Below are 288,358 nucleotides of genomic sequence, written 5' to 3' on the forward strand. Positions count from 1 at the left end.
AGCAAGATGGCGGCCGCGTTGACGTATCGCTCCAATGACGAGCGCCGTTGAATGCGGCATCTACGTATATCTACAGGTCAGCCTTTGGTTTTGTTTTTTTTTTTATTAAATATGATTCATTGTCATGGTATAAACTAATCAATAGCATAGTAGGCTATATATAGAGTACAGTATAGAATTAGTTACACTGCCTCAGGTTGCAACAATTAGGGTGAACTAAGGATCATTGGGACGGTTTTTGAGTTTCCTTCTTCTTTGGAGGAGGAAAGACAGTTATATCATACTCCAAGGAGGCGTGATATGCCCTTTTAGGTAAACTAACCCCAAACCTCTTATTTGGTAACATTTGGGCGACTGGGACAGGACATCTTAACACTGGTTTGGGCTAGTGTAGGCATATTTATTGCACAGTTTATTTCTGATAAAATTTAACATGCACATTTTTCTTTTCCCAGTCATTATTATGAATTAAGATTCTATGTACATTTCTGTTAAACTTTATTTCTTGAGTTTGTCCACAATTCATACAATGCAGAGCTTTCTTTCCTCACTGTCACGACAACCCCCTCCCTCTTCAATATCATCCCTTAATTCTCCCCCACCAAATTTCATTGACCACATTTAATTGAGGTTATAATATATATATATATATATATATATATATATGTATATCACCTGCACCTTACCTATTTTACTTGTGTTTTCCTGCTCTAGTGCGCCACCCCGTGTACAAACAACAGAACTGCTTCTATTTACATGTAGTCACCATTATCTAAACATGAATCAAAACAAATATAGAGAATGCTATTATGGTTCCAACACAAATAGTTGATGAGATGTTAAAATTGTTTTCATTCAGTCTATAGACTACACATTTGTACAATTGGAAAATGTAAGAATCATATTAGGGATTTGCTTGTCCAGCTGCCACAAATGGCCGCAAAAAAACACCAAGCAAAATCCATCTAGTTCATAAACATTTTTATGGTTGATTAGGGCCCTGCACACATGAAGAGGTTGGGAAACACCAATCTGGAACATACAGAGCATACAAAATGGTTCTCTATTGCAATGTTGATCATTTTCTTCATTAGCAAATTCTTTTAGCACTGTGGCAGTCACCCAATAAAAACCATGCTGTCCCATTCACTCAAAGTGTGTTTGGATTAATGGGACAAAGTAAAAACAGCATAACTCCCAAAACAGACAAAAGATATGTTACACCCGCAAACAAAATTTTCAGTTACCTACATGGCAATTCTCACTTTCTTGCATTCACATAGGCTACATTAATTTAAGTTCACCAGTCATTAATTATTTGCAAGCCTTTAACTGTCAGTGTTCAGACAGTCTTGGTCCATGTTACTATCAAAAAGTACATGGACCAGTCTTAAATCTTGAAAAATGTTTTCATTATTTCAAAGAATGAACGACATATTCAAGTTTTTGGCTTTTGATATGCAAACATATTTTAATTAAATGGTTCAAACACAGGCTACATAAGCCACCAACATAGGCTCGTAGCCCTAGCCTTTAAAATCATATGAGCATTTTCAGCAGATAAATGTGAAAACAGCTTTCAAGTGTCAAGCTCTGCACATACATCATTCTGCACAGTGAGGCTCAAACATTCATCTGTAGGAACAAGAAGAAAACACATTTTTGAGTGGAGGAGGATTAAGTTATTGTAAACCATGGTTTTTAAAACCTTACAACCTGCACCTGACCCCCATGAGAGCCAACCCATCCCGCAGCGCCGCTGTCCGAGGTGCTGAACAGGTACTGTAGGCCAGATGCTGCAGAGAAATCTGTATTAACAAGAGGCAGAAGAAAATTAAATAAATACAATTAAACGACATATTTGCTGCCACAGAGTAATTCTGTGAATGTAATAGTTATTACATTAGCGGAAAATTGTGTGTTACATTTGTAGTAGGCAGCTGCTATTACGTTTGTGGGAAATTTATTACATTTGCGGGATTATTACATTCAAAGCTGCAGATTTGTATTACGTTTGTGGTTTATTACGTTTGTGGGCTGTTATTATGTTTGTGGGTGTAACAGATATGAACATTTATAATAATCATAATAATGTTCCCATCAAAGGTTTGTATAATATGGGGCGTCGGTGGCTTAGTGGATAGAGCAAGCTCCCCACGTACAAGGTTGTTGCCGCAGCAGCCCGGGTTCGACTTCAGCCTGTGGCCCTTTGCTTTGTCTCTCCCTCTCCCTCTACCCCCAACCCCCCAAACCTCACTATCCTATCAATTAAAGGCAAAAAAATGCCCATAAAAATATCTTTAAAAAAAAGGTTTGTATAATATATAAGCTATGACAATTTATGACCTTATAATTAAAACTAGCTAAAGCTCATGTCATTTTCCCCGCCTCATGCATTGCAGGGTCAACTTCCTGATGAATCTTGCCCCACCCACCTACGTGATGTCACACCTACAGGAGCATGCAATTTTGATAATATGGTTTCACAGCTATGGCTCAGCAAAATAGGTGTTTTTTTCACTCATCAGGTGAGAAAATGTACCCTGTATAGTTATACTGTCTCATCTGACCTTACATCCCAACCCTTAATTCACCACTGGTACTACATATAAGGCATCGCAAAAAATATTAAGACTGTATATTGTAGTATTGATAATAACATAAAACAAGCAATTCTGAATGATTAAAAGGCTACCTTTACTTTTGGTTTATTTCTTTCTGATATCTTCGTAACATTTTAAGTAAAAATTGAAATGCATTTCACATCATTAAGTCTCAATCTCTGTTAAATGTCAATAAAGGATCTGAAACCTTCCACCCCTGCACGACCAGCTGGTACATCAGTAGAAACACTCCGAGCCAGTGGGTCAACTGAAATTCAGCTCCATATGCTATGACTGGAAAGCACAGCAGTCCAATTAAAATCATTCAGACATCTGCTACTACATCTGCTACTAGCCAGCAGACTGACATTGCTGGTGTGTATGACAGTGGTGGAATGTAAGTAGGCTACATCAGTGGTGTATTGGTGGTTGCTGAGGTGGGTGTAGACAGGAGTTTGTTACCAAGAAGGAAGTGGAGATAGGGCCTGCTCTCCTTTATATCTCTGTAAAACCCGCATGTACCCTCCCCTACACCACTGTGCATCATTCACCCGAGAGCTTAGCTTGTACAGTACTTCACTTGAATGCTTCCATTTTCTGCTACTTTATACCTCTATATTTTATATAGATATTTATATGATATCTTTAGAGACTACTAGGGTTACTTGGGTTTCTTGAAAGGCGCAATATATATTAAAGTTATTATTATTATTATTATTATTATTATTATTACTCAATTTACAGATTCAGATTAATAATACAAATTAGATATATCATGATGGGGGAAATCACAAGCAACCTGCCCAGCCATATATGAAGTAATACTGGTAATGTACACGTTAATTAAATATAATCCAATAATGTAATGGACATTATTTGAAATCAGCCATTTAACAAAAAAAGAGTACTTTTAGTTTTAGTATTTGAAGATGTTTTGATGTAAATACTTAATACTTAAGTAAAATTTTGAATGTGACTTTTACTTGTAACAGAGTAAATATACAAAGTAGTACTACTACTTTAAATATCTGAGTAGCCTACGTCTTGCACCACTGGTGTAGTATGACCACCTTTAGCACCATGTGACAAAGCTGAATTAATTCAGATATTATTTTCATTATGCACACTTAAAACTTTTCGCCTTTCTCAACTATTCTTGGTCTTGGTCAAGTCTTGAACCAGATCAAATTTGGTCAACTAGGCTGTGTGTACCACCATCAACATATTGCATTTACTGTTGCAAAAACTTTTTTATATTTATAAATTAACCATATTAATGCATGCCTTCTCCATCAGTCAGTCTGCATAGAAAATATCCAAATGAGAGTTACTTGTATATGAAGATACAAAAAAGCTGCAAATTCCTGAACAGACAAATCAGCTTAGTGACATGTTTTGGTGTAATTAAAACAATAAAGCACGGAGGAAGGAAGTTCGAGAAGTTTACTTTTTGGAGCCATAACTAATCACTTGTTAGAGAATGTGTGTCATTGTCTTTATCCTGTCTTTGGTACTTTAGAAACATTGGTAACTCAGTACAATTAAGTGTATATACTGGGTCTGTGTAGAAAAAGACTGGCAAACAGTTGTTGCTGCAAAGCCTCCAAAGTCAGACTTAGACACTTAAATCTAATTAAAGAATAGGAAGCTTCAGACTTGCGGTTCCATCCAACCTGTATCATCATCAGTGGTGCCCCCTGACATTTTTAATACAGGTGGCCAGAAGGGGTCCCTGAAAAACCAAAAGTCAAAACTAAATTTCAGGAAATCTATTACACTGCTGACGTACTGTATATAGGTGAGTTGAAAAAAGTCAGTACGAGTTAAGTAATCACATACTGATGTATGTGAGGAGGTGTGGTTGACCCTGTTGTAAGGTATGATGTATTCTTTACCAGATGTGATTGGTTGTCCCTTTTGTCTTATCTTATCTTAGATGTGAGCCAATCTCTGAAACAATTGACCACAGACATCCCTGCACAATCTTACTTGTAGCACCTCATTTACTCAATGTGAGCAAGAATTTGGAGGATATTTCTTCTCCTTGTCTTTCTACCCCTTTATCCTCCCTACTCCTAATACAGTACAGGCCAAAAGTTTGGACACACCTTCTCATTCAATGCGTTTTCTTTATTTTCATGACTATTTACATTGTAGATTCTCACTGAAGGCATCAGAACTATGAATGAACACGTGGAGTTATGTACTTAACAAAAAAAGGTGAAATAACTGAAAACATGTTTTATATTCTAGTTTCTTCAAAATAGCCACCCTTTGCTCTGATTACTGCTTTGCACACTCTTGGCATTCTCTCCATGAGCTTCAAGAGGTAGTCACCTGAAATGGTTTTCCAACAGTCTTGAAGGAGTTCCCAGAGGTGTTTAGCACTTGTTGGCCCCTTTGCCTTCACTCTGCGGTCCAGCTCACCCCAAACCATCTCGATTGGGTTCAGGTCCGGTGACTGTGGAGGCCAGGTCATCTGCCGCAGCACTCCATCACTCTCCTTCTTGGTCAAATAGCCCTTACACAGCCTGGAGGTGTGTTTGGGGTCATTGTCCTGTTGAAAATAAATGATCGTCCAACTAAACGCAAACCGGATGGGATGGCATGTCGCTGCAGGATGCTGTGGTAGCCATGCTGGTTCAGTGTGCCTTCAATTTTGAATAAATCCCCAACAGTGTCACCAGCAAAACACCCCCACACCATCACACCTCCTCCTCCATGCTTCACAGTGGGAACCAGGCATGTGGAATCCATCCGTTCACCTTTTCTGCGTCTCACAAAGACACGGAGGTTGGAACCAAAGATCTCAAATTTGGACTCATCAGACCAAAGCACAGATTTCCACTGGTCTAATGTCCATTCCTTGTGTTTCTTGGCCCAAACAAATCTCTTCTGCTTGTTGCCTCTCCTTAGCAGTGGTTTCCTAGCAGCTATTTGACCATGAAGGCCTGATTCGCGCAGTCTCCTCTTAACAGTTGTTCTAGAGATGGGTCTGCTGCTAGAACTCTGTGTGGCATTCATCTGGTCTCTGATCTGAGCTGCTGGTAACTTGCGATTTCTGAGGCTGGTGACTCGGATGAACTTATCCTCAGAAGCAGAGGTGACTCTTGGTCTTCCTTTCCTGGGTCGTTGTAGCGCTTGATGGTTTTTGCGACTCCACTTGGGGACACATTGAAAGTTTTTGCAATTTTCCGGACTGACTGACCTTCATTTCTTTAAGTAATGATGGCCGCTCGTTTTTCTTTAGTTAGCTGATTGGTTCTTGCCATAATATGAATTTTAACAGTTGTCCAATAGGGCTGTCGGCTGTGTATTAACCTGACTTCTGCACAACACAACTGATGGTCCTAACCCCATTGATAAAGCAAGAAATTCCACTAATTAACCCTGATAAGGCACACCTGTGAAGTGGAAACCATTTCAGGTGACTACCTCTTGAAGCTCATGGAGAGAATGCCAAGAGTGTGCAAAGCAGTAATCAGAGCAAAGGGTGGCTATTTTGAAGAAACTAGAATATAAAACATGTTTTCAGTTATTTCACCTTTTTTTGTTAAGTACATAACTCCACATGTGTTCATTCATAGTTTTGATGCCTTCAGTGAGAATCTACAATGTAAATAGTCATGAAAATAAAGAAAACGCATTGAATGAGAAGGTGTGTCCAAACTTTTGGCCTGTACTGTAGGTTTTCATCTTAGGAGCTCTTTTAAGGTCTAACATGCTTTGTGAAGGAACTTGTATTAAAAGGAACTGCTTGGAAGCCAAAACAGGCATCTAATTGAGACAGACCTTTATTTTTTTTAAATGTGTAGCCACATTTGGCTAGTAAAAAGGACATGGCATTTTATTGAGACTAGGCTTATGACTGAAGTTTTATGGTATACAGCTTTAAATTAAAGGATTACATTCTCCACAGGGGATCAGCGCTTGTATCAGGGTGGCTGTGGCCCCCCCTCCTGGTATCACCACTGATGCAGTTGTCCCAAAATAGACATTGAGTTAGGATTCTAAAAGAGCACTATACCGTACATACATCAGTCGAGGTGCTTGTTTAGAGTGTATAGTTTAACTGCTGATTATGGTTTAATATTGGATAAAAAGGTCAACCACTGTGTAAGACGGAGATAAATATATGACACTACATTAGTACGTGTGCAATGTAAATGAATGTAGAAGAAATGACACAACCGTGACAAAATCTGATCTTTTGCTCACCTTTTTATTTCATGATTAATATTCACATCACTGGTTAACAATGAATCACAATGAACATCTCTTTCATACCAAATATTCAGAATTGAAGGGGGAAGATGAGCTCTATCTAATAGGACAGATGCCTCTAATAACCAGCAGTTTGTTTGTTGTCTTCTGCATGCTCTTGCTATGGTGTTGTGCCCTACAGAATAATACAGCACACACTACAGTGGATCCACTACACGGTACTGAAAAGTAGACTCTTTGTCTGTTTTTTAATTTGCTTATTTTTGATATTGATTAATAACCTATTAATAACAAAGCCTGACTAATAAGATCAATACAACATTTATCGTCTACAAAGTGATACAGAGTTCTAGTTTTGTGCTCTCCTTGATAAATAAACTGTAGGAATATTGGTTTTACTGCACTACCATCAGGTAGATGCTGTTTATGTGGTAGAGGACACAAGTAGAGAAAGCTACTTTTCAGTGCTGTGATGCTGACAAGCCTCTGTAGGTGGGAGACACAGCTAGGGGCTCCAGGTGCATATCTACCAACACTCCCTTTTATTCTTGGTAACCTTTTTCCCAATTACATTTCAGGCAATTAGCCGTCTCTCTTAGGACAGTTCAAATTCAAACCTACTGTATGTTTGAGCTCAGTATTCATCGATTTATCCTGCACTTTTTAATTGTGCAAATTTGTCTGAAATTGTCTTTTATCTTCAGCCTTTGTTATTCAAACTGAGAAGATAACTTGGTTCAAGACATCCTTTAATTCAGTCCTGTGTTGGTAGGTATGTCAAGGTGTCTAAGTAGGAGCTGTCTAATACAACATTACATTCTAACACATGCCAAAAGACTAAGTCTGGTTAATCTAACAGGAGGGGAGGTGACGATAGGCGAGAGAAAGGGCTGACCAGTGTGTGTCAGGTGTTACATGTACAGTAGTGCATTTCAAACCAAAGTGGAAACCAATTAAATTGAGTCTTTCTGTTTTAATCAACCAAAGTTGGCCAACCAACGCTGAAGTGTGGTATTTTGTTTTCTGTGATTCCGGGTTTTCTGTCTGTAATGAAGTCATACTGTATATCTGACCATACCAAACACGACACACACTGCCTCCCTTCCTGCCTGTCAATTTGAATCCAGTAAGTAGTGTTTCCATATGTGATCTATCTTCCAAAACAGAACAGAGACAAACCTCATACATGTATTCATAATCTTGCATCTTTAATACATTTTAAAAACATTCTTGAAACTTCAGCAGCCCTTTTCTTGGCGGAAAAAAAGGCAGACTCTGAAAAAAGGAAAAAGTACACTTTTCCTTTCTTATGCTTTCAATCTTATAATAATACCATTATTAACCTAACAGGTTTATGAATGTGAAAACTTATCTGTCAACATCCACAACACCCTGTTAAGAAGTACGATTTTTTTCTTTCTTTTTTTGTTTGATTTAATTTATTTGAGTTACTTCTGGAGTGATAAAAACAAGGTGGAAACTATATACAAGGGACAGTGTGAGATACTAGTGGAAGGGAGGTGTTCAAGCGCTGTAACTGGGGATTCAAACAGTTGTGAAAGGACATCAGAGTGAATCTGGTTATTACCTTTTGTCCAAGCTGCAAGGTGGCAACGTTAACTGTATTTCACAAATAACCCTACTGGTTACCACTGAGTAGTAAAAGCATACATCTAGACTTAAACCTAATCATATCCTCTAAAATTATATTAAACATTAACTTAAAGGTGCAGTATGCGACTATGGAGAAAGTTAGCTGATTGTTGAGTCTCATTTCCAGGGCGTCAAATACCAACACTTTTTGTTGGTAGTCGGACTAAACTACCAAACCAAATTGTGCTTGACAGCTTTGAATGAGACTCAGCAATCAGCTATTTTTCTCTAGAATCACATACTGCACCTTTAAAGGGATAAAGTGGCCCATTGCTCTTCTTACTGAATATCTAATTACCTCTTTTGGAAACGTCATGTGCTATCACTACAGCATACAGTAGGTAAAGTTTAGCCTGGTCCATACTAGACTTTGGAGGCAAGGCCAATATTGATTTTTAAAAATGTTTTTAAGATGTAGTAGACTGGTATTCTTTTTTTTGTAGATAAATACATAACAAACTTTTTTTTTTTAAATAAAGATCCTTTGGGTCATTGTGGCCAAGATTTGCACTCAGCAGGATGTATTAGCGTTGAAAAATAATAATAATCTACATAATGCCATCACTGCTACTAAAGACCTAAAAGGCATCTTTGTCATTTATGCAAAGCTATTTGTTGTTACTTTTGAGCTGACCAATGCATTGACACCAAATGACGGATCTGCTTTAAGCTAATACTGTCCAAAATTGACCAGATTCTAATGTAAAGTCACAATATAGCTTCCAACACAGAAACTAAAGATTCACCATTATCTTGCTTCAATTTCAAGAGTTGACCATGCCCACATGACATCCCCTATGTCATTTACTCTCTCCTGTCTATGTACTGTATCTAATAAAGGCACAAATGCCTTTCCAAAATACTTAAGATATAATTACATAGCCATATGTGAAGTAAGGGTCATGGAACTATATACAAGGAAAAAGAATAATAGAATTTCTAAATGGAGAAACACTGATCTAAAAAGTGTGAAAACTTCTGTATCATGAGTTGGAAGTTGTGTTTTTTTTTAAATTCACTATGATTTAGGGCAATATATCGATCTTATATCAATATCGTGATATGAAGCTAGACATTGTCTTAGATTTTTTATTTAACTTTATGGCCTGTAGATTCATAAGTGTAAAACAAAATTACAATCTTTATCATTATCTACTGTCATTTCTGGCTGTCTGGCTGATGCCACTCACTTCCTGTGTAAAGTGCAGCATTCTGATCAAACCCTACTGTCTGTTTTACAGGCGACGGGATAATTTATCAGGTCTGAGTGCTTCTCTTTAAAATAACTAACCGTAGAGTGCTGCAACTGCTGCAAGTTCTCATTTATACTGTTTTAGGATACTGACCAGTGGTGTAGTGGGGGGTATACTCTCTGGCTGTTTACAGTATACCCATCTACTAGCCATACAGTACAGCCATTGGAATATATAGGACAGTATACCCACTTCCTCCTCAGTGATCTACCTACTCGTACACCCACCTCACCGACTACCACTACACTACTGATAATGATAATCATTTATTATTACTTAACATGTTGCATGCTAATGGTGTCAAATCTATTCATGACTTAACGTTCTACCAGGGCTAGCTTTGATGCTAGTCCTCTTAAAACATATCAAATACAGTCAGGCTTCTATAACTGGCTGTAAACTGACACCTGCCCACTGGAGAAACATGTTTTTGTAGCTTGGTCAGAAAGTAATAACCAGTGAATGTTGACAGGAACAACATGAGGGCAGACTGGAGAGTCGAGTGTTAAACCATCATAGCCAATAGCACAACACTGATGACCAAAGGTCCACTAAAATCCACTAAGCTGACCAAGATAAAGGGGCACCGATGTGTCGATTGAAATACACAACATAAGATCATCCCATAACACACTCTTACACTGAGCTTCCAACACAGACTACAACTTCTTCCTCTGTTATATCCACAAACCACTGTCTATACCTATCAAAGTGCTTTAATCCCTTTGTTCTTCTATTCCTGAAGAAAGATTCACATTGTTGTTATCACATATGATCCACACACAAGTCATGTATCATGTTTCACTTTTAGGCAACTCATGGGAATGATTTGGAAAGAACGGTACAATATTAAATATGCTTATATGGTGCTTTTAGTTGCCTAGTCTTCATTGTTGACTATTTGACCACTTGCTCTTTGATTATCATAACTTCATCTAACTACCAAGACTGTTTTGCTCCCGAAAGCACACATGTACAGTACACAGCTGACAATGTTTTACCAATATACAGTAAAGCAACTTTTATATCACTTCAGTGCATCAAGAAAAGAACAAGACTGTGTTCAAAGTGCACGAGACTTTGGAGTTTTAAGGGGAACTGTACAGAATTAATATGACTTTGATAGTATTTAGTATTCCAGATACAATAATATAGTGTGGCCATCAAACCTAGTTTAAATGAGAACAGTATCTAAGTTGACTGAAGTTTCTCTAATGGTGTAATGGTCTCTAATGGTGATGTAAGGTTTCTCAGTCAGCCTTTGTTAAGTCTCAGAGCCAGACTATCAGTGTTCTCGAGGCTAAGCAGCGCTCTCTACAGGATGGAGGCAGTAGTAACACTTCACACATCTGACAACTACGGCAACAGCCCACAAACAAGTCACTAAGCCTTCAAAGTTTGAGCAAAGACCATCCCAGCCTATAATGCACAATGCATAGAATTACAGTGAGTAGATAGGGCCTTCTCCATTAAGACGACTGTTTCTACTCATTTTTTTTCAGGTGGGACACATAACAATGTTTTAGGTCTGTAAATCAAAGTCACATCACAGTGTTTTTTAAAGTGAATCCAAAATTTAGTTGATTTCCTAAATTACTACAAACAAATTAAAAAAAGATTTAAGTCCAAACTAGACCATTTAAGACATTTAACAACTGTGGAAACTGAGAAAACGAATGTTCCCTTTACTTTTGACAAATTTCTAATCAAAATTGATCAGATTTTCTTTCTATCTGAATGTGATACCACCATTTTAATGAAAAAAAAAAATTCACAATGTCAAATACAGATCTCTACTATACAAGTACAGATTTGTTCACAACTTCAAACACCACTGGATGGTCCCAGCTACAGTAATTGCAGGCCGTTCTTGGTTCTGCCTTGCTGAAATACTGCTGCATTCATGGCATTTTGGAGCTGGGCAGTTCCTGCTGTCCAGTGTAGAAAAAAAGATTTTTTTTTTTAAACTTTGAGAGTTTTAATGTTTTCTTTATTCAGTGATATCCTACACACACACACACACACACACACGCACACACACACACACACACACACACACACACACACACACACACACACAAAAGACAAATTGCTCAACAAAAATGTCAAAAAAGAAAAAAAAACATTTACTTTCATCTATTTACACTACAGATGTTGAGTAAAATATATGCCAGAGACACTAGATAACTAGAAACCTCAAATGGTTTGGTAGTACTGTAGCTCTTAGTAGTTTCAATCTACGAGACAGTGTCGTAAATAAATCAGTTACTAAAAGGTTGCAAAGAAAACGCCAACTTCAATACTTGCCATGAATGTAACATTATTCCCTTTAATTGACACGTCTTACCTACGTCTAACTACACGTTACTAACTTCTGCAGTCGCTCTCCATCTCGTGTCATGTGTATTGGCGGGTAACAGGAGGCGTTCCCAACTAAGATCACTGTATTGCTGTCAGAGAGTTGGAGCGAAACACGGGACGAGGAAATGGACAAGGAGGAGGCTGGGGTGAGGTGAGCCTATGATGAAAATGTCAGACAATGACTATGATAGGAACAACACACCGACACAGCTCATCATTGTTTTAACAATATCAGCATAGACCACCAAAGTACAATAAAGAGTTGGTTTCATTAACAAACAAATGCCTCTATGAACAGCATACTGTATTTATTTTAGGGTGCTTATTTGTGTTTGTGTGTATTATATTGTATGTATATGTGATTTCTGTTTGTGTGTGTGTGTGTGTGTGTGTGTGTGTGTGTATGCATGCACACCAACAAGCATGTGTGTGCTTTCCTGTGTATATCTGTGCTTGTGTGTAAGTGTGTGAAGAAAGTTAGCAGGTCTCACAGAGAGGATTCTAAGACGCACCGGCTAGTGGGAGGACTTAAAAGAGGGCGTGGCTCTGCAGCCCCACCCCCTCTCCACTGGGGTGAACCACATGACCAGGAAGTACCACATGCGCGAGAGAAAGAAGGCGCTGTCTGTCTGTTTGTCTGTCTTTAATAGCCATATGTGAACTGTATACATCAGACACAGCTCAGGGTGACTGCTGGGGTCTCTAACAGGAGAGTCTATATGTGTATGACTGGGACTAAAGAATGTATGGTAGGTCCGGGGTCAAGCAATCAGACTGTACGGGAACCAATGAGTTCTAGTGCAGGAGAACAGGGTTGCATGTGATGTTTAGAAACAAGCCTTATTGAGAAGACTAAAGTAAACTGAGCTTATTGAAAGATAAAGGTTAAGGGTCTGTAAGTCTTGACACTGAGGGCTGCAGTCCTGAAACACCCAGAGTAGTTTGTGGGGTTGCGTTAGACTGCGTGACCACAACTGATCAAATAAGTGTCAAAGGTTCAGCTTCATAAGCAGGATATGAACAGTTAAGTAGTGCTTTAACACTCATTATCCCCAGAGGTGGGTAATATAATCTAGAGACCTGTGTATACCCTGATGTTATACCATAAAGGTATTGGGTTGCAGGAAGACCAGCAGCCACTTTGTGGAAGCTAATGGGAATCCACAAGAAGAATAAAAAATATCGTGCTGTGGTGAATTACGGCCCGGTCACGCCAGAAAGTGGCATGGTGGAATTTATTTGCTCTTTTTTCCAAATTATGTGGTTTCAGCAGCTTGGGCCTTGTTCAGACTGATAGCCCAAACTGTGTTTTTGGTATGTCCAGAACAACTTCAGGAAGACTAGACAACAAAAAAATCCATGACCAACCCACATTAGGAGGTGGTTTAAATTCCAGTCAGATTTCTACTGCTGCATCTTAGTCCAGATGCTCTGGCCACTCTAAGTGTCCTTGAACACAACACACAATGACGACCTCAAATCTTGAGGTGCTGAGCAGATCCATGCTGATACCTTGTTTCTCACACTTCTGTGCTGAAAAGCCGCGTCACCAGCGTAGCTACGCTACTGACACCTACATTGTTACCACAGCAACCCATGCAGCTAGGTTGGTGATGTCTGGATACACAAATCCGATCTGATTACTTGCAAATAACAGTGCGGACAGTCTGTCTTAAAGATCTGATTTGAGAAACAAATCTGAGCAGTCTGAATGTACCTTTGGTGACGCAGGAACTAGTCGGCTAGTTGGTTAATGAATCTAGCTGGTGAGCTAACCGCTAAGACTCTAACAAGCAGAGAACTTTTTCAGTAACAACAGATCCCTGATTTCCCTCTTTTTCTCTGTAATGTACAGTTTACTCCCCCTGGCAAATCAGCATGTCAAAGTTCACTAACTTGAACTTGTGATTTGAAAAATGTTCACAGTTTTACTTCTGCCGCGTGAGCGAAATCACTGATTATGGCCATTTCGTTGCAACAAATGAATTTTGCAGTGAAATCTTGCCATTTCAAGCACTGGCGTGACCGGGTCTTTCATCAGCAGCCCATGACATGGTGGATGGCGCCGTCCACAATAAGGTAAGTGCTAAAGGAAATATACGCTTTCATGTTGCTTGACTAAAAGGTGCAGGATCTAGCAGATTAACTCTACGGTTAGCACTTATCATGAAGGGTTAATACACCTTCATCTTAAATTTCTATCTCTTCTTCAAGGTTAAATGAACTTATTTGGCATCAAGATCAAATGCCTGTGTTCAGTGCCAAATCCTTTTTAAGCCAAGGCTACCCAGAGAAGCCACAGAGCTCCCCCGTCACTTAACACCTACCTTTCCTGATGATTATCATGCTTTGATCACATCATTACATGATGTTCCCGATTGTAATAAAATTCATCTGAACTGTACTGTCAATAAATGCATCTCTTCTTGAACATAGCCAAGGAATTGTCAGACATCCTGAATGCTTCTGCACTGGTTTTAATCTCTATCTTCAGATCTATTTCTATTCTTTAGTTCTGTTTCCAAACGTCTCCAATTGTATCCTGTCTACTCTACGTAAGCCCCTGTCCTCCGCACCGATCACTGCTAACGATGAGCATCATGATATCAATAATCCAGAGATAAAGAGAGGCATTATTGTAATCAATTTTGGTGAGACACTGGTGCACTGATATCAAGAGATATAATGGGAGATAATGTTTGATGAGTGAGCTGTAGAATTACCTACAATGTGACAACGTGCAGCGCTGTAGATACTGTAAATCTGGAAATAATTGCTGGCTGGCTTAGAGGCTGGAATGTGTTGATTTAAAGCAGACCTGACAGTATTTGCCCTGCTGCTGACCGGTAACAGTCCCTCAGCTGGTGAGTGTGGTCTGAGGCTAAGTGGACATGGACTGGGAATGGAGATGGGGCAAATATTAGCATTACCATAGGTCTGCTAACATGGTTTTAAGATCAAAGTGGTTTTGGATTGTAAAAGCCAGCAGGAGGGACCATAGATTAGACTTAGAAACTAAGCTCTAAGGGTGTTTGTTCACTAAGCATGTTAAAACAGTAATTATATTCATAAGTGGAAATACTCTAAAACTGGCAATGCTCAGTATACTTCCATACAGCATTAGCTACTGTAGTGGCTTTATTGCATTAGTGTCGTTAAATTTGGGATCTGACATTTAAGTCTTCTAAATCAGTGCTCACAAGGGAGTTTTAGGAGTTGAGAAGCTGGTGGAATCCCACACACAAACACAGACAAACAGCAAGTGCTCTTCTCTGTGGTAGGCAGGGTCAAAGGTCAACCGTTGAGAGGTCAAAGGTCAGGGCTGGTAGCAGGAAGCTGGCAGGCGGACCCCAGAAACACTGAGAGGCGATCGGTCAGTTCGGTGCTGCGGTGGGCGAGATGAAGGGCGGGGCCAAAGGGAAGTGACTGCGCCGTGGTAGGTTGGTTGGTCGGTTGATTGGCAGGTCGGCGAGCGCCATGCGTGTCCCACCAAAATCTACAGGACACTGGGACTCAATCTGTTGAGGAGAAGAAATGAGGGAGTAGCCAAATGAAAATGAAAAAAGAGGAGAAAAGATGAGAGAAGTGAAAGTCAGACAGAGTTTCAATTCTACCAACCAGATGGTCTTTTATTTTACCAGCTGTGGCGCAGGTTCATATTAATTATGAGCCAAATTATAAAGCATTACTGTTTTTTATTGTATTAGCACAACAGCCATCCATCAATTAGGCAAGTTTGGCAACCACATTGGGGGGCAGAAGTCTGATCCCTCTGAACTCAGAGAGTCTGGAGGCCATCTGCAGTGCCAGAGATTAATTTATCCACTAAGACTGTCTCATCTTTCGTCTGTACGTCTCTGCATAATTTCATTTAGTCACAAAGTGTCTGCTATTTTTACCATCCCGCTCCATCAGACATGTAGCAGAGAGCACGTATGCACACACAGGTTAGGGTTACAACATCTACCCACTGTCAGTTGTTTCTGTAATTGACCATTTGCTTAATCCATCAACAGTGATTGTCCAATCATAGCTTAACAACCCTAACTAGGCATGTCAGGTCAAGCTTTGGATTTCATGTTATTCCTCTGGTCTTAGACAGTCCAAAAATATCAATAAACATGAACAACTCTCTCCCAAATCCAAAAACCTAGTGTGCTAAAACTCTCGCTGCTCCATAGACAATGAATTGGAAAAGAGATTACAGATGACACTGAGAGCACCCAGGGGAATACATTTTCTGTTTCAGTACTAAGGACACTACAATAGAATAAAGCTCTTTTGGGTATAAAAAAGAAAACAAACATTCTGTGGGTCCACTAAATCAGGCTCCTATTCATTGTCTATGGAGCAGCTTCAGATTTCATAACCTATGATATCACAAGTTTGACACTTACTCCTCTGATGTCTAGCTTTGACAATGAATAGCTCATGTTCACAATTACTGATTGAACTTTCGTAGGCCATAGAAATAACATACTGTAGTTCCTAATTTAAGTGGTGTTCTCCTTTAATGCATGCAATTGATCTGTGAGCTTCCTGGGTTGCTAAACCAGGGCTTAACGGCTAGAAATGCTGTGCTAGGCAAGAAACGCCTAGTCAAAATGTATTAATTCTCAATAATTTATTGGTTATAGGTCGAGGTTCAGTTAAGATGGTGTCTGGATATGGATCCAGACTGCGGTCCACCAATGGGACACATTTTGGTCATTTTGCTAACAAGCAGGATGTTTCCCTCCTCATCCCCCTCAAATATCTACTGCACATACCCTCTGTGTTGGTTGTCCAACTATGTTTTTCTATAGTAAGCTTTCTAATCTTCCAAACATTTTGTAAGAACAAATAACATTTCAAATGCATTTATATTAATAATACTGTACTATAATACTTGCTCTACCATACAGTACAAGAACAATGCTGCTGCTTATTTCCGTGCCTTATAAATGGATCATCAGCTGGTGACAGCTGGTGGATATTTTGCTCTAGCCTTCTAGTCTTTTGACATACTATTATGTACGTAGCCATTATGTGTGTATCTGACATTTAACAGGCTTATTGTTAAAAAAAAAAGTGATTAGGAAACATTAAAAAGTCAGCAGGAGACAGAGTTTAAGCATTAGCTTACACTTGCAACAGTTGTCATTTCGGCCAACTAATCTATGTTTGTCAGCTCTAAATACGAAGCTCGCCTTTGTTTACTTCTGTCTGAAATCAAAGAGCCATTGTTCCAAAAATTACTGAGAATTTAAAGTGGCAAATCTGCCTGCGTTAACAATGGGAAGTCTGACAAGTGCTGACAAGTCGGCTTGTCGAATGGTAGGTTGGCTTCAATCAAAGACGAGCACTTCAGTGCTTTTAAAACTGATGGTGTGTGCGTGTGTGTGTGTGTGTGTGTTTACACCCACTTGTCTCAGTGATGCGTTTGTCTATGCTAAGGGGCTCCCTCAGTCCGTCTCCCCCAAAAGGAGTAGGTGTGGGCTCCTTCACCCCATTCTCCTTAGCAACACCTCCTGGTGCTGTTGCCTTAGCAACACCCGCTGGTCCTGTTGGGGGTGAAGAAGACTTCTCCTCTGTTTTCTCCTCCTGTAACCAAATATAAACACACAAGGGCGCACACACACACACACACACACACACACACACACACACACAAAGAACACTAAGTTTTTTATATAGTGACTACTTCATGCTACCACGCCATCTTGTGGTGCCAGCCAGTAAAAGCACAGTGAGTCAGCAGAAGCAGAGACATTAACTCTCTAAATAAGTGATTGCGTATAAGTTTGACCTTGTGTCCGTTGGTCTGTTCGTTGCCTGGCCCCACGTTGTCCATGGATCCAATCTTAGATTTAGTTTTAATGTTTTGCTTATGGGACTCAATTTTCACATCACCTCCACCTGAGGTAATAAAGACGGTTTGTATGAGAACAAAAAGAGCTCAAATAAAATCATGAAATAAATAAAATAGAGGAGAATAAAAGTCCGACCTGGCTTATGTTTGATGTTGTCCTTTGAGCCACATTTGGACGTCACCTTGCTCACATCAACCTTCTTATTCAGGATCTGCACCTGGGGAGGAGGAAAGATGATAATGTAGCGTCTTTTTACTAACTCATAAAGACGCCACATCCAGGACAATGCAGCCTATACTTCAGCGTCCACTCTATCCAGTCTGGAAAATCAGTCATCCATTATCACCTGGTGCATTTATAGAGAGGATGACATTCTGTACAAGATGATAGTGTATGTGGGAACATGGGTACAGCACAGCAAAAGCTGGACTACATGCTTCATTTTCTATCTTGACCTGTTTTATTGTCATTAAGGTGCCTTTTTGTTTTGTTGGGCTGGTAAACGATCCTTCATTTATGCATTTAACTAATAACAGGCTCTAACTGGAGGATGGCAGTTATCAGACCGTCGCCACATCATCAGAGTCTTTGTTCAGTGTAACGAGCAGTAATCTGACAGCACCTGGCACAGATGGATTTTGAGAGTCAGTGACCTGCTTGACAGTGTGTGATAAGATCAGTCATATTTACATAGGCTATTTGATGACAGACAGGAGGACCAACAGTCAACGACTGTGACCCTTAGTGCTGTTAAAATTTTATTAGCAAACAAACCATGATTAGTTCTGATTGCCCGACTGACATCAGAGCCCTCCCTCATTAGAGACTGCTTGACAGCTTCAAATATTAATGACCTGATTTAATAATACAAACACAAATATTTGAATTTTTAACAGCTAATTTAAATATTCATGATGCCACTTCAGATTGAGGAAAAACACCAGTGACTTCAGCAAATACAGAAAATTTGAATACTGGTGTCAGTTTATAATGTGTTTAGCCTTCTGCAGCACAAACCCATGAGATATTGTGTAGTACCCTTGTGCTGTAGTATTAACACCTTATAGAACTGTATTTGCCTACTCTATGTATCCTTACAATAGAAGGCTATTTTATACACAGTATGGAGCAAATGTATAGAGCTTGTGTATATGTTCATCCACTTTCCACAGTTTCTTAAGTACTCTCCTTTTATCTCACTTTTACATGTGTTCTTAATGTGTTAATTATACATGATATTATAGATAATTATTTATATGTAAAACAACAGCACATAAATAAGTATACAGCACCTAAAGCAATTAAGACAGGTAAAAAAATAGACAAGACAAAGTAAAGATAAAAATAAACATCTAAATAAGAATAAAAGTACAATGGTTGAGAGGTATTGGTGGGATCAATCATTGAAGCAGTGACTTTTTTTTTTACTGATCAGCCACAACATTAAAACCACTGACAGATGAAGTGAATAACACTGATCATCTTGTTACAATGCAGTGTCCTGGGAAACCTTGGGTCCTGGCATTCGTGTGGATGCCACTTGAAACGCTCCACCCACCCAAACACCGTTGCAGGCAATGGCACTCCCCGAAGACAGTGGCCTCCCAGGAGGACATCGCACCATGCTACCCTGCAAAGGCTGCTCAATAATGGCCTGAGGAATGTGACAAAGAGCTCAAGGCATCTTGTACTTGGTCTGCAACAGTGTTTGGATGGGGGGTGCATGTGAGTGGCATCCACATGAATGCCAGGACCCAAGGCTTCCCAGCAGAACATTACATTGTCACCTGACACTGGTTTTAATGTTGTGACTAATCGCTGTATTTTCACATGACAAACATGACATTGAAACTGAGCAGTAGCTGAGCTTTGTGCTGGGTTCAGCCCACAGCTACTTGCTACTATATCACTACTTGGACATGATCCATTTCCACTATACCCTTTTGCATTTGGTTTAATTGATCTGAGACAGCAAAGTGGTGACTGTGAGGGCAGCAGATGGAATATGATAGTGCAGCAGGTGTTTAGAGCAGATGGGAACAACATCTGGAAGGGGGTGCAGAAGGACCTGTGGTCAGATTACTTTGAGTGAAACCAATCCAACATGCAAACAGAGGGAGCCATAAATGTGCTGACTACAGTGCACTCATTTTTTGTTAGTTTGAAAATATTTACTGAGTAAATACAGCCCAATCAGGTGTAAGAGGCCTAATATGCATCCAGCCATGGTGAATGAAATTCACATTTACCAAAAACAGTAATTCCTAATCAGTTTTGTGGCTGGGATAAAAAGAAGATTCTCAATAGGTCACACTTTTGAGCAAGACAGCCTGAATGAGGCTGAATTAGCATAAGTAAGAAATGCATCCACCCTAACCAGAGTCTCCCTCCAGCTCCAGCAGTACTTACATTGCCACCTCCAGGGACATGTTTGATATTGTCCTTGGAGCCACAGCGAGACGTGACATGGCTGAAGTCCAGCTTTTTGTGCACTATCTGAACCTAAAGACAGGCAGGCAGACAGACACACAGACAAGCAGGAAAGTGAGGAGGGAGGGTGGAAAAGAAAGAAAGAAAGACAGAAAGAAAAGAAAAGAAAGGAAGGAAGGAAAGTAGAAAGGAAAAAAGGGATGACAGGCAGACAGACAAGAGCAGCAGAGAAGAGCAGATCAGCTGGCAGCTTCAGTCAACAGGAAACAGAGTAGCCTTGCACTGTAAGTATGGAAGAGGTTCTGTCATTCAAATCAAATGATTCCTCCTACACAAGTTCAATGATTATCTGCGTGATGTGATAGCCTTATCAGCACATGGCACTGTAAAATGGTTTTGGGACATTATGCAACAAAATCACTGTGGTTCAAAAAGAGGGTGCAGCTCATTTGACTGATTCTTCAAAGAAATGTTTGTAAAGTCTTACAAAAATCAGTGCTGAAATATGAATAGATGAGGATACTGGCTGAATAACAACAGAGCGCTTCCATAAACAGCATGAATTAAAACTGATCAAGCACAGGACAAACACTGAAGGGGAAACAGAGCACATGCAACAGAACATTACATAGGACACTTGGTGATTTTGTGTTAAAACATGCTGTTCTAAGCAGAGAAGCAACTGCAAGCGACTAATACAGGGGTGTGGGAGACAAAAGATTTTCCTTTCAGGTCGTGGAGCGTTCTGCATAAACCTATGAGCCTGTTGTTCTGCCCTGATTAATGACTGATGCACAAACTCTAAGTGTATGTTGCATGGTTGGGTTGGCCAGGATGTCTAGATTTTCTCAAAGCAACACACAGATTTAGAGAGTTCAGTGCAATGGTCAGCCCAAATATTAAGTGATAAGCAAAATAACTTGCGGCATGTGTTGAATGCGATTTCTTTGATATTTTTGATTTTCAACTCTGTCTATAGGCAGGGTTTATAATTTTGCAGAGAGGGTAATAACACAAAGACACCAAAAAGAGCCAGGAAACAAAACAAACAAACCAAACAAACGGATAAACATAACGCAACATAAATGACTGAGCAAATAAATACATATAAAAAATAATTAAACACATAAATAAGTTTCAAAGGGACACCATAAATACAACAAATACAAAAAGGACAAATCAAGTGATCAGTAGGATTAAAACGACCTGCAGTTCAGCAGTGCAACTGTACTGGAGATTCATGTTTATTGGTGTCTATGTTTTCACAGCAAGAGATCTGAAGCATGAATAGTTGAATATTTGTATCCAGATCCAAGTCTGTATCTCAGACACTGCTAAGTGTCTCTGATGCCATGATGTTAGTTATGGATGGATTACTGGATGGGCCTACTGGGCACAGGGGTCCCAAGGTGTCAGAAGCCCCCCCGGCCTACACCTGCAAAATGTCACTCAGATGAAAATATACTGAGCAGGATGAGACTCAAAATGACCACAAAGCCACACAGAAAAGACGAAAAAGAAACTAAATGACTTAAAATAAGAAATAAAATGACTACAAAGAGACATAAAACCAAAATATAAACAAAATGACAACAGAGGCACAAAATAAAATAAACCAAAAGACTACAAAGAGACACAAAATGACCCAAAAAAGAAATAAAATGACTACAAAGAGAAACAAACAACCGCAAACCACAAACCACAAATAGATGCATACGGACTGAGAGATACACAACAGCAACAACAAAAAAGAGGTCAAACCAAAAGTCAATGTGTCTTCCTCCTGTGTGGGAGAGGTTGTGGGGTCTTCTGCATATCTGTGCCCAGGGGCCCATTGTCTCATAATGTGCCTATGATGTTAGTAGGTACAAGCTTGCAGTTCATCACTTTTATTGCAGAGACTGGGCATTAGGCAGACTAACAGAAGACAGAGGATACTCCTCTCCGTTTACTTTGCTTGTTGCAATGATCTCCTCGTCCCAAACTAGACAGTAAAAACAGTGAACCATGAGACCTGGTAAAGGTGTGTCTCACTTAAGAATAAATTTTAGCTGTATTGCCAGATTGGACTCGACCCCAACAAAAGGAGTTTAACCATTTTCAGGACACATGAAACACTGGCAACTGTAAAAACAAGCGCAGTTATCCTTAATCTCACTTGTAAGATAATGCTTGTTGCTTGCCACTCAACATAATGCACAATGAACAGTCTGCTGCATTGAAACTATTAACCTACCAGGGATTTAAATCTCTCAATTCTCTGCCCCTAATGCCTATTTCAACTGTTCATTTTCTAACAATCTTGATGTATTGCTTTAATCAAGCAGGCTCACATTTATGCATTGGTCAGTTGTTTGTGTTCTACCACTGAGGAATTAAAGGGACCCCCCACCCCCCTTCTCTCTGCCACAACATAACTCCTGCTCATTGTGTTGTGATATCAGTTTCATTGCCTCTTTGGTTGTATTGTAAAAAAGCCCTGCAGCAGACTTCTGACGCCATCCTCTATTCTCTGTGTCTCTGTCTTAGCCTCTTTCTCCAGGATGAAAATGGCATGATGACGCAGGTGGCACCAGCAAAGGATGACTCACTGAGCAGTTAGCACACGTACGCATGAGCGTGTGCGCGCGCACACACACACACACACACACACACACACACACACACACACACACACACACACACACACACAGAAAGCTCAGTAGCCTCTAAACAGAGTCTAAGTTTTCCTCTATCTATTTTATTACACCTGTAGTTGGTTCGTCATGTCTCCTGAATTTTAGTAAGGAATGTTGCTAACGCAAAAGAGGGGCACTGCAGGATGCTGAAAATGTTTTCCATTATTGCTCCAAGTGTAGGAAAAGGACTAAGTGAAACTAAACCAGGGAAAGGTGATCATACTTCATGGACTACCTCATGACTGAAGACACACAGTCATTTTACTGGTGAGATCCTTCTAAGGATGACTTTTGTGCCTTTGTGCCTTGTATTCTCTTCATCTGTGCAAACCATCTATAACCATTTATGTGAACCTACTGTTGCACTGTCATCCTTGCAATGTCCTGTAACGTTGGTGTAGTGGACAAATCTGTAACTAGCACGCAAGAAGTGAACGAAACCAGGAAAAGCCGTTCTTTTCTTGTTTGTTTGTTAACACTTCCAACAATGCTATTTGTGTATTATTTGTGTCTTGCACGGAGCCACACACAGCCACTGAGCCTGCATACCACAATGTTTCAAATTTCATGACTTATCTGTGGGGGTTTGCAGTGGTGTTTGCAAGAGTGTGTAGACTGGCACAAAGGGCATGAGGCCATTTCTGTGTTATACAGTGACATCTGTGGGAGTAGCCTTTAGTCGCACTAAAATCAATGTACACTGGTAGTCAGGCCAAGGTGAACAAAAACACTTCAACACACTGTGACTGACAATATGATGAGCAACCTGGAGCCCTGCAGGGTTCTGTCACAATTCCCGTTCACCCTCTACATGTTGGACTCTAAGTCCTGCCAAATGCAGAAGTTCTTTGATAACTCGCAATTGTGGGCTGCATCAGCAAGAGGATGGAGGCTAAGTGCTGTGGACATCATTGAGTGGTGTGAACTTAACCACCTGCATGACGGGTCGAAGGAGTTATTAGACAACAAGCTGGACTTGGCTAAGAACACAGACAATGTGTTTAAGATGGGCCAGAGCCAACCATGCTGAGGATGTTCTAACAGTCTGTGGTAGCCATTGCTATTGTCTCTGCTGTGGTGTGCTGGGGCAGCAGGGTGAGGGCAGTTGCCAACAGAATCAACAATCCAAACTGGCTCTGTCCTGGGGGTGAAGCTTGATTCATTGCTGGTGGTGTCAGGGAGGATGCTGGACAATGACTCTCATCCTCTCCACCATGTGATGGTCACACAGGAGCACCTTCAGCCTAGTCTGTTACCACCACGTTACAATGCCACTATAGAGGCCTTTCTTCCTGTTGCAATCAAACTTCACAACTCTACCTCAATACCTACCAAACTTTCTAAGATCTACCTCATTCAGAGAGATGTAGCACCTTATTGTTATTTTATATTCATATCTGCACTCCTTCCTTCTTTGCACTAGAACTGCTGCGAAGCAATTTCTAGTTCTTTCTTTTCACAGCAGCTTCAATCAATTTATTTTGTACAAGTAGTAACATCATGTGAAATGCATCATCGATCCCCACTGGGGTGTCCTTTGAAAGTGTGGATATAAAGAGATGTAGATGATGATATTGTTAGAAAACAGATTGTAGTTTTGCTGATGCCTTGAACAGTATATGAAGCTCAGTGGAGGTAAATGTGATAGGATGTGATGGAAATGTAAATGGAAATGAGAGGAAATCATGGAGTGTAGATTGACCCTATGAAACCAAAGCTATCTGCTGCAGAATATACAAGAGGCACTTTTCAAGCAAAGGTAGCGCTAAGCTGTAAAAATGAATCAGAGCTTGAATTACAGAAGAGAAATTTGTTTTCTTATCTGTATGTAAAATGTCAAAAAATTTTCACCTTTTTGTTCCAGGTTTAGTGACCTAAAAGAAGGGCAGCAACAAGAACATGATCCCTCACTGGCATACAAAAACTGCTTCTTGTGTATGATGGGATGGCTTGTCTCTGAATATGTCTGTTTCATTAAGTATCTCTGGGTACCACAAGATGCAGTAAAACCAGTGAAGTATCAAGGGCTCCAAGAACCACTTAGCTACGCCTCATAACGCTGCTGCTGTCTAGTCTGTACTGGGCTCTTTTCACATTTAAAAAAAATAAAAATAAAAAATAGTACTAGTATTTGGAGTATCCTTAGTTATGGTATTCCTCCTTCAGTTTGGTATGTTCCATATTTTATTGCGGTACCACAGTTGCCCACTGGGACAACTACCTCATGTCTACCTCTCCGGTAGGTAGGGCCCTGTTGTTCAAAATTGAATCTGTATCAGAATAGTTGGAATTGGGAAATCCCATGTTTTGCTATTCAGAATCACCCAATCTATCTTACTTTTGTGCTGGTTTGGATTGGCTTCCTCTGATTCAGATAAAAAGTTTTCAAGAGGACCAAATCTGGATAACCAGTGCTCTGAATGGGACCACATATCACTGTGTAGGCAGTCTGCCAACAAGCACACTGCAATTACCACTTATAGCTGTAAAGGCTGCCATGAGACTAAAAATGAGATCTTGGTGATTGTAACTTTAGATAATTTTTGTTTGATATTGACAGCTATCTAGGGAATTATTTATGGGGACAAAATCCTTTGTCTTCACTTTACTGTACTAACAGGCTTAATAGGTAGCCTAATGTCTACTTTATCATTACCTGTTGTATTAAATGCAAAATATAAATAAATGTACAATTTATAATAATAATTTAATACACTTTGTTCCTGAAATTCACCTGAAATCCGAGGTATACTGATCCTACTAAAAAGTTTTGAACAACACATACTGAAGGTTTGATCCAGAATTAAACCAAGGCTGGATTACATGATCTAAACACATTTAGAATCCTTTTTTCTCTCTTGAACAACTCATTTTCAAGATTTGATCTTGAAATCAAATCCAATAGCTGAAATCTGATGAGATTACTCTTGAACAACAGGGCCCTGATGATACATTTAAAGTGACTGGCTCTAGGGAATATTAGGAAATGTAGGGAAATTCAAAATGCCAGTATTCTGTAATTACTGCTTGTTGCCACAGTGACTGTTTACCAAGGGTTACATGAAACAATACCCACAAAAAAATTGTTTAGATACATTTTGAGATTTATTTGCTCACATGAAAAGAGTGATGCTGGAAATGTTCTTTTCAGTCTCCCTTAAAAAACTGTTGTTTGGTAACAGTCAAAATGAAAGAACTGTGGACTGATATTTACTAGTTATATATATATATATATAACTAGAACAGGAGTATAGTATTTACTATAGTATATATTTATACTTTATATATAGTTTTTTTAATTAGTTTTTTATGTAGTGTTACCACCTGTAAACAGCAAGGGTGTGGTGTGTTGTGGATGGATGTAGAATGGGCAGTGTATGTGGTGGCTACAGAGAGAAGGTGGGAGGATGTGTGTGTGTGAGGTGTGAGGGTGTAGATGGTAGGGACTCACTCTGGCCTTGGCGGCAGGGGTGGAGGGGTCTGATGCCTTGTTGTTCGGGGTGGAGGAGACCTGGGGAAGACAACCACCCCCTTGGTCAATACAACCTCCAACCAACCACACGCCACAACACAACGGGTCGGAAGAGCAGGTGGAGGGGTGGGAACATGGGAACTGGTGGGGTTAGCAGCTGGACCAATCAGATGATTGTATGGGTTGTTACAGCCAATTAAAAGGGAAGCGTATGATTGTGTGAGAAATAAGAGCATGGTTAAAAAGGAAGCAAAGTGAACTGAGCTATATAATCAAATTTACTTGGCAAATGTGTGGGTGTATGAATCACTGTAAATGATTGATAGTGGTAGCACTAATTAGATGTAATTATGGGCCAATCAAATGAGAGGATAATAAACAAATATGTGTACATATGTTTGTAGCACTGCCAATCAGATGCACTGTATCAGATGGGAAATGGCAAATGAAAGTGAACTGGAGCAGATGGACCACTTTTCAAAACATGACAAAAAATTACAGTAGATTAGTACCAATACATTACAGTTTGTCAGTGACAAGAGTTGACCAAAAAGAATAATTACACAACTAGAAAACAACAGTCAAATATCACATAACTGGAGTACTAGTATTGTTCAGACAAACAACACCAGTACTATATTTTGGATGGAAAGGTTAATAGACCAAAAAGCTCCTGTCAAATGGAAAATATTAAAATGCATAATAGACAAACCAATATTAGCATCACTGGAGACTGCATGAGTCAGTGCAACTTATTGTGATGCAGGGTGGTGATGTGTTTGTGTGTGTACAGTGGCTTCATTCTGACAGACTGACAAAAAGAGTAGGAGCATGTCTCTGAAAGGGAAGAGAGACAACACAGCAGGAACAAACCTGCTCCTGCAAAACACAGTACATCTGCCTGAGAGAGTGAATACTGCCCAAACGTTATAGTTTGATGCCGACAACCAGAGACTCTGCAACATTAGGCCAATTTCACAAAGCCATTTGGAAGGCAACTGCAGCTCCTTCTCTACGCTGATCTAATGTTAATTGGCCATGAGCTCATGTCTAAATGATACAGGTTCAGGGAGTGAGGAATCATTGTGAATATGAAACAGGGTAAAAAGGAGCATGCATGTGGTTTCCTGCATAAATAGGGCAGAGATGACATCTGTGCTGGATATGATAAATCTTAAAAGGTTTGCAAAGGTTGTCTACCCAGCCAGTTACAGCTATATGCACTGCTGCCTGACTGCTGAAGATGGTTAATGAAATATTAATAGATGGGACAGAAAGATACTAAAGTAAAACAGATGAAAATTAACCCATTTTTTAGAGCACAGAAAGGAAGTTTTTACTTCTTCACCTCTAACAAATGTTTACAACAATGTATAAAAGCAGAGAAGATTGAAATGAAGCAATTCCAGAACTATAGGCAGATCTTAGGACATAAAAACTTACAAACACCTGGAGAGGTACGGCAAGAATCTATAATGCATCAGAAAAAAACAACAACCCTAAAAAGATGAAAGTAATGGCTGAGAGATTAAATTAAAGCCAATATGCTGTATCAAATGTAATGGTGAGTTATATGTGCATATTTAAAAACAACATATTACCTCCCCTAATTGAACACATTACAAATGCTAATTGAAGCAATACTGTGAGCAGGGCATGTCCTCCCCTCTCCACCCAAATCTTATCCACTATTATACAGCTAATCACCACAATACACTGTGCTGTTTGCACTGTACAGAGGAAAGTATGAGAGTGCCGCAAATGTGACTTTATCCAGTGCATTTAGTAGAATCCATGACTGAGCATGCAGTGATCTTCTATCTGTTTTAGTTATCGGCCTCAGATACATTGTTGTTACATCTGTATGAGGATCTAAGGACCACATTCTTAATGTTTTCATGAAATCTTTTGACACACCAGCCCTGCGTCAAGACCAACAATAATTTTCTACCGAAAAAGCCACTTTATCCTCAGAAGATCTGCCACACAATATGCTGTTACAAATGCTGCAGACTCGGTTCTGCCGGGTGGTGTCAGTGGGCGGGTCCTCAAAGTATGTGCTGAACAACTAGCTATGGTGTTTACAATGATATTCAACTTGTCACTGGCTCAGTCTGTCATACCCACGTGCTTCAACGAGCCCATCATCAATCCTCTGCTCAAGAAAACAAAACCAACATGCCTGAATGACTACTGCCCACCTCTGGTGATGAAGTGCTTTGGACGGCTGGTTGAAGATTAAATCTGTTCCTCATTACCCAGCACACTGGACCCACTACAGCTGCCTACTGTTCCGTTCTGATCTACAGAAGATATCACAGAAGACATCCTCCACACGACCAGTAGGATAGTGGTAGTTGATGAGGTGGGTGTGGCACTAGGTAGATGGGTAGGTTACCAAGGACGAAGTGGATATAGTCTTCTATATTTCCCAATGGCTTTTTGGCTGATAGGTGGGTCTACTGTAAACGGCCAGAAAAGAGGTGAGTATACCCTGTATACCTGCAGATACCCTCCACTTCACTACTGCACCCCATGATATCCCACCTGGACAAGAAAGGAAGCTATGTGACATTGCTGTTCACTGACTAAAGTTCAGTGTTTAACACCACAGTTCCCCTTCAGGCTCGTCACACAGCTCAAGAAGCTGGAATTAAACACCCCATTGTTCATATGGATCCTTGACTTCCTGAAAGGCACACCCCAGATGGTGAGAGTTGGGCAGACACATCCGCATCCTTAACACTGGGGCACCCCAGGGCTGCGTTTTAAGTCCCTTGCTGTGCTCCCTGTACACACACGACTGTGTAGCCACTTCAGACTCCAACACCATCATCAAGTTTGCTGACAACACAGCTGTGGTGTGTCCACATCACTGTGGGCCTGACCTGAGCACTGTATCAGACTGTATCATCTTAGATGCTTGAGGGAATTTGGAATATCCCCTTATATACTGGGGAGTCTAAATGATACAGATTGGAAATTCCTCCTCCTGCACCATCAAGAGCAGCCTGACAGGGAACATCACTGCCTGGTACGGAAACAGCAGTGAACAGGACTGCAAGGCCTTTCAAAGAGTGGTCTGTTCAGCTGAACACACCACAGGCCCTGTGCTACCCTGCATAAAGGATGTTTAAACCAGACCCTACAAGGATAAGGCCAGGAGAATCATTAAAGATCCCAACCTCCTGGATAACTGCCTATTCCTCCTGTTAAGTTTGAGAAGAAGGTACCAGTTACACCAGGCCAACACTGGGAGGCTCAGGAGGAGCCTCTACCCTCAGGCCACAAGGATCCTCAAAGAGGACACTCCTTGAGAACCCACCACACCAATCACATGCATGTATTTATTCTTCTTCCTAGGAACTGGCAGGATTAAATTTCACTGGGATTGTACCGTATATGATTACATGTACCAAGTAAAATTGATTTAATTTTTTCACTTGGAAACAAAGTGAAGAGGTATACTGCATTGCATGTTGTCCAGCAGAGAGCTGCACAGATGCTGAAGGGGATGATACTGGCAGAATCCTCTGTAGGTGGCTAGAATGTTAGGCTACAGGATGGAAACATTTTGCATTCATTTAAAAAGAAAGAAAGAAAAAAAAAACTTCCTCGTGACCACTAACAACAGTATTTTGTATATTTTGTATCTATGCTGCTCTCTGCTGGACAACACTGAAATGCAATAACCTCTTTTCATTGTTTTCTGTGTTATGATTTGATTTTGTTATGGAATGGAAAAAGCATGCCACAAAAAATTATTAAGTTATTAAAGGAGCTCTATATGACACTGGGAGCATATATATGATTCAGAGGTTGTCTGCACACGGCTCTCAACATGGACGTGGCTGAGCCAGCTAGCAGCTAACAGTGCTAACATTGTAAACAGTGCTATCGATGACAGTAGTGCTGTAAGACTTATCGGAGTTAGCAAGGGGAAACCGGAGGGTGTGCACTATGCTTCTACGTCAACGCCCTGCCCATATCAATGATAACTGGCGTATGAGCACAGTGCAGAGTGGCGGTAATTAACTAGCCAGTGGGATATACACAACCAACAGAGAAGCTCGGTTTACAACACACTCAGATTAAGTGCACCTCATTCTCTGCTCAGGACACGATTACTCCACATATCTTTACTTAGGAAATAGTTGCTGCTTAACATGTGTTTGTCATGTAACTAGTACACAGCAAATGCAAACATTATAAGGAAATATATAGAACAATGTGAATTGTACATCACTATTTCTATTTTCTTTGGCTCCGATGTGTTTTGTCTGTGTGGCAGCTGTACCCCTCCCTGTGATCAATCACTATATGTGATTAGAGCCAATCATGCATCACAGCTGCTGCCATTGAACTGTATTTATGATTATTTTGTCAGCTGTTATGACTGTAGCAGAAGTAGTAATTTCATTTGCACTTTGCAGTGCAGCACTTATACTTTATTTAGCAAACTACCAGGATATTATTCCTCTAACAAGTTGAGATTTAACAGTTCATGGACTGACTGATTAGCATTTGTTCTGACAGCAAGTCAGGTCCCAGTGTAGAGGAAGCCCTCTGACTAAAAAGATGTTATTGTGATGTACAGCACATAGTAGCTATTTGAATTACAAACCAACTGGAGCCAAATCATTTGCTGATACAAGAAAATCATTCTGCAGCATTTCAGTAATCTTGACAGGTACATCTCTGTTCTGAATTATTCATAGACCTCTCTTGTACTGTCTGTGTGGTCCTACCTTTCCTCCGCCAGGCTGGTACTTGATGTTGTCAATGGATCCAATCTTGGAGCGGATGTTCTTCAGGTCAGGTGTCGGAGCATTAATGGGCCTGGGGGTTCGAGGAGCACGGGGCACCGGTGGCTTCTTCTCCATTGGGGTTTGCTTGGGCACTGGGGGTTTAGTGATGACGCGGCGGCGATGAGTGTTTTCACCGTTAGTAGAGGCAGCAGGAGTGGTGGTGGGGGCTGGGCGAGGACGGGCTACACAGTAAGGAAGAAACAGTGACTAAATCCAGTGTATAGACATAAATGACCTCAAATAAATACACTACACATTCACAGAATTAATCTGTGCAACCATTTTATTTCACAAGTCATGAACAAGTGAACTAACCATTAAGAGGTGTAAAGAGGAAAGAAGAGGAACTTCTGGTCTTACTATTCATCACTGAGGTACTGGTATCAATCAACATATCATGCTTACATGTAATATAATATACCAATGATCAATGACATGGTTATTTTGTATAATGGGACAGTAAAAATTAGATATTGTTTCCTATAGACACTATACAGATTAAGCCCCAATTAACCCCAAATTGGGAATCAGACCAAATTTCTGACAGATCACTTGTCATTTGATGTGCAGTTTGATGTAGGGGGTCACAACGCCTAATTAATTGTCTGAGTAATTAACAATCTGGCTGACAGACAATGGATGGATCTCTCTCATGTCACTGCTGTCTGCAGTTTGAACAGATCAATGATCATATGTCCAAACTTGCTGCAACACAGAACAGACAGACCATACTGTCCATCTCTCAGACCTTTTCTTCCTTTCATCCATGGTACATGACACAAAGTAATGCTGCCTTTCTCTCTCTCTCATCTTCCTTACATCATGGCTGGTCAACTGATCCATACATGCCAGTATAACTGCCACAGGTTCATTCTGCCCAGCTTTAGAGGTGCTCAAAGCAGCTTTGACTGAATGACCATATATAGATTTTCTATCCATAGCCTTTATCTTATTCTAGTGTCATTTTGAATTCCATAGGAACCAAACAAAAATAAGTATTGTTTCTGATTGTTTTTGTTTTGTTTTGTTTTGTTTTGTTTTTTAACTATCTGTCATTTCTCTGAGGTTGTTACCTGTAGTTTTGGGTTTCTTGGCCTCTCCTGTCTTGTTCTCGGACTTGTCATTCTTGTTTGCTGTAAGCAGGAAACATAGAAAACAACTTTAAAAAGAATAGAGTGACACATGATTCTGATAGCCTTTACCAAATACCTCAACGCTCATATAACTGCAGCAGGACTGCAAAAACACTGTGGTAAAGTGAATCCTCATTTGTGAAAACCTGGTCAAGCCAGCTGTTGCTTTGATTTTGATGTGCACGATAATTTCTCACGTCATATACCACATATAAGTCAGCAAAGAAGGCCTAATTTGATAAAACAGTTTCCATAATAGGTTTGCTGAGAGGCACAAAAAAATGCTACTTAAATGTTCCTATGACTACAATCAGAAACAATTTGAAGTAGTTTCACACTATGCATATTACTGCGGAGGCAAAGTCATTGCAAATGATATTATAACACACACATTTAAAATGTTAATTCTTAAGCTTTCATAAATTAAAAAAATGTCCTCCATTAGAGGACTGTTCTTTGTTGACCCTGACTATGACCATGTAAAATCTGAAGTCATTGTACTATCTCACTCCAAACTCAATTGAAAAATTAACGCCCATGTTTTGAATGTTTCCATCAACTTTGAAGCAGTTAGCTGTTTTTAGCAACAAAGCTCTGATGAACCCAACTCTGGATAACTGGTAAAGAAACAAGCATTTAGCAGAGCAGAGCATAAATAGACTTCTTTTCATTGGTGGTCAGTCACGAGTCAAAATTAATGCTACTGTCGCTCCATGTGTGTTGGATGTAACAGAAAAGTGTTCTCAGCTCATCAAATAATATAATAATCAGTGGCCTAATGTATCTATATTTGCTGCTCTAGGTACCTCTTCAGCATCAGTTTTGACACATCAGGGACAGTGTGCCAATTTCCGTTTGTAACACGCATCAATAAACCTCTGTGTTCACAGGAAATGTACAGTTTCCGCTTGTTATGTGCATTCAGTGTTTTTTTTTTTCAAAATAAACCCATCCACCCTGACCTCCTTCCTACATGGACTTTCTCATTTGTTTTTGTTTTTTTGCTACATCGGTTGCTCTGAGCATCTAATAATGACACAGACCAATATGTCTCATACAGACTCTGAGGGTGTCTCGGTTCCTCAGTATCAGATGCCGAGGGACATCGACCAAGCGCCAGTATTTGAGGAGTTGGCTAGAATGGATTGGTTTTCCATAGCGACTTTATAAGGAGATAAAGCAACACGGCCGTGGGGTAGTTGGTAGAGTTTTTCCCCCCATGTGGTTCAGCAATAAATGCAACTATTCAGCAAACACTGAGATGTTCCATTATTTGTTGTGATATATAAAACTGTAGAAAACTGGAGGACTCTGAACAGCTGGGACTTTCAGCTATTTTTCTATTGCCAAAAGCACATCAAAAGTAAAAGAAGAAGGCGACTGGCTGTCAATCTAAAGTCTTGCTATGCCGACAGAATCCTGCAGTTGGTCGCTCACTTATTAGCTGTCAAATGTTTCTGACTGATCAACTGTACAGGAGATTTAAGGGCTTCTGGTGAGTTAAAAATTGTGTTGCAGGCCATCTGAGCAAAAATGAGTCATTTCACCGTTTATGGAGGAGTGACAGCGTGTCCATCATGTTGATAAAGTCTTGCTGCATGTAATGCTGTCATCACGTGGCAGAAGCATTATGAATTCTGACTAAACGGCTGCCATCGAGGCAACAGATACAAAAGTAATGGAGTTCACTCATGCAACTAAAATGAAATATGCACCTAGCAGTACATAACACCCAGCACTGTGAACTGGGTGAATGAATCATATTCTCTGAGGGTGCTGAGCTGAAGTGCACAAAAAGCAGACTATCATAGCTCTGACTGAGTCATAGCTTCCTCTCTGGGAGAGGTGAGATACTGTTTGTGATGTGCGGATAAAAATACCAGTCTGGTGTTTTCAAAAGCCAGCTCTTGAATCTGATAAAGTCTAACATATGGTAGCAATTCAGTTTGCCTGTTGCCTGGAGTGGTGCCAGTTTACATTGTGAGTCATTTCCAAGCTACTGTAGAGAGTTCAGGTCCTGTTGTAGAGGTCATGTTGCACTTTCAACACTATGAACTAGCCAGAGCAGAGTGGAGATACTGTCTGTGACAACATTGTTCATATCACACAATCGGGGACAGAGGGCAGGAAGATGCTGCAGATATAACAGAAATGAAGATATTGTGCAAACTGTGAAGGTGTGTGTGTGCACGTACCAGCAGGTTTACTTGCAGGAGTCGCAGAGGAGCCATTCTTATTGGCAGTCGCACGGGGTGTGGGCGTGGCCTTTGGCACAGGTGGGCGTTTCTCATTTTCTGCAGTCTGGAAATCACAACACAGACAGATGAGCTGTGGGGGTGTTTATTTGACTGTTTGTGAGTATGAGAGTTTATCTGTTTGTCTGCATGTACTGTCGCTGCTGTGTGCACGAAGGCGATGTTATCCAGTTTTCCGGTGTTATGAGAGGCCAATCGTGCAACCATTACATAAGTAGAGAGAGAGAGAGAGAGAGAGAGAGAGAGGGGGGGGGGGGGGGGGGAAGAAACAGTAGACAGACTTATGACAAACAGGATGGGAGAGGAAGGAGGAGGATTTATGTCTCATAGTTAGATTAAAAAAAAACAAACAAAAAAAACAGAACTACTGCCTGCAGTTGTATGCCTCCGTGCACCGGTCAAGTTGCACTTCACATCCATGTCTGTGAAAACATGGATGCTTCACACATTTTTCTCCCCGGCAGCCAAGAAGATCTATACAGTTAGTCCAGTTTCAAGATGGACACCCAGGACGAGTGTCACCAATTAAATATCTGACCAAATGTCTACCCTTCTGCTCCCGAGAAATGATGTTAAGTAATGGCCAGAAAAGTGTTTTTGCAGAACATTATGATGTCACAGTGAAGTTGACCTTTGACCTGTTGGATATAAAATATCATCACTTCATAAATCCTGTTGGACATTTCTGTGAAATTTTGTGATAATTAGTGTATGAATTCTTGACTTTTGTCCAAAAACATGCTTTGCTAACAGCTAACAGCTAACGTTAACTAGCTCTTGTCCTGTTGATTTCAACACAGATTTGTTGCTCACAAAAAATATGGTGTGTCCCCTAACACATTCAAAGTGAGATGACTGCGACCTTTCTTTCTGAAGTCTATGCAGAGAAGATCTGCTTTACCCAAACATGTTTTCTATTGTCTGTTGAGGACAGGACGCCGTCTGCTACGGGTCCATGTCATTGGTTCGACAGCCCATTGGCTCGACATCCCATTAGTCCGACTGTCCGCGGTGCTGAACGGCTCGCGGCGGCCGTATGGTGCGCCGCGACCGGCTTGAGGCGGAGCAGGCTCACGGCTTATGTGTTTGTCACTTTCTTTTTCATTTTAACCCACACCATGATCTTTTCCTGACCCTAACCAAGTGGTTTTTGTGCCTAAACCTAACCAGACCTTAACCACAGGGCATCATGATGATTTCGGAACGGACTTCGGAACAATGGGTTTAATATGGTCGGAACAATGGGCTGTCGAACCAATGGGCAGTTCCCGTCTGCTACTATCCATCTCATCACACAACAGTGAGATCACAGAGCCTATGTGCCAAACAGTCATTATATTCTTCTTTTACATGCGTATTATCATTAAGTTTGTGGCCGTTAGCCCGTGCAATATTGATGTGAAACAACAGAAAAACACCAGCCACTGCCATCGGTGAATGTCATCTTATTAGCAGATAGGCCCTTGGCAGTCAACAAGGCTAATATCATCGGAAACTGATGTTCGACCAATTAATCAATGCATCTCAAAACAATGGGTCAAACATCTAAATCGGTAGACAAAGGGCCTTCCTCATGTTCCAACTTATATCTTCTGGAGTTAATACTTGTTAGTTACAGAGGGACACACTACGCTCAATTTGCAATTGTAACTCAGCTGCTTAGATATCTACAGCCAGGCGCTGGAGTTGATCTCCACTGACTGCAAAACTTCAGGGCATGATGGGAAAAGACAACATTACATTTTAAAGAATCCTTTCATTTTTTTTAGTTTTAATGTAGGGATTTAGATTTTAATAACCTGATTTTGCACAATAAAGTTTTGTTTTGTTGACAGAATAAATGTGGTCAATGGTAACTTTTATCAGACAGAGAGGGTGAACATATTCAGCTTACTAATAGTTCTCACAGCTGCACATAATCTATATTAGTTGTAGTCTAAAATATGAGTAATACTGATTTCAGTCTTGAAGTATCAAGCAATACAAACAATGTCTGGCAAGTGGGATGTGAGGATTCTTGAAATAACATCTGGACAGACATTTAGTTCTAACGGTCAGAATATCTGACAGACCACTAACTTACAAGTCTTGTATTTCTGCCCTGCGTATTTTGACGACTGAATAACATTTTGTATTTCTTTAGACTCAGAGGAACAGGTCTAGCAATCAAGTCTGGGCAGTTGAATTATACACTGTGGTAAACTGATATGATGGGTGCCTTATATAAGGATTCTAGCCCATCCACATTATTATGTAAAATAACTGAGTAATATGGAGGTTAATCCATAAATGCTGTCATTATGATCACAGATAGCTTATATAGCTCTTCATAGGCTCATAGGTCATACAGAAAAACATCATTAGGACAACAATCATTACTGAGCACAGGCTGAATGGATTGGCCCGATAACATTTTATTAAACTGGGAGCAATCTAACAGGAGGTAAATATTTCTTTGAGTTCCTGTATGAGGCTGCTGGAGACTTTCCGTCTTAACTGCACCTTATTTTAATAGAACAACATATGTGAAAGATTAATACCAATACATTATTTGTTATAAATAACAGTTGATGATATTAAAACAAAAACAACACTCATCAGCTTAGCTCATATCCTCCAGCATTGTCTCTGGTTGATGATTAACACCAGACATGCATGCTGGGATACACCAAGTCTACTTTCCCAAAGTATCCTAGATAAACAACAACACTTCAGGGCATTTGGACTGAGTTAAATGTGATTTTGAACTGTGATGATATTTCACTAGTCCACAAAAACACAGACTGACAAAGTAAAATCGTTTTAAAAATGGAACATACACAATCAGCCAATTTGCATAGGAGAAACAGATCTTCCTGTGTGTATTATACTCACCTTGGCAGCCTTGGTGGAGCCAGTTGCTGTTGGCGGCTGCTTGGCGGCAGTGGGTGTGGTCGCCTTGGGTACAGGGCTTTTTTTATTGGCTGAGGTGGGGGAGGGGCGTTTGGCCGAGGTGGCCTCGCCATTGGTGGAGAGGGTGGATGGGCGGGATTTGGCTGAGTTTGGTTTAGCTGAACCCACGTCAGGCTGGTGATAATGAAATTAAAAGAAGCCATAATACGGTAAAATAGCAGAGAGGAGGGAGGGAAAGAAAGAAAAGGAGGACAGATAGAGATTGAGAAAGAAAAAGCAGAGATGAAATCACTGATTGCAAATGACAGCGTGATATGGCAGCAGAGCCAGCAACCATATGACAATCATAAAATAAAATCTAAAATCAAATTAGCAATTTATAGCAACTTTAGAGAGCTCATGGGTCATAAATTATAAAATTATAAGCCTCAAATCTGATGAAATGAGCAGCAGTCCAAAAGTAGCATATGATATGGAAATCAGCTCTCAGATGTTGGACACACACATACACAAACATTGACAATCTAAATGATGAACATAATATTTAGTACTAAGTACTTCAAGGCGCAGTGGCACAATAAAGTTCATCTGTGCACATTCAATGAAGAGGCAGTGCTGGTAGTTTTTGAGTGACTCAGTCACAACTCGCAGTGCTAGCTGCTGAACTGCGGTAGCTTGCAAGGTAACTGCTTACAGGCCAGCAAAATAGTTTTATAAAGAGAACTGGATGTGGCATTGAGGCATTGTGGCAAGCTTCCACAATGCCTGTTTAGTGAGGGTGCATAGATGAACTTTGCTGTGCCACTTCCTGTGCCTTTAGTATGTTTAGAAGTGCTCAATATTATGTCCATCATAGTGACAACACACAGGGCTAGTTAAACTACTGTGGCCTGCAAGCTGACTGTTTACAGACTAGCCTAATGTATATAGAGAACTGGATACGGCGGTGGAGGCAGGGCCCAGTTAATTCCAATCAAAGTTACACAGTGGTGCATAAAGCCAATTAAGTTTAACTTCCCAGGTAAAAAGTTATTACTACAGAGCAGACGCACTACAGACTTTGACTGGCCATGTGGCTAACTTAGCCCTCTGCTCACTTGAATGGGGACAAAGTGATGTAATCGAGCAGCTCCTCTAGACTTTCAAAATGTTTTAAAACTGAATGGATCAAATCCTGATAGTGAAATGAGTCATTTCACAGGGGCTGTGATGCTAACACAAAATGTAGCCACTGATTTACAAATGTCTCTTTGACAATGCAGATTTTTTGTTGCCGTGACAGCCCTGGAAGTTGTACTTACACAGCTTGGCCACCATATCAAATTGACATTGAAGCGTGGCGGTGTTCCTGAGGTCTTGGCTAGCCAGATGTGAACAAGCTTGCACCAGTCAGCCACAACAGCTCTCTCAGCTTCCGTCTGTTTTTGCCATATTGTGCTGTTTAACCTCTTTTCAGTTTGCAAGCTTGTTAGCTTGGTGACTAATGAAACAATAACTTTATATAATTTAGGGACTGTTCGTTATTTATGAAGGAGCAAGGGATGGTGCGCTAATATTTTTTTAAAGACTGGGGAAGGATTTATGTTTTTGTGGCTTAGAAGAAGGGCATACAAATTTACATGGTTCCATTTTGTATTTATTTTACTGCAGATATTTAAAGAAAACATGCCTTCCAAGCCTTCTGGATTAGAGGGCATGTTTTCATTCTTTTGCCAAAATTACACTATATATCATTGCCAGACTATGTCAAAACAGAAATAATTGTAAGAACAATTTTTCAATTTTTGGCCAAGAATAAACTGTTTGTGCTTACTAACATGCACAATAACAGTTAAAATCTGAGGCTTTTTTTCAACTCCAGGACTTTGTCTTCGACCTTTAAATTTACTTTCACACATTAAATGGTAAGTTTAAAAAATGGTGATGGGAGGGTTATGCATTTTCTCCAAGTTTTTCAAAGACAAATTTGTGCTCTAAAAACCAGCCTCTTTTGGCCTCTTTTGTAGCACAGTTTGTTCTCCATCATAACCCACCACCATAACCTAAAACAATTTCAACAATTGATTAATTGTTTATCAACATTCCAACCTGACCTTTATGAGGATTTGCTGCTATTCTTAGTTGTTCAAACAAAACAGGTAATTTGATGACATCACTTTGGGGTTGACTGAGACAAACCTTTTTTGCTGTTTTTTGGTATTTCATGACCCGATTGAGAACATAACCTGCAAATTATTCCATAATGAGGATAATGGTTAGTTGCATCCCCAAATAAAAGTAGATGGTATGTCACAGCTAATAAGCTATTATAATTAGCTTCCTCCATTTTGGATTCTCTCGCTTTCCATTTCCCCAAGATGGTTTGCTAATGGTCAATAGCGTGAATTTGCATGTCAACGTTCAATAAATTGAACTTGACACAAAAGAGTTGCAAAGATTTAATTTGTCTTTGTGAGCATATTTGTAAAATTGATTCAAAAAAATCAATTTTGTTGCAAACTTTCACCCATCTAAAATGCAGGTGTGAACACACACACACATACACAAACACTCAAGAGATCAGCAGGAGTAGTAGAAGCGGTGCACTGGCTGAAGTAGACGATGTCTGTAATTTTTGCTATCAGCCTGAGCATTTGTGTGTGTGTGTGTGTGTGTGTGTGTGTGTGTGTGAATGGGCAGGGCTTTGTGTGTCTAGCTCAAGGACACTTGAACAGGCTGTTGTTGGACACACCGGCTGTGGCAGGGTTCAAAACTGTGACCTTTGGGTGACGAGGCTGTTTCTGTGACCAGTGGACACTTTCACTGTGAGTGTGTGAATCTCTTTGCAGGAAATGTGTGTGGACAGCAGTATTCTCTGTGTGTGCATGTGTGTGTGTGACCCACCTTGCTCTTGCTGTCAGGGCTCGGCAGGGTCTTGCTGCCATTGCCTGTGGGAGACTTGGCTGTCCCTTTCCCTCCCTTCTCGTCCTTCTTCTCGGCTGGCTTCTTCTCCTCTTCTTTCTTCTCATCTTTGTTGGTCTTCTCCGGCTTGTCTGCCTTCTCTGCCTTCTCAATGGCCTTGTTGTTCTTCTCCATCTTTTCCTCATCTTTGAGAATCTTCTCAGACTTCTGGTTCTTGTCTGGGCCACTGTCCTTCTTCTGCTGTTCTTCTTTCTCCTTCTTGTCAAAGGCGTCCAACTTGTCTGTCTTGCTGGACATGATGTCTGTCTTCTCCTGCTTGTCCTTGTTGTCAGATTTCACTGTGAGAGAAAGATTGTCATCGTCAGCATCAAAGCTTATTTTACCAAGAATTGCAGAGGCAAAAAAGTCTTCAAAGTTGTCAGTGTACATCCACTATAAATTGTACACAATTCATTGCATTACAGTACATGTGCTTTACCATTCACAATTTCACAGCTTGTGAACAGCAGAATTTTTGAAAGGCACTGAGGCTTTTGTATATTGAGCAAAACTGGTCAGATGCACAATTTATATCAGATAAGAAACCTGATAGATCGTGTGGTAAAATTAGAGCGCATATTTAATGTACTTATTAACACGTGGGAAGATCATGGTTTTGTCGGAGTCTGATCTGTACTAACTACCCGACCAGACGCTGTTGTCTTGTTGCTCTGTTCTGTTGTTTTTTGTTTAATGTTCTGTGTCACAAGTTGCCCTGTTGGGACATTACAGGTCTCTCAGTCTGAGTCTATGTTTAAAATTTCTATTAATGAAAAATGCTTTTTTGTAAGTGCAAATAAGTTATTTGAAGAACATAAGCCATGGAGAAAAAACAATTCTAACAGGTCAGTTCAGAGGAGTCCTCTATAAAAAAAACTCTAATATTTGAAATGTTTCGAGCAATGATTCATGTGGCTTTTTGGCTGATGAAGCCCAAGAAGTTCAACTGTGTGTGTAAAATTACCCTGATGATCAGCGCTGTGTAGCCCACAAAGCAGGCGCACTGGAGCGTCCGCTACTTCCAGTTTAGCACTCTGTTATAAAATTGGCAGAAAATGATTCAATCCTGTGGCTCTTCTAGACTTTTCCAATATTATCAGACCAAATGGATCAAATTCTAATAATAAAACGATTCATTTTGCAGGTGTTGAGATGCTCAAAAAAACTGTATCCACTGATTTACAGATGTCTCTTTCCCAATGTAAGTCTATAGCAAAAAGTCTTTTTGGGCCACAGGGAATCACAGTTATATTCAACTGTTTGGCCACTATGAAAATTAGTTCCAAAGCCCCTTGCACTGCCTTAGGGCCTGGCTGAATCAATCTCCCCCCTTCACAGAACTCAACACAGTGGCAATGAAACCCCACCGCCAACTAGCATCTTGGCTGTGTAATTGCATAGTGACCCAGACACGCCACCACACAAATATAAATCATCATACATTAAAGGTATAAATAGTGCTCAGCACAACAGCATCGGTCACTTGCGTAAGCTACAACTACAAATGCCTTTACATCAGTGACTGATGTCCTGCCATGCTGCCATTTTCTGTTTCAAATTCAAAGCCCTTTGGCATTTCATACATGGTCCAGCCACAAACTAGGTTTGTTTCTAAGGTAAGGTTTGGTTAGTTTTCTAACAGGGTTACACTACTCTGCCTTTTCTCTAGAGAAGCAACCTCATTATTTGCATGACCACAAGAGGTAGATGAAGACCCTTTCGGGCATTTAAGCAAATCAGTCTTCTGATTGTTAAAATTCCTTACATAAATGTAAAAGTTCCTGTGTAATCAGCACTGCAGCTAAAGCTTATAGAATGACATCCAACAGAACTTTTGAACTCTTTAAACTAAAGCACAAACTCCAAAGTCAGACACCTGACTAATGAGACACGACCTGACACTTCTGAGGACACACTGTATCTCTAAAGTGTAAGAACATTTTCTCTGAAAAAATCTATCATATCAAACAAACACTGTTAATTGCGACTGCACTTTGGTCATTTATAGATTTGTTGGGTGATTTTATGTAGGTCGCACCAGCAGATGATTCTGGGTCTGGTTAGTAAACAGGTCAAGCCCAGTTATTCAATTGCCCTGCATTACACAAGTGCCCACAATGGTCATGTTGTAGCTATAAAATCCACATCAGTGAGGTCATACCCAACCCTGATAGAGGAGGTGAGAGGTTATATCCTGGCCTTGATGATAATGCACATTTCTCACAATTTTTATAAACTCAATGGCACCTCTGTCTCCTGTTTCTCTGCTGTACATGGTGAAAATTGGTGTAAATTCAGACCTATAACTATAAAAAAATATCCTCAGAAGGCTTTACCGTTTGTCAAACACACGACACCCTTTACTCTTAGACCTCCATGACAGCAATGGTGCAGGATATCTTTATGCACATCCTCACATGTGTGCTTGTGTCTATGTATGTATGACAGACATAAAACATTTTGTTTCATTTCATTTTTCAGTCTTACATTGTGTTCATGTTAGGGTCTGCTGTTTGGATGATGATGTTATTTTGTCCTAACCGGTCCTAACCAATTAGTAGTGACTGACATCCCCTGGAGCGTCAGAGGATACCATCCCCTGACATCATTTTCACTCTACACAGAAGTGGCAGTGACTGCAGTTAATTTTCTATTTTTCATTGAAATATTATACAAATGTGGAGGACTTGCACAGATGTCTGTCTTCCACTCCTCTAGTGGTTTTTGTGTGAATTTGTCTAGTTTTTCTTGCTGTGACATAGAAAGATGACACATTATTAACCCTTAGAGTTCTGATAAGAACAACACCAGACCTGTTTGAATAGCTTAATAAATATTGAGATGTGGCCATTGATGCAGAGGTCTGCAGGCTAACATGTCTTGGCCTTTGAGTGACTTGTTTAGTCCTGATAAAGGCAATAGTGTCACTTCTGACATTTAAATAAGTTTACTCTCGTTCTTCTTAAAGGGGTACTTCAGTGATTAAGTCATAATGTCGGTGGACTTGTGAGACACATTAAAAAAAGAAGCAGTCAAAATGGTCAAATGTGGCAGATGCTGTGATATCCTGACTGTTAGTCCTTAGTATGGGTCAAACAGACCCCCAGAAAGTCACCGTACCTTGAAGCCAATTTGACATAGTGACCAAACCGTGTAACTACAACCTCTGGGTCACAACCCCCAGAAAATGACTCGTTTTACTGTCAGATTTTTATTCATAATATTTCAAAAGTCTAAAAGAGCTGAAGGACTAAATCACTGTATTTCACTGTATTCAAATTAGTGGAGGGCTAAACTGGATGTTAGACACTTGGCCAGTGAAGTCTCTAGTGTCCATGCTCTATGGGCCCAACAATGCAGAAAATCAAAGTATGGGAAGTTTTTTAGTTTCAAGCACCACTGATCAACTTTCATAGGAATGAACAGGACCCATCTCCAACACTGTATCCAGGTCTCTTTATACATCCATGGGACCAAAGTTACAAAATGCTAATTCCTACAATTCTAATAATTGATCTCAACAGCATCTTTCCCTAGACCCTCTCTGCCTGTCCCAGTCCTCTAAAATCCATGTCCCCTGTTTGTATACAGGCTTACTGTTACAAATCTGTATACTCCAAGACTAATCCAGGATAACCTTGTTGACGTAAAGCTCATCCAGAGCCACAGAAGACATTATAAACCTGTTTATAAATGTTCTCCTACTAATGAGTAAACTAAACTTCATGGGTACAATATGTGGAGTACCTCTTTAGGGATGTTTTAGTTTATATTTACTTATAACTTAATTTAACTTATGTATGCAAGGGGGAATTCTATTTCTAAAAAATTACTTATTTCTTAAATCAGAATTTAGATTACAGTGTTCTTCATTTTTGTGCTATTATTAAAACACCACACAGGGACATCTCTCCTCCTCAGAGGAAACACTAGGTCAGACTGGGTCTATCACCAATGTAGCCAACAGCTGATTCATGGGAAGAGCACAGTATGAGAGAGAAAAAGAGAGAATAAGGTGAAAGACAAGGGAAGAATGACAGGATTATGTGAGCAGAGGGGAACAGAAGAAGTTCAGGAGGTTGAGGGGGTTAAGGACAAACAGGCGGCTGGGCTGAGGGATGGTGGGATGGGTGCTGGGGGAAAAATACAGGGGCTCTTTGTTGCCACTGAGACATCTCTTACATAAGATTGACACAGGACAGGCCTATGCTATGCCCAAATGTCCCCTCATTTCCCTCTGTGCTGACGTTTGCTGCTCTATCTCCTCTGAAACCATGCCAATTTGCTGCCGTTGTGTTTTCTCCAGCAATCAACTGGTCGACATGGAGCAGGTCCCTCTATGGCTGCCATTAAACAAGACACATTTTGTTGTTTTACTTTAAACTGTAGTTGCAAACTTGCTCAACCTGGAGCCCAAATCAAAAACAGGCTGTGATTATGAGCATTGAGAACAGCTTGTGTGGTCATGCAGGAAACAGAAAAAAGCTTAATTAATTTTCAGTGTTCAGAGTTACTCTCATTTGGAATTTAGTTATCCACCTGCACTTCTGTTCTCACTCTCTGTCTAATGCTATTGTTTTGTCGTGCCTTATTAAGCTAGAGTGAAGTCAGTTCCTGCTTTGCAATGTCACGCTGATGTTAATGCAAACTCATCACTTGCTGCAGCTGCTTCACAAAGCCTCTCTGTGACACCTACTTGTTTCATGAATTTTAATGTCCTTGGTTCCAAGATCCTTTGCAGTGTTTTGGTCCTGTCTGATGTTCATGTCTGACAGAGAAAATATGCATCAATATTATCCATTTCATTTCCAGGAAAGAGGTCTACCGTGTATAATGCTCATTACAACTGTAGCTCTTTGTCTTTTTCCGAAGGCATTCTGCCCTTAATCTGCTCTGGGTTGTGTGGCTTTGTTCTTCCTGCCATAGACAATAAAAAAAAAAAGCATTAAAACAGCACCGCTTATTTAGCATCGGTGTGCTTAACAAGCGGCTGGGATGAGAATCAGCACCTCCAAGTCTGAGGCCGTGGTCCTCAGCCAGAAAAGGGTGGATTGCCCACTCCAGGTCGGGGGGGAGGTCCTGCCTCAGGTGGAGGATTTTAAGTATCTCGGGATCTTGTTCACGAGTGAGGGTAGGATGGAGCGGGAGATTGACAGGCGGTTTGGGGCGGCGTCAGCAGTGATGTGGGCGCTTAACTGATGCGTTGTGGTGAAAAGGGAGCTTAGCCAGAAAGCGAAGCTCTCGATTTACCGGTCGACCTACGTTCCAACCCTGACCTATGGTCACGAGATCTGGGAAGTGACCAAAAGAACGAGATCGTGAGTACAAGCAGCCGAAATGAGTTTCCTCCGCAGGGTGGCTGGGCTCAGCCTTAGAGACAGGGTGAGGAGCTCGGACATCCAGGAGGGACTCGGAGTAGAGCCGCTGCTCCTCCACATCGAGAGGAGCCAGTTGAGGTGGTTCGGGCATCTGGTAAGGATGCCTCCCAGGCCCCTCCCTTGGGAGGTATTCTGGGCAACCGGGAGGAGACCTCGGGGCCGCCCCAGGACACGCTGGAGGGATTACATCGCCTGGCTGGTCTGGGAACACCTCAGGGTTCCCTCGGAAGAGCTGACAAAAGTGACTGGGGAGAGGACTGTCTGGGCTTCTTTGCTGAGGCTGCTGCCCCTGCAACCCGGACCCGGATAAGCGGAGGATGACGAGTACGAGTGCTTTACATTGTCGGACCTATGATTGACAGTTTTTAAAAAAGGATCAGTATCGATGCAATGGAGCCAGAGATAGCATCAGACAGAAACATAGTTAGACAAAACATACTCAAGTCAAAGTCCACATTATAGGTTGTTTAAGCTTTCAACCACATCCCATTGCTCTTCAATGGACTTAAAGATTATTACTTTAAGAGTAAAATAACATTTTACTCTCCAAGATGGACAGTAAAATTAGTAACCAAACTCTCCTGTCCTGGAAGCCAATTTGCATTTCCTGGGATAGTGAAGGCATGACCCACCCTACTCACGCTGACTGGCTAGTACTCATTGCCTTTGTCTGCTGGGTTTATTAGGTCTGGGCAAGTGGAGTGAGATTGGTTAGGATTAGGGTAAGAATGTCATGGCAATCAGAGGCATAACAAGGCAGAATAGATGGGTCATACCTTTGCTATCCTATTTACGCCCTGTAAACATCAGCCCTTGTAACACAGAGATCGCACTATAGCGCCGCTACAAAGTCCCTTCTTCATGTCCCATTTGCATTTTTACACAGAACCAATCGACTGAAGCATCACTCCGCTCCCATGTGCAATATTAGTCTGCATCCCAGGATTAGAGAACCAAAAGAACATGTAACACAACTGCATCTACCTCAAGTGTGACATATAATGCAAGCGTTGGCAGCGCTTTCTGAACAAAACAATGGCAGTGACATGGCAATAACAATCATTTACTGTCCCTGTTATATGGCTGCTGATCTCGTCCTCTGCTTGGAAGGTAAGAAGCTCCCAGACCTCATTGTTTTCCAAATTTGCAGACATTTTCGGCTGCTGTTGATCTTCTTTGAGTTAGCCGTGAACAGCTACTTTTTAAATCTCCTGCAGTGGGTCGCACACATGTCCCATCGTCTGAATGTCACACCAGTTCAGCCCATGATCCCATTCTGCTGGCTGTCCAATTTATGTTGTATGTTTCGGCGCTGTGACTACCTCCATTCCCAGCTCAACTCTGTCCCCCATTCTTAAATTGTACCTTTTATACAGAACAGTGAGACAACATTGCAATATTCCTGCTTTGTACAGGCAGCATAAAAAGGGACCATCAATCACAGTTTACAAAACAAACTCATGCTTCAACTTTGAAGAATTTGTAACATTTCAGGCTGCCCCAACATGAAAGGTTTAGATAATCTGGATACATTTGTTTTTGGTAACACTTTATACTATACATATTCACCATGAATTAGTTGCTTATTAGCACACATACCCTGGCTCTTTATTAGTTATTATAAAGCACTTATTAAAGCCTTATTCTACATGACCATATTCTGCAACTGCTCAACCAAGACCTCGCCTTCCCTCAATAACCTCCTCATTACTGTGTATTAATAGTTACAGTAGTAAGGAAGTTGTTGTCAGTGTATTACAATCTTAATATGCTCTGCTCAGCATGGGCCTTATAAGATGGTAGCCCTACATGCATTATCTATTTTCAAATCTAAAACGTCCCATGGTGGAATTCTGGCGCAGTGGCCTCAAGTTTTTCCAAGGTGTAACCCATCACTTAAGAAAATGGTCTGTTAATTTGAGCAGAGTACAGGAGGCAACTTTAGAATAAGGAGCCTGTGTGGGTTACTAAGTGTTAAACTTTTAGTGAATTAGCTATAAACAAGAAAGACTTAAGACTTAATCTTATGGTCCCGGTCAAATATGCCCAAGAATCCCCCCATAAGCAACTGTCTATACCATATTGTGAACCACAGCTATATTTAGAAAGCACCATAGCCTATCTAGCATCAAAAAATGGGGGATTCATTCTGAACTAATGTTTCAGAGAGCAGGGCGAGTGTATTTTACACCACTCGTAAATGGAGAAAAAATGTCTGCTGTTACACAATATCATGTTTATATATCATGTCATAAGGTTTTATCAGCTTTCAGAGTGGTTTTGAGATGGTTTGGTTTCTGAGTTTTTTCATTCCACATAACAAAAATGATCATTGAATATTTTTGTCGAATTAAAAAGTCTAAAAATGCATAGAACTTAAAAAACACCTCTCATGTTAATAAGTTGTCCTAGAATAAGGTCATAAGAATAACTCAATTTTGACAAAAATGTCAGATAGAACCTCATAAATAAGGTGACGATAAAAGCCACACTGATTTAAATATATGGGTTGTATTATATGACCATTTATAACCATTTCAACCATCACTGTCCTCACTGCTACTGTATATCATAAAAAATCTTCAAAACTGTGATCTAATTGTAACTATTAACTATTAGTTTAACATTTACTAACATTTAATCCAAAAAAAAAAAAAAAAGCAAACATAAGACTTGCATGGGGGACCCTGCATGGGGACCCAGAACAGTCTCAATGTACAGAAATTTGCAGCACCTGTAAGTATCAGATTCTTAAACATTTTAATTTAGTGCATTTTAGACGCTGTATGTAAGAATGTGGCCAAAACGATTACTGCACTCAAATTCAAAATACTGTCGCGAGTCGTGTCCGTCCCCTCCCCTACAGATTCGAGGTTGCTGAACAGCAGCACGCTGGACACTGATTTGTTTGCCCATGGGCGGCTGCCGTGGCAGGGCCGTGTTGCCGCGTCCTTGATCTTCGGTTTTCCAGCGGACCGTTCGAGCAAGTCCAGCTTCTCTGCTGCTAACGCTGCTGCCGCGATACAGCTGAGGAGGAGCCGGCTGCTAATGCTATGTACTGGGACACTGCTAATGCTGCTTGCCGTGCTGCTGTAGCTCAGTCGTAACTTTAACTGATGCTGAGACTCTACTGACTGTGTGACTGGTAGACGGCTGTGGGTGGCGCAACAGGCCAAAACACAAATTCAAAACATAAACATGATTTGCGGACTGTAAAAATGTTTTTTAAATGCGAATATTCTGGCCGTACTATTGTTGTCAGTGAGATCAGTATGTTATATGAACATTATTGCTTAGTCTCTGTGACATATTAGGAGGATTTTACGACTAATTGCTTTAGATTTCTTACATATAGCTCCTTTAAAAGAATGACAGTTTGGGTATTTTTTACTACTGTAAAAAACGGGACAAATTTGACCCAAACTGTATGTAAGGTTAATTTAGAATTTGTAGGACACTAAGGACATAAGAATAGATCATAAAAGTTATTAAGGGAGAATGCCTATTCTTGCAGTATTATAATTCATGTACAAAAATTTTCTTACTTACAATCGACAAGCAGTAATTAGGAGGTTATACAGAGAAAACTCTTTCTTTTAAGGCCTTGTAGTTGTAGAATACGTTCATGCAGAATGAGGCATTAATAAGTGCTTTTTAATGACTAATAAAGAATATCTAGTTAATGGTAAATGTGTGCACCTTGATATAAAGTGCTATATTGCTTTTCTTTACAGCCTGTCCATTGTCTAATTGCCTGTGTCTTGCCTTGTCAGACTCTAATGTAGTTGTGTTGTCATATTCCCAAATCATAGCAAAAATATATTATGTATATGTTACCATAATTGATACAAAGAGTGGCAACAACAGCAAAAAAAAACCCTATAAACAAAATCATCTTTTAACTTGGCAGGTATCTGAATTGCATATTGAGCATAGAGAGATAGTATATTGGTTTATTTTTCTGCCTGTCTCACAAAATCAAACTCAATGAAACCTTTGGAAAGTGAGAGAACAATAGTGTTCAGCAACAGCATGGATCTCACCAGGGAAAAATGAGAGTGATGGGCTGAAAGCAACGCCTAGACTGAACCAATTTTGTATCGTATTTCTACAAACAATATATTCTGGCTGAATAATTTGAAAGATGCTGTACTCACAAAAATCTAAATATACAGTAGACACTTTGATATTCTGATAGATTCTATTATTGCAGCTTCAGCACACACTGGTGGCTGTATTACTTATGCTACAGTAGTTTACATCACTGTATCACTCCACCCTGCAACACCAGCAATATGACTCACCCAACATGAAACTGCTGGCTGAGAACACAGAGGATGTATCTAATACCACGCTACGATACACAGCTGCTGGCAACCAGCTGTGTGTGTGTGTGTGTGTGTGTGTGTGTGCTGGTGTATGTGTGTGTTTCTATGTGTGTTTGTGACAGAGAGAGAAATGACTGCCACGTAAATCAGAGCATGACAAACGTACACAGACATGGAGCTGGTGCAAGGATATTTTACTGCAGGCGGCCTTCTCAACACGCACGCACACATGCGCACACACACACGCCCCCGCGCGCACACACACACACACATGCCCACGCACACACACACACACACACACACACTCACTCACTCACTCACTCCCTTCTTGTCTCACACGGACACATAAACCCAGTTTGAGTATTGACCGCTATAGCTCCTGCTTGCTAGCATGATAGCTATCAAGCTTCCACACTGACAGACAGGACAATCAATAGACAGTCTGATAGACACAGTAATAATCCACATGACACTGCACGGACATAAGGTACACACAAACTGATTTTATGCTGCAGTGTATGAGAGACAGTTTTATTTTTGCTTACTTACATTACTACATAAATAACAATTTGTTACTCATTATTATTCACTATTTACTGCTGGGGGTTTTTTGCAAACAGTGCAAACACATTTGATTTTTTCATGATAAAGCTTTATTTATACTGAGATATAGATAATTATTTAAGTTACATAAGTTACAATAATAATGATATAATTCTTTAGGTCCCCTCCACTCAAAAGTGTGCTTTTCTTCTGTGTATGTCCCCTAAAATGTCTGCCCTTGACTATACTGACTTGTATCAATGCGAAGATTGTAGAGATGTGTTTTCATCCCCTGTACTGAAGGGGGCGATGTCTGTGCATTTCCATAAAATATGAGATTCGATTGTGCGTCGGGCGAGTCTGATTACGGACTTCATGAATATGAAATCCAGTTGCTGCCTAATATGGGAGACACATATCAACAGAGAAACACACTTTTGCCAGTTAGCCTATAAGTTACCAAGCTAACACACAGCATAAGTAAAAGATGCTAACTACACTTGTCATGCAGGTACGTCTCCTAGTTGCTGATTTTGGTGCAGTCTGTCTGAGGTAAAAATATATATGACTGAAACTCTCCGATGTTTCCTGTAACGCTAACGCTAACCATCTCAATGCACACTGCTCAGTCACTGTTTAACCAAGCACTAGCAGCCCTGGAGAAATCGGAAAGCATGGGTACTGCAAAACTACAGTAAGCCAGAGAGAGCAGATCTGGTTCCAGCCCGTTTTCTGATTTTTTTTTTTTATTCATCATTATGTGGGAAAACCATTTAAAATAAAATATTGGTATGAGTACTTTTAAATTCTTTAAAACCTGTCTGGAGAGGAACTTTAAGATCTTCTTGAAATCTGACCCTGTATTTGATATTCCATTGAACAGAAATTGAATTTTGTTTTTGCTCCCATGTTTCACAGATTTAATTCTAAGATCTAAGATTTTTTAAACGCACTCAAGTGATATATTTCTCTCAAATTTTGGTCACAGATTTGTTAAACCTGTGTTAGTGAGCACTTCTTACGTACTTGAAGAGAATCCATTCACCGGACAGGTATGGCATATCAAGATGCTGATTAAACAGTATGGTTACAACACAGGTGTGCTTTGGGATGGTTGCAATAAAAGACCACACTAAAAGATTCAGATTCAGTGCAGTATGATCACAACACAATGCCACAGATGTCCCAAGTTTTGAGGAAGCATGCCATTAGCAATCATGTTGTTTAATCTGCATCTTAATATGCCACAACTGGCAGATGGATGGAACATCTTGGAAAAGGAGAAGTGCACACTAACACGACAACATTTGAGAGAAATCTACTGAGGGCATGAAAAAAAGTCTTAGATCTTTAACTTAAACCTGTAAGAACAGGAGCATAAACAAAAGTGTTGCTTTTAAATTTTTGTTCAGTATATTAAGCCATGGCAACAGTCACTAACTGTATTTACATTCAGTAATTACCTCTCTATATACTGAAACAGTTTTCATTGTTAGCAGTGCAGTCCACCATTCCACCACTGGATTCAAATTGCCTTCACATGCTCAAGGGATACTGCATGTCTGTAATCCAGGGTAATTTTATCTCTCTTACAGTAATAGCCTCACTGTTCACTGTTCTCTCATTTTACTCTGTGTCAGAGATGTATTATGTGTCCTACTGGGGCTGATCCACATTATAAGTATTTAAGTGGCAAAGCAAGAGGCACCTTTTATTGTAAAGTGGGTGCAGGAAACACAGTGTATTTGTCACTGTGGTAAGGACTAACCCTAACTGTTCATTAAAAAGTGCCTGCAAAACGAGGCATGGACAACACAATGGTTTCAGCATTTTCTGACTGCAGACAAGTTTGAAGTATTGAAATATTGCAGGGAGTAATGGAACCATCAGGAGCAGCCACAGTGAGCTGTTAGATGAAGAGCTGCAGGCGACAGGCTGCACACCTCCAACCTCTCAGCAAGGCAACCAACTTCACTGTGTCCTGCTGCTGTGTGGGAAAAGTACTCATGCTGTGTGCAGCATCAAATCAAATAGCAGTACCAGTTATTACAGACTGGCTTCAATTAAACAATGCATGTTGGTTTGACTAGACTGTAAACAAATACACCTGTTGATCTTCTCTTATATTTCCGACAACGTAGCTGCCCAAGGAGTGAATGATACTGTTTTAAACCCAGTTAAACTACACTTGCTGTTATCACCAGCAACCATGTATGTAGCCGCAACCTCTGTGGCTAAAAAAGTCAGGCAACATGGAAGTGCCAAAAACTGCAGTTCATCTAATGGCCACTTAAGGCTGGCTCCAGAAGCAAGTCAATCCCCATAGACCCCAGTGTTAAAATTTCCGACTCTAAAGCAGAAATAAACATGTTTACAGCCTGGTACAAGTCTCTATAGCTAATTTCCCCCTTCATCACAACTGAACAGGGGGTGAAAAAAAAGATCCATCCCTCACTTCTCCACAGCTCCAACCATTCATCTATTATGCGGTCACTTCTGGCTCCAAAAACACAAGATGGTGACAGCCAAAATACCAAACTTGAGGCTTTAAAATAGATGGGATGCTCAACTTGCTTTGCCTCGGGGCCACTTTTGTAAAATGACAGGAGGCCAGGGGCCAGTCACAGCAGCAGTTTAGTTATACACAAGGGAGTTTCTTAGATCTGAGAAAATTCTGGGCTTAGCCCGGATCCCATCCTGACACTTTTTGATAAAAAAAAAAAGTGTGGTATTAGAAACATTCTCTGTGTTCTCAGCCAGCAGTTTCACGTTGGGTGAGTCATATTGCTGGTGTTGCAGGGTGGAGTGATACAGTGATGTAAACTACTGTAGCATAAGTAATACAGCCACCAGTGTGTGCTGAAGCTGCAATAATAGAATCTATCAGAATATGTTGTATATTTAGATGCTTTTTATGAACTCTGTGTGAATTAACTTATTTTCATTGTGAATCCAAAAATGGTTGGGGGACCACCCGACACCCTATCACAGGCCAGATTTAGCCCACTGGCTGTAAGATGAGCATCACTGGTCAATGATAATATGTTAATAATCAAGGGAAAAGCATTATGCACCAGTTAAAGCAGGTGAATGACTGAGACCAGAGTGAAGTTTGTTACATTCCTCTAGGCCAGCAAGCAAAATTTTATGTTAATCAGCAGGAGGCAAAAATGACCTTATTGTTGAAAAAACATGACTAGACAATATTCTCTGCTTGGTCATTAAATGTGCAGTGTGAAAGATTTAGGGGGATTTAGTAATGAGGACTGCAGATTACAACCAGGTGAAACCAGAAGCCAAATTATCCACAGAGGTCTCTTCCTCTCCAAAACAAACAGAGTCACGGATTTAAATCAGTAGAAACACTCAATAAAGCAGTATTTTTCTGACACTCTCGTTGTGGAGGGGCTGCTTCCTGTGGTGGCCAACACAAAAACACGAATGACCCTTTCTAGAGCCAGTGTTTTGTTTGTCCGTTCTGGGCTACTGTAGCAAATATGGCAGTGAACATGGTGATCTCTGTGGACAAGGACCCATTCCCTTTGTAGATATACTGTAAATGGCTCAGTTTAAGGTAACAACACTAACAAACAACCATACTTATTTTATCATATTCCATTTCTGCCAGTATATCCCCCTATATCCTACACACTAGATCTTAAAAACAAAGACCTTCATCAAAAGTTACAGTAAGAATCCAGCAAATTTGCTTAATATATTTGTTAAATGCATTTCTCAAATATGTCTGACACTGTGGTACACTATGATTTGTGTCCAGAAGAAGCAGTATAGGTTTGAAACTGTGACACTGCCTGCCCACATGCACCTGGTGCACCTGTTTGCCTTTCCTCTTCTGCAACCACACATTCACAAGCTGCCAACAGGCTACCAGCTAGAAGTGAATGTTATGAGTTTAGTGGTTTTTCTGTGTTTGGTGATTTGTCCCTCTGGATTTGCTGATGGGCAACAAGCTCCTAGAGACAACTTTACAGGAAGAACAGGGATCACTGATTCCAGCATAAAGAAGTGTGTTAAATCTGTTTAATGAACTGGTTGTGTATTATCATTGTTTGAGTTACCTGTTAGCTCAAGCTTCAAGACTCACACTTGCCTACCCCCCTCTTCAGCTGTGTAATTCTTTGTATGTGTATTGTTGTGCAGCTGTGATCTATTTCTATCTATTTGTGCTAAATGAACAAGACACACTGACAGTGTACTGTCAGTGTGTCGGTGGGGGCGTGTGACTTTAAAATCTGTAAGATCCACGTCAAGGGAAGCTATTCACCTACACACACACACACACACACACACACACGTCATGCTAGAAATAGCTGCTCTATATTTGAATGAGTACAGTCACAGTCAATGTCTAATCAATGTCCCTGCCTTTCTCTGTCGACTGCAGCCTGAAAAACAGTACATATGGCTGGATGGATGGATATACATTATGACATACGCGGAGAAACATACAGTACATACTGAATATAAATGGATAGATGATCCCACAGTGAGGAGAGTGGGGAATTAATACATTTAGAGATGGTTCCTCTCTCATAAACGTTGTTATATGGAGCTATATAAAAGACGTCAATAATCCAAACCAGCGTTCATTTTAAGTTCTAAGCCCTGGGCTGGTCCTCCCATAATCCTCTGCCAGCTCTCTTCACACACTTTCCCTCTTTCTTTTTCTGTTACATCACCATCAAACTCAACTTGTGAAAATCTCCTTTGCATTTGTCCTAGAATTCATCAAAGGGTCACTTCAAAGAATGCAATAAAATACGAGGATGGGATAATATCTGTGTGACATTCATAAAATGGAATAAAGTGATGATGTGAAACCTGGCAAAACCCATTTTCTCATATTGATTTACCTCATTAAAAACCCCATTAGAGGAGGAGACGCGATTAAAAGAGGTTTAACCTTTAAGATAATGGAAATGAAGACTTGTTTTCCCAAACCTTGTTCCGTACGCTTGCTCTGAATCAACTGTGCACACCGCAGTCATGATGTGCAGACAAAAATAAGTGTGATATTACCATCTGAACTTTTCTAGAACTCACTCATCTCTCATCCCTGATACAGCAAAGCTCACTCAGTCCAATTATCAAAAGGAGCCATAAAAGCTATTGTTGTGACAGGAGCCTCATTAGAAGGAGACTCATCCACATTTACTGATGTATATCATATGAGGAATCCAGGAAGTATGAGCAGTCTGAGCACAGCTCTCACCATAGAGGCAGCTGAGCTGGTGGCTAGCAGCTAACGTGCTAACTCCATAAACAGCACTAAACAACGGCAACAGTGCTGACAGAACTAATGGTGTTAACCAGGGGGAAATGGGAGGATGGGTGCTATGCTTCAGCAAAGACACTGTCATGACATCAGCGGTAACTGCTGTATGAGCGCAGTGCAAAGCTGCGACGATGAGCTAGTCATTGGGATTCACACTTGAATTAACATGCATGAGTGGCTGGACCAGTGTACCACTACCAAGTAGCAACCTCCAGGGCTGAAAAATGAAATCAACACTAAAGTGCCAAAAACTGCAGCTCCTTGAATGACCACTTGAGCTGGCTCCAGAAACGAGTCCCCATAGACCCCCACGTTAAAACGCTCAGCTTTACAGCAGAAATAAACAGTTTCCCAATTCATGACAACTCTAAGGGGGATGGGTTTTTTATAACCCACCTGTCTACATTTTATTAAGACTTAAAGTTCCGCATATTTAAGGGTTTGGCTGCTTTGAGTCACAACATATCGCTCCTCCAAAGCTCCATCCTCTTGTCCAAATATGGTCACCTCTGACTCCAGAAAAACCAAGATGCCAAAATGCTTAACTTGAGGCCTTAAAAACAGGAATCAACAAACCAATGGGGGATGTCACAATGGCTATGTCCATTACTTTATATAGTCTATGACCACAGCACACCATGCAGAAGCTCAGACAACAACACAAACAGAGAAAGACTTCATTTTCTGCTCAAGTGACCATCACTTCACTACATCTTTACATAGCAAATAGTGGTTTGCTGTGATATTAATGCTCCAAATGTCCTACACAGAGCCTTTAAGAGTTAATACTGGTAATTAGTTTGATTTTGGTATTTTTCCTTGGAGTTATTTTCTTGATGATTTAAATATGAATAAAAATAAATGTTTGAAGTTCCATTTTGCATATTCTGTGTGTATCCTATTTGTGCATTATTTTTTGATGACGTATATGCAGGAACAATGAATAGACATAAGTAATCTTTCTCAATCATAACTTATGACCTATACTGTCAGTGTGTGGTGTTGTATTTATCTGCAGAGACTCTGCCTCTGCCTGGATCTTCTTATTTTCTTCTTAATTTCTGTGTTTGGGATGTTTATGGGCGTGTGCTCCCACAGTGCTCAGGTGAGGTCAGGGCTTTATAAAGAGGTAGCGACCAGGTGTCAGACTGTAAGCAGCAGGTATCCAAGAGCTGAAAACAGCAAGGCAAAACGTCAAAAGAGACTGAATCTGGGGTTGGCTTTTACTTTCTCTTTTGCTGGGGACTGTGTTGACATACAGTAACTGACAATTCTGCATTGTATACCTTTAATAAAACTGTATTCCAAAACTAAGGCCAACAGCTGTCACATCAACGCTTGTACTCAGCTGTTTGTGCTGTGAGGACTCTTTTTGGTTCTAAGTCTCTTATGTAGATTGTGCAACAGTGCACGATGTTTCTCAGCAGCTTAGATGAGAGTAAAATATGCATACAGAAGCCTTTAACTAGCCAGGCCCATTCACAACCTGTGAGCTGCTATCACCTGTACTTATTTACATCTCCAATGAAATTAACTTTCATTAATTAAAGAGGCTTCAGATGGTGGATGTGACCTCGAACTAAAATAAAATAGCACAACATATACCTTCATTATTCTGGCTAATATTCCATGTATTAACATGTGCAACACTCCTTTAAAGTCAGCTCATTAACTTGACCACTACCTTAAGGAATACTTCACCCACAAAATGACCATTTGTACATCAGTTAGTTATGCCATGTTACCTTGAATTTGTGTGGAAAACTTTGTTTTTCTGACATGCCTCGAAAAGGCAAACATATTAATTTATTTATTGATTGGGGACCATGTTTAACTACAGCAAAAGCATCTTCCAAACACATACATTTTCATGTGAGCATAGATAGGTTTTACTTTCAGTTCAGTTTTAAATTGCAAGGTTTTAATGAAAATGCATGTGCTTAGGAAGAGCTGAGCATACGATAGGATAAATGAGACTTGGATTATACTGCACGAGCTGTGTAAGAGTTTGCTAACTGATGTTTCGATATAGCTTTGTTGTTAAATGTGGTTTCCAATCAATCAAGAAATCAATATACTCACAGTTTTCCATGGAGGCATGCAACAGAAACAAAGTTTTTTTCACAAATTCACGGTAAAACTGCATGACTACTTGATATATTGATGATCATTTTGTGGGTGAAGTGTTCCTTTAAATTACCAAAACATTAAATTAATAGAACTACAAATAGATGTCATTTTGGCAGCGAGGGGCTGTTTTTATATAATTCCCTGAATTATACAAGTGAATTTTAAAGCCAGCAAAAGGAGGAGCACAGAGAATCACTGCTCTCCTGCCAAAGGGAAACACAAATAAAACAGAATGGGTATCCACAGGTAGATAATGGTGGTGGGCAGCAGCTGGAGTGGCCTCATCAAGACTGAAAGGAGGCATGTAAACAACATTCAGTGCTACTGACCTCTCCCAGCCACAGCATGTTCCATACATTGTTTATGTGCTTTCTACCAAAGTGGCAACTGGCAGTGTGGCAGCGTGGCATTGAAATTCTAAAATACACCACTTTTTAAACATAGCTAATGTTGTTAAAAGAAGGCCCAGCCAACAACCTATACTAAGCCAAATGCCACTGAGCTGTGATGCCATGGATGTGCTCAGGCGAAGTGCAGCAGCAGGAAAGAACTGCAGGCACTCATGCGCTTAGCTGTATAATGATGACATTCACATGCCAGACAATCTCTTATGAAGATAAGGCAAAGCAACATAAAAGCTGGCGCAGTCCTCATGTTCCAGTCTGGTGGAACTGTGACATTTCTGTATTATTGGAACTCTGTATGAATTACAGAAATACAAGTCATTGCAGGGACTGTCAGCTCTTCAGTATGATCTAGTTATGAGCAAGTGGCTGGAAATTAAAGCTTGTTTTACAGGTACAAGCAAAGGGGTTAGAGTGTAGCAATATAGCCTACACTGTGGCTAATGTACACCTCCTTAAAAACACACATCAGGGCTACGCTGGCTACAGAGGTACCACTTAAAGACATACTACTGAAATGTAACCAGCTAGCCTAGGCTGCTCTGAACTGTCTGATGAATGTATCCTTATGCAACGGCAACCTGTATTATGTTCAGAGACAACGTTTCTTGTTTAGGTGGATGGAGAACATACACAGTGTGGGACTGGCAGTAGCTCAGTCCATAGGGACTTGGGTTGGGAACCGGAGGGTCGCCTGTCGAGTCCCCGTCCGGACCAAAATATGGAGCGTGGACTGGTGGCTGGAGAGGTGCCAGTTCACCTCTTGGGCACTGCCGAGGTGCCCTTGAGCAAGGCACCGAACCCCCCAACCGCTCGGGGCGCCTGACCAAGGCAGCCCCCTCACTCTGACATCTCTCCACTTTGTGCATGTATAGGTCCTGTTTGTGCATGTGTGTGTCTTTCGGACCTGTGTGTAATTGACAAGCAAGAGTGAAAACATTGAATTTCTCCTCAGGGGGATTAATAAAGGAAATAAACTTAACTTAAACCTTAAACTGTGACACCAGAATCCAGGGTTCGCATCCAGACTCCTGTCTGTGGGTGGGTTTAGACAACAAAAGCATTTTGTGTAAGGCTGGGAAAGATTGTGATTTTGGTTAAATGTTAATAACAAAAAGTAATAATAAGGAATAATGCAGTAGTCAGGAATAGTAAGAGTGGATAGTGGTGTCAGTCAATTATTTGCTGATATGCTCAGTATCAACATTTGCAACACGCCACGTTTTTTAATTATCAACATTTCCTCATTATGTCAACATTCCCATTCAAATCAACATAGCAATATGATCAGAGCAGCAGCCATTTTATGTGACCATTGCCAATGCAAACTGTGACTGTTGTAGCAGGCTAACTTCTGTATAAAGTGACTTGCAGTAGTACGAAACATAGAACGGCATCCATGTGCACTATCGCTGTTGATTATAGGCCCATACTACATGACTATTATCAACAAGAGACGGACAAAAGGAAAATGCTGGCCAAAACAAAGTTTTCAAACTAGTGAGTTGTTGTTTTGTTTAGTTTTTCTCTAACCAATCAATAGCAAGACACATATAAATGCTGAAAGCTGCGCTGGTGGTTGCTACGAGCAATAGCTTTATGTTTTTTTCATGCTGATCGAAAAAATTGGAGGAAGTTATTTCTGCAAACTGGACTCACAAACAAACAAAAGATCTGCACAGTGATTCAAAGGTCTGGAATCACCTAAGGAAAAATTAACCTGGTGTAAGTGATAATCTACTCTGTATGGTTTTTTGTTTGTTTTTTTTTACCTATCCCGACACATACAAGGAGAAACTCTTACCCGTTGCGTTCAGTTTACAATCTATGGTGCTGTTATTGGATGTTCCTGCAGGGAGTGGAACAGGAAGTAAAAAATTAGTCTCGCAGCTCCCAAGATGCCTCTTAGGAGGTGGGGATGATGGCAATACAGGTGACGTCATCAACGGGCATGACATCATTGTCGCCACTGCAGCTGCAGCTTCTGTGCCATCTGTGACTGTGAGTGAGCGTCGGACAGCCACATGGGGGTAGGGCGCCCTCGGCGGGCATGCTGTTCCCATCAAGGCAAAATTTGGTATATTGGGCATCATCACTGGCAAGCCTCCCATACCGGTGGGGTATGTTCCAGCCATTACCGTGGGAACAGACAGGTGGGAACAGTCAGACATTGCCCTTCTCACTGCAGTCCGCTGTGGCAGTTCACTGCTTTGGCTAGGTTTTGTAGAACATGATCCCACTTTTCCATCCTCAACACAAATCAAATCCTGTGATGGGCCATGAATTGCAACCCCACCTGTTACGCTTCTGCCAGGCGGGATACATGACCCTGTCCTCCCCTTTTCAGTATGGCTTAAGTTTTCTTGTTCCACTCGACTCTCGTCTACATCACCCACCCCAACACAAATGTTAGCTGAGGGTGGAGGTATGCCTGCTCTAGGCCCTCCAATGGCACCAGCTTTACTTCCTGTTAGGTCAGCAGCAGAGGGAGCAGTACCAGCAGGTTGCATATCAAAACTTTGCTTTCCTAAAGATGGCTTGAGCGTTTGATTAGTTGGAATTGAAATTGAATTTTCCTTCACATTTCCCAGTAGGCCTCCAAATGTAGAGGACATAGCAGATTTCATCTCATCCTCTTTATTTCCAGGACTTGATCTGGTACTTCCAGTGAAGCAAGTGTTCAATGTGTTTCTCTCCCCTAACCCTGAGGCCTGGTTTGGAGGAGGAAGCAAGCCCTGGCCTTGGGCAGACAGTTGAGATCCCTGGATGTAAAATCCATCTTTGCTGCCTGAATGCAGATTATTTTGTCCAAAGTTAGAATTCAAAGGTTTACGGTCTAGCGCAGAATTCGGTGAGATGGAAGGGGAAGGTAATGAAGAGGAAGGGGAACAGTGGGAAGATAGGGGGCTGCTGGGGCTTTGTCCTGCACTCCCTAATGCCCCCACTGCCCCTCCCACCCTATGTCCATCCTCAATTGGCCTACCCCCTCTGGATCCCTCATCCTCTATCTTCAGCCCTGGCATCTTGAAGCTCTGTGTTCCTGGCGCCTCGGCCCCCGTCCCAGACAACGTCCCCTCGGTCCTGCCTTGCCCTAATTTCACCTCGCCTTCCGTCAAAGTTATTTTGGACCCCCCCTGTGTTGCAGCTGCAACCTGCCCCCCCAGTGCCATCTGGCCTTGGCAGTGCCACTCAGTGCGCCGGTCAGAGGCCGGGCTGGAGGGCGACAGTGGAGAGGAGGCCAGGACCGCAGGGATGTTGGCACCAGAGAGGGTAGTGGGAGGTTTGTGTTGCTGTTGCTGATGCTGCTGCTGTTGATGCCCACTGGAAGGTTGTCCGTACCCGCTGCTACCACTAATAATGCCAGGCTGCTGCCAGGGCGAGCCAGACAGGAAGGACATTCTCCCACTCTGTTGTCAGGTCTTGTTGTCTTGCTCTTTTTCTGGCTAGGGCTCTTGTCAGTCTTTTCTCTCGTATTTACTCCTTCTTTGTCTTGTTTTGTAATTTTTGTTCTTCTTTCTCTCTGTCTTCAGTTTTTTCTCCTGTCTCCAGCTGGTTTTTCTCTCCCGTAAGTGTCGTTTTACTCTTGTCCAGGAGGCAGAAATGTCCTCAGCATCCAAAGTGTTATGAGCTTGTAAAGTAGAGGAAGCACTGCATCCTTTCTTTTTTCAAGCCTCAGAGTTGTGCGTGTGTGCAACTGTGCTGATGTGTGTTAAGTGCATGTGTGTGCGTGTGTTTACAGGCAAGGCAAAAAGAGTGCGTGTGAGAGTGAGAGTGTGTGTGTCTGGTCGTCTCGGCTTCTCTCTGAGCACTGCACGGATCAGCTGTGGGGCTAAATTGCACCTTGCTCTCTCTCTCTCTCCCTCTCTCTCTCTCTCTCTGTATCTCTGTTTTCTTTCTCTCTCTCTGACATCACACAGTCACATGACAGCCCGGAATATTCCCTCATTCGCTGGAGCAAATTTCAGCATCTAGCCCCTAGCGACAAACGTGCACAGGCATACACACATGAAGACACATGATGGCACGCACACAAGTACAGTGGCAAACACGCACGCAAACAGATCAATGGCTGTCACAGTTACTCAGCTGCCATATGACAGCCGCTGTTCACATGTTGATACAGAGTGGGAGACACAAGGAGAGATTAGTGAGACATCACTGAAGACTGTAATCATCCTGACTAGACTCTGATTGGCCTTAAAGAAAAAAAAATCAAAATGTACACTATAATTTATATATAGGCTATAATTTACCACATTGACGTCACACGATGATACTGTGTGTGCACGAAACAACTGTGTGTTCTGAACCTTGTGCTCTTTTTCTGATTAATTTGTGCCTTCACCAAAATTACTTGGTGCATTTCACATTTTCACTTTGCAAAGTCCCTATTTTCACCCACTAACCATAATTATCTTCATTTGTTTGGTTGATTACACTGATTAATTTGATTAAATAAAAGATCTCATTGAACATATCTGTGTCAAAGTTTAAATTTCATGTTGCGCTAATGCCTTGACTGATTTCACTGCAACATTTTCAAAGTTTCAAAGTAGCTTCAACTTTGGAATTTTGTTTTAATAGTTAGGGTTAAGACAACTGGAGTTGCAGATATGTTTTCAGCACATGTTGGTAAATACAGAGTGGAACCATCACTGACTGACATCATCACTGACTGTGTAAGCTCTTGGACAGAGGTTAGCATCCTACATCTGGGATTTGTTCATCTTTCGATGAAAAACTTGGGATAGGTAGAGCTTAGCCTGCTGAAAAGCTGCAGAGGCTTACAGTGCAAGGTGTTAATAAAGATAATAACTAATGGGTCCAATGCTCTCAAATACAAATTTGAGCTCTACTGCTGTATACTTTATAAATTGTTATATTGACTATTCACAACCAAATCTCAACCAAACAGCCAAATATTTTAACACAAGTGCATGTGTTAGTGTGAACTTACTCAACTTAACTTTGCATGTGAAAAAAAACTCACAACAGCTGTGAGTCACAAAGGTGAATTACATTTCTTTGATTGCCAAGTTATGTGTCAGCAACAAAGGAGGTCTTATAATTAGCAGTTTGATATGTGGCTTTTCAAAGCAACTCAAGGCAGCTAACAGACAACAGTCACAAAAAATACAAACAGGCTCAATGTCTTTTATATTAACATTGAATAGTGTTAACCTGCAGTGTTGATAATCAACTTGAATGGCTTTCAGCTGGTTTTATTTTCTGAATAAAATGATTATATTTGGTTAAGATAATTGCTTTTGTTCTGTGGACTGACAAAATATCCTCTGATTTAACAGTAGAAGCAGCTGCAGACTATTAACGTGCAAGCTAACTGTACACTTGTTGCTCCAAGTTTGCTTACACAAGATTGCTATACATTTTTTCCCAGGACTTAACGACCAACCCAGGCTTAAAACCCCAGTGAATACTACAGACACATTAAATCAGTCAGAACTGCAAAGAGATGATCTAAATGATACACGGTAGGCACCCTTAACTTTTTAATTAGCTAAGTGCCAATATTAAACTCAGATAGGAACCATTTTGTATTGAGATTATTCCAGAAGCAAAACAGCATTCCATGACTTAAAATAAATTGGGACCAGGGCATGAAGTTGTAGGGCCACTTGGCCCTTCCCTACTTTCTACCCCTACTCTTGGCACTCTTGCTCATACCACACCCGAACTCGGCCTTTGAACTCTGCCTTTATTATGATCTCAAATACACATCTGTAAATTTTCATGACTGCATTTTGCACCGTTGTGATGCTATCACTGTGGCAAAATCTGTCCACAGACAGACAGATGGACAAGTAGACAAATAAACACCTGCCAAATTACTCAAAACAGCATCTGTGGTAGTTCTTGCTACAACAGTGTTGGTCTACAGGATCACATTTTGCCATGACGACACACAAGGTGCTAACAATACCAGCCCCTCTGTCACAGCTTGTAAAAAGCACTGCTATGACCCAACTGTATGTTGTGAGCTCTATACAACTGGTTATTATGGCACTGCTACCATTTGTAAACCACTTGTAAGTAAGGCTAGGGTAGAGGGATGCATGTAAACTGGACATTTTAGTTGTGGAAGAAAGAATCATCACCACAATTGCCCTCTTTCTATATTCTCTGGCCTTAATCTAACTGTGCTTGCCAACTGTTACATGTGGTCTGTGATGGTGTAAAGAGTCATCTGTTGCAATTCATTAGTTTGATTGCTCTGCATAGCTGTATAATGGTCAAGACATAAAGCAATTGCCATGGTTCTCCTATGGTAATGATAGTCCTATAACATACCACTAATTAAGACCAAACACTTCCCTAGGTCACCTTATTTAATAAATAGAATATGACTACAAGAAGGTAGAGTGAGCTGAGTGTGACATAGATTTCAAACTTCACCCTGAAACGAGACGGAACCTTTTCCACTCCAAGAATGGTGCAATATCCCACTGCACTCCTCTCAGGATTTGCACCATAGCTTTGCAAGGAGGATTAAATCTGTTCTGACGGTAAAGGGGTCTCATCGTCCACCCAGCCTCTCCTATCTCCACTTCTTTTTGCAGAGCACTGACTTTCTGGAATTGGCTAAGAAATTGTGTGCAGGAGCTAACTCACAGTAATACATTACATCTACTTGTTAACAGCTACATTCTAGGCATTTAACTGATGCTGTTTTACAAAGTGACCTGATGACGTTCTGTGCAGCACTTATATCATCGACTCCATGCTTGATGCACAGAGCATAAATTGGCTTCAAGGAGTGCAGCCATCTGGAATTTAGTATTCTCTCTTGACAGAATATCTACTAAAACTGACAATTCCTCTATCTACTTACAGTATTGAGCAACCTTTCCAGAAGACCAAGGACATGCTCTCACAATATGTAGAACACGCATGTTTACATACAGTAAAATAAAGGCCGGGTAAACTCTAATTCACCTCAGCTACTGTAGCAGACCATTATGATGGAGAGACTGATGTATCAGCATCTATTCATAAAATCAAGTATCAAACACCATCAGCTTTGTATTTTAGACCAATGTTTAAAATAAAACACAATAAAAATCTGACTTAACAGTTAAAGTTATGGATGGGAACTCATTTTCTGGCTGTAAACTGATAAGACAAGAAACTATCTGCAACCACATGTCCACAAATATTACCAATAAAATAATATAGTTTTGTATTGTGTTAGTCCCTGTATTTCAACATCTGTCAATCACATCACCTAAATGTCTCTCTGACACCTGACTTCTTGGCTGGTTCTGAATCAGTTTCTCTCTTTTCCTACTTCATTTTTTTCTTTAAATCCTGAATCATTTGCACTTTTAGTTTCTTCATGTTTCTGTCTCATATCTTCATTTAGTCTGGAACTCTCAAAAAAGCCTCCAGTTTAAAAGTCCAACAGTTCATCATGTAGTATGATGGTGGGAGTGATGGGAGTATAGACTGTATAAAAGAAGTGGATAAAGCCTCCAGGTCTAAAAGGTAAACGTAATCTCATTCCTATGTGTCATATTTTGACCATTTTTTGACCCTCAGCATGACATAATGACACCTGCGGCAGCATTTTGCATTGTAACTTGATGGAGATGGGGTCAGCAGATCTTGAGACAGAATAGGTCAATGGTAAAATACATAAGTCAACTCACGTGACTAAGAGGAAGTCAGTTAGGTTTAGGCAACAAAGCTACTTGTTCAAGGTTTGAAAAATGTTTGTCATGTGAGTTAACTCATGTGACAAATGCCTGATGTGACAAATAACTTTTTCACAAGGGACATGAATACTGGTGCCCTGGGTCAAAGTCCTGTGTTTGTTGGACACACCCACCTAACCTCCCACCCGCCCTCAGTGGAGTCTTGTACTCATTATACTACGCTTGTTGCTCTGATCATCTAATAAAGACGCGGATGGGTTTACATTCGAGTTGGCTGAAAGCCTGGTGTGTCTCATATAGATGCTAAAGGGTGCACCTGGCATTACTACAGTGACGCTGGGGACACTGCTCAAGCGGCATATTTTTACACCCTTGGAGCGACACCAGACATGGAAAAATGAAGCCAGTGTGGAAGTGCCTTAAACTGGCATTCTTTCTAATGGCCAGCAGGGTGTGACTCCACTGGCTCCAAAAAGATGTTTGACTGTATAGAAGTCTTAGAGAAAATGACCCGACTTCTCACTTAATTTATTACCTCAGTAAATATTTTCCTAATTAGTTTATGGACTCCCCACTCCCTGGTCCCATTTAAGTAAAACAGGCAATAAAGCAGCGGTATGTTTTAGGGCATGGCTACCCTGTGACTGACAAGTACTGACCATACTAATAAGAGCTCCACTCTACTGTCCAAATCTGGTCACTTCTGATTGCTAAAAATCAAGATGGCAATGGTCAAAATGCCAGACATAGTAGTCCACAAGCAAATGGGGGACGTCCACTTCTTTTATACAGTCTACAAATGGCAATGCAGGTTATGAGCTATGGAGTTTACATTTGATCTAACTGAAACTATAAAGCAGCAGAAAGTTATTGAATGGTTAAAACAGTGACATAGGGCTCATCGCTAGTTTGTTGGTTTTGGTTACATGGTCTTTGATTTGCCAGATTATTATTTGATGCAGCACATTTCAGATGTCATGTCCCTTTGTTCCATGAACACGACAAACATTTGACAAGTGTTTACCTGCTAGCCTCAGCGTGAGGATTTATTTGATTTAAGCACAACTTTGCAGAAACACAGTGCACAAACACTTTTACAGAATTTGTGAGGTGGGTAAATGTTATTAACCTGCATTTAGCCGCCACTACAGCCCCGCACGTAACTCTATATTAAGTATGGTAGTATTCTGCTCTTCACGTCCTTCGCAATCAAAAGCATTGCCAGCTAAAGAGTGCTGCTCCTGAACTAAGATCAGGACCTTGGAGTCTTTAAATGTTAAAAGTCAATACAACATAAAGTGTTCAGTGCTCTCAGAAAAGAAAATGAGCCAAACAGAGTTAGACAGACAGCTAATACATGTGCAGACAGTGGTAAAACAACTTGGGCACCTTTGGGAATCAGCTGTCAGTGAGCCATCTTAGGGTCTCCACCCCGCCTTTGAAACACTATTCTAAACAAATGCCTGATGAAAAATACTGACATCTATCTGAAGTTTTTCACTGCATATGACAGCTGACTGTCTCCCACCAACCTCACTTCACCCCCAACACACCCGAGGCCAGTGCCAAAATAACAAGAGCAGCTTGTCAAGCATGACTGAAAATGAATGAGTATTATTACATAATCCTCCATAAACAATTTGTCTACTGTAACCACAGAGGGAGAGGCAGCCAGAGAGAGGAAGGGGAAGACATTAGAGTGTTGTTCAGTTTCAATAGACTTGGAAAGGGTGGGCATTATGTAAAAAAATCCAGGCGATGTTTCTATTAAAGTTTGGGTCAGACTCAGGCTTGTGCTAACATTCAAACGGGTTGTCGGGTTAAAGCAGAGAAATCTGTAGAGTTGACAGCTGAGGGTTTTTTTTGTTTTTTAAGATATTTTTTTGGGGCATTTTTAGCCTTTATTTGATAGGACAGACAAGTGTGAAGGGGGGGGGGAGAGAGAGAGAGAGGGAGTGACATGCAGCAAAGGGCCACAGGCTGGAGTCGAACCCAGGCCGCTGCGGCAACAGCCTTGTATATGGGGCGCCTGCTCTACCACTAAGCCACCGACGCCCCTGACAGCTGAGGTTTTGGCATTTTTGAGACAAGAGCAAACCTGACACTTGGAAGACACAGAGGACTGACCCCACAGTGCCCATTTCTCTCCTTCACAAACTGTAATCACTTCCATGTGATAACGATCAAATCAGATAGAAAGAATCTCGCTGGTGAAGCTAGCGATTTGTAGTTTGTTCATTAGGTCTTTGTTAAACTGTGATGTCTGAAAGGCTGTGGCAGTGACCTTTAGCTGATACTCCTGCTGATGTCGCTTCATTGAGAGATGTCGTTTCTCTTTCCAGTTCAAACTGCTGTGGAAATGTTTGCCCAGCTAGCACAAGTTTCACTTGATTTTTCTCATGATTTTCCAGAAAAGCAGGCCACTATTTATAACCACAACCCTGTTCGATCTAGGTTGTGCATTTTGCTGGTTAAATCACCCTAACCTGTATGTGGATTTAATCCCCGTGGAGGATGTACTGTTACTGTTTAGAACCCACTATGGGTTTGCTAGCACTGAGCCTAAAGGCAAAAGTGATGGTCTTTGCAAGGTTAGACACCAGTAATATCATTTACAGTGTAACATGAAAAAGTTGATATCAATGAATTTTTACACCCCTATTATTTTCTTTGTTTACTTTCATTTGGTACACATCATGCTCTGATTTGCTTTGGGGGGATGTTGCTATAGATTCAGAGAGTTAGCTGTGGGACAACGTGAGCCCTGTATTTAATACTGTATTTATTTACATTTGTTTTGCACCATTGAAAGTATGTTGAATTGGCTGGTAGCAGCTCCTTTTTGCAATCTTTCCATGGGTGCACACACAACAACCACTGGATTACTCTGATACTGAAGAAAACTTAAAAACATGATGATTCTCAGGCAAGTTCTGAAGTTACTGTATAAGGAGCTTCTTTTTCTCTGATATCTAAGCAGATTCATGGACAATTATTTGCTATGGCCCTCAGAGATAAAGATCTCTTCGGAAAATGTAAGTCACACCGAATCTAAAAATATGTGTATCAGCTCTGACTGACTCTGACATCTCTGAGTTATGACTCTCAGAAGGAGTAGCATTTCTGGCGTGAAAGATACTGAGGCCTTAATTACCTCCATGAGTTGTGTGTCACGGCCTCTGCTGTAGCTCCAACTGCTGACAGTGTTGTTAAACAGGCCACATCACTGGGCCTAACTATGACAACGAACTTTGTGATAGATATTATCAGCCCATTAAATGGCCCTTATCTGTGATAATATAAGCCTCATAGACATTGGTCAGTAGGGGCCTGCTACACCTACTGGTAGGAACACAAAGCCGTTATCAGCTCAATCAATAACCATTACCAGTTCATTAGGTATCACTTTCACTTTCCTCAGGTTTAGGCACTAAAATTATGTAGTTATTTTTAGCATAGCAGGAGAGGAAAAAAAAAATCTTCAAGGGTCCAAACTCAAAATAACAAAATTTGTCACTTTATTAGCATGGTGATTGATCCCTCTCCACTGGAGGAACCCTCATACACCGATCTGGACTCAGTGGTTGAGGGAAGTGATGCAACATCTCAAACTTGAGAAACTAAGATTCATATTAAATGGGTCTTATGATAAATTTATCAAAATCTGGAATCCATGTATGGAATATATAAAAGCTAAACTCTAAACACGCACTTTATTGATAATAACTCCAAGTGAATTAAGTCATATTTACTTATTGTTGTACATCTTCTTGTAGCCGATCATAATAGGATAAGCCCTGATCAGGCCTTTATCTTGTGCAACTGTCTGCTCCTTTGAAACTTCTGTATGTATATAGATTTCTGTATATGTGTATTTGTGCATATATACACATGGGTGTGTGTATGTGTCTTTATTTGACTGTTTTTCTTTTGTAATTCTGTATGGCAGTTTATATGCTGTTAACAGACCAATAAAAATATGTTTTAAAAAAGAAAAAAGAAAAGAAAAAGATCACAACTGTTCGTAAATATTGGTTTCTTATGGGACTTGAATCCTGGTCTCCTGGGTGAAAGTCCTGTGTTTGTCCCTTGTCCTTTTCTGCCAGAAAGTCCTTTCTCATATCATGGCCTGATGATGGCCTTCTCAACCTAAAAGTAGGTGTGGCAAGTCCCCATTAAGGCGGCTGCATATACTTCTGCATTGAATCAACGCCTTTCCTATGGCATGGGCTCTGCATCGAGGTAGAGCCTACGCCGTAGCCTGACGTGCACCTCCCCAAAAATGTGACTATACGTTGCAGTGACGCATACCTCCTGTTTATTTTTGTAAGTTTTTGTGTAAAAGTTTGCTAGGTGCTAGGCTAATTTATACAATGTAAAATGCCATAGGCTTGTGCTAATAACATTAGCATGTTGTATTTGTGGGGAATGCTGCAAGTTATAATGAAGCCAATTTGTGTACTTGTGTCTGAAATTGTCTCTATTAAGCCATGTTTTATGTGTGTTTTGGGTGTGTTTTGAATCAACTAAACTTTACAGCACAGAAACTCCACCACCGACTACTGTTTTGAAGGTGTAACTGCTCATAACGGCGTAGGCTACGGCCTAGGTTCTGCTGCACAAGTAGAAATCCCGCTTAACCAATATCTACGACGCTAATCACCACTGATACTGTAATGCCATTTATTGGCCTGATAACAGGCTGTCCACAAATCCCACAAAAAGATCCAAACCATAAATGAATGTATCTAACAAGTACTGCATGTGTATCAAAGCTTGATATATCTTCTTTCTCTGTGCCACAAAGCTCCATTGTTGTCCCAAAAACACATTAATGAGCCACACTGGTGCACTGAGTGACATGTTCCTTCATTACCACAAACACTGTAGTTTATTTTGACTCAATCCTAAATACATCGTCCTGCTACCCTGAACACTCACTAGAGCACCAAGTGTGAATTCATCCACAGCTGAGAACAGTCCCCAACAAGCACTACTTCCTCCTATTTAAGTAAGGTTTGCTAAAAACTACAATGCCCAGCTGTTTTAGAACATTACTTTGGATTTTGTAAAAATGTACATCTTCAGTAGGAACCAGTGAGGTGGAGTTTGTGTGCCACAGACAAGATAGTGAAGTTGGAAATTATTGAGAGATGAACAAAGACATTGTGTTTTTGTGCTATCAGGGGATTTGTTGATAATAAAAACATACAGAATAAAACCAGCCTTATTCTTTCAATTTATTAATATGCTGCTGGTTCTGTCCCGACAGACAGTACTAGACTGAAAATTCTCATTAATTCACCAGTTTCTCCAACTAAATCACAGCAACACAAACGAGCCAGTGCACACACTGCTGAGAAACAGAAAAGATCTTAGAAAATATCTATTTCTGTATTAAACATATTCAGATATTAATACAAATCCATGTCTCCTTCTCCACAGCATTCTGGCTTTGCAGCTGCCCATTTTGCTCTGAGTTCTGTCCCTTGTTTTCATTTGTTCTCTAATACGATTTGACTGCGACTGTTTTGATATCGATGCATTTTCTATATTACTGATTATATTCAAACTATTTTTATCCCATTATTTACAACATATCTGCACAAAATTGACTTTAGATAAGAAAATGTTTCCCAAATTGCCTTTCTACACAAGTAGAAATGGTAACCCATATATTTTAGTCCCTTGCTCCATTTTCCCCCTATCATTTTCCATACACAGTACTTCTTTTCATTAGTATGCTAATGGCAGATGGCTTTATTTTGCCTATGAAAGGGTCGCTGTAACTTTAGAAAGTCTGGTGCAAATCATATTTGAAAATTTTAATGATTACAAATGTGATGCCATTAAATACGACTCCTAAAGTGAAACTGTAAAAAATTCTAAAACTAAAACTTTGGCAACCTGGCACCAAACAAGCTAGACCACAGAGACACTCTGTGGGATACAAATAGCGGAAGACAAATACAGTTAAAAAGCAGGGGAACAAAATGACAAGACATATATTTAGAAAAAGCAGTCGAAGTCAAATGTGATACTCTTGCAGCTTTCTGTTCAGGCAAAAAAAAAAAAAAATCACAGAGGTCACTGTGTAGTCCTCCTTTTGAAGGTCACAGATTGTTTAACATCAGCTGGTGATGGAGGAAACAGAGAGAGAGGATGCTACAGCTGGTTGCCCATGGCGCTGGGCAGAGAGAGAGAAGGGCGGGGGGGATGGGGGGTGGAGGTGTGGGGAGGGGAGGAAGAGAAGGAGGGTGGAGGATCTTGTCAGAGCGTTTCTATTTTTACTCTTCGACCTCACTGACTGTCACACCCAGTCCACCCCTTCCCTATCCCTCCATCCCTCACTCGCAGAGTCTCTTTGTTTCCACGGTAACCGCCTCCCATGTCTCCCTGACAACGCAGCCCCCCACCCCACCCCCCAATCTCCAATGCAGTGATTATTACGGTGCCGCAGCGACACAGGGAGTCTGGGCAGGAGAGGGGAAGACGTGATGTGGATGGAGGAGACAGAAAGGGCAAATAGACGGAGGATGGAGGGAGAGGAAAATGAGAGGAATGGAGAGGGAAAAGGAAAGGACAAAGAGAGAGAGAGGGAAAAGGAAAGGACAAAGAGAGAGAGAGGGAAAAGCAGGGAGAAGGAAGATGGAGGAATCCCAGAACTGATAAAGATGATATATGATGACGGGCAACAGATGAAGGTAGTGGTGATGGAGAAAGGAAGGAAAGGGGAATGGGAAAAAAACAAGGGGGAAGTGGGGGCAACGACAGAGTAAATAAAGTGACTACAGAGAGAAAAAGGGTCGAACTGACAGAGGAGTGGGAGCAGAGATAAAGATAGAGATTGGGGTGAGAGGAAGGAGAAAAAGGAGGACAAGAAGAAAAAATAATTTCCGAAAACCTTCCACTAGCCCACTTCTTAATGTTGTTGCTTTAATCTGGTCTGTCTGTCACTCTGTGGTCTGAAATTGGTTTAAAAAGGCCCAAATACAGCATCTAATTAGAGAAATTAGGATCAGAGTGTGTGCTGACCTAATGTTGCTAAAATCAAGAAAACATAAATGATAAGACCTACATAATTACTTCAAGCAAAAAAAGCACAGATTGACAGCTTCTCCTGGCCTCTACATCGCAGTTTATATTACGTGTCAATGAGTCAGATTTGGCAGGAGAGCAGGAGGAAGCAAGAAGAACTTACAGGCATTCTGGCAACAGCAGATGGGAAGGAGTGAAAGGACAAACATTTATTATAAATATACAGTAGAGAAGACAGATAGATCTGAAAAGAATAGTGCCAAAAGGGGGATGAAGGAAATAAAAGATAGCAAAGAAGAGAGAAACAGATCTCATTAAGGTGTCCTTAATGAGATCATGCAGTTTGCTGGTGTTGGGCTCACTCATGAGGAAAATTCTACGTAAAGAGAGACTGTAAACTGGATTTTGGTAACCCACCATGCACCAGCATCATGCAGGGAGAAGCTGCCTTATAGATCCATCACATGCAGAGAAATTAGATGAGCCTTCACAAAGAATGAGCAGTCTAATATCTAAGAAGAGAATAATGTGACGAGAGACTGAACTGAACCACGGTGGGTTTTCCATTATCCTGCGAAGGCCATGAGGAGAAATAATCCTTTAGACCTGTTATTCAGGTCAGAAACTTGCAAAATCTCAGATGCCATGCACCTTAAAGGAACACATCAACTAAATATCTTCAACCTATGTCTGTTAAAACTCAATTCAAGTTGATCATGAACAAAAATTTGGACAATTGTATCTCTATAGTTGGTTGTAAACCTGTTCAAACAGGTCTACAGGTAACAATCTATGTTTGCTGATTGTGTGTCTTCTAGTTTTGATTCTTCATTTTAGCATGAGAATCCATTACTGATCAGCAGTTCTTACTCACACCTAAATTTCCTTAAACTTCTCATAGCATTTGAACGCACCGTATAAAGGACCTATTTATATGGAGGCTGTACTTTTAAAAACACTGCAACACAATGATAAGGTACAGAAGCTTTGGTTAAAAATAAAACTCGATATACTGACTGTGATGGATTACCTTGGGAAAACCTAGTGACAGTCAAGGACTGAAACATTTGCTGCTGTTTTCAGTCACTCTTTATCACTTTTTTGCACTTGGAGCACTTTTTTGTGCACACATGTCTTAAGTATACAGACTATTTTTGCAGTGATCTTCTATGGACCTTTTGTGGCTTTCTAGCCCAGTTACATTGGTGTGCAGGTATCTCATCTGCCGTCCTTTCTTTTTTGTCTTCAACTTTAAACCTTCAGACATCAAAGGGTATGTTTTTAAAGTCTAACAACTATTTTGTTTGTGGTGGACAGGGTCAAACATTTTTCCAAATCACTCAGGGAGGCTCAAGGAAAAAATATTTGTAAAACAACAACAACAAAACAATAAAAAACAAAGCCACAACACAGCCACCCCTCCTCTAATAAATTAAGAACAGTCCCTAAAAGCTTTTCTGGAGTGACACTCTCTCTGAATGACCTTTAAGTAAGGCATTTTTGTCCAGAAATACCTTATTGGCCAAAATATACCAATACCAATATATCTGCAATGAGCTAATATTCGCCCATATATTGGCCTGGTAAATGTATCAATCTAGCTCTACAGCCTGCTAAAGTAGTGTATGTTTTGGGCAATATGCAGCAGTAGGGCTGCAACTATCATTTTTACTCATTGATGATTGACGATTTCGATCAACAGTTTGGTCTATAAAGTGCCAGAAAATTCTGAAAAAAAAAAGCAACGTCTTCTGTCTTTATGTTGTTAGTTTTGTCTGACAAACAGCCCAAGGCCAAAAGATATTCATTTTACAAAGATACAAGACAATGAAACCAGCAAATCCTCACACTTAAGCATTTGAAAATTTTTGTAATTTTTGCTTGATAAATGTCTCCAACAGCCATATGAAATATTGAAACCAAATACATTAACTGATTTTTTCAGCCTTATTTAACAGTAATGTATTTTCACATTTTAATAAAAGCTAGAAAAAAGGTATGTTTCTGCAAACAACAGATACGTCACATCCGCACATTATTACGTGGCAGATGTGCTGTAACTTTACATTGCTTTGCATTCCAACAACCCTGTGGTTATGTTCATATGTGGTTAGGTTTAGGCACCAAAACCACTTGGTTATGATTGAAAAAGATCATGTTTGGGTTTAAAATACTAACTTTGGTGGATGGAGAAGCCTTTAATGTTTCAGTAAGAAGCAATTGCTTTTTGTGACACTATCTGAGATGGAATAATAGCATCAGATTGATTAAAAAACATTCAAGTTTGGTGGCTAAAAATCCAGTGGAAACACAGTGATGACTTGCTCAAAAACAAATGCTTTTGTTGTTTGTTCTCAAACAGTGGTCTGCAGCTTAGCAGGCATCTCACCTAGGTGTCACACCATCCATTATCCCCTCCACCTCCCGGCGACAAACTCAGCTCATATACTAGGTCACTTTAGGGAGATGTTGATATGATACGTATGAAATGAACAAATGTAACATATCCGTGGTTTCCAGAAATGTAAAATGCCAAAATTGTATTCTGATGACTGGGCTGTTTCCTCACAAAACTATGTCAGATATCATATAGATGTAGAAAAAAATACAAATGTTTACATGGAAGACATTACATGGGCATTGCTAAATACTGGATTCAAATTTGGAAACATTATTAATCCAGGGGCCGGTCTGTCCTTAGCACCCTTTATTTGCCACCCGAAGCCATTTCCACACTGGGGATCAATAAAAGCGTATCTTAATTTTAATCTTTTTGATGAGCTCCAGCTCCAGCAGTTTGTGATCGGAGCTGCAGTTCTCCCTGCAGACACCTGATGGAGCCAACGAGCAGGGCTGAGACTCAACAACCCCCAAGCACTTTACAACCAACACACACCGAAACATGATTATCTATCTGCAACGTTAGACAGCCAACCACAACACACGTTTGTCCCCAGAGATTATCTCAATTTATAGTATTCACTTTGATTCAATCTCACTGGCTCAGTCTCAAGGACAAAACCAGGTCATCACATCGCGTGTGTTTGGATTCCACTCACTGGCAAAAGATGGTTACTCCTTTGCTTTGCCTACAGAAGAATGCTTTCTCTGTCTCTCTGTCTCTCTCCCTCTAACACAAACACACACAGAGGCTTCTACATATACATAGACCCAGGTTTGACAACCCATTTTTCTTCCCATTTTACAGGCCACACACACATACGGCTGCATGGTAAAAAGCGAGGGTGTCCTTGGCTTATGTAAGGGTGAAATAGTCCCAGACATCAATATTGTATGTGAGAGAAGATAGGGGGATGTGAAAGCAGAAAGCAGGTTTATAAATAGAGACACAAAGAAAGAAGAAAGAAATAGACACAGGTAGAATAATAAAGTGACCGAGCAGATGTCTACCAAACCTTAAGGAAGCAGTCAGCTGTCAATAACACTATTAGAGCCCGTCCACTGATTTCCACTCACACTGCGTCACAACAGAAGCACTACACCTGCACTGTTTGGGCCACATCTTACAAGTGACCTCAAATGTTTACTATGAAGGGACAAAGTATGGTAATTTAAAATGAAAACTTTGAGAAACTACCCAGTTCAAATGTTATCACCCCATTTAATATGAATCATTGTTGGTTATGAGGATCATAATTATGGGTTAGAATGGTCTTGCTACCCTGACTTGTAGTTTTAGAACGCTGTTATCAGCTCGTCACATGGCCGGTTTTTAGCAACCTGGCATCAGTTTAGATTTTAGCCAGACCAAAACTTGGTGAGTATTTTAATAGCTCAAGTATTAAGCTGTTTCCATTAATAATTTCTTGAATTGTAGATAAGGCAGCATTTAGGTAATATCAATGATAGGAAATCAGATTTAACAAATAATTATTCAGCAGTTAACTGTCAAATAAAAAAATCGTGATGAAACATCATTAAATATCTATGTTGAAAATCACAGGTGAAAAAAAGTTATTTCTAAAGGTGGTGCTACACATCTGACACAAATTCAGACTTTCATAGCAAAATGGAATGGTGTGTTAATTGTTTGTGATATATTTGGAATGAACTGAAGTACAGGACAGATATTGTTAATACTGAAAGCAGAATTCCACATTAATTCAATTTTCAACAACAAATTGTTACAATTTTTAGAAGTGCTGTGCAGAATCACTATAAGCAGCAAGTTTAAAAGGTTATTAGCATTAGAAAGAACCACAAACTTAGTAATTACCACTTCATGGGCTAATGAATATTTAAAGCCCAATTTATACTGGACCAGAATGTCCGTTTGAAAAATAACACAATGGATTGTGTTAATAACCTCCATTTTTCAAACCACATGAAGTTTGTGCGATTGTGCTGTAGCAGCACCAGATCTCAGTCAAGTGCAGCGCTGAGGGAGGACCAGCTACAGAGCAACATATTCACCCTGGGACAACTTAGTGCTGACTGAATACACAAAGTAGACAGCCCTGGTGGTGCAGTTCTCTGCAGCAGAGACAGCTTTTCAACAAACACAAAGACACACAGACTTAAAGCTATGAGGTGAATGAAAAGCCACAGAGTTTCTCTAAAGATTTACCATAATTTCTGCTTATTGAGACGGATGAGACAAGTCCTCTTTGTGGCACCTAAAGGTGCACGTGCTATTGGAACATAGTGCTCATCTGTCAAGTATACAACACCCCTCATATCCCTGAACTGACAATAGTCCAACATCAATTCATGTTGTGTGACGTGTAACAACTATTTTCCAAGCAATAACATCTGGCTGACACTAGGGGGCATGCCATGTTATTGTTGTCAGAAACATAATAACAATGATACAATTCATTCATAACTTCATTCATTTGCAGCTTTTACTGGGTGGAAAGTCATAGTGATACAATGCCAGTGCCTCAGCTGTCACTAGTGCTGATCCGTATCGACCATAATAAGGACTGTTATAAAGGCCCGTGTGATGTGCTACATATATTGCACATTGAAAAGCTTTATATCCACATATTCCTTACATACAGCTTCATCTAGCAAAGTAGGTCATGCTCATTTCCATTTATTAAGTGTCTAGTTTTTAATCTAATTACTAAATTGGAGTCAAAACATTCTACAGAAGCTAAAACTAGTCTAGTGTCACCTCTCCAAAAGACCCTAATAGACCAACAGACAGCGCAGACAAAACAGGAAAAGCGTACACGATAACAGTATCAGTGTCCCAGTAAGCCATGTCAGTGAGTTAGCATGTACAATATCAAGACCATGGAACTGGCTCACCTAAATGGAATGGAGCCACCATTAATGGTAATGATTCCACTTTTGCATTTTCTGCTTTGACAAGCCAAAATGTTAGGAGAGCAACTCCAACTATTGATGTCAGTGTAACACCTTTGTCCTGTTATCTTAAGATAATTCAAACATTAACTTGTCTACATGTTATCAAATTTGGAATGTATATATCCAAATATTCCTGCAGTATTGTCAAAGAAATTGGCACAAAATCAACTTAATAGTCTAGCACATATTACATATTTAAAAATAAAATATAAACTCCCAGTCACCAATACATACTGTAAATGACACCAACATTCAGCAAGTCCTCCATTTTTTAAATGTAAAACATTACTCATCTCTCTGCTGCAACATGCTGACATCCATTGCCCTCGAGCATAATTAAATGGCCTCAAGTGCTAAAAGGCAGCATAAGGCCTTGGAATGATTCTAAAACAGCCACCACACATCGGTGCACCTTTGTTCCAAGCTACCTGAGGTGCTTGGAACAAATTATTAAAGGAATACTTCACCCCCAAATAATCATTTGCGTACCAATGACTCATCCTGTTGCACACGGAATTCTTGAAGAAAACTTTGTCTTTCTCACATGCCACCATAGTGAACAAAGAAATGAAAAAACGGAGAACATTTTGGATGAATTGAAGTCATAGGGATCCACGTTTAATAACAAGAAACAATAACAACAAAACTATATACTATAAATTCAACTATCACAAAACTCATGCAGTATACCCCAGGTCTCATTAATCCAGCTGTATCCACAGTATTTCCTTAACAAACAGTCCTCTCTGACGGAGAATTGAAACGAAAGTGAAATTTATCAATGTTCTTTTCAAAGCCAGAATCCACTGACAAAATGAGTAATTCATTCAGGAGCTGCTTGCCTACCGCTGCCTTAGTCAATTAGTTTGTTTGTGTTATTGTGTGACTTTGGCACATTTTGTGTTTGCCATAGTTTTGTTTTTGCTAAACCTCTGCCCCCTTTTATTCAAATTCATCAAGAATTTTCTCTGTGTTTGGATTCTTCGTTCACCAGAGGTATGTGAGAAAAACAAAGTTTTAGTCACAAATTCAGTGTAATACGAGGTGAGTAATTAACACAGGTGGGAATAAGGTAAACATTTAAGTCCTATGCAAGTCTCAAGTCTTAACCTTTAAGTCTCAAGCAAGTCCAAAGTTATTGTGATGAGAATCAAGCAAGTCAAGTCAAGACCCTGCTGTAATTCAAGCTAGGGAAGTCAAGTCATTGCTCATGTCAAGCAGGTCATAAGTCAAATTCTGATGATCTGATCAAACGTTAGCTACAACGTGAACATCTGAACAGCCAATAAACTAATAAGTTAGCTAAAAAGACCTTTCTTTGCAAGTTTGTAGTGATGAATGAAGTTGGATGTTGTGGTGTCATGTCAGATTTTTGAGCTGCAGACACTGCGTACCACTGTTCACTTCTCACTACTGTCACTGACAACACAATAGTTGAATCCAAATTTTATTATATCTGGACTAGCCCCCAACATGACAGGCACCTTATGCTATGGCCTCTTCTGGTCTGCTGTGTCCTACAGGTTGTCAGGTTTATGCACATTTTACTGGGAACCAACCAATCATGTTTCAAAAACAAAACTTTACAATATCTAGACAATGCAAATATTTAACTAAGCAAGGTCAGGTCTTTTCAAGTCATCTGTCTCAAGTCTAAGTTAAGTCTCAGGTCATGAGTACCAAATCACAGTCAAGTCGAGTCTTTTATCAATGTTAGTCATGCAAGTCTCAAGTCCTTAGTCTTGTGACTCAAGTCTGACTCGAGTCAAGTCATAAGACTCGAGTCCCCTGTATCTGGTACGTATTATACAAATTATACAAATGGTCATTTGGGGGATAAAGTATTCCTTTAAAAATAAACCTACAGTTTGCATGCAGTTTGTACAAGGAGGAAGATAATGTGATGATTTTTGTTATGCTATGCTAATGACAACTCAAATTAAGACAGGATGCCCTTTGATAAAGCAATATTAGACAGTGGCAACAACTCTTCAGTTGTCTTTTAAACAAAAGCCTTGTCCTGACCTGTACATAATTTCACACTATTTAACTTAAACAACTATTCATCACAAAATCATAGAATTACCACTGTGGGGTCAGGGATGTCCAACATCCCCAACAAAGTTGAGAATAAAATACACAAACTGGAAAAAAAGAAACTTGTCTTACCTGTTGTACAAGGTCACATGATTGGTGGCATTATGAAACAGACAAGAGGAAGGGGGAGAGAAAGAAAAGATAATGTTCAACCAGTTTACGATCAGCTTCAGTGCATTAAAGACACTTATCAACATCAATTCAAACAATGCCTCAGCATTACAACTTCTGAGACAACATGTAAATCATGAGTGTGCTTCAAAAATCTAGTTAGAATTTCTGGAAGTTACAGGGTGTTTCAGAGATTCTACTATGTCAGGAAAAAAGGCCTACAGTGTCATACATTGGAAATTAGAGCTACTGGGTCAGATTGAATTAATATTTTAAGAGCAGTCAACGCATTTCACCAACAGTTTTGAGTATTGGGTTGGGTTTTAGTAGTGACAAAAGGCTGATGGGAAACATCGAGAGAATCACACTGGGAAAAAAAAAAGCTTCACTCAGCAGACTGTGGGATGCCACCAGAGACAGTACTCAAGAGTGAAACTCAGCATTATCAGGACGAAGAAGCATTAGGTCTTCTCAGGGTTTACCCCAGTGTACAAGAGGTCAGGCAGGCCGAAAGGGTAGACATTAGACAGCTAGATACTACATGGCTGCTACACTCATGGGGATGGTCAGCTATAGCTGTTGCAGTTATGTCTTACACCTAACCTGTTTAGACTTGTTAAGAGTCTGCAGTTCTGTGTGTTGTAATATCAGCTGGGGGAAACCCTGATATCTGAAGGTGATTTTATTTGTCATTTAGGATAACATATCATACAAGCAGATTCTAACCTGGACGATGTTTTGACCAGGAACAAAACCTGTAAATTGCTCTGGATCTTTGCATTGCAGGATCAAGGACACAAGTGGTTAAAAATTAATCTAATTTTTAGATTACTGTTACTATGAGTTTGAAGGTTTATTTTTAACCTTGAAAATATACTTAGTAGCTACAGTAATAGGTACACCTGTACAATCTAATGCAATCCAATACAACAATTCTGCAGATTTGCCAGGTCATAGCTGGTGATGGTGTTGTAATGGACTGCAATGTATTCAGATGTGTTTGTAGTATTCTGCCCTTTAATCATGGATTAATCATGGATTAATCATGGAACTATAGTCACAGGTGGTTGTATATTGGCGGGGGACAATATCTAGCAAGGGGAAAGAGATTTTTTTTTTTTTGTCAAACTATAACTCTTGACAAATGGGTTCAAATCCTTTACAGTTAAGAGCTGACATGACAGCTGACTTGAGTGTTTCTGAAATATTAGCTTACTCTCATCTGGTCTTTAGCGGATAGCATGTGTCAGATTTGCTGCCTAAAGCTGAATGTCCCACGGTCTCTTTCAATAAGGATTTCTGCCTCTACAGAAAAATCATCTTCGAGGCTCTAAATGTGGTTACATACATTATAATCATATGCATTAGCAACACAAAATATAGACACAATAAGCATAAAAACTGGATAAGATTGGATGTGCCAACCAACCTCATCCATGTTTTACATTACTGGCAAACCAATTCACTTTTCTTAATCACACCCAAGTATACTTTTAACTTATCCACCACTGCAATAATTTTGTTCAATACATCTGATTAACTAGTGCAACTATAACTTTCTGGACTATGAAGCTGAAAGGCATTAGCAAACTAGCTTTGCCATGCAAGGACCCAGGTCATGTGTGTTTCTACAGACAGAGAGGAGATAGTGGGAGATTACACAGGCAGCTGACAATCAGACAAAACAGGAGACAGTTGAGCAAGCAAGGATAGTAGAGCTATCAGAAGCAGCAGGTCAAATGATAAAATTGTTATGATCATAACAGATACACAGAGGCAGGCAGAGGGGAATCAAATCAGACAACTTTGCAGATTATTGTTGCAGTTTTGTTAATATAGGGCCCGACCAGCACAGCACATTTGTGTCCCATACTCATGCTAACAGTTCAGAGGGGTAATTTATCTGGACACAAATGTTTCTCTGGTATATTTTTTAGATAAAAACATATTTCTTAGAGATTTTTAAAAGTGATAAAGAGCAGATCTGTGTGTAGATGTATTGTAGATATGAAACAGATTAAAACTTGAGCTGCTCTACATTTACATGTCGGGCCCTGGTTATTACAAATACATAAAAGAAAGGATCAAGCACCAAGCAGGCCTGGTACTCAATCCACAGACAAAGAGCCATGCATACAGGAAGACATACAGTAACTACTTCCTGCTATCCTAGCCTACAATCACTTTGTTCAAATTTGCCCAGTGTTATTCATAATCTTCCCTGTAGTTCACCAACCTTCCAGTGGGGGGAGCTGTGGCGACGAGGACTCCTGGTGCTCTGAGTGTGCAGGGAGAGAAGGAGGGGCTGCGGGGGTGATGGATGGAGGGGGGGTGGCTGTTGCTGGGCTAAGGGGCGTGGCTATACTTTTCAGGGGGGTGTCTGATGATGATGTGGGAGTGGCTTCGTTCTTACAGGGAGAAGCTGAGGAACTAAGGGTTTTGGCTAAGGTGGTGGTGGACGCTGCTGTTCCAGGAGCGGCTGCAGTCGTACTGGGTGTGGCTGTGGAGGATATGAGCGAGGCTGAGGGGACGAAAGGCTTGGCATCGGCGTTGAGGGCTGAACCAACTGCAGTTGTTGGTGGGCGTGTGTATGTGGCAGGTAAGGGTGATGCGATGGTGGACAAAGTGGAAGTAGGAGGAAGGTCTGGAGTGCTCTGGGAGGGGTTCAAAACAGAAGTGGGTTGTGAAACAGGGGTGACAGTTTCTGTCGGGGTAGATCTAGTCAGGGGAGCCATAGCAAGAGAGGGCGTGTTGGTGATAGGGGTGGTGGTCTGTGAGTCGGGAGTGGAGCCGGGAGGGGTCTGAAGGACTGAATCCAGGAAGGAGAAGGTCTGGGAGACTGGGCTCAGATTGTCCCCTGTCATCAGTGCTAGACTACCATCAACATCCCCAGCTAAACTACTCTTGTTGGCAACACCAGCCGTTGCACTTACGTTAGATTCAGGTTTGCTGGTAGAAACTTTCTCTTCATTTGCTTTTTGACCATTTTTAGCAGATAAAGGGAAATCATCTACACACATCGGCTCGTAAGAGCGTGGAGATGAATCTGTTACAAGGCTAGCATGGGAACTATTGATGAAACTTGTGGGAATTTGTGCAGGGGCAGAGGGTAAGACAGGGCTGGGGTTGGAGTCTGGAGCTTTGGAGTCAGAGGGACCAGAGTTAGCAGTTGTGACCTGTGTGGGAGAGATGGGCTGCTGGGGCACTCCCCACTCCTCTGGAAGTCTTGCCCGACTCTTAGTCTTCCTGCCTTTCACTCTACCCCCTCCTCCACTCTCTCTGATCTCCCACTCCCAGTTCTCCTCCTCATCTTCGTCCTCCTCCGCATCCAGACCGCCCTTATCCTGCATCCCTTGCTTGTCTGATTGGCCGATGTTATTCTGCTGGCTATCCAAGAAGTCGTAGACCTGGTCGTGGCCCTTCCTCTTCTTCTTCCGCCGTCTCTGCTGTTGCTTGCCAGCCTCGCCCCCCGGCCCCACTCTTTCAGGGCTGAGGGGTTCGGAGGCGGAGGACGTGGGAGAGCTGTCGTCCATTGAGCCGCTGGGAGAGAGGACGGGAGCTGCCGAGGGGGGGAGGGTTTTTATAAGAGGAGGAACCAATCACATACTGTGTCAGAGAATCACTTGCCAAAAACCATCAGATTGTGGTTACCATAGGTGGTTTTCACTACTTCTTCTCTAACCTGGCTGGTCTTGTCAAAGATGTGAGGTCCATACGAGTTGAAGTGGTATTTCATAGGAGGGGAGCTTGTAGAATTATCAGTAACTGAAGATGGATTTTTGTTTTTCGTAGGGATAGACTAATGCAGAATTAGCTGATCCCTCTTACACAGTGTCAGACAAACTCATGGATACCATTTTTTATGTTCTTGCATGTAGTTTGTAGGCATGTCGAATAGGTTATAGTTAGGACAACAGTGGGGGACTTGGAACCAGACTACTCGTAGTGAACGTGTCAGTATTTGTAAGGAGTGAGGGTGTGTTTAATGCAGTCTCTTGGATTTTTTGACATATAAACATGAGGTAGTTGGAAATTTGAGATTTCCTTATTTTTCCACAGAATGTCCACATCAAAGTCATATGAAGCCTATTGTGGCTCCAGAGAGAGCTGCGTGAAATATGATAAAAGTCCTCAAGGGATGTCACTTGAGTCAACATCGGTTTGGTCTGAACACCTCAAATTTGAAAATGAGAAAAAATTGTAGGTGTGGAGACTGTAGTAATTTTACCAGACCTCTGTAGCACGCTTCTTATCTCTGCAGGAAGCTAGCAACTTCAGGCAACGTTAGCCATGAGTAGCGTCACAGACCCAAATCTCAACTTGCATTATTGGTAATGGAAATGCCAGGTTTTGACAAGGACAAAGAATGTGTGAAATAAAAAAGAAAGTATCTCTGGCTCTGCAATGATTTCTGTCTTTTTTTTAAAAAAAAAAAAAACCTGACCATCATATGTCAGTCAGTGTTACAGGAGTACAATGCTAAAGCTGAGGAGTATTATTTTAAGGGAGCTTCTTTGATCCAATAGATGACCATTAATTAATCAAAGGTACATCAAACACCCACACATGGTACCTTTGTTTTGCTTACAGAGATAGTCTTATATGAGTTTGTCTGACTCAGTGTAACTGGGAAAATTTTCATTCATTAGTCATCAGTACAATCACAGAAAGGCAGAAAGGCAAGTTCTGTGTAAGCTCTTAATACATACATAATGTCTACCCATTTTCATTCCCAGGTCATTAAATACTGATTATTCTCCCCCCCCCGCATTTCATAGTGAAGCACAGGGCATCCTTTCATTAATCTATGTGATGCACAGCTGTAAAACATGGTTAATGTTATGAAATGATCAAATTTAGGTTCAAGCAACAAAACTACTGGGTTAAGTTTAGAAAAAAAAAATTATGTTCTGGCTTAAAAGTTTTTTTTTACATAATGTGAAGATATATAAATACGTCATGTGAGTAACATCAGTGTGCGACAACCATACCCAAAGTACATAATGTTACACTGAAACAACACTGACTTCTGCTTTTACATGGGACATAGGTACACAAGTGGTGTAATTATCCGTTAAAACAAGACTGACTTTTGGTTTCTCATGGGCCAAAAATTGCAGTCTCCTGCGTGAAAGTTTTGTTTGACCCATCCACCTCCCCTCCCGCCCTGTATGGACTTTCTTGCACTTCATACTATGTCAGTTGCTCTCAGCATCAAGTATTGCTGTGCATAACCTCACACTAGAGTTAGTTGAAAGCCCAGTGTGTGTCAAAGATGATAAAGGGTGCCTTTGGTGTTGTTATCACAAGCAGAGGGGTGTGACAAAGCGTCGGTATTTGACGCCCTGGTAATTAGAAAAGGCTGACGATGTATGCCAATTACCTGACTACCTAAAGCCGCGGCTTAGAAATTACAGCAGATGGGGCAAAGTCACTAGTGTGATGTTCTGCTTGTGCAGAATATATGCAAGGTGTAAAGTGTCTTCCCTGGATGTTAAAAGCCATAGTAACCACAGTCTAACTGGTTTTAGGCTCCTTTTGGCAAAACCTTTAAAACACTTGAATAAAATATGATGTATGTGATGGTGCCTACTTTTATAAATACATTCAAACTGTAATTTACTCACCTTTCTATGTTTCGGTAAAGGCTACCTTGATTGAATGTGCATGATCAGTTGACATAAAGAAAGATACTTGCAGGTGCTTTTTAACAGCAAAATATTGGTTCAGCACTAAGCAGCGGGTGAGAAGAATTTGCTTTATCTGCTTGGTAGTGTTTCATCTCTGCCAGCGTGAAACTGCTTTGAATTAACTGTAAATGTACATCTCACTTGAAACAGTGTTTTCATTCAGATTTGCCAAATTGTTTGAACTTTCTAGGACCAAAGCTCACACGCTCTATCTGCATTTTACATCTTCAGAAGAGGCCTCACACAGGTTTAAGATCCTCACTTTTGGATATCATTCAATCATTCTATATTAATACCAATCAATACCATATAATAGGAGGAAATAAATATAGTGAAAGATCTATTGGCATCATATTGCACATTGTAAATGAATGGAGTCTGGAGTGGAGTGTGTTTTAAGATAGCACTTTTTAGTGAAACAATTGATTCTCTTTTTTTGATAAATAAGTTTGATTCACCTCTTTTTAACATCATCATCATCATCATCATCATCATCATCATCATCATCATCATGTCCCCAGGGGCAGAGCTGGTCTTGTGTAGGAAGCAGGCACACAAAACAGCAAAACAAACAACACTGGGAGCAACAGAACTCTGAAGCAAGTTAAAGTGGAAAAAGACAACTTTTCAACCTTTTCCCCCTTCGTGTTTCCAAGTGGTATTGCTGTTGGCATCACTGGCATAAAGGTAAGCATTACTTCGGTTGTTTCAGGGGATAGTAACTGTAAAAAAAGACACTGATACTTTTTGGTAACTGTGGATAGATATTGATAGCTACTGGGGCAAACAAAAGTGCTGTCTTCTTTCTGCTTTGGTTGCACAATGGCTGATGCACTTGCTTTGTGTTGTAAATTAAGCCTTCATTTTGCCAGGAGATCGTACCTGGTGGCAGTCAGAATTGCATAGTGAAAGTGAGGCTTATAGGGAAAAGAGTGTGGATAGCTGACCAGAGCTCCTGGGACCTGACCTGTCAGGCTGGGTTCAATTAAATATTTACAAATGATGTTTAGGTTTGGGTCTGGTTCAGCCTATGGCCCGAACTACTGTCTGACAGATGTTAATAAACTATGTCACTGCTTAACCTTGCCACAAAGATCGGTATACTTACTAAGGGCATTCTGGCCTTTCCAGCTAACAGCAGTAGCAAACAGAACTTAAGCATTGGTGAGAGACCAATCAAACAGAAGAGGACGGCGCTGAAGCCATCTTCGGTGGACGCTATTACCTTCCTCTGCAATAACTCCTAATGAACCACAATGGATGGATTATGTAAATAATTCAGAGTTTGTGGGGATGGTGACTTGACATATGCCAATAGTAAGACTAATGTCTGTTATTAAGAAATGCAGATGACATTGCGTATCCAATGTGGGTGTGATGTGTGTGTTAAAAAATCTACGTATATAAGCCAATATAAAACAATGCCTTTTGACGGTCATTTACAAAGTGCTACATGTGTAATCAGGGTATACAAGCAAGCTGAAACCATGGTAAAAACAATAGCGTGACAGGGACAAAGTCAGCGCTTCAGTAAAGTTACATTAACTACATTGGGTTCGGGTCGGGTTCCGGTTGGGTTCAGACTTTTAAGAGGGAACCAATCTAGTTGCACATGGTGTCATTATTCTATCGCCATCACATTGTGCAATCAACATTTACTTCATTATGATAACTCAAAGCAAAAGAAAACTTGTCTATTTCCACTTTACCAAGGTAAATGAGTCAGGCACATTTTGAATACACGTTAGCATGCATGAAAATAATTGCATGCATGTCTGAAGACTTCTGGTGATAAATGGATCATTGTCTTGCATGCAGAAACACTAAAATGATCCCAAATGCACCATTAAAATATGGAATGTGTTACACAATCACAACACCATGAAAAACTATGCACATGCAAGCTTTAAGAAACAACAGAAGAAATGCAGCTTGCACTAAAATGATCCCTTCATTTGTCTGTTCCCACTATCTTCTCTTGTTTGGAAAGGAAGTCATCACAGTTGGGTATGGTTTTTCCTCTGAAGAAATATTTCTCAATTATTTCTGACAAGCACTTCATCAGCTCAGGGAAAATGAGAGAGAGAAAGATGAACAGACAGATAGAAACAGACAGATAGAGGGATAGACCATATAAATAAAACTCTCTGACCTATACACCCCTCTCAGTCTGCTCATCACGTCCTCTTCCTGTCTAAATTATTATTCCTCTATCTCAGTTTTCATCCTCCCATCTCCGCAATCTGTCTTACATCACAGGATGTTAATGTGAATCCAGACAAAGGTGTGTTCCCCTCTAAATCTGGCACCTTTCCCTTTATTTCTAAATTGATTGATTGAATTGAAGTTGCTATTTTCTCCAGCTGGCCTCCAATGCTTGCCCAGCTATAAACAGCTCGAGGACGAGGTGAGGCCGGGGCATTATCATCTATATTTAACGTGATAAGGAATTTAATGGGAGTACGTCTTAATCTAGTGTCTGGCAAACTGCCATGGGAAACATTAATGTTGGAGCGCTGGCTGCCTCAAACACACTGCCTATGCAAAAGCACTGTGTGTGGGAGTTAGGGGGGTTTCATCTCACTGAATCCTACTGGCACCTGCACAGACAGAGGAGCAGGTTTGTAAAGGACTTCACGTTTCAAGCACAGAAGCACAGTTTGAGAAGAGGCGACACAGACAGAGTAGAAGGCTGGTTGGTGAATGTATGGTCAGTATCCTACACAAGATTTATTTCTCCCCTATTCTGTAAGTCTTAGACAAATAGAGCACAGACTGAGCTAAAGGTTTTCTTTTTTTTGCTTCATTAGATACCCAGTGATGTGAGACAGAAAGAAGCAGAAAGACATGACTTGCCATGACTCTGAATGGTTCTTTCTGCCTGCCAACAGGAATGTACTACAAAAGCTTAAGAAAGCTATTAAGAGAAAGACATCAGAGAAAATACACAGCCATTAAGACAGCTATGTCTTTCCTGTAACACCTCTTTGGATTGTTTAATGCTAAATGTCCCTGTCAGTGGTGTAGATGTCAGAGGACTTTGCCTGAGATTGCTCTTATGATGTGCAAAAGCAACTGACAATGGCAAAGGACTTCAATATCTGTGGCATTACATTACTGTTGGGATGAGTGTCATGGATTTTTTTCATGGCTTTTTTTCTGGTATTGTGCATGCTGGCTCGATTTATTATGTTGTTATTAGTAACACCTATAGTCCCTCATTCTGGATATTATACTGCTAATAACTAATAACATCCTCAACAGGTTCCATGTAAAACCATCAGCCACCTTTCAGTGATTTGTATCATATAAAATCCAGGGCTCTTACAGGAGCTTATCTATGTTCCCAGAGTCCGAAGTTCAAGAGTCCTAAGTTCCCAAGGTTCTATGTTCCATGGGTCCTATGGTCCCAAAGTCCAATGTTCCCAGAGTCCTAAATTCTCAAGGTCCTATGGTCCCGTGGTCCTAAGTTCCTAGAGTCCTATGTTCTCAAGGAGTTAAAATATTTCATAAATAAACTAGCCTGACCCTCGACCTCTTTCCTAATCCTAACCTCTTTGGAAATGTTTATCGTCAACTGCTATCTATTGCCTAAGCCTGAAATGTTTGATATTATTTTTCTCCTTTTTCATCTTTGTTTTTCTCCCTCTCTTTTGATTGGTTAATTAACTGGCTGACTTGTATTTTTTTTTAAATTTGGGAATTAAATATGTTGGGAGTTCTCCAAACAAAAAGTGACTATTGATGCAACCTGGTATGTATGATATGAGTATGTATTATTGAGGGTGAGTCCAGTGCTATTTCATGACTCTCAGAGTTATGATTATTATAGTCCCCAAACCTAACCCTAGCCCATGTCATATTAAATGAATACAGAACTAGGGGAAAATGTTTTGGTGTTCCTATTAGGTGCTATACAGAGCTGGAGAACATAGGACCCTGGGACGTAGAACCTTTAGTCATGTTCCCAGTATGTGCCATATAAATCTGTGGAACATAGGACCCTGGCAACATAGGATTGACCCTACTCTGACAGATAGCTGGAGCTAGCAGCTAACAGCTAATTCTGCACTCTGAGCTAGCTAAGTAGTATCCTTCTTGAGATGAAGAGCGTTTCTTCCTCATTACTTTTTAAGGCACAAAACCAAATTTCAAGATCTATTTATATACTCTGCATTGCACTAATATGGACCAATTCCTGTGGTAACAGGTTAAAGATTGCATACTTTACGTAACATCTGACAAAAAACCCCAAAAGATCTGGAATAGTAACATCAAAGATTGGGTTGCTTATCTAAAGCTTACATTTTACTCTTCATTGTTGTCATCCAAATTATGTAAGAGGGTTGGCACATTTCCAGAATGTCTGCAGGTATTTTGTGTGATGGAGCAGTTAGCTAAGCACAGTACTTTAAAATAGCAGCATGTGGTTACATCACTATACTCTCTTCCCTGAAAATTGAATGGGTTATCTTTGTGGTCAAACAAATACAACTCCAATTTTCATTCTAAAGGCTCAGTGAAATTTGTGGCAGCCATTACAGCAGCCATCTGTCCTCAATTCATCCCTGGTTTCTAGAAGACGTGTTGAAATTTCCTGTAATAAACTAGGATAGTAACTGTTACATAACAGCCAGTCTGTACCGCTAGTTGGTTTTAAGCTAGCAGGGCTATCTTTAGTACAACAACACAACAGAGGAGGGCAGAGCTAAACCCTGAATAAGAGCTTGCTGAATGTTTTATGAAACTGAGATGCTGAGTCACTTTCAAAGTTCAGTTGAGGGTCCTGCGGTTAAAATCTTTATTTCTGCCCCTTTCTCCCATCAGAAGCTTTTATGCTGGGAGGACTAACGACCTGTCTGAGTGTAAAATTGTGTTCAGATAATGAAATGACTATTTGCAGCACCACATACATGTCTCCATTACAGAATCTGAAAGGTTGCTTTTGAGCACAGTAACACAGGAAGATTTATTAATCCTCCTTTGGGTTTATGTTTTTTGTTGTTCCGCAACAACAAAAGAATTCAGTTAATATTCTGTGGTTAGTCACTCAAGCAGCTATTGATTATTATTAACATTAACAATTCATGATAAGAGGCAACTAAAAATTTTATAAGGAGCACTAAATTGTCTATGGGTTGTTTTTTCTTCTCAGACTGTAGTAACTACAGAAGACATAAAACTACAGATATTGATGTGATTATCATTAAGAAGGGTCCCGTCTGTCTGTTGATCCAGTTTGTCAGTACATAAAGACAATAGCAAAGTGCACAGAGCACAAAGCCATGAGGCAACCAGTGATGTCCGAGCAGAGCTGGAATTGTTCCATCTACAGTGAAAACAATTAGAAAAGGCTGCCCTCTGCTGCTGAAAACATGTGATCAGGCTGTTACTCTTCTGATCCCACCCTCCTGCTGCGCTGCTACAGGAACCCATGCCAGTGTTCTATAATAATTAGCTTAATATTTAGGATTTTATTAAATCAAATTCAAGATATGACCAGGATTTAGATTTTTCTTTTTCAGCCAACCTTTTTTTAAACTGTGCTCAATCCAACCAGCATCCCTAAAAATATACATGAAAACACCTGCTCACTATTTTAGTATTATGAGTTTCAGTATTCAGCTGAGATGTTGCCTAGAAAAGTTTATGAACCCCAAACCAAACATATACAGTGACTCCCTCCTCTTTCCTCATTCTCCTGACTCCACCGTCCCATGCTGCCACCAGCACACAGTAACACATGCAAACACCCCTCTCTGATACCTGCAGGGTGATCCATAGAGTGGATTTCCGGGCCACCAGAAGAAAACACCTCACTGGTTTTAAATGGACTGCTTCCACTGGTGTTGCTGGTGGTTTTGTTTTCCACACCAAACATGCCCAAATTCTTCTGGGTGTCCATAGCTGAACCCATCCCAGTCTGGCCCACAGTGGAGCTCATGCTGGTCTGGAATGGTGGCAGGCTGGACCCAGTAGTTCCTCCCATCCCAGACTGAGAGAAGCCTGATGGAGAGACAGAACACAGAGATACATCACCAACAGACAACTCGCTCTAGAAAGACTGCAACATGGTCTCACTCCCAACTGGTCACGTATTGCTGCTTGGTCAATGGACTACATATGGCACATTAGGTATCCTGGGTGCTTCTGTTGTTAACGTTCTGGGATGCCGTGTCAATTTACGCTTGTTAAATGCATTGTAACTTTTCAAAATACACTTTCCTACTGAAAGGACATGTACTGTTTCTGCTTGTTAAATGCATAGTCTTTTATTTAAAAAAAAGAAAAAAAATCAAAACTTGCAATGTTGGGAAAACCCCTCACATCTTGTATACCATACTAGTTTCAACAATAATAATAACTAATTGTCAGTGACAAATTCAAGCATTACCTATTAATGTTTAAGCTATTACATGTAAAATTTGAAAATGTCTGATTAGTTCCTCCAGTTGTTGTATCAAAAACTGTCAGCCAATTGCACCAGTTTTCACTGTGTGTCAAAATTTTCTACCAACTATAGCAAATGCTATCAGAATAATTTGAAACATAATATAATTACATACAAGCTCTACATTTAGTGGCTTTAGGTATTTGTTGTAACCGGGGTTATACGGTTCCTTACAGTAGAAAACATGCTACCACAATGTCATGATAGCTGAATTATGGACATCTTTAGTATTTCAAAATCAAGGTACATGGGAAACAAGCCATAATACTATAAAAGGTAAATGTGTATGCAGTACTTATACTTGCATTGCCAAAACAAAAGCCTGTTAACTCTGAATAACATCACTCATAGAAATTAAAAAAAAAAAAAAAAAAAAAAGCTGAGCTGTAATATGAGCTAGCTCAGTGGCGCTAGGTAAGGTAGCAGTGGATGCATGCTAGTTCTAACATGATAGTGCTCACAACAAGGTCTGTGGATTGTATTAATACAATTCGTTATCTGGTTTGACTGACCCTAAAATTGGCCATCTGGATAACAGGTACTACAAAGCTGGTTATCAACCAGGGTGTTCATGTGATAGAGGCGGAGGTATAATTAACAAGCGACATCTTCAGAACCATGAATGAAGAAGGCTGCTTCATATCATGTGAGATGAAAGGGCACTGAAAGTGTGTCCGACTGCGAGACAGTAAAATATCAATGGTGAGGGATGTAAACGTTACTCTGTAATCTTGGAAGGAAAAATGCAGAAATACTGAAAATACTATTCAAAAATTCACCATCGGCTGAGACATAAGTTATGTGTAGGTATCACTAGGTTATATGCGCCATTAGTATAGAGTATTTTTTGCTGTTTATCAGACTAGTTCTGCTACCGAAGTAAAGGGTGGAAAAGTAGCCTTGTTGATGACTGATGAGGTCTGTCTGAGCCGTTTAAAAGCGTGTGGATTATTTTTCTAATAAAACATTGTCTTTTTTTTCCATAGTTCTCATCACACAGGTGTCTCATGTTATTTTGAGCTGCAGTGATGGAATCACTGCAGACTATAATAACTTTTGCATAAGTTGAAATATTGCTAAAATCATGTGTTTAGTGTGTCAACAATCTTTCCGTTTGTTATAAGCTGTGTTTTAAAACCAGTGGAAATAGAGCCCTGAAACAATGACATGATTCTACTGACCTATAACTAACTATAAACTACTCTTTTTTACCTGTCACTCCAGAGTTTTGTTTAAGTTGGGATGCTTATTTCTTCAGTGATCTGATTGGTCAGAGGTCGGGGTGTTGACAGGCTGTGATCTGATACTCTGAACTTAACCTGCTCCGGAGCAGGTTAGCTGCTCAGCATAAGTAACCACAGTGATTTATCCTGGGAAAAAGAGAACCAGCTTCCTAGTGCTGAAAACCCAGAGCGAACCCTTATGTTACCTTGCTAACAAAAAATCCTGCTTCGTAGTACAGGCCTTGGATCATGACTTCAGGAGAGAAACATTGCTGTTAAGCTTTTCAAATGTATTGTTATGGCACTTTGAGCACCCCAACTGAGTGCCAGCTACTCTTGTTCCATTATTTTGAAAAGAAGGCAGACATCTCTAACTCACACCAAAAGTATCGAGATTGATAAATAGCACTATAGGTAAGATGTAAAATAATTTGGGGTGAACTGTCTCTTTGAGGCACGCACACAACTTTTCATGTCGATCACTTCATAAACTCAGATCTGACTGATGACGTCGCTAAAAACTAAAAATTGTCTTAGAAATGTGGTGCATAGGTTAAAACTGAAATACAGAATAATAAATAAAATAAGTTATTTGTGTGTGTGGAAAGTTTAAAACATGGCTAAAGCTGCGTGAGGGAGTGAAAGTAACAGAGAGGACTGAGTAATAGTTTAATATTATCATATATCACTTTGTATTGCCATTTTGTTGTCCATGATTCATAGAAAATTGTAATAAAAAAATTAGATGTTATATGTGTAAAACATTTTGATTTATCAACATGTGTCATATTGTGATATATATTGTGAGAAAACAGTTTTTGTTCAGGCCCTACAAGCAGACAACAAAAACAAAAAGCTGAGCATGTGTGGTATGAACAGGAGTTTTGGAATAACTGAAAGACAAATAAAGGACTGGCAAAACTAGTGGAGCGTAAACATCCAACAGCAGTGCCGATTAACTACATAGTAGTAGCTTGCAAAATATTCCATAAAGCCAGAGCCAAATTGAAACCATCACCACACCATATATAACCTCTTTTTTTTAAAATTATTCACAGACTTTAACCACTAATTTCAACCAAATGAGTTTCTAATTTTGCTCTTTCAGAATGGTCAGATACATGCAGAGAGGAGAGAGAATATGATATCCTATCCTCTGTAGTCAGAGGTCAAAATGGCACAGGAGGTGAAAAAGTAAAGTGGACCTAGAAATGAGTCAGGCATGCTGTTGTCCTTTGTCTTGTTCAGGCTCCATTGATCTGTCTTCCCACCCATCATAGGACCTGAAAAAGGGGAGAGAGAGAGAGAGAGAGAGAGAGAGAGAGAGAGAGATGGAAGAGTGACCAGAGGAGGAAAAAGAGGAGAGTGACAGTGGACAGTGGAGGCAGACAGCCAGATACAGAGTCAAAATGTGTGGGAGGAGTGACAAAAAAAGAGGTGCATAATCAGGAGAGATGAGCAGAATGAAATGAGCCAGTGGGACAGAACATAAAAATAAATGCTTAATGTTTGACTTTGGACATTTTGACATGGCACACAGTAGGAAAACCAAAGGTGTTAATAATGAAATGAACAATGGCTGAATTCCATTTGGCTGCTTTAGTTTCAGGGTCCTGGTATACTGCCATAGCTTACTGGACACTTGAATGGAACACAGCCACATTTAAAGTCCGGGAACAGCAAAATCAGTGATTTCTTTCTTAACGCATTATACATGTTAAAAAAAAATACATGTTGAATACATGACAAAATGGGAACTGTGTTATACTGTATTGTGGAGTAAAAATTTTCAACATTTCTGTGTCCAGGAGTTTTGGGGCGGGCCTGAAATCATGGCTCGATGACGCATTGGAACCATCCTGAACATAATTCCTCCCCTACTGTATAAAAACTATGTTACTACTAGCATTAGAGCGATAAGCATCAGTGTTGCTGCTGTGGGTCTGTGCTCTGTGCTAACATTAGTTGTTGTTAGCTGCTGAATGAGCAGCTGCTGCCAAGCTCTCTCATTCTTCTGTACAGACCGTGTGTGTTGTGCTACCATAGACTGTGTGTACTACTGCTCCTGCTTTAGCTGCTAAAGAGTCTGTTGCTGCGCAGCACCTCATACCTCGGCTCAGGGGGTGTGCGTGCTTTGTGCTATTGAGTTAGCTGCTAGCAAGAGTCTATCCCTTTGTGGTGGCTTGTTCCTAATCTCAGCTCCCTTAGCAAACAAATCCCTAGTGTCTGAGAGCAGAGAATACTGCTCATTTTTTGACAATTTTGAAAGCTTATGTTTTATGCTTGGCAATTGTTTAAATCATTCAAATGTGGCTAGGTGGTTATTATCACATTTTTCTGTGATGTGATGAAATCATTACACATGTTTATTTTTGTTTTACCCGGACTTAAATGTTATTTGTAACATTTCTGATTTTCCTACTATGACGAGCATGAAAAACAAGACGTATGAGCAAATTTTGGCATGACAACAAAAAGAAAAGAAGAATCTTTGAATAAATGTTGATGGTGACATGCATCCTTCCCCTTCTTTAACGTCTAACACTAAAGACACAGCCTCCACACACTACTACCACTTAACAGGTTTACTCTTTTGTTTGTCATTTTGTTGTGTATATATTGATGTAACAATAGTAGATGGAAACAATAACTGATTCTTTTCAATAATTCTATAAAAATGGCACGACATTTAATGTTTAATATGTTTGTGTTGAGGATTATGTAAGAAAACATTGCTCATTTTGGTATTCACATAAAGAATGTTGTGGGCACTACAGTTTTCAGTAAACAAATCTAAAAGGTGACCGCTTTTCTGGCCTCACAGGGGTGTGATTACAGTGTTATCTTTGGAGTGACCTACAGGGGGGACTACAGCTCCCATGGGCCCCTGCAACAACAAAACTATACTCAAACTAATATGTAAACTTCTTTTATACTTAAGTGGGAAAACTGTGTGATAAATGACCAGCACGTCCTCCACCCTCACCAGACAGGTAGTCAGAGCTGAAGGCAGGTTGTCCTGGTGGGTCTTGGCGTCCCCCTGATGACATCATTGATGACATCATTCCTGGACCTAAAGGAGATAAAAAACATTATCAGCCTCACTGCCAATCAGCAAACAGAAACATCAGGTTAGTTATTCTGTCAAGATTATCATAGCTCGAATTACATACGACACATATTTCCAGCTATGAAAAAACAAAAGACTGAAACCCAGACTTCGGATGAGTGACCTACATATTTATGAACACAGACTGTGTCCTGGAGCCTTTCTTTTAAAATTCTCCACATAGTCAAACTGAAAACTGCACCTGAATCTGTCACTCTGCTCTGTCAGCTGTTTAACTATCAAACAGGTGCCATGTCCAAAAAACCAGCCTCTGCAGCCTGTTAGTGTGTGTGTTGTGTACATCTTTTGACGGTGAGACGAGCAGACACAACACGTCGCTGAAGGGACTATCACCATGGTTACGCAAGGAGAGGATGACAGCATCTGTGGCTCCCTGGGCAACGCTTGCTGTCTGTGGATGTGTCTTAAAGGATCGATGCATATGTGCCAACCGCTGAGGCACACATACCAAGACACACATAACATACTCACACAGCTCACACATTATTGATAAATACATTTACAAAGTACATGTTTGATATTCCTGTTAAAAGTAGGGGAGGAAGGAGGAGGAGGGGAATTTCTAAAGTGCTGCTGTATAATAAAAGAAATCAAAAGGATGATATCACCCATTGACTAAAGTAAAGATTTGCACTGCTGGCTCCATTGAATCCCATTAAGCTGCACAGATATAAAACGTACTATGATCAATAAAACGTACTATGATCATAAACTATTATCATACCAATAAAATATATTACCAGCTAAATAATACAAATATTTACTACATCAGGGGCCATTACTCGATCAAATTGTGCTAAGCCCTACTTACACTGCTTTACTGGTATCCACTCAATATCCATATCTATGTAAACTAAAACAAGGCCTCAGAATTCAATGAACACCTGTCACGAGAAACTAAACAGCAGGAGCTTCACAAATAAGCTTTCGATGAAAAAAAAAAAAGCTTTTGTTATGGATTTCATGAGATTACTCTAGTGGCAGTTTAATTGTGTGAGGTGCACTACCATATATTTCATTCTGTTTAATTCATTTTTTTATTAAGCCTTAAACTCCCCTCTCATCCTCTCTCTGAAATGACAGACAGAGGGTACTTGCTGTAGCTCTGAGAGGCTGTCAGTAAATAGTTTGTTGGGCACAGTGAAATTTAGATCTGTGTGGGCACCTGAGGCCCTAAAAAAGAGGGTGGATCATGGGGAGTACCACCAGTTGGTCCAGGAGCTCCACCATGATGATGGCCATTTCAAGCACTGCACTTAAATGCTTCAATGCCTGCTGTGAGATCATGGTAACTGCTGTTTGTTAAGTCATATAGCTCTGTGACCGCTACCACTAGTTTCTCATCCACTGTTTACCAACTACAAACTTGTTGTCGTGACCACCACCAGACCACCAGTTAGCAGTTTCAATACAAAAGAATCCATATCAGACTTCTATCTTAAATCAATAGTGCTGGAAACCTATTGCTAAGACACTGAGATTTGTAAATGGTCTGTGAGGCAGGGGATAACTTAAACTGCTTCCTCAACAGCTTCCATTTTAGTTTGATGTGGTGATGACAGCATTAATACACAGGGGTGGACATGCTTTGAAAAATGCACATGTAATGATGTTGAGCAGTGGACTGACTGAAAAAAACTGAAACATATTGTTGAAATTACACTTATTTTTCTCAAGACATCTCAGTCTGTTCATCATCTGTTTTGTAAATGGATTAATGTTTGCAGAATGGGCTTGAGCATCTCAAAACTAAAAGCGAGGAAACGTTTGAAGGTGTTGTTATGTATAGCTTATTATGCAATGGTTTTTCTGGTCTAGCCCACTTGCTATCAAATTGGGCTATATGTGGCTCATGAACTAAAACACCCCTGCTGTAAAACATTTATTGGCTCTTTACAGAGCCGCGGTGTGTAAGGCAGCACTGGTGTGTCAGGTTCACTGCAGAGCAGCACTTTCTTAGATCTTAGGGAGTTCTGACGAAAGCAACTCTGAAAATGAAGACGTGCCTGAGACAGCTGATGATGAGAATGTTTTTGTGCTACAGTAGCGTGCTGAGCACAGAGCACACAGCCATGTTGCTCTGACCACAGTACAGTGGTCTGTAATTACTATGCTTATGTTTGGTAAGTGCCATTACAAGCATTTGATGTTTGAGCATTTTACTGTTGAATTTGAGGGAAATCATACTGCATTATAAACAATTTAGAGATGTAGTCTGTAACAGTGCTTCATATTTTACAGCCCCATTTCATGCTTTGTATGTAAATATTGATAATAATATTCACCATCTTGGAACCCACCAGCTATCGGTCTGATGAAGAAGCCTCTAGGGACAAGGACCGACATTTCGGGCTGATCCAGTGTAGTCAGCAGATATCTGCACATGATGCAGATAAATTCAAAGAAAAGCTTAAGCTACTTTATCATCAGACATCACCTCTCCACACAGACTGTTAACATGCCACTCGAACGTGATTGGTCAATACTGCTCAGGCTACAAACAGAAACCAGAACTCTTCCGATCCCAAATTCTCATCAAGTCACCTCGAGCTCTGTATACATGTGAAGTTATCTGTTCGTACAGACTATAATTATCATAGCTGCCAGATAAATGTAATAGAGTGAATACATATGTCCCTCTGAGGCGTAGTGGAACAGAAGTATAAATTAACATTAAATGGAAATAATGAAAGTATAACCTCCCCTTTACGCCAGTTCCAACTTCCTGTTGGAATACTTACAAATGAATATCTTTATCTATACAATTTGTTCTAATGAAGGACACTCGGCTCAAGTACACTGTGATCATAGTTTCCCATGCATTAGCCTGTTGCTGCTACATAGCTGATATTATAAGGTATGTATCTGTCCATGGTCCTGAAATACCAGGGGGGGAAGATAGGCAGTGAAGCCTACAAAACTCTGAGTGAATTATAATATTACTTCCTCCTTCTGAGACACGTCTGAGACCTGTTTTCTACCAATGTATTTAAGGGGAATAAGGACACATATTTCTGGCACTGGACCAGTATCAGTGAAATGGTGGATATTATGAATAATTAACAAGTCTGCTTTAACTGTGAGTTTACGCACACTGCATCCAGTGTGTAAGTATGTTTGTGAGAGGAGGTGTTTCTTTATAGCTCCATCTGTTTTTGGCTTCATAAAGGTAAGGCATCCATGAACTGCTGAATTTACATCCAGCTGAAACAAAACACACACACACACACACACACACACACACACACACACACACACACACACACAATAACTGCAGAGTCATTCTAGACAGAGCGTCACAGGAGTCTTTTCTTCCTCTGTCTAGTTTTCCTCCTTGCTGATCACTCTTCAGCTGCCAGTCGATCTTTCTGAGTCACGTCTGTTTTCCTGTTTTCTCTCATCACTGTCACACTTTCACTCAACAGCTCTTTGTGTTCCTCGTTTTGCTTTCTTTACTTTTTGCATGCAAGATGTAACAATATCTAAAAAATCTTAAAATTGCATTTCAATGCCAGTCCTTGTTTGTTTAAAGGTGCCCCAATCAGTTTTAACATCATTACCACATTAAGTTTAATTTATTGGCATTGCAATACAGACATTAATGTTTATTGGAAGCATTGTATTTCACACACACCACCCAGTTATTTCATGAAATTTCACATTTTCAGTAAAGACAAGGAAACAAATGATGCCACATAGGGTGAAGCACAACTCATAGTACCATCACCTTTGTGACAGAGCATAGCTGTGACTGTGACAGTCAAATGCCAAGAGCCGAGATTTTATTTAGAATTATTTACACTATTAATGTATTTATAAATCTATGAAAGTCAAGTTTTTTTGTTTAGTTTGAACAGATGACTTTGCTTACTATGAAGACAACTGTATCACATTACTAAGGTATAGCTAATTGAAGTGACACCTGGGACTCTATTTGAATGATTTATAGCACATGGTTTAAAGTTCTTGGCTCAAGTGCATTAATGTTTGTTGCACTCCACTTTGCTTGAAAAACAGTGCACAACTGGATGCAAAGTAAGGCACAAGGGGCAAAAGGGTTGTACTTAGTCTCTTAATTAATCATAGGATATGTTTAGGTGTAACATGAATTTAACCAATCAGAACATCAACTCCTGCTCCCTTTAAAAGCACCCGATGCACTACTATTTACATAGCGGAGCTGGCAAATTAGAGCAGCATGGGGGTTTCGGCTAAGAGGAACACAGTAAGAGCAGTGATGTGAATGCAGCACATATCATTGGACATTTAAGCAGCAAAACTAAGAACTGCAGTTATCAACTTACAGAGGAAACAGAACTAAAATTTTAGCTTCTGAAATAATGAAGTTATGCTGCTCCTTGGGCATAAATTTGCGGAGTGTCTCTCATGATGTGGAGTCATACAGCAGCTCTGCAGCATTGCAGCTCTGCTTTGCTCTCTGCTATGTTCACTTTTTGGAAAATGTAATTAATATTTTTTCTCATTAATGATGTATTATTACATCCCCTGCAACCCATTCCTGTGTGAGTAACAAGCAGGGTCTATGCACTTTGTGAACCCATCTATGTAGGCGCATCTTACTATCTCAGCAATGCATCCTTTAATGGTCCCAAGTACATTTGCTACTTACATAACATGGGCACTGTCCAGGAAAAATGACAACTGCATCAGTCTGAAACTAGCAATGACAGTGCACTGTGCTGGATGTAAGACAGCGGTCACTGTGGCCACAAGAAGAAAATAAGTTTAACAGAGTTTAACAGTAACACAGGTAGAGAGGAGTCATAAAGTAAGCAAACTGACACATTAATGTCAATCACACAGCAATGTCTACCTAAAGTTTGCCAACATTAGCTGACATTAGCCACCATAAGCAGCTGGTCATACCAGACCACATAAAGCTGTAACAGTAAAGCCACTGAGTGTTTTCATTTGTAAGAGTTTGTAAGAATTTGCTATTTCTTCTTTCAAGAGTTACGTGACCTGGATTTAACACTTGTTCAGTGAGTTGGCCAGACTACAAAATTAAACCCCCGGCTGAAATGTGGTTAAAATGCCCTCTGCATGATTTTGTCTGTATCAGTACTCAGTCAAAAGGTTTTCTTAAGTAAGAAACAAACCTCTGTATGTTTTTGAAGTCTGGTGTGATGCAGCAGAGAGTGGGTTGTCTTTTTACCATTTACAGGGCTTAGCAGTTAATTGTCATGATAAATGAATGTCAGACAGCTGGTAGATAGAAAACACTTTTAGAAACCTGCCAGTTATATTTCTAAACACATCTAACAGAGTTGTGAAGTGACTTGTTCCGTCCTTCTGAGTAAATAACGTTAGCTAAAGCAGCTTGAGTGTATAGCTGCTAGGGCTGGGCGATATGGAGAATATTAAATATGGTATTTTTGACGAATACCTCAATGTTGATATTGTGTCAATACTGTAGGGTTGACTATTGGTGCTTTCGCGAAAATATTTACACAAAGATTTTTTTACATCAGTTTATTGTAATGTAGCCTTTAAAACCAGGTAGAGACAACACTTATAATACAGCTCAACCCCAGGAGCTGCTAACTGTTGTTTTTTTTTTTTTTTTTTTTTAAACTACTGTTTAGCAACACTAATGTTTATCACAACCTAATGTAATATCTCATGTATGAGCAAAACTTGTCATTTCAAATAAGCTTATACTAGCTGAGTTTAGTTGTTTTTTCCCTATAATGACTGACTTACTTGTTGTTGTTAATTATAATCTTAATGTCTTTGTTTTTTAAATGTATATATAAATTTGATTATGTTTGACCCAATCTTCTCTTGTTCACAGTTTAAGTAACGATCATAATGTCGGTCCAAAACTTGCAGTACATATTTTACTCAAATCATTAGCCCTAGTTTGTGGGAAATGTAGTCTTACATTTCAGAGACACTAACACAAAAAATTACAGTACAAAATACTAGTAATGATGTTTTATTGAAGCTACACATACATACTGTATATACGGGCAATAGAGGCACAGTCTCAAAGTAAATAAAGAGATGTACAATATAGGCCAGTATCCAGCTGCTTTACTAGTAAAAAGTTTGCTCTTTTAGCGTCCCTTTACTTTTTGCTTTTGTTCTCTACCACTCTCTCAGACATCCCCATAACACACACACACACACACACACACACACACACACACACACACACACACACACACACACACGGACATGTGCGTGCAGGCACAGTCAGAACCCAGACAGTCCTCTGAGGACAGGAGCCAGTATCGAGCCTCAAGGTCAAACACCTTCTTTTTTTCAGACATTATTTTTATGGCATTTCTGCATCACTGGACTAGAAGCTCTCTGAAACCCACTGCCAGGAGAAACAAGTCAAAATATACATGTGGGGAACCACCACAAAAATAGCTTTTATTGCGTTGTTTGAAGAAATACAGTTTGATGGGCTTGGAGTCGCCACTGCGCCTGACACGGACTGGTTGTATGTTCACGTCATTGCTCACTAACATATTACACTGCAGTGTTTCGTAAGATGCAAAGTTGACCTTCTGTTTTAGTTCACCATGTCAAGTCATCTTCAGTTAAAATAGAAAGATAGGAAAATGGCTAAAAAAAAAAGAAGTTTGGGCCTTGAGACGTGTGGTTTGTGTGCTTTACAAAGAGTGAGGATAGAAAACACAAGTACATCTGAAAAGGTTGTTTTCACAGGTACAAGGCATGTAAGTCAATGTGCCAAGGCCTGTACTCTAAGGCTGTATCCCATTTTTGATTTTTTATTCCTAACTCTCATTTTCAAGTGCCCCTTTGCCCCTTACAACAGCGTTACAGGGGCCAGTGATTAAAATCTTCCCCTATAACGGGACGACCCTTCAAACAATGATACGCCAACGGTAGTCACTAATGACTTTTACATATGGCAAAATGGTATTATCATGATGCTGACATTTGCCGTTTAACTGATGGAGATAGAAGAGTACGGATGCTCGGGATTCATTCACAACTTAAGTTTCATGCCATCAATCGATCAAACAAGCCAACAAACACTGCTTCGTTGCCTGGCACTAGCAGTGCATGGGTTGGAAGTCCGTGTGGTCCTAACACTTTGCTCAACCACTCTATCCCAACAACATTTGGGACATGCTACCTCTATACGTGCAGGGTTGCCAACTTGGGTCAGAGGGCCGGAGTGAGATTTTACCTTGTGACGTAATATCTGCTTGTGTGTGCGTGGTCATTACGTGGACACAGTGGCGCGTGTTTTTTTTTTGTTTTTTTTTTTACCTTAAAGGAGTTAATATGCACATGTGGCAAACACAAGAAATGAGTGTACGTTTACATATTCATATCTATAGGCCTAAGCCCCACATATGTCCATAGATGCTCAATATTTGTTTTACCGCGCAGATCAAGGTCAATTTTTTCAATCTGATGGTAGTATTGATCATCTGCTTACGAAATCCAGTTATACGTCCTGCTGTGACAAAAAGAATGATTTCAAGGGGGGTTCCGGGGGTCCTCCCCCGAGAAAATTTTGAAAATTCACGTGGCGAAATCCTATTTTCATGCAATTTCATACAGAAATAGATAGATTCAAGGACTTTCAATGACCTGTGTACATTTATGCATATTTTCAAAAAAGGGCCTTGAAATGATGACTTTTGAGACTCTGTCATAAAACATGGTAAATGTTTAGCATCTGTGAGCCCCAGGAGAAAAATGTAGGCCTTAGGCCTACAGATAAGTTTAAGTAAGAAAACCCAATGTAAACTGCCATTTATTTCTTCTGCTAAAGAATGGAATTTAAGGCCATGAATGATTATGGCATGTAACTATACATGAGCAGTTTATCATCTGGAGTTTTCATTTGAAACAACCAAGTGTATGCATTGTATGCAATTCTATATAATAAGGTCATGCCCAATTAATGTAAAATTATATGCTGTTCCCATGTTTGTCCACTAGATGGCTATAGAAGGCAAAATCGCTTAAAGTGATACTCCAGCGTTATTCAATCCATAGCTCTAATGTCACAGAAAGCTGTCTATAGAAAAAAATAATGAGAAAATTTGGTACAACATAAGCCAAATACCAGCGCAGCAGCAAAGGCTAACCCAATCGGGCAACTTTGCTGAAACCGAAACTATGCAAAGCCCCATGAAACCTAAACTTGCTTTCTGAGAATAGTATGCGGTCCAGTCAAGCCACACAATGGACTGGACGTAACAAAAAAAAAGAAGCAAAAAAAAAAGGACTCAGCAATGGTGGAGAGAGAGAGTGACATTGACGATGAAAGAGTGACAGTCACGCCAGATGCGTGAGAGTTGGCAACCCTGTACGTAAATGCACAAAATGGAGGGGTAAGGGCTAAGTGGTGGGAACACGAAGTGAATTGGAATTGAGCCTTGAAGTGCACATGCAAAATATTTTACAATGGATGTTTTTTTCTACCTAACTCATATTACCATATTTGACAATAAAGCCTGTAGTTGAGAGAAATGTGTCTTCCCTGAAAGCTCACAGGTCAGTGTTAATGTCTTTTCTATGACAATGTCTGTTGTAACGCATTTTCCTATCTTTAAAAGTGGCCCTCTGAGTCATTAACCACTAGTTTAAGGTGATGATTCATTTTAGCTTCACTCCACTTTAATTTCTGTGGTCATTCGGGTTCATTCATTTACCAGAACATTGTCCTAGTTGTGAGCTGCTTGTGGGACCATTCTCTAACACGCTCAGCAGGAGAGAAAATCTGACAAGACTGCACACTGAACATCCATACTGTTGAGGATGATAATGAGACATTGAAGTGCCTAGTCACTTTGACTGAGGAATATATCAATGATCGCAAAGCAAATTAAAGGGCCAGTTCACCTAAAATCAAAAAGACATATTTTCCCTCTTACCCATAGTGCTATTTATTAGTCTAGATTGTTTTGGTGTGAGTTGCAGAGTATTGGAGTTATCGGCCGTAGAGATGTCTGCCTTTTCTCCAATTTAATGAAACTAGATGGGACTCGGCTTGTGGTGCTCAAAACATAAAAAAAAAATACATTTGAAAAACTCAACAGCAATGTATCTTTCCAGAAATCATGGCCTGATTACTCCAGATAATCCACAGACCTTGCTGTGAACAGTTTCATGAAGGAACTATTTTCTTTGTACTGAACCACAACCACCAACCATATCACTGCGCAGAGGAAAGCGTGCATCTGTTCATTGACGAGAGGCTCATGCTTGTGACAGCATGAAAACAATAGCGTCCTCCTTGGCTGAGAGTAATGTTTACTTAGCTTGGTAGTACTATGTAAGCTAGCAGTATATGTACATTTCCCTCTGCACAACAATATGGCTGGCGGGTGTAGTTCGGTAGAAAGAAAATAGTGTCTACATAAAGCTTCTCACAATAAGCTCTGTGGATTATCTTGAGTAACTGGGTCATGATTTCTGGAAAGACACATTGCTGTTGAGTTTTTCAAATGTGTTTTTGTGCTTTGAGCACCACAAGCTGAGTGCCATCTAGTTCCATCATACTGAAGGGAAGGCAGACATTTCTATGGCAGATATCTCCAACACTCAGCAACTCACACCAAAATAATCTAGATTGATAACTAGCACTACAGGTAAGAGAAAAATAAGAATTTTTGATTTGTGGGTGAACTGACCCCATAAAACCACATCAATGGGCCACACTATTGCACTGGCTGACATTTACGAAAATGCAATACCACATTGTTGGACTATCCCTTTAAGGGTCCTAACATACTGTAGCCCCAAATTCATACGTTTCCTCTCAGAGGTCAGAGTGCAGGGCTGTCTGCTGTGCAGTACCTTTAAAGTGGTTCCGGCCTTGCTGAAGTGCACTTTGCATTGATGGACCATAAACTGTGGAGGTACCAAGGCCGAAGCCACTTGCAGGTCACCTCACAGCAAGAGAGCAGCTCTCTAGATGATGGTAGTCAGCCTGTGGGCAAACCTTCTGCCTCTATATTTAGATACACATCTTATGGGTCAGTAACAGTTGGGCAACAAGGTCAGTATCAAATGGTTGCATTTAGTGTAAATGTTGTGCTCTTAGCAGTATTCTAAGTGCATGTTTTATATCTTGTAATAATTTCTATTTTGGTCCTCACCTATATCATTCCTCTTGCTTTTCTGTCTGTTACTGCCATTTTTCACCAGGCAACAGCAAACTCATTACCATTAATGAATGATGTAGATATTTTGACCTTTACATGTAAATTCACAGCAACCATTTGGCTAATTAGTGTAAAAGGCCTGCTGAAAATGCAACGCTGGGTACAGTTTTCCTGTAATCTGAAAAGTGACATTTAGTATCAATACTCAAAGGAGCTGTGACAGATTTGAGGAAGCCAATCCATAGTCATAGATTTTGATGCAAAGTTAAAGGTATACTATGCAGGATTTTCCTAAAACACAATGTACAGACTCACATATAATCCCTTTCAGTCATTACTTATGATCCACTTTCAGTGTGTGGTAGCGTATCTTTCTGTGGAGACTCTGCTCTTTGCATGTATTTTCTTATTTTCTGAGTTCAGGTTCTTTATGGGCATGGGCCCCCACAGTGCTCAGGTGAGGTCAGGGCTTTATATAAAGGTAGCAAGTGACCAGGTGCAAGAATGTAAGCAGCAAGCATCCACACAGCACCAAAAAAAATGTAAATATAGTGAGTCGAATCACCAAACGTGAGTAAATCTGGCGTAGACTTTTACTATCCCTTTCAATGGTGAGAGTGTTTACAAACAGTAATTGACAATCCTGCAACATATACCTTTAAGAAAGCAGCTTCAGAGAATGATTCTTAATATTCTTTCAGTATCTAACCACACTAAATAACCATTCACTAACTAGTCCAGGGATGCTGCTCATCTTCCAATAAGAGGAGATTGTGGTTACAGGTAATTTTTAGTGAACACTTGACTTTTTTTAACCATTTCTCCCATTATTTTCCTTTTGTTTAGACATTTTTCCCCACAATATGTAAAAAAAAGTATACGAAAAAAAAAAACAAGTTCTCATTCTCCATGATAATCTCCTGATGTTATCACGTCATTCCAGGCCCGTCCCTGTCCCCAGTGTCACGCAGCTGATATTGCCGTGTATGCGTTTGCTAATGCTAAAGTCTCTCTCTTCAAGCCAAGGACAGAGAAGGTGAATGTCAAACTACAGCATCCCATCCTTACTCACAGCTGTCACTGACTCTGGAGAGAGACAAGCAGTTAGAGTGAGGGACCGAGGGGAGGAGTGGAAAGTAAGGGAGGGATGATGAAGGCAGTGGGTAGCAAAGGGAGGGAACATGGTTTTCCATTGACCAGTCCAAAGTAACTATCAATGTGTTAGTCTGTCTCTTTGTTAATTTCCTACCCTGCCTGTGGCACTTGTGCCCACTGGTTCAAACAGTAGGGCACTGTAGTTTTTTGCATTAGTTTACACAAACAGCAGGAAATAGGGCATTTGTTGGGGACTATTTTCAGCAGTGGATTAACACAGATTTGGTGCCCTAGTGAGTATTTGGAGCAGCAGGACGGTATATGCGGGATTAAGTCACATAAACTACAATGCTTTCATGGTAATGACAGAACATGTCACCTGGTGCAACAGTGTGGCCCAGTGATGTATTTTTCATAGTTACTGGACAACAAGGGAGAAATAACATCAGGATGTCGATACTCAGAGAGTGCTTGTTGAAATCACTTCAGTGGGATTTGTTGACAATTAGATACATTTTTTACATTGCCTGCCTAACCCTTTTAACTGCAGGCCATGTGACCAGAATGCTTTCAAGCAGAACTGAAATATAAAACTGTTTAAAGAAAGTACCTAATGTATATATTGTTTTTTGACTTTTTCTTTGTTTCTCCATGGTTTTGGCCTGAAATGGCCACATTTCACCGCAAATCAACTGTTGGCAAGCTAGTTTGAAAAGGTCACAATAGCCTGAAGAGCTATTGTGACTTTGTTGACTGACTAGCACTAGCATTCCCATCTAGCTAGTGTGCTATCTGTTAGCTCGCCCACTACACTAGTTGCTATCCAACCCTCTGAGTCATCCCTGCGCCACCAAACTTTGACCATTGCTTATTTTCAGAGACAAATTTAGTGATGTAACTGCAAGCAGACCTTTATCCTTTAATTATCTAACAGAGTTTTAGGAGCAGGACCATACCTCAACTCCGCCACCTCCAGCATTCCTACACCCACCTAACCCCTTCTCCTCGTTCACTCTCACATTCTGCACCTCTCCCTCCAACCACCCTGTTTCTTCCTCTTTTTCCTTCTCTCCATTGGGTCCTGAGGGGTGGGGGGTCCACCATGACCAGGCGCTACAGCAGATTCCCCACCAAAGCTTACCCTCAATACAGACAGCAACTGGAAAAGCAAATAGCAAGTTTCAAGCCTCACATACCCCAATCGTTTTTCATAAAACATCTTGCTGGATGGGGTAGTCCTTGCTTGTAAAAGTGCGAATCAAAGCCAAACCCACATACAGTACATATATTAACATAACTAGCAGCAATCCTGGTTACAAGAGGTGATGTGAGATAAGACGCTTTTAAAAAGACACTGATAAGTTCTAATGTTTCCTTCTCCAGTGTTATCATGCAATGTTTAACCACCTATATCATGCTAATACTGGTTTGATAGGGGGAGGTGAGGGGAGGTGGGAAGAGACAAAGCAGGGGGTTCAGCGAAGGATGGATGATAAGTTAATTCATTATTATTCAGATGACTGATGATGGGATGCATGGAAAGTGAGCACCCTTTACTAGATATAAAATGAATGATGGAGAACAACATAATGATCTAATGTAGCAGGAGAAAGTGAAAGAGAAATAGAGCTGTATGTAATCAGGCCATGAGTAAATGAAGGGGAAATAAACACATGGAAACAGAAGCAGAGGGAAGCAGAGGAAAAGGTAAATGATTCTTCCCTCTGGGTGCAGACTTTGCTCTGGTCCTGACAACCATTAACAGCATAACAACACACTCCAGATGCTCCGTAATAATGGTGCAATCCCATGGCCATTGAATACATGATGCAAATCCAGTTACTGTGACTAGCAGACTGGAACTGGTGGTACCTCGGGGGGTACTGCTTCTCCTTTAAGCTAACCAATGCAAGCCAGGTTTCCATCCAAATGTAGAGCAAATTTGAACCACTTTCTCAGAAAATCTGTAAAAGAAAGTGTGAATTATGTGTGTTTCCTGGATCTTACTTTCCAGAAGGTTTTGCCTATTTGTGTCTAACTTGAGCCAAACATTGTGCTGTTCATAGACATTAAAGCATAACTACACCCTCGGATCCTCCTGAAACCCTCTCTACCAGCAAATTTTAAAAATGCAACAAGGGGAAACGCATTTTATAACTTGGGTCTTATTTTGGTAGTTTTTGCTACCAGAAATATTGACATTGCACTCACTGAGTTATTTGCTGAGATTTGAGAATTTGAGTCACGTTTTTACAAAGATGCAACTTTCAACTTTGTTCGACATTCGAAGTAGCACAAACAACAGTAACTCAAGGCTAATATTAACACAGTTAGTGAGTTAATATTAGCTAAAGTTAGCTAAACACTTAAACGTTTTAACAAACTTGTTTTAACTAATAAATACAACTACTAAAAAGCATTCATGATTTTTGTAAAATTAATGATGGCATTACATTTTGTGAAGAGCAGACTACGACTCGTTTAGGACTCAAAACTCAAAGTTCAGGACTTGAGACTTCACTTGGGATTTGTCAGTCTTTTTTTTTAAGATATTTTGGGGCATTTTTGCCTTTAATCGATAGGAAAGCTGAGTGTGAAAGGGGGAGAGAGAGAGGGTATGACATGCAGCAAAGGGCCACAGCTGGAGCTCTATCTTGAGCACACAGATTTGTGACTTATTTATGACTTGCAAAACAATGACTTGGTCCCACCTCTGCAAAGTCAGTTGGATTATACACACCCCAGGCTAAATTTATTTGGACCTGAAAATTAACAATAACATTAGACTTAGTTTGCTGTAAACAACCATCAGGGCTTACAGACTACTTCCTGCTTCAGCTATGACCTACTGTACTACTTGTGTGTACTGTTTTCTGTGCAATGAGGCATTTCAAGTGTGCACACTTTTTGTTTTACCTCCAGATAAAATTACAACCTGTCGGACTTTGCTGTACTGATGTTGTCAAGCTTCCAAATCTCAGCAATTAGTTTGGTGAGTTCAATGTTATCATAACTGATAGGAGTGACGGCCAAGATTGCAAAATAAAACAAAAACTTTATAATACAGAATTATCCTTGAATTTCTCAGTCCCAAGCTACTACATTACAACTGATACTACAAGTCATAAATTAAAAGCTAAAACCATTTAAGTGTGAACTCTACACAGCTCAGATCCTCTGTCTGTCCGTCTGTCTCAGTTGTTCAGGATGTCAGATGGGTTCATCTGTCAGTCTGTCAGTCTGTCAGTCTGTCAGTGTTGGTCTCTGGAAGTGCTGTAAAAGCTTCAGTTACATCATATTCACTTCAACACATCTGCTGAACTCAGCAGCACGTCCTAATTATTGACAGTGACAGCTAAGGTGTGTGTGTGTGTGATGACCTTACCAGAACTGCATGTGCGTGTAGATGCTATCTGCTGATATTGATGCTTCACTGCAGACACTGCAGTCACATGTGACTGCAGTGTCTTTTACTGTACACACACACACACGTGCGTGCGCGCACGCACGCACGCACGCACACACACACACACACACGCGCGTAAACATTAATGCAGACCCATGCACTTAGGAAAGCAAAAAAAACAATGGCTCAGATAAACACACATACTTGCTACTGCAGAGTGGCTGTGTCTTACACACACACACACACACACACACACACACATACACACACACACTCTCTCTCTCTCTCTCTCTCTCTCTCTCCCCTGCATCTCGCTCACACATACGTACAGTGAAAGTACACACACTGCAGGGATGTGTTCTCATGCCTCAGCAGACACACCTCCTTCCCAGCTTGATAAAAACACTAGCAGACTGCAGTAGAACTTTGCCTTTACTGAGCTGCTAAAAAAGCCCCAACTATATATCAGTCTTACTTCATTTAAACCTGAGATCTTAAATATAAGGTCAATTAAAGTTTATAAATTATGAAACATGAGGAACTTCTTATTAAAAATAAAAATATTATAAATAAAGTTGCTCCCCAATTCCAATACATAGAGTGAAAACCCATTTTTGTTTGGTATAACAATATAAACAATGTGTGAAAGGCAATACAAAAAGTGTTAATAAAACCACAGCATGAAAGCAATTTGTATTCGTAGTAAAACATTTGGGCTTTTGTACAAAAGAAATAAACCATCTTCTTTCTACCGAACTACACCCGCCAACCATATCACTGCACAGAAGGAAGCGTGCATCTACTAATGGACAAGGGGCTCTTGGTCATGACAGTGTGAGATGTAAACATTAATAGCGTCCTCCTTAATAGCTGTAAGCTAGCTGTAGCTAGCTCAGTGATGCTAGGTGAGCTAGCAATAGATGTACACTTCTTTCTGTGCAGTGATACGGTCGGCGGGTGTAGAAAATAGTTCCTACATGAAACCGGTCACAACAAGGTCTGTGGATTATGTTGAGTTTTATTTTATAATTTTTTTTTTTTTTTGGGGGGGGGGGGGGGGGATATAGTTCCATTATATTGGAGAGAAGGCAGACATCTCTGTGGTTGACATCACTAACATTCAGCAAGTCACACCAAAAGAATCTGCACTGATAACTAGCACTACAGGTAGAGGAAAAATATGTATTTTTGATTTTAGGGTGAACTATTCCTTTAAGGCTTAAAAAACTCAGCTAAATACCTTTACTTAATGTCATCCCCATAAATGTTAGTTACACATTAACTTGTAACAAGCCACATATTTATACCAGGGATGGTGGCATCATACATGCCAGTCAAACCAGAAGAATAACTGTTGTGTTTTAGCGGTTCAGTCACACCAATGACAGTTTTCTTACTATGAGTATCCTTTAAGGTATACCTCTTGGTTCTTTATGTCGCAAGTCAAAATGCAACGTATCTAGTTTAAACTCACAGGAAGGAAACTGCTTGATTTTTGCCAAAGAGCAATACTGTAGGTGCTGTGCAAAATGAGCTCACAGAAGAAAAATGAGGCTGAACTAAAGGTTTGCCCTTCCTGACACTGAGGACAGATGAGCTTTGGGTTCCCCATTCAGCTCACATAGCAAGAGTCAGGTTTATTACAGCCCTTCATCACAGCTAAGGCCTCAAATGACTTCACAGCGTCCACATTATTAACACCGAATGAAAGGAAAAAGCACAACACTTTCCACTACAGAATTTGAGACACAAAGATAAACAAGGTACAAGATACGAGAGGAATGAAAAGACATAAATAGACAGAGTGAGATAGAAAGGGTGAGTATAAGACAACAAGCACAAAAGCACAGAGGATGAAGTAAATAAAGGAATGTCAGGGACAAATGAAAAAAAAAAAGATATAGCTGTTTAAAAAAGAGAGACTGGGGAATGGTGAGCTCCTGCCTTGTCTCAGACAATATATCTCATTGATTGGTAGTGATTCTGACATGTGCCCTGACCATCCAACTAGATATGCCAATACGTCAGTCTGGCAAGTTATTATGTCAGAAATGTTTTATATTAATAGATAACTTTTTTCACCTGTGTTCATTTCATATTATTGTTCACTGTAAGACTTTGTTGTTGTACTGTGAAGCCAAACACAGGTTTGGGGATCGCCAGTTCCCCAAAGCCGATTATTGCTATTCTCTATCTGTCCACCAGATGTCCTTAGATTTTTACACCTGCTTCAGTCAGATGACCCCCTCAAACGCCCAGTTACCTGTTAAGACTTTCCCTCATCTGCCCTGCGGTATCACTCTAAAAGTAATCCACTGGTTCAACAATCTGCACCTTTTTAATTAGTTCCAACTCTGACATTAATGATTAAATCCCGTAAGTCTTTTATTATTTGACAAACCTACATCATCTGTTCTAACCTTGAAAAACTTAATCAAGTTGAACCAGCTTAATATTCATCTAAAAGTTCTGTGTTAGTGGTCAAACTATTTTATCTAAGATATTCTAACTTTTTTATTCTATTCCATCCTACCAAAAAAAATGTTTTTGATTTTGACTAAATTCTTAAAATAAGTTGTCATTGACTAAAACATGTTAATGAAACAAACATTTTTTGGGGGGGGCAGAAAAACGTCTTCATTTTTGGCATTATCCACTAACTCCATGAATCATATAACAAGCCTATTTCGACTCATTCCCTGCCAGATCATCAAAGTTGCAATGCTGCTTTGTGCTTTTGCTTTCGAGCCACCAGAGCCTGAACAGCCTGAACCTGAACCCATCTCTATCCCTACTCTGTGCCTGTACTTAGTAAACTGTAATATAGTCTATATGCAGTATATACTGTATATGTCATTGAGTTAGAAAGTCTAGATCTAATTCAAACTTGTTTGTTGCAATTTAGCCATAAATATAGCAACCTTTACAGAAAAAGTGGGCCCAGAGTTAGTCCTTGAGGGGTCCCACATTGGTCCCTGGGTTAATATCTTATTATCACATGTGAGTCTATGGTGCAATGCTTATTGGACTGCAAGTCAGTGGTATGAAAAAATTTGAGAAACCCTGTGGTAAAACATCTGCTGTCAGCACAGTCTCTTCCACGGTATACAGGAACATCCATATGGCACATACAGAACGTAGCCTACAGTGCTGTATAGACACCAGTGTCTGAAATAGCCACAAACACACACACAGCTGGAGGATGTGTTCCTGCTTTTGGTGATCATTATCATACCAGCTGTGTATGGGCATGTCAGTGACTATGTGAGATGATATGACAGCCTGATAGTTGAACATAAAGGATTAAAAAAAAAAAAAAAAAAACACACGCAGCTCTGTTTGGTGTTCCATCTGTATTTAGCATCACAAGTATCAAACCAATCAACAAGATCTCTCTGGATCCATGCCGCTACCTGTTTTCAATCCATAACCTTTATGCCATTTCATTAGCATAATGAATCTGGAATTGGTAAAGTACATAAACATAATTCATCAAGTTTTGGCAAGCTGTGGAAGTTTTATCGTCTGGTCACACCACGGTCATGTAGGGTGACATCAAAAGCCTTGTGATATAAACTGATCTATAAATGTCATATTAATGTGGCATAATAATCATCTCCACAGGCGTTACTGTGGCACAGCACTCTGCATCTAATCTATTCATTATTTTGTAATACTTACTGCATGACAACAGGTTTAGGAAAGAGAGTATACTGTATCACTGCTACATTACCTATGAATTTATAAAACACAATACTCATTCATTCATTCATTCATTCATCTTCTAACCGCTTCATCCTCTTGAGGGTCGCGGGGGGGCTGGAGCCTATCCCAGCTGACATCGGGCGAGAGGCAGGGTACACCCTGGACAGGTCGCCAGACTATCGCAGGGCTGACACATAGAGACAAACAACCATTCACGCTCACATTCACACCTATGGACAATTTAGAGTTATCAATTAACCTAGTCCCCAATCTGCATGTCTTTGGACTGTGGGAGGAAGCTGGAGTGCCCGGAGAGAACCCACGCTGACACAGGGAGAACATGCAAACTACACACAGAAGGGCTCTCACACCCGGGATCGAACCGGGAACCCTCTTGCTGTGAGGCGACAGTGCTAACCACCACACCACCGTGCCGCCCCTAAAACACAATACTGTGAAGCAAAAAAATAAAAAATGAAATAAAATAAAAATACATTATTTATAATAGCCAGTTAACATAACTGCTTCTTCAGACAAGGCTGATACAATCTATGAATAATTCATATTCTTTCTGGACATCAGTTCGTCTAACTAAACTGCTCTTACATATCAGGGGTAGTTCCATTAACTACTTTGCCTATTAAGATGAAGAAGACAAATCTATGAATGACATGAATGGGCCTAAAACACAAAATTCATATTTACAATTAAATCACAACGCTCCATGCAATCTAAGTTAGCATTCAAAATGCTAGACCAATGTGACAGTGGTTCAGGTGGAGAGGAGCCATAAAGTCAGCAAAATAACTCATTAATGTAAGTTATACAGCAGTTTTAACAAGAAATGTAGTTAAAGAGGACCTTTTATGCTCATTTTCAAGTTCATACTTGTATGTAAGATTTCTGCTAGAGCATGAAGCGACCCTGTCTGCTGTCACTGCTCAGTGTTCCTGGGTCTTCTGTACCTCTGTGTCTGTGCACTGTCAGCCGGGAAATGACTGCAACAAGGAAAAGAGGCATTTTTTACCCTGAAAAATCAGCAATAAAAGCTTTTAAACATAACCAGACATGTTCCAGCATGGAATTAAATCCAATACGCGGAAGAACCTTACCAAATTTCATAACCATTGGCATGTAGCCTTATTTAGCAGTGTAGGCTATGTAATGCACACACTTGCAGTTGTGTGCCCGGAAAGTAGAAAACACTGCTAGACAGCAAGTGTTCAAAACAGTGAGGTTTGGTCACAGGGATTACTTCTACATAAGTTAACCTCATTATTTAAAACCTTCTTCATTGTAACATTATGTATAGGACCCCAGGAAGACTAGCAACCACTTTGTGGAACTTAATGAGGATCCTAATAAAGAATAAAGAATAAAGATACAAAATACAAAAAAGCACAACAGGTCCCCTTTAATATTAGCTTCTATACGCTACTGGTCATACAAGACCAAGTAAGGCTGTACCTGCAAAAACTTTGTGTGTACTGAATTAACTAACAGTTTGTTTCATTGCTTATGAATTCACCTTTTCATTTTAAAGAGGAAAACAATGTGTTCTACTGTATATCCTATAAAAGATATATAGTCTCACTTAATGTGAAAAATATAGAAGAGACCAAGTGGGTGCAGGTTCATGTGGTTAATACTGAATAAACAAACTTGCCTTTACTCTTAAAGATCTAGTGTGTAGGATTTACTGGCATCTAGTGGTGAGGTTGCAAAACTGAAACTTCTCCCATTTGCCAAGTGTGTAGGAGAACTACGGTAGCCAACGCAAAAACACAAATGGCCCTATCTACAGCCAGTGTTTGGTTTGTCCGTTCTGGGCTACTGTAGAAACAACATGGCGGACTCTGTGGCAGAGAACCTGCTCCGTATGTAGATACAAATGGTTCATAAGGTAAGGAAACATAATGATTCTTGTTTTCAGGTCAATGTAAACTAATAAAAACATAGTTATGAATATTATATTCCATTTCGGCCAAAAGTTGCCCCTAAATCCTACACACTGGACCTTTAACCATTCTGTCCTTTGTAAGGGAGGCAAATTGGTTTTACACAGGCATGAAGAACAAACTGTCACTGTGCATGTGGTGTTCCTGATGTTATATAAAAACCATCCACCCTACACCAATAAAGACCATGAGATGCAGTTTAGCACTTTGGGAAAAAAAGCAGTCCGTGAGGCTTGAGTTAACATGCCTCCAGTTTTACTTATGACGTTCAGTTTACTAATTGTGAGGACTTAACCCGTAAAAAAAAAGTTAATGTCCTATCTGGCTCTGGAGGACCTTTTTAAAGTCTGAAAAAACCCTCACGATGTCCTGATGTCTAAATAAAGCTGCTATCCACTGCATTATGGGAAATGTTGGATCCAGCATTTTGGATCTTTACCATACTAGGGACCTGAATTTGGGATATCTCAGCCTCTGTGGCTCCGATTTTGACCATTCTACTTCTATTCTGCGTTTTGTGAGTCACTTCCAACATGCCTAATCACATTCGATATGTATTAGAGTTGTTACCAAACTCTGGTTCCCTACAGCTCTGGACTGTTGCGTGTCATTACATTGACAGCTAGATAGGTTAACATTCAACTCATTTGACCAGACTGTGCTACTGGCTGGGTGATAATTGTGATAATCGTGTGTGTGTGTGTTGGGGGGGGGGGATATTAATGATGCTAAAACAGTGCTGTCTCCAGGCTGACACAGTGTAACAATGACAGGAAGATAGAAAGGCTGAGAAGACGGGTGGAACAGAGACTGAAAGAAAGAAAAAGTGAAAAAATAAAAACAAAAGGGCAAAAGGGAAAAAAATAAAGATATAATGAATCAAGATGAGGCCTGACAGACATGAAAAAGGCAGAAAAATAAAGAGAATGAGCCTGATAAATAACAAAAAGAAAGACAGTCAGCTAATTTAAGTCTAGACAGGGTTGGTCAAAGTGTCGAGGCAATTACACTTAATCTTCAAAGCTCTCACTTAAACACACACACACGCACACACACACACACACACACACACACACACACACACACACACACACACACGCACACACTCCTCGGAGGATCCCTGAGGGCCCTGATGCATGGAGCTTGTAGTGTCTGTATTTTGTGCAGTGATCCTACAAAAAAATAAGACATCAGTGATCAGTATTGGACTGCTGTCGACTATATCTATTATTGAAATCACATGACCACTTAATTCTTAATTTCAACTATTTTAATTTCAGCCAAAACATGTTTTAAATGCAACACACTAGCCTACATTGTTGAAAACAATATTAATTATTTACACATCATGTCTCTGTAATAACCTGGGGAAAAGCCTCATTAACGCATTGTATGTTAAATGTAACATGAATAAATTATCACTGCATTATAATAACGGTTAACATATAGATTATCAGTGAGACTGACATTCTCTGATAATAGAGCAAAGTAACTGTTTTAAAAATCATGATTCGAAAGAGTGATAAAATTAAAAGGCTCACAATTTTAATTTTAAGATCCAGGTATAATGAATAAGCAGAAATTCATCATTTCTAGATTGAAGGAATTAAAAAATCGCTATGTGAAGAACTAGAGGTGTAATTTCATCTGGAGTATAGCATGACGTCACACACCCTCTCTCTGTGTTGATCTCCAGCCCCTTGTTTACAAGCCCGGCTGTGCATTCATGTACGTTCATGTGAATATCTTACTCAATAAGATAATAATTTCAGCAACAGATAACAAGATTCTTGGAAGTGGATTTTTCTTCGACTGGCTGGTTTGAAAATAAAGAACCCAACAACAGTGTGATTTTTTTTCCATAAAATAAATCTGCAATTATGCTTGGTACAAATGTATCTTGTTGAAAAATGTATATGCCAAGAGTTCAATTTACATACACAGTTCAGAAAACTAAATATTTTCCCTCAATGATTCAACCCTAGAACATACTAGTGAGGTGAAAGGCAAATGAAAAAAAGCTTTTCTTACCTTACATCATCTTTGCAACTCATAATGATACACAATCGTTTGTGGGAAATGTGCCCTCAATAATAAAGAACACTACTCTAACATTACTATGGATAGAAGCTGTCATCTCCACCATGCTTTCATTTTACAAAGTTCCAAGTTACCTTGACAACAATGTGTTGATGTTTTAAAATGTGACACGCAGCAGCTTTAAACTACCATTCATTAATTTGTGGTCCCTGAAGTTGGTCATAACATTAACATGAACAAACTGATGGTACAGTCCCACAGAGGAACCTAAGCAACTGTGGATGTTCCCTCAGTAGAATAGAAACTACTGTTGTCCCTTGTTAGCACAAATTACCCCCTACCCTTGAGGTTTGAACAAACCCCCTTCTATATTATAAGCCATGTCTCTGTGTGTCTACAGGGCCTTTGTGTCTGCTCTATTTAACTCTCCAGCCTGGACGACTCTCTTATTCTCCATCCTATGCTCCCCTTTCCTCAAATCCTCTGGTATACTCTTATCTATATTACTTCTCTCTTAATCTCCCAGCTCTGCCCGTTCATTCTGCCTGCCATTCATCCATTGTTCACGTCATTCATGTAAGGTAAGAATGTTTACGCAGAGCTCATGCTATCTCTATCTTTGTTTCCAAACTCTACAACCAACACTTTAAAGGATAACATTTCAAGCAATTTCCTTGCAACTAATAAAATCATCTGCCTTGTTTTTAAGGAACTAATTACTGAAAATATTCCAAACAGGTTATAGTTATATGTGCTGGGGGCTTGTGCAACAACAGTGAATACGGAAGAGGTGGGGCTCATTAAATGAGCTGCGTGGGCTATTTTAGCTACTGATATCATGAACCTCATCACAATTAAATCAGGAATTTGACAAAAGTGACCCATCAAAAAACACCAAAGTGCCACACCAATTTTAAACATGACTGTGGAAACAGTTGTGCAATGTCATAATGTCCTCTATGCCACTGGATAAACCTCTGAGGTGAAGTCTGAGAAAAAAAAACCCCTGATGATGTAACAGTGATGTCATCAAGGTTATCTCAGTTTGGCCTTGGAGACTCCACATTTTAATAGAGCTTGCAATTGAAACTGTGGGTGAGGTGTTGGAATACATAGCCAGGCAAGGAGGGTCTAACAGAAGATGCCATTGAGTTGCATTATGGGAAGCATGTCAAGTGTTAATGGGGATTTATCCATTCTAGGGACTGAAATTCAAGATATCTCAGCTGCTGCTGCTGCTTCAGTGTCGACCATTAAAAAATATGTGTCTCCTGCAAGTCCAATTTAATAGAAAAGCTATACTATGTTACTGGTGTACCCATTTAAGTGATTTATTGCACCAATCCCATCTCTGGGAGTATACAAACAACAACCCAAAAGTGACATTTGTTATCGATTATCACAATCATATTACTCATGAAAGCTGCAGTAGGAGTGTTATATTATTCTGCAAGACCTGTTTGATATTCCTGAATCTAGGAACTAGGGCTGTATCTGACTCAGAATTGTGTCAGTCAAACCAGATTTGGCTGTTCAATACGAATATTTGACTATTTGTTTCTTTTTTTCCATATAGAGTGAGAGAATTTGCCTGACATTCGGGGTTAGAGCGATGCTCGTGTAATATAGTGAACAATCCAAATTAGCCCTCTGAACGAATGTGTGCTAACTGCGCTAACGACAGATCAGAACCACTTTTTGCCGACACTAGGTGTCCAACAAAAGCTGCAGACTGTGTCATGTTAAGTTGCTGTGAGCTGTAAATTCACCATTTCTAAGCAGAAGGTAGAAGTTAACGTTATCTCAGAGTCTGACCATGCAGAGCGTCTCTTTCTACAGGCAGCTGCCTCAGTCTCAATCATACTCACCCTGGGTCTGGGTCTGCAGCTACCTGTACCACAGATCAGTATGAAAGCAGAGATCACTCACTCAGCAGCTCAATCTAGGGACCGAAACATCATACAAAGTACACTGCACACTGACTGACAAAAACTTTTAAGAATTAAAGAATCTCAGTCAACTGAGGGGTCTCCCACTGATGATTTGAATTTCGATTTGAATCGTCAACTTTCAGGGGGCTGCCCTAATTGGAACTTAGTGCATAAATGTGGCAGACGTAGTGACTTTACAGTGAGCTCAACATACTTAACATGTTATTGTACTTTCTAATGTCAATATAAGTCATCAGGATTGTATTTATACCTGATTACTTATTCAAAAAAATCACGGCCAAAAGACCCACATAGTTAAGAAAAATAAAAAGGTAGTTAGCCATAAAGTTACTTTCTAGCCACTCTAGGGGCTCTTGTTTCCCGGCACAGCGCAGGGTGGCACAGGGTGGCGAACCCCGCGCAGAGCTAGTTTCGAGCAGCGCAACCCGAGGAGCGCTCAGTTTGGTAGTTTGGCAGACCGAGGTGTGCTGAGATGGGTGTGGCAGCGCAGCAGGGGGAGGTGTCGACAGATCCAGCTTGGCGCAGTGACAGTTTCGTGCCAAAAGGCTTCGCTGAAGGTGCGCTAAAAGCTCGCCAGCTGAAACCACGTCTACTGTCAGCGCAGGCGGAGCGCAGCCGGTGTAAGCCGAAGTTTGGCTGACCGGCGGACAGTGTGCACACGTCACCAAAACCTCACAGGCAGGTTTCCAGAATATCAGGCACATTAACGATGCAATAAATGCCCAAAAACCACTATTCAATGCAACTATCTGCAGTCAGCACATAAATGTATCTCTATATCGACTGTCCCGTCACATCTGATGTCAGATCAAAGGGGATTGGCACCGTTTGGCACGTTTGGCACATTTGGCACACGTAATGGAAACCCAACTTGATTAACACAGCTGCAAACTAATGAGTTCACATCCCTCTCAGCCAACCACAAACAGCCACAGCATCAGATAGGGAGTATATATTCAGCATCTGTCATCTTAGAAAAGTCAAAAGAAAAGAAACAGAGTGAGACTGTGAGAGAGAAAGAGAGCGCGCGCGTGCGCACGAGAGAAACGCAACATTGATTTACAATTGTGGTGACCTCCTCCCAGGCTACCTTTGCATCATCAACCCGTGGAGGTCTGCTCGTAGTTCCATATATTCGGACACTGCAAGCTTGGACCTCCCGGACCAAAACATCAGTTTCCTCCTGGGAGAAGTTTGGCCGTCTGACGCTGCTGCTCTCTTCTGCCATGGCGAATTGAGTAAACTCTCATTACACCTTCGCGCAGTGCATTTAAGGGTGAGGAGAGGGGCTCATTTGATTGGTGTGATGTGTGTAAAACCCACTCCACGCCTTCTCTCCTCCCTCTTTCCGACTTGCGCCGGTAGGAGGGACGGAGGTGGGAAAGAGGAGTAGCTGCGCCAGGCACACGGTGTGCCAAACACGCAAAATCCGCCTGGCCACACCCAGTTGGCGAAGCGCAGGTGCGCTGCGCCCCGCCTCACCTCGTTTCGTCTGCGAAACTAGAGCCCTAGGAATAACGTAAGCAAAACGATTGCATTAAGTTGCCATAATCAGGACATTTCAGAACTGCTGTCAGAGCACGGAAATGATGCAGTGGATGAACCTACATTTTTCCATTCAAATTTCAGGGTTCTCTTGCAAGTAACGTCAGAAACTTAGCCTGCCTCATGGAGTAGACCCTGTCCAATCTGAAATACTCATGTATGGGACATCTCTCCTTCTATATGATCCGACACAGACTATACATAAAGATTGTATTTCTCCAGGAGGCACTTACAGAAGGTGTAAGCATGTGGTTATTTGGCCTTAACATGGAAAACCACTGGTATGATCCTTTAAAGCTTCGGTGAGTACACACTACAGTTATACTGTGTTTCAGCCAGTTTACCAGCTTGACACTGAAGGCCAATTTCACCTAGACAACTTATATTCAAACCCTGTGATCTAAAAACATCCATTTTACTAAATGCCCACCAGCCAGATCAACTCTAACCTCCTGCAGGGAAGAGGACGTTCCTACAGGGATCAACATCACATTAGGGAAAGCATCACTACCTCCTCACGTCTTTGCTTTAACGCTCACAGCGACTTACCGCTCTTGGTGTCCTTTCCATCCAGCAAGGGTCGGTAGTCACTCTTGGAGACTGTCTCTCCCACCTTGTCATCATAGCTCTCTTTCTCCAGTGAGGCCACAAAGTCTCTCTTCAGCAGGGGCTCAGCAGGGGCCCCACCTGGGACCCCACCTCCACCTCCACCCAGAGCGTCTCGCAGGCTCAGGTCCATAGTCCTGTTATTGGAGAAAATAACACATGATTATGTATTTTCTGCTTTACCCCCTCCTCTTCACAGGCTGTCTTTACAGTAATATTATCTGTGTATTGAAAACAAAAAGTCTTCCTTCCAGTGACCATCACTGTATGCGACTGACCACTTCACACCTTTGACAAGCCTAGCAATTCAGGTGAGCAGTGATTCACACCATGTGTAAACCTGCTGATAAAAATCACCCAAGGATAGAAACGAGTAAAGAAACTGGCACATCTCTGCTTTCACTGTTCTACATATCTTCTCTCTTAATTCAGTTTAGTGGGACATGCGTGGAATCACTTTCTTAGAAGAATTGATTTAAGTTATTAGAGTGAAAGCAGTAATAACACTTGAAACTGAACTAAAACTCCACAAAACTCCTTTTCTTACTGTCTACACACTCCTCCTGATACTACAGCAGCTGTTTAACATTTATAAGGTACGTCTCCTGATGCAGTGGTCAATAAAAGGTGAATAGACAAAGGCCTCTAAATAAGTAATGTAATAAAGTGAATATGAATCCATTGAGTATCCAGAAAACTATTCCTTTATGTTTACTCCTACATGTAATGCCCATTAACTTTTCACAGAGTTCAATGATTTCTCATTCCAGAAAAATCCACCTGAACATGACATTTAGTTTAAAAGCCAGGATGTGTGGATCTCGGGAGAGAATGACATAAAACTGCTTCTTCTCTGAAGTGCTGGCGCTGGGCAGCTGGATGGTAATGTATCCTCACGCATTGACTCGCCGCTGCCTGCAATGTCAGGCGACAAGATGCCACCAGTGTGTGGACTGACACTGAAAACAATGGGTGCCAGTGTTTCAATGTGAGTCGAACACTGTGTGTGTCGCCATTGTGTTTTTGTCTGCCAATATATAGCTTGAAAGAAGCATTAAAGAGTCTAATTTTATGAAAAAAAACAAACAAACAAAACTATTGCCTCAAGGTAATATGCCTCTGCCAACTACTAAAGTTGCAGTTGCATCCATGTCTTTTCAGATTTATTTAATATACGTTAGTGAAACTTTTAAGGAATTGAATAAAAGGTATGGGTGTATTTTTTGGCAATCAGCACAGTTTCAAGGTGACACCCAAGATTAGTGTCATCAATTCAGTACCAAATATCTCCCTTTCTGTACCTGAGGTATGATGTTGAATAATGGCCAGAAAACATGATGTCACAATAAGGTTGACCTTTGACCTTTTGGATGTAAAATGTCCTCACTTCATAATTATATCCTATCAGACATTTGTGGGAAATGTTGTCTTTATTACTCTATGAATTCTTAAGTTATGGCCAAAAACATGTTTTGTGAGCTCACAGTGACCTTGACCTTTGACTACCAAATTCTGCTGATTTTATTTTTAAGTCCAAGCAGATGATAATGCCAAATTTGAAGTTTCCCTCAAGGCGTTTCTAAGATATTGCATTCACAAGAATGGGACAGACCGCCTGAAAATAATAATAACTCCAGCCAAGGCTATCCCTGCCACATAAAAAAAGGTAACCTCTAAAAAGAGCTACTGATTGAATAAGAGTGTAAAAATTTTCTGAACTAATGTAAAAAAGTAAAAAAAACAAAAACAAAAAAGGAATCTTGCCTGTTAATAAAATACATCTAGCACAGTGCATACACAATCATAATCATCATTAAAGTCAGGACACTCCCTTCAGGCTCAAACCATTAATTGCAGCAATACTGTTTTTAAGTTTGGCACATTTCAAATAAATTAACAAATTTAATAAACAAACATTCAGATGTTACACACAACTAAATGCCAATAAAGGAGAACACTGATAAAGTGGAGAGCGTTACAATCAAACTGAACTGGTGACACAAATCTTTACTGGTTCTAGGGCTTTTGCTCAAACTACATGTCACACGTCCACATCTTCGTATGTCTGCCACCTCAGACACAAAGAGTATAGAAGCAGATAGAGACAGAGACCACCCTCTCTCCCTCCCAATTCAGACCAAACTCAAATCATACTGTAAAACTAAGCAATGCTAGTCAAATACAAACCAAGATTCTATTACTGTGTCGCCTGTTTCTTGACTAAAATGTTTTCAGACACACATTTTAGTGTACCTTTTAGCTGTAATACAAGAATTTGTGAACAGGAAGTAGGCACCATACAGTTTCCTGTGATGTAAAAACAGAGGCTGAAAAGACTGAGATGAAACAAAGTAAAGCTGAGCAGTGCTGATCAAATATGAACCAAGATTCTGTCACTGTGTTGCCTATTCAAATTTGTGACCTCAAATGTTTTCAGAAAATCATTTTAGTGTACTGTTTAGCTGTAATATGAGATCTTTTGTCAGCAGCCAGCCGCCATATTGTTCTTGTGCGTCCAGGGTCCGAAATTAACTTTTTGACTGACCGACCAAGGTGGCTGGTAGATAAAAAAATAAACTGGCCAAACAAAGTTTTTACTGGCCAAAATAATAAATTGCTTTCTTTGTTTCACATATACATCTGTTTCAGTACATTTCAGTGAGATAATAAGGTATTATGTTAAATACCATCTTAAAGAGGAGGCCTGATCAAAATCTGAAGCAAAATTCTTTTATAATATTGACCAACTCATCCCTACTGCCTCAGCATGTGAATAAGTTCCCTCTGGTAAGCAGCAGGGTTGGAGTTGAGCATCAGCCACCAGTCAAGTACTCATAAAATATACAAGTGGCTGCAACATTTGCTTCACTCACCAGCCAAGAAACAACAGTGATCCACTGAGTGGCTGGGAAGATGTTGCTATCCACCAGCCACAGTAGCAGGTAAACAAAAAAAGTTCATTTCCAACCCGGGTAAGCAGTGATGCAGTGTATATTTCTAGGGCTTTTATTGTGACAGAAAAAGTGGAGCTAATAGGAGTGACACTATGGGAAGCAATAAAGAGTGTGTTGTCTTGGTTCAGATTATGGGGCCTCAGTGTTAAGTATGGGTGCAATGCTAGCAGCTGACCAGCTGCAAGTGATATTTTAGCTGATCAGCTGATATCCTGTACGGTAAACACTGCCGCAAAACTAGGGGCACTCGAGACAGTAAGTTTCACGACACTGTTTTGAAGCGCGAATGCTTGTGTGTCTCTACCTAACACTTGAGCACAGGAGCAGCTTAAATGACACCAAAACGCAGCACAGGTTCTCAGCATAGTGTTTTTTTATTATATAACTATTTTGGTACAAACATTTACCTGCCGGTGTGGCGGACAGCCTTTCGGAAAACGGAAAATATACCTGCATTTGGCATTTGGCTTGTGTTAGTTTTCGACCCTGGTCACGTCATTACATTACATGCATTACATCACCCACCAGGGTGAGCATTTATTCGTCTGGTGTAGCACAGTGCATTCTGGTAGTTGTAGGTTTTCTACCACTTGTGCAAAAGCAAATACTGCAGTCCTTTTCCGTTGTTTCCTCTGGTCATGAAGCACCATTTTTAAAAGTATTTGTGTCTTTCTAGACAGTCTAGTTTTATGAAAACACCATTGTTCCAGTAACACACTTGACATGTCAGTTATTGTTCCTTTGTGTCACTTAGGGCTGGGCTAAAATAATCAATTCATCCAATTCAAATTGATCTTCACTGAAAAATCTCGAGTTGAATCGATATTGGATCGAATCGGAAAAAAAAAAAAAAATCTAATCTATTCAGGAAGTCAGTAGCAATACCCAGCCCAAGTGTCAGTGACTGCTGTAATACACATTGTATTACATTCTAATCACCCAGTGTACAAGTAGTGTCTAGTGTTTCCAAGATGGAAATAATCAGAGGAAGTACCGGGTACCTAAACCAACATTAACAAACTTTAATCAATCAGTTCAGGTGCTTAATGTCCCAAACATAAATGGTGTCCCCACACTTACAGCATGATCCCTGAACAAACTCCTCTTTTTCTCTGTCCTCTGTTTCTGTTTGTCCCTCCATCAACCCTCCCAGCAAACAAGCTGTCATTGTCTTGCAACTGTACCACACACACATAAACACACACACACATACACGCATGCATGCACGCACGCACACACATACACACACACACACACACACACACACACACACAGTGGCTAGTAGCCAGTATGAGGACATACAGTAGAGTGTTATCAGGCCTTGAGTGGAACTGTAGGCCATTGTTTCAGTGGAAGGACACAGTACAGTGGAACCCCCACACACAACACATACAATTTCACTTTGGGTTTCTACCTCTTTAACAGTTCTCCGTTTTCCTTTGTCATTTCTCTGTTATTCTCTTGCAGCTATGAATGACTGTGTATTTTCCTGTTGCCTCTGATTCTTGTCTCATATTTCTCTCAAAGATATTTCTCTACAAATTCTGCTTAGTGAACTGCAGTACCACACGTCTTATGATCACACAGCAGTCTTTCTCTTTCAGACACACACGCACTCACAATGTAACCAATAAATCCATCACTGAAGTCCAATAAATGAACCAATCCCAAATAGAGGCTTCCTAACCTCTATTACCCTCTTAACGTATTATTCTGCAATATTTATCGCTCCATTGGAGAGGTTTCATAAGCCAGAATATTCAGTGGCCTGGAGCTGGTGTACTTTGTTTTCTCTCACTTATTCTGCCTCTCATTACTACCATACTACCTTTAAATGTGTGTTTTTTTGTACTCATCCTAGGCAAGCTGAGTAAGACAGACAATGAAATGCAGCTCTATAAACTACATGTACACTACCTTTCTGTCAAGAGACAATCTGCCAGTTAACTTGTGTAAAGTGATGCTTGTAAGTGATGACTCGTCAATATTTAATATGGCTATCCATCAGAAACGATCAACTACTGCCGGTTGTACAGCAGCAAAGGGTGTGAAAGACATTTTTCTTTATGCTATCCTATATTATGGGTATTACAATCCATCGTTCTGAATATATATTGATGCAACAATCAATGATCCAATATCACTGATGCAAGCATCGATCTATACCATCATTTTTCGGTTATGCCTTTGTTTTGAAAGTCTGTGTCAACATCAAACAGCAGCAGGCAGACGGCAAGCATCCAAGAGAAAGACGATGAGGATAGGGTTGTTTACTCGGGAATAAATCAACAGTGTGGAAATATTATCGATTTCAGGGAATATACAGATCAACAGGCAGAGCATATACTGTATGTAAACAATGCAGTTAGGAGATAAAACATGACATATCTGCCTGGACAGGCATCTCACTCCGCTAACTTTTCACTACAGCAACATTAGCTGCTCTGTTTCAACAATGTTCAGTTGGAAAATACATGCGTGCAGGCTGAAATTCAACCATGCTGCTCAGTTGGGAGATGCAGTTAAACCAATGGTAAGTGAGAAAAAGTAGAAATAACATGTATTTTGTTTAGCATTGAGCAGAGAGAATCTCTGCTTGCCACTAGGCTAATTTATAATTTATGATGGGTGACAAGCAAAAAACAATTGTTTTGTCTCTGAACCGTGACAGTTATTATTAAGCCTGATTTAATACTTTTGTTAAAGTATCTAGTTGTTAATCCAAGTTTTATAGGTGTCTGGAGAAGTTTGTCATCAAGTTTTATGAAAAAAATCATGGTTTGGGTTAAAATGAAAAGATTTCTACATTGTGCTACTTTAAGTGTTAGTGGAGTCAAGTTAAAGTAAACTTTACTGCACTTAAGCAGTTACAATTATTTAAATTATTTATGTGTTGTTTCAATCTTTTATGCCCAAAAGCAAAAGGAAAGGGATGGTAACTTCTGCTGTAACAGTCTGCATTAAACCATCTTATGATGTTGTCTCTTAATCACAGGCCCCTCAATCACACCAAAGCTAGATCGAATCATGGCAAACTTTGTAAAATCAGCTAATATCCTATTGCTGTCCAAAACCTGCAACATCTGTATGTTACTGTTACCACTGTAGCACAGAGAAACCGACAGTCAGTGACTGGCTGGTGAACAAAGTGGAGAATTTGGCAGCTCGAGAGAGGTGGCCAGAAATATGACTCCCTTTCCCACAGCAACAAAACCCCCAGCTCTGATCACCAGTGATGGCAACAAGACAGTCTGTGTGGACACACTAATTTTGCCCCTTTCCAGCATAATGCAATGACGCACTGCCACAAAATGCCCTCTGTTTCCATCCAAGCAGCGTTTAAACATTTTACAAAATTAATTGGCACTGAGTTTAAAAGAGAGACTGTATTAAGTAACAGACATGAAAAAGAAATAACCACCATTACATTTTCACTGGCCTACATGCTACTTTCTACTGTCTACTTCCCTGTTTTCCTGTGCATTTGTGATACCAAATGTGGCACACCAGTGGGGGGGAAAAAAAAAAAAAAAAGAGAGAGAGATTATTTTTGTTGTTTTTAGGTATATGTGTTGTGTTTTCAGGTTTTCTGCTGCTCCCAAGTGACCATAAGAGACCAAAAGTGATTATGACTACATCACTGAGGGCAAAGAAGCATTTAACATCATATATTAGACAAAAATCTATTTATTTCAAAGGAATCATTGCAGTCTGCAGATTTGTGAATGGGTGTATCATATGAATGTTAAACAGAGGCACTATGATGTAACTGGTGGTAAGTAAAAAGCTGTGTGTGTTTTTGTGTGCGTGCATGCATGAAAGAGAGAAGAGAAAGAGAGAGAAAGGGAGAGATGATGAGATGATGATGACGATGACAGCTGTTGCACTCAAAGGGATTAAAAACTATCTCTGCACCCACAATCCCCTGCTCCAGCATCCGCCACCTCTCCCTCCCTGAACCCAGCCTTCTGCTACATAATCATCTCATCCTCCAAAACACTGACAGTTCTCACGCAAGCATACACAGACAAACACTACTAAACACACAAACACACACTCAAACACAAATGCACACACACGCAATGGCCACAGATTGGCAGGAAATCAAACACATAAATGTACCACAAAAATACAAGAGAGATTTGGTGGCTGATATTTTTGTGTTTATGAGTGTGTGTGTGTGTGTGTGTGTGTGTGTGTGTGTGTGTGAATATGAACCATCACCTAAATGAAGCTCCTCCTCCCTCCTGTCACTGTGCTGTACAGATATCAGCACGAGCAGGAACATTTTGTGATTTTGTCCAAAACTGACTGAATGTACAACTTCTGATGTTCTGATACATTGCAATTTGTGTTTTGTCCCGAAAACTGAGCTGGTCCTCTCATCTGTTCTCAGCACAATGACATAGAGCTGGTTTAAACAACAATACAAACAACCTGCTGTTTCATCCTCATGGAAATGTCTCACTGCCTCCCCTGTTAGCAGCTAACAGTGAAGCTGCTGAAGAGGAGCAAACATAATTGGCAATGGCATCTAGAATGTTTTGGTATGAGCTGCTGAGTGTCAGAGATATTGGCTGTAGAGATGTCTGCCTTTTCTGCAATAAAATGGAACTAGGTGGCACTCAGCTTATGGTGCTCAAAGTGCTAAAAGATACATTTGAAAAAACTCAGCAGCAATGTCTCTTTCCAGAAATCATGACCTGGTTACTCAAGATAATCCACAGACTTTGTTGTGAGCAGTTGCATGTTTGGATTATTTTCTTTATACCAAACTACACCTGCTAACTGTATTACCACGCAGAAGGAAGAGTGCATCTACTGCGAGCTCACCTAGCACCACTAAGCTAGCTAACATTACAGCCCAGTGGAGGAGGATGCCATTAATCCCGTTCATGAGTAGATGCATGCTTCCATCTGACTGATGGACAATTCTTTTGTCAATTACCTATGGCTGTCAATCATCGATCACTGAGCCGAACATCGTAAAGCTATTAATGCTATTCTACGCCCGGGTCGAAGCTTGGGGCGGAAACTGTGGAGCATGCATCAAGCACCTAGGCCAGTTTGGGTCCGATTGACTGTATACATAAAGGAGTAATTCGACTACCAATTATTATCTGGGTGTGTTAACCTGACTTTGAGAAATCTGATTTAGCACAATTTCAGTTGGACTAATATGTTAACATGTGTTTTAAAAGTCTGGTTTTAGCCGAACAAACACAATAAATCAATTTTCTCTCGTCATGTAAGTGTACTAAATGCATGTGATAGTCCACCTTACAAATTCTCTTTTCCCACTCTCTCTCTCTCTCTCTCTCTCTCAAACACACCCACACCTTGGGGAGTGCTGTGGTGGTCAGTCCTAGTTGTCTCTTTCCTTGTCTCAGCCCTCAGTCCTGTTGTGCTACTGTAATGCATAAAGTCTGCAGTTTGTGGGTCATGTCCAGTTCCAGTGGTTGATTAATGCATATTTTTGCACCCCCACAAACAAAGTCATCATCCATTGGGATGTTCACCATGGACATCGCCCAACCATAATTCAGATTAAGGCTTTGTTTTTCTAATGTCTAACAAGTGTTTTCCTGCCGTGGAAAGAGGAAAACTATGAGATGTCTGAACAACTTGTGAATTTCATTCCTACGTAAAGAGAAAATTCTAAGTACATGTTGAAATTGATTAATATCACAAATTCTCTTAAATCACTCACACAAGCCACTTGAAGATAATTCTGTTTGTATGGGTGGCTCTTGCATGACGCCCAATGTGATGATGTGATTACTGTCTGTTCACCACAATCTTGTGAATAATAGAAGAAGTGGATGCTCACAGTCCGGAGAAATGGGTTTATGACCAGAAGACTGTCCACACAACTATCAACTACTGTCACAGTGCCATTTAAGCAAGACAACAGAGCTCCATTGACGCAGACTGATCTGCCTGAAGACAGACAGTTCTGAATTACTCAAGACAGTAAAACATAACAATAAAATCAGGGTTCAGGCTGTTTTCACTCCACAGTATGACAAAAGTTGGCTTTAGAGCTGAGCCACAGGTCAGCTCAGCTCAGTGATGAGTCACAGTACAATAAGTGAGTCTGTGCCAATGATGTAACAACAGTGATTGGAGAGGTTAGTGGCCCCGGGGAGCTGCTCCCTCCTGCATCTATGGGATTGTTGTTCACTGAAAATGTAATCAAGAATCAAACCATAAATCTCTGCTTGGTTTAGAAAACACTGTTGCAACAACATACAATAGATTTCTAACTAGTGTGCCAGTTCATTTTAATATGAACAATACATGTTGCTCTTTACAGTAGTGCTAGTCTGTTTATTCCTGGCTTTATGACAACTGTATTATGTAAAGTGGCAGAGAGGTTTTCCAGCTCATTGTCATCATGAGAAATTAATGTGCAACCAGCCTCGTGGCCTGACGAACAGTGAAGCACATCACTGCTTTAGCAGCACTTTCAGTTTCTCAGCGGCTCTGAATTCACTCACAGGCAGCAGTGGCCAACACTGCAGCTTTCAGTTCTGTTGTCCAGCTTCCTGAAGGGTTCACACACAGGTGAAGAGATAGAGAGGCTGAGACAGGAGGACAGACAGAGAGAGAGAAACTGAGTGGGTGGATGGGAGAGAATAACGGGGTGCGTTTGTGTTCTGGTCAAATGTCACTGAGAGCATCATTTCACATTTGGTTTGGGAATTTGGTTTGGATCACCAGTGACACAGTTACAAATAAAAAGCAGTCAGACTGTAGCAGGGATACTCATTAGGCACCAAATCAACTGTATTTTCATAAGTAGTCATTTGGGCCTGTTGGTATCATAAATGCTGTCTCTTCAGATAGCTTACTGTACATCAGATTGATGTACTGAGCAGCATAAAGACTGTCAGCCTAAAACAAATGTAAACTCTATTCTGTCAATAAAAAGCTTTTTAATGTGAGTTTGGTGAGCTTTGCCTAAAAACACTGAATGTCACCAAACACTTGTAAAAAATTAATCCAAATTTATGTTTCCAACAGTCATGTGTGCAATTAGTCAACTAGTCATTTAAATGTTGCAACCCCTCGCTAGTGGGCACCAAAAATACTTGTGGGTTTAACTTATTATTGAAAGTATTATCATTTTATGTGATTATGTTCACCCTATGAAAATGCCATTTTAATAATCAGGCATGTTTCCAAAAGATTTATTTCCCTAGAGAATATTGTTTTCAGTAGAAGTTAGCCTGTTTCTTTACTTTTATTCAGTGAGGTGTTGTAATGTTTTAAAGGATAATGTGCAAAGTTTGTAATGCACAGGGCAAAGCTCCACACATTTCAGCGACATTGAAAACACGATTTGGTTATTGAAAAATGTGATGAACGATTTCAAGTTCGTCTTATAATACTCAATATTCAACTCAATATTTTTTCAGACAATGTTTAACCTTATGGAAAAAATGTGCTCAATAAAAGTGCTCTTTACACAGAGATAATGGTAGCGAGATAAATCCACTACAAAGTCCCTTCTTTATGCCACCTTTGCATTTTTACACAGAACCAAAAAATGGAGGCATCATGCTGCTTCTGTGTGTGATTTTAGACAGCATGTTGGCATTGCAGAACCAAAAAAGGTGTGACTTGCGTGACATGTAACAGCATCTGCCTTTAGTGTGACATGTAACACAGTCACAAAAAACACTTTCTTATTGATAACAATGGCATAACATGGCAATAACAATCATTTCATGTTCCTGTTATTTGGCAGCTGATCTCGTCCTCTGCTCAGAGGGACATCTTTAGCTGCTGATCTTCTTCAAGTCAGCCACTAGCTGCTATCAGCTACTTTTTAACTCACACCCATGCCACCCATGATCTCATACTGCTAGCTGTTCCATTTATATAGACATCATTTTGGCACTGTTACTACCTCCGTTTCCAGCTCAGAGGCAAGAAAACTCTATCCCCCCATTCCACGATCAAACCTTATGTACAGAACAATGTGGTGGCAAAACAGTGCAATACTCTCACCTTGAACAGGCAGTGTAAAAAGGCTCTTATGACCAGACTATTTAAACGTCATGGAAATTAGTCATTAGACCCATCCCTAGTTACCATACCTAATAGCCAGTTGGATTGCTGCAATATATGGGTTTCAAGGTATACCGTACTATAAAAGTTGACGGGTGTTATACCGTGTATGATTGGCTCATCTTTTGCTAACAATATTTTTTAAAAAAAAATGCAATTGGATGGAGATTTTCACCTTTATTTTAGTGATTTTCAAAGGGGAGACTTTTTACACATAATTCCACTAACAAAATGGTTTCAAGATTAATTTGTAGTAATAAAATATTTGTTCAACCAAAAAAAACCTTGCATTTTCATTCCTGTAATGGTCATGCTGATTGATAATAGTATAAATTCTGTAATACCATGATATTTGTCAATGAAACCATGATATTTTCTGAGATGGTTACTGAACCAGGAAAATCTCATACTGTTGCAATCCTATGGCCAATCATGTTATTTCTTGTTACTGTACCTGAAAATGTTATTTCCTCTCCTACATTACAGCTTAAATATAGGGACGTACAATGGTATGACTTAAAAAGTTCAAAAAGGTCAGATTTTATGCATGTATGTAATGAATTAAAATCCATTCCTGCTGCAGTATATGTGAGCTAGAGTTCTGCCTTTGTAGGTATACAGTAACTGCACTGTATAGCAAGGTAACAATTTAGCTGTAAGGCTGTACTGTATGTAGAAAATTACCCATTCACCTCTAAACTAGCTACATTGCAACTTCAAAGAGTGAGTGCTGAGCCATTATATGAAGAACTGCTGATACTGGACATATATCAGATGAAGCATATATTGTATGCACACTGCAATTAAGTCATCAATTATGCCAAAATGGATGAAAAACACTAGGAAATCCACCAGGAGGTGGAATTACTATACATTTTCCACAGATAAAAATAAGTTATCTAAATACTTAATTCTAATACTGTCTATCACATTACAAGTAAAAAAGAAACCAAATTCTGCTGATTATTATTCTGTAAAAAAAAAATCATTTCAATCAATTGTAAATATTCTTACTTAAGAAACAATTAAATTCATAGAAAGATTTTATTACAAATGTGCAGACATCTGAAAGTTGCACTGATCAATATTTTTATTTTAACAGTGTATCGAATTACTATGTGTAAGATGTAAAGGGTAACTTGTAGTGATGAACCTACTGAGAATTATCACCACTTCAGCTCCCCCCTCTGCATCTTTCAGCTAACTGTTTTTGTTCAATCCCACTGTTTTCATCGTCAGTACTATTTTTAGTGAAAATAGCTCCTATAACCCACTGTGCACTACCTGCTCAACATCAAACAGCAGACAGTCTCACTTAGCAACTAGCTAGTGAACACAGTGGCACATTTAGCAGCTAAAGAGACAGGTATTTTTCCCAGGCGTTGGTAGAAACCAAAACAAATCTAAAAGGAGAGGGAATATTGGACTAATGGAGCCAGTACTAGCGCTGCTTGTCGGATGCCCCCCACCACATCTCTCCAATGTCACATTAGGGGGCTCTGTGTCCGACCAATTCTGTAATTAACTTCCCAATCCACTTCACGCTGTGACTGGTAAGCTTTGTCGAGGTAAGAAAGGAGCCAGGGTTTGAACCAATGACTGTATAAAGATGGATGATGCATCTTCACTTCCTCCCAATATACCACAGAGTCTGTAGTAGCGATCCCTGTGAGTTCCGACCCAACAGCCAAGTGTTATATATTACGACCTGTCTGATGTGGACAAGACATCTTACCATCTAGTTTTGAAAGAGCAGGTGGACAGACACATGATTCCAAATAAATGGTTATGTTGCTCTGTGTCTGCAGATAGAAATAGGCAAAGGCTAACCCTACTAACTGACACAATGTACATTCTGATCATATTAAGCTACGCTTAGATGCCAAACAAGAGTACATCCTGTTCAGAGTCAATGTGTTGGACGTCTATAATGACTCCGCCAGACACAGAAGATAAATGAGAAGTCTGATTGAGGTAGAAGCTAAAATCTCTAGACAGCTGAAATGTGTCTGGGAGTCCATTAGCTCAGTAATGTTGACTCTGAAAGTTACCACCATGTCAGCTGAATCTGTTTAATCCGAGGCTACAGACATGCTGGAAAAGTTCCCACTTGCTTTTTTCCTTTTCTTGGTCTTTCACAGCAAAGATATGGCAGGGATTCTGTGTGATTAGAGGATGTAAATAGTTTGTATGGATGATGATACAAAAACATAATCCTTCTTAGTGACTAAACATTAAGGACAGAGGGGAAATAAAAGGAAATGCGCCACCGAGGCTGTAACTTGGAGACGTTTCCAGACTCATGGCATCTAATGTGTTAACAAAATCCTGTCATGGCTGCCCAGCCAGTCGCCATGGTGACTCAGCAGCTCCTTGCTGTCTCCTTCTTGATGGGCACAAGCTCGAAAACACACACACACACACACACACACACACACACACAGTGTGCAGTTTAGATTACTGCTGACAACACACTGTGTCAACCTATCCACACATTAACACACACAGCACACATACATGCACACACATACACACGGCGTCAGTACATGAGAGAGAGGTGCAGACAGTCAGCTTATTCAACAGACCGATGACTAACTGTACAAAGCTGTCAAATGTGGCTCTGCACTGTGTTTCAAAGTGAGAGATGATCAAGAAAATGAAGTGCGCACGCAGGAGATGAGATGGAGAAAACACTTAGAAGCCAGTGAAGGAGACCAGACATTTCACCCTCTGTGTTTACACTGCAGCTCCATGTGTCCAGGTGTGAACTTATGTTTGTTTGTATGTTTATGTTCACATTGGAGAATGATTAAACAACACACAACACATTTTTATTTCTGTGTGGTTCAGCTTCTGATATGTAGTGATGCATGTGACCATAGTCCAAACTAGGGATGAATCAGCCACTGACTGTCTTTCCCCATACGGCTTCTAATACCTAAACTCAGTGTATTTGCTGAAAAAAAAGTCAAAAAATTTAAAGTCTCTATACCTCACTGCGTAGAGATTAAACAGGATCCCTCTGTGTTGGCGCCTGCCTGCACAGGCTCAGAGGTTACGCTGAATACTACGCAGTTGTGTTCCTCCTCAGGAATAAAACTACTCATCAAGGCTACACCGGCGACAGGAGATGCCACATGGGGAGCTTGTGGGCTGCCTGTATTTTCTCCAACAAGTTGCTGGCGCCAATGGAGATTGTTGAGGGTGAAGAAAACATTAAGAATGTTAAAGAAAGACTCAGTAGTCTCCTGGTTTTCAAAATTCAGGCTGTTCTCATAAACTTTTTGTACATTTTCATATGAAAAGTAATGCACCCAAATTCCTACATATCCGTAATCGTAATCATGAGCCACTGTATTCTGGAAGACCTGTAAGGAGGCAGGTTGGGTTGGTGGATGAGTCACAAAAGAACAGACTCTCGCCTGGGACCTTCCCCAAGAGACGCGTCTTCACAACCATGTGAAATTTGAGTGAACTTTAAGTCATTGTAAGGTATGTCCTCACCATGTTTCTCTATGTAAAACTAACCATAGTAACCTTACTAGATTAAGCCGACCTTCTGTAACTTTAGGTTAATTCCATAACTTTACTTTAAGGACATAACGTCATCTGTAGGGCACTAATTTGTTGGATACCATATGAACTGTAGTGCGTGCATTTTTCATATTTTCGTTTTATGAGGATACGCTGTAAAACCATACATCTCCCAAAGTCCTTACACTGCAGACTAAGGATGTAGTCAAAGAAAATCTTGGCCAACTGAAATTCTATGTACTCTTCAACCAATTGATTGGTTGACTGGGGGAAAAGAGCACTGCACATTTAGCTTTTTTTTTTTGGTCTATTTCGCAAAAAGCTGAAAAATGTTAGACTTCGGGTAAAAGGCTACCTAGCCATCCAATCACAGTAAAGGAGGGGTGGGACAAATATCACAAAGACAAAACATCAATGACAACACTTAGGAGTAGGGCTGCCACTAACGATTATTTTCATTGTCGACTAATCTGTCGATTATTTCTTCGATTAGTCGACTAATCATTTCATCGAAAAATGTGTTAAAATGTTGAAAAATGTCGGTCTGTCTCGCCCAAACTCCAAAATTACGTCATCTGATGTCTTGTTTCATACTCACGCCGAAGGGTTTTAGTTCACTGTCATGGGAGAGTGTGTAAAGCTGCCAATATCTGAACGTAAGAAGCTGCAGTAAGAGTATTTTGGGGTACTTTTATAGTACTTTTCTATGAAAAACGACTCAAACCGATTAGTCAACTACTAAAATAGTCACCGATTATTTTAATAGTCGATTAGTCATCGATTAGTCGACTAATCGTGGCAGCCCTACTTAGGAGAAATGAATACTGCTGGCCACACAGACCGGTTGGTCCGTCCTTTATCCCTATGTGCTTCAGCCTTCCCTAAAATTAGAGCAAGGCCCAGGGCAAGCAGGTACTCTACTGTGTTCTGACATTCTTATTTCCATGTATATTCCATGTCATAGTAACCACATGCATCCAAAGCATCTCAGCTGAGAAAAAAATGCCCCAAAAGTGCTCTAGTGCTCAATCTGGAAATCCATCGGTAAAAAAAAAGAAAAAAAAAAAATTTTTTTTCTTCCTTTACCTCTGGAGGCACAGCCCGGAGTTTTTTGACTAACGGAAGTGCAGGAGCCTCAGCGATCGCTCACGCCCTTCACTTCCAGCGGTGCCCCCAGGGAATCGCCGTGTTGTTTACAAATACTTCGGGTAGAAAACCAGCAGAGTTTAGCTATATATTACATTTTTCACGTCGCTATATCACCGTGTAGACTAATCTGATGTTTGTGAAGTCTATAAACACAATGATTTAACAAACGTTACTATTTCTGTGTGTTTTGTAATTAACATGGTTATCGTAGATTAGCTGGGCTAACCGTTAGCTGTTAACGTTAGCCGTTAGCGGTGTCTGTAATAACCATAGACTGTATAAAAATAAGGTAATAACTCAATAAACGGTCCATGAATAAAATATTTTTTCCAGCGGATATCTTAGTTACAACATGAGTGAGCTAGCAAAGCAGTTTTGTGTTGCTATGTGTGGTATTTATTCAGTTATGGGAAATCAAGATGTCTAGAAAGCATCAGTGGGTGCCGCTGACAGGGACAGTTAGCAAAGCTAACATTAGGACGTCATCTGTTAAAAGCCTCCCGTTGTCGGATACGACATGAAACTACTCCAGTTAGCTCAATCATGTTGTAACTAAGACATCCGCTGGAATTTTTTTTTTTTTTTTCATGTTGATGAGACAGCATTTTGGGTGGAGCGGTCGCCATGGACGCGGAGCTTGCTGTTTCTGTAGGTACACATTTCCTGGGGACACCTGCACGTCTCAGCCACGCCCCCTCCATTGTGATTGGCTAAAGCGCAGCATCATTCAAACTCAAAGCCGCCCCTCCCCCCGTAGTTGTCTTTCACACAGAGCTGCCGACAGATTCTACAATGTAAATTGCAGAATCTGTCTTGAGAGATTATCTAGTGCTCAAAGCTGGGTGTTTTTTCATAAGAGCACCTACCGTTTTCAGTGGGGAAAAATGTTTTGGTGAACAAACGGCCTTATGAAAGTAACACAGGTGATTGTCTGACCGATTAGAATTTGGTCAGACAACAGCATGGTACACATTAATTTTTAAGTAGGGCTGAGCAACATATCAATACTACATTGATATCTTGATATGAGACTAGATATCATCAAGTCATCTCTCATCATCTTCAGAATCAGAATCAGCTTTATTCGCCAAGTACGTGTGTACAGGAATTTGACTCCGGTAGACTTGCTCTCAATGTACCAGAAATGACATAAGTACACAAATTTAGGCAAGAACATACAGAATATACAATATACAAAAAATATACAATTATACATATAAAAAATATTTAAAAATATATAAAAATAATATTTTTAAAAATATACACAATATACAAAGACACATATTGTATATATTTTTTCAATGTTTTTTTTTAATAATTTTTCATATTTATGCTCCACTACACTTAAGAGGGAAATATTGTACTTTTTATATGTATTTGAGTTATTAGTTGCTCTGCATGTTTAGATTGATAATACAAAATACAATCAACAAACAATCTATGTTATGTATAAAGTAATTAAAATGCTCCACTTTTACCAGCTGCAACATTCAAGTGATGAACACATTAATGCTTCAATGATTGTAATCCAATAATATGATATACACTGTTGTATTATGGGCCACTCTGCATAATGAGAACTGTTACTTTTATGCAAATTTAGATGCTAATACCTTTATACTTTTACTAAAATAAAATCTTGTATTATATAATGTGGTAGTACCACAGTTGATAAGTAAATGCTCCTCATACTTCTTCCACCAATTTACATGTATTTACCCCAGAACTCCCAGTTCCCCAAACTGCAACAGTATTGAAGCAAAAGCACTCATGTTGTTTATTGATGCAAAGGAGAGTGTGGGAGGAGAGACAGCATGCACAAAGGATACAAGGAAAGGATGAAAAAAGAAGCAGATGGAAGCAGCTGAAGGCTACATGTGTCCTTTGGAAAGGAAATATAATACGTCAACATCCTTTGCTCAATATTTCCTAGAGCAAGACCTACAATTTAAAGGTAACAAGGCATATTTTGCTACTTACTGTGGCTCACAACACCTTTAATAAGTGACTGAACAGTACTACACATATTAACATTTTCAGATATTTATCTTTATAGAGGCAGCTGATGGTGAGTCATACCCTAAGAGCTGTATTTGGACTTCTGTGATTAGTGGGCTTGAAACTGAGTTGGAATTCATTCAGAAAATGTAATGTAAAATAGTTAGTAACAGAAAACAAACACCACATGTTTGCAGTGCATACCTTAATGTAGCTTACTCATACTACATAATGTATGTACTATGCTTGACTACAGTATACTGTACATGGAGTATACTGTAACCCTTTTCCCAGTGCATGTATCCATTTAACATGTAATAAAACACCATTACTAAACTACATAATGTTAGGATAAGATGAATTTTTGTGCCATTTCAACCTCCTTGTCAACAGCATGTTTTGCCATAGAAACAGTAACCTTTTTAATGTGTTCCAATACAACAGTTTGAATCAATCTAACAAATTAGCCCCCCATGAATGACATTACATACTTAACATAAGGTTTACATTGAACATCAGTCTTCTGGGGGAAAGTACTGTGTTGTTTGACCCATCCACCACCCTGAACTACCTCCTTAAACAGACTTTTCAGTCTTTTTTTCTTCTTCCTTCTTTACTACTGTCAGCACATTAGTCATGTCATCGCAGCCTTCCCGATTACTTGGAATATACACAAATTACTCGCTCATGATTCCGAATTGTAATGCCTTACTTTTCATAGGTATGTATGTACGAACAATTAATAAGAACAGCCTGACCTACTACAATGTCAGTATCTACAAGGTGTGGCACTGTGTCTTTGATGGCTCTGAATCTGTTATGTTAGACTTATCTCACATTGCCTTTTCCTTCCATTGAGTTAATTATTTGTAAAAGTGGACAAGTGATGTGCTTGTAAATGTTTTGCAATTTCTGCCATACTTTCTCCAAAAATTATGACTGGCAAATGGAGGGGATGACACCATAGATTGACCATAAAAATATCTGAACCACTCCTTCTAGTAGACTCAATTACTTGCACTAACTATTTAGTGTATTCATCCACCACATCTGACACATTGTGGCCCCATACCCAACCACTTGTTTGAAACTGAAACCTTTTGGTTTAAAACATTACACCAATCCCACTATCTTGAATCAAAGTCTTGTGTATGTCCTATTCACCACACTAACAAATTCCATACTCAGACTTTGTCGCTCTTTATGCTACATGACCTGTCTTCCTCCTCCTGCCATCACTGGAATTTCTCAATTATGGGATCAATAAAGGTGTATCTTATCTTATCTTATCTTATCTTATCTGCCTGCAGCATATAGGTCATGTGATCACAGCCACCTGGCTCATGATTATGTAGGTTATATACAAATTATAGTACGTTACTTTCCATATGTACATTTATGAACTGTGAATGAGATCAGCCGGCAGTAAACTACATCCAGCTCACTCCTGCTGGAAATGTACAAACAACAGAATTGAAATTTGATCAAACATAGTGAATCCACACTCTCTTCAGAGAGTAAAAACGAACCAAAATCTACTCAACAATATGAAGATAAGCTATGATTTGTTACTTCTGCTCTTTAAGTCTTAAACTCTTGCTGTTGTCCTGTGCATGGGGTTCGTATTTTAATACAATGAAGACCGTCAATGGAAGGGAACATTTTGTTCTTATCCTTCCCTCACTCTACTGTACGTCTGATGTCAGGTCCAATCTGAATCTCAGCCTCTGATATCAGCAGGACAGAAAAGACCTTTGCTTGTTTCAAACCACAAACACACACTGATGGAAGCTCGCTGGAGGAGGATGATGACAAAAGACACACGGCCATCCCATCCTGCCTGACTCTACTGTACCATATGATGTCAGGTCTGATCTGAATCTCAGCCTCTTCCCTCAGCAGGAGAGAACGACCTTTGCTGTTTCTTCTGAAGTCTCTGTTTGATCCAAATACTGCATCTCTAACCTACAGTCAGGTCAGTGAGGGCTACTTTCAAAGTCATGATGGCACTGCATAGTATGGTATTTATTGATTTAACTGCTTCCAAAAACAACATGGATATCAATAATAAATGCTACTATTTACTTGCAGTTACTCCTTCCAATCATGTAAAGGGTACAGGAAGAACTTTCTGTTCCAGTAGAAAGAAAAACCCATTTAAAATAACGTTTATTTTAAATCGATTAGTTGAAGATCGATTAGTAGAAGATTATGTACAACTTCAGTCGACCGAGATTTTCTTTGGTTGACTACAGCCCTACTAAATGAAGTAGTTTCATGTTACAAATTAGTGTTTCTCCAACGCTGTTTGGCACGTTACAGCCCAGCACCTGCTAATGTGTGCTCAACTATTGTCTCTGTTAACTTAGAGAGCTCTAGTTTCCTGGCGCAGCGCAGAGTGGCGCAGGGTGGTGAACCCCACACAGAGCTAGTTTCGAGCAGCACAACCCGAGGCGCGCTCAGTTTGGTTGTCTGGCAGACCAAGGTGCGCTGAGATGGAGGGGAAGGTGTCGACAGATCCAGCTTGGCGCAGTGACAGTTTCATGCCAAAAGGCTTCATCGAAGGTGCAATAAAAGCTTGCCAGCTGAAACCAGGTCTACTGTCAACGCAAGCGGAGCGCAGCCGGTGTAAGCCGAAGTTTGGCTGACCGGCGGACAGGGCGCACACGTCACCAGAACCTCACAGGCAGGTTTCCAGAATATCAGGCACATTAACAATGCAATAAATACCCACAAAACCACTATTCAATGCAACTATCTGTAATCAGCACATAAATGTATCTCTATATCGACTGTCCCGTCACATCTGATGTCAGATCAAAGGGGACTGGCACTGTTTGGCACGTTTGGCACACGTAATGGAAACCCAACCTGATTTGATTAACAAAACTAATGAGTTCACATCTCTCTCAGCCAACCACAAACAGCCACAGCATCAGATAGGGAGTATATATTCAGCATCTGTCATCTTAGAAAAGTCAAAAGAAAAGAAACAGAGTGAGACTGCGAGAGAGATAGAGAGAGCGCGCGCACGCACAAGAGAAACGCAACATTGATTTACAATTGTGGTGACCTCCTCCCAGGCTACCTTTGCATCATCAGCCCGTGGAGGTCTGCTCGCAGTCCCGTATATTCGGACACTGCGAGCTTGGACCTCCCGGACCAAAACATCAGTTTCCTCCTAAGAGAAGTTTGGCCGTCTGACGCTGCTGCTCTCTTCTGCCACGGCGAATTGAGTAAACTCTCATTACGCCTTAGCGCGGCGCATTTAAGGGTGAGGAGAGGGGCTCATTTGATTGGTGTGATGTGTGTAAAACCCACTCCACGCCTTCTCTCCTCCCTCTTTCTGACTTGCGCCAGTAGGAGGGACGGAGGTGGGAAAGAGGAGTACCTGCGCCAGGCGCACAGTGTGCCAAACTTGCAAAATCCGCCTGGCCACACCCAGTTGGCGAAGCGCAGGTGCGCTGCGCCCCACCTCGCCCGGTCTGCGAAACTAGAGCCCATAGTGTGCTCACCCTTTTTCTGATCTAGACATTCAGAGGGTTACTGTCAGGGGCTGAATTATCCACAGGAACTCTTCCTCTCTAAATCAAATGGTGATTTAAAAACACTGAATAAAGCAGTAACGTGTTTTAAAAAACAGTGTTTTTCCAAGGCTCTCCGTACAGAGGAGCTGCTACCTACTGTGACCAATGAGAAAACACTAATGGCCCTATCTAGAGCCAGCGTTTGGTTTGTCCATTTTGGACTACTGTAGAAATATGGCATTGCAATGTGGCGGACTCCTTGGAAGAGGACCAGCTCTCTATATAGATATTAACAGCTCATTCTAGGCTAACAAAAACACAACAATTCTTTTTTTCAGGTGATTATACACTAAAGAAAACATACGTATTATATTATATTACACTTTTGCAAAGGGGCAAAAACAATATATTTCTTCTAGAAAAATTATGCTTCCTTTCCTATGATCTTTGCATTTTTCCCTCAATTACATGATTATTTTACCTTTTTTGGCCTCTGTTGACATAAAACTTAAAAATCAGTCATTATTAGAACTAGTGACAACTGGTAGATTCTCTTCATGCAGCCTGTGATGATAAATAAACATTACTCTATTCTAAGTTGTAAGAGCCAAAAAGGTTGTGAGCCACTTTTTTAAGTTTAGTCCCCAACCCTTAGACAGTCACTCTCAATGAGTCAGGAGCTTCTGTTAGCCTGGATGTTACGTCAGAACTTTGGCAATGTATGTAAGTCTCTCCTTTTGTCTTCTACTTGACTGTAACACAAAGAAACATATAAAAGCTGAAGACAGAAAACATTCAAAACCATGTTCTAACCTATTTTTAGCACATTATGGTGGTGCATATTAATTACTGTTTACTGCCAGTGAGTATCTGGCCCATCCAACACCAACCACTCAAGTCCCAAGTGAATTTCTGGGTAATGTGCCTATTTAAAGCCCAAACCTGCAGTGTGTGGCCCCCTCACTGAAACTCTGCTGTCCCAGAAACAGCTTTTTTGTTGGACTGAGTTGGTGAAGAGGTTCCTATAATGCTAGGGTCTGTCTCACCGAGCAAGATTACTGTGTTAGTGAGTGAACTTTGTGAGAGGCCTTTCATTTTCACAAAGGTGACTCACTTTTAACCAGTCATTATCACCATGGTAACCACAACTGAAACAGGGGCATGTGCCCACCTCCTCACCAATCCCCAGTCTTTCTGAAAAACTGAAGTCACCATTCAACAAAAGCACCGTCTACAAATACATTTCGGACGGCAGGATGAAGCCCCTACATTTTGCTTACTTTTTGTCTTTCAGCAACTATTTCTTCAGACACGATTGCAGGGATTTCAGGCCAATAAATCCCACTGTGTCAAAAAAATGGCTTCTAACAGATAGCTCATTGCTTACATAATTCTCCAAGGTCATCAATTATTAATTAAAAATTTCTATTGCAAACGAAATGCACTAAAAGTCTTGCAACAGATTGCACCCATATTCTTGTCGGCACAGTGTAAGGCCAACTTCACAATGTTCACAGACTCAAATTGAAAAGACAATATTGCATCAATGTGAAGTTGTCCAACTGTGTCTTCATTACCAGGCAGGGGTGACACTATTACCTTGGCATTGACACTATCTGCAGTTTTTTCTCTCATCAACTGTCCTTGGCAGCAACATTGTTATTCTCCAACATATTGAAATTGTCACCACATGAGCATCACAATACAGTAAGTGTGATCTCACATGATCATTTCCAATGCATCTAGGCCTTGAAATATCTATTTACATTGGTGTTAGAAAAGAAAATGGACTTAGTCATTAAACATTAAAGGGTTGTTCAAGTTAAAAGACACGTACGCTCTATGTCTTAGTAACACTTAACAAACGTCTGTTGTGCAAGATATCAAAAATGCATGCACATATGGTGCATCAATTTTCAGACTGAGGCTTTAAGCTCTAAAGCTGCACTGATTTTTTTAACTACTTCAGGGCAGCAGAATAAGCTGAAAACACAATATGTGTGATAATATCACCTTACAGTGAAGTTGTTTAGGCGAATGCGTAGGTCGGTGATCACCTACACACAGGGTTCCTACACATTTGGAATTTCAAAATTCCATACTTTTCCATACCCTAATTTCCAGACTTCTCAGCATTTTTTTCCCCCAGAGAATATGCGACATCTGAGTAAATATATCAGTGTATCATATTTCACATCATATTTAATTATTCTTAATAGGCGATTGTAGCCAAGTACCATAATGGCATGCAAATAAAAACTCAGGTAAGTTCAATGTCTGGGCTGAGGCAAAAAGGTTGGGACTCTGGGTGCAAGCGATGCAGTAACGAGACGTCGGTGTTTTTTCCTTTCATGTGGCTCAGAATCGCTTTCTCCCCCATGTTGGCGATGTCAAACGATTTCACACAAAGCTTGCATCTAGCTCTGTGTGTGAATTGGGAATCCTTGGCCAACCAGTATTTATATACGGTACTGTCAAGCCATCCATCCAAAAACTTGCATCTACCCATTGTGAACCACGTGAAACTCGTCTTCTTGTCGAAGGTGCAGTGTTGGAGTGAAACTTGATACCTGGGGGGCTGGAGGAGGCTCATGGGGCAGCGGACTGGACATACCACTTGTCAATCAGGTAAAAGGGGCGGTATGTTTTCTGAGACGTTTGCTCTCACACAAACTGTGCTTGGCCCGGCATAAAAGACGATCCAGATTGATTAAATTATTTTTGGAAATACCTAATTTTCTATTTTAGAAAACAGTATTTTAGAACAGTGGTAATAGTCTGGAAACATAAATATTTTTCCATACTTTATTTTTCATTTTCCATACTTTTTAATACCTGGAAATTCATCAAATTTATTTCCATACTTTTCCATACTTTCCATACTTGCGTAGGAACCCTGTACACATGTCCAGCATACGCAATGCAACATTAGCATTTATTTTAAGTTGTTTCTGACCTGATAAATTGAAGTCTAATATTCACTCACCAAGTAAATAACTATCAGTTAAGTTGCTAAAAATCCCAGCTCCACTGTGTTTGTGGTAGTGTGCAGTGGGTGTATCAGAGCTTTTTGTTGAAAATAGCTGCCTGCTGTAGCTTGAAACAAGGTTGATGGAACACTAAATTTGAAGGCAGGGAAGCCAAAGAAACAAACAGCAGAAACTGATTTTTTTTACTTACGGTTAAACTTCTTAGGTGATTGTAGAATCTTTCAATTCATTTTGATTAATTATTTTATTATAATTTGACATGTTTTTTCTGCAAGAAAAAAGAGCCAATTTCTGTGAAAACTGATTTATCCTACTCATGTCAGATGTCATAAATTTGCCATTACTACACATCAGGCTTTACTGTGAGGCAGTGATGTTGATAGATTTTCAATGTACTGATTGTATTTTGTATTTCAAAATATGTGGGAAACGTACAAATTAGGGTGCATTACTTTTTGTAGGAAAACATACAAACAGTTTATGAGAGGAGCTTGCCTGGACCCACAGGTGATCATTTGAGTGGGTCCCCAACAAAATGCGTGTATTTTGACAAATGGCAGTGTTATTCTCTTAAAGGTTATACTTATGGTTTCAAGTATGCTGTATCTGTATGAATATAAATTTCATTGTTTAACATTTTGAGAAATATGCTTATGCTCTTTCTTTCTGAAAAGAATTTTACATTTTCCTTTCACTCATTGACACTAGGAACAAAATGGGATTGCACAAGATATATGCACATATGGTAAAAAATAGTGGCTGCCAGTGAAAACATTTTTTCAACACAGCGCGTCCTGTGCTATCAGGGAAAAAAACAGGTTGGTCCCCTAGATGCTTCGATAATGAGTTTACTGGATCCTTTCGGATCTTAATGCATCTGCGCAGGGTTGCAACAGTATGAGATCTTCACAATATGATAACCAGTTGTACCGGACACACAGTATAACATAGTTATTATCAGTTACAATGACCCTTAAAGTAAAACATAAGGGTTTTTTGGTTAAACAAACCCTTCATTACAATTGAATCTTGAAACTTCTTTTCTAATGGCAGTATACTGTATCTGTCTCCATTCTGAAAATAAACTAAACTAAAATATGATAAAGGTGAGATTCTCTGTCTGGTTGCATTTACTGCCATAGAAAAGCAAATGCACACAACATGATCAATTTTTTACACCACAGTATACTTTAAAAACGGTATGCCCCTGCGACCATACATAGACATGCAGGACGCTTACCTAGCAACATCACTGGTAAGGTATGACTAAGGTATCGAAACTGAAGGCTGTATGTAAAGTCATTTTATATCACTGAACACTATTCAATCTATGGTTACAAATCATTGTTTCTTTCACCCCCATCTGTCCTGTTCCTCCTCACTGTCGGTTATAATAAAGCAGGTTTTTTTTCTACTGGTGCAAGAATATCTCCTTATGGCTGGAGGTAGGGCTGCTCGATTATGGAAAAAATCATAATCACGATTATTTACACAATTATGTCTTTGAATTTGGAACAGCATTTATTGAACATGTTAAAAAACACTCTCCTGTTAAATATATAAAAATATCTTGTAATTTAGTAGCAGGGTCCGACGTTAAAGTTTTTTCCTACTTGCCCTGTCGGGCAAGTACTTCTCAAATCTACTTGCCCCATCTAAATTCTTACTTGCCCTGCCTAAGAGGTTCTTTTTCTGGCTGTGTGGTGCATATTTTCGCTCATAACTTATATCTTACGTCAGCAGAGATGCTCAGCCAATGGAGGCAGCTGCACATAAAAAGCAGCACACTGCAACTGGCCCCTCCGAGGACAGAAACAGGAGAGGAAATACACAATTACAGGTCCGGAATTAAGTCATTTTTAGGGCAAGGCCACTTTGGCCTTTGATAAATACAAATTTATTGGGGCATCACGGCCAAAATGTGGGGCACCAAGGCCAAAACCAATGGCGCAATAACAATATGTGCTAACTACATTGAATGAAGACAAAACAATATATGTGCTGAAAAACAGTACTGAGTTTATTAAAACTGGGTGTGCATGACTGGGGATATGTCTCGTTTCTTGTTGTTTTGATTCATGTCCCTTATTTTTTATGTCTTTGAAATCTCTTTATTCTTTTGTTATCTCCTAGTTATTAAGAAATTATTATTAGAAGATTCTTTATTGTCCTTTCTCAGCACATTACCTACATTGAAACGAAATTTGACCCATCCTACTGTATACACTGGGAGCAGTGGGCAGCCGCAGTGCAGCATCCGGGGACCAACTCCAGTTCTTTTGCCAATGCCAGTGGTCAGGGTCACTGACAGGAGTATTCACCTAACATAGCCTACATATCTTTAATTATATAATTATTCATATGTCTGTATGTATATTTTTACATAAATTCCCAATATTTTATTTGCCTGTAAAAAAAATCTTGTTCCTTCATTTAATTTGATAGTGTTTATTGTATTGTATTATATGTATTAATTCTCTACAGGATCTTGTATGTTCTTTAATGTGTGTTCAATTTATTAAAAGAAAAACAAAAAAACGTTTTGGTGAATCCTGCAGCAAAGTGAGCCCTCTTCCATAGAGATGATCTTTGCCTCCCAGTTTGTTCCTGGCGGCAGAGCAGAGTGAACCATCTTCTTCTCAGAGGATCTTTGTCCCATCTCCATGTACGCAGTGTAAACATCTTTCGCTGGCGATTTCTAGTCACTTCTAGTGACTTTCGCAGTCACTAGAAGCACATTATGACCCTTTGTAAAAGTTTCTGTGTGGTAACTGTGCTAACATGAGCTAACGTTAGCGGCTAAGGACTGAGAGGCTGTCCGGTAACGTTATGTGTGTGTGTGCATGTGTCTCGGAGTGTCAGTAACGTTATGTTAACTTAGCCGTAGCCTTGCTATGCTGTTTGTCATAAAAAACAGGGCATGCTACACTGGCCGTATGGGTAGGAGGGGCATTACGGCCACACACCGGGGACTCCACAGCACTGGCAGTTTGGCCGTGGTATAATTCCTGCCCTGCGATTAGAAATAATAAAAATAAAAAATCCGAGTCTGTGCTGCTTGCCCGATCGGGCATGTCTGCGCAGGGACTGCTGGCCCGCCGGATATTTTTACTTGCCCCAGGCATTCGGGCAACCGTTAATGTCGGACCCTAAACTGTTGTAGGCTACTGCACTCAATCTTTTGAAAACAAGAAATAAATAAAATACAATAAGAGGCAGATACTTCAATAAATTAAGTGGTTCTACCTTTTTTTATCAACCAAGCGACGCTGCTCAGCCTCACCCTCTGTCATCTTTACACGTGCTTAAATCGCCGGCCTGGATCTCCACTCTCCACACACGCGGGGGCGTAGCGGTTGAGTTGCGCATGCGCGTCTCAGAACGGAAACACCAAATAATCGTTTTTCCTCAATTATATGAATTTTGACATCGTCTGGAGCCAAAATCGTAATCACGATTAAAATACGATTAATTGAGCAGCCCTAGCTGGAGGGTGCCATCAGAGTCACCTAGCTCCTTCATATAGCCTGGGTTAATATTGAGCAGAAGCACTCAGAGATAACTTGAGGTTTTGACCCCAAGGCGTTACGTAATCCTTCGTTTTAAAAACTATTATGGCTTACACATCGCCTGGGGGTCTACACCACTATTAGATCATATCTGCACTGCACTGCCTCTGCCTGGCTGACTTGCTGACTTACTGAATGACTTGAGAGCCTACACATTTCCTATTAAAGTAGCTGATTATATCAACATTGTTATGTTGTAATATGACAGTAAATGCTTGGCCAGCTGGATTCACTGGAAACTTAAGTGACTCTTAATGGTTGACTGCATGGCAAGTGGACCGAGGATGTTAAGTACACCTGGTTGGATGAACGCTAGCTTGACTTCCTGCCTGCCTGACTGGTAATCTGAGGGGGATTGCATGTAATCCCACCAATCTCTAAAGCAGAAATCATGGCATCATCATCATCACAACAGCCATGCATTAGAACATCTCTGATAATCCATCAAGCTTCCTGCCTGTAGTTTTAGGCATCATCAGCCTGTCAGCCTTTCTTTTTTCATTTTATCATGCTATCCATGGTTCAGACTTTCAAGGATACCAAAAGAGCTGCATGCAGGACCCATGGTTACCTCAGAGTTCCACTGTAAACCTGTCTGCTGAAATTGTTTCTGATTTCCCAACCCCATTAGTTGATCAGTCATGATTAGCTTCTGGACTGGAAAATGCCAAGAGTTATGGATGTTTCAGTAAAGCTGCTCCCACTATCCAGTACATTAACCACTTTACAACATATCAGACTCAGTTCGCCAAGCTCAACTCTACTATAATAGACTCAATTCATTGTTTTTTTTTTTGTTTTTTTTTTACTATTAACCTTGACAAGCTTAACTTAGTACTGGGTGTCATTGCATCTCAAGCATGTTGATAAACACAGTTTACTAGTATTTGTAAAATACTGTTTCCCTTTACAATTCTTGTCATCTTGTTATGCTGGTGATAAAGGACATACAGCCTTTTTAGGTCCCTCTGCATATGGGGACTAACACAATGCCAACTTCTTTCTTTTTCTTTCTTTCTTTACTTCTTTCTTTCCATCTCTGTGTGTCATTTTCATTCTTGGCTTTCTATCTTTCAGACCACCCTATCTATCACTTATCTGTCACAAAGATATTTCCCATTAAAAGTAGGCCTATACTGTTTGAAGAGGACTGCTACACTTAATTCTATGCTAGGAAAGAGGATACACCCGGAGGGTTACAGAATCTAGTCCGCAGTTAACACAGCACAAAGTATTAAGGAATTAGGAATTGGGCATTGTTCATTATAAGGGTGTTTATTAGGCTATATGTTTCCACAACAAAAATCTGCTTTTTCAATACCAAAAAGCCTGAACCAAGCATTTTCTCCACTAATTTTTAATAAAATGATACATAATCCTTACTGCCTTTAATGTATTTGGCTTTGTGTTCATTCACTATGATACTGCTCACTATCCTGTGAACCACACTGGAGTAAAATGGAGAAAATGGCCAGCAACAGGAATGGGCCTGCTGCTAACACACATTGATTTAAGAAGGCTTCTTAAATGCCAAATTGTTGAAACTTTGCTAAATGATCCAGGCTTAAACTAAGGTCATGGAAGTAAGAATTTAGATGCTACCTGACCTAAACTGTACTCCTTGGGACATATCAACTAGCAGCCTGACAATAAGCCTCTGGGGGACAACAGTTAAGTTTCCAGGTGTTCCAGTGAAATCAACAGATATTCGGGCCAAGACTTCCTCTTCCGAGCCCCACTTATTTTGGTTAATCCTTACAAAGAGAAGAGATATCTGTATATGAATGCAGTTTAAAAATAAAAAAAATAAAATCTAATAAAAAGCAAAACATCAGACAACAGTCGATGGGTTCTGAGATTGTATAACAGCCAATGCAATCCACTTCTCCGGCTGTCAACATGGACTGTGTGGTTGGTCAATACTACTCAGACTACAAACAAAAACCAGAATGCTTCTGATATCAAAATCTTACCCTCGCCTACAGGTTCTGCGTATATATGCAGATATCTTTTAATAGAAATTATGTATCATTAGACAAATGGTCCACATCAAAGATCTGACTGGATGAGCTGGGACAGAGACAGTGACTAGGACAATTAGTGGATCAGGCCTTAAGGACACAACAGTTTCCTTATTAAGACTGTATGGCAGTGCTGGGTAATGGTGAAAGAAAAGGTAAATAACATAAATATAAAGTTTATATTATATTTGACCAAATAACTGTAATGGTATTGTATTTGGGGGATGAGATTATTGGTCCTTTCAGGAGTATCTGCTCAAAGCAGCTTTCTGAGAATTGATCATTGGTAATTTGGATGTGACGACCAAACAGATGGAGGCTGTTTATTTCACTCATTAGCATTAATGCTGCCTTTAATGCCAAGAAAAGGCAAGTTTTAAAATAAATTACAGGCTTACAGTCACTGAAATTCAAAATGGTATCTTCTAGGGATGTTTCAAATGTCCAAATCCACAAGTCAATTAGATTTTGGAATCTAAGGTCCCAATTCAAATCGATTAAATTTAAACAGTTTGGGGTTTTTTTTTTTTCAGCACTGAAGGCTATGCCACTGTTAAGACTCATAATTTGTACAGATCAATGTGTCATTGGCTGAGAACATTTGGAAGAAACTGTTTAACAAATACAAAAAAACAAAAAGAAGAGCAGAGATGAGATGGCAGAGGGTTCTTTGAATTAACAGCTTGGGTTTCCTCACCTGTAAGAAACCACCAGATCTAGTCAATCTATGAGTGTTTTCTGTTTCTATTTTGATTTCGATTTCAATGACTGAATAAAACGAACCAAAATGGTGACACTCCATATATCTTCTGTCTCCTATTATGATAACCACATAAAGCAAATTGGTATAGTGGTCAAATACACATACAGTGCAATTTTACTGACATCTTTCTCCATATTTCTTCTCACACCCTAGTATCAGTATAATATTTCAATACATTCATTTAGCAGACAGATGATACTATTCATTGATTAGTCAATTGACAGAAAATTAATCAGTAAATATTCTGATAATTGATTAGCATTTTACAAAAAAACATGCCAAACACTCTCTGGTTCAAGCTTCTCAAATGTGAGGATTTGCTACCTTTATCAAAGTCATACTGTGGGAAGTTAGATATTTAAGGGTTTTGGAATGTTTGTTGAAGGGCTGTCACATTCTAACTGGTCAATGGGTTGGTTGATATGCTCTTGTCCAATCAAATTCTCATTGGCTGGACAATCACTGTTGTTACTTTAATAAGGCAGTGTGTTCCCCAAGGCATTTCTTTTCCAAACTGATAACAGCAGTTGCTCAGCACTTGTAGTTGTCCTAGGTGACAGTTGGTCTTTGTGGTATTTGTGCTGCCCCTTCTCCATTGTGATTGGATGGTTGGTGACATTGGCAAATGCAACATTTTACCCAAAGTTAAACATTTTTTTAACTGTCATATTAAATCTAAAAAACACATAAATAATCACAGAAGACATTCAGTGTTGGATTTATCATTATGGATTGGTCCCCAGAAAGACGTTGATGATCAAGCCTGGATTATAAAGCTTCTGAAAGCAATATGATCACAGTAGAGCCCTTGCTGGAGCGTCAGGATGGCTAACGTTACCTACTGGGCTAAAAGCAGTGAGTCTCTCTCTCGCATGCAGCGTTACTGAGATATTTAATGTTAGCAATGTCATGTTGTATATGACATCATCAACTCCATGGTTAACTTCTAGAGTGTCCAGTATGTCTGATTTTTCTTATCAAGCCTGTTCAACGCTAGTGGTGAGACCAACACGTGATTGTAGCTGAGCTGGATGCTCCCAGCAATACAGTGCACAGTTTATTTTCAGATAATATTACAGTGGGCATCACATTTATTTTCCGCTCAAGGCATTCCACTTGCCTGAACACAGAGTTAACTTGCCCTGGGCAAGTGTTAATGTCGAGTCCTGTGACAGGAAAAAACGCTTTGGTGGACACACAACCCTCCCAGGTAAAGTTTACTCAATTTACACCATGGAAATTAGCCTAGAGATAACATACATATATGTTCCCCATCAAACAACCAATCGGTCAAAAAGTAGGTCAAATTTCAGTCAAGCAAAATTATCTTTGTTTGATTGCAGCCCTAGTTTGTTGAATATAACAATTTAAAGTGGATTTTTCTCTATTTCCTACAGTTTTATAGACTAAAAGATCAAATGAATTGCCTATTCACATACACTGGGTGTAGTAATAGTGAGTTCAGCCTCTTGCTCAAAGACTCTTTAACATGTGGCTGTGACTAGCTGGGAATACAAACAGAAAACCCTTCAAGGAGCCAAACCATACCACTTCTGCTAACAGCTCCCCAGAGTAAGAACATAAAAACAAAAGATACTAAAAAATATATTATATTTAATAATAAATCACTGTTGAGAGACTCTTAATTAAAATGCATAACACAGCTTTGATCTATAATAAGATACGTGTTACCAGAAATTTTAACTTCCACCATCTAATACTGATTATGACTTGTGGCTAGAAGTGGTGTCAAAAAATTAATAGTTAAAACTCAAGAGGATCTTTGATGAAATGCAGCGTGACATATGAGTGACAGAGGCAGAGACAGGCAGTAACAAGGCGACAGGTAGGCAGAGCTGAAGAGGCCAAAAGTATCTAACAACCCCAAATAAACACAGCAGCTAAGACTGCCAGAAAAATGACTGACCTCTTCAACCCTGCAGGAGCCACCAGCAGATCCATCAACACCAGCCATTGTCCCCTGACCCACAGACAATTATTTTAATTTCCTGTACTAGACCCCAAACTTCCCACAGATACCAAACATGTCAGGCTGAAATTACTGTGTAATGTCACTTTTCTACTGCAAGGTACGGCATGTTTCTACTCAACTTGCTCAGCTCTTTTTTGGTTTTCCATTAGCAAAAGTTTGGGAAACTGTATACACGCATTTTTTTTTTTTTTTTTTTTTGGTACCACTTCAAATGAGGTTCCAAGCGAGCTGAGCCAGTACTAGAAGGTGGAGATAACATGCTGGACAGCACTGATTGGTCAGAAACAACTGTCATTTGAGTGATGGGACATCTTGTAAAAACTCACCATTTTTAAAATAGCCAAGCTACCGTCAATAGCTGCTACAATGTTTTTATTCACTAGACCCTGATTTTACAAAATGGCAGCCAACAAATGTACATCATACAGTATGTACACTACACTGGCATGTTGATCAAGTGCAGATGTTCCTGTTTGGTTACTAATGATAGGACTTCCATGATGGTTGCTATTACGGTCAGCAACAGTCACATCTACACTTAGAGGGTACTATCACACCTCAGGAACAGTGCTAAAATGACTTTCTCCCTTAGACTTAGATTGTAAATGTCTGTAAATCAGTGAATATATATTTTTGAGTCACAACCCCCATAAAATGACTCATTTCAACATCTAGATTTGATCATTTCAGTCCGATAACATTTAGAAGAACTAGAAGAGCTGCACAATTAGATCCTTTTATCCCCATTAATGATAGTGGAGGGCTATAGAGGAAGTTAGCCACTTGGCTGGCAGAAATCTCTGGTGCGCCTACTGTATTGACCCAACGATGCGGAAGCAGAGTGGAGGATCTAGGTAATTGCACACATGGAAGTATAACTTTTTTGGCTTCATGCACTACTAAATAACTTTCATCAGAAAGAAAAGGGCTCTGCCTCTGACACTGTATGCAACTCTCTATACATCTATGGGTACTAAAAGTGAATTTAGTCAAGTCGAGCTGAACCATGCAGTGAAAATGGGACACTGATGAAACACAGGCCTCTTGAATGTGTCCATTTTATGTAATGATGCAGCCATGTATCTTGGGTTTGAACATCATGTAGCCTTAGTCATGTGTTGCACCAAGCAGTTAAAGAACATTAACAAATTTAAGGAGAGAATTAAGATCCTCCTACTACAATAGTATTCCCACAACGTGTCTGTGCTGTGGTCACCCATTTATTAATGACTTTACGATGCATTTATTATCCTCAAACACTGCACATTAAATTCCAAGTGTGAAACAGACTGAAGACCAAAATGAGAAACATCCAGAGAGAGAAAGACATGAGAATAGATAGAACAATGTGTACTAATCCACACAGAGACAGAGGATGCAGTGTGTGTAGCTGTGAATGTGTGTAGAATGGGGAGGGGGGTATTATTGTATAACGACAGGCTTAGTCCCTATAGAACATCACAGACTCTTCCTAAAACGGGTGTATGGGCTCTGTAACATCAGAAAAAAACCTTTATATAACATGGCCTTGACTGTTTTGGTGGTGCACCTGCTGCCTTTGAGAAAACTATACCCCTGTAGTAAATACTATAGAGACTAATACCAGCAAAAATCATAGACTATAGGTTACTGTAGTCCCATATAGGACTATTCATCTTAAAGAGGCACAGTCTAAAATAGCACAGATGCAATGAGGCCACTAAACACTCATTAATGATTACTGAGGGGCACTATGAGCTCATGTGGGGATATTATAGGAATATCTTTGGGAGGACTATAGCCTGGTGATTTTTCAGCAGGAGGGGTGTACCATCCCGACTGCGGCACCACCATAACAAAGAGACACGAATCCACGGACCTCTGCATGAGACACAGAGATCCCCCCTCACACGCCCACTATCCTCAGCCATTGTAAAGGGAAACACCGTGCACCACTATGTCAAATTGCCTGTCCGCCATATGATAAGCTAAATATAGGCCCATATCCTCGCCACTGCAGCGCGAGACCTAAATATGAGACCTATAAATATGACATGAATTTCATCATTCACTTCGTAATGCACGAGAGGATGGCGCAGCGCGAGGCTACAGTAAACAACGATAAACACGCGATGACACATCATATATCAGACAGGAATTGTAAAACGGGCAACTGTACTCACCGTTTCGATGTGTGCCTTTTCTCTCGCAGAGCGCGTGTGTGTATGTGTGTGTGTGTATATGTGTGACAGTTAGAGTGTGTGAAGGTGAAAATCTCTCCACCTTTCGCTGCTTGCAGAGCAGACTGGTGCCAGGACTCAGAGGCAAGCCCCGCCCCTTTCCCAAGCGGCTTAGCCAATCAGGAGCCCGGAGCCAAAAAAGAGCCTTTTCATCTGAATCTGCAGGCATCAGGCTGCTGCTGCCTTCAAGTGCTGCCGTAAACATCAAGATTTTACTTTTTTTCCACTTCTTTGCGGGGGTTAGGGCGCGGAGTGGCTCTGTATCAGTTTGTGTTGAAAATGTCTTCATTTACGTAACGAAAAACACAAAGAATCAGGCACCAGGTGACAATTCGAATATATATAAATAAAAAAATAGGCCTATAGGCCTAATGGAATATAATGCAGCTCTTAGGTATTCTGTGTTGCTTTCAAATATTTACTCCTCAGAAGATGACTTTTTCTCATTTAATGTTATACCTACCGAGACAATACAGCTGTAGGCATGATTTACTCTTCCATCTTATTTTGTGTTTGTGTGTTTGGGAAAGTACCCTCTATAATGTGCATGCCAGCAAGCATTGGGTGTCAATATGACTTCAGAGAGATGTTGGACTTTTAGGATGAACAGATGTCATATTTTGATTGGAATGAAAATCAAGTTGAAAATATTTTAAATGTCTAATGACGTTTGAATTTCAAATTGTGTGGACATTAATATTTTGATGTTTTCCAGATGCTGGGTTTTGTTCTCCATTATTCTACGTCAAGATGATGTTGCCGTGAGACATTTGGAAGATGTTGGATTTTGGTTCCCTAAGAGCACAACTTAAAACCAACAAAATATCAGTGTCATCTGTTGTCAGAATTCTACGTCAGACTGACATCAGCAGTAGACATTATCCTGAAACTGAATTTTGGTCACCCAACATCCCAACCTAAATTCAACTGAATATCAACTTCTAATGACGTTGGTGGCCACCTGGGTGGTGTTTACATGACTGATAAATGAATTACTTTTATTTAATTAAAAAAACTTGACTCTAATAGATCACGTGTTTCAGCAATCTTTAACCATGTTTAAAACTTTGTGCACATTCGAATCATATTCCACAAATCTGTGTTCTCTAAGAATTGAGAATGAAGTGGTAATATTCTGAGGGAAAGTCTACCTGTCCTATAGTCTGCTGTGCTGTGGATTATGTTATTGCTTGAGTGATATGGTAGTATCCCTTTCAGAATATCTCAAGGCCCAGACACACCAAACTGACATCAGAGAACCAGTGGTGACAATGCCCAGTACTGCAAAAAAGCCAACAATGGCCGACTAGTGCCAATGGTGTGTGACAAAGTGCAAAAACGGAGGAGACTGACACTCACCGATGGCCTGACACTGACAAGCAGCCGATCTTCGGCTTGGTGTGGCAGGGCCCAGAACACCATTTAGGACTGTCTTTGGATGAGAGAAACTTTATAGAAGCAGCTGTGCACTGCTCAAGTCTCCCATTCTATAATATATACAAAAACAAAAGTGCTCTTATTTTGACAGATCAGATCAGATTTAAATTTATTTTCATTGCTCAAAGTATGAAACAGTCCAGTGAAATAAAATTTAGCGTCTAACTTTAAAATGCAAACAGTGGCAAAGTGTAGTAGGTACTGTATCAATAAATTCACAATTAAACAGTAATTTAATAGGGCTTCTAATTGCTGTATATCACAATTTAATGCATCTATGGTGTGCCATTCATATAATTATGATATGTAAAGTACAGACAAATGTTCAGCAAGGTAAAATTATAGTTATTACCAATGGAGTCTGTCTTTGAAGAAAGCATAGACAAAGTTTCACTTTTAGTTCAGTTCCCTGTTGAAAATAACAGTTTGTTTGGAGAGCACTGAACATACAACTGGATAAATGAGACTTAATAGATTATACTGCATGAGTTGTGTAAGAGTTTGTAAGCTGATGTTTTTGATATATTTGATAAACGTGGACCCTCATGACTTCCATTCATCAAGAATTCTCTCAGTTTTTGGATTCTTTGGTCACCAGAGGCATGCAACAAAAACATTGTTTTTTCCTGAATTCACCGTTACATGGGGTGAGTCATTAGTATACACATGGTCACTTGCAGGGTGAATATCTTTAAATATAGGTAAGGTGAATTGCATCAGGCAAGAATTGACCCTAAAGTAGCAACAGTAGCATAAAAGAATTGCAAAAAGCTTGATGAAGTGAAAAGTCCTGAGGTTAGTAGGTGCTATGTTTAGAATAGAGAATGATCCAAGGCATGCAGCAATATGTCATTCACAGCGTGACTTCAGGGTTCTGCCACCAAATTAAAATTCAACTACTTCACACATAGCAAGCTAAAATGCTTTTCCAAAGATTTGTTACCTTGCTCTGAGCTGTTGTTTTTGCAGTAACATCTGGTACATTTTTATTTGGGCAGCTCCGTCTGTTGTGGGGCACATTGTGGACTAATCAACGGCACGATCAAAAATCATGACTATTGGCATATGGAATTTTGTCTTGATGTTTTTCTTTTTTAAAGGGCAATTGTTCAAAAGACATGACTGAAATTAGACAGTTTCGCATCTGGGATGAGATGCAGAAAAAGTTGTATGCTGACCAAGTACTACAGGAGAACAAGTTTAGTCTGCACATGAAATGAATAATGAATGTATATGGTAGGGAGGGAAAGCCATGAGTCCAGCTATAAAATACATACAGAACACCAAAAGACAAACAATGTACACAACACAAACAAGCTTAAGTCATTCTGTGGATGCATCTTTTTATTTAAACTCATAGTTGCAAACGGCTGTACTTAGTGTGTATTAAAGGAACAAAGTGAATAGCAGTCCAGCTGGTTTGTTGACTGACTGACTGTATGACTGTCAGAGTTGCAGGCTGATGAAGCTAGCTAGCCAGATGACTGACTGGCTGTTGGTAAAGCAGAGGTTTCTATAGGATTATCTGGGATTATGACTCCCATTTGATTTGGTGGGTTTGTTTGTAATCTCTCAATCATCACATACAGTCTACGGTACACAAGCACAAACTCACTATGAACAAACACAGCAAAATGACAAATGTCTGTTTATTCACATACAGTACATCCATCTTCTCATCCATCTTCTCCACGTAGCACCTGATTGTTTCTTTGTTTTTAATCATAAAAGTCCATCCCTACAGTAAAAAATTATTTGGGCAGTGGTGATTTCAACATTTCACCTCTTCACTCTTTCAGGGTTTGTCAGGATTTCATTCTTAGCCAGGATTTGTCAGCAACTATGACTGGCTTATGAAACTTTTAAAAATGAAACAAAATGCTTGCAAAACAATGCAAACATATAACCTTTATTTAATCAGGTGCCCAGTATTTCACTGATGTGTTCCAAGTTAAATTAAATTGACAGAATAAAATCTGATAATATAATTTTCCAACTGTGCATTATAACTCACTCAGATTGTAGTAGCTTAATATCACATTCTGATGATCAGGTTGTAAGATACAGTAACTGTGTCATTTACACAAGGGATACTGGGGACATGTCCCCACCACTTTTTGAAATGACTGATTTTGTCCCCTTCACCTTTAAAAGGCATAATTTGCACACAAAAAAAACATAACATAAGCTAAGAACACAAAATAGCCCAGCACTGAAAAAAATGGCCTTGGAATTTACTTGACTTTAATGTTTACATACAATAACAACGATATATTGTGTAATGTTAAAGTCATTTAATAATGTCCAGGGTACCTGATTTTTAGCTGTAACTCCAACTTTATTTATTTACCTTAATATTATTCAAATGTATTATGTTATGTTATAGACATAAGCACAAATTATACACAAAAAAAATGGTGAAGGAATACTGTACAATATTTACATTGGACTCCAAATTCATTCAGAACAGTTCAGATAAGTTTTGGGATTTCCCCTCCTTTAGTAAACAAAGGATGGATGACCGATTCAATAGACTGATATAATGGTGCTAATACAAGTTCTGGCTTACTCCCCATCATCTCATCATGTCACTGGATTGCTAAATGTCTCTCTTTGTGAGAGCCCTAAATACAAATTCTGCAATTTTATCAAAATCACTTTAGATGCAAGAGGAGACACATTATAAAATGTGCTAAAAGCAGGACAGTATCAGAAGAGCAAAATGAACATCCACCAAAGTTAAGTTAGAACCTAAGAGCAACATTACATGTCAAAAAGGAAAAACAAACAAACAAACAAAAAAAACTTAAAAAGCAGAGGGAAGGTGACATGCAAATGACAGTCCAAGTGAGATGAACTGAAGTGCAGGTCCAAAGCCTAGAATGCATAACATATAGTACCCACAGTGAGTACATTGGAGGGAGCAATATTGTCCATAATCCAAGATGATGGACACTGAAAACTGCATCACATCCACTCTACCATTACAAATTATCAGAGGCACACTGATAGTCTTTGAGATTGTGTTGTTTTCTAGCTACGCGTGGGTTTTGTTTCTATGTCAACAATATCTTGACATTGATGTTAGCTAGGAAGCTAACTTAACACTAACAGCGGGTTGATTACACAGTTAGTTAACAACTGTACATTGACAAAAGCACAACAGCGACCAGCAACATCCAGTGTCCACCGACGGATCTGCTCCAACAAATGGGATTTTATGTCTTTGTTGTGACAGTAGCCTGGTTAAAGCAGCGGTAGTGGCATCACCAGTGCCTTTCTGAAGAGTTCAGAGATTGTCAACTGAAACAAAAAGATTTTCAACCAGAACAAAATAGGCGCAAAGCTCTCAAAAAGATGCTACGATCTGCTCCCACAAATGGGCTTTTTAGTCTTTGTTGTGACAGTAGTCTAGCTAAAGGAATGGTAGTGACATCACCAGCACTTTTTTAAGAAGTTCAGAGATTTCATGTTGAAGTGCTTGGAGCAGCCGCACCACAAAGGTACAGTGCTCTCGAAAAAGACGTTGGGTGTGGTGCTTTTTTCTCTGACCACCTGCCGCTGCATTGGGAACAATTGAAAAAAACAAAAAAACAATGCCAGTTCTGGAAAAAAACAAACAAACAAACAAACAAACAAACAAACAAACACTATGTGGACACAGGCCCTGAAAGGTACTTGAGTTCAGGAGGGTGATTTAGGTTCAAAATAAATGACAGCTGCAAATGCAGTCATCCATATCTTTCAACCTCATCTTGCTCTTTAAGGACATTCCCAATGTCCTCTTGTCTATACACTGGCATACTGCTCTTTGATGACATGCATTCCCTCCCCTGATCCCTGGATGAGAGCTTCATGATCTGTGACCTGTAGAATGTAGTTATTATGTTATTATTATTATGTTATTATGTAGTTTCCATAATTGTGGATGTTTTTAAAGCTTCTTTAAAAAAATGAAACATAAAAACCGAAAAGTAATAAACCTTAATAAATTTGTGTTTACGTGCTTCCCATCCTAAATCAACAGTAGCATCCTGGTCAGGACAGAGCAGCAGAAAAGTTTATTTGGGTAGAATCCTTATTTCAAACTCATATGTTAGCAATGTGTACAACAACATAACAATTTTGTGATTTCAGAATACATTCTTACCTGAGTCATGGGTGATGTAATCTGTCCTCTCTTTACCAATATCTTCAGCAACTTGTCAGATTGCGCAGCTGGACTGAACTGGATGGTTGTAATACAAAAATTCAGCATCTATCTGAAAATAATAATAGTAACAGTCATACAAATATAGTGCAACAGATATTTAGTGAGGCAGACTAAATTAAGAACAAGAAACACCAAGTAAGCTTCTGTAAAAGTTGAAGAAAATTAGGTATTGACTGGTACAACACCAAATAATTTCTCAACTGATTGTGTCTTGTTTTTATTATTTTAATATTTTTTCTAAAATTAATATGATTATGCTTTTAAATGTCATTTACTCCTGTTTGTTTTGCTGCTGCAACATCATATTTTGGTACTATCTATTTTACTCCATCCAATTTCAATCATTTATACAATAACAAAATAATATTAGTTTTTAGACAATTTTTTTTTCAACTTTTTGAAGCTTTTGATGAAGCATTAGTGAAATCAGGTTATTTTCCACAAACAGTGCTAAACCAGCAACTCCAGTGTTCAGCAAGGTAAAATTACTGTTTTTGTCGATGGAGTCTAGCTCTGAAGAAAGCATAGAAAAAGTTTCACTGTCACTTTACTCAATTCCCCAACAGAAAGGGTTGTCTTTTTGGGAAGTACTGAGCATACAACTGGTTAAATGAGACTTGGATTATACTGCATGAGCTGTGTGAAAGTTTGTAAACTGATGTTTTAATATAGTTATGCTGTGTTTAACCTGGACCCCTATGACTTCAGTTCATCAAAAATTCTATGTGTTTTTGGATGCTGCGTTCACCGTGGAGGCATTTAAGAAAAAAGAAGTTGTTCTCTAAATTAACTTGACATGGGGTGAGCAAAGGATATACAAATGGTCATTTGGGGGATGAAGTATTCCTTTAATACAATTTTCCTTCATCTATTTTGATGGAGCTTTGACCAGCCAAATATCAATTTTAGTGTTCAGAAACACTGAATATTATTTCTTATAATGATTGTTATTTGGATTTGCTTAAGTTCTGAGGTCTTTTTCGATGAAGTTATAGTAAATCTCAGGCAACTTTCAGGTAACATAAAAACTCAGCAAAAATCAAATCAACCTCCTGGACTGATGAACTGAAAGTGAAACGAGGCCTGTTGTAAACACTTGTTCTGTAAACTGAGTTGTGTCTGAGTTCTTCTTCTAGACCTCTGCAGCAGCAGCAGCAGCTCTCGATGACTCAACCCAGAGGGTGTGGCAGTGAGTCCGTCATCTTCATCAGGTTCATGCAGAGGAGAAGTCAGGGTGGCTTCTCTTCATTCACAGACTGCGTCACTGCCTGTCCTCGTCTCCATTTATCCTCCTTCTGTTCCCTCCTTCCCTCCCTTCTTCTCTCCTGGTCTGATAGAGTGTTATGTAATATCCTGGCTGCCTGCAATCTCTCTCTCTCTCTTTCTATCATCAGCATCTTTGTTCCTGTCTCACCCAAACTCAGTCTGTCACAGCATCTATCCTTTCTCCTTTTTCTCACTCCTCTTATGCTCTATCATTCCTCTTTCTCACTCTTTCCTCTTATCACTACATACCTCTCCAGAGATAGTATTGCACGTTGCCCTGTTGCACATATTTTGCACACACAGACGTGTGTGTGCAGGTGTTATTGCACAGGTTAGCATACATAGGTAAAATTATGTACGCACTACAAACATAATACACCCAAGTCTCTGACCAGACTGTTAGTGGTTGCATTTTGGGTTGTTGCAATTCACTTTGAGGGAAACATGAATGTTTGCACCAAATTTTATGACAGTCCATCCAATAGCTGTTCAGACATTTCACTCAAAACCATAAAACTCTGGGGAAAAGCCAGTGCAATCACCAAACTCAAGAGGATGCATCCTCTGGGGACCATGATCATCACTTTGTCTCTTTGCTCTATACAATACATGCATAGGAAGATAACAAGCTCTCATACTGTTCAATATTCTCTTCACATCGTCAGTGGAAACTCTCGTCAAATATTTGCTTCATGTGTCTGATTCATGGTTACTCATAAAATCACTAATAAATCACAATTAAAGGAACTCAGCTTCAAGACAGGATGTCCAACCTGTTGTCATCCCAACGCATCAAATACTGTCAGTGGATCTATACGTCAAACTATCATGTGCTAGATAGCCTCCTGCGTCGCTTTTTGGATGTCTAAAGATAGCATCTTAATTAACTCTTCTTACATGCATTGTATCTTTTCAAAATACATTTCTGTTTCTTACAGGAAAAAGTTTCTGCTCACTACATGCATACAGTCTTTTTCAAAGTAAACATACTACATAGGTAAAACACTTCATGTTTATTTCCTGCAATCAGGCAACAAAAATACGTGGTTAGGTTTAGAAAAAACATCATGGTTTGGTTTAAAATAAGTCCAGCTCTTAACTAAAGTAATGTTGGTAGTATGACATTTATCGTATGACATATGTTACTACTGTAGTAGTAGTATGCTACACATACTAGCAGTGGGCTCCTGGGTGAGAGTACGGTGTTTGTTTTATCCATCCGCCTCCGTTCCCCTCCAACTTATACAGACTTTTCCGCGCTTTCTGTCTTTCATTATTTGTTAGTTATTTAGTTATTTAGCTATTTATCAGTGCAGTACAAAAAAAAGTGGTGACAGACAATGCACACATCTGGGAGCAAAAGCAAAAGATAGCAACGTATAACAGGATTCTTACTGTTATTGATATGCCCACCAGTTGTTTTATTACACTATGGATGGTTATTGTGTGCATGTGTTTGAGTGCATGCATGTCTGTGGTTGATAAAGAAGGGAGAAAAGAAAGGTTGAGCAAATAACACTAAGACAAAAATACATGATATTAATAATGATGGGGTATTATATAATAGTAAATATACATAATAATGAATATGGCAAAAAAACCCTATTATTATTGTTATCATATGATAATAATACTATTTAAAAACATAAAGAATTAATAAAGAAAGAAAGGATAAGAGTCAGTGGAGTTGGCACCTGTAGTCTGAGGTTCTGTGGGGGTACTAGGGCTCAGGCAGAGGTTGGTTGGGCTGGGCTTGCTGGTTTTGTCATGTGCACTAATTTGTTTTACTGCTCAGGGCCACACCCAGATCCCAGGGAGGGCAGTGGCCCATTGCAGATACCCCCTTGCAGAGCTGGCCCCCAGACCCACGGGGATGGGCCAGCTCTGTTGGGCTGAGGTTTATTAATGTGCTTGCTTAGTATCAGATGTGTGTATCATCTGATGCTGCTATCCACTGATGAAGCAGAAGTGTTTGTTGAGATCGGCTGTGCCCGGCGGTGTCCAAAATAGCCGCCAGCTGGTGGGTATTGTACTGCTGTGAAAGGTGCTCTTGTACATCGGTATCTGACACTAACATTATTGACAAAGTAACGTTATTTGCCAAGTTGGGAGGGTTCACCATACCTTAGTGACCGTGTTAGGAAGGTTACTTTTGATATGTAATATGTTACAGATTACTAGATACCCTGTTAAACATTTTCATTAGTAATGTATGTATTTAAATTATTGTAACTTATTATATTTTATTCCTGCACGGTGATAAGATGCAAAGCTGCAGAAAGAACCTACTTAAAGCTTTTTATTAAATGATTATATTTGAATGTAACCCGTCTGTAATCACCAACATTTTGATTAGTAACTGTAAATTCTTTTTTCTCAGTAACTGTAACTAATTACATTCACATTTATTTTGTAATTAATTACATGTAACTGGTTACTGCCCAACAGTGCTCAGTGACACATGTCCAGACTTTACAATCAGTGCTATTCTATCAGTTACTCTGTTCACACCAGAATATTATGTATAAATCCGTAAAAACATTTTGGGAATAAATGTTATTCTTTGTGCAGTGCATTTCAATACAACTTCAACTCAGGTTAAATCAAGAGGGGCAGTGTTTACATCCTACACTGCACCTGGCTGTGTAAAGAGCATTTATTTTTAGGACTGTTTGAGCCCAGTAGAGAACCAACCACAAAGAAGATGAAAATGCAAACTCTGCTTGGATAGGATCAGGAATCAGACCTTCTTGTAGTGATGCAACAGTGCTACTCAGGCTGAAATCATGTTGCAGCTTTGTACAAACATAAATAAGAAGAAAATAGTGAATGACAAGTCATGACATTATTTTACTTTTACACTGTTTTACTGCTTGGGTTTCAATTTTATTGTCCTTATAACAGGGTCAATGATTCAATCAGTGAAACTTCATGTGTATAACCCTTTCATATAAATTAATAGAATTCACACCAGTGCCTTACAGATGATAAAAAAAATCTAATAAAAAGACAACTCTAGTGTAAACAGTAACTGATCTTTAAAACAATGAAAAAGATGAAAGACAATTAAAAATTGAAAGAGCTGTGTACAACATTCAGAGAATGTTTATGATTCAGAGTCTGGGCCAGGACTGCATACAGCTTTCAACATGGAGAGAGCTCAGCTGGTTAGCTAGTAGCTAATGGTGCTAACAGCGGGAACAGTGCTAACAACAGCAACGGTGCTGACAGAGCTAACACTGTTAACATCGGGGGAAACCTGAGGGTAGGTGCTATGCTGTCGTGATGACGCCGTCCCACCACCGTTGGTCAGGATGGTGTTATCAAGAATAACGGCTGTCTAAGTGCGGTGTAGAGCAGTAGCGATTAGTTAGCCAGTGGGATTCACACACAGGAGCTCACACTCAGGACGCCATTACCTCACTTATCTTACATGGCAAATGGTTGTTTGCTGCTACATTCATGTTCTGAATGTCATATAGAGCACCTTAAGAATAGAAAAAAGCAGCAAAATATAAAAACATGAAAATATAGATGGAAATGAAAATTAGATAATGACCATGAAATATTATACTGAAACCTGCACCTGCAGGTTGCTATCTTGTGTTTACCCTCACAGATTCCTTGATGATTCTGACATAAATACCAGCTGTGTAATGCTGTTGACACGATGGTGTCACAGGCGTGTTGTTCTCTATATTCGGCACAGTTTCAAGGTGGGCACCCAAAATTAGTGTCACCAATTCAATATCTGACCAAATGTGTCACCTTCGTTTCCTGAGTTATGACACTGAGTATTGCCAGACAAATGTTTTTGCAGAACAATACGATGCCATACTGAAGCTGACCTTTGACCTTTTGGATGTAAATGTCATCACTTCATCATTTTATTCTATTAAATATTTGTGTGAATCTTTGTCATAATTAAAGTACAAATTCTTAAGTTATAGCCAAAAACATGTTATGTGAGGTCACAGTGACCCAGACCTTTGATCAGCAAATTTTCAGTTCATCCTTAAGTCCAAGAGGATGTTTGTGCCACATTTGAAGAAATCTCCTCCAGGTGTTCCCATGGACAGATTATGAGACAGTGGGCCCCTGGGTACAGATATGCAAAAGGCTCGACCCACTCTTCTTCACAGGAGGAAAACACACAGACTTTATGTTGGTTTTGGTGTTTTGCATCTGTCAGTAGTCCTTATGCATCTTTTTGTGGTTTTGTGTCTCTCTGTGGTAATTATGTATGTTGTCATTTTGTGTCTCCTTGTGGTCGTTTTGTGTTTCTTTGTCAGACTTGTGTCTCTTTGAGGTCTGTAATTTGTCTTTTTGTGTCTTTTTGTTGTCATTTTGTTTATTTTTGGTAATTTTGCATCTCTTTATGGTTGTTTTGCCCCTTTTTGTAGTTTTTATGTGTCTCTTTACAGTTTTCTCTTGTTTCTCTTAGTTGTCTTTTTTAGGCTCTTTCTAGTCGGTACATGTTAATTTTAGTGACATTTTGAGAGTGAAAGTGAGGACAGCCCCTGACACTTTCAGCCCCTGAGTCTGTGCCTGCCTGATAGGCTCATTCAGTAATCTATACATGGCGTTCCTGAGATATCAGTTCATGAGAATGGAATGGACAGACAGACCGCACGAAAACATAATGCTACAGCTGTCTCTGGTGCAGAGGCATTAAAACAGTATGGTAATGATGGACACCACCTCTGTATGTGAGCGTAGGATTTAGGTCACGCAGACCAGTGGTTAGAGTTGAAATCATTCATTTTCAGTCTGGGCTGGTCCAGAGGAGGACTCTTTAACCATCTGATGACCTAAATAAGGAGTGAACCCCTGCAGAGCTGAGGCTTAGCCGAGAGATTGACACACTGATACACTGGATATGCCATGTTAACACTGGTTCCTAACTCACTCACATTAAAACACACATGCTTACACTTGTTCACAATGGCTGTAAGCAAGTAACAGCACACACACACAATTACACATCTCTATCAATCTCTGACCAAAATCATAAATAATGTTAATGAAATTTTTTATGACAGTGTTAACAGCTTTCATGAAGTTAGAATATCTAGTGGTGAAGGTTGGGTTTTTTAGTGATTGGCAGCATTGAAGGGTTTGGGGGTGGGGATTGTGACTGCTGGGAGAAAGGAGATTTGGAAGAGAGAGTTTTAAGGTTGTAGGGGGATTTGGGGCGAGGCTGCACAGGGGGTGTCTGGGTTAGAGGCGTAGGGGGTTGGGGAAATGATGACAGCAAGGCGTGGGTGAGGAAGGGTGAGGCAGGCAGAGAGAGTGATGCTGTGGTGATGGAGGGTGGAGTTAGTGGTGTAGTAATGTTGTTGGTCTTCAACATAAAACATAATGCCTCAGTATAGCTGCACTGTATCTGAGAGCTGACATTGCACTGCAATGCATGAAGGAAAAGCACTTAAGCTCTACACTGGTCATGTGACTGTTTGTAAAAGAACAAAAGGTCATGTCAGCTTTGGATGCTCTTTACAATTCTTCCCTGTAGAGATTAGAGGGGACATTTAATATACAGCACAGTGAGGCATGTGATTCACTAGAACTTGATTTTTGTGGGTTCATTCTGCTCTCTGTTATTTTGGCAGCACTGTGGAGTCTTTTTAATCCACTATGCATGTATTAATTGTAGTCTCAATAAAACTAGCTGATCATATTTAAGGAAACATTGGTATTTTTTAACCTGTGCCCCATGTCCCAATTTTTGAAAAGGCCCTGTATTAGAGAGACCGCTGCAGCTGTAGCGGCAAAACAGGCTGCAATGTAATCTCTATGGGCAAATGTGCACTGTGAATTTATGTCCACTGAGAGTGCTTGTTTTTGTCACTGGCAGGTCAGCTGGTTCTCAATCCAAACTTGTCAAGTACTGCCACTTTGTCAGTGATCTGGGCGTTAGATACTGATGCACAAAGGCACCTTTTGCAGTAGTGTATTACACACTGGGCAGCGGCACTTGTTGATGCAGCAGCCACTAAACAAAGTCGTCAAATACTTGTTATGTCAGCTGATGTCTGCGTAACATACTGACGCACAGAGGCACCTTTACCAATATTATGAAGCGCACCGGGCAGTGACAGTTTGGAACGCTGCCGCTAACAACATAATGTAATGAGCTGGAAAGTCCCTATAGGGCGGGTAGGCGGGTAGGAGGGTAAGAGGGTACATTTTGACTCATGCAGTGTGTTCATACAAATAGTGGAGTAACTGATCAGATCATTTATTCTGGATCAAAAATATGTTTGTTTTAAAAAATGTGTTCATACAGATAGTGAGGTGGATTGGATCATGCAATTGTTGCAGCTGATTGCCGTGTGATCTTAATTGTGTCATGCGATCAATGTTACTTAAGATGGCTGCTCACAGCACCTAAGTTGTCTGACAAAGAGCATACAGTGCTCAAAACGCGTCACTGTTTTTGGGATGTGCTAAATAAATTTATATTGCACTTCAACTGGGAGCAAAAAGTGTGCAGACTTTCTTCTTCTTTTCTGAGGGTAGGTGGTGGTCCAACAAACCCCAAACACCCAGGAGCATGGTGTTTGCTTCAGGTATGAATGTTAAGAAAAACCATGATCATTTTATCCAAACCTAACCATGTGTGTTTGTTGCCTAAACCTAACCATGTGCTTTTACACAAGGAAATATATTTAAATGCGAAGTGTTTTACCAATGTTGTAAGCAGTGTTGGCCTCGTTACTCTAAAAATATAATAACTTTACATATTACTCCCTGCCAACAGTAATTCGTTACACCACTTGTTATATTACTTTTCCATTACACCCCATAAAATAAGTAATTGCGTACGTTGTGTAAGTTACGCAATTAATTCAAGTCAGTAGTGATGTGATAACAAAAGTAACATTGGAAATAGTGTTTTGGTTTTGGGGTAACTGTAATAACATTACTGAAATTTTATTACTGATTAGTTACAGTACTTGTTACTGGAAAAAGTAATATTAGTGTAATGTGTTATTGCCCAACACTGGTGGTAAGTTTATTTGAAAAAAAAAACAAAACTGTATGAATATAACCAGCAGAAACTGTCAGTATGCATTTAAGAAGTGTAAAATGAAACAATGTCCCAAAACATGAACAACAGACGCGGGAGGATACCTAACGCATCATATGTAGGCGTGACAGTCCACAGACAAAGCGACGATATTTGATCAGTTGTGATGAGCCCACTTTGGACATGCACAGATTATTATTATGACTGTTTGACAACACTGTGGAAAGGACATGCCTTCCGCTGATCTGGTCTGTTTGTTAGAGTGCGTAACCAAGTCTTTTCCACGTTGTTGAAATTGGCAAAGTAGCCTGTTTCGCCTCAATATTGGACCAATTTTGAAAACTGTTGTCTCCATTAGTCACTAGAAACATGGAAGAACAGGGTCATGGTTGAAAAATACCAAAGTTTCCCTTTCATGATAAAGAAAGGAAGAAGAAAATCCTGTCACTTCACAACTTTGTGGTAATAAAGAAGTATTTTACATGTCATTAGAATAAAGCAGAAAGGACACGAGAGTATGAAGAGGTGAGAAAGGGGGAAGAATAGAAGAAGGAGAAGACTACACTGTAGTTTAGCTTATAGCCATACATCTGACATTTGAACCTGTTTTTCGTGTTTTGGGATTTTTCTAAAGCAGTGACGTAGCATAAACTGGCAGTATATTCAAACATTTTTACACAACAGAATTCTTTTAACATTTTTCTTGAACACAATTTGGAACAAGTCACTGCTTAAAGGTTAAATCTACAGTTGGTAACTTCTACAAAAATTACTTTTACCGTATTTGCTGAAACTGTCACTATATCCTAACAGCTGTAGGTTGCCAGCGGGCGATGCCTCATTTTGGCTTGACTCTTCTAAACATGGCGGCCAGGTCACAAGCTTTCTTTTCTACAGCTAAACAGTACACTAAAATATGTTTCTGAAAACATTTGAGACTAGACATAAGCAATGCAGAATCTTGATTCATATTTGATCAGCGCTGCCTTGTTTGACAGCTTGATGGAACTCATGAGCAGTGATTGACATGATTGACAGCTGCTTTTAAGACTGCTCTGCTCTGACTGGTTGTTTTTGACGACAGGTGGTGAATTCCTGCAGATGCCATTAGAAACAAAGGGAGGAGACAGACGAACCTGATTTTTGTCCAGAGATTATTTGTCTCATGCACTGCTGTCAGGGTATAGTGATAGTTTCAGCAAATATGACTTTTTTTTGTTATTTTTAAAAATAAATAAATAAAAGTTACCATTGATAGTGTATTGATTTTTAATCTAAGTCTCCTGTTATATAGAAAAAGTGGATTTTTTACTGTTAAGTTTAGTATTAGTTCTTATAGCACAGATCAAACTGTAAAATCTGGTTCTGGCTGCTCCTGTAAAAACATAACCAAGGCTGTAGCTGGGACAGCTGCATGGAGCTCTACAGGGTGGACATAGCATAGACATAGAGCACCACCCTGTGGCCCAAAGGGTTTTTGCATCTTCATCATGATTCCAACTACTTGATCTCCTTTCCTTTTTAAATAGTTGAAATATCATGCTGAAATTACAATAGGCATTCAGCATGCTGCACCATCACTTTGTATGGAGTATAGAAAAAAAAAAAAAAAGGTCAAATTCCTCACCACTTCGCAAAGTAGCTGACAACACTCAGCACCAGCACCATATGTAGGCTTACCTTTGTAATGGCAGAGGAAGTACAAAAGCAATTGTGTTCCCTTAAAAACACCCTGACTGATAAAAGATCAGCATAGATCAGTTTAAGTTTCAGTTTATTAAATTAACTGATCTTAGAATGTCTCCACATGAGCTATAGTGGTTCAGTGCTCAGATCCTTTATTAAATAATAGTACATATAACAATACTTCATCACAAGTAAACGTCCTGCATTAAGAATCTTACTTGAGTCTAAGTACAGAAGTATCATCAGCACAGAGTAATTGAAATATCAAATGTAAACTTATTCTTTCTATAAAAAAATGTCTCCTAAGAGACTGTATGTTTGTATACATCATAAAACTTTAGTGGAGGCCTAGTCCCAATTAAACGCGTAAACCCCTTTCACGAAACTGTGGCTACACACTTTGACAAATAAATACCTGTCTCAATTAGACGCCTGGTCTGGTTGCCAAGCAGCTCTATTTTTAATAGAAGTTCTTTGGATGTGTAAAACGGGGTTGTTGGCTACCTTGAATTATGTGTCCATTCCTCAATTACCCTGTTCATATTCTTTTTAGTCTGTAAGGGTCCTCAGATCAAAAGAATCAAACAGGTTTTTCATAAAAATTAATCCAAGTTGTGAGCATAAAGTGGTGTTGTGTTGGTATGCTGGGTGCCGTAATTCTTGAGCGCCATAAATCACTCTCTCTAATGAACTGTCTGTCGGAGCTAGATCAAATGAACGAGTCATAACTGATATATTAACTGAAGCCAATATTTATACAAGTAATATTCATACTGCTCTACATAAACAGTTTGATTATATTTCCCATCTCTGCTGAGCAAAAGTTTTGTGTGAAAGGAATTAAAAACCTGTCCAATATAGACGCCTATCCCAAATATAGGTCCACTGATTTCAGTGATTTAAGCAAGTTTTACAGTATGACATTATTACATTGTTAATACTGATGTATCAATGTGTAATAGTCTGTTTACACCTTGAGCGATGAAGCTTCAGCGTGGCCAGCTACATTGTCACAGAGACAGTGTTGAAGTGTTGCTCCTTGAAAGTAAGTAAGTATAAAAACATAAAGCAGCATTTTACCATTGTAGCTGCTTGGGGTGGAGTTAGTTAGAGTTACAGTGGTTTAGTCCAGCGGTTCCCACCTTAACCTGTTCATATCCTCCGTCCATTCCGATGGACATAACTTTTCTAAGATGTCTAGATCTATGATAACTGTCATCTGACTTACTTGATGGGATGTCTATAAACACATCATTGAAAGTGGACAGTAAAACCACACCCCCTTTTTTAACAAGCATGGCAAACCTTGCGGCAAGGAGGAAGCGCAGGGCATATAATCATATTGTTAAGGAACATAATTTGTGTTCAAACTATGTTTAAAGAAAACATGAGATGTTAAATTACTTGTGATATCAAAAAATTGATATGTAAGATTTATAGCTGTTACTCAGGATTTAAAAAAAAAAAAAAAATCCAGCCATTGAAAATTAATAGGTGGAATACTGTCCTAATTTGATTTTCTAATGATGCAATTATCTTATAATTCATCCTTCTGATTGTCTCCAGAGAATATTCTTCTCAGGAAGTTTTAAACACGTTGTCTGGAGATACTTAAAGAAATTAAGAAAATTTTGTGTTGCACAAAAAAAGCTCTGATCAGATTTATTGCAATTTTTCCTGGTAGGTAATATCTGCATCAAGATTCTTCGTCTATTGGAATGGATGAAAAAACCACACATAATGATTTTTCTTATTATTTATTTATTTATTTATTTATTTTTGCTATGATTTATGAGTGCATTTTGTGTGTGTGTGTGTGTGTGTGTGTGTGTGTGTGTGTGTGTGTGTTTGGACATAATTGTCAGGGTCCTCCAAAAGGCTCAAAGATAAAACTGAGAGGTTGTTAGAAAAGCACAGTCCTGCTACACAGATGTGTATTATTTTTATATTTGCTGTTATTTGTGAAATACAAGATCAGCCCAGAAAACTGGGAACCACTGGTTTGATTTTCAACAATGTTATGTCTTTTATGTGCTTACCACGTGTAGTGTTGGATCAAATCTTTGGGCTCTAGTTTCCCAGCGCAGCGCAGGTGGCGCAGGTGGCGCAGGGTGGCGAACTCTGCACAGAGCTAGCTTCGAGCAGCACAACCCAAGGTGCGCTCAGTTTGGTAGTTTGGCAGACCGAGGTGCGCTGAGATGGGTGTGACGGCGCAGCAGGGGGAGGTGTCGACAGATCCAGCTTGGCGCAGTGACAGTTTCGTGCCAAAAAGCTTCGCCAAAGGTGCGCTAATAGCTCGCCATCTGAAACCAGGTCTACTGTCAGCGCAGGGGGAGAGCACCCGGTGTAAGCTGAAGTTTGGCATGTTTGGCACGCGTAATGGAAACCCAACCTGATTTGATTAACACAGCTGCAAACTAATGAGTTCACATCCCTCTCAGCCAACCACAAACAGCCACAGCATCAGATAGGGAGTATATATTCAGCATCTGTCATCTTAGAAAAGTCAAAAGAAACAGAGTGAGACTGCGAGATAGAACCAGCGAGCGCGTGCATGCACCAGAGAAACGCAACATTGATTTACAGTTGTGGTGACCTCCTCCCAGGCTACCTTTGCATCATCAACCCGTGGAGGTCTGCTCGCACTTCCGTATATTCGGACACTGCGAGCTTGGACCTCCCGGACCAAAACATCAGTTTTCTCCTGGGAGGAGTTTGGCCGTCTGACGCTGCTGCTCTCTTCTGCCATGGCGAATTGAGTAAACTCTCATTACACCTTAGCACGGCGCATTTAAGGGCGAGGAGAGGGGCTCATTTGATTGGTCTCCTACCAAACTTATGCAGATGACACACAACTTTACATAACAGTGTCACCAGACGACTACAGTCCCCTATATCTACTAAATAAGTGCATTGACGAAATCAATACGTGGATGTGCCAGAATTTTCTACAACTAAACACAGAAAAAACTGAGATAGTTGTTTTTGGCCCCAGAGAACAAAGATCAATAGTCAGTACTCACCTTGACGCCATGACACTAAAACCTACTAATCAAGCCAGAAATCTTGGTGTAGTTCTGGACTCAGACCTAAATTTCAATAGTCACATTAAGACAATTACTAAATCAACCTACTACCACCTTAAAAACATAGCAAGAATAAAAGAATTTCTGTCTAAACAAGATACAGAAAAACTTGTTCATGCTTTCATTTTCAGCAGGCTAGACTATTGTAACTGTGTCTTCACAGGCCTGAGTAAAAAATTTATCAGACAACTGCAGCTCGTCCAAAACGCTGCTGCCAGAGTCCTCACCAACACCAAGAGAGTGGAGCACATTACACCAGTGCTTAAGTCACTGCACTGACTTCCTGTGTGTCAAAGGATAGACTTTAAAATCTTGTTACTTGTCTATAAAGCACTAAATGGTCTTGGGCCTAAATACATCTCTGATATACTTGTATGTTATGAAGCATCCAGACCCCTCAGATCATCTGGAACAGGTTTACTCAGTGTTCCCAGGATCAAAACCAAACAAGGTGAAGCAGCCTTTAGTTTCTATGCTCCCCACCTGTGGAACAAACTTCCAGGATATCTGAGGTTGGCTGAAACTGTCAACTCATTTAAATCAGGGCTTAAAACATTACTATTTACTGCAGCTTACCAGTGAACTAGATATGTAACTTGTTGTTAGGATAATCTGTAGCTATTGTTTTTATATTTGTCTGTTGTTGCTTTTGCTTTATGTTTGCTTTTTAAATGCATTTTCTGCACTGTTTTTCTTGCTTTTAGCTTTTGTTTTTAATGATCTATTGTTCCTTTAATGTTTTATCTTAACGTATTTCTCTTGTAAAGCACAATGAATTGCCTTGTGTATGAATGGTGCTATATAAATAAAATTGCCTTGCCTTGCCCTTGCCTTGATGTGTGTAAAACCCACTCCACGCCTTCTCTCCTCCCTCTTTCCGACTTGCGCTGGTAGGAGGGATGGAGGTGGGAAAGAGGAGTAGCTGCGCCAGGGCGCATGGTGTGCCAAACTTACAAAATCCGCCTGGCCACACCCAGTTGGTGAAGCGCAGGTGCGCTGTGCCTCCGCCTTGCCCGGTCTGCGAAACTAGAGCCCTTTGTCTGCAAAGTAAGTAGCAACTCCAGCTGTGATATTAATAAGTAAAAAGTAAACATCCCTCTGTGTGGCAGTGGAGTTGAGGTATAAAATAGCAGAAAAGGGAAACATTCAAGTAAAGTCCAGGCACTTCAAAACTGTATTGACGTACAGTGCTTGAATCAGTGTACAGTACTTAGGTGCTTTCTGACACTGCTCAGGGCCAAAATGTTACTCTTGTGATTATGAGACTGCCCATTTAGTTTATTTCTAGAGCTTGGCTGCACAATAATGGGACCACATACATCACTGGCATATCTTGTTTTCCAAATGCATTCACTCAGATATAAGAAGTCCTGCAGCCAGGGTATACTGTGATTCCTCATCTCTGACTGGAGACATGAACAATGCACACTGAGAATCAGTGAGTGATAATAGAAGCTGTTTAAAAGAAAAGGAACACACACCTGCATGTTTTACAGGCTGCATTTTCCCTTGTTGTTCTTCATGTATATATTCATATATAGTATACACAGGAAAACATTTTTGTTAAGTGCAATGCCTTCAGAGGCTGTTAGATTTGCAGTGAACACACAGAGCTCAGTCACTTAGCTACACAGTCCTTCCCTCACAGCCTCTTACTCTCTCTTTCTTTCATCATTCCATTCATTCTGGTTTCCTCTTCCACTTCCATATTTGTATGAGTAAGCCTTTGGGTGATGCATGCCTCATTGTTGTTGCTCTTTACTTGTCACCACCTTTTTACTCTTTACATTACTTTATGCAAGTGGAGAGCAAATGGTACAAACACATACACAGACAGCAGACATGAGTGTGACAAATGTAAGATTTCCTCCCCGAGACACAGATATGGAGACGTATGAGTGCGCCTGGCATTGTTGTCTGACCAACAATACGGTAGAGAGCAGACAGACACAGGAAATGATTGTGTGTGAGTATCTGTGTATGGAGGCAAATGCTATAAGACACAACATTAACATTGAACTTAAAATTAAAATTAAAAGAAATATTTCATAAACACAATGCATATCTATAATTTGGGTTATTAAACCAGATTCCTGTATGTTTGCAATACTACTACTATTATTGATGCTATCAAATAAATAAATACACATATAGTACACCGCACAGACTGCTATACCACTGTTCTTTTCATTACACTCTACATATTATATTCATAACAATATACGTGTTCATGTTAAGTTTTATTTAAGATATTAGCATCTTTATAGCTATATTATGAAAATACATGAATTGTGTTTATTTGTGAACAGGACTTTAGAATATATTTCATGTCCTTCTCAGAGTCATTTCTTGTCTTGGTCATGAATAAATCTGGATTCATATTCCAATACAGCACTCTCAGAGAGCACCACCACTGCCAAAAGTACCACCATCCTCTTAATTTTCATTTTCAAACAGAAGGCTATTTAGTTTAAAAAAAATACGTAATGCATATACTTACAAAAATTATTTCCCCTGATTTTCTGAATTAATGAGATCATGAACGCAAAATTTTGAGAAAAGTTTTCATGCTCATAATCTTGTTAATTCTGTTTTTTTTCCTTTAAATTACAATCCCTTTAATTCAGAAAAACAGCATTTTTTTCAGGTAAAAGAATTATGCTTCACATATGGACATATGTGATTGGATTTTTTCAAGAACACTATTACATGATAAAACTGCTAAAATGTAAAACAAAATGCTCTATCTCGTAATATTAAAGGAACAATTTGACATTTTGTACAAAGGGGTTTCTTGCTAAGAGTTAGATGAGGGGGTCGACACCACACTTGTGTCTGTGTGGTAAATATAAATCACAGAATGACATTAGCTGGTTAATTCAACTTTGCAGAAAGACTAGGAACAGCTAGCCTGGTTCTTTCCTAACATAACAAAATCCACCTACCAGCACCTCCAAAGAGATATCACTTCCTGGAGTCTTGTCATCACCATGAGGTTGCCATGACGATCAGAGGCATCTCTAGGAAGTCACTTTGCATAACCCCCCACAGAACCACAACTTCTTTTTACATTTTTTTGTAGGAATAATGCAAATGAGATACAAGGAGCTCTTTCCCTGTTTCCAGTCTTTATGCTAAGCTAAGCTAATTATTGCTAGCTCAAGCTTTGTGTTTTGTTTACAGATGTGAGAGTGATGTCCATCTCCTAACTAACTCTCAGCAAGAAAGCGATCATTTCCAAAAATGTTATTTCTTGAAAACTGTTTTTTGATCCACATCAAAACTTGCATCAAAAAGCATGCTATAATACTCAAATACACACACGCACACGCGCGCGCACGCACACACACACACACACACACACACACACACACTTGAACACTTGGTTACTCAGTGACTTCCCTGGAGGTGAATGGAGCAGAGAGCGGGGTAAGACCACTGAGTAAGGTCGGGTCTCACACACACACACACACACACACACACACACACACACACGGCTCAGTTTCACCACACAGACACTCAGACACATGCCCACATACATAAATACATAAGGATGAAGCAATTCACACAATCCACACACATGAATGGGCACACACAGACACACACAGACACACACACACACAGACACACACACACACAGACACACACACACACACACACACACACACACACACACACACACACACACACACACACACTCGCTTGCTTGCTTGAAGGCAGAGCTGCTGAAAGGTGATCTGTGCTGGATCACCACAGTCTGTGTGTGTGTGTGTGTGTGTGTGTGTGTGTGTGTGTGTGTACATGTGTAAGATCTCTTAGTATAGTGCAGCCACAGGAACTAATGCTATTTCCTGTGTTTTACATCTGACTGTATTTAGTTATTACAATGGAAATGGTTCAACAGTGAAGATTAAAGGAACACGTGAAGCATTTGGAGATTTTCCTGCTGGACAATTTGACTGAAAGTGCTGAGACACCAACATCCTCCACATGTACGCAGTAGATGACGAAAACTCTTAACATAACACTGTATATCCTACAGTTATAGAGAGTAGCAGATTAATTGTTTCATCTTCAGGTTTAGAATTTTATTGCTCCACAAAGGATTCTTCGCAATAACAATTTTAGGAAAAACTATGTTGAGCAGTTATAAGAGGTTATACAAGTCATGATTTGATAACTAGTTTGTGGAGCCCCAAACCAACAAAAAAGAGTGAAAGGATATCAGACTGGATATCAAAAGGGAGTCTGTGTTCACACAGTCCAACAAGCCCACCACTGGTAGGAAACTGAAAATATACTTTTTCAATGTAAAGAAGAAAAATGACAAGCAGCTCCAGCAGTTCCAATTTTGTATATTTTGACGTGATAAACAACAACATGTTAGGGCACATTAATCAGAGTATGCATAGCTGCATGTAAACAGTATTATTAGCAGTATTAGTAGAATATTCATTTTCATTAGCAATGTTAACAGCTTGGTAAGAATATTGCCTTGTTGGGATTCACAGGACCACGTATGATTTATCATTTGGTAAAATCATTACTGGACATTTAAAGGCTTTTTCCTCTGCATGCTCTTTGTCTTCAAACAAAGAGAGCTAGGTGACACCCATATCCACAGGAGGTCTCACCTCACACCTCAGTGAGACACAAGTCTCACAACTTGATTGGACAGGACTTTTACAGTGGCATATGACTCTGTGATGTCACAGGCATGTAGAAGTTCTGTTCCCTCCAAGCTTTTTCTCTCTCTTGCTCCAGCTGTTGAACAGCTGACACCTATTTGCGGCTGGGCCTGGAACAGCAGAGGCCCAGACCCTTGCTCCTTGCCCCAAACCACTAAAGGGAGGGCAATTGATCATAGACTCTCTTGCAAACACAAGGTTTGCAACTAGTGCCACAATCTGTAATTGGGGAGAGCCTATGACTTTGTTTATATTTGCTTTTTTTTGTGTGAACATATTGTGGTGTGTTGTGCCAAATAACTCTCCCCAACACAGCTGTGGTGCATCCCATATCAGCGAAGACACACCGGTATGAGGTTTCCCCAATCAGTAGCTGGCATTCTGATTGGACTGAGGAATTTATATAAAGCCAGAGGATCTCGCACAGCGGCATTGTTTTTTTTGTCTTCGGGTGGCAACAGAGAGAGGAGACTGCCTGTGAAGAGCAGCCCAGCCGGTGAGAGCAACTGCGGGCATACGGAGGGACTACGCATAGCCTGCTTCGAGCAGAACCATCCCGGCCGGAGTGGAGAGGCAGCCAGCGGAGGGAGCGGCCAGATTGAGCTCTATGGACCTGATATGCTTCAAGCCTTATTGGCACCAGGCGAGTGAATCTCCAAGCCAGTTCCCTAATTTAAATGATCTGTTATTGGTGCACACATGGGTCTTTTCTGATCTCAAGCTGATAGGAGCAGTCACCGGGGATCCAGGGAGAGAGAGTGGTCTGCGGACGGGCGGACCTGATATGCTCCAAACTCGTTGACACCAGGCGAGTAAATCTCCAGCCATCTAAATTAACATTGTTTACTCTTGGTACACACAAGATTGTTCCCTCTATTCCCCAGTTTCACCGCGGCTCAAGAGACGGTCCCAACTCAGCCACGTACAGCCACGCACTCAAGATTCCCTCCCCAAGGAAGCACGGAGCTGGGATTGGCCAGTGCACAAAAGTATAGGGGTAGTACCAAGGACTGTGCACTGGTGCCCCCTGCTGGTTGTCCCAACACTAGACATTTTCTTAATTCCCTTTTTCTAGTTTTTAATGATGGCCATCTTTTAAAAAATAAACTGTACAGTGACTTTACGTCTTTGTGGTCTGTGTATTCTTGTGAACCAGAGATCTTAAAGAACCTTGTGACACTAGCTTTCCAGCAACAAGGAACTAAATGAGTTAGCACCCAGTGTCTAACTCTGCTAAACCCTGAGTAGCCAGCTTCCTCGGAGTTTCACCTTTGGAACAAAGGACACAACAAAGACTGCACCTGTAACCATCTTCCCAGCCTTCTTCTGCCGGCTAACAAAGCAGCACACCACCAAGTGACTCTTTCTTCCATCCACTCAAGGATTGGTAACGTAACAACTGGGCATAGCTTATCACAGCTTTACAGGCTAAGCAAGACTGTTTAACTTGTTGTATGTGCTTTGATGCTGTTTACTGAGTATTGTTGTGATAGATTGCAGTTAGGTCATTGATTAGTTGGCTTCGCCAAAGCTAAGTGTTTAGTTTACTAATACTGTTCACAAACAGATTCTTGCACACAACTAAACAATCTCTGCACTAACCCAGACCGTTTGCAACAACATTCACATAGACTCATAAACAAACAGGCTTTCAACAGAGCTACACCCAAACAGGCATCTCAAAGTTCCCGCTTCTTTTCCTTCGTCTTTGTCCTGACCACATGGTCAGAAAAACACCTCCCCCGACCTGAAGCCAGCCTTGATTTGGCCATTTTGGTAGTTCTCTGTTGTCAGCCATTTTGTTTTGTAGGCCAAACAGCTACTTGATCACCACACCCGCCTTTGTCTTTCTCTTCTTTCTCTCTCTCTCTCTCTCTCTCTCTCTCACACACACACACACACACACACACACCAAGCTTGTATATAGTTAGTTAGAATTTGTGTGTTTTGGTTTGCTTTGCTAGTTTGTGAATAAATATAATTCTTTGGAATCATGCCTGCTGTCTGTTTAATGTTGCACAAGAGTGAATGAATAGTCAACCTCTGCTGTGTCAAGAACTCCGAAATCCTTCAGGTGTTACCATTAATTTTGGTTGTTGTCATTAATTTAATTATTAATCAAACTCCAAATTAATAGTTTAGCGTATTTTATGAGACTGATATCTTTAACTGGCTATCATTTTTCCCTTTACGGGAATGGTGCCCCACGAGGTGATTTAATGTTTATTAAGTCACATTATTTAACATAATTATTAATTATTAATAATAATTATTAATTAATTCCGATAGCCAATTAAATCCCAACATTTTGGTGCCTCCGTGTGAAGCCCGAATTTTTGTTACCAACATTTTGGTGCCTCCGTGTGAAGCCTGAATTTATGTTCCTGACAGTCTTTTTCGGAATAAAGGTAAAAACTGGAATATTTTGTGCATGTAAACGTAGTCACTGGACAGAACATGGAGACAAATGTTGTTTCAATGACCTCTCTTCTGGTCAAATGAAAATTGTATTGCAAAAGACTTGTGGGGTTGTTTATTGTCAGGGGTATGCTCGACATTGTAAATGTTCTTAATTGCTTTTCTTTAGCCTTGTTGTGAGATAGCACATTTTCTAGCTACTTAGCGAGGCATTTAACTCAGTGCTGCAATGCCAAAGCTAATGCAAATTGTGATGACTGGTAAATGATGACGTTGCTATGAATTGCACCTCAATGAATTCAGAATAATTAAAAACATAATTTTAGAGGAGGTATGAAAGTGAATGGATTTTAAGAGTGGATTTTAAACTGTCACACAAAAGCACACACAGCAATGTGTGCATATTGATAGCTAGTTATCAGGCCATTGTTTCTGCAAAAAAGAACACCAGCAGTCAAATTTATTTGCTTTACATTCAGAATAAACACCTTTATTCTTTTTGTTTTCTTGTCACTAGCATCTGTACAGCTCAGACTGCAGCGTAGCTTATTGACCTTAGTTTAATTCAACAAAGAGTTCTGACCCATGGCATGGTCGCTCAACACACACACACACACACACACACACACACACACACACACACACACACACTAGGACTCCATAGGTCTGTAATGATTTCATCATGTAGCAGGATATTCTATCGCCACTATATAAACACTCTGAGGGTCCAGAGATCTCTCCTTACTGCCCTGCTCTCCCTCTCCTCTCTGTCTCTGAACCCACGACATCTTTGGTTGTTAGAAACATGACAGCAGCAGTAGCCATCTTATTTTGCCTGACAATCTTGCAGATTGTTTACCTTAAACCTAGATCATGAAGCAAAAGGTGAATTTTTGCCTCAGTAGGATTGAACAGCGGGTTCTCGAAATCTAAAAACATGAATTTGTGTGTTGACACGGCAAGCAGGATTGATGCTTGAAACATCAAAGAGCAGTCAAGGTGAGAGTCACCATCAACAGTGATGTTATTATCTTTCTTGACTGTGATAGTGTGACATCTTTCCCCATAACATCAGGAAGAATATACTGTAGTGGGTTACCAAGTCATGCATTACCGCCCAACACTGACCCTTTGACATGTTACATGCAAAATGAACTGAGTCAGATTTTAAAGTAGTCTTCCAGATTACTTGCATCAGCACCCCTGCTATGTCTCATTGAAATGAAAGAGGATGCTGTGTGTTTTTGTCATAGTCTCCTGTCCTCTGATCACTTCCTTCATAGACTTTAAGGAATCGTGTGTTGGCAACCAAAAGTCCAGAAGACATGCAGCTTCCATTAATGATTAAATATTGGAAATATTCTGCCTGCAGTAGTTTGACTTGTAAAGCCATCAGTCTATTATTCTTGCAAACGATTAATGTGTGTGTAGGATCACACAGATGTGGTGCATGTCTGGATCAGACAGTGTAATGTTAGGAGCTGGTTTTTATAGCCCAACAGTGTGAATAAATTACTAAGAGGTCCCATTGCTTCCAGAGAAACATTTTTGCCAGGCAGACTGGGCCTCACATATTTCCTCTCTCTCTCTTTCTCTGTGTGTGTGTGTGTCCCACTTGGCCCAACACCTCCCGACAGGATATTGGTGTCTGATTCATTTTTAAGGGCTGACAGTATCAATTTAACTCTAATTTTGTTTATAATGTAATTTTTGAAAGTAATATTTGGCTCGTCAAGTAACCAACTAAGACAAGGCCAGCATTCCTAATGGAGTTGTGGATAAATTGCAGACTATAAGTCAAAATTGCATTCACTCTAAATTACATTAACTGTTTACCCATTAGAAATTTAAGTGACACTAATTCAGGAAATGTGATCCTGAAAGTTCAAAGTTCCAAGAAACCAATAGTAAGGAGTGCAAGGGTCAGAGGGCACAGAGGCCCCTAAAATGCTATTGTTAGCAGAAAACATGTTCAACTGCTGGTTTTACTAGACTGCATTTTTAAAAGATACAGCTATATTTTTAATAAATGTCTGTTTTGCTGCTCTATCACTGGGTAATATATCACAACAGTCATTTGTAGTGAGTGTCAGTGATAGTTCAAGAACCTGAAACACTCCCCACGCCTCAAGTCTCCCTAGAAATTATAATATTATAACAATCTCAGGCATGGCAGAATTAAGTGTTATCCCTCACACTGTAGTGAGCTGCTTTGTAGGACTGGTGATGCTTTATGTACTGTATGCTTTCAATCCCATGCAACAGTTACACAGATGAAGGTGTCAGGCCTTGCTGAGTGAGCTCTCCTTTAAGTTATTTGCTGAACAAGACGTCTGACTCCAAGTTGACTAACTGTTGAGGAGAAATCAGTTTTACTCATCAGATTGTGTTTTCCAATAGTAATCCTACTGCATATTTGGAAAAGTTGTATAAAGCCTATTGTGGCTCCAGAGGGAGCTGCGTGAAATCTGACAAATGTCCTCAAGTGATGTCACTTGAGTCAGCATTGGTTGGGTCTAAAGCAGGTCCCCAGGAACAGTGACCAACTTTGTAATCAATTTTCGTAGTGGCCAAACAGTGTAATTACACTGTCACGTAATGTCCTGAGGCCCAAAAAGACTTTCCCCCATTGACTTAAATTGTGAAAGAGGTGCCTCGAAATCAGTGGATATGCCTTTCTGAGCATCACAGCCCCCGTGAAATGACTCATTTTACAGTCTGGATTTGATCCATTCAGTCCAATAATATTTGGAAAGTCTAGAGGAGCATGACACTGGCTTGGCTAGTGGAAGTCTCTAATGCGTCTGGTCTATGGGCAACACAATGCAGAAGCAGTGTTGATCATCTGGGTCATTTTATACAAAGCTTCATGGACCACTGAGCAGTTTTCATAGGAATAAAACACGGTATCCATCTCTCTCTGTACATCCAAGGTCTGAAGACAACAAGTGGGTGCGGAGCTGGAAGGAAGTGAGCTTACCAGACCTCTGTAGCCTTCTCCTTATCTCTGCTTGATGCTAGCGACTCTAAGCTAGGTTAGCTACAAGTATAAAACACCCGAATCTCCATTCAAACTGTTGCATTGTGGGTAATGTAGGCACCTGGTTACAGGGAGAAAGGGAGGCCTGGAATGAAAAAGGTATCTGGTTCTGCTGCATCCAGTGTTGTAGCAGAGGGAATGCACAGGTATATGGGGTATACCCACCTCTTTTTCTTGCTGTGTACAGTGTACCCACCAATCAGCCAAAAAGCCTTTGGAAAATATAGGAGAGTACACACACTTCCTCTCTGGTAACCTACCCGTTTACCTACTTGAGTGCACTCACATCATCAATTGCCACTACAGCACTGCATTGATTCTGACCCTTTTTTAAAAACTCCACTGTGAGTCTGATCAATTGCACCACTAAATCAGTGGAGTACTCCTTCGATCAAATTGGGAAAATAACTACTGAAATGTTTTAACCCTCTAACTTTGAGTTTTTCAAGACTGTATCTGCAGTAACTCTCCATCTCTGAGAGCATCCAGCCATAACACTGAGATGTCCCACATGAAGAGGAAGATAACACAAAATGCAGGTAGAGAGGTAGAGATAGCTGTATACCATGAATGTGTTAGTGAGTGGCCCAGAGCTTCATACACACACACACACACACACACACACACACACACACACACACACACACACACACACACACAACCCTTATTTACCATTTGAAAGTAGCAGTTTGCCCTGGGTCTGAGCCTGTCAAGATATAAAGAGATTATCTACAGTGAATAGGATGACAGGCAGAGAGACATGGCAATACCCTGCAAAAAGCAAGAAAGTCAGGTCTGAACTTGTTTTAAAGAATTCTCCACATTAAAACCTAAATCTTGAGCTATTTGACCCTTAAAATTATGGACAGATACACAAGTCTGGAAGTAGAGTAAGTTAGTAAAACCCCTCTTTACACCCTACTTTTGAACAAGAAAAGAATTTGATGCAGTTCATCTAAATTTGTGTGGTTGTCTTCATAGGACAAAGTCAGTATGTTAGGGGTGGAGTTAGATGTAATATACAATGAGTGCGCCTTAAGGATTGACATCATCTGGCCCTAATTAACATATACAGACATTCAGAAGTCCACGAAACAAGGTCTTTTAACAGAAGAAAGAAAAAGAGGAGAGAACTTAACTATTTGAGCGAGAGGTGAATGCTAGAACAGCCTATGGATATGAGCAATGGCGTGACACCAGGTGGATAATGTGTCAGGTTTTGCACCATTAACCATGGCTGTAGATTTTTCTAGAAGACAAATACCATAAAACATTACAGCCCAGCAGTGGCGTCAGGTAGCTATGACGGGCTCTTGTGCGCGCTATTGTGCACATATTGTCTCTGTATATAACAAAAAAAATGCCAAAGAAAATAAGAAATTATTAATGTAATTTCATTTATGGTTACAGAATATTTGATTTATAGAGCAGGTGATTTTTAGTTATAAATGAGCATATAATTTTGTTAAAGATGCTATTGACTATTTTGCTCTTCTTTGACCACAGGCATATTTTCAAGGTGGCAATCTCTCCTAAGGGCCAGTTCTTCACCCAACACTCTAGTAGAGGGCCTGATCTCTCTATGGGCCCCCAATCTCACAGGCCCCAGTGTAATTGCATTGCCTGCACTGTCTTTATTTACGCCCCTGCAGCCCAGACTATATTCAAAACAATGCTTGGTTCGCATAAGCTTTTAAGAATTGTCTTCTTTGCAGCTGTTGAGGCAGCAAGAATTATTTGTTTCCCTACAGATAGAAAGCCGGGCTCAGTGGAAGAGGTTTATCAAATACATCAGCTTAAATGTCATGAGCTCAGAGTGATTTTTACATGAACACAATGCCCAAAAATATGCATAAAGCTATCAATTTTAGAGCAAGATCACTTTTGACATCATTATCGGTATGAGTCAGTCTGAATCTACATCCCGGTGTAAAGTAGACCCTGTGTGCAAACTTAAAATTAATCAACTGATGCACGAGGTTCCTGGACAGAAGAAAACAATATTCCCTATTTTTGGTCAGTCCAGGTCAAATCCAAGTTTGTTAAGATCGCTGTCCCATACCAATGTAATACATGGAGCAAGCTGGCATAGAAAAGATCCCACAGAGGCTTATTATGAAAACTCTATATTTGAAAACTAATTTGGGAATTTAATATGTTATGTATAATAAGCAAGTACAGCTATACAGTACTGTGTACAAATATGCAAACTACATTTGGCTTCATAAATTACAGATGCAAAATTTGGGTGAACCAGCCGCAGTCCTGACTGTGTCGCTGTTCAGCCTGAACCTACTGGCCTATTGTTTGTGTACCACCCAGCCAACTGACCGGACGTTTACCTCCATTACCTCGCTGTGTTTACCTCCACAGGCAGCCCAGAATAACCTGTCACTCAGCAGTCACTATTCACCCATTTCCTCCAATAGCGTGACTCTGCCGTACAAGGGGGCGGGAACTGGATTAAAACAGGATAGAATGAGGAAAACAAGATGTGACAGAGAGGAGGGTTTCACAAAGGACAGGAAACACAGAGACATGTCAAAGAGCACAGGAGGGAGAGATGGAGGGAGAGATAAATAGAGGAGGGGGCGGGGGAGAAATAAATAAAGTGGGGTGGTAAATGGGGTTTAAGAGAGGAGTGAATGGGGCAGACAAAGACAGAGAGGGAGAATACAAAGGAGGAAGAAGGAAACAAGGCCAGTTTAACAAAGGAAAGACAGAAGGTGTAATGCAGATGTACTGTACAGATGGAGTAATGAAAAGGAAATAAAAGAAGAGGAAGAAGAGATGGCCAAAAATATTCCCACTTCAGCTTTGAAGTCAACTTTTAGATACAGCTTGGCCTGTCTTGATTGATATGATTTGATAAACAGTGTTGGCTTCCTGTGAGTGCCCTGCAGATGAAGTGATGAAAGTTTTCTAATAACAGGAGTGAGTCAAAGCTTTTGGTTTTTAACAGCGTGAGTCAGCAGACTGACAGACACAGCTTTGATCTCTAACTTTGATGCCCAGCATGTGGACCTGAGGACAAACTGAACAATATTACATTCACTCAAAAAGAAACTTTAAGTGAATAAACACATAATTGACATAATATTAGTTTCAAGATTTGACATACTCAGGATTTAAGTGAAAGTGCACTTTAGCATTTTCTTACTTTATGTTTGTATATTTGCATTTGTATGCTAAAATATATGTATGTACATCATACTTGTGTGCATGCTATGTTTATTCTTGAAAGTTTCCACCTGATGTTGCAATGACAAGATGGGTACATTTGGCCCTAGGACCAACCTGTGAGACTTGTAGGATACAAACTAGAATTATTAGTTTAATTATTAGTTGTATGTCTCTGTGAACCTGTCAAGTTGCAGTTACAGTTTACATCTATGTCTGTGAAAACACACAGATGCACAGTAGCACAGAGGATCTACACCATCAGCACAGTTTCAAGGAGGCCATCCAAGATTAGAGTCACCAATTCAGCATCTGACCAAATGTCTCCACTTCTGTTCCTGAGTTGTGACGTTGAGTAATGGCCAGAAAAATGTTTTTGCAGAACATTAGGATGTCACAGTGAAGTTGACCATTGACATTTTGGATAGTTTTCTATCAGACATGTGTGTGAAATTTTGTCATACTTAACATGAAAATTCTGGAGTTATGGCTAAAAACATATTTTGTAAGGTCACAGTGACCCTGATCTTTGATCTTAAACCACAAAATTCTCATCAGTTCATCATTGAGTCCAAGTGGATTTTTGTGCCAAATATGAAAAAAAATCTGTAATTTCAAGCAATTCCCTTAAGGTCTGCTTGAGATATCGCATTCATGAGAATGGGATGGACGGACGGGCCACAGCTATCATTGGCGCGGAGGCAAAAAAACGAAAAAAACAAAAAACAAAAAACAGCTGCTTTATTACAAGTGCAATCTTGCTCCTGTTCCGAAATCTTAGCAATTATTTTGACTATCATAACTGATATAATGGCCAAAATCATGTAAACAAGTTGTAAAAAAGAATAATTATCCATTTTAGTCTGCAGCACCCATTTACAGTGCTCACCAAAAGAAAAACTGTATAATGAAACATTTTTTCAACATAAAACTTGATGGCCTTGGTTTATTTTCTGTGGTGAACATGTAATAGAACACATTTTAACTGAGTGGACACTATAGACACCCCTCTACACATCTACATTACATGTTGGGTTTGGCTCCACTAGACCGCAGGTAATCAAATACCAACTCTTTTTCACGTCCCTCAGTGATTAATATTGACACACATGGCACCCTTTAGTGTTTTTTATGAGACACACGGGGCTGTCATTTAACTCAAATGCAAACTCATACATAACAATATTAGATGCTCACAGTAACTGCAATAAAAAGAGACAAAGTCCACATAAGATAGATGGATGGCTCAAATAAACTCAGGACTTTCATCCATGAGACTGCTGTTTGTGTCCTGTGTGAAAACAATGCTATGTAAGTTATGTTTTCTATGTGCATCACGTAGTTATGCCATGTAGTTACGTCACATAGTTACATCGTGTCTTGTGAAAAATTACATTACGTCTAACTGGAACCCCATAACAAACCAATCCAAACCATGATCATTTTTAGTCGTAGTTTTGTTGCCTAGACCTTACAGTAACGGTTTTAAGTTAGGTGTTTTTCCCATGGAGTCTAACATGAGCTAGCGTGCGCGTCAGTCCAAACTCAAACTAAAGAAGTGCTGTCTATGGCGTGGCTTCATGTTTTCTACCACAAGAGTGACAGAGGTAGGAAGTGTCTTAATGGGTAGGAACCATGCTCGCCAACATACACACACATTTAGTGGAATTTTTGCCCTCAGTTCTCAGATTTATTGTAATGCCTCTGCGTGTGCCAGTAGGAGAATACAGAAATAGGATGAAAGTGGTCTGTCAACACCAACAACAGGCTTTCAGTGAGCTTGGAGTCTGATTTTTAGCTGTGTTAGCCAAACAACTGACAGACAGAGCTTTGAAGCTGTGGCTTCAGTGCTCAGCACCACAGACTTATTTGGAAGGAGAGTTGAGAAAAACTCTGTTGCTTGAAGTTTTTCTTGGACAAAAGAACATCTTTTAAAAAACAATATCTTGAAACAAAAGTAAGATAAAAACTCACATGTAAAACTTATTTTGCTGTCATGTGTTATTAGCATCTACATTGACATGTGAGTCCATGATTAACATGGAAAAAATCAAGTAAGGTATCAAATTATGGACAAATCCTCCAGAGGCAAAAAATGTTTGAGCATGGGGTACATGAACAATGGAGTGTTGTGTAAGAGTGGCTTGTTTTCAACTACAAACACTCTTGAGTGCAACAGACTGCTGCAGTGCTGGCCGTGCAAACAGAAAATGTAGTCATAGTACAGAGCCATGAGATAAAAGTGCTGCATTTCTGAAGAGTTGCTGCGTGTCAGGGCTAGTGGTGTATCCTAATGTCACAGCATGTTCTCATCACAGGTCCTCAAATTCTCTTGTCTTCGATGTGTTACACCACGGCTGAGGGCACCCTTTGGCATCTCACTGAGACACACTCTCAGTGACTGTATGTGACACACAGGTATCTCTTGGGCGAAACTCATTGCAACACGTGGTCAAACAGTTGCAGTCAGGTTTAGGCAACAAAACTACTTGATCAGGGTTAAAAAATACATCATGTTTTGGGTTAAAATAAGTACGTGAAGTATTTATGTCCCATCCATCGCATTGGACCAAGACAGCAGGGACATTACCATGTTGGGGCTCACTTGCAATAGGGTCCATGTCATTGGTCTGACATCCCATTAGTCCGACGGTCCGCGGTGCTGAATGGCTCCCGGCGGGCGTATTTCTACCTTGATTTCTACCACCGCGACCGTCTCTGGGTCAGCTGGGAAAGGCTTGAGGCGAAGCACACTCATAGCTTATGTGTTTGTCACTTTTTTTCATTTTAACCCACACCAAGATCTTTTCCTGACCCTAACCAAGTGGTTTTTGTGCCTAATCCTAACCAGACCTTAACCGATTTCGGAACAACGGGACTTCGGAACAATGGGTTTAATATGGTCGGAACAATGGGATGTTGGACCAATGGGCAGTTCCCCTTGCAATAAACTATTGTTAAAGTGCATCAGAGCACAAAGAGTTACAGTAAAATAAGTACTTGAGAAAAACACACAAAGTTTAAGTACAGTATGAGGTTTTATTGTGTTGAGCTGGATAACCGTATTAAGATGCTGTCATCACTGGAACTACTTAAAAGCACAGATCCACCAGAGACATGCAAGCTGATGTTTTCAAAGATGTTCAGAGTATGCAGGTGATGGTGGTAGTGCAGGTCACAGAGAAAAAAAACAGAGATGGATAGAGACACAAAAATACAAAAGGAAAGATGGGAAAAAACATGAGAAGAGGTTACAGACATGGCACATAGGTGAGTAGGAAAGAGACAGAAAACACCCAGTGTTAAGTGTAGCTTACTTAACTACAGTTTGTCCTGTATGACATTAATGATGCAAAAACACAGTGTTAACTGACTTTCATCCCTTATATTTAAAGTATTTTGTAATGTAATAAACACAAATCTTTAGATAATTTTTACATGCAAAAAAAAACTTTATAACCAATTAACACTGGGCATTGAGCCTAAAAACCATTTGATATAGCTACTCTTTGTGGAAATATTTTATTGCCTGTGTAAAACCATAGACTGTATGATGGACATAGCTACTGTGATGTCACCAACTAATTTGTGGACTCCCGTTCTGAAGCCTTGAGTTCAGTATTTCACATTTCACAGACAGCTTGTCACTCAAGTGGCCCCGCCCATAAATATTCAAAACTTTAGCCCCAATAAAATGTAAACAAATAAGTTATAGAAAAATACAGTTGTCATGAGGGGCAAAAGTAGCTATGGAGACCATAACCGTTTTTTGTACCAGGCTGTAAACATGTTTTTTTATGGTGTAAAGTCAGGCTTTTTAACATGGAGGGAGTATGGGGATTGACTGGCTTCTGAGCCAGCCTCAAGTGGCCATTCAAAGAGTTGCAGTTTTTGGCTGGCTTCATTTGTCAGCTGGAAAACATGATATCTACTTACTGATCAACAAAATGTCTTTGAAAACTTAACTATTAGGCTCAGATACATTTTTAGTTAAGTCAACTTAAGGCATGTGATGTATTACTTAATTGCTTTAATTTAAAAATTGGATAAAACTTGATATTTTTCTTACAGCACATTTGAGCAGTGGCTAGCACGGTTGCCTAACATCAAAAAGATCCTGGGCAAAGTGGCAGCTTTAAATTGTTTGGTGTTGGATGAAGTATTTAGATCTGTTATTTTAGTAAAAGGATCAATACCATAATGAAAAAATACAATATTACAAGTAAAAGTCCTGAATTCAAAATCCTACTTGATAAAATCCTAAAAGAATAAAAAAAAATAAAAAAGTAAATCAAAGTTATATTAAATTATTATTAGATTGTTGTGTAAGCACTGTTTTACTGTTGCAGCTGGTCAAGGTGGAGCTTGTTGAACTACTTTATACAGTTAGGTAGTCCAGTGGTTCCCAACATAGGGAAGCCCTACAAAGGGTCACAAGTTAACTGTGAGGGACAATATTAATATGAGAAGAAAGAAGAAAAATAAAGTTCTGCTGCACAGATGTCTTGGGGGAAATGTCTCTTACTCTGTTGACAACTCATAGCTATTTGAAAGTTGAGTAGGTCCCGCTGACACGCTGCTTTTTTGTACAAGGTCACAAGCTGAGAAAAAACTGGGAACCACTGGTTTAATCATCAATCTTCAATGTGTTGCATGCTTGTGAAGAGCCTGGCGCTAAGTTCACTTGCAGGCAACTTGATTATTGTGAAATGTATATAACACTTTGGTCATAACTACAAAAACCTTGAGCTTGCATATTGTTTCTTAAAAGACGAGCTTTAAGCTTCACCAGACAAATGACAGCTCTATCCATAATTCACGATGAGAAAGTTTGAGTGCCAACATCAAAGAGACTGGCCACTTGTGTTGCAATAAAAGCACTGAAATTCAGAAGCTTCCAATGACCACAGTGATCTCAGTAGAGTGCTAAGTATGCTAGCTAACCTCTGAGGGGAAAACACTGTTTCCTTTGAAGCAGTGAGGGAGCGGTGAGTTATCCTCTGACTAAAACAGAGACCCAGTGAGTTTTGACTGCGGATTATGAGTAGAGAAAACTTAACAGAACATGATATCTCAGCTAAACTTAGATTTTCATGAGTGTGAGATCACAAATTCACAGATATTTGACAAAGCAGCAGCATTGGTTACTTACCATAACTTATGTCCTCTCATCATCTTCCTCAGCCTCCTGCTGATTGGTCTCATCTATGTCCAAACAGCTCTGGAAGTCAGGGTCAAAGGGCAACAGCTTTCTTTACCCTCCTCTTTTTCTCTTCCTTTATCACTCTTTCTATTCAGCGCTCTGTATCACTTGAGAGCACCAGAGAGCTGAGAGCACTGATCAACAGCAGAGCAACAGTCAGTGTTAGGAGGAGGATGTAAAGAGAGAAGAGAAGAAGAATCAAAAGAAGGAGAGATCATCATAAGCCATTTTCAGATGTGCTTTATTGCAAAAAATATTTTACATGTGAGTCTCTGAATAAGCATTTGTAAAAGTTAAAGTCTGACATAAACAAATCAGACTTTAAAACCAGGTGGAAGTGATCGCCAAGGTGATCATTAACTAAGCCTTCAACAACAAATTAAGTTTTAGAGTTATTCCCATTTTGAGGCCTCAAATTTGGCAATTTTGCTGTTGCCATCTTGGAAGTTAGGAGCCAGAAGTGACCATGTTTGGTCGAAAGGATGGAGACAACTCTTACAATAGCTGCCAGCTTGGTTAGCATGGAAGAATCTGCATGGGTCTGATTGTCAAGACCCATTCCTGAACCAGGACTTGCAACATGCAATACCACACCTGCACATATGACCGATTAGTTGTGCAATTCATCACTAGCGGAAGATTTGCTTCCCGCACTGAAATTGCAAATCCTATACACAATGCGCTTTTCAAATAATTCAGTCAGACAGCATGTTTAAAGTGATCATTTTGGGACATTTCATGCATGTGAAACTAAGATATTATGCACCTCATTGAAGTGGCTCTCATATTCCAGGTGGCACACAAGACAGAGCTGACACACAAAATACAATTACATACTGCACAGCTGTCATGAACCGGGAAATTAGCAATAGAGACCCAAACCATTTTTGTACCTGGCTGTAGACATGTTTATTTCTGCTGTAAAGTTTGATATTTTAACATGGGGGTCTATGGGGACTGACTCTCTCTTGGAACCAGCCTCAAGTAACCATTAAAGGAAATGCAGTTTTTTGCACTTCCACACTGGCTTCATCTTTCAGCCCCGCAGTTTGCTGCTTTGTCATAATGACAAAACGCCATCACTGTAACAGAAACAAATAGCTGTAGAGCATGAGGATCTATACTGGCAAGAGAGGGGTAGAAAACACAAAGGAAATACATTTATATTTGTGCCATATGCTAATGACAACCCACACAGTATGGACAACTGGTCTTCAGAAAACAGGAGAACACACCAACCTTCTTGAGCTCCACTAAAACCATTTGGGACCACTGTCACTACTGTATCAGTTAATGGCAAACCTAATAAAACTCAACTGAACTAAATCCCTCCAGGTCCAGAAATGGCTCCCTGAGGCCCAGGAAACATCAGCTTCCCTTGATGATGTCATTTCCCTCTGTGTCAGAGCAGACCGCCATCCAGCCTAGCGTTGTGTCGCCAGGCAGAATACAAGTCATCTGTCATTGGCCTGTGATGCTAATGAAACCCAGATGTAGCACTCCTCTGGTTCCACCTGGCCCCGCCCCTTATCCTTTGTTGTCACGGCAATATTGTACCCAGAATACCGCTATTTATTTTGGTTTCCTGGTGATGGGGTACTGCAACTGAAGATGAAAGAGGAGCTGGAGATGATGGGGAGAACAGAGACGGACAAACAAGCTCACATGTATGTGCACGTATGCACATTAATGACCTCATTGGCTGGCGGTCAGTTACTCCAGAATAATTTTGTATCAAGTTTGTGTGATCACAAAAACAAAATGCAAATGTACTAGCTTCTTGTAAGTATCCCCAGCTTATGTGATATTCACTTCCTGTTGCAAAGTGGCCCTGCGTCTTTTGCTTTGCATCATGCTGAATCTGACTGAAATACGCAGGCTCTCTGATGTCCAGTCAATTTGAGATATGGGGTGTGACCGACATCTTGTTCAGGAAGCGATTGTTTATTTCCCTGTTTCTATGACTGCATGGGGAAATAATACAAGCTGCAAAGACGGAGAGAAGGAGTGAACATGAAAGGACAAGGATGAAAGTAGCCTACAGATAATTAAGCCGGATAATTCACAACTTCTGAAATCTTGCTGTTAACCAAAGTTTTGCTGCCTAAACATTAGATATGCCTGAGGTTGTGCTTATATTTATCATTATAGTGTTTGATGAAAAATATCCTGCTGTTGTGTTAATTTGAGAGACTTAAAGGAACATTGTATAATATTTAGGAAGGAATTAGTGACATCTGGTGGTGAGGATTACAGATTACAAGCAGCTGCTCCTGGTTAGGATTCCTTCAATGTTCATTGTTCAGGAGGTTTTTAGTGGGGGCCAAATTATCTGCAGAGTTCTCTTTCTCTCCAAAACAAACTGACATGGTGATTAAAACATTGAAAAAATCAGTGTTTTTCCAGCGTTGCGAACTACAGTAGCTGATGCGAAAATGTGAAAACGTGAATGTCCCTATCTAGATCCAGTGTTTGGTTTGTCTTTTTTTGGGCTACTGTAGAAACATGGTAGTGCAACACTGCAATCTCCATGATCAAGGACCTGCTCCCTATGTCGATATAAACGGCTCATTCAAGGTAACTAAAACACAGTTTTCCGTAGTTTCAGATGATTATACACTGAAGAAAACATACTTATTGTAGGCTATTATATTCCATTTCTGCCAATATATCCCCCTAAATCCTACACACTGGACCTTTAACCTTTGGTAATTTTGCCAGGAAGTCAAAGTATTTTGGAAATTCAAGGTATGATATTTTTTTCAGATCATTGTTTTCATTTTGCTTTTTGTGTTTGTGTGTGTATGTATCGTGTCCTCAGCATTTGTGAATAAGATTACAGTTTTTTGGTTCTTTGTGATGTCTGGCTCTCTGTTGTTCCAAGGAAATTATTGTTTTTTATGCTTGTATGTGCCCATCAATGGTTTTAAATAAAAAAAAAAAATGAAATATATATTTTTTACTGTATCCTTTGGAGCTCCAAAGTGTCCAACATTAAATAAATCAATCAATAAATAAGTAGCCTAACATATGGATGAATTCTGTAAAAAAAAAAAAAAAAAAAAAAGCAAATAAAACACTAATTTGTGAAATTATTTAAGAAATTAGCTATGATACTACAAAACATATTTTCATCATTCTTATTTTCATTTAACAGAGTTGAACAGGAGCTCTTTTTTAATTTCATATTTGAAATTTTTATTGCAAAAATGCCCTTTTCCGCTTTTTATTTCACAGTGTCATTTATCATGACATTGTGTGTTATCGGCATAGAATTCACCTGAATTCTGAGTAACCTCAACTGTGTTTTAATTCAATTCAATTCAATTTAATGTTGAACAAGTTGGTGTTCCATTGAACTATACTGTATATTGTTTTGTCTGCCTTTGTTCTGTGTCTTCCTCTTCTTCCTCTAAATCCAACACATTTACATCATATTGATACTGTATAAATTACTGTGTCAAGGAATGAATAAAGTAAAGAAAAGTTACATTCTGGTGTCACTTCTGTGGCTCAAATATTATTTCATTTATATGCAGAAGTCTCAAATGTAAAAACAGTGACTATATGTGAAACCCAAACTGTTATTTAGAATATAGCTATAGAGTGCGGTATAAGAAAACACTGACTTACTGTTAGTTACGCAGATCAAAAATCCATATTTTAGTGTATGTTGATGTAAAATTTTATATGAAATGCTGTGTGTGTGTGTGTGTGTGTGTGTGTGTGTGTGTGTGTGCGCGCGCACGCGCTTTTGCACATGCCAAAAGCCAAAAGTGAGAGGAAGATTTTTACCACATAAAGTCTGACTTCAAAATGAGGTTTCTCATAACATATAAGACCATAACATATATGTAACTGAAGTCAGTGATGACGACATATATCTAAGCATAATCATTATTTCTATGGCTCTGATTAAATGGCAGAGGGGACTTTTATTTTGACATTTTCGGTTAATGACTTGAGACAGTGTAAAACAATAATAATGAATATTGTAGCTTTGTGGGGACAGTTGCAAACCTCAAGCTGTTGTTAGAAAGTGCTGATTGAAAACAGAATATACAGTAATATAATGTAAAGACATGCTTTCTAAGCTCAGGGGTCAGTATCTGCAACTAATGTGCCATGTGAAATGCTCTAGGACTGGAAAATCATTTACAATTAAAGCATTTGTCAAGAGAAAAGATTAAATGAGGATTTTATAAACATTTGCACCAGGTAAAACACATCATGCACCCATGCACATGCTGACACACACATTGACCTCCCTAATTGTAACCGTGTGTATAGTTTCAGTATACTGAGTGAAAGGACCACCATCTTTCAGTCATGTCCTTCCATCTATACCTGTCACAACTAAACACTTCCTGTCAGGGTCAGGTAACCTATGGAAACATGGCAGCTGGCATGGAAAGTGGTCTCTCCCTCTCTCTCACTATGACACACACACACACACACACACACACACACACACACACACCTTGCACAGACACTGCACACACAGTCAACATCCAACCTTTCACCAGTGACTCTCTCTGATGTCAAGCTAAGTAATCTCAGATGCACTTGCACACACACACACACGCACACACACACACACACACAAACACACAGAGATTCATGTATGGTGACACACCCGTACCGTGGAACTTCCAAGCAGTGAGATAAGCACGGCATGTCACTGCCCTACCAAAAGCAACTGCTGCTGCTTTAAAACAAAAACAACAGCATGTTTGTAGGATGCTGGGATGTTTTTGGCTGAGGAGGGAAACCAAGCCCACTGACAAACACTGCCACCACTCACGAACCCTGATGTCATGATGATAAACTTGCCACTGTGCTGTTCAGAAGGCAGAAGAGGGCACTGACCTTTTGTTACTGGATATTATTCATTTCTAAAATGGCATCGCTCTTTAGATAGATGAATACACCAAAGCAGTCAAAATTGCAGGTATAGTTTTAACTTCTGTAACACATATGTGTGTTACATACATACATGTTGAGGCAAAGGTGAGGCAAAATGAAATATTACAGATTCAAAAATCTAATTCTTGTGTAATTTCATCAAAACTAAAATTTACATTAAATCTTGCTAACCAAATGTGTTCCTGTTGTGAATCTGACACTTTTAGGCATTTACAACTTAAATAAAAACAAATTAATCCTCCTTGTGACTGACTGTTTGACCAGTGCTCACACTGACAGGTCTGACAGCTCAATTATCCGCTCACTCTCATTAAGGGGCAGGTGTCTGCAGTGTGTGTGTTGTTCAGAGCTCTCAAACCTTCTTAACTCATGACCATCCTATAAAGCAGCCACATATCCTTCATCTTGTGTAAGTGTACAAGGTATGATTTTTAAGCTTTCATTTTAACAAGCAGGTTCATGAGTGTGGCAGCGGAGTCGTCTGCATGCCAAAGTCTCGAGCTGCACTGACAGGTTTCTAAACCAGATTGTACTGTAGCAATTATCTGAGGGAAAATTAACTGGTCACAACAAAAGGCCAAAAAAATCCTCTCAGCATGTAGTCTTTGTGCCACGATGTTAATTATCCAGAGAGCTAATTTCCCCACCCCAAACAAACCCCCTCTTTTAATACATCAGCAGATGTTGTCTGCAGGAGTGTTGTCCTAAATCCTCCTACCCTGTGAGAAGAGCTAGATAAGTGGCCGGGTAGTGAAGTGGAGGAAGGATTGGGGAAGGATTTTATATCCGGTCTCAATTAAAACAGTTAGCTTCCTGATGAAACAATATCTTAAACAAACACATTGTGGGGCGTCGGTGGCTTAGTGGTAGAGCAGGCACCCCATGTACAAGGCTGTTGCCGCAGCGGCCCGGGTTCAACTCCAGCCTGTGGCCCTTTGCTGCATGTCACTCCCTCTCTCTCTCCCCCTTCACGCTCATCTGTCCTATCAATTAAAGGCTTAAAAATGCCCAGAAAAATATCTTCAAAAACAAACATATTGTGTATTCTCATGCAAATATTTATGCACGTGTTTTTACCAACGCACTCTTTCTCCCAACTCATCAAACTTGGACTGTGTCTCAAATCGCGTACTTCTGTACTTACACTTAATATTTTAAGTGCATTATTGCGTTCACACTGATAAGTATGAAAAAATGCAGTGCACTATGAGTACCCGGATGGTGAAGTTGAGTGTGGAACTATGGGCACTTTACGCCCTCAGTGATAGCCATCTTGGCTATGTAGCGGAAGGGGAGGGACAACTTTTCAAACTGGAAATAGCGGCCGAGGACTGTGCGACCATGAACGTCGCTGCATTGTACAAATACATGTGTTTTTTTGCACTAAATACCAGTATACTGTTGTTGGGTATAAGCTAGCAGTATGTTTACTGGGTTAATTTAGCAGTCTGTAATGATTTGGTACCGCGAATGATAACGCAAATGCTAGTTTGCTAAGTAGCTAATTTGCGGTCGTTATTACCGGTGACTACACAACGGCTGTGCCTGGTTTGAGACAACACTACCCTGTCGAAATTCGTGCACTACGCCAAGAAATACCTAGTGCACATAGTATACTACATAGAAGTGTACTAAGGGAAGTATGTGATCTGAGACACACCACTAGTCGGTCACCCTATGCTTCAAAGCCACATGACACAAATGTCATGTGACATTATCAACATTATGCAGTCAAAATATGTAAACTCTGACTCATACACTGTGTTCCAAATCACATTCTTTTTCTTTTTACTTTCAGTGCATACTGCAGCTGCCCTTACAAAGTAGGTACTGTTGCACTGAGTATAAATACAAATGTAAGATACTACTTTGTCATAACATTGCGCCTTAAGCTTTGACCCTTTTGCTCATATCTGTCACAGTCCATAGTGTGACATTTGAAGTAAAAAGAAAAAATTTGGAACACAGCAGACTTTATAATGTTACCTTGGAGATACAAAGAAATGCCATTTGCAGAACTCTCCGGAAACAGAGGTGAACCTAGAGAGCTCTGCTGTTGGTACTTTGCAACATGTGTAGTTTTAACATTTAAGTTATAACTACATACATCTGCATTGTAGATTGTGATTGATTGATTGATTGATTGATTATAGTCATTGTGGCTTCTGTTGACTGTCACTGATCTGTCATCTTTCTGCAGCTCAGTCGATGCGGCTGATCTTCTACTGTTCAGAGGATTGCAGGTCAAAATAGCCAGAATAGCATGCTGCTTTGCATCCTGCAAAATGTGACCAGATGAACATCCTGGTATTTTTCACATACGGCACTTGCCATAGCTACCATTACATTGGGACATACTAATTCTTTTTCTGGCATATTAAATAGTATGGTAGTTTGGGTACTGAAACGCACTGCTGTTGCGGAATTTTTTGCTCTTTATACAATGTCATTGCTGCGAGTGGGTTTACCTTGGAATTTATTGATGCCTTGCACATCAGAATAACACTCCCATAGTCACTGATCAAGCTGCAGAATCAGATGCCCTGGGGGTGAGTAGGATAGGTTTTTAGTCCTAAGAAGAAATGTGTGACTTAACATATAAAAAATTTAACATACAAACTCAACAATACCAACTTTGTATTTGTTCAACAGCTGTTAAACACTGCCTGGATTCATTAAATGTCTCCATGTGGTGTTCTCGTCACCCACACTCGATCTCAGTGGAAAAAATGTTGCGGCATACACTGCAGATTTTGCAAAAATAAACACAAGAACTGGTAGTTTTTATAGCCTGATCAAAAAGTAAAGGAAAAGTGGTGCAAAAGTCACAACAGCAGTGAACACTCACCAACCAGATGATACCTTCACAGACCCACTGCACAGAAAGTGAACCCAGCGATCTTCTTGCACCCAGTGCAGAGGGACTGCACATGTTCATGTCAAAAGGTTTGTATCAACTCACTTTTAGTCATCCACCTTTTCTATTTATCTTATATTTCCATGTCCTTTTTACATGCCGTAAATGAACAATGTCATAAAGCCAGTGTGCCATATCTACAAAACTTACTGCAAACACCCTTCCTGAAAATCATTCATTCATTTCAAACTACAAAAAAGGGAAATTAATATCTAAATTCCAGACTTTTTGTCAAGCTTGGACAAAAACATATTTTTTGCATTTGGTGAAGAGTTCTAAAGAAAAATATTAAAAATATTAATAACAATACCAATAATAATTCAAAAGAAGTGTCAGATCAATCTTGACATGACTGAAAAATCAGAATTTGTTTTTGGGCTCAATTTATAAATGAGGCCATTTCTTAGGTGCTGATTGTTTTAGTTTTTAGATTAATTTTAATAGGATGCTTTTCTTATTTCTGTTACAGGTTAAACCAAGTCTATCCTACACATCCATGCCATTAAATTCTATCCCAAAGACCTGAGGACTGAGGTATTGGGTTGCAGACGTATATGCACAGATAAGACCCAGAGGGATTCTTGACCCAGTCTCTTGCCTCATTCACAAAGTGCCCTCTGAGAATGTTTTCATTCATGCCTTTTTGACCCCACTCTTTGGTTAGCCATCACCTTCACTTAAAGTCTGACATGGAGGAGGAGGTAGCCTGTAGACTCAAGAGCACTTTGTTCTAAAGGGGGGAGACCAGTTGGCACTAACAGACCCCCTCTGGCTGCTAGATTATACAACAGTTACTTAAAGCTGAAATTGATGAAATAATAGATATGAAAATTAGTTCCAAAAGTCTAAATCAGGGGGTTATGGAAATTACACAATATATTATACTAGAATATACTTATTTGTAGTTATGAAGAAACATATTGTTACTTCAGTGTTACAAGTCAAAAGAAGGAATGTCACATTGCACTAATTTACTCTGAACAGAATCGAGGAATTAAGGCAACAAGTTTGCTGTGTTAGTGAGCTGTCCTGAGAGTGCTGCTGGTCAGACGGTGTGGATGTCTAAATAAACACAATTCAGTCCTGTGCTGTGTTGTCATAATGTCCCCGATGGCAAGAAAGGAAAAGATGAGAAATCCTGATAATGTCAGACCATGATAAGTCAATCTAAATGCCTCTCACAGGAAAAGATCTTTGAAGGGTGACTTTTTGTAAAGATTTGATTTTCTTAAAGCACTGCAGTCTTACTGGGAAGTGAAGAATAAAATAAGATAAATAGAAATCCTGTTTCTTTATATTTGCTGACTGATCGTTAAAGCATCTGAAGTCTGAATTGAAGTTTTCACTTTAATAGCAATGAAACGTTTTTTTTCTACCCCTTTAAACCATCAGCTCGAGTCAGCAAGTTTCCCATAGAAACAGAAATAAATAAATAAAAACAAAAGAAATGACAAAAGACCAAAAGAAAAATGCTCCTCTGATCCTGACATTAAAAACCCTAACTCCTCAGTGATGCTGCAGCGGGCGGGTCCGGGTCAGCAGAGTGGGAGGTGCGCTGGGCTGCTTAAAATGACAAGAAAAAAAGTTTTGGCTCTCACAAATGGTGAGTGAACAAAGTCTTCAGAGGAGCAAGACGCAAGGCTGAAGCGAGTGGGCTGACAGCGGCACTACAGCGGAATAATACCGCGGTCAAACACCAGCCTCCGGTGTGCTGCTGTGGAATAGGCTACCAACATCTGGCTGAACGGGGATGTAGCGGAGGAGCCCGCAAATGCGCCGTGAAAATGTTTAACTGTGTCTCCAACAGCGTGGTGAGTAACAACATATTGCAGACAAATAATTCTTCACAAAACTATAATTAATATGTGGGTTTTATTAATTTATAGGCTATTGCTCTTAGCACACAAAATCCACACTAAAAAGGGAAATAGCCTGTGCTTTACTTAATTTTACAAATAAAAACCCAGATTGTTCCCCATGTCACAGTATTGTACAATTAAATTTACAACGCTATGGTTATTTTAGTTTACATCCAACTCGCAAATTAAAACACCAACTTTTACAGGAGCATATTTTTTTTTTAATTTATTTTGGTGCATCATATCACAAAGCAGAGGCCTTTATTAGTCCATTATTTTATGCTAATAAAGAACTGTTTAAACTTGCATTTAAACTCGCACATTAGGCTACTGTTAACTTTATAACCAAAAAAAAAAAAAAAAAAATAATAATAATAATAATGATAGGCAGGCCTACAACCTAAGACGTTAAACTATGTAGTGACATAACCATGTCGAAGTTATAGTAGCCAAATATAATATTAATATTGTAGGTTATTTTGCAAGCACAATGTGACATTTATTTAGGTCATATTTTAGAGGCCAAAACAAAAGCTATATTAGAGATAGCCTACAGAGCCAGTGCTTCCAGGAGGTATTATTTTAATGATTATTTGGTTTAAGCTTTATGACCCGTCCTCTCTTAATGATAAGTCAGTTTAAAGGATGCTTCTGTATTTATAGGCCTATAGTCATTATAAACCCAACAAAACTGAACATTGCAATAAAAATGGTTGAGCCATCATTAAGTCTCTTTCGCCCTGCATATACTGTGAATGGTGTCAGCATGTGAGCCATTTGTATTTAAATGCGCGCTTCTTGGTTATTATTCGTATTTGTCCTGCATGTCTTCACAAAAATACCGCAATATATTGCCAGTATGAGTATGCCATGATAGCCCCTTTTCACGCAGTCATTTTGACTCGTCACAGCAGAAAAAGCACAGGTGAAGCTCATTTGGTTAAAGAGGTGTATTTAAGTGAATCTGAACGGGGTGAAACTCTGATGCGGCCGGCTGATGGCTCGTTATCGTGTGCACGTGCGCGGCTGAAGACAATCAGTCAGAATGACGTTCAGCTGTGAGCGAGGCCGGTCTCTGCTGTCCCCAAGTAGGATTTGCTAAGTTTACACATGTAAAAGTTCACTTTGTTAATGACTATGTGGACCACTACCGCCCTGGGCCTATTCCGATATATGACAGCACATATAAAATAAAGGCAAAAAATGCCTACAAAATGTTTGAGCTAATATTTCCTATTAGGATGACCTTTATTAATGACTGTGGTTGTCATGGAAATATGAAGGGGACATTAGCCTACCTGGTTGTCAGTGTGTGTTGCGCATCACCGTGGACCCGCTGACACCATGGCGGAGGGAGAAAGGAGACCTTCGGAGGCTGTTTTCACTCAGCTACAAGGAAATATTTATGTCGACACAGTAGGTGTTTTAAATATCAAACCCAAGAACTCTTTTCTCACTTTTCCCAGCTTACAGACGTTGTGTAGAATTCAGAGTGTAAAAAGATGAAATGAAGCTCGCGTGACTGTGTGCGCACTTCAAAGTGCCGCTAAACAAATAATAAAAGGCAACATTTAGCTTTTTACTGTTATAGACAACGTCTATAATACAGGCTAGCCTACTGTGTTATGCGAGCCGAAGACTGTTTTAGTTTTCAGACATTTCAAAATTCGGACCATGGCTTTACCTTTGCTGACAAGCTACGTCATGCGCTGTCACGTATTTTGTGAAAGGTATTTTATGGTAACGAGAGTTCTTTACTCTGAAATGTTTGTACACGCTGTTGTTACATTGTCAGCTGTTTCTGACAGGGTTCCTCTGGGCCTGATGATATTTTCGAGGAGGACTCCTACTCTCCGTCCTCCCTGTCCTCGTCCTCCTCCGCTTCTGTCCCCACTGTGGCCTCCCTGCAGGGGAAAACCCTGTGCACCTCCTGCGGCCTGGAGATAGTGGACAGATACCTGCTCAAGGTCAGACTGACACTGTATCATATCAAGATGTCACTGATAACACTGCAAATGTAGACGTAGGTTTCACAACAAGTTGGACCAGAAACGAGCCATAATGTTTCCACATAGTTTTCCGTGGCTTGAGGTTAGGCTATTTCAGTCAAATGTTTTAGGTTATTTATATTTGTTTTATTTTCATACAATTATTTCTGCCAAGTGTAACTTTTCAGCTGTACTTAAATTTTTTTCTTCTCCTTAAATGAATGACGGTTAATTATAAGATATGGGTCCTGATAAGGCAAACCTTTTTTTTGAATTAAAAAAAAGCCTTGTTAGATTATTATACATAGTTTACAATTATTTTGTAAAATTTACAAAAAGGCTACAGTATGTAGGTAATTTAGGACACAGGCTATCTGAATTTTAAACTGGGCACTAATGAATCAGAGCTCACAAAGCCTGCAGTCAAATTATTTTTGGTTGTTGGATTATGGTATACTCATAATTTAATTCTTGATAGCATAATGGCATATGTAGCCTAAATAGTTTATAAGAACATTGTGGTAAATAACCACTAAGATAATCTAAAATTGTGGTCAATTCAGTAAATTAATGTATTGTCAAGAATTTCAGCAACCTCTATTGCCTTCACTTATAAAGATAGTATTAATAATACAAGTAAGGGATGTGTGAAATGGCATTTTAAGCAAATTTGATCTTTTTCCCCATTTCAGGTGAACAACTTGTGCTGGCACGTTCGCTGCCTCTCATGCAGTGTATGTAACACATCACTGGGGCGACATGTGAGCTGCTACATCAAGGATAAACAAGTTTTCTGCAAACTCGACTACTTTAGGTAAGCCACAACTTTGCAGTGACCTTCTTTTATGAACACAAATATAAGGAAAACAGAAGTTTGGTGGGTTTCTTGTTTCAAAATAGTATTCTTTAGTAATCTTATTTGTGTAACTTCCTTGACTAAACATAATACCTGACTATGTAATCAAGAAGAATTAATGTGCCACATGGTCCATGTGAGAAACTCCATGGACAAAACAAGAAGGAAAAAAAGATCATATTTAGTATACACCTGTTCTGTTAATAAGGGAACAGGAGGATTGTGTCCTACTGCATGCGCTTTCTGTTTGAGGTGCAAGATCACTGAATGACAGAATTCAAGCATCATTTAAGGATGCTTGCAAAATTTAAATGTTTTGCGAACTTATCCCATCTGGAAAACTGAATGTCTGGACTTGCATGGGAATTCAGTGAAAACATGCGATGTTGGAACCCAAAAAGGAAATAACATCTTTCAGTCTAGTCTCAGTTTTTTTTTTTTTTTGCCTCAAGTCAAAGAGGAAAATGTAACAAAGAAGCTGTGAACACTTGAATGTTGAATCAAGCATGCTCTGCACATTTTTCTAAATGTGATAGACACCGCTAAGTTCCTTGCAATTTGCACACTATTTTAATCTTTGTTTTATTAGGGTTTAGTTTAGTTTATGAGGATCCCCATTAGCTACTACATTGCAGCAGCTATTCATCCATTCTAACAGTGCACAAAAACATCTCGCATAGCCTATAACACCTAAAATAACAGGACTAGACTTAAACATTGGCACAGACAAACAAGACAGCTCCTGGTAATACAGTAATTAAGGTATATACTTCATGATTTCATTTGGCCAGTTTGTGCCTAAATCTTGCTCTGAATACCTTACGGTGCGCCATTATTGTAATATTAGACCAAGTATTTACATTATACTATACATTCACATTTGTATGTTTCCATAAAAAATTACATGTGTGTTGAAAGGAATAGTTACCAGGAAAAATAATATTTTTACCATGCATTAAGTTCACTCAGTGTATGAATCATATTATACAGGTCACCTTTTCTTGTAGTGTCCTTTGGAAAAAAAATACAAATATGATGAGCACACTAACAGAAATCATCACTAATTAAATGTCCCTGCACCACTAACGGAGACAGACCTTCACATCCTGAGACACATGTGACACAGTCAAGCTTACCTTTTGATATTGATTAATCAGGCTTTGACAACTATACTTTTGTCTGTTTTATAGATTATCTAAGTCTTTGTCAAGGATGCTGCTTCAATAGAATTTTAAATCTAACTTTATTGTTTTCCTGTATGTCGAGGGAGTGAATTCCAGTCCCACAAACCTCTGTACATTAATATACATTTCATTGAGTTTATTCTTATTGTTGGTAATGTAAAGTTTCCTTTTGTTGCATGTCTTGTACTGTAGTCATGTCTTTCTGAACTAAAAGCTTTTTTTAATAAATAAATAAATAAATAAATAAATAAATAAATAAATAAATAAATAAATAAATAAATCAATCAAACTGAACTTTTGTAACTGACATGCACATCTTGACATGAAACCAAGCCAGATTATTATGCATTGCAACTACATTTGATCTGTATTCGCAACAGCGAGCAAGGCATGCTGTTCTGTACCATTTGTAATTTATTTCTTTTATCTATTGTCACACTTGACCAAACTGCTGGGCAATAATCCAGATGAGAGAGTATTGAGTTTTATTGCTTGAATTGCCCCTGCTTAGTTTAGTCTATTGTTAAAAACTTTGAACGTCTTGGTCTCATGTACTTGGTTAACTTGCAAAGGCAAAAGACTTGAACTTTGTTTTGTAAAGACCTGTTTTATCATGTGGACAAATATCCCGAATATCCTCGTCTTTGTTTGTTTTTGTGGAAAATAGATGAAAAACCAAGGCAAAGTTCCATAACTTCCATAACTGGCTTTGTTTCATTGCCCTGAACATGCTTTTACCCATGCATACAATTAGGATTTTTGGTATTGCAACTTTCAATTTTTAGCAATAGAAAAATTACGTTGTAAGGTTTTGTCATAACTCAATAAAAATATTAGTTTACCCAGTTTGGTCCTAAAGATGTGAAAAAGACAAAGAAAAGTAGTTTAAAAAACATCTACATTGACTGGTTATTCTTATTCATATTACAATAAGTGGATAGTTAAGGGTATCACCAGATTCTATCTGGGTCATAATTATTATCATATAGTATAATGTTTATTGTAATCAACAACAAAATGAGAGATCAAATGGAAAATAAATGCATTTGCCTACACTGACTTCCATATAAGAGTCAATGGTCAAGTTTGAGCTCAATATTTTTATATAGATTAATTTCATAAAACAAAGAATTGCCACCTTTCCAATAGTGTGCCTACAATTCATTTAGCTGGATACCAAAACAACTTTAAAGTCATTTTTCTTAGCTCTCCACTGTGAGCTAAGGTCTTTTGCCTGCAGGGCAGTACAGCTATCTGTCACCCATCAACTACCACCTATTCTTTGAGACACATTCTAATGAATTTAACAATGTTGGGGGCACACACTCACTCCTCATACTAGTCTGGGCTTGTCTAGGCTGAGTGTTGATACCTTCACATGCAACACATATTCATGCATGTAGGCAGAAGAACTCCCGAATCTCTGTTAATATAATTGACACAGAAGAGGTAAGATGTTTTATTGGATTATACAGCGGCACTGGAGGTCAGTGAAATTAGTGGCAAAAGTAAGTAGACGTGTCAAGTCCAGGGGAAAAAAAGGGTGTGACTTCATCAGAACATCTTTTTAAAGACTGATCGCTCCAAACTTAACTTTTACTGATCAATCACTTACTTGCAATTCATCTCACTTCCTGTTTCCTGTCTTTCTTCAGGAGGTATGGGACCCGCTGTGCTCGCTGTGGCCGTAACATCCATTCCAGTGACTGGGTGCGCCGGGCACGAGGCAGCACCTTCCACCTGGCCTGTTTCTCCTGCACCTCTTGTAAGCGCCAGCTGTCCACTGGGGAGGAATGTGGACTACTAGAGAACAGGGTCTTCTGCCGGCCACACTATGACATTATGATGGAGAATATCAAGCGTGCTAGGGAAAATGGTGAGTAATGGATGAGATTAATGAATGTAAACATGGGTGGTTAACAGGGGTCACTTTTCCATTTAACCCTCCATGCAGGTAGTTTCAGTTTTGTTGTAGTGATTGTTACAAGCCCCACTTAGAAGAAGGTTGTGGTGTTAAGCCATGTAGAAGAAGGCATGAGTATAGCCAGTCAGTCATAGAGAATGTGCTCCTCTTTGTAGCTAATAATTAAGTATACCTCACTGAAGAACAACTGTAACGGTATAAATACAATACTGTATTTGGTGTTTTATGAAGATATCACAGGTCTTTAGGAAAAGGTTTTGAGATACCTGCCTCTGGTCCCTGCTGTCGCTCCAGAACAATGGAGGTGCAGCGAGGTCCAGAAACAGTGCTCCAATTAATCTGAATAATTTATGGACCTTGTTACCAAGGATGCCCACAAGAGGACGTCCTTTATTTTAAAATGTCAAACAACCCTTGTAACATGTTCTGTATTTTGTCTTAAAGAGCAACCAAAAGTAGAGGAAGAGGTGGCAGAGAAAGATGAGTCCGGCACCATGTCCAGACCTGCTAAGAGGGCCAGGACCAGCTTCACTGTAGACCAGTTACAGGTACTGCCAACCAGTCTCTGTGTTGGTCTGTGTGGCTGTGGTTACGTCGACAGTTTTCTTTCTGACTGCCAATGTAATCTGTCAATGTAATTCACTTCCAATTCCACCTGCAGTTCCTACTGAAGTAATTGTATTATCATATTATACTGTGAAGTGGTGTTTAAGTGGAAAAAAATGGTGGGGCAACAACTTCTTTAGGCAGGTACAGAACCAGAAAAATAAACAATTTTCTGATTTGACATAATGTGCTATTTCTCTTTTGCCAACTGGGCACATACTTTTTTTCCCTCAGTTTAATTCTGCTCAACTCTCTGTTTGTCAATCTGCTGAGCAGGCCCAACTTTAATGTGTTATCCTGCTACTTAAATGTTTGCTAATCCTCTCAGAAAGATGCTTGTGATCCTGAAAACCTAAAAAAAAACTCATAGGAAGCAAAAAAGTGTCTTCTCTCACTAGCTAGCCCTATAGAAACTATATATTAAACTACAGAAACATTGTAGAATAATAATAAATAACAGCAGCAACCAAGGATTTTTATGTCATGCACTAATCCCGAAATAGTTATTTCTAAGTCACTCAGTACCACTAAAACCACACATTTACTGCTGCCAGCACCAGATTGACCCATTGCAACTGACACTATGACTAGTATAAAAGAATATATGACTACATCTCAGTTTTGCAAGCTACAGACCCAGGTAAGGGTTTGGGGTTTGAGTCTACAACAAGAGTGAATGTTTGACTCAAGACTTGTTGGGTGTTCAGAAATATGACTCTGTGTCTGCTGATTGTGTAAATAGGAAAATGTAGCAGAACAAATGTATGAGCCAGTAATATCAGGTAACCTTGTTTGATGTTTTCTGCCCTCTAAAGGCGGTGACAATTAATGCTTTGTATTTGAACACAGACTAAGCACTCTCAGTGCAGTCATCTCTTCTAAAGTGTTATATACTAACTTTATTTCAACCATGTTGAATGTCCATGTCCTGTCATCTCTACACGTATAGGTAATGCAAACTCAATTTGCTAAAGATAACAACCCTGATGCCCAGACTCTCCAGAAACTGGCAGAGAGGACTGGTCTCAGCCGCAGGGTTATTCAGGTAAAGTAACTGTTACTGCCTTCTTTTTGTTGAATGTTTTTTGACAGTTAAAATGACAAGTAAAACATGAGTATATTCTCAGTTGGATGTTGAACTAAAGGGATAGTGCACCCAAAAATGAAAATTCACCCATTATCTACTCACCCATATGCCGATGGAGGCTCAGGTGAAGTTCTGGAGTCCTCACAACACTTGCGGAGATCCCAGGAGAGAGGGGGTAGCAACAAAACTCCACCTAATAGAGGCTTACGGCGCCCCAGATTCAAATGTCCAAAAACACATAATTGAAACCACAAAATATCTCCATACTGCTCGTCCATAGTGATCCAAGTGCCCTGAAGCCCTGACATAAAAAGTTGTTTGGAAAAACGTTATTTGAACTTTTAGCCTCATTGTAGCCTGTAGCTCTAACTGCCTCTCTGTACACCACGTTCACGTGTGCACGGTGTACAGAGAGGCAGTTAGAGCTGCAGGCTACATTGAGGTTTCAATTATGTGTTTTTGGACGTTTGAATCTGGGGTGCCATAAGCCTCTATTAGGTGGAGCTGTGTTGCTACCCCCTCTCCCCTTGGATCTCCGCAAGTGTTGTAAGGACTCTAAAACTTCACCTGATCCTCCATCAGCATAAGGGTGAGTAGATAATGGGTGAATTTTCATTTTTGGGTGCACCATCCCTTAAGGATGGGTTTGAAGAATGTAACATTGTAAGTTGGGCACTCACAAGAATGACAATTAATCAAACTCTTCTCTAAAGACTACTTTAGAAAATTCAGGCTTGGTTTATACTCCAGATTAAAACCACCGGGGCCTCTTTCTTTGCACTATATTGTTGGATAACTTTGACAACTTAGAAGGTGATGCTTAATCTACCCATGGTAAATCAAAAGGGTAAGCGTGTCATCTAATATTTTGCAATATAAATTTAAAATGCTGACAGAGGATAATCAACAACGCCTCATGCACAAATGCTTAGTTTGATATTTCTCTGACTGAAAGGGAGAGTGGAAGTATGTTAAACCAACAAGAACCACTGTAGTGCCTGAAAATGAGAATATCACTTTGACCAATTATCATTCCAATTCCCTCTGCATTCAGGTTTGGTTTCAGAACTGTCGAGCTCGTCAAAAGAAATACATTAGCCCAAATTCTGCTTCCTCAACCCTGATGACATCATTTGCTCCTGGTCAGCTGACACCACCTCTGATGGAGGATCTGCAATACACAACCTACATTTCTCCAGATGCACCCCTCCTCACTACACTGACTTATATGGATGGTGAGAAACATGTACTCTTATCACTATAGTGACCAAGATTTTTAAATACACCTCATCTCCAAATGCCAAGACACTGCTAGCTCAGTGCTAACACAGCCCACTTACCAGAAGAAAATGCTGGCATTATGCATTTCTGGAAACCACAGATACATTACCTTTGTGCTCCATCTGGAGGTGAAGAGGGTTGGTAGATGACACACCTGCCAAACTGCACACCACTGTTCGAGACCAACAACAAAAGTGGATGTGTTTTAGTGAGTCATTGCTGTTTGCAGGGATTGTGCCCCCAGAACAGAGTAGTTTAAAGAACCAGTGTGTTTAAAGTATCGGTGTTTTTGTTACGTTAGAATGAGCTGTTCATATCAACAGCATGAAGTGTGTCCTCATACATGGTTGGCCATGTTGGTTCCACAGTGACCTGAAAACGTCAAAGCAAACGCTGGCTCTTGGTAAAGCCTTTCCTTTTTCCCATCTGCCACTGTAGCTCTCCTACACGCTTGGCACACAAGAGAAATTGCAGTTCTGCAACTACACCGCTAGATGCCTGGACCTTAGAGTCAAAACACAAACTTTTTCTACTTATAACCAAGTGGTATTCGTGCCTGAACATAACCACATGTTAACCAGTGTTGCTGAAACATAGAACCAAAGTTTCAACATATCCACTACATGATAATGTACAGAAGTGATGTATCTGTGGTTTGCAGAAACATAAAATGTCAATCGTCTGTATGGCTGTTTTTCTTTTTCCAAGAAGGCCATGTAGTTATTTTTGAAGTAATTATACTTTGTTGAATTTAATTAATAGTCCTTTGATTCATCCATAATCTTTTCTTTTTTTTTTCTTTTACTTCCCCAGTTCAAAGTCCAGACCCACTTTTGCTTCAGCCAATCATATCCCATTCGCTTACACAACTGCCAGTCAGCCATGCCTGAACTACAGCCCGCCTCTCTAAAACTGAAGACAGAGATTGGCTGATGGGAAGATTAATAGCAAATCCTTACTCTCAATAATAAAATAAAAGTTATGTGGGGATTGGATAACTTTAATTCATAAACTGTCCAATTGCCCCCCAGCAATTAAATTAAACAACAAGTTCAATTTCCACTGCCTGATGTTTGAGCAGAAACTTTAAAACTCAACCTGTTAAGTCACTGAATTAATTTCATCCAATCACACAGAGATTCACAGGTGACAAAATGACAAGTTTAATATGGGTATATGTCAGATGAAGATTTTGTTAATATGTATATGTTGTGAATTTCTTTGTATTTAATTTATTTGGAGAACATGATGAGATAAGGCACTTTGTTGGAAAATGAGTATAGAATTGATTTTCAGTTAGATGTTTATTTAATGTTTGAGGACTGTAAAATTGTTAGTTGGGCACTCACAACAGGGAGAGAGACAATTGAGAGGTTTCTCCTCTGTAAAGACTACTTTATAAAATTCAGGCTTGGTTTATACTGCAAAAGAAACCCACTGGAGATCATGCAGACTCTCCTGTCCTTCCTTCTTTATTGACAGAAATGTGTGGAAACACCTTGTTCTCCACATGCAGTGCCCAAGTCTGTTCCTCTCAAAACATTCATGTCTAATTTTGAATAAACAACATTTCTTAAGATGCTTTTTAGTAGAGCATGTGTTAAGTACAGACAAATAGCAATACAGTGTGTAAATGTTTCCTTAGATTGGGAATGTGAGATAGAAGCCATGTATGAACTGCACATGGGGATAGATAAACTGTCACATTAGATGATGGAGATACTGGAAAATAAAGTCCATGGCTGCAATAAAAAAATGCTTTGTTTATTTCTTGTTAAAGTGTTCTTTCTTTCCTGGAATTAATTTTTTTCACAGATGACATGATGGAATGTAACTAAATCTGCTATGTATGTCTAAGTATGTCCAATTTTGCAGTACTTTTACTTAGCTTGAATATTTCTATTTTCTGCTTTTCATACACCACTACCCTTCAGGGAGAAATAATGAACTTTATTCCATTTATTAGATAGTTGTGGTTATTTTGCAGATAAATGCATGATCAGTTAATAAATAATGATGCATTTTTACAGCTGAAACCTCCCAGCAGCATCTAAAGCTGTTAAAATTAACTAATGTCACAAGCTCCAACATTCAAATTGCTAAATAGTGCATCAGTTATAATGCTAGCCTATGAGCCATTATGCTGCATAAAACTACATCCATCCATCCATCCATCTTCTAATCACTTCATCCTCTTGAGGGTCACGGGGGGGGCTGGAGCCTATCCCAGATGACATCGGGCGAGAGGCAGGGTACACCCTGGACAGGTCGCCAGACTATTGCAGACACATAGAGACAGACAACCATTCACGCTCACATTCACACCTATGGACAATTTAGACTTATCAATTAACCTAATCCCCAATGTGCATGTCTTTGGACTGTGGGAGGAAGCCGGAGTGCCCGGAGAGAACCCACGCTGACACGGGGAGAACATGCAAACTCCGCACAGAAGGGCTCCCACGCCCGGGATCGAACCGGGAACCCTCTTGCTGTGAGGCGACACCACCACACCACTGTGCTGCAAAAAACTACATATTGTTGATAATTCTTCAGACAGAAGCTTGATTTTCAATACAGAACTTTTTTAATAAGCATGTGAGACCATCCGTAATTAGTTAATTGAGTTTGTGTGTATGTGTGTGTAATGAGTGACTGTACAGACTTGATAATGTTAATATTCTAAATTTGTCCCTTTGTATTTGCTGATGGAATGTTTTGCAGTGTATGTAAATTTGTACGTTATTATGTAGCGGATACATTGAAACTTAATGTTATGTGCAGAGATTTCTCCTGATTCTCTGAATCTCTTGACGTTATGGATTGTAGATGGCGAAATCGCTAAATTTCTTGCAATTGTGCTTTGAGAAACTTTGTTCTTAAACTGTTGTACTGTTTGCCCATGCAGTTTTTCACAAAGTGGTGAACCTCGCGCCATCCTTACTTGTGAATGACTGAGCCTTTTAAGGATGCCCCTCTCATATCATATAATGATAGAACTTCCGTTACCAATAATCTGTTTACAATTCTGCTGGCCTTTTGTTGCCACTGGCCCCGGGCTGAAGAAGGGGGTCCACCGGTATGATGGCGCCCTTGTCCAGGAGGACGGACAGCTCCTGGGCTAAGGCTAGAGCCTTGGCCGAGTCAGATGATTGCCATCTTGACCCAGCCGAAGGTTGGGGGCTGGCGTCGAAACTGCAATTTGTAACCCCGGATCAAGGTGGCAACTATCCAAGCGTCTGATGAGCAGGCAGCCCAGTGACCGAGCTGCTGCTGGGAAAAGCAGCCAACTACCGGCCCTGTGGCCCTAGCACCACTGCCCCCAGCCCCTGGAGGAGCCAGATGTGCGGTGATCAAGCTTGGAGTCCTGGGGCTTACGTGGTGAGCAGCGCAGTGCAGAACGAAAGTCACCTGCTGGCTTCTTTGCATCCCGCAAAGGACGTTGGCCACCCTGGGAAGGTGGTTGTGTAGGACCCCGAGGGACAAATGGAAAAGCCCCCACCTGCTGGAAGCAGGTGCTCTTTTGTGGAGACCCGCGAGCCATCGCCTGGTCTCGTCGGCCTCAGTGGTGTGATCCAATGCTTCCAGAGCAGCAGAGCCAAAGAGCTCCCCAGGTTCCGCTGGATCTTACGGGTTGATCTGTCAGAGGTGACTGCGCCAGCCACACGACAGCGAGTGTGGACTAGTGTCGACATCAGTCGGCCCAGCTACCTCGTCTGGTAGGCAAACTCCTGCAATGACACGTCACAGATGTCGCGGACGGAATCGTCCACCTGCGCATCTTGCAGGGAGGATGAGAGGGCAAGGAGGAAACGGGAAAGAGCGTTCCCAAGGCGGCCGACCCGTGCTGCCATGTTATAGGCCTTGTAGATGTAGTCATCCGTGACCCTACACTGAGCAGAAGGACACTTAGGATCTGCTTTCATTGCTTCATCCGGAGCCACAATCAAGGCCGCGATTGCAGGTTCCACCGCTGGCATGTGGAGAAGGCCAACTAACTCAACATTTTTTCATGGAAGCCAAAGCTCGCTCATCCGACCCCGGCCTGGTGAGGGCTGAAGTGTCACTCCAACAGGAATGCAGCTCCTTTAAAAGATCCGGAGAATGTGGCACCGTAACCTTCACTGAGGGAGGGTTGCGCCTATGGAAAGCGCATGGAGCCTGCACTTGACTTGGGGCGTCAAGCTGCAGACGTGCCAGGGCTGCCTGGATGATCGCTCCCATGAAGGAGTCATCAGATGCCCGCCGAGAGCTCGGGGCTGAAGAATGAGAGGAGCCCTCTGCTGTAAGAGGGGCTGGACTGTGAGTCATGGAACTGACTCAACGAAGCTGCGATGGAGAGAGATTCGTCCAATGGCAGCGGTGACTCCTGGGCAGACGAGACAGCAGGAGGCACCACCCCACCAGCAGGCTGGTGACTCAGATGGAGCGCCTTCATTTGCTCCATATCAGCAGCCAAGTGGTCAACCTTGGAGGAGAGCTGGTCCGTCCCTGCTGCCTTCCTCTTTTTCGCAGGAGCACATCACCTCCCCGTGTGGCAGACTTCTCCTGCACAGTGGTCCCACAGAAATCCACCCCCTCAGACTGGAATGAAGGGAAACAGGCCAGGGGATCTAGTTGAGCCAGTCTCAACCTCACCAACTCAGGCATGATGTTACAATTCATGCGTGCCTCCTCAGTGAGGGCCTCCCTCAGGTGTTCCACACCAAGGCAGGACACACAGTGGTCATGGTCATCCTCGGGTTCAAGGGAGGCCATGCAGTTGCCACAGGCATGCTCCATCCGTAACCGGGTGGAGAAAAAGCCAGCAAGAATCCCCGAAAAGTGTGACAGTGCCAGGAACGGAGACGTCAACACAATAGAAAACACCAGACCAAGTTGGGAGAGGGGGTGGACATGCACCCGTCACCACACGGGTTACCACCCTTCTTCACTCTTTTATTCTTTTTTTCTCTCTCTCTCTCTCTTTTTTTTTTATATAAGCACACCTGAGCTGGGAGAGGGAAGTGGAAACACCACCTCATCCCGACTTGCTCTGACGTATTACAAAAGTGGACGGTGATAAAACCGCGAAAGCAGGCGGCCGCAGTTTTTAGAGCCAGGCGCTGCAGTTGCTCTCCACCGACTGCACTGCCTGGCTCTCACCTGATCTAACAGCTGATTGGTTCAGATGTCGACTCAACAAGATGAGGTTTTAGATAAACTACTCATTTTTGTTGAATTGTAGAGATTAAGATTGTATTTGTCTGACCTGAAGGTTTATTCTGTGAACAGAAAACATGTTGTGTGACTGATGGTGAAAACAAACTGATATATGGGTCTGATTACTTTTTTAACGAATTGACATCATTCCAGACAGGATGTAAGTGTGTCTGTGACTTCCTGCACGGACTGAAGGCTGCTGGAAACTGTCGGGAAACTGTCCGACTTCACCGCAGCTTTTTGTCACCGCCCCCCGCTGCGGCCGCCTGCTCTCGTCTACTTTCAGGCGAGGCGCAGTTCATCTCGAACGAGCCTATAAACTGCAGCGCCTGGCTCTACAAACTGCGGCCGCCTCGTTCTCGCAGCTTTATCGCCGTCCACTTTTGTAATACGTCAGAGCAAGTCGGGATGAAGTCAGACACAAAACTAATCGGCATGCATTGTGCGCCGATCGCCGGTGATCGAATCTGCGCAGGACTGGCTCATCTCGAACGAACCTACCGTTGATATTCGTACTCGACACGCGCTAGCGCGGGCGGAGTTATCCAGTGCTTATGCACTGCCTCTGGTGGTGAGGAGGGACGAAACAGAGCTGTATCTGAATAATCCAACAAGTGCAAGATGAGTCTGATATTACAGCTAATATGTCAGTTTTTTCATTAATCCTGTTTGTGTTTCAGATACAATTGAATCTAGCCTGTTCTTTAATCTGTTTGTATATACAGCCAAGATCTTATAATCCAATGTTTAGAGAGTAATGGGATGCCAATTATCTATTGATAAGGATCTTTATGGGGTTTGGGATGAAAGATATAATGTCCTGCTTCATGGTAGCCACCATCGCTCCTTGACTAATGCATTCTCTGTATGTAATTTTAATGTGATTTGAATAATTTCCCAGAAGTGTACATGACATTCAACAGCCTGTCGGTCCTTTTGCCCTAAAACTTAAAACAATGCATCTTTGATTTCATTAATAGACAGGTCAGAGTCACACATCGATTTAAATTCTTTATCCATCTAGGGGATATTATAGTGATTTTTTTCCCCAGGGAACTGGCACAATCTTTTTCATTCAATTTAGATTCATAGAGTTTTCTATAAAATGTGACAAAATTAGAGATTCACCTTGGATCTCTGGAGGGAACTCCGTCAATTTTAAGGGCAGATAATGATTTGCTATGAAAATGTCTTTTCTCAAGAGCAATATTTGATAATATTGTCAGCAGATATAAATATAATGCAATGGCGAAATCGCATGCTTTTATTTTGAAAAATCACTGTCCGGAAGTGGCGCTTGGCATTTGGCATGCGCATTATACAGAGGAAGACAAGCACCACTGTTTAGCCGACGGCATTAAATTGTAAACATTAGCAACCTGGGCAACTTCGTTCTGTCGCTGGGATGGAAATATAAGGTAAAACCAGTCTTTAATGTCTCTACATCATTCTCAGGTAGTTGTCAATGAATAATAATGTCAACACATGTCGTTTCGGAAGCGTTGACGTTCACTTTTTTAACGTTAGCATTGCAGTTTGTAATAGTCCGTGGTTTCTCATCTGATGCTAACACAGATGAAGTGGCTACAGATACCCTCAACATGTTGGCTAACAAGGAAATTTCTTCATATTTTGCTCCATTTCGTTTCCTTTGGTTGTGTGTATTCATCTTAATGTGAAAGGTTTGAATCGCCTGTAGATTCCCTGCCTCAGTGCTAGCGTTAGCACATAGGGTTAACCGACATACCCGAGAAATGATCTAACTAACTCGTTAGCTAGCTAGTAGATTTTTATCGTTTTGCGCGAATGCAATTTGGCTCAGAATCACACATTTCTTCAGTTTAGCTAATTTGTTTCTGCCACAACTTTCGAAAAACCTCGCTGAAGCTAAATTGGTACTATAACATGGTAAATAGTGATTATTGTTAGCTAGCTAGCTAACGTTACGTTAACGTTAAGTGTCATCGCACCCGGATCGGTCTATCTGCTGAAACTGCTAACAACAAACAGTTTTCCAGCTAATCTTAACTACCTTTTAACCATGCGAAGAATGCAGCTTGACATAAATAAATCACAGAGGGCGACCGCGTATTAGCGTTATATGAATGAAAGGACTGATAGTGGAGATACTCTGACTCAATACCTATGGTAATGGTAGCATTAAGTGAACATCTGAGCCACTGATTCCGTGCAACACTAATCGTTTTGCCTTCCTGTTCTCTTACTAACGCTAATTATTCCTAATCAGTGGTGCGGTTAATAACTTTAGTGTAGTGTTATCTGAAAACTGTGCTCCACCTAGCTGCTGCAATCTGTGACAGCAGATTCTCAAATCCACAAAGTTCATTATCATCTATACAATTATTCCAACAACAAATGAAGATGCCAAAATATATTATAGTAAAAGAAGTAAAGAGGACTCTTATTAACCCATTCACACACCCACAGTGCAGCTAAATTAGGCATCCCATTCATTCTCCTTACCGAATTCAACAGCCACAGATAGGATGTACATGAATGTTGTACACTTAAGTGTTGTATACAACAGCAGGACTCACAGCACTAAAATTTCACACCTAACTAACTAGCAAATACACAGTTAGCTGCTGAGTAGTTATATCTGTTAAATGTTCTGCAGCTAAATACAGTTACCTTGCAATAAACACTACCAATATGGAACCTGTAGTGCATTGATTGTGTATATACTGTATCAGACAAGTGTAGATTCAATTCCATGGTCAGGGCTGTAGTTAGCGGTGGTGGTTTACAGGACTGTATTACACAGAAAGGTGTTTTACAATGTATCCAACCCCATTTACGTATGTGTTTGGATAACAAAAGCAGACCTGTCACTGCATGACCACAGAATTAATTACAGGCCTGTTTGACACAGTGTCAACAACAAGCGTACTTCATAAACTGTACAAACGCTGGGTTTATTGCAGGGTGACTGTATTTGATTGTAATACTTTGCACAGGTGTGTCTAATATACTGGTGACTCAGTGTAAGCAATCGGATCAATCTGATTTCAGTCTTGTTTAGAGAAATGACTACAGATCAAATTTGGAAGGTAGCAAGACAGGGTAGGAGGCATAAACTACAATGATAAGAAGAAAAGCAATTAGTGTACTCCGACAAGAGGATGTCGTAGCTTTTTCCTCAGCAGGCAAGCATGTTTTCTAAATGGAAACATAAAATTAGAGACCAAAAAACTAAATGGACAACAGGAAAATTGTGAAAGGGCCCTCTGACAAACATACTGCTACAATGACTGTCAATTTCCTTCAGTTACGTGGCGAGAACAGACTGACTACAGAGAACGTGGGTTTTGTTTTGTTGCCTTTGTAGGTCAACCCCAAGGTGTGGGACCAAACATTGTTCTTCAGTGCATGGACGCAAAGCCAATGCGCAGGTAGGTGTGGTATTAAGGTGTGAAGGAATTTTCATGTGATCCTTTTGCAGATTGTAAAATGATTATATGGTAGTTATGTTTTTATATGTGTTTTTTCCAGACTCTCTCTAATCTCCTAAACAAGAATGTCTTTTAGGGCCTTTTCACACCTGAAAATCCAAACCAGTATCTTTGTTACAATGTCAGCATTTTATCCAGTTAGCTTTAGTTTCATGTTGCAATTATGTGAGCGCACTAAAGAACTTTATATAACATACCTATGTACTCTTGTCATTACCTATGTGTGCTGCGCCTCCAGATTCTTGACATCGATTGGTCTGCAGACTGGCTCTCCCGTCCTCTGGTTTCCTCCTTCCCTCATCCTTTTAGGAAATTGTTGTAGTTTTTCAGATTTCTTTCCAGCTGGCTCTTTAGAAAGTCGTCCTCCTCTCCCCATGTGCTACTGTGGCTCCTTTTGTTCTGTTGTGTGTTTTTGTGAACACCTGTTTGTTCTGAACGCATTTACAGTCACTCTCTCGCTCTCTATCTCTCGCTAACTCAGCCACACTCACACACTACATGCCAAGTTATTCCTTAAAGCAGCCAGGATACTCGTAAAACATGACAATAGCCCGCCAGAGCTTCTTGTAATTGGTCTGAACCATCCAAAAAATGTTGTCACACTAGAAACGAGTTGCACAATGGTTCGGTACCGGACCGAGACTGCCTCTTTTCGTCTGACCAGAGTTTGACTGTTTGCTCTGGATCATGGTCCACGGGAGGTTTCACACTTATAATTGTGGTTTGGATCAAACTGAAAACTCAGAAAGTCTGGACGAAGCCAAGGTGTGAAAGGGCCCAAATGTCACCACAATGTTGAATGTCCATGAGGGCTGAAAGAGATTTTTACTTAAAGCTATAATGCGTAACTTCTGTCGCCTCCCGACTGATAATACGTTATTACAACTAATAAGCCGGCGGCACTTCCATGTACACAGAGTAACACTCACCACACACCGTGTTTATTGTTTTCAAGATTTTGTATGATGACAATATTTTTAAGTGTAAATGGATTTCCAAAGTTAAAAATATTCTTGATGATTGTGGTTTATCGTACTTATGGCATGACGCTGGACGGATGAACCCTAAGTATTTAAAATTAATGATTGAACGTAGATTATCTGACATGGAACTACAGAGATGGCATGAGAAATTACAAAGCAACCCTTTATGTGATAGTTATAAATTGTTTAAAACTGATTTCACTTTTGAACCTTATTTGATTGTGTTAAGACCTGCCGAAAGGATTTGTTTGTCTAAGTTTCGGTGTGGAAATCACAAGTTATCTATCTCTGAGCGCAGGTATGATCGTGAAAATGTCCCCCGGAAATGTACTCTTTGTTTGACTGGCAATCGAGGAGATGAATATCATTATGTACTTGTGTGTTCCTTTTTTAACAAAGAGAGAAGAGAGCTGGTCGGACAGTTCTATAGAGTAAATCCAAATATTTATAAGTTTCAAAAGTTAATGTCATCTCGAAAAGTAAAGGTCTTGTCAAATTTGTTGAAACTTTTAAAGAAAATCCTGAATAGTTTCTCTTGATTTGCTTTGACTTGTACATATGTACACTAATTCTGCTCTATTTATTTTGTTGTGCATTGGCTGCCACCTGCTCTCAGAGTAACACTTGCCTTTGTGGTAGGATCCACTTCTGAACCGTGTCTCGGCCGCTTCAAGAGGGAAAATGTACAGCTATCCATTGAAGTAATGAAAATGCTTCAGAATGGGCCTATATGGAGATCTTGTGTGAACACCCCATGACTCACTGGCATCTATCCTGTTATGTCACCACATTAACTTGTGTACAAGGCAGGCAAATTCCTGCCATACAGAGTTTCCCCTTGATGAAAGACTAGTCGTTGGGTATACCATTCAGAATTCCCCCCACCTTGTAACCACCCAGAGGACTTGGGTGGAACTGACCTCTTCCCTTTTGCATTGCTAAACCTTTAAAGGGATAGTGCACCCAAAAATGAAAATTCAGCCATTATCTACTCACCCATATGCCGACGGAGGCCCTGGTGAAGTTTTAGAGTCCTCACATCCCTTGCGGAGATCAACGGGTGGAGCGGCTAGCATACCTAATGGCAGACGGTGCCCCAGACTAACGTCCAAGAACACAAAATTGAATCCACAGAGTACCTCCATACTGCTCATCCATAGTGACCCAGGTGTCCTGAAGCCGCGACATAAAAAGTTGTTTGGAAAAACGTCATATGAACTCTGTTTTTAGCCTGACTGTAGCCTGTAGCTCTGACTGCTTCTCTGTGCTCTGCGCTCACGTGTGTGCGCTCAGGGTGATCGGTGATGCACGGTCTCTGAAGAACAGCAGTCTCGTCAGTACTGATGTCCAGATTCTCAAGTGCAGGCATCGCCAATTCCCAGTCTGAGCAGCAAAGACTTTCCTCATCCGTTGGCATTGCTTTGCATTTGAAACAACTACAGCACCAGGTTTCCAGTGCTGGACTCCGGTATTCTGCGGCTGGCTGAGGCTCATGAGCTGCGGCGGCTGCTTCGTCCAGTAGCCTGAGTTCCGTCCGTATACTCGGGCTCAAACAAATACGACTCAACAAAGAAATGCTGTTCCTCCTCAATTTCAAAGTCTTCAGACATGTTGGGCTGTCCTTTGCTAAAAGACCGCAGTGCAAATTATCTTTTAGCTACTGTGGTTACTGTTGGCCCTCCCTGCGGTGCACGTGTCACGTGATGTAAACACGGGTGAGCAAAGCTCATGCTTTCGCTGGTCTCGCGATTTCATATGACGTTTTTCCAAACAACTTTTATGTTAAGGCTTCAGGACACTTGGATCACTACGGATGAGCAGTATGGAGGTACTCTGTGGATTCAATTTTGTGTTCTTGGACGTTAGTCTGGGGCGCTGTCTACCATTAGGTGTGCCAGCTGCTGCGCCCGCTGATTTCCGCAAGGGATGTGAGGACTCTAAAACTTCACCAGGGCCTCCATCGGCATATGGGTGAGTAGAGAATGGCTGAATTTTCATTTTTGGGTGCACTATCCCTTGAACTGAAGCCTGTGGTCAGTGGCTCTCCTGTAACATGTCAAAGGCCCAATTTAACACACATTACAACAAGAACTTTGTTACATATGTTTTTTTTTTAATTAAATTGCACCTTAAATATGATAAATATATTATTCACTCCCCTGCCTAGTTACTCTCAGTTGAGCACTCTTGCAGAACAGCCGCCCCACCCTAACTCCTATATCAGCCTGCGTTAGTCTCATGCTTTTCCAGCAAGATCCACGTTTAGTGCCTGTGCTTATTATTTCCACACAGTCAGAGAAAAAGTGTGCATCCTGGTCATAGTTCACTTATAAAATCACACCATGGAGCATTTCGCCTGCTTGGCTTCTGACTGTGCTGTCAGCTGATCATTCAGTCACACTGGGCAGAAGTAGAGGAGGTTGTACCAGCATCTGGTTCAAAAGTAAACTCCTACATTGCTCTGTGTACAATGACAGCTAAAAGCCCCAATCTGAATACACTGCAATATTTGTGTAACCGAAGAAGAAAACATCCTCAAAATTGCAAAATATTAGGTTTTAAAGACACCTACATTTTTATGTATGAATAAATGCTGGTACAGCAGCAGCATTGATAATGTGTTGCTAACTTATTGCAACGCAGGTGCCAGTCCTCCATGTGCAGACACCTTTTAAAGCAATAAAACTCCTTGAACTTAAAGGGAAATTTCGGTTTATTTCAACCTGTCTCCTATCTTCCTAAATTTGTTTCAAGTGACTAGTGACATAAAAATAATAATTACCCTAGATACAGCCGGGGCGCATAGTAGTGTCAGACATGTTAAAACGTAAGTGAACGGGCATACTTCAAGTGCAAAGTTAGTCCACTAAACAAGCTTTTTTCCCCACAAAGTGTGTCTGGTGTTTTTTTTTTTTTAGAGAGGCACCATACATTTCAGATGTAAATCTAATTTTACTTAGTGTTACGATAATTAGTTTTCGGTGGTCCCATTGAGATAAAACAGTTTCTTTTGGTCATGGAAATTCAGTAAAAGGTTTTGGAGAAGTCAGGGAAAATCACTGGTGAAAAAGTGTAAGAACCCTGATATTAGTGTGGTTGTGCACCACATCCAATGTGCCGCAGTGACATTACATTACAAGTGTACAGTGTGATGACAGGGAAGACAGAGCCTTAGCTTTCTATGGAAAAATGAATTCTCTAGCTATTATTGTTCTTATTTTAGATCCGTTTAAACAGGATCATACAATCAGTGTTCTCCCGTGGCTGTCCATGGAAGATCAGTTTTAATTGGGTAAAGGGTCACTACAGCAATTTAGTATTGCTCTTCGACAAAGCTGGGAGACACAAGAGACGGATTAAAATGAATGGTCAGAATTGAAGCAGCAGAAGCAGAGGTCACTGGATGTTTTTAATCTATGGTATGGATTGTGAACAAGATAAGTTGTTAAGATATCCTGTGAAAAACGATGAATTAGCTTACTTATTTATTGCCCATCTGGTTCATGTTTAGGGCCACCAGCGCACGCCAAGACGCCACTGGAATGGACATCACCAGCCGCTGTACTCTGGGGGACCCCAACAAGCTCCCTGAAGGGGTCCCCCAGCCTGCACGCATGCCCTATGTCTCGGACAAACACCCCCGACAGACCCTGGAGGTGATCAACCTGTTGAGAAAACACCGTGAACTCTGTGACGTGGTGCTGGTGGTTGGCGCCAAGAAGATTTACGCACACCGCGTGATCCTGTCTGCGTGCAGCCCTTACTTCAGGTACAAAGAGACAAACATTGATATCAACTCACATTTGGTGAAGGAAGTTGTATAAGGAAATGAATTCACTGGCCAGTACATAACATCAAAGTGCAGGCGGGGTACCTTGAATGCTGGCTGTGACAGTAATCCCTCTTGTTTCCCATGTTCTCTTCAGAGCGATGTTCACTGGAGAGCTGGCAGAGAGCAGGCAGACTGAAGTGGTTATCCGTGACATCGATGAGAGAGCCATGGAGCTGCTCATCGACTTTGCCTACACCTCACAGGTAACAGCAGTAGCAGTGAACAGTGGTCATATTTGGCATTGGGGATTGGTGTGTCGTGTTTGTAGTAACACAAAATGCCCTATGTCAATGAAGATGAGAAAGTCTAACCATATTGACCATAAGCATGCAGTTTCGAGATTTTCAGATTGTCTTACATATAGCCCATCCTGTGCCCATCAAATTTACATGCATGCACTGCATGATGGTTCATGTCGCAGACAGTGACTGACTAATGCCAGAGCTGCTGTAACCTGTTCTCAAAAGTTGTAATTCATTCCCATGCATGCTGCACATGGTTTGAAAGCTACTGTGTTTAGCTAACTAGCAGACTGGTGTATACCACCCAAATCTGTATGAACAACAGAGATGATAAGTATCTCAAAAGTGTAGGATAGCAAAGCTAGTGCTAACTGTTGTGTTAGTGGATAAAAGATGCTAAAACACTGAGGTTTAGCTCAGTAAAAACACAAATATGGGTGGTGTACCCTAGTCTGCTGCTTGACTGATTCGTTGAAGTAACTAACAGAGTAGGAACTGACAGATTAATTGACATTGAAAATAATCATTAGTTGCAGCACTACACCGCATATCCCCCACATTACAGTAAGCTCTGTCATAAAAAATGCAAAGAGTATGATGCATCTGCGTGCTGCAAGTCATCCTCAAAAACTCTGTGCTATGTGAGTCCTGTAGAGACTGAGAGGAGCTGCAGTGCTCCACAGCTGAGACGGGAGACACTCTGCAGACAATTCTTGCTCAAGTGCCCTTACTAATTGCAGCTTTATGGCAAAACTATGTGACGAGTCTCTGATGTGCTGACCTCCTTGCTCCTAGGTGACAGTAGAGGAGGGAAACGTCCAAACACTGCTCCCTGCAGCTTGTCTTCTCCAGCTGGCTGAGATCCAGGAGGCCTGCTGCGAGTTCCTCAAGAGGCAGCTGGATCCCTCCAACTGTCTAGGCATCAGGGCCTTCGCAGACACACACTCCTGCCGTGAGCTGCTCCGCATTGCAGACAAGTTCACCCAGCACAATTTTCAGGAGGTAAGAGCATAATGCATAAGAATAACAGTCCCTTAGAGTCAGACTGTAAGTTATTTTCCATGTAAAGACACACGGCATAATGAGTTGTCGTAGTTCATTTTATCCTGCCACATTGCTGTCAAAGGTGTACTTTCCTTGTGTTTAGTCTTTGTCGTGCACATGCATGAGTAGAAACACAGTTAAAAACTGGACACTGCATGAAAATTAGCAATTACAACGGATGCTCTGCATGTAAACAACAGACTGCTTTGTATGGAAAGCATAAAAATCAAGCATGTGTCTGTCATTCTAGTAATGTCATCAGCAGGAGATCATGCCACACGCTCATAATTCGGTTGGGTTGTTTCTCAGCTGTTTACTTCCTTTTTTCCAAGCCCCAGGATATGTGAACACAGTAACTAATACAGTTGTCACCGTGATTCTCTGTTTGTATAAATATCGGTTTGATTCATGTGACACGAGCGTTTCGTGCACAGCACAGAAGAAGAAGAAGAGCGCTGTCACAGCACCACGTTAAGAAGATGTAACTTCACAGCACATTGTGTTTCAATGGTAGCAGACAGTTCCACTTTGTATTTTCATACAAACATCATGCCTTGTGCAGCTAGTTATATGCTAGTAATATAATAATAATAATTATAATAAGCATGAATATATTTTAAAACTTTCGGAATTCCTCACCAGTAATCCTTCATCCTGAGTTTTTCCGTTTAGACAGCCAGAATGATTTGGTTTGCAGCTTTTGTCAATAAAATGGAATAACAGGCTCCATGGCAACTGACACACAGGCCCGTTGTTGTCTTGCATCTGACTCTTGTCTTTGCTGCCTCAGGTGACACTGAGTAGTAAATGTCATTTCTGACAAACCATGGATTATGTGACAACAAGTTGACTGTCTGATGGACAGGGAAACAGGCTGGTAGAATGGAAAATAATATTTTTTTCCTCATTTGATGAAATGTATTTCTTTGTGTTCTCTTACTTGTACAATCTGGTATTTCCAAATACTTCATGTTAAAGGTGTTCAGCCTGATGATCAAGTGCAAAACATGCACAGAACAGACCTCTAAAGTCATGGCCTGTCCATACAGGTGTGTTTTACCTATGTGTTGTCTTGCTAGACCTTTTCTCAGGACTGTGTTTGTGAGCACAGACTATGATTGACCGTCATCTTATTTTTTTCTGGCACCTGTCATGGTGTGTTAGTGTATACCTTTTATAATTTTTATAATTTATAAAGTAAAATTTCTAGCATAGTTCAACCCATCTTCATCCTGAGCAGAGGTGACTGTCTTTTTTACCACATCAGACATTTGGACTTCTCATTGCAGGGAACGTTCAGGTGTTACTTATTTAACATCTTCAGGTGTATGCACAGAGAACAGTAAAATATTCATTACTGAATGCCTACGAGAACAGCAATGTGAAAAGGAGTTGTTGTGGAGTAAACTGCATAAATTTCAAATCTGATGTGTGTAAAATCCAACACTGAGTATATAATTAGATATGTACATCCAGAACTAGAATTGGTCAAGGAGGCAGGCCTGTTTTTTAGATGGTGTGCACATGATGTACAACCTCAGTACTGTGGGGCAACAGAGATAGAACAGTGGTAGTCTCAGTGTTACTTTCCATATATGGTGTGGTTGTGAAAACAGATGTATTTAGTGATTGATTGAGGAGAATTAGAATTGACTCTGCTCTGTATGTGGCACAGCTGCTGATGGACTGTTCTACTCTGTTGTCTTAGGTAATGGAAAGTGAAGAGTTCATGCTGCTGCCTGCCAACCAGTTGATTGACATCATTTCCAGCGATGAGCTCAATGTGCGGAGCGAGGAGCAGGTTTTCAACGCTGTGATGGCCTGGGTGAAATACAGCATCCAGGAACGCAGACCACAGCTCCCCCAGGTTTGTGGCTGAGGAAATATCCCACCACAACAGTCACTGGCTCTTTTGCCTCTTTGATTATTGATGTACATTCCAGGCATAAACCCTCAGCATTACTGCCACTGCCAGAGTTCTTTTGTAACATTAGTTTGTGACTTGGATTTGCTGTGTCATGTAGGTCCTGCAGCATGTCCGTCTGCCACTGCTCAGCCCCAAGTTCCTTGTGGGAACCGTTGGGTCAGACCCTCTCATAAAGAGTGATGAGGAGTGCAGGTGAGTGCCATGTGTTTGTTATTCTTTCAATGATTTTGGTGTGTAAATTTTGGTGTGTTTCAGGATCTAGGATCTAGGCACTGGTTAGATGGAGGGAAATTTACCACAGTTCAATCAAACATACTACCCCTTTGTTTTGATACAAAGCTTGTTGAAAATGAGCGAAGTATCTCTTTAAAATAGTTGAGAAACATCTTCGTCCATTTCATACGATAAGGAGATTACAGTGATGATACCTGATTTGTGATTCTGTTATTATTTTTTTTAGAGACCTGGTTGATGAAGCCAAGAATTACCTGCTGCTGCCACAGGAGAGGCCACTGATGCAAGGCCCCAGAACCCGGCCACGAAAACCCATCCGCTGTGGAGAGGTACTCTTTGCAGGTCAGTACCTTTAGACAGTAACTCAAAACCAGGGTTTCACTTGCATCAAATACGGAGACATATGTAGTAGTTTGCAGACAGCAGTGCTAGTGTGGAGTATTGTAAGAATTAAATCCTTGTGGAACGAAATGACACACCTGCATCGTGATAATTTAATATATGTACTCCCTCCTTTGTCTCTTCTCCCATGTCTCTGTGTCTTGCAGTTGGTGGTTGGTGCAGCGGTGACGCTATTTCCAGCGTGGAGCGTTATGATCCTCAGACCAACGAGTGGCGAATGGTAGCGTCAATGAGTAAACGTCGATGTGGAGTCGGTGTCAGTGTTCTGGATGACTTGCTGTATGCGGTTGGAGGTCACGATGGCTCGTCGTACCTCAACTCTGTGGAGAGGTCTGGCATGATCACCCACGTTTTGTCTGGATATTTACATGTCTAAGTAAAATTATAGTGTCATTTATCTTTATTCCGTCTCTGCTGTCCAGATATGATCCAAAGACTAATCAGTGGAGCAGTGATGTGGCGCCCACGAGCACTTGTCGTACCAGCGTGGGAGTGGCAGTCCTGGGTGGTTATTTGTATGCTGTAGGGGGACAGGATGGGGTTTCCTGTCTCAACATTGTAGAAAGGTATCCATCAAAACTCTGGTGTCTATGATAAACCCGTCCAAGTTTAGACCAAGACCAAGATATGGTATGTGTCCTAGTAATAGAGTGGCACGCTTGTTATGCTTTAGGTATGATCCTAAGGAGAACAAATGGACCCGTGTGGCCTCCATGAGTACCAGACGACTGGGTGTAGCTGTGGCTGTGCTGGGCGGGTTTCTGTACGCTGTTGGAGGGTCTGATGGGACGTCACCATTAAATACAGGTATGGTGCTGAGTCATGTGGTAAGTACAGTCTTGAACTGTCACAGAGCTGTGACAAGAATGACAGTTAGGAATGAGAGGAAAGGTATCATGAGGTTGAAACGTGCTAGAATTTTATACGTAGGTTTTGCTACGTTTATGTTAATGTTTATATGCAACTCAAGAGTGAACACAGACACACACACACACGCACACACGCACACACACACACACACACACACACACACAAAAATTGTACAATCCAGTTATGAATGTATAATTTTTATCTCAGTAAAGTACATCTTGAGAAACAAATATTATTTTTCCACAAATAATACATTAATTATTAAATAAATGCATTTTGCTCTAAATTCTAATCCGTCATTATTTTGCATTTAAATCATTTAACATTATAATCTGTAATTATTTACATTTAAAGGCTATTTTGAAACTCATCAGAGAGCAACACAATTTCAACTCAGCACTGAGTCCATCCCACTTTGACTCTAAAAACTGAAACACATCAGTAATTTACATTGGTTCTCACTTTACATGTTTCATAAATAAACAACCCCCCTTAACTATGATTTCCTTCTCTTAATTTGAAAAGACATTTAATACAGAGAGGAAGGCTTTTGTTGACAACTCGAAAAAGTATTTCCAGTGTTTTTAAATACACAATGTCTAAAACTTTTAAGGTGTAGGTTGCTATAAACAGTTGCACATATGCACTTCCCCAAATTTTAGCACAGTAGGACATATATGGCAAAACAAGTGAACAGTGCAATATATACAAACATTTCTTCATTATATATTTTATTTAAAAAAATAATTCAACAACGTCCTTGTATAAAGAACAGCGTTAGATTTAGATCATATCCGTTTGATATGTTCAATGCGTGGCTTCCAACATAGTTTATGATCTACAGTCACTCACAAAATTTTTTTTCATATACTCTTTCAATTTCAACACCATTAAAGTTAAGTTTTATTTCACTATTCGCCCTAATGCCACCGAACTTCATACATTTTGTTTTGTTTTCATTTAGTGATAACTTATTAATAGCAAACCATTTTTTTCAACTTGATCAGTTCCCTTCTACTGTTTATCATAACTCTTTTTATGTCATCACATGAACAAAATAAATTTGTTTCATCATCAAATGTTACAAATTGAGTTTGCCAAGTTATTCAACTGGATGTTCTCTTAGTTGTTACTAATAAGCTCAAATGACAGCTGTCTGTATGTAGACTAACTTAGTTTGACACTTATCTTAAAATACTTTTAAACTGAGCTGCTGGCTGAGACAAACAGCCCCAACTCTTTACCAGCACGTAACCAGCCAAGCTGGCGGCGCCAAATACAGGTCATCACGCTAATTTGAATAAATTATCCAGAACTTTGAGATGTGGTGGAAACGCAAACCACACAGATTGCCAGGAATTCTTTTACCCAGGTAAACAAATTCCTGGTAATAAAAGTTCCTGGAAATGTTGGTGGAAAAGGGACTTATGTTTATATCAGGTAATCACAGCTTGTTATTCATTCATAAAGAAAACTTTTTCACATGCCTTCCTGGTGAACATAGAAGGCAAAGAAGGCAGACATTCTTCATGAGTTGAAGTAAACAGGGACTTCATTTGACAACAGCAAAACTATTTAAAAACATCTGCTTATCATCATATTTCCAAGGCATGCATTCTGCTCTTAGGTGGAAGTGTAAATCATTATGTTTTAGTGAATATGCATGTGTTTGAGAAGTACTGAGGGTACGACTGCGTAAATGGGACTATACTGCACGAGTTGTGAGTTTGTAAAGAGATATTTTGATAAAGTTTTGAGTAATTTACATAAAAATGGTCATTTTGCAGGTGAAGTATTCCTTTAAAGCTTCCGCAATTCCATGTGAGACATCATGCAGGGCAGGACCATCCATCCAAAACCTGTAACCCAAAGGGATATTAGTCAGGAATAGAGAGGCAGTTTTATTGGTTGGATTAATTAATCTGACTGAAAGTGCAGTAACGTCATGAGGTCACTACTAAAGATACTGTTATTTTAACAGGAATTAAAAGTCACCCCAGGTCTTTTTTCTTCTTCTCAGTGGAGCGCTACAACCCCCAAGAGAACCGCTGGCACACAGTGTCTCCTATGGGAACCAGGAGAAAGCACCTTGGCTGTGCTGTCTACCAGGACATGATTTACTCTGTTGGAGGGAGAGATGACACCACAGAACTGAGCAGCGCAGAGCGATACAACCCTAGGACTAACCAGTGGTCTCCTGTAGTGGCCATGACGTCCAGACGGAGCGGGGTGAGTGTGTGGGCTGGAATTTTGTGTGGTTTAAGTATGAGGCTTGTTGTTGCATAGTTTCAGTTACTGCTTTACAGTCATCTGTCTATAACTAGATAGGACTGCATTGAAGCTGTAAAAGGATTTATTACATATCCGTTGAGCTGCCGTAGTAGATATTAAGGTAGAGAAAAGGTTATCAAAAATGTTTTACTCTGTGTACGAGGCTGAAGTGTAATTCTGTGTGTGGGGTGGGGTGTGTGTGTGTGTGTGTGTGTGTGTGTGTGTGTGTGTGTGTGTGTAGGTGGGCTTGGCTGTGGTAAATGGTCAGCTGATGGCAGTGGGAGGCTTTGATGGAACAACGTATCTCAAAACTATAGAAGTCTATGATCCTGATGCCAACACGTGGAGGTAAGAGGCACCTTGTGAAATAATGACCTTACAAAGTACAGCTACTAAGTAATCATGAAATGATTTAACAGCAATAACAGCAGCTAGTCAGTATATGTACACAAAAGTTATGTACATTTTAGTTATCGAATGTCCTGTTACAGTAATAAAGATGAGACATCATTATGTGACATCTGTTAGCCAACACTTCCAACAAAACTTCTTACTTCATTAGACCGATCAGTATTACATTAGACCTGTCCATGCACATCCTTACAGTACAGGCTTACTAAACAGTCCGTCACAGAAACCCTGAAAAGGTAATTTGCAATTAATAGTCACTTTCTTCAGTCTGTGTGGTCTCCCTCCTTTATTCTGCCACAATCACATCTCTGAGTACCAGAGCACCTAGTTTCTCTGCACTAAAGAACATTTGAACTTCTCCTTGCTCATCATTTGACTCTCTTTCCAGGTTGTACGGAGGAATGAACTACCGTCGGCTAGGTGGGGGTGTGGGCGTCATTAAAATGACTCACTGTGAATCCCACATATGGTAACACCAACCCCCGCCCCACACATACACACACATACACTCACACACTTGTCATCACATTGCAATGGATGCCTCTTTTCACCGACTCTCGTGCCTCCAAAAGAGACGCTGTAATTCATGCGAGGATGAGAAAACCGTGGGGGGAGACGAGACGGAAAGAGGAGCAAACTCTGAACTCTAGCTCATCCCCAACCCCACTCTGAGCTCATTAACTTTGGAATACCCTGGTTGTCTTCATTGATTGACCGCGGTCACCATGAAGTGCACTGAGAGCAGAAGTCTACCAAGTACCATTAAGCTTCCAGTTTGTAGAGGACTCATCCTGTGACCTCCAAGTTTTTCACCCTCGAAGCCCGTCAGTCTGGGACATTTGATTTGGCATGTGTGACACAAGTCAACTTCACTAAGACTGCTGCTTTAGGAAATCAGCTCACATTTCTGAGGTTTAAGAAGTTTAAAGCATCAGGTCACTGAACGAGGGCTTTTTCAGTCTGTCCAGCTGTGAAAGCCTTCATCACCTTCCCTTGTCTTAAAATACCAGCCCCCATCAGCGAGTCAACGAGTTAAACAAGCAGCAGGCTGACCAGCAAAGCTTCATTTTATTATTGAAGAATGATTATTTCCTGGAAACACAACTTTACATACTGACAGTCAGAGGTAAATCCACTCTGTCTTGCTTTTTCTACTTTGCTTCTAAGTGTACATCTCAGCTGTGGCCGTCATATCTCTGGGCCACATTTGTAGCATTAAGCAGTGAAATATTCTCTGAAGGCATCTATACACTTAGGATGCCCAGGGATTATAAACATAATTTATTTCACCAGGGAAGATGACAGCATTAGAAGGATGTGTATGAAGAAATCACTGCTACTAAACGTTTTCTCTCAAGCTTATTGTCGTTGCATGAGGCTCTGCTGCTGCACTTTACAGGAGGCTGTATGTTACGTTGGATGTTTAAAGATTTCAGCTTGGACGCTGACAGTGTGGTCAAAGGAGCATTTTAACCCTTCAGTGGAAAGAATTTGGACACCAGAATCATCCAGTGGTGTGGCTGGTTTATTGTTGGCTCCAGTGCTGAATTCTAAAAATGTCAGTATGCTCCAAACTATCTAGGTCACCCAACCATGTCTAAAGGCAGAAAAGGCAGAAGTGATCACACTAGATACACTGATACACGGAATGTCAGGGCCAACACAACACAATATTAGGAGGAAAATTAATTATATTTTTCTGATACACCAACAATTAGAGCATCCTCACCATCCCTGGAATGCAAAAAGTGAAGAAAGTGGGAACTTGTAACTTTAAAGGGTAATGCTGGTCATATTCTATATTTTTGTCATATTCAAGAAATCTCAAGAGCAGACTAAAACCAACAATGTATAATTGTGCCAGTACTTTCTACCTTTCATACCCTGTCTGTGCTGCTCAGCCTTAAGCCCATTCAACCACACTGAAATCCTACTTTAAATCCTTAAAGCACATACAAATATATAACAAATATATACAAAAACGTATTGCTGCCACACCAAAAAAAACTCCCCCAAACAAAACAAAAAAGCAAGCAGACAGACAAGAAAAGATCAGTATCAGGTAATAATGTGATATATAATATGAATTCTTGATAAAACAAGATGTTTTTCACATTTTTAAGACATTTTCACATTATAACAGGAAACCTTTCAAGTAAAAAAACTAAACAAAACAAGCTATAACAACATGAAATGTTTCACATAAGATTAATAGTTTAATATAATAAGAAGCATGTTTGAAAAATGTGAAAAACCATTTGTTATTACAAAAAACTTTTCACGTTATTACCTGATATTGATCAGTATTTAAAAGTAATTTAGTAATTATGTAAACAGCAAGTCACTTTTTTTTTTTTTTTTCAAACAAACTCAAAAAGGACAGTTTGGGGACACTGGGCATTGGGGACTAGTTTCAGCAGCAGATTAATCCACATTTGGTGTTCTCGTGAGTATTTTAGGTGTGTGGGATTGAGTCAAAATTAACTGCAGTGTGTAAGCTCATGGTAATGAGGGAACATGTCACCCAGTGCAACAATGTGGCTCATTGATGTGTTTTTAATAGTTTGGGGACAACAATGGAGCTCTGAGGCACGGAAAACATTAGACGTATCAGGCTTTGATACACACACACCAGACTTGTTAGTAAGGAGACATTCACTGTTGGTGTGGGCCTGCACATGGGATTTGTTGACAATAAGAAAAATATAGAATTCCATCAATCTTGATGCAGAAATTATCCTAATTTTCCTGCCAAATAACCCTGAATACAATACTGCTTTAAAAAACTAGATACATTTCTCTGTTTCCATAGAAAGAGGTAAATTGTGTGTTCACAGCTTTGGCCCTAAAGTCACTCTTACGTCAACACTGGAGCCAGTGATCTACCAACGACACAGATGATTTTAGCGTATCTGTCTCATTAAATAATGCATCGAGTAAACTTTCTTTTACCAAAGTCAAGCTACAGGAGTAATCTGATTTTGTTATTTTTCCTAAATGCAAGTCTCAGGGGCACAGCCTGATTCAACAGATACCAAGGCTCAAGCCCATGATACAAGAAATAAGTTCAGTTACAGTTAAAAATTGGATGAACTTTGTAAATATCTTTGGTCAGAATTGAATATTTAATTTTTAGCCAGCCATTTAAGATGCTGATCACCTCTGGGTGATAGATTTACCACAGCCTAGGCAGCACCAAGGCCCAAGCTTTGATCAGACATGTTAATAGGAACTGTTGGACTCTCATTTGTTATTATAATAATGACAGAACAGCATTCTGTAGCCAAAGGAGGTTTCACAGTTCAGCAGTTTTGAAGTATATAAGAGCTGTTTTCTCATTTAAATGGAGGTTTCTGAAGATGGATTTCTGTTACATGCTCAACACTAAAATGCATCAAGGTCTGACCTCTGTGCTGCAACAAACTCAAAAAAAAGTTGGAGAGAAATATATTTTATGCCAGTGGACTGTGAAACATACAGTTTTGCATTTGTCCCAGTTTGTTGTCAAAAAACACTTTAATATAATTCCTAACTGTACATGAATAAGGTAACAGCTCCTTCTGTAATAGTTGGTAATTGGTTTTTGTTGACACAGTCATGGTGATCAAGAGACACAGGCCCTTTTTGTTCTGTGTTCTCAGGTCCCAGTTTTGTTTTTATATGTCATCATATGCAGAACAGTGTAATGGTACCACCTGCTGGAGGACAGTTATAGTGCAGCACTGATATGGATATGAAGAAGAGCCTCTGCAAGTTACTTACTGGTCCCTGGTTGTATGACTGATATCAGCTCAATGTGAAACACAAGTGAAGATATACACAGTTTGAATAGATGGTGAAATTGGTGTGGATGAATCTCAGAATTTATTGCACTGTGATCTGAAATGTATTTTAGATTTTATCTTTTTTTTCCCCGTTGATGATATTTTGTATGGGTGTTTCCAGATATGAGGGGGGCTCATCATAGGTGTCAGACATTTCAGGCCTTACACTGAGGATGACGGATTTATTTCATAGATTCAACTCATGTTTTGACTTGCTTTGTGTCACACACAGTCCATCACAGTTCTGCACTTTAAACTGTGTGTAGAACAAATGCATTACTGTAATAACGAGCAAGTGAAGGCAATGATACAAGGCTGTTGTTATGCATTATTATAGCCTCATTTTCATGAGCAAGCAGGTCCTAACCTGAATGTTGGTGTTAATGTTTAATAATATGGCAATTCTAGATTTTGCTGGTTTTTAGTTTTCTATGCTAGTGGGAGATTTCAAGTGGCAGGATCACAGTTTGTCTGACCATGTAGTTATGCAAATGTGTTAAATGTTAATGTTTTGGGATGATTTTGCAGTCTCACATACTGATAATCACTTTATGTTACATCTGACCATTTCATGCAAGATTTTGACTTTGGATAGAAGCTCTGTAACACATCTTCCATATTGATTGTAGTGAATGCCTACTTTTTGTCAAACAGAAATATTCTTGCTGTTTCTTGAGCACAAAATAATGCAGCTCGGCTAACTGTGTACGCCTGCTTCTTGAGAACTCCCCAAAGAATATGTTGCTATTTCTTACTGCCACAGCATTACATGGAAATTCCACTCAGGTTAAGACTCCATACATGTTATTGCTTTGGTTCAGCCTGTTAGTGTTGGACAGTTTTCTTGTCAGAACCATGTTTTCCTCCAGAGTCTACTTTTAACTGACTAAGAAAAAAAAAGGTGTGATACAGAAACCACAGCATTTGAGCCTGTGATATTCTTGGTGAAGGAACAAAAAGTACGGGAGGCAAAACAAACCCAGAAAATGTTTGAATAATACCCAAATGTTTCTTATTCTATGGTTTTGTTCCTTATTCCCCCCAAAAAAACCCTTTTTTAATCATCTTTATCTCTCGTCTTAATTTTCTGACAGCTAACTCTGGGGATACTATTTCTGTTAACAATTAGTGATCAGGCCGTCCTAGACCAATAATACTGTATTTGGTTTCCGAAACTGAGTGGAGTTTCCTTTTAATCGTGTAAGCTACTAATGATGCATTGTGATTGTGATGAACAGAAGTCAACCAGCCTTCAGTCAGTAGCCTATATTCAAATATCTTGTTTTGAGTAGCCTCTGTGCAGTGTGTCCAACATGTGACCCAAACATGGTTGTGATCTCTGGTGTTTGTTTTCATGTATCAAACAGTCGTCTCTCAGCTGTGGTCACTACAGCAGCTCTGGACTCACCATGTTCACTATGACAAGGATTAAACATTTTTCTGGGATTTTTTTTTTTTTGTCTGGCTCATTTTAATTGTCAGTGTTAGTGCAGTGTTAGTTTGTGCAGAAAACGTTATATTTGTTTTTCCTTATTTAAGAGAGAAAAGAGAGGTTGTCTTAGACAAACGTTTTCCGCAAGGTCTGACACATGTCTGTAGGCTAAAAAATGCCCATGAAGAATATGACTTAAGTACTGCATCAAGAATGATGATCATTTACATACTTGTGTTGGCTAAGAGCTGTGTATCCTGTTGACAGCATTTTATTAATTCAGATGTTATGTCTATGATACTGCTAGGTTCTGTTTAAAATAGTAAAATTGTACCAGTAAGTCTTCAAGTTGCTCAGCAGAGACACTGCCTGTAGTGATGATTTTAGAGACAAAATCCTGGAGCTATGGAAGCCCTGAAAGGAAAGGTGAAAAAAAAGGCCAAAATCAAGGGTCATCTCCCACATACCAGATATTATCTCCTATGTGATGGATGTTACATGGGATGTTGTAAATCCTACGTAGAGGATGTGACATAGGACATAATATCTCCTACATAGGAATGTTACATAGGACATTATCTCCTACATAGTGGATGTTACATAGAACATAATATCTCCTGAACAGAGGATGTTACATAAGACATAATATCCTCTACGTGAGGGGATGTGACATAGGACATAATATCTCCTACATAGGAATGTTACATAGGACATTATCTCCTACATAGTGGATGTTACATAGAACATAATATCTCCTGAACAGAGGATGTTACATAAGACATAATATCTCCTATGTGATGGATGTTACATGGGATGTAATATCTCCTACATAGGGGATGTTCCATAGGACCTAATATCTCCGATGTCGAGGATGTTCCATAGGACATAATATCTCCTACGTAGGAGATGTTACATAGGACATTATATTTCCTATGTAGGAGATGTTACATAGGAGATGGTATCTCCTATGTAATGGATGTTACATGGGATGTAATATCTCCTACATAAGGGATGTTACATTGGACATAATATCTCCTAAACAGAGGATGTTACGTAATACATAATATCCTCTACGTAGGGGGATGTTCCATAGGACATAATATCTCCTACACAGGAGATGTTACATAGGACATTATATCTCCTACGTAGGAGATGTTACATAGGAGATGATATCTCCTGAACAGAGGATGTTACATAAGACATAATATCTCCTATGTGATGGATGTTACATGGGATGTAATATCTCCTACATAGGGGATGTTCCATAGGACCTAATATCTCCGATGTCGAGGATGTTCCATAGGACATAATATCTCCTACGTAGGAGATGTTACATAGGACATTATATTTCCTATGTAGGAGATGTTACATAGGAGATGATATCTCCTATGTGATGGATGTTACATGGGATGTAATATCTCCTACATAAGGGATGTTACATTGGACATAATATCTCCTAAACAGAGGATGTTACGTAATACATAATATCCTCTACGTAGGGGATGTTCCATAGGACATAATATCTCCTACACAGGAGATGTTACATAGGAGATGATATCTCCTACATAGGTAATGTTACATACGACATAATAGTCCTATGTAGGAGATGTTACGTAGGACATAATTTCCCTACGTAGGGGATGCTACATAGGAGATAATATCTTCTACGCAGGGGGTGTTACATAGGACATAATATCACCTATGTAGGGGATGTTACACAGGAGATAATATCTCCTATGTAGAAAAAAAAGCTGCATCACCAAACAGTGATGACAATTTTGAAGGTGCCCTATTGAGTCTTTTTATAGGGGTCGTACACATGCCGCATTTTTTGTGCCCTCAAATGAATTGTTTTCAATGAAGACACGCGGTAGACGCACTCAGAATCCAGAGTGCCAGAGCTGCGCCCCGACATAAACCGAGGTCAACTTTCGGAACCCAGTAGCGCGCACTGCATGTCGTGACGAGGAACAACCAATCACAGTGGTTAAAGACGCGGCATGTGTACAGCCCCATAGACAAACAAAAGTTATGTTGACGTTCAGCATTTCTCACCAAAACGTGTATATCCTTGAGGTCTAACATTTTGTTGAATGCATTTCCCTCCTCATGAAACATTTACAAAGTTCATCTATATTTTAAATATTTAAAATTATATATATCCATGTAGCTTACATTACAGCCCTTCCTTTTGTTAAAACACTGCAGAGCACTACCACTAGTATTCAAAAACTCCACTGGGTATCTTTAAGACTTACAGTTGTATCACTATCTATTCCAAAACAAAACAAAAACAACAGAATCTGAAAATACAGCCTTCACCTGCAGCACTCCCCTCTTTTTCCTAAGCCCCTCCCACCAAACAACCATGGGTATATGCATGTGCTTAATGCAGTAAACCAGTGTTTCCCACACATTGATTTATTTCATCTAATTTCATTGCAGAGCTGCACATACTGTAGCACATTCACTTAGCCCCTTCTCGCCATTCTCTTTATCCCTGTTTATCAGACAACAAATACAACAAGGAGTAGTTGGCTAGCCACCCCATGGTCCCTCTGGCTCGCTTCCTCCCCCTGTCAGCGGTTGCAGTGGCTCGAATTCAGCCTCAGCACCCCCCTAGACTCTGTTTTTGATAAGTCTGTCTCCCTTTTTGGGTTGCTTTGCAGTGTAGGCAGTTGTTGCCAATGCTGGAATAGCAAGATTCTGCAAGATTCTCTGCCATTGAATTAGGCTTTCACCAAAGAAACTTGCATGTGCATCTGCATTTGCATTTGCAGAACAGCCAATAGAAGCACCTGCTCTCTGAAATGACTTGTGATAGTCCAAAGTCGCGCGTGACAGGCTAGATTTTCCAAAGCCTGAAAACAGAACCAAGAGGAGGTGCAGCAGTCTAATTTTCTCTGACCACATGAATTACAATATGCTCAAAGTTTATTATGAAATTTTTGCCCAGTGACTCCAAAATAAAACTGCCTACTCCATCTTTAAGTGGGAGGTGGGCATGCTGTGTCCCAGCGTCTGTGTGGAGAGACAGGTAGGTAGACAGACAGGGACATCTTGACAGGATGCTATTCACACAGTTTGTCTCCTCTAAAAATGAGTTTCCTCCCAGTGAGTCTTCACTTTAGTTTCACATCAGGTAATAAAATACTTTCAAGGTCTGAGATTGTTTTCTTTTTGCTGGGCTCCGAACAGTACAGAAACATGTTTTAAATCTAAGATTGAAGAAAAAAAAAAGTCTCCCAAAAGAAACCCATCTACATGCATTATAATGACAGCCTTACATTTACAGTGACAGTGATATACCCATATGAAAGTTGACCTTATGAATACTGTGGGGGTCTTAAGCAACTGTCCATTGTCTAGAACATTCGGAAGCACCACAGGAAACGTTGCCGAGCAGCCTGATGGATTTTCTTCTCTACTTTTAGACATGAATATGCTGCTACTGCCTGTAAAAGAATAACAGGGAGACACATTCACTGTCATGACTGTCAAATTTATGGCTTTAAAGCTTGAGGATGGTGGTTGGGCCTAAATATGTTTTATTTTGAAGAGAAGGAAGTGGAACAGTGTGACACTTTTTAGTTCAAGTCTTTTCAGTACAAAACTCTCTTTTTTGTGAAACATAATTTTTATGTAATGTTTTTTTAACCATATAACCATCAACCCTACTTGAAAGACCTTATAATGACATAAAACTGTACTGCACAGTGGCATGCAAAAGTTTGGGCACCCCTGGTAAAAATTTTGTTTACTGTGAGTAGTTAAAGGACAACTTCGATATTTTTCAACCTGGGCCCTATTTCCCCATGTGTGTGTGTGCGTATGATTCATGGGTACAACTCGTTCTAAAATTGGTTCAGTATTGAGGGAGGCGGATGCAACCGGAGCTGTGAAATGAGCTAAAATGGTAACGGGGGCAAATGCGTCCCGTATAAGTTTGAGCATTAAAAGTGCTTTTTTTTTTTGCCACTGACCGGTTCAGATTGCCAGTGCTATCTCTGTAAACAGCATACTAGCTTTTCCCTTACCTCTGGGCTGTGTGATGTCACGAGCTTTGCTCCACTGTGTCTGTAGCTCTCTCTACTCGTGGGACAGCCATTTTCTTGAGAAAGAGGTGTTTCGGGATTGGATGTCTTCTCTTCTTCGGCTGGCAGTAGTTATCTTGGGAGAAGTGAGCACTGCAGACCCGATGATCTGCAAGGCGCAGTGTCTGGAGAGGAGTGTTAGCATCCATTTGTAGCACAACTAGCCACAACTTCAGCATCTCACTGTCCGACAAAGGCAGCCTGTGAAAGCTGTACGGGGTGTTGCGTGACATCCTGTTCTTGCATTCAGGAAAAAGGCCCGTTTATTTGGGCACTCCACATAAAAGACTCCGTCCTCTGACTCTTCTAGAGTAACACACACACTTCATACACACATACTCACTTACAGTACCCAGTGGGGCAGCCCTCCCCCTCTCTGCTCCAACACTGACTGACAGCTGACTCCACTCATAGCACTCATAGCACTGGTGATCTGAACCGGTCAGTGGCGAAAAAATGAATCCATGAATCATACGCACACATACACATGGGGAAATAGGGCCCAGGTTGAAAAATACCGAAGTTGTCCTTTAAGTAAGCAGTAGATAAATTGATTAAAGATGAAACATTTCACAATATTTCTTTGTAATTTCAATCTTTTACAGTTTTAAAGTAACAAAAAAGGAGAAAGGACTGAAGCAAAGTTTGGGCACCCTGCATGGTCAGTACTTAGTAGCGCCCCTCTTGGCACGCAATCACAGCTTATAAACGCTTTTTGTAACCAGCATAGAGTCTTTCAGTTCTTGTTTGGAGGATTTTCACCCATTCTTCAGTTCCAAAACCTTCAGCTTGCTCCTCTTGAGGTAGTCCATTACGGATTTCGAGATGTATTTAGGATCATTGTCCTGTTGTAGAAGCTGTCCTCTTTTCACCTTCATCTTTTTTTACAAATGGTGTGATGTTTGCTTCCAGAATTTACTGGAATCTGTTGAATCCATTTTCTCTTCTGCCTGTGAAATGTTCACCATGCCACTGGCTGCAACACAAGCCCAAAGCATAACCAATCCACTCCCATGTTGTCCAAAAAACATCAGGTTTGTTTATATGTTCCCTTGCAAATTTCTGATGCTGAATTTTTGTGGTGAGAACACAGGAAAGGCTTTCCTCTGATCTCCTCCTTCCATGAAGGTTATATTTTGCAGGTGTCGCTGCACAGTAGAACAGTGCACCACCACTCTAGAGTCTGCTAAATCTTCCTGCAGGTCTTTAGCAGTCAAACGGGGGTTTCGATTTGCCTTTTTAGCATTCCTAGGAGCAGCTCTCTTGGAAAATTTTCTTGGTCTTCCAGACCTCAACTTGACCGCCACAGTTCCTGTTAACTGCCACTTCTTAATTACATTACAAACTGAGGAAACAGCTACCTGAAAACACTTTGCTATCTTCTTATAGCCTTCTTGTGCTTTGTGGAGATCAGTTATTTTAGTTTCCTGTGTGCTAGGCAGCTGTTAAGAGGAATATTTAGAGTATTTATAAAGCTTTGAAATTTGCATCACGTGGCCTTTCTAACGGTGACTGTGAACAAGCCATAGTCCTAACAAGCTAATTATGGTCTAAGGCCATGTTAAAAGTTGTCTGAGAGCTTAAATGTCTTGGGGTGCTCAAAATTTTGCATGGTGCTCATTTCCTTTTTTCACTCTAAAACTGTACAAATCAAAATAATACACCAATCTTGCTTAAAACCTGTCTGGTTATAGCTTATATGTAGTTCAACAAGCCTTTGTAAGATGATTTGTGATGTGTCTGAAGTTTGGTGATTGTAATTTTCATGCTGAACTTTCAAGACACCCCTCGTCATGCATTCAGGCCTCTGTTATTGCAATAATCCTTTTAACAGCAGAAGTGTTGACTTGTCTTTTTATTAAAAGCACAGGTATTTCTAATAACATTAACAATAGTTCTGTTTCATTCAAATGTTCCAGCAACTCCTGACAGTTGTTACGGAATCCTTCACCCTTGCCAGCAGGGTCCAAAAGTAACTTTCTGTCTATCTGCCAATGGCTTGTAAACTGAAAAAAAATTACTGTACATTTTACTCAACCAAATTTGTCTGAGAGCTGCAGTTATTTTTCAGATGACAGTTCGACAGTGCTGTTGTGGCCAGGTTTAGGCACAGACACTACGTTACAGCCAGGAAATAAATGATCATGTTTTGGCTCAAAATACCTTCTTTGAGTGGAGCACAATCCTGGCAGGAAAAGCAGCGATGCCTCGGTAAATTAACTGCTTGTCAGGCCATGATCCCAGGAGGAAGAGCAACAAAGTCTTGGTGAAAAACAATCAATCTGTCAATAATTTATTTGTCATACAGAATTCTACAAGGTACAATTCCAGTGAAATGTAAACCCATCGGCTCCATTGACTTGTGTGCTGTAATTTAGTACTTTTTGCATCTTATTACATTGTTGGCTGCTGCTTTATGATTGTCCATGTTCCACATGGTTCTGATGATCCATGTTTTTTGGTTGTGAAATGATTTAACTGTCCACACACCCTGACCTAAACGAGTCAGTCGTACGGTTGCTTATCCCAAACACAGCACCGCTCTGCAGCAGCCTCTGAATGGTATGTAGTGGTGATCCACAGCAGGACAGGGACAACACTTCACATTCCCACCATCACACCAGTCCTTAATCACTGTAAAACACTCAGCTCCTCTTCGTCTCTTGCCAGAGTTCTCTGCTCTGTCACATTGGCATGTAGGAAAAGAGACATCAGGTTAAATGACGCTGTCCAATACTTAGCCAAGTTTCGGTGAATCAAAGCATATTACAGTTTCTGATATCCTGTTGGAAACTGATGTGGTTTATTTTCTAATGTCTGTACAATGGCTACTAGGAAGCTAGTTCAGCTGGGAGCGTGCCTATGTTCCCACAGCCCTGTGTTCCCACAGCCCTGTGTTCTCACAGCTCTATGTTCCCACATTTCATTTTTCATAAATTTGTATCAGATTTTATCCCCCTTTCGCCCAATTTGGTAGCCAGTTACACCCAACCTATTACCCAGTAGCAATGGACAACAGATGGAATGTAGCTTTTAGCTAAATCTGGTGTGTCAATCAATCAATCAATCAATTTTATTTATAAAGCCCAATATCACAAATCACAATTTGCCTCACAGGGCTTTACAGCATACGACATCCCTCTGTCCTTATGACCCTCGCAGCGGATAAGGAAAAACTCCCCAAAAAACCCTTTAACGGGGAAAAAAAATGGTAGAAACCTCAGGAAGAGCAACTGAGGAGGGATCCCTCTTCCAGGACGGACAGACGTGCAATAGATGTCGTACAGAACAGATCAGCATAATAAATGAACAGTAATCCATATGACACAGAGAGAGAGAGAGAGAGAGAGAGAGAGATGCAGGTAATGACAGAAGCTTACAACAACATTATTGAAAGTAATAATATTATAGTTATAGTTCTGGTTACTGCGGTACAATATGTTGAAAGTATGTATTAATATCTGGCAGTATACATGTGTGACAATAATCATATGTGTATAATAACAGAAGAAGTATGACTAATGACTAATGATGGCAGCAGCAGCAGGAGGCATCTGGCAGGACCACGGCAGCAGCACAACCACACACGTCACGCTGTCCAGGCACCGCTGCGATATGAGTTAATCTGAGAGACAGTGGAGCACAAAGGCTCCGGAGAAGAAGCCGAGTTAGTGACATCCAGAATGGCCGAGTTAGCTAGATGCAGTAATAGGATACGAGAGAGAGAGAGAGAGAGAAGGAGAGAAGGGGCCCGGTGTATTATAGAGGGGTCCTCCGGCAGACTAGGCCTAAGTCAGCCTAACTAAGGGCTGGTACAGGACAAGCCTGAGCCAGCCCTAACTATAAGCTTTATCAAAGAGGAAAGTCTTAAGTCTAGTCTTAAATGTGGAGACGGTGTCTGCCTCCCGGACCGTAACAGGAAGATGATTCCACAGGAGAGGAGCCTGATAGCTAAAGGCTCTGGCTCCTGATCTACTTTTGGAGACTTTAGGGACCACGAGTAACCCTGAGTTCTCAGAGCGCAGTGTTCTGGTGGGATAATATGGCACTATGAGCTCTCTAAGATATGACGGAGCTTGACCATTTAGAGCTTTATAAGTTAACAGTAGGATTTTAAATTCAATTCTGGATTTTACAGGGAGCCAGTGCAGAGAAGTTAAAACAGGAGAAATATGATCGCGTTTCTTAGTTCCTGTTAGTACACGTGCTGCTGCATTCTGAATTAGCTGGAGAGTTTTTAAGGACTTACTAGAGCTACCTGATAATAGAGAGTTACAGTAATCCAGCCTTGAGGTAACAAAAGCGTGGACCAATTTTTCTGCATCTTTTCGGGTCAGGATAGGCCTAATTTTCGCAATATTACGCAGATGAAAAAATGCAGTGTCCATCTCTTTGTTTATTGCAAACATTTAATGTAAGTGCACATTGTCCTTTTAAATAAACAAACTAAACTAAGTAGCACAGAGGCCTCGCATTGACTAGCTTCCGGTCAGATCAGTCGAATGAAGCACAGCAACCACAGTTTGCAGTGCATCAGCATAGAGAGGGGGTGCTCCTGGGATGCTTGGAGTCACTTTCCAGCCCTCTGGAGGCGTCATAGGCTCATGGAGAAAACGTTAAGGAAGGAGGATGCCTATTTGAAAACTCCTCTGTGTCAACCTATCAGTGTCATCAAGTCTACTGCGCTACTCTCTTGGTGAGTGTTTCTGGCACATAAAGGATATTTACATCTTGTTCTATGTTTTGAAATCAATTGTCCCCTGGTAGTTGAGGGTTCGCCACTCAATCCCACGGCTGGCGATTTGAAGGAGAGAGCTAGCTTCCAAACTGTGGGAACATAGGGCCTAATTTTCAGTGAAAAAAAAATTCTTAGAAATGCGGGAACAAATGGCTGTGGGACCATTGGGCTGTGGGAACACAGGGCTGACCCCATTCAGCTGGTGCTCATTCTTCTCCATCTTTTCTCGATGTTTAGTGATGTTTACATTTGAAAAGCTCAACCTGGCTAGCAGCTAGCTAGCTAGACGTCGGCTGAGAGAGAGTGTAAAGATTGGTGAGTTGGTTTCCTCATCCTGGTAAGTGACTTGCAGTCACACGCCACCACTGTCCAACGCCAAGCCTTGCACCACCAAGACTTGCAAAATAGACATAAGAGCATACAGCAAATTTAGCACAAATTTAACGGAGCTAACAGAGAGGTGACTGGACTATGACTACAACCTTTTTATGTGTGTAAAAAGTTGCTGGAAGAACAGTGACAAGTTGCTACAAAATACCTATCTTTGTTGCCTAAACAGCGGTTTGGAACACAGCAGTGACTGTTATATCTAATCCGTTTTTGTTGTTTGTTGGTCTTGAACAGTGGTCTGCAGTTTGGCAGGCACCTAGGTGACACACCATCCACCATCCCCTCCACCTATAGATGACAAAGGCTGATATCATATGAATAAAATGTACAAATGTAACATATGCATGGTTTGCAGAAACATACAATGCCAACATTTTCTTCTAGCAACAATGCAGTGCACGTACCCATTATCATCATCGTCATCACTGGTAGTCACTAACTAAACCATGCCATATAAAAGGAAGCTGATGAGAAGCACAGGAGGAAGACAGCTTGTTTTTTCTTGCATGGTGGAGGCCATGCTTGGTTAGAGGTGAAGCAGTGAACAGTGAAATGCCAGTAGGCCTCTATGCTCTGCTCTGCTGTTCTCTCAAGGCACCTAAGGGTGGACAGACACCAGACACACCCACAAACAAACATGCAGATGAGACAGAACTGCTATACACACACATCTCTGGTTCTGTTTCAGTACCACTCTTTCTCTCTTTCCCATCTCTTTCTCCTTTTACTATCTCATAAATGTACATGGAGCCAATGGCTGCAGGCTATTCTTTACTGAACAATCTCTTGCTCATTGTGTTTGTCCCAAAAGACGCACCCTAACTCTACAATGTACACTAAGCCATGAAAACTTTGCTCCGGGCAAGTGTAGAAAATTTTTAGATCCACTTATATTGCTTTGTGGCTCAGCTGGAGCTGGCCTCTGCTCCAGTATGTATACTGTATGTATGTGTGTGTCACTGGAGTCTTTACAGCATCTCTTTGGCAGATATACCCTAAACACTGAGCCACAAATACAACTCACTGCCCACCTTAAACAGCATCTCCACAGAGAATACACTGGAACAGATGATGTGCTGCTAAAAGGGTAAAGGTTATGTTTATTCATCTGGGTGGTTATATAGTACATCTGCACATATTGGACATAACAGAAGGAAGATGCTGCATTACTGGCCTCAACAAGACTCCTCTGACCTTGGTATCTATTTTTTTTCTGAAGTGCAGCAATGAGAGTTTTTTTTATCCTGAATCTAATGTACTAATGTGAATTTAACTTTGTGACATGGCGAACATGTATTTCTTGGTGTAGGATATGAGTAGTATTAGTAGTATGATAGCAGAATACAATATTGGGCACATATAAGAAACAGACCTGGGATTTAAATGGAATATGTCCATGTGTGGGTTTGATTGACAGCAGAGCAGGCAGGCTGTACTCCAGTGGGGCAGCAAAGGGACTATCTAAACACTGACATTTGCATGTAAGTTTTTAATGTGCTACAGCTGACAAGCTGACTCGCTATCTCACCTGCAAACTGACATTAGAAGAGCACTTTTCAAGAGTGTTTGTTTGGATGCTCATTTTACAAGCTCAGCTGCAGGACTAGAAGTTTCTTTGTAATGTACATAAGGAAAAAACAAAAGCAGAAAGGCTATTGTTGGTGTTCAAAGACCCTGTGGTTTGGGCTCAGCTTCTCCTCCTCCTCCTCCTCCTCCTCCTCGACAAACAACAAGATCATGAAGGTCACTGAGTGACTGAGCGATGAGTGTTGATTATGATGATGAGATGCTGATTATGAAGTGGGATCTCTTCAGAGCTTACAGGTAGTCTGCTGCAAATTGTTCTGGGTCAATACGGATGGTAAGAAAAAAGGAACTGTCGCTGAGGTGTCCACTTGTACTGTAGGATATAAATGTACATAAAACAGCTATAAACTAAACTGTGAAGGCTGATATACACTTTCAGTTTCTTGTAGAGAGGTGCATAAGAGTAAATGTCCATAGGGAAGGAAGGAGAGAATTCCCGTACACTGGGTCTCATTCATGAATCGTGAGTAGAACGAATTTGTGTGTAAACTGTTCACAGAGAGACATTTACCTGGTTACCTGGCATTCATCAATATGTTCTTAGCTCAGATCTTCCTGACGATACTAACAAAATCTTCACCTGCTCCTGACTGCTCGTAGTGCTTGTGTAAGTAAGGAATGGACAAATGCTGCTTGTCATAATTAGAAACGACAATTTTAATTCGTATTGTGCTCTGATATGTTCACTCTACACAAATGTCTTCAAAACGGGTAAATTAAACATGACAAAAGATTAGAAATATAACACATTTAGCTAAATTAGTTGCATTTAGCAGATTTAAGCTTCAAAATAGGTTTCTTAAAAATATGAATGAGTTATTTTAATGAACTTAATACATGTGTTTCCTACATATCTGGCATCCCGTTCCCACTTGATCCAGTTCTTCTGTTGGAGTGGCAAGACGTGTGACCCACGTTACTGACCAAACACTAAGCTATCAGTGATGGCTGTCAGATAGTACGGCGATTTGACACATTATGTAACACGTCCATCACTGTACCCTCTGAGTTTGCTGTTGACTGCTCCAGCGGAGGATGACACTGTCTCTGTCAGGAATAATTCTTGACAGAGAGGTCTCTCCAATGATGAAAGCAATGCACTCATCTCTAGCTGTGACTGGAAGGAGCCTCCTCCTGTAGCTGCTGTTTTTTTTTATCGTGTGTACGTGTGTGTTTTTTGCATCAAGTTTCATATTGAACCATTTTTGTTAAACTTTTTGGACGGTTCTCAACAGAGGACAGAGAGTTATCTTCCTCCTTCCATTACTTCAGATTTACCTGTCCGTGTCACACCAGAAGAAAACACAGTATTTTTTCTAAACTTCACTTCACCCAAAATAACTTCACTTTCAGCATCTGAGTAGGTTTTTTCTCTCTCTCTTTCTTGGTTTGCTTCATGTTTGCAGGTTGACAGGATAGTAATTATCACCTCCATATATGATGGTCACTGGCTATTCATGCATGCTAATTGCTGATTAGCAGGGGCGTGCTGTCAATTTACAATTGATTGGCACTCATGAACATACACATGTGAAGTAAGGACCGAAATGTTGTATTTCTAAAATAAAGTTTACTGCAAGTTAAAAGACAGAGCTAGGAAATTTTCTGCTATCTTCCCAACAACTAAAAACTAAAACCACAGTGAACATGATCAATGACAATTCAGAAATACACTTAGGTACTTATACTTATTATACTTACTTATACTTATAATGGCTATTGTTTAAACTGTCTCTGTATCTAAAAAGGTGATCACTGCTGGCAACACTAAATTCATAAAGCCAGGAGTTTATTTGGGAAACACGTCTTCCTAAAAACTAATTACAAAAAGTAACGTCCTCAAGACAAGGAAGACACTGACATGAACATGGTGACTCATCCCTTCAGATGTACACTCAATGGTTTTTTTTTTTGAAGTGAAAGCTACAATATGCAACACTTCACCTTGAGGCACTCTGCCAGCACTGTCATCCTGATGAACTGTCTACCTTGAAATGGTATCTAGTCTGAGGTAACTGGCAGAAATAAAGCCAGCACAGATGTTCAAGAAGCGAACAGCAAATGCAGGCATTCTGTTGTAAAAGCAAAATGAGCCACGTTTGGGAACAGACGTCGCTGCAGGTGTGCAGTAGCATTCAGCTCATTTAACCCCCCATTTTCTTAGCTTTCTGAAAAATAACAAATATGATAGCAATTGAGACGTCTGGACAAGACACAGGAGGGCATTGAAAAAGTTGTGTGCTGGCCTACATGTCTCATTAAGTGGACACTTCGCCCTTGATATACTTGCTTTTAACTTGCAAGCCCATGTGGTGTGTAATTTGGTGTATGTCCCTGGAAATTAATGCTACGTGTCTGCAGAATTCAATTAAACTCATGGGGACAGTATATCAGGATGTGAAGTAATGTCAGCAGCACACTCTGAGCAAACAACAACAATGGTGGAAAGTTTTGGAGAGAAGCTAATGATGGGTCACTTGTTTATTTTTCAGCTCATTGTTTTCTTTTTTTCCACTTGCACCTTTACTGCTCTGGTTCAGTCTTACCAATGTCATTTCCACTGAACACTGTTAACAGCTGGGAAAGCTCTGATACAGGGCCATCTCTAGCTGACTAGGAATAGCGTGCCCCATATAGGCTGAGTCTTTGGCAGCAACCTGGGTTTGATTCCAACCTATGACCCTTTGCTGCATGTCATTCCCATTCTCTCCCCCCATTTCCTGTCACTCTTCAGCTGTTCTGTCACTAAGGCAAAAGCCCCCTAAATATAATCTTTAAAAAATGCACTGTATGGCACTTTCTCAGCATCAGATGGCAGACATGCGATAGAGGAGAATTTATCAGCTTAAAGAGTTAGGAGCTGGTGGAGACGTCCATGCTTTGTATCTTTTTAAAATAAACCTTTGTTTTCACAGGAAATGTACAGTACAGTTCACTGAATGCAAGCAGTCTCTTTAACATGAACTTTTGTCATAGGTTAAAAAAAAAAAAGAAAAAAAAAAAGGTTTATTTCCTTAGGTTTGGGCAACAAAAGTATGTGGTCAGATGTAGAAAAAAAACCCATAATGGTTTGGCTAAAAACTCTTTCATTCATTACTAAGGTAATTTAATGTCAGATGACATGTGTCACACAGGGGCGTAGTATGCTACACGCACTATTCAATTCAATTCAATTTTATTTATAAAGCCCAATATCACAAATCACAATTTGCCTCACAGGGCTTTACAGCATACGACATCCCTCTGTCCTTATGACCCTCGCAGCGGATAAGGAAAAACTCCCCCAAAAAAACCCTTTTTTACTAGCACACTATATTGCTATTAAAATGACTTAATTAACTTTTTGTTTCACACCGGTCATGGACAGTGGGCTCTTGGGTCAAAGTCTGCTCTTTGCAGACTTTCTTGCTCTTCATACAGGGGCACCTGATGCATCTCATGGTGCCACTAAAGGAAGCCTCTGTGCCTCAGTGTCTGACACTAATCAAGCATTGGTATTTGAAGAGTTGGAAGTGAGACCAGGTTTTCCCCAGAGGATAAAACCTAATGAAGGAAGTGTTCCTCTGAGATGTCCTGTGGCACCACCATGAGGTTGACATTTGTAGTGTTGAGTGAAATGTCTCCACTATTTGATAGATTGCCAAGAAGCTTGGTTCTGACGTGTGTCATGTTTCTCACAGGATGAAGGGAATCTGAACTACAGCCATAATCAAGTCAAAATTTTAATCTGTGCAATACTTTGGTTTATGACTAAATACCTGAAAAACTTGCTAAGATAGTTACTGTGGTAAACACCTACTAAACATTGAATGTTGGTAATGTCATTATGTTAGCATGCTGGGAGTAGCATTTTAGCCCAAACAACTGCTGTGTCTCCAGCCTCACAGAGTGGCTAGTATGGCTGTGGACTCCCATATTAACATACAATTTAGTATGCCAAAAAAGATTTAGTTCACCGAATCATAGATGTACAGGTTTAAAGAGAACTGGTTACAGCGTTGGAGGCGGGACCCTGTTCAGTCCTGTGAAAGTTGTTCAGTGGGACATGAAACCAGTAACATTCAACTGCTGCTTATAAAATTACCCTGAAGATCAGGACTGCTTCTGCTTCTTTGGGCCCATAGAGAAGGTGCATTACAGACTTCTGCTGGTCAGCCGGCTACTTCTGGCTTAGCGCTCCCCTAACTTAAATAGGGATGAAAGTGATTTAATCAAGCGGCCCTTCTCGACTTTCCAAAGGTTATTGGACTGCATCCAGTCATATTTTGCAGGATGCAAGCCAACATGCTTTTCTGGCAATTCTGACCTACCTCTGCCCAATGAAAGATTCGTAACATCGACTGAGCCACAATCAGGTCATTGTCAGCTCACTGACAGCTGACAGCAATGACCATAATCAGTTAATCACAAACAATCTACAATGTATGCAGTTATACTTAAAAATTAAAACATACATACATTGCAAATAGGGATGTCAGTTTTGGTTACTCTTGCTTTCAAAAGCCTGACAACTATTAACTGGAACTGAACTGGTAAATCTTATAAGAAAAAAAAAATCATTATGAAATGCAAAATAAAAACATCATCAGCAAGTAACTTTAAGCCTTAATAAAATGTAAATGGGTGAGTTATAAAAGTATATTGTGAACAGGGAAATTAACTTTAGAGGCCAAAACTGTTCTATGTACCAGGCTGTAAACATGTTTTTAATCTGCTGTTAAGTTTGTTCTTTTTAACATGGGGGGGGGGTCTTCTGGAGCCAGCCTCAAGTGGCCGTTCAAAGAACTGCAGTTTTTAGCACTTCCTTATTGGCTTCATTTTTCAGCCCTGAAGGTTCTCACTTGTTGTAAATGCACAATGGAATTTAACAGAGCACTTAAGCACACTGGACACAGATTATTGTATTGAGCAACTGTTGGAGCTTTTTAGCAGTACAAACCATGAAGTGTAACAACCCCTGTCAAGCTGTCGGAGGCTCTCCCTCACCTGATGCTGAAGCTACGAGCTGCACGCTGTTTCTCTCACATTGCTTGCTGCAGTGTTGCTTGGGGCAGCAGTCTGTCCAGAACATATATTTAGTTGCCTCCATTGGACGTTGTTCTTGCTACGACATCTCTGTGTTTGATGACCACAAAGTTTTGATTAAATTTCACAAGTGTGAGCACTTTGCTGAATAGCAGATGGCTCTCTTAACACGGCTCTGTGCAAATCAAGTTTGAGTGTGATCTCTTAGTGATGAGGTGACTTTCTTTGGAGCTGTGCTATTCAAAAACCTGAGGACAGCAAACAAAACAAGCCTCAGTTTTGGGTCTACTTTAATTTTCAGCTTGCAGAGAAATAGTTTGCCTGCTGTGCATACAAAGGCATCTCAATACACTTGGATTCCCAGACAAAGTTTAATCAAGTCTTTTTTTTTCTTTGTTTGAAGAACTGACTCTGTATTCACTTATGACTGAGGATGTGGGAGCCCCATTCATTGTTAGTGCTGCTGTCATAGACTCTGGCCACTAAAGCCACTGCGATTCAGCATCTGACTGAACTATACATGGTATTACACACAACTGAAGTATAGTAATGGAAAGAAAAAAAAATTGGGATGTAAACCAATTGTAATGAACTTGATGACAACATATCTGACAGTCATATTTGTTTATATTCTTTCTATCGAGAAGTGTAATAAATAACCAGGTGGCTCTGCTGTCTGCAGACTACTTTAATGTCTGAATAAGAAAATTACCAACAGAACATTTCACATCCTTTCACAGAAATCCATTGGCTTCAGAACTTAAAAGCATGTTGTCACTCATCATACAGCGCAGTGGAAAGCTTGTATGATTTATGGTTATGTACCTGCTGATGTGCATCAGAAGAGGCGCAGAGTGTTTCTCACTCCCCCTCTTGCTGAGAGGATGTCTCATGTCACATATCTCAGCTATAATACACAACTCTTGGACATATTCCCATTACTAGTTTCCATAGTTACATAGAGTCATCCTCCTGTTATAGATTTTGACCATCAAGATGAAAATCTATGTTTTCCTCAAGTACTCTTATAAAAATGTGTGTGTAAATCAAGAATGGAGAGTAAAATGCCAGACACCTGATTTTATGCATAATTTTGGTTTGCATATTGAAAACCCTGAGTGGATACACCAAAGATATTACAAAAAAGCTTTTATGCTTGGATGAGTCGAAAACATTGGTGTATCGGTAAGAACAAAATGTGACAAAATGTGTGAGTGCAAAAGGAACAGAATGTGACACTCCACTGGAGAGAAGAAAGCATCAGGTCTGTGTGGAACGATGAGGAGACCTTAACATTCCTCAGATTAATACATGAAGCAAACATAAATGCAATATTTCCACATGGTTTTCACATGTTTGAGATTTGAATGGCATTCTCTTAATTCCATGTCCTCATTTTGCCCTCCTCTTCTGCAATGGTTCAATGACACCCAACTGGAGAATTAGTGCCACTAACTGTGTATGTCAATGCATCCCACTCCTGATACTCTACTGCTGATTTTCTGGAAATTACATTTTCTTTCCTTTCCTGATCATTGTCACTAGAGTTCTGCTCTCCTGTCACTCCCATATCGTCATTAGCCCCTTTAATATAAGGTGTGCCAATTCAACTCTAAGTCCAATGCTATTCTCCATATTTATGTGGGCCCATGTAATCTGTCTTTGATATATCTTACTTGTGTCATCAAGTAAGAGATGTGTCAAGGTTTTTTTATACTACTGAATTCTGATAAAACAATACATTAATTTGTATTGGCCTAGATACCATCAGATTAAAGTGGCTCACCTGACCCAAATTTTAAAATCTTGGTTTAAAATCTTGTCATTATTTTAATTTGAGCTCTACAGGAAATTTCTTACTCAGTCATGTTTTCAACTCAGGATCAAGCAATAATCCGAATCCATGCCCCTCAGCCTAAAGATTTGGAAAAAGTCAGTCATGCTTTATTATGTCACACCTGTAACGCCTGGCTCAGAGAAACAAGCTGAGCAAACAGCTCAGCTCCAGCCTCTGCCCCTGCCCTGTTAGACAGCAATAGAAAAACACTGATAGTTTAATGTGAAACTGCTTTATTCAGTGTTTTTAGCAGTTTAAACCATCAGGTCGGTTTGTGTTGGAGAGGAAGAAACCTCTGCGGATAATTTGGCTACCAGTAAAAACCTCCTGAAAATCTCTTACTTAAGTTCACCAAGAAAAAGATGAGCACACATGAGCGGGTGCTGGGCTAACAACCCCTGTGCAACAAGCTGAACAGCATCGAAGAAACGCTGATTTTTAAGGTGAAACTGCTTTATTCACAGTTTTTACTTTACTTTAATCACCTGGGGCCTCATTTATAAAGCTTGCTTACGCATAAAACGGGGCTTGAAAGTGGCATACGCCACTTCCCACGCAAAGGTTGTGATTTATAGAAATAAACTTGGCGGGAGAATGTGCGCACCTGTAAGCAAACTCTGAGTCATGCGTGCACACATTTTGGAGACACTGGGAAGTGGCGACGCAGACGGCGAGGTGGAGAAGTGGAGTCAGATTTTTATTGATGTCTCACACAAATTTAATGTCACACTATATCCACCTTAGATCCATATTATCATTGAAATTAAATCCAGCAGCCTTATTTTGCGCTTGGAGTGAGTGATAATTGTTTCATAAAAACGTTGTAAAATGCAACTCAAATCCTGAATTGAAATTCTTTCTAAGTACGTATTTTATCCGCACTGCCTCTAACGTCTCATTGTCCACTCTGTGAGCGTAGGAGGGGGAGAGGATGGCGCGACTGTATGGAATATATTTATTTATTTAGCTAAATATTTCTAGTGCATTTATCATGCCTCCACCTTTAATAAATGTGATTCTTTATGTCGCACATCAATGTCAAACATCCTCAAGTTTAAAAGCAACACATTAACTACATGTTGGTAAAGGAGTAGAAATATTTGGTGTACCTTTAGATCAGACCACTTTTTTTGCTTTCTTTTATTAGTGATCCCGCTGCTGTGGCCACCAAATAAAATTCTTCAGTCCTCCACCTCCCGTTAAAGGGTCTTGAGCTCAGTCTCGGAGAAATTCCGTTTTTTGGTTCGTTTCTCACACCTGTTGCCGTGACTCACGATGAGAGAACACTCGCATGCTGGCTTATTTATATGCAGATTGCATTCATGAGGTGATTTGCATGACCATTTATGGTTGAACTAGGGCGTATAGAGGGTGGAATATGAGGCAGATCTGGGTGCGCACAACTCCAGGAGGTCTGTGATTTATAAAGAGAACACTGCGTGCAAGTGTGCGTGCGTACGGTTTTATAAATCAGATTATTTTTTGGCGCACGCCATTTTCAGCTTTTGGGTGCACGTCAACTCTTAGTATGAATCCTAAGCACTCTTTTATAAATGAGGCCCCTGGTCTGTTTGTTTTGAAGAGGAATTCTAACTAGAAACTGACTGCAATGACAGCATTGCTCTGTCTTTTGTCATTTTCCTTTTTTTTTGTATAGTGCAGGTATTGCTCATTATCCATCGTGTGACTTTACCATGTTAAAACAAAGACCTCCCATTTTACACATTTTGTTTTGTGCCCAGTGTGTGGAAATGTGTCATAATTAGCTTGTAATGTTGTGCAGGGCTATTTAGTTTTTTTTTCTTTTTTTTCTTTTTTTTTTTTTTTTAATATTAATATTTGTGTTTGTTAAGGGAATATAAACTTTTCTCTCATTGAGTTGAGTTATTGATATATGCTCTTCTCAGTATCACAGTATCTTGGCTAAGTTGAGTTTTTGTGTGTTCAATAATTTTGCACTGTGCAAAGCAGGCTGCATCAATGTCTTTGCACAAGAGTAGTCCTCCCACATTTCTGTTAGTGAACAAACTGAGAAATGAGGAGAGCTGACGTATGAACACACGTCGGGGGAGGAGTGACGCCTCAATGTGTAATCAGCACTGTCTCTTTAGACTGTGTCTAATACTGACAGACAGGACTATAAATGCCAGAATACATGGGAAACACATACACTACATGTTTATGTAACAACATATGCCAAAGCAGTGCACATCAGTTAATTAGAACCATGACCAAAGGAAATAGCAGCTTGGCGTCCGTGACGCCAATAATCACATAATGTGTTCCTATACCTATGTCAGCCATTATGCATTATGAACTGTGGGGGAGCCATCTAGCTCAGTACTCCTCCTACAGCTTCAGCACTTGCCAGTATAAATGCTTAAGCCTTCCAAAGATTGCTGCAATAAAAGCCATGGCAATTGGCTCAAAACGTTTGCAGTAATACCAGACTTACAAAGTCAACACATGCCAAATAACAGGCTCAGAAACAACCAGGCAATCAAATGCCATACAGGGGGAAGAGGCACAACATTCACAACAGCAGTGCAGACTTTTCTTGGTGTATTTTTGCTGTGTTTAATTCCTGATACCACTTCAAATCATCCGATTGGTTAAAAGTTTACAAGAACCTGCTGTTTGGCTTTTAGCAGATTCTGGATTTGAATCCAACCGAACCCTTTTGAACCGTCAAGTCATACAATAACACAAACAAAATGACTGATTCAGTGGTAGACCAGCAGCTCCTGTGTTCAGCGATGTTAAATCACTGTTTTTCTCAATGGAGTCTGGCTTTGAAGAGAGCGATAAAACAGCCTCATTAACCTGTTGGACATCACTGTCCAAAGGTAAAGCTTTTAGGTGGCTAAATTACGTTTTGATTCTGACACCTCCACAGCAGTACATTGCTTAGCTTCTGTGTTGGACTCGAGTCTGCTTCTACAAACTGTGGACATGTCTCTAGAACAGTCTGGGTTATTGGCCAAACCGTGATGTAGGTGCAAACACTTTCTTAAAGATCCTGAATTGATACATTTGTTAATAGGCTCATCTGAGTGACCTTGAATTATCACCAGTCATTAACAGGTTTACTTGCAGCAGAAAGTGCTTTGTGATTTTTTTCCTCTTCTCAAGGCTGTACAGATTCTCAGCCCTCTAATTTGCAAGTTCATTAATGCATGGCACTGAATGCTGGTGGGAAATCGAAGCTGATATGATTGAGGCACTCCACAATGGATGCCTGAGTATGCTATGTGGCAGGTTCTGGCCTTGCAAGATTACAACCTTGGAATTATACAGACATACTAAGAGAAAGAACATAATCACCTAACTGAGGCAGCTGTGTTGGCTGGGCCTTTTGACTGGAATGGAGGCACAGAGCATGTCAAAGTTTGAGCTGAGACTGGATTCCTCAGAGACTATCCTCCAAAGGAGTAACAGAATCATTTGTTTTAACTGGAGCTCCAACAGTTAACGTTGAAATTACAAAGCCCTCTGGTGGCTGTAGTAACTGTGACTGAAGCAAAGGAAGGAGTCCATGCAGGGAGGAGGTGTGGGTGGATGGATTGATCAACATACCATTGGACTTTAACACAGGAAGCCACTGTTTGTTTCCCATTTCAAACCAACAATATGTGTTTTTTTGTAAATCATGACCACAGATATTCTAAGGTAAGCCCGTGTATAGAGGCAGGGAAACATCATGGTTGTCTGACCTGGAAAAGTTTTCCTATTGTTTTTTTTTTTTTTTTTTTTCACAGAGATGCCCTTGAGGAAAAAATAAAGAGGAACCCAATCAACACACACTCACTCTGTGCGTTTCTGCAGAAAAAGAGGGACAAACACGTATGCTGTTATAAATGTTTCAATAACAAATGCATTATCGGTGAGCGGCAATGACATTTCTCTGCTTCATCATTAGTCTCCTTGTTTATAACAGAATGTGCATGTAAGTTATTTTTAATGTGATATGCTTCAGATGTATTAGGACAGGAATTTTTCCTGAAACGGTGTCAAAATGCTTGTCTGGATGGAAATTTAGTTTTAAAGCGCTGCTTTTTAAAATACCTGTGTATGTGTGGACTAGGCTTCAAATAGATGAGCAGATGTTCTGTAAAAGGCATAGCCTCGTTTTTGATATAATAGTTAATGGAGATAAAATTATTATGGCAATACTTGTTATATTACAACATTATTTATTTGCCTTTATATGAGATCAATCGATGTGTTCAGCATCGATTAATACACTGTCAACACCGTGGTGAGGACAGCTCCATGTTACAACATCCCTTAGCAGCTCTCCTTAAGAGCACCTGCTTAGGGACAGTTTGGGAAACACTCGAAAAGGAAAAGAAGTTCCTTAGCTAAAAACAATGAATAATGCAGTTTCACGTTACAAATCAGTGTTTTTCTGATGCCGTTTGGCATGTCATACCCCTTTTCGACAGTCATGGGCTAGACTGGCTTGGCTTGCTTTGGTTTGGGCCATCAGCCTGGTGCAGCAGGGATTTACGTCTCTATTACAACAGGGATACCCAATTGAAGGTGTGTCTTAAACTGACGATGGCTTGTCTTTAGTGATGACGTTTAAAAGCAGTGGGTTGATCTAAGGCTAAAGTCCCCTGTTATTTTTGCTGCATGTGTTTTTCTACAGCAGGGCAGGTAAAAGAAGTTTACTTGTTGGAGGTGAGCTGTTTGTAGAGGTGCAGTAAGAGCCTGTTGTCTGCAGCTCTTCATCTCACGTCTCACTGTGACTGTTCTCCTTGCAATATTATTAGACCTGCCTTTATTAACGGAAAGCTGTTGACAAAGTTCTTCTAATTCAGTGATAAACACATTTAATTTTTCTGTACATTTCTTCACAATAAAAGCCCCCCATTATCTTATGTAGAAACTTATTTTGAAGCAGCATAATAAGGAAATGTTGAGTTTTCGAGCAGCAACTTCACACAACCTCTAATAAGAGCAAACATGAATCAGTAAAATAAAGCAGATATGTAAAGTAAAAACAGGACCTGGGGAAGAAACTACACTCCAAACCACAGAATTTCAGTTAGAAACTACAAAAGTACTGAGATATAAACACACAGAGACTTTTTAAAAGGCCTTTTTCTTTGGTCTCATGGAGACAGAGGTGAGTCGAGTCTCACAGCACACACTTGTTTCAGGGGGAGAAGTGCAGTTGTCAGAGGTTGGCTGTGGTCGGCGAGATGTCACCACTATCTGCTTGAGGGCAAGCAGCTTTTGGACCTACTCTGGAGAAGGTGCATCTCTGGCGCAGCTCAGCATGGCATTTTGTGTCTTAACTGATAATGGAAACGCAAATCAGTGCAGCATGGTTTGATTTTGTGTGGCCAAAAGCCCATCAGAGATAGGCCACTAGTCTAGCACTTGCAAATGTGTGCTCTTCTCTGATAACTTAAGATCCAGACATTTAAGTTTAAACTGGTAAATATAGTGAATAAAGCAGTTTCATGTTAAAATATTTATGCTTTCCTAACACTCTCATTGCAGAGGGGTTGCTAAGTATGGTGGCTGATGGAAAACTTTAAAATGTGAAAATGTGAATGGCTCTATCTGGAGACAGTGTTTGGCTTGTTTGTGTCTGGGCTACTGTAGAAACATAGTGGTGCAACATGGTGATCTCCATGGACAGGAACCGGCTCCATATGTAGATATAAACGGCTCATTCTAAGGTAACAAAAACACAGAGATTGATGAAAACATAGTTATTTTATTCCATTCCTGCCAGTAAATCCCCCTAAATCCTACACACTGGACCTTTAAGTAAGAACGTACCCTCTGATTATGGAGGTTGTTGGGACTACACAGCATATATCTGTATGTATGCACGTATATAACACACACACACACACACACACACACACACACACACACACACACAGTGGTCAATATTCTCCAACATCAAACATCAGAACGTAGGAAAGTCTTTTTTTTGACCACCTGTAACTTCAGACCTTGTGTAGCTGATATTGATTCACAGGACTGGCATTTTCATCACAACCTAAAGCCTGTCCTGAAGGTATTTGGGGATTACATGACGTTTACAGTCACACTGAATCAGCTGCTCCTGTTTGTATTTACCAAAGATAACAGACACATTGTCAGCCAAACAAGCACAAGCACAGTCTATTTTAAGATATCTGTCATTAAAAATTCCACTGATGTGTGTCGCAGTTGCCTCGCTTGTCTGGTTGTCATCTTCATGAACATGGAACAAGAGTGTTTAATTCTCTCAGCTGGTGAAAAGCAAAGGTAGATGGACCACATTTTCATTTCCTTTGTTGCATGTGTCAGATCCAATAGGACATAACATTGTTTTTTGTAAATATTTTAGTACTACTTCCTGTTCTTTCTGGCCTAACACACTCTCTGCTGATTTCAACCCTGCCACAAGGGAGCTTTGCAAATATGGAGTTGGTAAGGATGTTTGAGAGCATCTTCTCTGCACAGTCCATGCATGGTAGATCTGAGATAGTTCATAATGAAACGGTAAGGTCATCCTTCTTCATGTGCAATAATAAGTGCACACGTATCTGAACACGCAACTCCAGGGAAAAGTCCCAGGTGAAAGTCCGGGACTGCTTCCTTGTTTACTGCCTTCATATCATTGGTAATATAATCGCAGCCTTTCAAAATACGTGAGTGATGTATGAATTTGGTGCATTGCTTTTTATAAAGAAACTTATGAGAAATTTGTGAGAACAGCCTGATATACATCATCTTCACTTCAGTCATATTAATAGGTGATGGACAGAGACAGGTTACAAAATGTTACTTAAAAATGACAATGGGTCTCATTCATGAAAAGTGAGTAAATCTGTGTGTAGATTTGCACATAAAAGCCTACGCTACTAAAAACCTACTCTTGATTCAGGAACGCCACGGGAAACTCAGATTTGATTGTAAACACGTGTGTATGATAATAAATGCCAATGCATCGTAAAGTGCCAGCAAGCTCCTGGTAATTAGCAATTAGCATAAATCCCCACCCATGAATTGCCAATGACCACCATATAAGGAGGCGTAGGTGCAAAAATAGCTAGGAATGTCACTACCAAAACAGTCACTACTGAAACCTATGGCAAAGTTTCGGTAGTGACAAAATGGAATGGTCAGTAGTTAAACCCCATAATGTTGTGGTCCAAAGTCTTGCTCTTCTCTGCTCTGCTCATCTCTGCTCTGCTCTACTCTACCGTGGTCTACTCTACTCTGCTTTACTCTATACTCCACTCTTCTCTACTCTGCTCTGTTCTGTTCTACTCTGCTCTACTTTGCACTAATCTGCTCTACTCTACTATACTGTGCTCTACTCTACTATGCTCTACTCTACTGTACTCTGCTCTACTATACTCTTCTCTACTCTACTCTACTCTACTCTGCTCTACTCCACTATGCTCTGCTCTACTCTACTCTATTCTGCTCTGCTCTACTCTATAATCTGCTCGACTCTGCTTTACTCTACTCTGCTCTACTCTATTCTGCTCTGCTCTACTCTATACTCTGCTTTACACTGCTCTACTCTACTCTACTCTACTCTACTCTGGTCTACTCTATAATCTACTCTATTGTGCTCTACTCTGCTCTGTTCTACTCTGCTCTACTTTGTTCTACTCTGCTCTACTCTATTCTGCTCTACTCTGCTCTGTTCTGCTCTACTCTACTTTGCTCTACTATATTCTGCTCTACTCAGCTCTGTTCTCCTCTGCTATACTTTGCTCTACTCTGATATACTTCGCTCTGCTTTACTCTGCTCTACTCTACTTTATTCTGCTCTGCTCTACTCTACTAGGCTCTGCTCTACTTTATTCTGCTCTGCTCTACTCTACTATGCTTTGCTCTACTCTATAATCTGCTCTACTCTGCTCTACTCTACTTTGCTGTGCTCTACTCTATACTCTGCTCTACTCTACTATACTCTGCTCTACTCTACTTTGCTGTGCTCTACTCTATACTCTGCTCTACTCTACTCTACTCTGGTCTACTCTATAATCTATTCTTCTCTACCTTACTCTGCTCTACTCTATACTCTACTCTTCTCTACTCTATTCTGCTGTGCTCTGTTTTACTCTGCTCTACTTTGCTCTACTCTGCTCTACTATACTCTGTTCTTCTCTGCTCTACTCTATTCTGCTCTACTTTGCTCTACTCTGCTCTACTCTACTATACTCTGCTCTACTTTACTCTATTCTACTATACTCTGCTCCACTATACTCTTCTCCACTCTACTCTTCTATGCTCTGCTCTACTCTACTCTGTTCTGCCCTCTCAAAAATTAAATTGTTTTATTGACCACAAACATTTGTCTTTGAATTTGTAATTCCCACCATAAGGCATACATTTAAGGAAATATGATGCAACCTTAAAAACTCTATAATGGTCACTACCGAAACAGGACAGTCACTACCGAAACACTGGGTGTTTTGTAAAAAATAAAGTATATTGAGTTATCAACTAAATATTATGATGCTAATCGGTTACATTTATGTTCTGTTTCATCAGTTATTAACTCTGAAATCAATCTGATCAGCGTTATGCATTTTACAAAGAAAGACTGCATTTAGATTTTGAAGAATTCTATAATTTGAACTTTGAAATTTGTTAAAATATTTTTTTTTTTATATAGATTTAATTATGAAAACCTTCAGTCAAAATTTGTAAAAATTTAAATGTTTAGACAAGGGAAGGAACAAGCATAACAGGTTGATATATATTTTTTTGTATAATATAATACTTTATGAGGGCATGGTGTGGTGGTTAGCACTCTCGCCTCACAGCAAGAGGGTTGCCGGTTCGATCCCGGGCATGGGAGCCCTTCTGTGCGGAGTTTGCATGTTCTCCCCGTGTCAGCGTGGGTTCTCTCCGGGCACTCCGGCTTCCTCCCACAGTCCAAAGACATGCAGATTGGGGACTAGGTTAATTGATAACTCTAAATTGTCCATAGGTGTGAATGTGAGCGTGAATGGTTGTTTGTCTCTATGTGTCAGCCCTGCGATAGTCTGGCGACCTGTCCAGGGTGTACCCTGCCTCTCGCCCGATGTCAGCTGGGATATGCTCCAGCCCCCCGCGACCCTCAAGAGGATGAAGCGGTTAGAAGATGAATGAATGAATGAATACTATATGTTTCGGTAGTGACAAATTTTGGGAGAGGAAAAACATTCCAAAACAGTCTGAAAATACAACATAAAAATTTACAGTCATTTTACTAGATATGTGACCTTTACATATGGTACAATATATATAGGGACAGTTTTGGAAATAAAACATACAAAATTTCAAAATATTTCCAGCCTAACTTTGCACACATTTGGCAGAATGCCCCTTATATGTAACAGAAAATAGCATGAGATCCTCACGTTTGAGGATCTAGAACTGCCGAATGTAATAAATGACTTTTAAAAACAGTTACAAATTATTAAATGTGTTAATTACTTTCTATTAATTGATTTAACAACTGATTTTTTCAGTACTACAGCCCAGCACTCTTGATTGCATGACAATCTCAAACCAAATGACCACAGGACCTAATTCAGACACTGAATTTTCACATATTCTTTAAAAAAATGTCTTAAACTGTTCTCATATGAACTCTATACAATTTCCAGAGAATCAGGTCCAGACACTGTCATACAGCATAGCACACAACAGGAGATTGTCTGAGTCTCACCTAGTTTGGTTAGGTGAGTGCTGGTGCCTGGGTGTAGTGTGTAGGAGGCAGGACATGATGCAGATTACACTGGGATTACACAGCCAGTTCATAATTTGGTCATAAACAAAAGAGTCTCTTGTTGTTCCTTCAATCTGTCTGATAATTTCACTTTGTCCCTGAGTGACAAAACTTTCGGAATCTCGTCATGTCTAAAGTTAGACATTTTCTTTGCTGTCTCTGTGTAAACGACCCTTCTTCTTCACCCTCAGATGTTTGTTTTCTTCTTGGTTCACGTGAGCTGCATGATAGAAACGTCATCGACATGTCCACTTGCTCGCTGTGAATTTTCCAGACAATTACCTGCTCTGTTCACACATAGGCTCAATCAAACATTACATGGATTTTGCGCTGGCAGGGGTAGAGTCCATTTAACATCCCGTCCAACTGATTTGGACAATTGCACTCTCACATACAGTTCCTGCAGGTAATGTCTACATCATTTCAGGTTGCAGTGCATATGTGTATACAGGGCTTTACTAGTCTTTCCTGGTCCATGTGACTCGCTTTCTAAAGATAAAAATAACTAAAAGGGCACTCCGAGACCGCAAACCTCCACCAAGGCCAAATGCACTCTCTCACAATGTTAACAAAAGTGAAAAATAATTTGAGTGCCCCTCCTGTGGATCGGATCCACTCCAAAATTTAATGGGTTCCTTCTTGGCCCACACTACATCCTTCCACCAGGTTTCATAAAAATCAGGCCAGTAGTTTTTCCTACACCCTGCTGACAGACAAACTGAACAAACTGAACCAAAAACATAAAGTCCTTGGCAGAGGTAAAAATAGGGAAAAGGTGTCTTGTTCTTTGTGGGGTTCGTAATGACAGCAGGTTGGAGGAGAGGAAGCATGAAGAAAATGAAGATGGAAAAAAAACTCTTACAAATCTCCTCTCAACTAATTTAAAGGAAAGAGAGTTAAAACCGAAAATGAAAATGTAATGAAAGTTAACTATGTTTTTGGGACAGTGAAAGATTCTCTCTATAAACTGTTAGGAAGAAGAATATTGGATTTCACATTTCCTCTCCAGCATCCTCACCAATCATTTGCATGTTACCAATCATCAAATACTTTGCATAAAGAGCTGCATCGATATAACTGATTTCTGCCAAATACAACAGACACAATGGACCTCAGGATCTGTACAAATGCGAGATGTATGTCTTTTTGGAAAGTTAAAGGTGTTTTAGTTCAGACTAAATCATGGGAGCTCAGTTCCTTTAGTGTGAGGACTTAAACTGAAGTGAGCTTTGAGAAATGTAGCCAATTTGTCTAAAATCTAGTGCTCTGATAAAAGCAGGTTGGCCAGGTTTTGTTGTAACTGTCATGGTGATGTCTCTGCCCTGGCCTTATGCCTGGCATTCTGTAGATAAGTTTGCATCCTGGCTAAAATTCCTCAGCCACCTCTATCGAAAGGGCTGTAACACTAATAGCGCTGTCGTCGAAAAGGCTGCAATAGGCTTTTTGTCCGGAGCAGAAATCCCTGCAGGCCCTGCCACTGTAAATCATATCTGCACCATGAGTGGGTTCTGTGCAGCGACTGTTAACCTTGGTGTAAAATAAGCTGCACAATGTGAGATATCTCACCACACACTGACTAAAGGCCAAGTATGCACATGGTCTATAATAAGTTTGATGTGAGAAACGATCTGTTCTCGCTTGTTATCGCTGACTGCCATTAACACATACATGCTCCTAGGAGCAATTCAATGCAAAAGCAGGTTAGCACACAAGTTAGACTGATTGACAGTTGCGTATAGCATATTTTGTCATGTGAAAGCAAAGATGTGTTTATATCACAGCTCACACCGACTATACTAATAAGTTAGCATGAAGAAACCATGGATGTGCGACTTAACACAACCTATGCTCTGCAGTCTGTGCTCCACTGCATTTAAAATCCTTTCCACGGGGGACGTCACCAAATATGATGAAACACTGCATATCTGTCAAAGCCCCTGATTCTATTTTTATTTTACATGCAGTGAGATTTTGCAAGTTTTTTTCCCAAGCTCATCAGAGAAGTATTTCACTGCTGGAAAGATGGTCTTTTCATAAACTGGGCTGTCTATGCAGGAGAAAGACTTTTACCAGTTGGTGCTACATGACCAGAGTAAACAGAGAAAAGGGCTGTAGCATTCACTTTTGCTTAAGAGGTATAAAACCTACAACTACCAGAATGCACTGGGCCACACTGGAACAATAAACACTACCACAATTTTTTTCTGAAACACTTAAGGTGAGATTTGGCTCATATTTGATCAGCACTATTTAGTTTTACTGTTTGATCTAAGGTGTTTCACTCTCTGTTTGTACAATACAGGAAACAACATGGCACCCTTATTTCACAGCCAAATAGTGCACTACTATATGTTTCTGGTTTCTGTAGGCATTGTTGGTGAGAGATAGGCAATAGAGCAACAGAATATTGGTTTATATTTGACCATCAATGTCTAGTTTTACCTTTTAATCTGAGTTTGGTCTGCGTTTGAAAGAGAGCCAGAGAGGGCCGGGTCTCTCTCTCTCTATCCATTTTTATATTCTTTGTGTATGTGGCGGCAGGCACACAAATATGCAGAATTACAATCTGTAGTTCCAGACCCCAAGGAGGTTTGCTGGGCATTGAAGTGAATTCTTAGTGGACAAGCAGTGGAATCACAAACTTTTTTCCATAGACTTACATTCAGAGGGAGGCTGTCTGTAAATCAGTGGATAATTTTTTCGTCACAACCTCTGCGAAATTATTCATTTTACAAATGACATTTGATCCATTTGGACCACTAACATTTTTAAAGTATTTAAAGTCACAGCGTGTAGGAATTTCTCCCATCTATCATTGAAATCGTATATTGCATTCAAACAGATGGTGCACTCTAGCGCCTCACTGTTTCAAACGCGTATTGCAACAACGGCAGCCTCTGTGTACCAAAAAGCTATCATAACATTGATGAAACCATGTCATCCGATACTTCATGGAGTATTCATTCAGGCTCCTACACAGACACACGCGCCGCGAGTTGACAAACCCACTCCTCTCCATGCTGGCTGTGTTTACAATGTAGGACTGTTGGGGCGGGTGTAAATCGAAACAAACCAATCACGTCTTGTCTTTTGACAACTGACAAGTGGCTCAACCTCACACACCTCATCCCTCTCCTTGCAACACTGTGCCGCTGACAGCTGTTAGTGGCCAGCTCACTAACAGCGGCTAACAGCTGTTAGTGGCGCCTGTGATTGCATTACCTTTCTCCTTCAGCAGCTCTCTCCACCTGGGAAAGGCTACCCCGATGTTGACCCTCGTTTTTTGAATTTGCCAGTCATGTTGTTCTCTTTTGCGCTTTCTTGTCGACGAGGATTCCGTCCCTGCAGATGCTGCATATGCTTGATCCTGCATTACGCTCAAAGAGTGGGACTTTGTTATGCTGCAGTAGTGCCGGGGTAGTAGTGAAGCGCCTCCTGCTCCTCTCTTTAGGCTCCTCAGTCACGCAGTGCTGGCCTGGCTCTCAACGAAAACGCAGAAGCCGGGGCTGTATGTCCCTTGCTGGTGGATGTATTCTCAAGATGGCAAAACGTTATGGAACCCCACAGACGACTTACCCGCACAATGTACAAACAAATCCGAAATACTCCTTTTACGTCCGATTATTGGTGGAGGTAATAATACACCAATGTACACCAATGTACTTCAACATATTTATATCTACCTACACTGATAGATCAGCTATCTAATAATATATTGTACTTCGAAGCCCCTGAAAACTTGGATGACGACATATTTATGAATGCAGACATTGATTTTTGCCAATAAACAACTGAAAATGCTACACAATGTCCCTTTAAGATCCACATGATTGAATCATTGTATCCCCATTTAAGTTAGCAGAGCAAGTACCTGACTCGGGCGGTAGAAGTCTCTTGTGATGATGATGCAGAAGCAGTACTGATTGTCTGGGCAATTTGGCATGCAGCAGTTGCACATTTTTTTGCCTTCATGCACCACTGAGCAACTTTCAAAGGAATAAACGGGGTTCTGCCTTTCAACGCTGTATCCAGTTGTCTTTATACATCAATGTGTAGTGTGCAACAGTCTTAAAACAGAGATAAGCAGGGAGATTTAGCTGCTGGTAAGATGAAGGGAAGTTTACCACAGTTCATTTACACATACCACCCACACTGTTATAATACAAAGATAGTATGCTGTTATTCTTGGTCATTTTTAACTCATTCCATGTTTGATTAGAGAAAAAGTTCTATTTTCATTAAGAACTACAAGGCCTTGAAATAAATTTTTAATAAGAATGCAGAAAAAAGTTATGTTTCCTCAAGACATGTAATGAGTATTGAGTATTTTTTGTAAAGCCAGACTGTGAGGGACTGAGCTGGCAAGCATCAGGAGTCACTAGTGGATTTTCAGAAAGAGGGTTTTATTGACCCATAAAAGAAGAAAGCAATTAACAATATATCCAACAAACAGAGGGAAACACGAGGTTAGAGACAAACTAAACAGAACGAAAGTCAGGCTATAAAAACTTCATTTAAACTGAGTAGAACTTAACAGTCCCAACTTCCTCTCTGCCTTCCACAGTCACCTGCTGTTTTTACATTATATTTATTAGGATATATTTTGCATTAAATGTCTAGTGTGTAGGATTTACAGTTGGGGTGTATAATCACCTGAAAATAAGAATTACTGTGTTTTCATTAACTTTAATGTGCCTGCATGTAAAAATATAGTATAACTTCACTGATAGATCAGCTATCTAATAATATATTGTGCTTCGAAGCCCCTGAAAACTTTCAAATCTTAAACATGTCTCTTTAATTTATTCTGAAGAAGCAAGCAGTCAAAGATAATGTGTGGAACAAACATCCTTCTGCATTATTTACTAAGCGTTTAACACTTGAAAACTGTCATCGTGTTTTCATTCAAATATTGTGCCTTTCCTAACAGATCCCCACCCATTTCAAAGCCATAAGAAGAGCACAGACAAATACAAAAATACACATATCTCATGTGAAATAAACAAAACAGTTTTAATTTAGTAAAAAAAAAAGTGTTCATGAAGGACCCGAAGACCAAATTTCAGGGCCTTTTAGAGTGAACCTACCGACAGAGTCATGAAGTCAGCAAATGGAATCAGTAATATCAGCTACAGATCAATAAAGCTTAGTAAAGCTGTAGCTGTAAAATCCTAGCTGTACTGAATTGAGTATGGGTGCTTTCTTATTGTTTATGAATTTTGCTTTTAATTATATACATATATCTATATCTATCTATCTATCTATCTATCTATCTATATATATATATGAAAAAAACTTTTGTTCTTGTTTTCAGTAGTTACATTGTCCCGCTTCAATGTAACTATTAATGTAGGGTACAAACTACACAATTTCGGCCCCGAACGCAGCATCGTACGGTGTTGGCTCTGACTGTGAATGACACAGTGTCGTACATGATAATCCATCGTTTTATCTCACGTAGTGTGTCAAAGTAAACGACAACCGATGCCACGTCTGGTATGCCTCATGATCTTCCAACAGAATGTCTAGTGTGTTTGATTTTCTTTATGTCGTTCACGACTGCTCCCGTCACAGCCGTCACTTTGGCCTATAGAAGGACAGTGCCATCTGTACGACAACAACAGCCCAGCCTTTGAGATATTTCTTCTAGGGATGTTACCACACAGAGTAAAAAGGGAAAATGATGGTGTGAAACAGCAGAGGCACTTTATCAACCCGGTGAGTACTGCCATTAGCATCAAGCTAGCAAACAATGTTACTTCTTTATAATGGAGACGGACATACAGTAAGAACATTAAAAAATAATAATACTCATTATAAACGGGACATTATTTATTATTCCCTCTGTGTTTTTATATATTTACTTTTTATCCGCTCCCCTTTGCCTTGATAAAGTCAATGTATCACGCTGTCATTTCAAACTCAACACTTCTGTATCTGTGTAAAATTAAAAGCCCCTTATAACTTCAGTTGAGAGAATCCCTTCATTTTCTAAAAAGGCTTTTATTGTGACATATTTGCAGGAACTTGTTGTAGAGGATTCAGTGACTTGCATGTTTGCATACAGTACTTCAAATTTAGCTCCTGACATCTGGTGACACTTTTTAATGTTACTACAGCAACATTTTTGGCTGGCACATGAACAGACACAGACTGAAATAATTATTGAAAGAAGACAAGAATAACCACCATGTAATGCGAGGACCCTCTTGAAATGAAAGGAATTCTTCTTCTTCTTAGATATAAATTGCTTTTTTTGAGGGGCTTAAGATGCTCAAAACTCTAAAACTTTGCACACCTGGGTGGAACATTTGATATTTTATGGATCTCACAGTCAGATTTTAGAAAATGGCTCAGTAGCACCCTCCACAAAATTTCAACAAAGGAAGGAAACAAGAAGTGGTTTTTACCCCCACTGTACATGCTCCAATCTGTCCAGAACTTCACATTTGATGACAGTCCTGACCTGAATATAGCTACATGCCAATAATTAGTTATAGTTATAGTGCCACCTACTGGCAACAGGAAATTAAATGTTTTATGCTTTTATTGAATTCTCCTACCAGATTGACCAGATCCACCTCAAATTTGCTTGGAAAACTCTCAAGACCATGAAGATGCTTTCTGATGAAAATTGTGAATTTTCGTAAAACGGTGTTGCTGCAGTGGCTATTTTGCACATTTCGCCATAAAACGATGATGTCGCTCAAGCATACATCTTCCAATCTGCCTAAAATTTCTCATGCATGGTTAAGAGTCATAACATCTACATGCTAAAGTTAAGTTATAGTCATAGCGTTCACTGGTAACAGGACATGACATGTAGTATACTTTGACAAACTCCTCCCAGAAGGGTTACCAGACCCACCTCAGATTTGGTCAGCAAAGTTGCATGACCGTGATGATGATTACTTGAGAAGATTGTGAGTTTATGTTGAATGACATAACCATGACGATACCTTATTCACAACGTAATGTGTACCTTGTCCAATCTGCGCACATATTTTTTAAGGTTCCAGGCCTGAGGTCATGGTGATTGCGCCACCTACTGGCAACAGGAAGTAAGCTTTGTCAGACAATTCTCTTGATTTACATGAAATTTACATGGTGTGGCCTCGAAATGATTTACAGCAACATGCCGTATAATTACTGTGTTCTCCAGTGCCACATAATGGACACAGAAAGTGGCACAAAATGTGAAATAGGTAATTCCAGTGCCTACACTCTATGATATACCATCTCACTGCTGTGTGAAGTGTCTGACTTCCACTGAAATGAACAGCCGCATCAGTTTGTGTCCTGTCAATACCCCTGATGTGCACAAAGGTGCGAGGGCCTCTTCATCGCTGCTTGCAGACTTAATAATACTGATACATTTTAGTTTTTTAAATTTGGCCCATGGCATCAATTTTCAGGTTAATGCATGTTGTATGCCCGACAGATGAGCCCCTGCCCCTTCTGCCTATCTCTCTTCAACTTCCCTTGTCACAGCCACCACAGTTTACAGAGCAGCATCCATGTCTCCCTAACCTGTCTTAACGAACAGCCAGGTGACAAAAGTGTTTGCTCTATGTCTTCCCATTGTTCATTACTTGTGTGAAATTAATCCACCATGAAAATCAATCAATCAATTCAATCAATTTTATTTATAAAGCCCAATATCACAAATCACAGTTTGCCTCACAGGGCTTTACAGCATACGACATCCCTCTGTCCTTAGGACCCTCGCAGCGGATAAGGAAAAACATCTCAAGGAGAGCAGAATGGCTGGTTGCTGCAACTGAACATAAGCCTTTGGTACTATTTACTACTTTGGAGGGTGGATTTGTTGGTTTATTATTTTAATTTATTCAGAGAACAGCATTTTTAAATTAGCTAGGTGCATATGGTATAGAAATTGAGACACCTAATATGTATGATAGACAGACATTTCTCTTCCTCATTACTGTGCACAAATACACTGTATGTACTTAGTCCTCAGAGCCCTTCTGGTGCCTGCAGACACATAAAAACCTCCCTGCAGGGTGCGCTTTGCGAGGGCACAGAATTTCTTTTTGCCCCACAAAATGTCTGTTTACAGCACTGATTATTTATATGCATCTCAACATGGTAGTTACCCAACCATTTAGCTTGTGACCCCTTAAAAAGAAGCCATTACTGTATTAAGGCATCAATATTTTGTCACTTAGAAAGGATCCTTAAGAAAGAGTCCCTTCATGTCCCCCCAGTTTATTACACTTCACTGCAAATATGTGAGATTTGATGCTGGAATTTTAGTTGTGATTGCTTTTTTGTTTGTGTGTTTATTTATTTTTATTTTTTTAATACTTCATTACATCATTACAAGACCAATCAAATCCTTTTAGGCAGTGTTGTTCTCAGTATTACCAGATGGGGGCAGCATAGTTCCACAGCATTTTACCCTCCTCTCCGTTTTGCTGTGGCCCATACCCAGGACAGGGTGACATTAAGGAAAGCAGTTAAAGGTTAAATACTTTTCTCAAGGGTGCTCCACACAATTTCTCACCATACGGTAAAATCCACACACAAGAAGCGGTAACCTGCAGCTCACAGATCGCCATTTTACAACGCACATAACGGCTGGACTGCTACAATCCAGCTTTAGGGCTGTATGCTAATCACCTGGCTCAGACTCATTTGTAATTATTTTGCCAGTGATGTTGAATGTAAAATGATGTGATGATTTTTGGGGGGAAGGATTAAGGAATTTTAAGGCTTAGAAGCACAGCATGACTGTTCGTTTCTCAGCATATGTTCTGTGGTGCACTGCCACCTCAACAATCTTCCATGTTCACTGCAGTGGAACAAAACCTCCTCAGCTATTGCAACACTGATAGTTAAAAACAGACATTAAATGCACTGGATCTCAGTCTTACACATCCACAGACAGTATGAATGGGCCTGGCTGTTGAAATTTGAAGCAGGCTCGGGTCAGCCATTTTTCATCAGTGAGTACAAAACACTGATGCTCTAAATCACTGGGGAATATCTCCCACGTGTTCTCCCAATCTAAAACAGAAAGTGTTGAACTGAAGCTCAAAGGTTTTTACAGATTCTGGAGGCATAATGTTTCTTGTCAATCTTATAATGTTACACAGATACACGATTCTGACTCAAAAATCACAAGCTCTTATTGATGTTGTGGCTGTAGGAGCAACAGATTGGACTAGTTCCAAGATAGTGTGCCAAGCATTTCATTAAAAGTTGCATGCACCTAAAGAGAAAAAACTCTCCCAGGGCACAAGAACCATTTTAAGGAACTCTGGAGCATACCTGACTTTTGAGCGGAGGAACCAGGGACTAAATTTAGTTTCTGTACAATATACCATTCAAATTCACACCTTCAGACAGGGAGTCACCAATTAACCTATCCCCAACCTGCATGTCTTTGGACTGTGGGAGGAAGCCGGAGTACTTGCTCCTCTTGCTGTAAAGCAACAGTGCTAACCACTACACCACCATGCCGCCCTATCTTTACGTCTACTTTACATTTATTTATTACATCCAACTAAAACACGAGAGTCGCACCACAGTAATACATAAAACTCTTCTGTGTGAAAATTGTGTCTCAAAATGCACCACCATTTTTAAAAATTCATAATCTGTCTAATTTCCCTAACAGCACGTCTACACGGAAAATATTTTAGAAGTGTTTTTCAGTCATCTGTGCAGAAGCATAATGCATGCACTTGAGAACTTCATGGGAAAAAAGAAAAAAAAAAATTTGATCTTGTTAATTAAGAAAAATGCATCTGCCTTTCACATCTGACTGAACAGATTTGTACAGAAAAATATACTGACTGATACACAGGTAGTTTTATAACTATAAAGTCTATTGTTTTCTGTCTTCAAAGCTTTAACTGTAGTTATTTTCTACTGGTCTCTAAACACTGCCAAAATCTGGATACCTGTTCTGACTGCACACCTGGCTTTGACCCCTGCCTGTTTTTTGATTCAAGTAAAAATGAACTTTTACCTTACCCTGTCTGCCTGTGAGTCTGACAAGTCTGTCAGCTTTCAGATTCAGGCTTGATGTTTTCCAGAGCTACTACAAAAATGCTCTTTAAGCCTTATTTCTTTCTACTAAACTTAACTGATCAAATTTTGATTATACTAAGAGTTGCAGATATGTTCTTTCACAATTATTGTATATGTGACAAAGTGTTTCAAAGTGTTTCACATGACTGGCAATTTAATTGTGCCACTCCCAGAGGCTTGCATTGAGGCATTTTGTTTTGTTTCCCAGAAAGGCAATAGATAAGACAGAGGAGACAAATATTGGTTCCTTTTTCTGTAATTTTAACATTTTTTCTCCTGAGTTTTTACTAACAGTGCCCCCCATGCTGTAGGCTTAGACACTGCTAACTCTACTATTGGTGTGGCAAGAGTTTAGACAACAGCTGAATAACCAGTTGATGCTTTCAAAGCTCCACCAGGAAGGCTTCGATACACACACATAGACTGCATAGATTAACAACATGTCTCTCTGTCTTCATTTCCTCCCATTTTACAAAACTGAAGCCAAAATATCCCAGATATGGCCGCTGACATCTTGCGCTGGTGACATCATTTGGAGCCAATGTCTGCACAGTAGCAATCTCAACGGAATCAAGTTCCCGCCCATGAACTCGTCTGACCAATTGCGAGCAGCGCCACTGATCACAAGCACACCGATTGGCATTTACAACCTACAGAGACCAGGAAAAAGTAGAGGTGCTGGAGGGAAATAACAGAAAAAAAGTAAAGTTTCTGGTGTGTTCTGACTTAAGTCTGAGAGGCTGATGTGTGCACACCGGAACACTCCCACACACGGTTGAAACGTCTCTTGCTAAAGTAGCTAGCTTACAGATATCATCAGTGTAGCTGGTGTATTGGCTATTTGGGGTGCTGAAACACAGACTGTCAAACTGTAATATTCATGGAAATAACGCAAGCTGAAAATTGTTTTCTTTCTATCTGAACACACCTTTACAGTAGCCAGGGATTGAACTCTGCATCACCCAAGCACCTATAACCTGTTCGTAAAAATACCAAAAACAAATAAAGGCCATATGTTTCACTGTGACAGAGGAACTCACAATTCCTCTTTTGACAGGAACTGATAAATATCAAGTATTTACTGAGGATGTATTCAAGACAACTGCAGTGTGACTTTTGTAACGTTTCCCTGGGTGGCTGGGACAAGAGTGTTAACTTTCACACATGGGTTTTGGGGGTGGTGTAGCTCGTTATTCTAGTCTTGTTACTGAGGCAGCATCAAGGCTGCCAGGCTAACTGAGCTGCTGTACTTAGTGATACCAGCTGTTGGGCCTACAAGCACGCACCGATGCTCGCTCTCTTGTTCCCTCATCTGCCTCTCCCTCAGATGTTCTCATTACAGAACAGAAAAAAGCCCCGTGACAGCAGGAGCAGCCAACCTTTTTTCTGCTATAAAACCATGGGTGTCAATTGGGTAGGGTGAGATATATATGCACTTACCTTACCTTACCCTGAGCAAGCTGGAATTTGAACCTGAACGTCTGATTGCTGTAATGGGGAGAACAAAGGCCGAGCCCAAGTGACAGAGATCTCGTTTGAAGCTGTATGTAGTAAAAAAAAAAACATCAGGGGAGAAGTTTAAAATGATGCCACCTTTAAAATGACAAGGTGGGTCTGATAATTGATCATGATGACCCAATATCACGTCCTGTCACTCATCACTCATTGCTTCACTTACAACTGGAGATGCAATTAAAGGAAAAGATACAAGGTGCTTAGATGGCTGAAAATAAACTGCACCAAACTTAAAGCCACAGTGTGTAGGAATTTCTCCCATCTAACATTGAAATCATATATTGCATTCAAATGGATAGTGCTCCCCTAAACAAATGTCTTGCCCCCTCAAATCAAATCCACCGAAAAAGGAACAAAACAGAAAAGTTTTCTCATCTGTCTCCACTCCACTCCGTGCTGTGTGCTGGCTGTGTGTGACTGCCTGCAGTCGGCAGAAGCCCTCCCTCCAGTAAACACCCAATCACTATTTAGTATGCAAATGAGCCAAGATGCATCGGCGTCAGGTTTCTCAGTCTCAGTGAGGCAGAATGCAACAATAAACTGAAGCTCCGTTAAACTCGTCGTAGCGTCTCGTGTCGTGAGATACTTAATATGTAGTTAACAACAAAGTGTGAGCCTGTCAGTGTGAGCGTTTCTTCAATCACACAAGCACAGCGAGAGATGAGTGCCTGCTGCATGTCACATACTGAGGACAAATGCCCTGTGTGTGCCAGTCCTCTACATAAAGCCCCGCCCAGCCTCTAGTTCTGCACGCTGTTTTTTGATAATCACAGCTTTTTTTTTTACAAAGCTTTTATTAACTTTTCACTCCTGCAGCTTTTAGCAGCTCAAAGGAGAGTGGAGTGAAGAGAAATCTGTTAAATTGATAACAAAATAAACAAAAAAGAACAAAAAATGACAAAAAAACCCAAAACAAAACAAAAAAATATAAAATGTTCTGCTCTAGCCTATATCTGTTGTGTTTGTTAGTTCTGTTAGTTTGAGAAGTGTTTTTGTAAGACTAGCTTTGGTAAATACTGGCTATAGTGAGGTTATTGTAATTATTAGGTTCAAATTTATTTTTAATATGTCTAGATGCCTAATGGCCATCCAATAAGATAAATGTTAAGATGTTGGTTGTGCCTGGATGAAGGATATTTTTATTTTATTTTTTCTTCATTTTTATTTTATTTTTTGTTTTTTTTATTTTTCAGTTTTCCTCCCTGAGGGATTGCCACCTTATTGTGGTCAGGGGGTTTGCGTGCCTCAGTGACCCTAAGAGCTATACCAGCAGGAGTTTAGTCTTTATATGGGACACCCAAGTTGGACAGGTCTTAGGGTAGAGGCCTGACAAAGTGCAATCCATTTCTTTAGGTTGGGGGTTGGACACACAGCTAACAACAACCCAATTCCACGTAGAAAACACTGTTATCAACAACAAAACAAGCGGTGAGCACATATGAGACCATGGTGCTTTGACACCCTTTATAGGGCACTCACACAGCGTCCCCACATCCTGCGAGTGAGTGAGTGAGTGAGTGATGTTTATTTGTCAGCTCTACCTATGGCAAAAATGTGCTGGAGCATGATGTCCCCTTCACATTTATGACTGCCCCCTCATATGTGCCTGCCTAGAACCGGGCTTGGTTGGGGCGGATGTAAATTGAAACAAACCAATCATGTCTTGTCTTTTGACAGCTGATAAGTGGCTCAACCTCACACACCTCATCCCACTCCTCATATCACTGCGCTGCTAACAGCGCCGCTGACAGCTGTTAGCCGCTGTTAGCGGCGCTGGCCTGTGATTGCATTACCTTTCTCCTTCAGCAGCTCTTTCCACCTGGGAAAGGCTACCCTGATGATGACCCTCGTTGTTTTAATTCGCCGCTCACGTTGCCTTTTTTGATTCCCTTTTGCGCTTTCTTGGCAACGAGGATTCCGTCTCCCGTGATGCTGCATATGCATGATCCTACATTATGCTCAAAGAGTGGGACTTTGTTATACCTAAAGGGATAGTGCACTCAAAAATGAAAATTCAGCCATTATCTACTCACCCATATGCCGATGGAGGCTCAGGTGAAGTTTTAGAGTCTTCACAACACTTGCGGAGATCCAAGGGGAGAGGGGGTAGCAACAAAACTCCACCTAATGCAGGCTTACGGCGCCCGAGATTCAAACGTCCAACAACACATAATTGAAACCACAAAATATCTCCATACTGCTCGTCCGTAGTGATCCAAGTGTCCTGAAGCCCCGACGTAAAAAGTTGTTTGGAAAAACGTTATTTGAACTCTGTTTTTAGCCTCATTGTAGCCTGTAGCTCTAACTGCCTCTCTGTACACTGTGCTCTCATGTGCGTGCTTGCACGCAAGACCAGCGAAAGCACGTGAACACACATGAACGCGGTGCCCATGTCTCACGGTCTTGCGCAAGCGCCCCACAAATGACATTCTTTCTGGGCATGTTTGCACCATGTGGGGGTAACATTACGTGACGTTGCTGGTCTACATGCTGCACACCATGCCACTGACTCTACACACCTCCCTCTGCTGATTTTGGCAGAGACATCTTTATAACTCAAAATATTTTGGGCTTTGTCAGTGCTACGTTGTTCTGTGAGTGCTCTTTGGTTTTGAAACAGTAGCCTTATGTAACATTATTGCTACAGGAAGAACTGTGGATTCGCTGGGTAAAATAATCATCTATTGTTACCATTAACAATAGATGGGGCGGCAGTGGCTCAGTCCATAGAGACTTGGTTGGGAACCGGAGGGTCGCCTATTCATGTCCCCGTCCAGACCAAAATATGGAGCGTGGACTGGCAGCTGGAGAGGTGCCAGCTCACATCCTGGGCACTGCCGAGGTGCCCCTGAGCAAGGCACTGAGCCCCCAAACCACTCCAAGCACGGGCAGCCCCACTCTGACAGGTCCTGTTTGTGCATGTGTGCATTTCGACCTGTGTGTAATTGACAACAGAGTGAAAAAATTGAAATTGAATTTCCCCTCGGGGTTTAATAAAGTATATAAAATTAAAATTACAATTAGCAGTAGTCTATGGACGATTAAGGGAACATTAGTATTTGCAGCATCTCTACTGAGAAATAACCTACAGAAAATAACCTGAGTTACACTTACATTACTTTCAACTAAACTGCAACAACAGGAGGAACCATGTCTACTCCTTCTTAGCTTTATGTATTAAATAGATGACTTTTTCAGTAATGTAAGAAAAAAAACTTATTTCATATTTCTGGCAGATGATGCACTTTACAGTGGACAGAGCTGCTATGTGCAAGCCAATATATATGTATATATATATATATTTTTGTGTTCCGATTAAATGCTATAGGGCATGTAAACACGCATCTTATCATATCACTTTCTTCAGCGTCCATGCTAACAGTTTAGTAAGGATCTCTAATCAGAATTATTTCAATCAGAATTTCAATCAAAATTTTCCATTAGCTGCAGCTAATGCCTCATTTAAGAGTGTGCTCCACTTTGTTACAGCTTTAAGTTATTATTTCTTAAATCATACTCAAAGTCAGATTGAGAAAATCTGGAAGACCGAGACACACAAATATCTCAGACATCCAAGTCTGGCCTGACAACCGTAGCTGAACTTTGTTCATTTACCTACTTGAAAAAGTTACTTCTGCTGTTCTTCAGTTCAGTCGAAGAGAAAAAACTTTGTCCGATTACACAGCCAAATGATCAGGGCATGGGAGCCCAGATATGCAAAAAAGACAGACAAAGAAAATTAAAAGAGAAGAGCAAGGTAGAGACAGGAGAGAATGGATCACAGTAATAGAGAGACAACGGATAAAAAAAGAGGAGGAAAGAGTTGCTGAGTTTAGTGGACGTGAGTGAAATTAGAGCGAGAGAAATGGCAACCGGAGACAGGAGACAGAATGAGAGAAAAGAAGACTAGAAAGGGAGACAACCCACACATGCTGGTGGTGAATCGTGATAGAGAATAAGGCCACGCTCTGCCTTTCTATCTCTGCTCTGAGGGGGAGGCAGTATGTGTGTATTTGTCTGTGTGTGTGTGTGTGTGTGTGTGTGTGTATATGTGTGTACGTGTGTATGTGCAATTGAAATCTGAATCCTGCTGCTGACTGCAGGCACAGTTCTCTTCATTTGCACATTTCAAGAGCCACCCCCTCCCTGCCCCCGTGTCCCGGGGTCGCTGGTTATTATATAAAATGCAGCGCCCCTCACAGGCGCCGGCAGGGGATGAATTTGTCCACAGGAAATTACACTGCAAACATGAAAAGGTGATGAAGAAGACAATGGCATATTTAGCCAGGGCTGAGATGGAGGGAGTTCAAATGCAGTGTGAAATGGAAAGCGTCAATGACCAAGAGGTGGACACAATGTCATCAAGACCTGTTAAAGCCATTTAAAAGCTGTGAATAACATCTGTGTGAAGCATCAGAGGTGTTGATTCAACTCTTCAGCTGTAATGTGTTTGTTTTTTTTATATCTGATCTTATTATATGCTGTAAAGTGTACCTAATTTTGACCTTCTTCCCTCTACCCTCCCGTCTTCACATTCACAGCTGTCTTGGCGAGGACAGTTGCCGTGGAGAGAGACATAAAGAGAGCAAGATTAGAGCTTAAGAGATGCTTCCTGTTTGTCGACGGCTGTTTCATCTAAAAGACAATGTTTGTGCTTGTAATGCCAGTGCAAATACATTGTCTTTTGAGTGGATACACAACCCAACCACCCACCCACACACACAAACACACACCTCTGGTAGTCTAGAAAGGTGACCCTGGAAAGAATCAAGCTTGCTCCATTTGCGGAGGACAGTACTTATAATCAGCTTGGATATACAACAGTTGTGAATTCCCATATAGATTGTCAAGATTAGGTGATTGTGGAGTCGTGCCATGACTTGGCCGACAGACATGACAGATTAAAGGTGGTCCACACCCATCATCCCTGGTCGCCTTTCACGACGTTTAAGATGTCATTGGGTTATTTTTGTCCCATTTTTATTATTATTAATTATTATTATTATTATCATGTAGGACACTCATTGTCGTTCACGATCCGAGCTGACACCGTATGCTGCCGCGTCAGGCTATAACTGGGCTGATAATATGTGGTGTGAACCTGGCGTAACACTTTTATAGGGCCAGTAACCAGCAGTGGAGGAAGTACTCAGATCCAGCTCAGATTTTTAACCAGCTTTGTATTGTAACAATGTGGGTAGTATGCGTAAATGAACTGTGTGTAACTTCCCTCTATTTACCAGTGCCCAGATCTCCCTGCTCATTTGTCAGCAAAAATTCAGGCTGTCAACCTATAAGATTATACATTTTTTTAAGAGTATAGTAGAACCAAACTCAAATTACTAGGCAGCGCTTATCAAATATGAACCAAGTTTCTATTCCTGAATTTCCTACATCTCGCCTCAAATGCTTTCAGAAACATATTTTAGCTTACTATTTAACTGTAATACGAGATCATTTGTCACCAGCCGGATGTCATATTGTTTTCAAGCTGGCCTATAACTATCTCACCCACCAGCGCGAGTGTTCATTCTTGTAGTTGGCTTTCTACCTCTGGATCAAAGGTAAATGCAACAACCCTTTCCCTCTGTTTTTTCTGGTCATGTAGCACCAATTTCAGAAGTATTTGTGTCTTTCCACTGCAGAGACAGCCCAGTTCTGTGAAAAGACCATCTTCCCTGTCGTGAAATACTGAGTAAAGTAAAAGTACTAACACCATGCTGTAAAAATACCCCATTTACTCGAAACTCCAAGTAAAACTATGCAATCAGGAAAATGTACTTACAGTATAAAAAGTGAGAAATGAATGAATAATGAATAACATTTGATTTTCTTTTCAAAATTCACAGTTTAGGTTGAAATCTTTTAGAAAATATTATTCTTCTAAATACAAAAAATAATAGAGAAAAAATATTTTTACTTACAAATTTATTTTTCCTATAAACACAAATATAAACATAGTAAAACATAAAAAGATAGAGCACCTTCATTTTCCCTACAATAAGGAATGCACTCTTTTTTTTTTTAACTTCTTGTATCCATATAGGAGTTTATGCCAAACCTTATCTTCTTACTGACAAGCATGTAGGCCCTAAAACCATTTGAATAACTTAACATATTGTCGGACTAATTATAGTTAACACCTTTGACTCCATTATTTAGAAACCCTGCGAGCGTTTTCCACTAAAGTCGCTAACAGTCATGTGGCATCATCGATCCTCTCGTCAGTGACCTACCCTCTGTTGCTGATGTGAAAACACTCTGTGCTGGGCAGGTACAGCTGGCAGAGCGAGGAGGGTTACAAGTGTTCAACCATTTCAAGATACACAACTTACTGGACTCAGCTGTTACATACGTTTAGCATTCATTTTTATCTGCGTCACAACATTGCTGTCTCCCTTACTGGTGGATGTTGTTGCACTGGTGGATAACGAGCACTGTAGTTGTCCACTTGAGTAAAATACAACCTGAAGTCCATTTCGTCCTCTCTGCTGTGTCCCCTCTGCGATAGTGTATGTGTGTGTGTGTGTGTGTGTGTGTGTGTGTGTGTGTGTGTGTGTGTGTGAACATGCAAACCGGCGCCAAGGTAGAACAGAGGAGAGGAGCAAAAGGCATAGAAGCAAAAATACCCACCCAGAACTGGATTGTAAGTAGCGTCTCTAACCCTCCCATAATGCAGTTGAAATTCTATCACCGGCATAATAACAATAAATTAATTTTCTTACCAGTTGGCCAATAACGTATCGGCCACCGATATACTGAACATATCTGAATAACACAAATTGCAAAAATCCAGTCCTACAACATGACCTCACTTCACAGTCTGTTGTGTGGTTCACTGCATTTGTTAAGACAATGAAAGTACATTATCTTAAATTATGTAATATTCTCAATTACTGTAAAAGATTGATGTCATTGCAAAGGGAGACACAACAGCTGATCAGGTGATATCATAATATACATGCTTCCATATTGTTAAAGTTAGTATTTAAATGATAACAATTGAGATGTTGTGTAGAACAGTTAAAATCACAAATGGTTCATTGTGCTCATTGTGCTCATTTGCAACAAGTATATTCATGTTGCTTGTATAAAACATAATTAATCTAACTCAAATAGTTGTAAAAATTATGAAGCCAAAACTTAAATGGATCACCCATGTTCACACTGGATGGGGAAGCATTCAGCATGCTGTTCAGCTCCTCTGCTTATTAATCACAAGTAGAGCTTTGTTTCTGACTGCTTGTGTGTGTGCGCGCGAGTGTGCATGTACACTCCGTGTTTTGACACATCTGACAAATATGTGACAGGAGTAAGTATGGGATATCATAGAGAATATATCAAATGTATTTGTTTAACTAATTGATAAACATGATGACAAAAGATAACACATTACAAGCTATGCTAATGGTATGAAATGGTATACACTCCCAGTTCATTCTAATTCTGAAGTCATTAAATACTACCACTTTGTCAGTGATTTTGGTGTCAGACACTGACACCAGGCAGCGTCAGGTTCTAACATTGACTGGACGGAACCAATTGCAATGTAATTTAATGCTGCCGGTTGGCTGGATGGCACCTGTTGTGGTAGTATGATATGCGGACGGGTGGCATGAGTTGATTACGCAACCAGATGATACCTGTTGTGGTGGGATAATATGCTGCTGGACGGTGTCAATTAGAAACACTGCTGGTGACGATGTAATATAAAGAGCTGAAAAAATCCCTGCAGGACCGATGGGAGGGGCAATGGATTGGTCCAACAAACCTTGGACTTTCACCCAGAAGGGCAGTGTTCGCTGCCTGTATGAATGTAGAGCCAAACCATTATGTTTTTTTCTAAACCTTAATGCATGCTTTTGTTGCCCTAACCTAACCACGTGCCTGTGTTGCCCAGCATAAATTGGCACGCAGTCCTGGAATGTCAACAACAAATGCAAGAGGATACCTAGCACGTAATATGTAGATGTGAACAGTATTGTTCAAGTGGCGATATGTGACGAGTTGGGTTGACATTACCAGTCTCCTAAGTGGGCGTGGTCTCCTCTGTCGCTTATCCCCCATGTGGATGGATGAAAGCAGATTCAAAACAATGCAATGCTACATACAGTACAAATTAACGTTTGCTCCTTATTTTTCTTGTTGCTTTATCTGTTAACTTAATGTCTGACATCAACTCAGTACAAGATCAATATCAGTTTTATTTCAGTTTTAACTTTAAATTCATAATTTTATGTATACGTCTACTTTAATTTCTGTTCATCTGGTTGAAAAATGATGTCGGCAGCACTGGCGGTGCCGGCGGTTGGTCCGGACACTGGACCAACGGTTGAGCACCACAGAGAGTGCTGCCAGATCTCATGAGAGTGGGTTGCTGGGACAGAGACATGTCTCGAACTAAGTTAATTTTTTTCTGAATTTATCTGTCTGAAAAATGCCATTTTATCTGCTAAATTTTCAGAAGATATGTGGCTTTAAAAAACTGGGTCCGATATTTACTTTGGTGACTTGAGGCGGAAGCATCGGTCATAATCTCTGCTCACATTGACCTCTCTCACTGGAATGAATAGACTCAGGGCTGCAGCTAGTCTCTTAAAGGGGTGTGACACAGATACAGGAAATTACTCTTAAGTGAGCTGTCTTGGTTTTTCAATGGTCTCTGATAGTTGGAGGCGCTCCATGGAAAATCAACAGGCTTTGTGGTACTTCTGTGTCTAGTAAGGTTGTGCCCTG

The 288,358-nt window shown here is 40.2% G+C and overlaps 3 protein-coding genes across 7 annotated transcripts; 2 read left to right on the plus strand and 1 right to left on the minus strand.

Moving 5' to 3' along the window:
• Positions 1-11,740: 11,740 nt before the first annotated feature.
• Positions 11,741-158,706, minus strand: map4l (microtubule associated protein 4 like). Of its 4 annotated transcripts, XM_049597690.1 has the most exons (17): positions 158,551-158,706; positions 123,758-123,951; positions 97,240-97,326; positions 95,459-95,536; positions 92,346-92,585; positions 83,126-84,448; positions 40,498-40,853; positions 37,597-37,788; positions 34,663-34,768; positions 32,408-32,467; positions 31,275-31,516; positions 26,506-26,565; positions 20,356-20,448; positions 18,082-18,163; positions 17,883-17,992; positions 17,500-17,677; positions 11,741-15,612 (listed from the first exon to the last, which is right to left on the minus strand). In XM_049597690.1, exons 2-17 carry the CDS (start codon positions 123,945-123,947, stop codon positions 15,608-15,610), a joined length of 3,402 nt encoding a protein of 1,133 aa, XP_049453647.1. In that variant the 5' UTR covers positions 123,948-123,951; positions 158,551-158,706; the 3' UTR covers positions 11,741-15,607. The 4 variants fall into 4 exon arrangements, with proteins under 4 accessions (XP_049453647.1, XP_049453650.1, XP_049453648.1 ...); XM_049597693.1 differs by lacking the exon at positions 37,597-37,788; XM_049597691.1 differs by lacking the exon at positions 20,356-20,448.
• A 46,602-nt stretch (positions 158,707-205,308) lies between these two features.
• Positions 205,309-216,224, plus strand: lhx8a (LIM homeobox 8a). 2 transcript variants are annotated; one of them, XM_049597698.1, is made up of 8 exons: positions 205,309-205,511; positions 207,368-207,526; positions 208,240-208,361; positions 211,243-211,463; positions 211,956-212,059; positions 213,067-213,162; positions 214,259-214,439; positions 215,299-216,224. In XM_049597698.1, the coding sequence occupies exons 1-8, from the start codon at positions 205,485-205,487 to the stop codon at positions 215,373-215,375; spliced, it is 987 nt and encodes a 328-aa protein (XP_049453655.1). In that variant the 5' UTR covers positions 205,309-205,484; the 3' UTR covers positions 215,376-216,224. The 2 variants fall into 2 exon arrangements, with proteins under 2 accessions (XP_049453655.1, XP_049453654.1); XM_049597697.1 differs by lacking the exon at positions 205,309-205,511 and adding an exon at positions 206,668-206,975.
• A 4,773-nt stretch (positions 216,225-220,997) lies between these two features.
• klhl20 (kelch-like family member 20) lies at positions 220,998-240,651 on the plus strand. The gene is made up of 14 exons (XM_049597696.1): positions 220,998-221,105; positions 223,037-223,100; positions 227,655-227,912; positions 228,070-228,178; positions 229,013-229,219; positions 230,970-231,128; positions 231,286-231,380; positions 231,649-231,764; positions 231,971-232,154; positions 232,247-232,390; positions 232,498-232,631; positions 234,715-234,923; positions 235,207-235,313; positions 235,765-240,651. Exons 2-14 carry the CDS (start codon positions 223,078-223,080, stop codon positions 235,847-235,849), a joined length of 1,830 nt encoding a protein of 609 aa, XP_049453653.1. The 5' UTR covers positions 220,998-221,105; positions 223,037-223,077; the 3' UTR covers positions 235,850-240,651.
• The last annotated feature ends 47,707 nt before the right edge of the window (positions 240,652-288,358 follow it).

The sequence above is a fragment of the Epinephelus fuscoguttatus genome, linkage group LG15, assembly GCF_011397635.1.
Source record: "Epinephelus fuscoguttatus linkage group LG15, E.fuscoguttatus.final_Chr_v1".
Classification (NCBI taxonomy): Eukaryota; Metazoa; Chordata; class Actinopteri; order Perciformes; family Serranidae; genus Epinephelus; species Epinephelus fuscoguttatus.

Excerpts from the sequence above, each read along its gene's own strand:
- klhl20 (XM_049597696.1), top strand. The coding sequence starts at position 223,078 with ATGGACGCAAAGCCAATGCGCAG. Across the intron at positions 223,101-227,654 it reads GACGCAAAGCCAATGCGCAG|GGCCACCAGCGCACGCCAAG; the intron begins GTAGGTGTGGTA and ends GTTCATGTTTAG. Across the intron at positions 235,314-235,764 it reads CCTGATGCCAACACGTGGAG|GTTGTACGGAGGAATGAACT; the intron begins GTAAGAGGCACC and ends CTCTCTTTCCAG.
- map4l (XM_049597690.1), bottom strand. The coding sequence starts at position 123,947 with ATGGACCTGAGCCTGCGAGACGCTCTGGGTGGAGGTGGAGGTGGGGTC. Across the intron at positions 31,517-32,407 it reads CAAGAAACCCAAAACTACAG|CCCGTCCTCGCCCAGCCCCC; the intron begins GTAACAACCTCA and ends CTTACTGTGTAG. Across the intron at positions 17,678-17,882 it reads AACAGACCAACGGACACAAG|GAGGAGAAAACAGAGGAGAA; the intron begins GTCAAACTTATA and ends ATTTGGTTACAG.
- lhx8a (XM_049597697.1), top strand. The coding sequence starts at position 206,904 with ATGGCGGAGGGAGAAAGGAGACCTTCGGAGGCTGTTTTCACTCAGCTA. Across the intron at positions 207,527-208,239 it reads TGGACAGATACCTGCTCAAG|GTGAACAACTTGTGCTGGCA; the intron begins GTCAGACTGACA and ends TCCCCATTTCAG. Across the intron at positions 213,163-214,258 it reads TCAGCCGCAGGGTTATTCAG|GTTTGGTTTCAGAACTGTCG; the intron begins GTAAAGTAACTG and ends CTCTGCATTCAG.